This window comes from Pseudonaja textilis, chromosome 8 (assembly GCF_049901715.1).
Source record: "Pseudonaja textilis isolate UNSWEBS1 chromosome 8, rPseTex1.2, whole genome shotgun sequence".
In the NCBI taxonomy this organism is placed as follows: domain Eukaryota; kingdom Metazoa; phylum Chordata; class Lepidosauria; order Squamata; family Elapidae; genus Pseudonaja; species Pseudonaja textilis.
The window spans coordinates 42,748,728-43,037,085 of record NC_141997.1 but is presented as its reverse complement, the minus strand read 5'-3'; the positions used below and the strand labels follow the sequence as shown (position 1 = coordinate 43,037,085).

Below are 288,358 nucleotides of genomic sequence, written 5' to 3'. Positions count from 1 at the left end.
GAACCAGTCCCTGTAGCCCAAAAGGGTTGGGGGTTGCTGAGGTAGACCAAACCATTAAATCCACTTCAAAACTACTTTTATTGAGATGTTATTCATGTATTTAATATGTAATATCTACAGAAGTCATACAATGATTGATATGCAAATGCAAGTTTAAATGAATCAACAAAGAGAGAAAGAGAGGGAGAGAGGGAGAGGCACACTCATAGAGAACAAATTATGTTTTGTTAATAAATAACAGAATAACACAGTAGGAAGGGACCCTGCCATAATTAAATAAAATGGTGTGACTGCAATTAAATATGAAGGGTATGAAGTGCAGATACATTCATAATGGTATTTCCAGGGTGGCTGCTGGAGGTTCGCTGGGGTTTGGTCACAGGGTGACCAAACTAGATATTGCATCCCTCACAGTTGAAAACTACAGAGGCAGCAATTAGACTAATAAGTTATTTCACCGAGATGGGCTCTAATAATAGAATCTTGCAAGCTTGGTTGTGCTACTTATAATCTAGAAAATCAAGCCAGCATCTGACTCTGGATAATTAACATGGACAGTTCCAAAGAATGTATCAAGTGAACTTCATCTGACCCAGGGGGGAAATTATTGTTAATCCAAATGGAAAATTATCCTACGGCAACAACAAATGTGTATATTTCTTTTATAATTCACAGATACTCATTGCCTAATAAGATTTTTGTGTGCTCAACACTAGAAACACCATTCTATAAAATACGCTCAACACTAGAAACACCATTCTATAAAATAAATAAAATATATTTCACAGCATTTTAAAGGGGAATGAACTCTCAAGAGAGAGCTTCAGAGCTTTTGAGACTGCAGGCAACATATAAGCAAAGAAAAATACATTTCATCAGGAAATGGTTAGGTTGATGCCAGAGAAAATTTGAAAATAAATACTAAATAATAATACATTTTAGAGGGAAACTGTGTATAAGGGGAAATATTTTTTCACTGCCAAAAAGTTGTATTCAACAGATTCTCTTTGCTTCTGTTTTGGTTTTTAGCATGTGTATATCTGCATCAAATCAAAAAAAAAATATTTTGTCATTAATCTGCAATTTCACCAAATCCAAATTTCTTTCATTTGTACTTTATTTCAACTGATTTAAAACATAAAGAATAAATTGTTAACCTAACAGGGCTCAAACAAAATTATTTAAATAATGACATTTTTAAAAATGTAATTTGAAAAAATCCTAAACTTTAAATGATGTCTGTGTTTTCAAAATAATTACCTGCTGGAAATTAACAATTATTATAAGTTAAATATAGGTCACAGATCACCAAATCATTATGTAGACATGAATGCAATACACAGGGGAATAGGACAAGTAAATGCCACTAGTGAAAGAACAGTGAATTATGTCTAATTAAGACAATAGTGAAGAAATTATGATACAGGTCCAATAGTTATACTAATATCAAAGAAATGGTAGAATAGAATAGATTCAGTAGGACTGAAAGAGAAACCTTTATTTTTTATATACTCATTGATTAATGACTGCAGTAAATAACTCTGAACGTGTGTTTGTTTTGCTGAGATGTTTCAAATAAAACAAATCATGAATTCTTATCGCCCAATGATTTCAATGGGATGTTCTGCAACCCAACAAGATAGACACAGACTTCAGAGAGTAATTAGGACTGCAGAAAAAAATAATAATACCAACCTGCCTTCCATTGAGGACCTGTATACTGCATGAGTCAAAAAGAGGGCTTGATTGTACCTATTTTTATTTGGCATAAAGTTTGTTAGAAGTCAAGTAGAAGGATTTATTCAGGTAAACTATGAATGAATTGATGAAAAGAGATAACGCTGCTAATGGAAAGCAATTGCAGATGGCCAGTGCCAAATTATTTGTAAGGGACAAAAAAATTCACCAACATTTTAGAAAGACAGGAAACAGTTGTTAAGCAATTAGACTGATTAAATTTCTACTCATCCTAAATTTTATATTTCCTATACATATATTGTGGAATTGATTTCACTTCAGTGTTTTTTTTTTCTCCATTGCATCTTGCAACTCAAAAATTTATTACTCCCAACCTTTGTTCCAAAATGTAATTCTCAACGTATTAAATGTTCTTTGTTAGCTGGGTTTCTTTTTTTTTTTTTATCCTTAGTCTCCATCACTAGCATTTCTTTTGAACCCATCCTGCTTTTTTCCTTGATTTTCAAACTCTAACCTGCAATGTGCAAAGGGTAAAAATCCCCAGGCATTGCTCTTTTTTTTAATCTTCAAAAAGGTTCTAGTAAAAATAATCAGAACATTCAGCTCAGCCTATTCCCATTCAATGCTGGATGGAAAACATGTTTCAGAGCTAAATGATGTATCTACAATCCTGAGTTAGGACAATAATGAGTGACTAGTCTAATTAGTGAGAACATCTATATTATTCTTTGGTGAACACTGTTTTCCAGATGTGGCTGGCCTTCAAAGCAATACTAGATATGGATGGACTTCCTATTGCAGAAATTGTTGAGTAGAATTTGATACCACCAATAGTTAATCCATAATCAATCAACTCTCAATTTCAAAAAAAAGAATGAACAACCACCATCAATAAAATATAGAGTAAGAGGTAGTAGGCTTAAAACTTTGTAATTTGTGGTAGAATGGAGTAACAACACGTGACTTACTTTCTGCTGCTGTATTTTCCCTTTTTAATGTATTTTTATTAAAGATTACAATTACAGTACAACGATACAAGTGTGAAAAACTTGAATAACCTATAATCATCTATGAAAACATGATTGACCTCTTCTTTTGACACCACATCTCTTATCTATAAACAAATTCATAGAGCCATGCCATTTTGAGGTAGGCAACCCATGAAAATGGAAATATAAGTCTGAAAATAGTTGGATTATTTCAAAGAAAATCCTCAGACTCTACGCCAACTATCACTCTCCTACAGACAGACAGAAAAAGAAAATGTATATTTCTAATTTGTTGTCCTCAATTGTATATTTTTATAAACCACCTGGAGATTGCTTTACCATCTATCTCACAAGGCATGTAGAAACATGTGCAGTGCTGTTGGCATTCCTTTTATCATTTTTGTTAATCAATTTATTTACTCCCCCCCCCCCCCCCCCCCAATAAAAACAGCAAAATATTTTTACCAGCTTCAGTAAGTACAACAAACTGGAGTAAAAATAGAATAATAAAACTGAGGGGAAAGAATGGGCAGCCGAAGTGAATGCTGATCATTTTAACTGATGGTGGAAGCTACTTCTGCTGGCTGCTGGCTGCCTGCAATTTGACAGTTCAGATCTCACCAGGCTCAAGGCTGACAGCCTTCCATCCTAAATAAATGAGGACCCAAATTGTTGGGGCAATATGCTGACTCTGTAAACTGCTTAGAGAGGGTGTAAAGCACGGTAAAATGGTATATAAGTCTAAGTGCTATATTGCTATTGCTATTCTAAAGCAGGCTCACCTCTCCATCCCAAATTTGGTGAGATCGCAGAGTTTTGAAGTCATCATCAATAATGACATTCTTCATCAACTTTGCTGTATCCAAGGGCTAAGGGAAGAAATAAGCAGTTCAGCAGAAATTTGATCTAATCACATTTTTTGAAGATTTGATTCTTAATCCCCTTTTAAAGATGTAGTCAAGGACTTCATCAGGTCCACTTTGGAACAACTCTAATGGTTCTTGAGACATCTTGAAGTGCAATGAAACCCAGATGATGTATTATTGCCAACAAGTCTCCTTTCCATCACTTTTAGTTTTGTAAATCTATGGCCCAATTATTATCGGTTTGTTTTATTAGACATTGTCATCAACAGAAGAGGCGCAACTGAATTTCTACAATGTTTTGTCCCTTGTTCATGTACCAAGTAAAAAAATTGGGGGAATACTAAAGTCTACAGCTCCTCGTTGCTCCTTAGTTATTTATTTTGTTTTTTTAAAGGGCTACTGCTTTTGTTAATAATTGCCAGAATCACACTTTTTTTTTCCCTCTTAACTTATGTGAAAACCATTTAACTCATTTTTAATAAAATCCTTAAAACATTCATCATGCCCAAAGAGTTTCATCAACAACTCATCTTGTTGATTTTGTAGTTTATGCCCCATTTGATGTCAGGAATGTGGAGTTCATTTAGAAATATAGGGTTCATATTTAATGAGAATAGAATCTAATTTGTTCAAATTTATGATCTAATGTTAAATAAATTGCAGAGATGCCAAGCAAAGGAAGTATGGAAGGGAGCTCCAGAATTTGAATATATTAATGAGAAATCAAAAGTTGCTGAAAAGTGCAGCTACACATTGAAAAGTAATCAAGCACTCAGAGTTAAGATACATATCCTTGGTGTGATTTATTTCAAACTATTGCAGAATAATTCTTACAAAACTGTCTGGGTGAATATTTTTATCACACTATCAGTCACACTTCAACACTCCAAAGAAGGCAGCACACTGGAAATTTTGTAGAAGTGGTAAAATAGAAAAGAGCTTAACCAGCAGTGGAGAGATATCCCCCCACCACCCCCAAGCTTACCAAGAGGGGAAAATTGTGCTGTGAAAATCTGAACTGAATGCCAGAGCATTGCATTACAATGATTTCCCTTGGTCTCCAATGTATATGAGTTGCAGTTTCAAGGCAGAGCCTAGGGGCTGGAAGACTTTTTAAAAGAAAATTCATGCATGAAAATCCTACAGAGATAACAGCCCACAGAGATAGTTTGCTTGATTGCCCTAGTCCCTGCAAAGATCTCCTTTGCAGTATGAGAATGTGATGACTCCATCCATCCCTATCGACAAAGGCCATTAAGACAGTCCTCTTTAGTAGAATCTCTGGGCACAATGGATTAAATATTAATTTTATTTATTTTTATTTTATTTATTTATTTTTGTCAATTGCTTCCAAGATAATAGGTATAAGTAAAAACATAGTTATGAATACATGGATACATATAAGAAAAAGAAAAAGAAAAGAAAAGAAAAGAAACAATAGGACAGGGATGGTAGGCATGTTGGTGCACTTATGCACAACCCCTACAGACCTCTTAGGAAATTAATTTTGTCTACCGTTGGAAGGGGAAAAACAATAAAACAACTAAGAGATGAAACAATAAAACAAGAACCATTGGGGGTTGCTTGGGTTTTAATATTGGTTCTACCCTGAGTTGGCTGTCGGATAGAGGATAGTTGATGTTTTCTATTGGGAGATTTCAAACCTGCTCTACAGAGTAGAGAGTTGGTTCTGACGGAAAGCCACTTGAAGATACTACAAGCATTTGAAATGTTGATTTACAGGTGGCTGTTACCTATAAGCTGGGTTGACAAAATCAGAAATGAGAAGGTGATAAGGGAAATATTCAAAACCATAAAAAAGTGAAAGTTAGAATATTTCAGACCTGTGATGCGACACCCAGAAAACTATGGCATACTTCACTTAATCCTCCAGGGAAAGACTGAAGGCAAATGAGGTCCAGGCAAAAGAAAAACATCATGGCTTCAAAATCTAAGGCACTAGTTTGGACAAAACCCAGCAGCACTTTTCTGTGCAGATGTTGATAAAAATAGGATCGTGAACATGATCACCAATGTCCGATGACGAATAAGGCAGAAGAAGAAGTTTTGGTTGTATTATTGTTTGTGTCATGAGCTGCCTTAAGTCATAGATGCCACACACACAAATGAAAGTCAGGAAGAAATCAAGTAATAAATACAGTGGAAGATGAATGGAATATTTCTTCTTTAACCTGGACCATTATGTACATGAAGGAACTTTTTATTTATATATACAACCTACACTTGTTATAATTTGAGCCCAGGCAACCACTGTTCTGACCAAGGCTTCCTGAGACCACAATTAAGCACACACTTAGTCAAAACAACTCTTGTGTTATTTCATTGTTGGGAATTATGTTCATTCCCAGCCTGTAATGAGTCCCAAACAGTCTCTCGAGATAAGCACCCACCTTTATCGCCTTTGAATTGCTGCCAACAACTAAAGTGTCACATTAACTATAAAAAGCCAAACTAAATACAAAATCCACACAGAGATTCAAGGTTTAATCCAAACAGAATGAACAACTTTGCTTCCTGCAAAAGTTTCTCTACCTTTGCACTTCCTTTATACTGTATGTGAGGGCAATCCCCTCCAAGCCTTATTCCCAAGTTGCCCCTTTTGTCTTAGGTGCTCTTGTCTTCTGGCAGCTCTGGACACACACATACTGGGATCAGGCTCCCCTGGGTCCTCTGCCTCACTGCTGCCAGATTCTGGAGGCTGTGGAGTCAGCACACAACTCCCAGATGGTCTTGGCCCCATCTCTGCATCAGATGCAGGAACCTTGTCCGAGTCTTCCCCAGACTCCTGGACTGGTCCCTGTTCTTCCCCACTGTCCAATTCTGTTGCCGTCTGCACAAGCTGCTGGAGAACCACAACAACCACTTTGTGGTTTGGGCATATGTTAGATAACTAGCCAATCAGTTACTTATTGTGTGAAGCTTCACTTGAGCTTTTTTTTTTTTTCTTTGACAGAATGACCACAAAGTCTCTTGGAAAAAAGAGCAATAATTCCGCATCTACTGCTGAAAAGAAACAAACACCTGTTTCACTGGGCATAGTCACATCATCTGGCACATTTAACACAGTTCTCTGGACTGTGAATTGCAATTGTATCCAAGGTCAGACAAATAAATCCTTAAGGTTTCCTTTGGTGATCACTTCTCAATGCTGGTATATTTTGTATGAATGGTTCTTTTTCAATCCACACAGATTAATGTATCTCCTATTTCATTATCTGGTAGCAATGTTGCACTCCGTAAAGAATGTCAGAATGGTATGTTGTGCTTGTGAACAGAAAAAGATTGTTTTAAAGAAATATTTGGGGGCTCAAACTCAACCTTGCATCACTCCACATGGACAATAGATGTAAATTAACAGCAACAGGCACAATTTATGAACAGATGGTCAGGAATCATTGTAAATCTTATACTTCTGGTGTTATTTATCAGCTGTGAAATCAATCAATAAGAAAAGAGCTGGAAGGAACCTTGGAGGTCTTCTAGTCCAACTCCCTACTCAACCAGGAGACTTTATACCATCTCAGATAAGTGACTGTCCAGTCTCTTCTTAAAAGCTTCCAGTGATGAAGCATCCACAACTTCTGAAAGCAAGCTGTTCAACTATTTAATTGTAGTCACTCTTAGGAAGTTTCTTCTTAGTTCTAGGTTGCTTCTCTCCTTTATTAGTTTCCATCCATTGTTTCAAAACCTCTGGGGTTTTGGAAAATAAGTTGACCTCCTCTTCTTTGTGGCAGCCCCTCAAATACTGGAATATCACATCCTCCCTAGTCCATCTTTTCTCTTGATTGGCCAAACCCAAATCCTGCAACTGTTTTTGATATGTCTTAGTCTCTTTAATTATCTTAGTTGCTCTTCTTTGCACTTTTTCCAAAATCTCAACATCTTTTTTGTAATATGGTGACGAAAACTGGATGCAGTATTCCAGGTGTGGCCTTACTAAGGATTTATAAAGTGATACTAATATTTCACATGATTTTGATTTTGATTCAAAAATGGACCTTTAGCTCTCAAATTGTAAGAAATGGTGCCCATAGAGGGGAACTCATGCGATAGATCCTTTGTGCATCCCCCCCCTACACAACTCACAGTGAGGACAGAAGTCCCTAACCCAATCCCAATCTTATTATACCGTGTGACCTTGTTGTAAGAAATTAACTTCTTTAATCAGTACACTAAATATAGTTCTTTGTGGTTGCTACATTTCCTATTCAAGTAATCCTTGATTTACTGTATATTTCTGTCCATTTTTTCTGTTGCTAAGTGAGACAGATGTTAAGTGAGTTTTGCCCCATTTTACAACCTTTCTTTCCACCTTTAATTGAATCACTACAGCCGTTAAGTTAGTAATATGGTTGTTAAGTGAATCTGGCTTCCCCATTCACTTTGATGGTCAGAAGGTCACAAAATTTGACCCTGTGACCCTGGGATACTGCAACTGTCATAAATAGGAGTCAGTTGCCAAGCACCTGAATGTTGATCATGTGACCACGGGGATGTTACAACAATCCTAAGTCTGAAAAGTGGTCATGTCACTTTTCCCCCCAGCGCTGTTGTAACTTTGAATGGGCACTAAAAGAACTATTGTAAGTTGAGGACTACCTGAACATTTGAAGAGATAATGTTAGTTATCATCTGCTTCAGAGGGTGCAGCGTGTTTTGCAATCAGGGCAACTTTCAGATGTGTGAACTAAAAGAAAAGCTGATGGTTTTTCACATTGGGCCTCCCTGATTTGAAGGACACAATAGTTTTGAGAATTTAGATTTTGAGTCATTTGGAACCTAGACGACATCATCATGAACTAGGGAGGGAATCCTGGGTTGTGATTTTGTATTATCCAGTAGCAGATTAAAGGCCTGGAGACTAAAATCTAGGAAGAAGAATTGCAGGATTAGGGTTTGGCTAGTCTAGAAGGACTAGAAGGGACATGATAGCAGTATTCCAATATATGAGGGGCTGCCACAAAGAAGAAGGGATCAAAGCAACAGAGGGCAAGGGCAAGAAACAATGGATGGAAACTAACCAAAGAAAGAAGCAACCTGGAATTAAGGAGAAACTTCCTAACAGTGAGGACAATTTACCAGTGGAACAGTTTGCCTTCAGAAGTTGTAGATGCTTCATCACTGGAGGTTTTTAAGAAGAAACTGGAAAGTCACTTGTCTGAAATGATATAGGATCTACTGATTGAGCAGGGGAATGGACTAGAAGACCTCCAAGGTCCCTTCCAACCCAATTCTGATCCTGATTCAGATAAGCAAACTAATTTTAGATCTGCCTGATATCCTCTTCTCAAATAGAGCGGTGTTTCCTCTTAAAAATGGAAGCATTGTGCATAGAGACCCTGATGCTTCCATAACTCTACAGCAAAGTTGACATCTTTAAGAGTTGTGGACTTCAACTCCCAGAATTTTTCCTTCAGTCATGTTAGTTCAGGAATTCTAGGAGTTGAAGTCCACAACTTTTAAACTTTCCAAGTTTGAAGACCCTTGCTCTACAGTAACCTCTTGAGAAGTAAGAGTTAAATATTGGTCTGGCTCTACATCTTCTTTACGAATGATTTCATATGACAGACGGAAACCCTTGAACATGACAAGAGCTTCACACCTTGTATAATGTATGCTCCACATTGAAACATCCAAGCATGTCAATTTATTGCCTTGAAGGGCAAAGATATTTATTCTTTTATAAAGAGATTATAAGTCTACTGAAGGATTTCCTTTGAAGTAATGAGCTACTGAAAATTGGATTAACCTAACTACAACTCCATAAACAAGATGGAAGACTGCATTTTCTCAAGGCTCTTAATTAATAGTCATTTATTTACCTAAAAGGGAGAATACGGATTAGAGAGCTGGGAGGATAGTGTGAGCCAAAGTATTAGATTGCTTTCTTTCTTCCTCCAGTCATCATGAGACATTTTTCATTCTGTTCCATTAGTATTCGAATAATTAGAAAAGCACATAACTATCAAAGCCCTATTAAATGTTAAAGGTTTTCCTGTTAGTCATGTACAGGCATGTCCCAAAGGTGCTTTTTCAGGAGGCAACTGGACTTTCTTGTTTTTTTTTTTCTTTTGAAGATGTTCACTTCTCGTCCAAGAAGCTTCTTCAGTTCTGACTGGATGGTGATGAATGGAAGGATTTATGTTCCTTGCAGACAGCTGGTCATCTTCATCCTTTTAGAGCAGAGGTCTCCAAACTTGGCAACTTTAAGATTTGTGGACTTCAACTCCCAGAATTCCTCAGACAGCATAGCTGGCTGAGAAATTTTAGGAGTTGAAGTCTTAAAGTTGCCAAGTTTGGGAACCCCTGTTTTAGTGGGTTGCTGAAGCACTTGGAGGTTTATCTGAGCCTTCAGGGTCCCCTGAGTAGTGCTCCATTACCAGCTGTCTGTAAGGAATATACAGGTGAAACTCAAAAAATTAGAATATTGTGCAAAAATTCATTTATTTTAGTAATGCAACTTAAAAGATGAACCTAATATATGAGATAGACTCATTACATGTAAAGCAAGATAGTTCAAACCGTGATGTGTCATCATTGAGATGATTATGGCTTACAGCTCATGAAAACCCCAAATCCACAATCTCAGAAAATTAGAATATTGTGAAAAGGTTCAATATTCTAGGCTCAAAGTGTCCCACTCTAATCAGCTAATTAAGCCATAACACCTGCAAAGGGTTCCTGAGCCTTTAAATGGTCTCTCAGTCTGGTTCAGTAGGAATCACAATCATGGGAAAGACTGCTAACCTGACAGTTGTGCAGAAAACCATCATTGACACCCTCCCTAAGGTGGGAAAGCCTCAAAAGGTAATTGCAAAAGAAATTGGATGTTTCCAAAGTGCTGTATCAAAGCACATTAATAGAAAGCTATGTGGAAGGGAAAAGTGTGGAAGAAAAAGGTGCACAAGCATAGGGATGACCGCAGCCTGGATAGGATTGTCAGGAAAAGGCCATTCAAAAGTGTTGGGGACTTTCACAAGGAGTGGACTGAGGCTGGAGTCAGTGCATCAAGAGCCACCACACACAGACAGATCCTGGACATGGGCTTCAAATGTTGCATTCCTCTTGTCAATCCACTCCTGAACAACAAACAATGTCAGAAGCGTCTTACCTGGGCTAAAGAAAAGCAGACCTTCCCTCTTTTCTGATGAGAGCAACTTTTGCACCTCATTTGGAAACCAAGGACCCAGAGTCTGGAGGAAGAATGGAGAGGCACACACTGCAAGATGCTTGAAGTCCAGGGTGAAGTTTCCACAGTCTGTGTTGATTTGGGGAGCCATGTCATCTGCTGGTGTTGGTCCACTGTACTTCATTAAGTCCAGGGTCAACGCAGCCATCTACCAGGAGATTTTGGAGCACTTGAGCATGCTTCCTTCCTCAGTTGAGCTTTATGGGGATGCTGACTTCATTTTCCAGCAAGACTTGGCACCTGCCCACACTGCCAAAAGCATCAAAACCTGGTTCAATGACCATGGGATTCCTCTGCTTGATTGGTCAGCAAACTTGCCTCACCTGAACCCCATAGAGAATCTATGGGGCATTCCAAGAGAAAGATGAGAGACATGAGACTGAACAATGCAGAAGAGCTGAAGGCCACTATTGAAGCAACCTGGTCTTCCGTAACACCTCTGCAGTGCTACAGGCTGATAGCTTCCATGCCACACTGCATTGAGGCAGTAATTGCTGCAAAAGAGGCCCAAACCAAGTACTGAGTACATATGCATGCTTATACTTTTCAGAGGTCCAATATTGTTCTATGTACAATCCTTGTTTTATTGATTGCATGTAATATTCTAATTTTCCGAGATTGTGGATTTGGGGTTTTCATGAGCTGTAAGCCATAATCATCACAATTATGACAAATCACAGCTTGAATAGATTACCCATAACAATAAGGAAACTTCAATCCAAAAAGAGATCACTTTGGCAGAAAAACAAATCTGGTCACGTTGCCAACTTCAAAAGCTGATACAAAAATTTATGCCACTAGATAAAGACTGAATGCACCAATCATCACATTAAACAAGAGGAAAACCTTCTATGCACCAATTCCACTGGAGCTTTTTAAAATTTTGTAAACAACAAACTAAAAGACTCAAGGTCCATCCCACCCTTGATAGGACCTAATGGTAAAGACTGCAATGATGACACCATTAAAGTCAACATCTTTAACTCATTCTTTGGCTCAGTACTTATAAACAGCAATGGATTATGCCCAGTATTTCCTAGCCAAACTACAGAAAACTACAATGATCTAATACATATCGATTTTCCAGAAGACAATGTTGAAAAAGCACTAAACAATCTAAAACCATCTCTTTCTATTGGACCGGATGGAATATGTGCCTACTTCTTTAAAAAGTTATCCACTGCCATAGCAGAACCTCTAAGCTTAATCTTTGAAAAATCTTTCAGGACCAGCTCCTTGCCTAACCTATGGTCACAAGTCACGGTTATCCCCATCTTCAAAAAGGGAGATCCCAGCCTAGTTGAAAATAACAGGCCAATCTCTTTGCTGCATCACCTGTAAAGTCATGGAATCAATTATTAACCAATCCATTGTCCACCATTTAGAGACAAACAACCTACTCTCTAACAAACAGTTTGGTTTCAGAAGGAAACTGTCCTGTAGCCTGCAACTCTTGCACTGTAAAAAAAAATGGACTACACAACTCAATCAGTGCAAAACAATAGATGCAATCTACATAGACTTCTGTAAAGCCTTTGATTCAGTGGTACATGACAAACTACTCCTAAAACTAAAATCTTATGGTATCTCTGGACAACTGCATAACTGGATAGAAGCATTCCGGTCAAACAGGCAACAAATGGTCTAAATTGGGAGTGTACCATCAAATTCTGTACCTGTCAATAGTGATGTCCCCCAAGGCAGTGTTCTAGGACCAACTCTCTTCATACTCTACATAAATAACCTCTGTGATCATATTAAGAGCAACTGTGTTCTCTTCACTGATGATGTAAAGCTATTCAACACCACAGACAATACTGCTACCCTTCAAAAAGACCTCGACTATGTGTCAGAATGGTCAAACAAATGGCAACTTCAAATCTCAACAAATAATGCTCTGTCTTACATATTGGCAAAAAAATAATAATCAGAAAATAAAATACAAGCTGAATAGTCAAGACCTTGTTGATGATCCAAGCTTTGTAAAGGACCTTGGACTACTCATCTCTAATGATCTAAGTGCTAAAGCCCACTGTAACTACTTAGCCAAAAAGGCATTAAAAGTTGTTAATCTAATCCTATATAGCTTTTTCTCTGGTAATATCACATTATTAACTAGAGCATACAAAACATTTGCTAGACCAATACTCGAATATTCCATCAGTCTGGAACCCACATTACGTATCTGATATTAGCACAATTACATATTGAGAAAGTCCAGAAATATTTCACAAGAATAGTTCTACTCCTCTACTCATTGTAGAATGCCTTATGCCACCAGACTTGAAATTCTAGACCTAGAAAACCTTGAATTACACCGTCTCCGGTCTGATCTAAGTATAGTATATAAAATCATACATTACAATGACTTACCTGTCAATGAATACTTCAGCTTCAACGATAACAACACAAGAGCACACAATAGACACAAACTCAAGGTTAACTGCATCAAACTTGATTTCAGGAAATACAACTTCAGCAACAGAGTGATCAATGTCTGGAATACTCTACCTGACTCTGGTTTCTTCCCCAAACCCCAAAAACTTTAATTTTAGACTGTCTACTATTGACCTCACCCCTTTCCTAAGAGGCCTGTAGGGGGCATGCATGTGCACCAACATGCCTACCGTCCCTCTCCTATTTATTTTATTTTTCTTATATGTACCCATTTCATGTATTCATAACTATGTGTATACTTATACCTATTATCTTATAAGCGATTGACAAATCAATTATCTTGCTTTGCATGTAATGAGTCTACCTCATTTTTCACCTTTTAAGTTTCACCTTTTAAGTTGCATTACTGAAATAAATGCACTTTTGCACAATATTCTAATTTTTCAAGTTTCACCTGTAAATCCTTCTAGTCCCCACTGTCCTGTCAGAGCTGAAGAAGCTTCTTGAAGGAGAAGCAAAATGTCTTCCAATGGGAAAAAACAACAACAAGAAAGTCCAGTTGCCTTCTGAAAAAGTACCTTTGGGGGACCTGGATGACTGAGAATCTCTACAGACTTTTAACTCCAGGCATGGTGTTCATCATAGTTTCTTGGTTGAGAGAACCATAGCTGTCCGAAGACCATTTCCATGGTCATGCAGTTAGCATGGCTGTACTGTATGCCATGGAACATTGTTATCATCCCGCTGAAGTGGTACCTTTTTATCTACTCACATTTATAGATGTGTTACAGCATCATACAAATGGAAAAGCTTGCATGCTTTCAAACCACTAGGGTGGCAGGAGCTGGGGTAAATAATTGGAGTTCACCCTGTTGCCTGGAGCTCAGTTTCAAACCTGGCCTATCAGCTCTCCAGCAAATCAGCTCAGCATCTTTAATCACTGAGCCATCAGGACTCTTGAAGCCTATTAAAGGTAAAGATTCCCCTCGCACATGCGTGCTAGTCGTTTCTGGCTCTAGGGGGCGGTGCTCATCTCCGTTACAAAGCCGAAGAGCCAGCGCTGTCCAAAGACGTCTCCGTGGTCATGTGGCTGGCATGACTAAACGCCGAACACACACACAGAACACTGTTACATTCCCATTTTTCTATTTTCTACTTGCATTTTTACATGCTTTCCAACTGCTAGGCTGGCAGAAGCTGGAACAAGTAATGGGAGCTCGCTTCGTTACGCGGTGCTAGGGATTCAAACTGCTGAACTGCCGACCTTTCTGATTGACAAGCTAAGCGTCTGAGCCACCCTGTCCCTTTCTGAAGCCTGTTAGTGGCCTTTAAAAGCAGATGAAGAAAATATTTAGTGATACCTATAGCCGTGTTACAGAAACCTTTATCATACAAGTGAAAACCTGTATTGAGAAGTTTTGTGAAGTTGAAACCAAAAGACAGATATCTGTAGAAAGCATTTCCTACAGCACTTCTCTCCTATGTTCCATATGCTTAATTGTTTTTGTTCCAGCAAAGGATTTTAAAGAAACATTAAACAAGGCAAAGGAAAACAATATTCTGACAGACAAGCAAGGGGAACATTTCATTCCAGTTTTATTTTATTTTTATTTATGTTTTATAAAACAACCAGAATAAATCTATATCATGTCATGAACAGCAATGAGGTGTAAAAAGATAGAAAAAAATAAATTTGAGGATATATACATAATGAACAAAACAACTCCTGATAGTTTCCCTCTCCACAGCCAATATTCTATACATCCTTAATCCTTCAGTAAAGAGAATTGAATTTTGCTATCTTAAAATTCAAGGTGACATCAGGATTCCTTCACACACAGCTATCTAGGAGTTATGTTAGGGTTAGGATTGGGATTATGTATGGTTCCTAAGAACTACTGTTGAAAGAAATATCCTTCTGAGTTTAGTTCCATATGGGGAAAAAGACACTGGAATTATGGAAGTTGCTTGGAAAGAAGGTTCATTGATGAACAGGATCAAATGCCTTGGAGCTCTTGGGGGAAGAAAAGGGGCAAAGATGCCAAGAGTCCCTGGGTTTTATGCCCTCTCTGGCTTTGATCTTCCGGTAGCACAGGAAGAGTATCCTGATTGGTTGCTGTCAGAGGTCATAGCTAGCTTTGTAGGCTGTCTACGTGCTAAGTTTGTTTGAAACTTGGTGGGTGGTGCAATGAAGGGCAATTAAGTGGCTCCAGGGGTGGAATTTAAATTTCAACCAGTTTTGTGGGCATGGCTAGGTGGGTGTGGCTAGGTGAGCATGGCAATGTGACTGGGTGGCCATGGCTTTTTTTTTTTGCAGACAACCCCCCGTCTGTTTTTGGACCTCCTGGGCCTTAGGGAAGACTCCTGGGGGCGTTTTTGCTCCCAGAAGGCTTCCCTGAAGCCCAGAAAAGCAAAAAATGGAGCACGGGGAGTGGCCACACATATATCTAGATTGTTTGCCCAACTACATTATTTGCACGTTACAAAATACCATTTTCTATTAAAGAAAATAAAATGTGTGGTTTAGAACAGATTTCTGGGTTGATGATGAATCCAGTAACTTCTGTGATGCTGTTGCTGAAATATATTTTGCTAGGAAACCACCATTGCAGATTGGGGGCAAAAAAAAAAGCCACCTATTGTGATTTCTTAAGGCCTGATGGATGCAATTAAAAATCCATAAGTCCCTTGCCAATTGCTCATTGCATAGCTAGGTGACAAGGCTCAGGAAACAATTCATTTCAGACTAGCACCTGATACCCAAAAAGACAGTTGGAAAGATTTGATTATTTGTCTCCTGCATAATTCTCTCATCAATAAAAAGAAAAGAAGAGGTTTGCAATCCATCTTCCTCTTTTTAAGAAAGGACGGTGTGTGTGTGGAACGGGGAAGAATCAATTAGAAAGCAAAGCCAAACTTTATGGCCAGTAAACAGTAAGCATCACATCTTTAATTCTGATATCAATATTCATTAAAGGTTTATACAATTTTACCTACAAACCAATCATGCTGAAAGATGATGAGATGTTCTCTTTTGCCTCCCGCCTTCTCTTTTTGGCTGCCTGTTGAGACTCATAAAATATATTTCTGTGTTCTTTCGGTCAAGCACTGCTGAAACGAGATCTTCAGCACCATTCTGGATGGGATGATTAAGATGAGGCTAGTTTAGATGACTGCTAAATTAGAACAGAGCATCTAGGCATTCCGGCAGCTTCACCCAGCTTGCCTGCCTCCCGTAACCCCTTACACCTTCTCATCCAGATGATTTGATTACATTATCCTTGTCAGGGAAAAAAAAAAGGTCATTTTAATTCAATCATGCCAAAATTCTCAGCAAAGGAGTGTCACACGTGTGCAGATGCTTGGCTCATTTGTCACATTATTGTGGCTGTCACTTTTGAAGGTAGGTGTCTGTTTGAAGAATGCACAGGATCTACAGGGTCAAAACATTTACATACTGAACCCCAAAGTCTCCTTTTTTGTATGAAAGACAGAATATTTTTGTTCCTCTTCTATTTATAGCCAAGCCTTCAAGGACTGGAGGTCAAGTTCTACAGCTGTTAGATCTGCTGCTCAATGGTTCATTTTAAAACCTTATTGGACAATAGATCCCGCTAATTGAAATCCAAACTTCCATTTTAGGGTTTCATATCAGTACACTTTCTTTTGTTTGGATATTCTAATCATTGAATTTTATTGGTGGATAACAATCATTTCACTCTTCCTTTTTTAAAATAAAGTTTATTAAATGTTCACCTTTTAAAAAAAGAATTTTTTGCAGTTATTTCTGACATCAGTTATATCATTCTCCTATACATACATATATGTACATTATTTGCAATTGCGCTTTAAAGCTTCTACGTTTGCATTATATTTTTTTTTCTATTTTCTAAGCAGACATACCACTTTTCCCAGGCCATATAGAATTCTTTATCTTCCCTCTCTTGCAATACCATTGTGAATTTGTTCATTTCTGCGCAACCCATTACTTTTTTTTTATAATCATGTCATATGTGGGGGTACTATTTAATTCCCAAGTTTGAGCATCTGTATACTAGCTGCTGTTATTTATTTTATTTACTTACTTACTTACTTACTTATTTATTTATTTTTATTCGTCAATTGCTTACAAGATAATAGGTATAAGTAAAAACATAGTTATGAATACATGGGTACATATAAGAAAAATAAAATAAAAGAAACAATAGGACAGGGACGGTAGGTTAAGGTATATATCATTAGACATCCATTCTCTTTTGTAATTAAAACATTTCAGGTTTGGGTACTATCCTTAGACTTGTACTATTTCCTGTACTGCAATGGGATAATTCAGCGATGAATTCAAGTTGACTCTGGTGAATTGTCCCATGAGCCTTGGTGGTGCAGTGGTTAGAGTGCAGTACTGCAAGCTACTCCTACTGCAATTTGGCAGATCGAATCCCACCAGGCTCAAGGTTGACTCAGCCTTCCATCCTTCTGAGGTGGATTAAAATGAGGACCCAAATTATTGGGGGCAATATGCTGACTCTGCAAACTGATTTGAGAGGGCTGTAAAGCACTATAAAGCAGTATACAAGCCTCAGTGCTATTGCTCTTGCTATTATGTCCCTTCATCCTGGGAATTCACCACCTCCCTACATTCCATTAATTCTAGTAAGGGTTTTATAAATGCAAATCAATCACTTTGGTTTAACTGGGTTGCCATTCTGATAGCTCAAGCAATCCATGGAAGTTCCCCACTCCACCACCCCCAAAAATGCTGGCTTTGATCCAGTATAGTAAACAGAATCTTCAATTATAGAAAAGGCTTCAGTATCAAGAAAAGAATAAGGTCAACTCTCCAAAGGCATCCAATGAGCAACTATTTCATGATTAGTTGGTCAAACATTTTACAGCCTTAGTGGAATTTGTTCCTTTTTCTCTGGGACATAAGCAATCTATGTAATTCAAAGATTTGTGTGGCTTTTTAGAAGTTCCATGGATTCTAACAAACGCAGCAAAGTTCACGCATGGTTCAGTCTAACCCATAAGGGCAGAAACAAATGGAAGATTGTACTAATCAGAAGTATCTTTTCCTTTGATTGTTTAAGGTCATAAAATAAAATGCCATTATTATTCCATAGTCTGCAAACAAGTTGATTAGCATTCCCTGGGATTCAAACAGACACAAGTGGAACTGCACTCCCCGAATAATTGTCTAGCTGTCATTTCTAAAAACTCAAAACAAAGGATACAGAATGTCATCGCTGCATTCTATGACTGCTACAGATACCACAAATCCTCTCTGTTATTTTAGTCTAAAGGTTGAGGAAGGGTACACTCATTACTATCTGAGAAAGTCTTTGCAATCTGGCTTTGTGAAAACCTGAGCTACATATAATATTATACTTGCTTTTTATAGAGCACAAGGGTGCATCCTATTTCATCTGTAGACCTTGAACTAATGTTGCAGGCACAAAGTTGGTCTCAAAGACATAAGTTCTGTAAATCAGAGGTAAAACAAAACAACAAATCTAATGCTGCCTCTCCAACAAGAGTGAGTTGGTCACCACGATACACCGTGAAAAGCTGTTGAGACTCTGGAAAGAAGAGCAGCAATGATGATTAAGGGACTGGAGGCTAAAGTGTACAATGAATGATTGCAAGAATGGGGTATGACTTGTCTAACAAAGAGAAGGACAAGGAGTAACATGATAGCAGTATTCTAATATTTGAAGGGCTGTTGCAGAGAGCCAGCCTATTCTCCAAAACACCCAAAGGCAGGACAACAAGTAACAGATGGAAACCTATAAAGGAGAAAACCAACCTAGAACTAAGGAGAAATTTCCTACAGCAAGAACAATTAATCAATGGAACAGTTTGTCTTCAGAAATTGTGTATGATCCTTCACTAGAGATTTTTAAGAAGAGATTGGACAGCGATTTGTCCAGAATGTCCAGAGAAAGTCCAGAAATATTTCACTAGAAGAGTTCTCCACTCCTCTATTCGTTGCAGAATACCTTATGCCACCAGACTTGAAATTCTAGATTTAGAAAACCTTGAATTATGCCGTCTTCGGTCCAATCTAAGTATAGTATATAAAATCATACATTGCAATGTCCTACCTGTCAATGAATACTTCAGCTTCAACCATAACAATACAAGAGCACACAACAGATACAACCCAAGGTTAACCGCACCAAACTTGATTGCAGGAAATATGACTTCAGCAACAGAGCGGCCAATGTCTAGAATACTCTATCTGACTCTGTGGTTTCTTCCCCAAACCCCAAACCTTTAACCTTAGACTGTCTACTATTGACCTCACCCCTTTCCTAGGAGGTCTTTATGGGGCGTGCATGAGAGCACCAATGTGCCTACCGTCCCTGTCCTATTGTTTCTTTTATTTTTCTTATAAGTATCTATCTCATGTATTCAAAACTATGTTTATTCTTATACCTATTATCTTGTAAGCAATTGACAAATATAAATAAATAAATAAAATGTTTCCGTCTTGTGCAAATGGAGTTTTATTCACTATGCTTACCCATCACTTGCACCGCTCAGTTCCCAATGGACCACAGCCTGGTACTGGGCCATGGCCCAAGGATTGGGTACCCGTGAGCTGGAAGACTGGCAGTAACTGAGGTAAAAGAGGGAAGAGAGACATGAGGCATGGGAAGAGGTTTTGTAGGAGATGACCAGGCTCAACCTGAGGGAGGGGTCAAACACATCATCAGTCATGAGTCCCTTCATGCCCACAAGCAGCAGATGGGACTAGTCCTGTCCAACTCTATTTATTCTATGTTCTTCTATAATTATAAACCTCAAAAATTGAACCTTGAGATACAGAAAACGACACTGTGATGGTACTGTGTGAACGTAGAAAGGAAAGAATAAAAACAAACAAGGCTTTCCACTGTTCTTCAATAAAGAGTTCAGTTTCCCTTTTAACTAATCCTTCCTTCTCCAAATAAAACCTGCTTAATCCCTTCAGAAACCCAAAAGGAAATATATATATATATATATATATTGCTAGCTTAGCAAAGATGGAATGAAATCTAATGTGCAGTTCCAGCCCATGTAATTATCTAAGGCAGACTTCATAAGGGAAAGATCAGCAATGTAGTTTAGCAAAACCACAAATGTTTCGTGTAATCTGGAGACTTGTGCATAATCCTATCAACTTTTCACTGCTCGTTAAGCAAGGATACAATACTTTCCAACACTGCTGACACTTCTGAAGTATGTGGTTGCTCTTAACAATAATACAGCTTTTGACATTGTCAAATCAGTTTCTTTCTTCTTGTATGGAACCAAGAATACTGACAGCATATCAGGACTCTAAAGACATCACCATTCAAAATTCCTATAAACTTCTCTTTTTTTCTATAAACTGAAAGTCAATGATTGTGGCTTCCATATAGTTTTCATTCCATTTTCCAGCTTTCATAGCAGCTTGAAAAGAAGACTCAGCTGAAGATTTGAGGACATACAAATTAAAATAGCTACACATTATATCAGGTTATGTACAATTTTTAGAACTGTAGTACATTTAGAAAGAGTGCAGAGAAGAGAAGCAAAGATGATTAGGGGACTGTATATTAAAATATTTGAAGAATGGTGCATGAATTATGTATGTCTAGTTTAATGAAAAGAAGGTTTGTGGTGATATGATAGCAGTGTTCCAATATCTAAGGGGTTGCCATGAAGAAAAGGCTGTTAACCTTTTCTCTAAAGCATCTGAAGGCAGACAAGCAATGGATGTAATTTTATTTTTATTTGTTTGTATTTGTTTAACTTATTTATTTGTCAAGCATGTATTATATCTGTAGATAACAGATATAATTAGAACATGATTATGATTACATGAAATGAGTGCGAATAAAAGGGGACATTAGAACAAGGAAGGAAGGCACATTGGTGCACTTATGCATGCCCCTTACAGACCTCTTAGGAACGGGGTGAAGTCCACAGTAGACTGTATAAGGTTAAAGTTTGGGGGTTTGGGGAAGAAACCACAGAGTCAGGTAGTGAATTCCAGGCATTGATAACTCTGTTGCTGAAGTTGTATTTTTTGCAATCGAGTTTGAAGTGGTTTACCTTAAGTTTATAGCTATTGTGTGCTCATGTATTGTTGTGGTTGAAGCTGAAGTAGTCATTGACAGGTAGGACATTTTAGCAGATAATTTTATGTACTATTCTTAGGTCAGACTAAAGGTGGCATAGTTCTAAGTAGTCTAAGCTCAAAATTTCAAGTCAAGGTATTCTGTTGCGAGCAGAAGAGTGGAGGGCTCTTCTCGTCAAAGGAGAGAAGCAACCTAGAATTAAGGAGAAATTCCCTGATAGCTAGAACAATTAATTGGTGGAACAACTTGCTTCCAGAAGTTGTGGGTGCTGCAACACTTTAAGAAGAAACTGGACTGCCATTTGTCTGAAATGTTTTAGGGTTTCCTGCTTGAGCACGGAATTGGACTAGAAGTCCTCCAAGGCTCCTTCCAACCCTGTGATTTTGTTAGAACTGTTGAATGCATTGGATTTTTCTTTCTGAACCTTGGATGATAGATTTTATCTTGAATGGACTCCATTTTTGTTCTCTTTTCCTTGGAGACAGCTGCTGGTCTCCCAGGATGTTTCTAAAAACAAAAGCCTTCACCAAATTCCTCCTGGCTATTTAACCTGAAAGAAGACAAGGGTGGAGACCAAGAAAATCTTGTTGAATGGAGCGGAGATGTTCCTCAAAGAGAGAGGAGAAGAATTAAAGAAATAAAGGGCAGTATTTGAAGGGTTGCTTGGAGGTGGTGAAAGGAAGGATAATTCACTTGTTTTCTTCATTCTCTTTCTTCTCCCCTTGATGAAAATATATTTTATTCACAATTAAATTTGGGGAGCTGGTATAAGAAGCACGGTGCTGATAATACTATACTATCTGATACCTGCAATTTGTTTGCTATGTAAGGTTGCTCTCTTACTTTAAGACTATGACAGAACATGTTGTAGTACACTTGCTCCTTAAAAGTAAAAGTAAAATATTTGTACAAAACTAAAGTTAATGATTGTTCAGTAAGAGTTTTGGATACCCTTAATCAATTACCATTTCAGGAATAATGTGTGTTGTTGTTTTTTTAATTCAAGTTGCAACTTCAGACCTAAAATTTCAAGTATTTTTCATCAAGTATCAAATTCTGCAAAAAAAAAAAAAATCCAAACATGTAAAAAAAACAAAACAGTTAATCCTTAGCTTGAGATCTTGCCATGACATTGGTACTTTAGGGGTTAAAAGAATTTTGGCGAACATCTTTTTACAAGTCCGAAAAAACTATTACTTTTCAAATATAATTTCTTCAGAGTTAACAACTTTCTATCTTTGTATTTCCATGTCAGCAGCTCTATACCCAGCATAGTAAATTTCTGTCACATTAAAATGATGCATATTTTTATGCATTAAAATCTTCCTGATTAAAAATTTAGACTCTTTCAATTATAGCTATAGATTGTGGCTGTAAAATATAACACGAAATAGAAACGCAATTAAAAGAGTAGTGAACAATTATGTAAATCAGAATTCCATAGTGGGGTGAATATAATCAGGCAGTCAAACTTTGGCCTAAATCAGATTATCCTCTATCCCCCACACCATCCAGTTCTTGGAAGCAGCATATTTATACAGAATGCAAATTGGAAAGCTATTCTTCCTATTTCCTTTTCTGATTGCATGTCATCTCCTTTAAAATAAAACAGCCACCCCTGTGAGATCCCAGTACATTAATCTTCTCTTGAACTCCTTGTGTCTTTAAGAATTAGAATTGGATGGCCTTTGCACCCAAAGGACATTCCTGAAGAAGTCATTCAGCCATCAAATCAATTATCCCAGAGTATCATAGATCTATCATCTCTATTTAAACTCCCTTGAAGAATTAAGTAGATAATTCTTCTTGAGCAAATTCTGGCCCTTCTAATTCTCTCCAGTTGTTATTTCCCTTGTCCGAAGCTTGACACCAGAAATCTAAAAGAAAATTCCTCAGTTAAGGATTGTTTCTAAAAACAGCAATTTACAAATTGCCAGATATTGCATTACCCATGATGGATACATTCAAACCGATCTACGCACCCATATTAAATTGAGTATTTCTTTCTTTTTTTCAAAATCATGGGCCCAAATTTTCCGAACTTTCCAATCATCCTCAAATTCGAGGGACATGCTGATTAATTTTATGTTTAGCAATAGTACTTAGACTTATATACCACTTTACAGTGCTTGACAGCCCCTTCTAAGCAGTTTACAGAGTCAGCATATTGCCCCCAATAATCTGGGTCCTCATTTTACCAACCTTGGAAGGATGGAAGGATGAGTCAACCTTGAACCCGGTGAGATTTGAACTGCCAATTTGCAGGCAGATGGCAGCCATCAGAAGTAGTCTGCAGTACTGCATTCTAACCACTATGCCACCGTGGCTTTTTGTTTGCTAGTTTTTAAGGGATGCTAACCCCATAATCACATATGAGGTGGTCAAATATCTTCACCAAGATATGCAAGTGCAGAAAACATTTAATTTGATATATCATTTTATTGTCCTATTGTTTTTCCTCCAATGATGGATTGTTAAATTATTTATCTTCTTTACTCTAAAAGCTGGTAAAAGTTTGCAATAAGGATATTTGATTTGATGGGCCCAAACTCAGGAAGTCTGTAGTAAACAAAGTGACATAAAGTGGGTTTCTTTTGCTACAATTCAAAATAGAGAAGCCAGTCTGTAAAAGGGAAGGAAAAAAAAGACTAGGATAACATCTGGAAAATCAAGCTTTCTGAACTGGCAATCTGTCTTCCAGTGAACATTGGAATTTTCTACTAAAGAGTTAAGTAAAGGAAAATATGTACCTGCAAAGAAAGAGTGTTCCATGTTTGCATTTTAATTTCTCACAGCAAATGCAAATATTTTTTTTAATAAATGGGCAGAGCTTACCATATACCTGAAAATTAAAGCTGGAAGATAGTCCACTTAGTGTTTTGTCTTTAATATTCTCCTACAGCTTTCTTTCTGAGTCAAGAAAGCAATGAAGCAAATACAATTTGCTTTCCTTTGCTCCTTCTAGAATTCCAACGATATGTACAGTAGATGGCCAGAATGAGTTTGCAACATCTTTATTTAACCACAATTAATAAATTAAAATTTTATTTACTGTCTTCCTCATATACTTCATTTGAGGTTCTCAGTGATACCTGAGATTCTAGAACTTCTAGTATTAACAGTGTCAAAAATACCTTCTCTAACTTTTAGAAGAGCTTCCATGTCAGTTTTCCAGTGGGAATTGCATTGATACATTTTTACTACTCAGTAAAAAAAAACATTCAGATTTGTCTGGACCATGAGATGGGAGGCAAATAAACTTGATAAATGCAAATAAAATAAACATAGGCCTAAGTGCACACCTAGAAATGGCTTCTAGGAAAACAGCAGAAAATAAATGTATGGGGGTAGGATTTTTTTCATACCTGCAATGATTGTTTTGCTGAATTCTTAAACATACAAGCATTGATTTTCAATAGAATCATAAGTATACTATAATTACCATTTGTACAAAGTTAACATCTTGAGACAAACAACAGCTGTTTCCTATTTACATAGAGATTATTAATAATGCAAAATTAGGGGTCAGTTGTGAAAATAATACTGTGTTTCTCATATAATAAGACTGGGTCTTATTTTTTTTGAGCCCCGAAAAAATGGCTAGGCCGTCTTTTCAGAGGTGACTTAATTCCCCCCACCCCCTTGCATCTTTGGGCGGGCAGTGACGGCTTGGATGTTGACCTCGGCGTTGGTGGGGCACTTCGTATCGGGGTCAACGCAGGCAGCACCATATCCGGGTATGCAACAAAAGTACTTCCTAACGGCAAGCCCCCCCACCATTCCCCCCATTTCACATGTTTTAATATAGGCCTTAATTTGGAGGGAGGGACTTAATTTCATTTCATGCCTATAAAACATGCTGGGACTTCCTATTGGGGGAGGCCATATTGTTGGGGAAACAGGGTATCTACTGAACAGGAAAACAAAGACAGGAAATTGTAATTGAATCAAAGTTCCTCTGACTAAAAATAATTCATGCAAATGAGAGACACAGAATTGAGTTGACCTAATTCTACTGTACAAATACATTTATACCATATTTAATATTATTGTGGCAATACATTTCAGTACAGGTGCAGATGACAGAAACACCAATGAAATGTTTCTTTGATATGGTCCTGTTCTGAAACTAGAAGCCACCATGTTCAACCATTATTCTAAAGATGATTTGAAAATATCTGCCTACAGTCTTATAAGTTGTTTTTTCTCCATGAGGCAGGAAGCATAGAAGGAAGGAAAACCTGTGAAATATAAATGAACTGTACATTGCAGGATCACAGCAGATGGTTCAAAGAAAGGTTAGAGTAATGTAAGAGTGTGCAAAGAGAACGTATTTCTAATACTTTGAGTGATACAAAACAATTATTAGGCTAGCTTCTTCAATCTGACACTCTCCAGACATCTGGGATTCAATTCTCATAATACACAGCATGATCAAGAATGAAGCAATTATGGAGATGGATGTCCATTCAAACTGCAAAGCCACAGTTCTTAGACCTTTGAGAACTTTCCTTTCACTATAATTATCTAACCTATACCCATGTTAGGAAAGAGGACTATAAATATAAATGATGGATTTAGGACCATGGACAAAACATACATGTATGTACGCTACTCTGTAAAGAACGTTGGCTGTGCTGTGATACTTGTGAGTTTCTTGTGTCATTATCCAAATGTATTTCAGCATTTTTGATTAATAAGATACCTTCTAAAAATCTGAAATCTCTTGAGGTAGCCTTTTTTTGTTTACAGAATGAATGCTGGCTAAGAAAATTTGCCATATAACACTTTAAAAAGAAATTAATCCAGAGGGTGGAGAGGTTGGATTGACAAAAGGGAGAATGAAGAAGTCGTCAATGGGCTGTCAAGGACAATGATTGGATAAATGGAAGTTCAAATATGCTACCAATGAAAAAAAAACGTGCAGTTGGGACTTACAGAAATGTTCTTACTCATTTCATCATGCCATGCACTTGAACACAAAAAGCCTCTTATCACTTGTGTATCATGCTAAGCATCCACTGTAGTAGAATTCAATGGAGAGAAAAGTAAAGTCTTACACTTAGTCAAGAAAAACCAAAAGTACACATATGTACTGGGTGAAACCAGGCTTAATAGCAGTAACTGTGAGAGGGATCTTGGAGTCATAGTGGACCACCAATTAAATTTGAGCCAACAGTGTGTAGTGGCAGCCAAAAAAGCCAATGCAATCCTAAATTGTATTAACAGAGGGATACAATCAAGATCAAGAGAGGTACTAACACCACTCTGTAAAGCCTTAGTAAGACCACATCTAGAATAATGCATCAAGTTTTGGTCATCACACTGTAAACAAGATACTGAGCCTCTAGAAAGAGTTCAGAGAAGAGCAACCAAGATGATTGGGGGACTGGGGGACTAAAGCTTTTGAAGAAAAGTTACAGGAACTGGACATGGCTAGTCTGATGAAAAGAACGACCAGAGGAGACATGATAGCAGTCTTCCAATATTTGAGGGGCTGCCAAAGAGAGAAGGAGGTCAACCAGTTTTCCAAAGCATCCAAAGGCCAGACAAGGAATAATAGATGGAAACTGAGCAAGGAGAGATTCAACCTGGGAACAAGGAGACATTTTCTGACAGTGACAGCAATCAACCAATGGAATAGAAGTTGCCTTCAGAGGTTGTGGGAGCTTCATCACTGGTAGATTTCAAGAAGAGACTGTACTGCCATCTATAAAAATGGTATAGAGTCTCCTGCTTGGGCAGGGGGTTGGACTAGATGGCCTACAAGGTCCCTTCCAAATCTGTTAATCTGTTAAGTAGAAGACACATACTACTGTACAAGAATTAAGAACAATATAGTATACTCACACAGAAGTCAATTTCTGTGGGCTTTTTGTTTTCTGGTGCCTTCTTAATTGAAAGCAGCAGTCATGTTACAACCTGAACTCTAAATTCACCACAAATGAGTGGCAATCAGCCAAAACTCCTGTGTGCAAATGACTTCAGCTTGTAGTGTAATTATGTAATTGAAAGTCACACTTAGCTTCTGATGCGTACAGGAAAGTTTGTGTGCCAATATCAAGCAGAGTAGAAATCATATCATTTCATATTTAAAAGGAATTATTTCACTACTAATTATTCCTTCACCCGTTCCAAATCCAAACCAGCTGCTTTTTTCCCTTATTGTTATTTGTTGCTTGTTGTTATTACTATTCTTTTGCAAGTGTCCTAAATATGTTACCTGGAATTATTTTTCACCTGGGTGTTACGAAAATAAAAATAATGTTCTTTTTTTAACTAAGAAAATTCCTGAAATACATAGATTCAGATAATGCGTTTAGGATTATATTCCAGAGAAAAATGAAAGAAAGAAAGAAAGAAAGAAAGAAAGAAAGAAAGAAAGAAAGAAAGAAAGAAAGAAAGAAAGAAAGAAAGAAAGAAAGAAAGAAAGAAAGAAAGAAAGAAAGATTATAACCTAGTTTTAAGGTCTAACTGAGATGGATTTGGTACAAAACAACCTTTCAACTGCAACTAAATTCAGAATCTAGTTCTTTTATGCTTCAAAATATTAATTTCTGCTGACCTTTCTCCTCAGCTTTTAACATGGAAATCATTTTTTCCCCATAGATATACCCCCAAAAGCTCAATACACAGACATTATCTAATGCTTATTTAACATTCTTCGTTCCAACGTTCATTTCAGTTACCAAAGTAGAAGGCTGTCTCTGTTCAGCTTCCCAAGGGTATATTATTCGCCTTGCATCTTCTTCAACTTAACTTTGATTCTGGAGCATATCCATACTGGTAGGAAAAAGGAAGTGGTTTGCTGGGGTGTTAATAAAAGTGTTAATAAAATATATGAAATTAAATCATCTAGAATTGAAGGAGAAAACTGTTTTTTTTGACTGAGAAGAAAGTAAAATATGGGCCTGTCTATGACACATATGTGAACATTTTTAAAAAATGTTATGACATGGAATGAAATTTAGAAGGGCATGTTATTGAAGAGACTAAAATTGTAAATGCTGAGGAGAATCTGTAGGATAAAAATTAAGATTTTACCAAGAATTATATTTTTGTTTTGGTCGATACCTGTTTTGACAACTGATGTACAATTTAAACAAAGGCAGAAAGATATTGTTTTAATTTATATGCTGTGGGAGAAAAAAAAAGCCCATGATTTAAAAGTCTCTTGTTTCTTAGCAAATCCATGCAGTCCAAATAACAAGCTGTGAAGTACACTTTCAATAAACCCAATTCTCCTCTTTTGTTTGCATCCTGTAACAAATTATATTTAAGTCATGTTTTTTTTTTTCCATATAAATTTAAGATAGCTGATTTAGAAGATCACAATATCAGTTTGCTTAGCATGGATATTTAAGGTCAAAGTTAATGTGGATTTCAAAAATTGTTTTATTAGACCTTCCCAATTGAGAACACAGAAAAAATGTAAATTCAGGTTGTATCCGAAAATATCTCTGTGAATCTCAGCACAAGAAATTTTGTGTCCAGAAAAGGAAAGGGCAAGCAAACACAAATGGTTCTCTGGCAGAAGTATCAGAAAGTCATCAAAAGAGCAACTAAGCAACTAATAGCCTAAGGATATATCTGTCAATTCTGTTCTTGTTACCAATTATTAGAAAGATTCAAAATGAACAAAGAGATTTATGGTGTGGAGCAAAATGATGTAGAAGCTAAAGTACCATTGTGCATTTTCTTTTTGGCAAGAAATCTAAAACAAAAGTTTTAATAATAATTCAAGTAGGAATTGGATATAATTCATCTCCTGTTCCTTGAATTCTTCTTAATGGAGTCATAAGAGACATTGGAAAGTAGACTTCCAATTGTCACTGAATTAAGCAGACATTTAGTTATGTCATAGGGGTACTTCAACAACATGTGACATCAGCTGATTCCTGATTAGTATAAAATGTCCAAGAAAGCCATGTGTTTGTGGAGGTATTGAAAAGCTATCCTCAGATTATTTCAAAGAAAAACTTGACTTTCAAATAGACTACAGTCAACTTATGAATCTAGCATATTCTCCTTTTTTAATGTTGAATGTTTTAAAAATAAGAGACATTTAATGAAAAGAAGGGCTAGGGGTGACATGATAGCAATGTTCCCATATCTCAGGGGTTGCCACAAAAAAGAGGTGGTCAAGCTATTCTTCAAATCAATTGAAGGCAGGACAAGAAGCAACGGATGGAAACTAATCAAGGAGAGAAGCTGTCAGCTGGTGCTCCATTCAAAATCCAAGAAAGAAACACTTAGATTCCATTAATTAGAGAAAAGATATATTTTACTGGAAATCAAGTGGCAGCATCAAAGGAATTCTGAATCTGAGGAATTAAGCATGAAAATCACATATACAAAGTGATGGCAATGTTCCCATCCACAAGAGTTCAAACTGTCCATCCAATTAAATTTATATATAATGTCATCTTCAGGTCATCTTCAGGTGGTGATGAGGCATCTGTCTGTTGACCTTGGCCTTTTTTGATAAAGAGGTGCGCTTGCTCATAGCATAAAAGAAAGAAGCATAAACAAGAAACTTCCCTCACAACTTATAGTTCTTTCTTTCAAACCTCCACTTCACTTCCCCTAACTATTTCACCCCTCCTCCTCCTGTTACTTCGTTTTTTTTATTTTATTGATTTATGTGATTTGTCAATCGCTTACAAAATAATAGGTATCAGTATAAACATGAGTAAGAATACGGAAAATAGGAACAATTAAATGGGGACAATAGGACAGGGACGGGAGGCACGGTGGTGCACTTATGCGCACCCCTTACAGACCTCTTAGGGATGGGGTGAGGTCAATAGTGGATAGTTTGAGGTTAAAGGAGTGGGGGGGTTAGAGGATGTAACAACAGAGTCAGGTAGTGCATTCCAGGCATTGACCACTCTGAAGTTGTACATTCTGCAATCAAGTTTGAAGCGGTTTACATTGAGTTTGTATCTACTGTGTGCTCTTGTATTGTTGCGGTTGAAGCTGAAGTAGCCATTGACTGGAAGGACATTGTAGCAGATAATTTTGTGTACTATGCTTAAGTCCAACCGTAGGCGGCGTAGTTCAAGTACTTATGACAGCCGAAAAGCAAAGGAAAGAAATCTTGAAGGCTGACAGAAGCAATCTAGAACTTGGGAGAAATTTCCTGACAGTTAGAACAATTAAGCAATGGAACAATTTGCTTTCAGAAGTTGTTAATGCTCCAACACTGGAAGGTTTTAAGAAGAGATTGGACAACCATTTGTCTGAAATGGTATAGGATTGGACAAGTGGGGCATTGGACAAGATCCCCTTCCAACTCTCTTATTCTGTTCTGTTTTTCTGTTTAGTGGAGATTAGATTGGGTACTTTTCACAGAACACTCTATCCATATGCATTAGAAAGTGTGATTTTTATCTGTAAATTAACCTTAAGTAAAGAAAAAAAAAGGAAAGAATGCTAAAATGATCTAGTGGCTACTGGAAAAGAAATAAGCATATGGATCTTTCCACATCTTGATCTTTTATGGGTAAAAGAGCTTGATTATCTGCCTCCACCAGCCAAAATCTTGTCTTCAGTTGTCCTGCTTGTTCCACAACATTAACCATAAGGATTAGCATAACTAAAAACCTTCAATATTTAAGTATCTTATTAATCCTTATAGAGAAAATATCTATACAACCAAAAATAGCAAACAATTAACAATAATGAGTAAAGCACAAATTAGTAAAGGCTTCTAATAATGTCAAGGAGGTTGTAGTTTTCTACTATATCATTAGTTATGAATGACTGAATATATTACTTCTCAACATTAAAAATCACTTTTAATAAGCTTTAAACAAGAATGACTATCGGGAACTATGTTCAACACAGTATAAACTAAAAATGTTACAAGTTGCAAATAGATTGAGTCAAAACTGAGAACTTGTTCTGCTTTAAATATCTCAACAAAAGGAAACATGGACTCTGTATTTAGAAGAAAACCAAATTTTATATGGCTTATAGAGCCATGTTGGTCCAAGAATGCTTTATCATTTGAAATAAATTCAAGGGCATATTTTTTTTTCCTATGTATTAAGCTATCATGGACCCCAAAACATGTATTTCAATCTTGGTTTACCATTCTTCAGAGAAGGAATCATACATCCTTTCCAGACAGAGCCATATGAATCATGATCTCAAAGTAGTCATAGGGAAGCAACCTACTCAGAATCCAAAATATATTAGTCTCATGCTTACCTGTTGGTGCAATTAACTTTAAAAGTAGACTTTTCATTCAGTCTACATCTCGGAGCAACATGCATTGACAACTTCTTGATGAGGGTATTAAATTTAAACTCTTACTGAGAAGCTGATGCACATTTAGATAGGAAGATTATAATATAAAGGCCTTACTGTTTACAGATAGATAGAATTATCCAGCTTTGTATAATAATGCACGTTAAGACAAGTTCTATCATCCAGCAATGTGAAGCCATGGTCTCAAAGCAAAGATAGCCAAAAGCCAGCAGTCTTGTGAACTGTCAGTATTTTCCCCTTCTCTTACAATATATGCACACGTTGTGCTCTGGGCTTCTTAAAGTAGCCTACTAATTAGGTCTGGTTGTGAATATGCTCTTGTTTTAAGACTGGTAGTAACTTAGAAGGTGCCATTTCATCATTTTGCCAGGTAGCAAAAGGTCCTGAGCTGATTTTTAATGTTTACCATGTGCACAGTGGGTATAAATAAACAACACACACAGGGTACACTAATAAATGTTCTTCCTTGAGGATCTCATCTCAGGCAAGTTCTTTCTCCACATTGCTTAGGCATATTTGTGAATGCTGTTTGCCAGGCTTGGAGAATTCTCCTCCCAACAGTTTACAGTTTTTTATTAGTTTATACTATAAGATACAAAAATACAAAAGCAAATAGTAGGATAAATAAGGGAGGGAAAGGGAAAGGAGAAGTGCAGAAATGAAGGGAGAAATAAAAGGCATTGACTCCCGATTCCCTCTGGTGCAGTAGAATAAAAAGTAACATCAAACCTCAACTTTTTACTTTTACATAATAGTATAAACTAGCCATTTCTATAACAACAGATCTATCTAATCAGTAAAACCTAAAATCAAAGTTTCATTTTCTCCACCTCAAGCACAAAGTCTAGAAGTGGTTTCCAAGTAGAAGTTTTGTTCCAAACAAAAGTTTCCAACTAGAAACAAAATTATTATTTGGGCTTGGAGAATTCTTAAGAAGCCAGATTGCAGAGAAAAAGTTGATGTGATACATCACATGTTCTTTAATCCCTGCCTCATTCTATGATGGGGTTATCAATGAAGCATCAGTTTAGAATCAGGAGAATAGAATATAAACTTTCTCTTTCATGTATACAATCTTTATTAATTAGGAAAACATTAAGTTTTTGCTTACAGATGAGTACTTGAAGATAACACAGTAGCCGTGTTACAAAATATTTAAGGCTACAAGCATTCAAATCCCACATGTGCTAGTGTCTCATTTACAACTTGATGTTGTCTAATTACAGCCGATCATGTCTCAATGAATCTTAATTGTAAACAACTCAGACTTCACAGTGAGAAAATAAAAGAACACATAAATATATACATCAGAAGTTAAGAACTTATTATGGGGGGTGGGGGCACAGAAGGGATTAGACTAAATAAGGAAGACGTAGCTCTCCAAAGGTCAGACGGATATGATTTTAAATCTATTTAAAATAAAGGATTTCACATACCCAGAACACCTTGGTGATATAAGGGGTAGGTTTTAGAAGTTTAAAAAAAATGATTGGCTGGGATATATTTGATTGCATTTCAACAAAAGGATATTTAAATCTTCAGAGAGTTTTTAAAATAATGAGATTCACAGAACAGAATAACTCAGGTTAAATAATAATTCTTCTAGTTAAAAAAAAGATCAATGTCACAGAGACTTGTATTTATGATTGTCAGAAATTTAAACTTCAGAAATATCTAATACTTGTTTCTTCCACAAGGGGAGCACTGTGAAGCCTGGGCTGACATGGAAAAGTTGGTGAAATTTTTCTTTCTGACATTATCACACTGACAACCATCCACTACTGAAGTTTCCTCATATGGCTGTACCATGCAGGTGTAAATTTCGGGAGATGTTCTTCAACAATTGTCCTTCAATGTTGGCTACAGTCAAGAGAAATGCCTCCAGACCAAATGTCCATCCATGAAAGAACCAACAGAGGTGATTATTCTGGACTTTCTTTTTTATTTCCCTTTGCTTGTCACAATCACGAGAAAATGTGAATGCTAACATGCTTGTGAAGAAGGCACAGAAGAGGCTGTAGGATGCTCAGCCAGATAAATCTATCTCAACATCTACTTCTGTCCCACTACTGCAGCACCATTGAGAGTGTCCTGACATATGGCGTTCTTGCGTGGTATGGGAGCAGCTCTGGAGTGGACAAAAAAGCTCTACAGAGAATCATTAAATCTTCCCAGAATATCATCGGGCTCCAGCTACCAGCCCTGGATGACATCTTCACATCTCGCTGCTTGAGGAAATTGCACAACATTCTCAGAGATTCTTCCCATCCTGCTTACAATCTTTGTGAACTGTTGCCTTCTGGCAGAAGATACAGAACAATTAAAACTCAGATCACACGTTTTCTGAATTGTTTTTATCCCAGAGCTATAATTGCGCTTAGCAGTGAACTTAAGGACCACCATCAGTGAGCTGTTGGACAGTATTACTTGGTCTGTTGTGTGGATGCTTGCGTGTTTTTAGGAGGCGGGGAATTTTGGTAGGTGGCGGGGGGGGGTGTTTGGGGATTGTCATGTATGTGTGCATGTTGAGTCTGGTCTCTAGGTGTTATGTGAATTTTGTTGTATATATACAGTGTATATACGTACAATGACAATAAAGAATTCAAATGGTTTCAAAGGAAAGGGGTGGACAGAAAGAATGGGAGGATTGTTGAACATCCTTTTATTGAAATGCAGTCAAAGACATCCTCGCCAATTTTTTTTTTTTCTGAACTTGACATCATCAGGCTTCAGAGTCATTTCTGAACTTGAATTATTTCCAAAAAAGGCTGATTTCTTGGGGGTCATTTGCAAAACGTCTTCACCCTCAGCTACAAGTCACCCGTCTACCTGCTGTATCACAAGTGGCAGCAAGCAGGTAATTTTGAGTTACTGCTGTGTATTTCGTAAAATTTCTTCAATTACCTTATGAAGACTGAGGAGATCTATTCATTTCTACCCTGGGTATTAATGCGGTTAACAAACATTATACATTGAGGTTATACATTATATACCTAGCTGGATTGATGAATTGCAATTTAGCCATTTGCACAGGATTTCTGCTGCTGTGTAACAGTGCAAAAAAGGTAATGGCTCCTGGTGAATTAATAGATATGTCCAGATAGTTTTATTGGTAGTTCTTAATCTACCAGTTTTAGATACTATTTTTTTTCCAGAACTCCCAAGACCTTTTGATAGTTAAGGACCTACAATATGCATTTAAAATTAATTGAAAACCATTCCAGGACAAAATATCAGATGAACAAAGAGAAAATGAAATACAACCTTTGTTATTTCTTGGCCTTAGTATTCTGTGAAAAGATTCTCAAATGTTTTTATTTTATTTATTCATTTTGAAAATTTATACGGCTGCCCACTCACTTGCAGGGACTCTAAGCAGATTACAAAAAAATAAAAATCCAATATACAAAGAGTAAATATAATAACCATCCACTCACCCACTCCTAGCAACAACAAGCATTCAAACCAGCCCACTTAATGGGCTCCATCTCATTCTGGGTTCTCCAGGCCCATTGACAAAGCCAGGTCTTCAGGTCCTTGCAAAAGTGAGCGAGACAATCTAATCTCTGCAGGAATGTTGTTTCAAAGAAGGGGAATCACCACAGAGAAGGCCCTTCTTTTGAGTCCTGCCCAGGGGTGGGCTGCTACCAGTTCACCCAGTTCAGCTGAACCAGTAACTAATTTTATCATTTTATTAAATTACTGGTTCAGCAAATTGGTAAATCCCACCCCTAGCTGGCCCCATCCTGCCCTTCGCAGGAGCCCTCACATGGCCTATTTTGGATGCCAGGTGTTAAGTTCGGAAAGGAGGGAGGCCACACCAGAGCTTCAGTCATAACACACTTTATTCATAGGAATAAAGGGGGCTGTCGCGTCTGCAGCTAACAGCAGACCTACCAGCGAACAGCAGCTGGCTCAACCTAGCAGCCGGCTTTTATAGCCGACTGTCGAAGGGAGCCAGCCAATGGGGACTAAGAACGCCCCAGAGAATTGCGGACCTGATGGGGAACTGGTGTCAGCCCCAAGGACATAACACCCCTTCCCCCAGATACGAACATGAGTAGTCTTTAAGGTATGAAGGCGGTTTGTGTTGCCGCTCTGACCGTCTTAGTTCGGGTGTAGGAGCGGGTGGCACAGAGTCCCTTGGTAGCTGTCCAGCCACCCGATCTTGCTCGCCGGTCGCTGGCCGGGTTGTCGACTCGCTTTGGTCCCCCGGCGCGGAAGAGGAACTGCTAGGGACGGTTGCTGGTTCTGTAGGATGGTCACGGTCAGCCGTCTGCTCCCTCGGTCCGGTTGGTGGAGACAGGTTACTCTGAGTGTCCCTGCTGGGTGCCGGATGCGGTGCCTGGAATGTTGCCGTGGTCTCTGGGTCGGTGGTGGCGTGCTCGTTCTGCCAGCTCCTCAACTGATCCAGGTGTCTCCGCCAAATGTGCCCGTCTTCTAACTGGACGTGGTACGACCTGGGCCCCGTGATGGCCACGATCCTGCCTGGTACCCACAACGGGTCTCCCGCGTAATTCCTGGTGAAGACTTGATCCTGTAAGACAAAACTCCTGACCCTACTGTTAGACCCAATGGGTGTGTCTGGGCAATAGTGAGGGTTCAGCCTGTCTAGTATTGTCCTTAAGCGTCTGCCCATCAGTAACTCCGCCGGAGACTTGTTTGTGACCGTGCAAGGGGTCGAGTGTTGGCTTATAAGGAATCTAGAGAGTCTGGAATGCCAGTCATCTTGGGTGAACCTGGCAAGGGCCTCTTTGGTTGTTCTGACTGCTCTTTCAGCCAACCCATTACTTGAGGGGTGAAAGGGAGCCGTTAGGATGTGCCAGATGCCCAGGTTGGCGACATACTGGCTGAAGTCTGTGGACGTAAATTGAGGACCGTTATCCCGACACAATAGTGTCTGGGAGACCATGTGTGACGAACAAACGAGTCAGTGCTTGGACGATCGCTCGTGTGGTGGTGGTTGAGAGTAGAGTGCCACATCGATCCATTTAGAAAATGAATCTACTACTATTAGGAATGTCTTGCCATGGAATGGGCCGCCAGGTTGACATGTAGACGAGACCATGGTGCGTTGGCGCTTTCCCATTTGGTGGGAGGGTGACTCGGGCGCTGGCCGGGATTCTTGACAGGGACGGCAGGAGCTTACCCATTTCGCAATTTCGTCGTCCATGCCCGGCCACCATACATAGCTCCGTGCCAACGCCTTCATTCGTACAATGCCGGGTGCCCTCGTGTAATGCCTTCAGGACGGGTCTGCGTAGTGATTCCGGAATGACCACTCTGGTCCCCCCATAGCAGACAACCCTGTAAACTGGAAAGTTCCTGTTGGCGGACTTTAAATGGTGAAAATTCGTTAGAAGGGTTACTACCCGCCACCCCCTCCGTGCACCCAGTCCAGGACCTGGGCGATCAGTCTGTCCTTCCTGGATTGGAAGGCAATGTCTCTCGCTGTGACTGGAATTCTGAACTCACTGGTGTCAAAAATGGTGTGGACTGGGGCCGGATCCTCCACGGGCGTTGGTAGCGGGCATCGGCTGAGGGCGTCTGCATGGCTGAGATTTTTTCCTGGACGGTGAACTAACTTGTATGAATATGCTGCCAGGAATAAGGTCCATCTTGTCATTCGGGGAGACAAGACTTGTGGTGTTTGCTTCTCTCCGGAGAGAAGTCCCAACAGCGGCTTGTGATCTGTAACCAGTTCGAAGTTGTGCCCAAACAGAAATTCATGAAATTTTTTAACTGCAGCTACGGCAGCTAGGGCCTCTTTGTCGATTTGGCTATAGTTGCGTTCTGTCGTTGAAAATGTTCTAGAGAAGAACGCAATTGGGGCTTCGGACCCGTTGGGTAGTCTATGACTTAATACGGCCCCTATCCCGAAAGGTGAGGCATCTGCTGCCAAAACTAGCGGTAGGTTCTGGTTGAATTGGATCAGTACAGCGTCTGAAGTGAGGAGTGACTTGACTGCCCTGAAGGCGTATTCCTCTTTGGGTCCCCAGTGCCATGGAACATTTTTATCTAAGAGTCTATGTAGTGGTTCTGCCACTGACGCCTTGTGCGGCAGAAATGACGCATAGAAATTCAGCAGGCCTAGGAAGGCTTGTAGTTCTGGTTTGGAAGACGGCGTGGGTGCCTCGTGAATGGCTTTGACCTTTGATTCTACCGGGTGGATGCCAGAGGCATCTATTCGGTACCCGAGAAAGTCCACCTGCTTAGTGGCTATGGTGCATTTTTCTTTTTTAGTTTGAGGCCATGCTGTCTGAATCTGTCCAACACCCTCTAACTCTGAGGAAAAGCTGTGTTCTGTCCCGGCGGAAACCAAGATGTCATCAAAGTACGGAACCACGCCAGGGAGGCCCTGTAGGATCCGTTCCATTAACGACTGGAATATGCCCGGGCGACACTCACACCAAATTGGAGGCGCTTGCATCGGAAGGCCCCTCTGTGGGTAACAATGGTTTGCAATTCGGCCGTTTGGTTGTCCACAGGAAACTGTTGGTAAGCCTGTGACATATCCAATTTGGCGAATATCGTTCGAGTTCGAATGTGTGCAGTAAATGCTGGATTACTGGCACCGGGTATGCGCTAGTCTGTAAATAGCGATTTATTGTGGTCTTGTAGTCTGAGCACATCCTTATACTACCATCTTTTTGAGGGTGTGACAATAGGTGTCTCCCACTTAGCAAAATCCGTGGGTTCGATTACCCCTTGTTTTAACAATTTATCTAGTTCCGCATCCAGCTTAGAACGCAGAGCAAATGGCACTCTCCGCGGTTTCAAGCGGATGGGAACTGCCTGGGGGTCCACTGAGAAAGAAATAGGTGTGCCCTTGTAGCACCCTAATTCATCGCTGAAAACGTCAGCGTAATCAGAGAACAGTGAGTCGGTGTCAGAGGACGAGACAGCATGTACCCCCGTTAAGCTAAGGCCAAGAGAGGGGAACCAATCCAACCCCAAAAGACTAGGAAGGGCACCATCAACTACCACTAATGGCAGGTGGCCTTTAAAGGTTCTGAATTTGACTAGGAACTTGCCTGTTTCGATTACTGGAATGTTCTTCCCTTGGTAGTCTCGTAAGGATAGGCGACTCTTCTGCAGCTGTTTCCTGGACAGGCTGGGACGTATTTTCTTGAGCGTGCTCCATGCAATAATCGAGAGCGCTGACCCGGTATCGACCTCCATTAGGCAGGGTTTACCTTCTAAATGAATGGAGAGTTTAATTTTATTGGGTGTTAAGAAGGTATGGTTAGCTTGATAGCATGTAAAACAATTTTCTACTTGCCTGGATGGCCCCGAGGGGGCATAAGATGGTGGCTTTTGTGGAGCCACGTGCGCTGCCTGGCACACCCTAGCGATGTGTCCTCTTCTGCTGCAGTTGTTGCAGGTGGCACTTTTGAACCTGCACGTTGCTCTGGCATGGGGACCCCCACAGGAGAGGCACAGCGGGGTGTGCCTAGGTGCGTTGCCTTCTCTCAGTCTAGTTCCTACCTGTGGCTTCTTGAATGGTTTGAGACGGTGCACCTTAGATTGCTCGATGGGCTCTTCTTCGTTCACTGCCTCCTCAGAATGCACAGTGACTGGGTTAGCTTTGGGGGTGCTTCCCTGTATTTCAGCCGCTGCCTGTATTGCCAATTCTGCAGCCAGGGCTTCCTCGATGGCTTGTGTGAGGTTGAGGTCCTTCCTTGCCAACAATCGCCTCTGTAGCCTTGTATCTTTGACTCCGCAGACAAGTTGGTCCAGGAGCATGTCATCAAGGTAGCCTTTAAATTCACAGTGCAGGGCTGCGGTTCTGAGGGCTGCCATATATTGGTTTATGGTTTCTCCCTCCGCTTGCTTCCTCATGCGAAGGCGGCGTCCCGCGATCTGCGACGGTTTCGGCGAATAATGATTGGAGAGGGTCTCCAGTAGCTCAGACCATGGGACATTCTTGAGTTCTCTTGGGGCGAACAGTGCTGTTGCTGTGTCAAATACGGTGGCCCCACAATAGCTCTGGAAGAATGACTTCTTTTTGTTGTCTGTAGCGTCGGCCAGACCCACAGCATCAATATAATGGTTAAATCGGTTTTTATAAGAGTCCCATTTATCTTCGTCTGGCTTAAACGGCGGGAACGCCGGATTCGCATTCATGGCTGGTTCAGCTTGTGGCAGGTAAAACAAGTCTCACTGGGAATACAGGCCCTGGAAAAGGTAGCAGCTACAGTTTGTAGTGCTGTTAAACGAGTGTTCAGCTTCTGAGTTCTCTCTGGGTTGTACAGGAAGCAGCTGCGCTCGCAGTGCAATTTCGGTCTAGTGATTCAGCTCATGGAGTCTCTCTGGGTTTTCTCGCTCTCTGCAGCCCTTGGTGGCTGGGAACAGACGTTATAACTGACGTCTGTTTGAAATTCGCGCCTTACAAGGGCGGCGGCGAGGCTGCAGCTGCGCGCGCTGACAGCAATTTGAATTTCGCGCCTAGATTTAGCGGTCGTGAGCGTCGCGCTGGAGCTTCGCTACACGAAATTCTGGCAAGCTTTGCTGTTGGGTGGCTGAGGCTCTCAGCGCCCAACTCTCTTGTAGCTTATTTGTGTTCTTGAGCGGCTACACGCTCCGCTCGCTTCCTTCTCAAATGGCTGACCGAGCTCTCAACACGCGGCTACGGTTCAGCGCTTCAGATCGTGACATTCAGCTCTTGTATAGCTGCTGGTTGGCCAGATCCCACCCTCGTCGCCAATGTTAAGTTCGGAAAGGAGGAGGCCACACCAGAGCTTCAGTCATAACACACTTTATTCATAGGAATAAAGGGGCTGTCGCGTCTGCAGACCTACCAGCGAACAGCAGCTGGCTCAACCTAGCAGCCGGCTTTTATAGCCGACTGTCGAAGGGAGCCAGCCAATGGGGACTAAGAACGCCCCCGCAGGAATTGCGGACCTGATGGGGAACTGGTGTCAGCCCCAAGGACATAACACCAGGTAAGTACAGGGTGCATGCAGAGGCTTGGGGAAGGCCAAAATGGGTCTCCCAGAGGCTCCCGAAGGGCCTCTGGAGCCAGGAGAGGTCATTTTTGCCCTCTTGGAGACTCAAGGAAAGCCTCCAGAACCTGGGGAGGTGAAGAATGGGCTTCCTGGAAGTTCTCTAAGGCTGGAAAAGGGCCCGTTTCTGACCTCCAGAGGGCTTTCAGAGCCTGAGGTAGGCCATTTTCACTCTCCTGGAGGCTCAAGGAAAGCCTCCAAAACCTGGGGAAGGTAAAAATGCCCCCTCCCATGGTGCACCATGGCCATGCCCACCCAATCACCGGGCAGAGAACCGGTTGCTAAAATTTTTGAAGCCCACCCCTGGACCTTAGGAGACAAGACCTGCAACGTTCTCTGCCAGTTGGGTGGATATAACTTGGACAAGTTATTGATTGTTACATAATCCAACACAAAAGCATTCCAAATTGAAGTTGGTTGTTGTGTGCCATCCTGAATCTAGGTTTTAAATGCTTTGAAAGAAAGCACCGACTTTACTTGGAATGTGATTTCTATTTGTTTCTGCTAACTAACATGACCCCTGTTCTTTAAGTGCCATCTCATTTGTCAGTAGGACTTCTGTGGTGACAGAAGAAATTATAGAGAAACGTGTATTTCAATATATATTTTGAACGTATGATAAAGATTAGAAGCTAAGGGGATTTATGTTGCCTCTTCCAATGCATTGGAGGAGGGGGAATCAGAGGGATGGACAAAATGTCTCAGGAGGAATTAAGAGACCGACAGCCTGCTCTTGAAAGCACTTCAGCTACGACTGCTGTAAATATGCACAAAAGAATGAATTAGTATTCAGGAATAAAGGCAATAAAACTAGTACAAAGGTGTTCTTAGCATCTCGGTAACATTGTTTTCAATTCTTCCTTTTCCCATCAACTGTAACTTCAATTTTGATGGTCTAAGTAAACCACCTGGCTTTTAATCTTCTCATGTTTTTTTTTTCTGCATCCTATAATTGCACAGAGTAAATGATGCACAGAAAAGTACACAGACTGCATCTCTTCACTCTAGAAATGTATAGCTGCATAATAATGGCAGTTACTTGAATAATCCATCCATCTTGACTTTCAAACTGCCACATTGGAGATTGATGGTATGTAATTCAAGGAAGATCTCAGCATACGCTTCTGGGATTAAAGGCCTCAGTCCTTTTTAGAAATGAAGGGATAGAAGAGCCACAGCAACACTAGATCTTCTGCTTTTCAAGAAAAAAAAAACAGTTCTTTGTGGGAGATTCCAATTTGGCTGCAGCCAAATTGTATTAAAGGGCTGGTGGTACTCCATGTTTTTCAGGATGTGTAGTTTCATCATGTTAGTCAGGCTAATAATTATGCCTGTAATGGAAATCGAGGAGGAGGGGGAGGAGCTCTCTATTTTCATGGAAGAGGTGACTTCCTACCAGAGAATAAAGTTTAAGATTGGGAAGAATATTTTTGTCCATTTTTCCTTATCTTATAATCCTCTTTTTCTTCTGCTTCTCCTGAGATTGTGGAGAATTCTCCAAGTCTACAAAATATCTTTTCAGAAGGAACACAGAGCTTCAGGAGTAGAGGCTACCCTTTTTGTTATAGCAGGACAAATAAGTAGAACAGATTTGCAGATTTGCATAAACTTATCTTCTTGGCGACTCCCAAATCTCTTGTTTTGTTGATAGGCAGTCTGGTAGTAGGAAGGGTGATGTGGATCATCAAATAGTCCACATAGTTTGCACCCCAAGCCACCCCTCTCCTGGCTTGCTGATCTGATGTCCAACAATGCATAGAAGAGAAATATGAGTCATCTTGGTAGCTTTGCCTGAGGACTTGATTCTGATTTTCAGATGAAAGTAGGACCTTACTGAGCTTTACCAGATATTGTGCATGGTATGGATGTCATCATAGCTTGTGATGATTCATACAAGCCATGTGGCACAATAGGAGCCCTGGTAGCCCAGTGGTTAAAGTTTCAGAGTGTGCACAGCTTTACTATGTGAGACAAGCCAGGAGCAATAACAGCAAACAGGGGTTTGTAATAAATAGTGGTTTTATCTACAAAAGAATATATACTATACATACATGTACTATATATAGGCAGAGGTCAAACAAGCAGCAATTACAGTAGGGAAGAACACATAATGAGAGAGAGATGCCCTAACAGGACCTCTTCTTATTATACAGGCTCTTAAAGGGATAACAGCCAAAAACCTTGTTGACTCATTCCCATCCTTATATCATTGCATCATTGCATTATTACAGCAGCTGGTTAGTTCTTAAATCACTACTCTGGCATAAAGTATAGTATTGCAGGCAAAACTCTGCCCACCGCCTGGTGTTCAATCGTGATGGGACTCAAGCTTCCATCCTTCTCAGGTTGGTAAAATGAAAACCCAGATCATTGAGGCAATGTGCAAATAATACTTCTACATTGTAAACCACCCAGAAAGTGCTAGTGGGTTGTACATAAGTCTAACTGCTATTGCTATTGCTATTCATTAATAGCACGAAAGAGGGAAATTTCTGCTGGATGCTAATGTGAAGGGAATAGCCTTGAAGGACATGAGGAAGAACAGCTTCCTAATGAAAGCAATGTTCAGATAAGAGACCCTTGAGCCTGGGCCAAAACAATCACTTGAGAAAACGTCTCAGACAAGATAAAAGAAAGGAGATTGAGCACATTCAGACTTACAGGATCTGTTATTTAAAAAAAAGCAATTTTGACCTTATGTGGCATTTAGCCTGATTGAACTTCTTGGGCTGATGGCCAATTACCAAGCTGGTGGAAGAAGAGAACCAGGGAGAAAAAACATAAATTGTTATGTCCTGAGGACTCAAGGAGTTCTCACTCAGGTCCACTCACTTGTGTGGGCGTTATTCCCCCCATTCCCATTGGTCAGTTCTCCCCAGCAGCCAGCTATAAAAGCAGGCTGCGGGGTCCAACTGGCTGCTGATTGCTGCGAGCCAGTTCCAGGCTTGGCAAGCACGGTCAGCCCTTTATTTGTAAATAAAGTACTGTTGCACTCATGCTCTGGTTCAGCCTCTCATTGCTCAAACTTAACACTGGCGGCGAGGATGGGATCGCTACCAGAAGCACCTTGCAACCGCTGAGTCACTAGCCACCGATCTACAGCCCAGAGAGCGATCGGCTGGCAACAAAAAACGCTGATCCGCAGCCAGAGAGAGCGGTCAGCTAGCGAAACGGCGATCAAAAGAGCAAACGCAGATCCGCAGCCAGAGAAAGCGGTCTGAGTCAAATAGTTAGAAGCGTCTGTAGCCGCTTGTTAGCCTCGCTACGGGAAAGTGAAGCGCTGCGAGCCGCAGCCGCTCTGCATTTGGCGCGAAATTCAAGCGGGTGTCATTTGAATTTCGGCCAGTAGGAATCACAGCACAGCGCTGTAGAGAGTCACTAACGCCCACTTTTTTGGCGCGAATCAAGACACCTCCAACGGCTAGCAGCCAACGTGGTAACCCAGAGAGAGAAAGAGAGGGTAGCAAAAAACCTCTCCAGAGCTGATATCACTTGTAACTCACGAGCGTTCGTAGTCCCAGAGAGATTTCTCCGCAGGTAGCCCAGCCGTTCCGGCACCATGAGTTCCAATCCAGTATTCCCGGCGTTTAAACCAGACGAAGAGAAGTGGGAATCGTATAAGAACCGTTTCAATCATTACATCGATGCGGTCGGCCTGTCGGATGCGGGAGAGCATCGGAAAAAATCCTATTTCCTAATCTATTGCGGAGCCACCGTTTGATACCGCTGCAGCACTCGTGGCGCCGAGAGAATTAAAAAGCGTTCCGTGGTCCGGTTGCTTGAGATCCTCACAAACCACTACGCTCCCAGACCTTCACAAATCGCTAGGAGGTTCACGTTCCGAATGAGGAAGCAATCTAGTAAGGAGACCATCAACCAATATATGGCAGCCCTCAGAACAGCAGCCCTGCACTGCGGGTTTGGAACATACCTGGAGGACATGCTCCTCGATCAATTGGTTTGTGGGGTCAAGGATCTCAACCTACAGAGCGACTGCTAGCTAAAAAGACCTCAACCTCGCATGGCGGAGAGAGGCCCTAGCAGCCGAGCTAGCTATGAACTCAGCCACCGAAATTCAGGGCCCAAGCGCCAAGCTAGCAGCGTTCCCAGTCCATTCCGAGAAGAGGTGGAAGCGGAGGAAGGCCTCAGCGATGAGAACGATGTCCATCGCCTCACCAATGACAGACGGTGCGCAGGTAGGGGCCAAACAAGAATACACCGGTCCACCCAAGCACATCACCCTGTGCCTAGCCTGTGGGGATCACATCAAAGGGCCACCTGCAAGTTTAAAGGAGCCGTTTGCAACAACTGCCATAAGAGGGGGCACATTAGGAGAGTCTGCCAAGCCCCCAAAGCGCTGCACAAAGACCCCGTCCTCGCACTCGGGACCACAGAGGCAAGTATTAAACTGTCGCCACGCACCGCCTTGCCAGGCGTCTTGCCACTCTGTTAGTAAAATTTCTCTCTCCGTTTCCCTAGAAGGTAAACCGTGCCACATGGAGGTTGACACAGGGTCAGCGCTCTCAATAATCTCGTGGAACACCCTCAAGAGACTCCACCCCAGCCTATCTACTACCCGGCTTCAGAGATGCCAGTTCGGTCTGAAGGACTACCAGGGGAAGGCCATTCCTGTGATCGGCAGAGACAAGTTCTTTGTCAGTTTTGGAGCTTTTAAAGGCCACCTACCTCTAGTGGTAGTTAACGGCAATCTACCCACCTTATTGGGGCTCGATTGGTTTCCCCACCTGCCCTAGGGTTAACAGGAGTCCATGCTGTCTCAACCTCAGACACTGACTCCTTATTCGCTGACTACGCAGATGTGTTCAGCGAGGAGCTGGGGTGTTATAATGGAACCCCATCTCGTTCACCGTTGACCCCAGGCAGCCCCAATCAGATTAAAACCACGTAGAGTTCCATTTGCTATTCGACCAAAACTAGGCGCTGAATTGGATAAACTACTAAAACAAGGGGTCATTGAGCCAACAGATTTCGCCAAGTGGGAGACGCCCATTGTCACACCCCTAAAAAAGATGGTAGCCTGAGAATTTGCTCGGACTACAAGACAACAATCAATAAATATTTACAAGTTAGCGCCTATCCCGTGCCCGTCATTCAGCATTTATTGCATACATTCGAACCGGGCAGTATTTTTGCTAAATTGGACATGTCTCAAGCATATCAACAGTTCCCTGTTGATAACCAAACAGCGGAACTTCAGACCATCGTCACTCACAGGGGTGCCTTCCGATGCAAGCGTCTCCAATTTGGCGTAAGTGTTGCCCGGGCATTTTTCAATCCCTCATGGAGCGGATTTTACAGGGCCTCCCTGGTGTAGTACCCTACTTGACGACATTTTGGTCTCGGCCAGGGACAGACCCCAACTCTTCCAGAGAGTGCGAGCAGTGTTAGACAGGTTCAGACAGCATGGCCTCAAGTTAAAAAAGAAAAATGCGCCATTGCCACTAGACAGGTGGACTTTTTGGGTTATAAAATTGACGCCTCTGGCATTCACCCCCTGGAGTCCAAGGTCAGGGCGATCCACGAAGCTCCACCGACCTCCAAAAGCGGAGCTACAAGCTTTCTTGGGACTCCTAAACTTTTATGCATCCTTTTTGCCCCATAAAGCCTCAGTAGCCGAACCCCTACACAGATTACTAGACAAAAAGTCACCGTGGCACTGGGGGCACAAAGAAGACCAGGCGTTTAACACCGTCAAATCACTACTTATGTCAGAGGCAGTGCTCATCCAATTCGACCCCAGCCTTCCTTTAGTACTGGCAGCAGACGCATCCCCTTTTGGAATTGGGCGGTCCTTAGTCACCGACTCGCCAATGGCGCCGAGGCCCCATCGCCTTTTTCTCCAGGACGCTCTGGCCACGGAGCGAAATACAGCCAAATAGACAAGGAAGCCCTAGCAGCTGTTGCAGCCGTGAAAAAGTTTCACGAATTCCTTTTTGGCCACTTTTTGAACTGGTCACCGACCATAAACCCCTCCTGGGCTTACTGGCCGGCGACAAACAGACACCTCAAGTCCTCTCCCCTCCGGATGACACGGTGGGCCGCTTTTTCTCGGCCTACTCATACAAACTTATCCACCGCCCGGGCAAAACTCTATCACGCTGGCGCACTCAGTCGCTGCCCCTTACCCGCTCCGGCTGAAGACCCAGCTCCTGTCAATGCCATTTTTGAAATCACCCAGTTGGACCTGCCCATCACCGCCCTTGACATCGCCGCCAAAACCAAGGCAGACCAAACGCTCGCCCAGGTGCTCGACTGGGTGAGGAGGGTGGCCGGGAGGCAATGTTGATAACAAATTCGCACCCTTTAAGACTCGCATGCAGGAGCTGTCCAGTTTGCAGGGTTGTCTACTGTGGGGCACTCGAGTGATCATTCCGACCTCGCTGCGTGCCCGAGTCCTGGAGCGTTGCACGAGGGACACCCGGCATTGTGAGAATGAAGGCGTTGGCACGCAGCTACGTGTGGTGGCCAAGTCTAGACGAGGACATTGTCAATTGGGTAAGTTCCTGCAGCATTTGCCAGGAATCCCGTCCTGCTCCCCCATCGCCACCCCTACCAGATGGGAGCGCCAGCGCCCCTTGGTCTAGAATCCATATCGATCTGGCCGGCCCGTGCATGGAAAGATGTTCCTAGTGGTCGTGGACGCTTATTCCAAGTGGATAGGCGTGGCGCAGCTATCCACGACAACCACACTAGCAATCACCAACGTGTTAACGCGCCTGTTAGTTACCCATGGACTACCCGACTCCTTGGTCTCCGATAATGGCCCACAGTTCGCATCAGTAGAATTCAGCCGTTTTGCAGCCAACCTAGGCATCCGCCACATTTTAACAGCCCCATTTCACCCTGCGAGTAATGGGTTGGCTGAAAGACCGTCAGGACCACCAAAGAGGCCCTCGCTAGGTTTGGCAGAGATGACTGGCACCACAAACTCTCACGGTTCCTGATGAGCCAGCACTCAACCCCCTGTGCAGTCACCAATAAGTCCCCAGTGGAACTTCTGATGGGCAGCGCCTGAGGACTGTATTGGATAGACTGCACCCACAACTGCCCTGTCTCTCCCCTCGCTTCCACTTCGGGGTTAGACATTTTATGTTACAGGAGCCGATATTCGCAAGAATTTCGCTGGGGACCCACTTTGGATTCGAGGCGAAGTCATCGCTGTCACCGGCCGAGATCATATAGAGTCAGGCTGGAGGATGGTCGCGTCTGGAGGAGACACATAGACCAACTCAGAAGGCGCCTCAGCAACCTCGCAAACAAGGATCCAGAGTCTCCAGTCGAAGGGGCCGTCCCATCCGCCACCCAGCCACAACGCACCCAGTGACCAGTCTCGCCAGCGTGGTCGTTCCGGTCAGCCCAAACCCGGACAACAGCGCCCAGAGAGTTGATCAACCGGATCCAACCCACGAGAGTTTGACTCCAGAAACCAACCCGGTGGTTCCCGAGGATGCCCAGTCCAGAGAGAGTGTTGGCGACACTATGCCAGCTCAACCGTCACAGACTGATGCCGAACAGTCAGACAATGTTCCCGAGTTGCGCCGCTCCGGGCGCCAACACAAACCCCCATCTACCTCAAGGACTATGCGTGTTCGCATCTGGGGGAAGGGTGTTATGTCCTGAGGACTCAGGAGTTCTCACTCAGGTCCACTCACTTGTGTGGGCGTTATTCCCCCATTCCCATTGGTCAGTTCTCCCCAGCAGCCAGCTATAAAAGCAGGCTGCGGGGTCCAACAACTGCTGATTGCTGCGAGCCAGTTCCAGGCTTGCAAGCACGGTCAGCCCTTTATTTGTAAATAAAGTACTGTTGCACTCATGCTCTGGTTCAGCCTCTCATTGCTCAAACTTAACATAAATAATCCGCAAGGTTCCCCTAAGAAGAACCAAGCTATCTTATTACTAAACAAAGGTGGCAGCAATAATTCATGTTTTTTGGGCTATATTCAAAAGACAGGAGGGAAATAGACATTAACCTCCTGTAACTTCTCCAGCTGCCTGTTAATACAGGGTGAATACAGGCCCTTTCCACTTGGCAAATCACGTGATCTCGCACTGAGCGTCTTCCTGCTATTTTGCAAAGAGCGGTGACCCCACCCAAGTCTGTTCATCCGCTAATGCCGGAGTCATGATGCCGTGGTTATGCTTTCTATTTTCAGGGCAGATGATTGAAAGGATCCAACCTGCACAAATGGAGTCTAACTAAAGTGCTTCCACTCTTGAAGTGTCATCAAAGATTTGGCATGCATACAATACAAGTTGACAGCACACTATACAGGGTGGGGAACTGAAGACAGGAGGGATGGAGATATTTTACCGCAGACTTGTCAATTCTATGGAGAGGAAAGACCATCAATTCTGGCTTTGCTCAGTTGCTCAGTTTTTTTTTTTTTTTCAAGCCCTGTATTATTCCCTATCTGCATGTCTTTCAGATTTAGTAAAATATGTAGGCCATGCAGGAATTTGCACTCACATTTTAAAAGTCTTTCTCCCTTTACTCAGAATAGACCTGACTTTTTCATCAGCTGCTTTCCTTGTATGACTCTGCTTTTTTTGGACCTATACACCTATAGTAAAGTTCTACCAGCACCACCGCAGAGCTAGAAAGTTTTAGACCCTTGTTTCTGAAGAATTGCATCCAAGCAACTATGACTCCATTTCAGTCTGCCCAGTGGTTCAATAAATATGTACTGCTTAACTTTATATTGAAAATGCAAGTTGAGCCACACAACATCATGTAAATGGGGGAAGGCAATTTCACCATGACTTAAATATCAGGTGAATCAGATACAGTATTTAGGAGAGAAATGAATGAAACATTTTTCATGGTTCATTTTGCTCATACACCTTGTATATTTCATATGGACCTAAATTATACAGTGTTATGGCCTGCAAGTGGCCAGGGACTTGGAGGTAGACTAGGTCAGTGAGGAGGTTGGGGAGGAATATGGACCAGTCTTGGAGTCTGGGGAAGGCTCTGACAAGTGCTCTGCATAGGAGGCAGAGATGGGGCCAGGGTCATCTGACAGTTATCAGCTGCCTTCAGAGTCAGAGATCAGTGGGGCAGAAGAACAGCTGGAGCCTATTCCCAGTGTAGGCATGAGCAGAGCTGCCAGAAGAAGGGAACAATTAAGGAACAGGGTTGATTTGGGAGTAAAGTCACAAGTGGATGGTGAATGGCCCCTCCCATAGGGAATAAACAAGAGCAAAAGGAGAGTGGGGTTTGCTGGAGACAATTAGTTCAATTCATGAGAGTGAAGATCTGTTCCTGACTTCTTGCCAAGTAATTGCTGCTATAGTATGGCATGTGGAAGATACTGGCCTGGCAACTCTCCAAGCCTGATAAAGGTCTGTAGTTGTGAAATCTCATGAAAGATTGTTTGCTGGAGAGGAATTTACCTTAACCTAAATAAAAGGGGTTTTATCAAGATGAGAAGTCTGCTTCATAATCCTGGGAAGGTCTAGGTCTGAACTGGACTTGATTTTTTAAAAATATTTTTTCTTTGAATCACAGGTATAAAAAAAAGTCTGTGGTTATAATTTAGGTCGATAAGAAATACACTCCCTATTCAGTCTAAATAGCATGATCTAGTATATCTGCCATTATCAAAATGCAAATATGTATTAATCACGCTGGGACAATATATCAATAAACAGTTATAAACTGTAATACTTTGGGTGTGCATAACTAGATGACAAATGTTTGTTTGGTGATTTCTTTTTGGTTCATAAGAGATGATTTGCTCAACACAAATCCAACAATCAATCACATCAGTTCTACAAATCCAGGTTCTGTACAAACACAGACAGTCCTCGACTTACAATAGTGGACTTTGTGTGTGCAGAGAAATATAATCATCTTTGAGATTCCCAGAGTGAGGCAAGCATACAAATTACAACAGCTTGCATAGTTTAGCTCCATTTACATTGCTTGTCTGGAAACCATGATTCAAAAGCAACAATCTCTCCATGTTTCTCTGTCCGTAGGATTTGACCTACTAGCTGACAGACATATAAGCACTGACAAATATTTTCAACAAATTACAGGTAGTCCATGTTACCAATTTAACAACTGCAGTGATTCATTTAACAACTGTGGCAAGAAAGGTTATTAAATGGGGTGAAACTCACTGAACAAACATCTCACTTAGCAGCAGAAATGTGGGCTCAATTGTGATTGTATGTTGGGGAACCACCTATATCTTTCTTCTTTTTTTCTTTTAACCACCCTGTAATCCCTTGCAGGGTGGAGTTGGGGCAACTAAATGGAGCTGAGTGTTTACTGGCCGGATGCCCTTCCTGTCTCCAATGTGGAGTTTTGGCAGCAGATACATTCTTATTGTGCTCAGAGAGAGAAATATTTGCTCAACACAAATCCAACAATCAATCACATCAGTTCTTCAAATCCAGGTTCTATACAAACACAGACAGTCCTCAACTTACAGTAGTGGACTTCATGTGTGAAGAGAAATATAATAATCTTTGAAGTTCCCAGAGTGAAGGCTCTAACTCACAGCTTCCTGATTCTGAGGTGAGAGCTCCATCTTTAGATCACCACATCACTATATGGGACTACCTATATGTTATTGGTTAAATCCATACTTTAAATCCATCAGGTTGGTTTTTTCCAGAACAATTGTGTTAATTGATCAGAAAAGACTAATTAGCACAGAGAGAAATATTGTGCAGATGGCAGTGGGGAAGAAAGGGGATCAGTCTGGGAGTATGGAGAGGACTCGGACAAGGATCCTGAATCCAATGCAGAGATGGGGCCAGGACTATCTGAGAGTGGGGTGCTGCCTCCGGAGCCTTCAGAGTCTGGCAGCAGCAAGGCAAAGGACCCAGGGGAGCCTGTTCCCAGTGCGCGCATGCACAGAGCTGCTAGAAGGTGAGAGCAGCTGAAACAAAAGGGGTGACTCGGGAGTAAGGCTGGGAGTTGATCACTCCTCCCATAAGGTATAAAGAACAGGTAAGGATGAGAAAACCTTTGGCAGGAAGCAAAGTAGTTCTTTCGGTTCAGATTCATTCTTGAAGCTCTTTATACTTTGGTTGTTGTTTTTTTTTTCTAGTTCATTTGACACTTCTGTTATTGGCAGCACTTCACAGAAAACAAAGGTGGGTGCTTATCTTAAGGAACTGTTTGAGATTTATTACCGGCTGGGAATGTAAATAATTCCCATCATTGCAATAAAACAGGACTTGTTTTAAAAATAGGCATGTGCGTAATTACGGTCTCAGAAGTCTTGGTCAGAACAAGAAAGAACATTTTCATATATTTGAGTCTCTGCAGACCATAACGCAACAGGAGAAAATGAAAAAGCCTCTCCCTAAATGTAGATTTATCAGCCACTTGCTTCTGGAGATGAATCCTGACCTATCGTTGTTTAACTCCTAGCCCTGTCAGGCTCTGCACAAGAACTACAGAGGAGTGTAATCTTCTCTTTTGTCTCTAGCCGCAATATATCTTATTCTAGCTTTCTCTTTCCAAAGTCTTAACGGACTACAGTTGGATGCAGAATGCTACATTAGATATGGATCAATGTAATCTAGCTTGATTGTGCTTTTTATTCAAAAGAAGTTGGGTTGGTTCACCGATGCCCAATCTTCCTTTTTTTTTTTTTTGTCCAGCTTATATTAGGGCTGCAATTTTTCACATTTTAAGCCCCATCAAACCACTTTGAATGCCAAATGATTAAATCCTTGGTTTTGAAGGTCAGCTGATGCTAATAGTTTCCCTATGGGCAATAATGCTGGAAGAGAGATTTGTCAAAGATAGAATCATGGAACTAAATGTTTCACTAAATTCAGATATAATAAAAGAGGGAAAAGGGAAGGGGGATTGGGGGGAAACCCAGGGAGTTGAATTTAATCTGCTTTGTTCTTTGCTATTGTTTTAAGAAATTGAAAAAAAAATGGGAAAAGCCACATACATGTGAGAGGTTGAAACAGTCTGCTTACGTCTTGTACATTGTTTAAAAAGTTATTATTTCCAGAAAAAGTTCTTTGTTTCCATGGTTTGTTTTTTTTTTTCATACCACCCAGGTTAGAAAATGTACTTAAGTGTCAAAGTAACTTTGCTTTTAAAGTGAAATATCAGTGTAAAGGTAGAATCTCTGAATGCATTTGGGTATGTTGGCAACAAAACTTGATAAATAGAGGATTTGGATAAAGGGGTTGGAGAGGTGTTTTATTTTATTTTTTTGAAGGAACCAAGGAAGTAGCTGCTGGAAATTCTATTATATGAATGTCATGTTGAATATAAACCAGGATTTGGAGAAAGCATCTCCTTTTGTGTTCCCCTCTGCTGATCTCAGTCACTCAGATCAGGCACTTTGACTGAAAGGTTGAGAGAGAGTGTGTTATACACAGAATCTTGTCTTTGGGCTCCCGTGTGAGTCACAGGACCTCCAGAAGCAAATCCACTAAAGTCATTCTATGTTTATTTTTATAAATTGGGTTTAGGGGATTATGCCTTGATAAAAAGCAAATTCTTCTTTTTCTTGTGCCATATCCATCATCAGACATTGGTGATCATGTTGCCAATCCTATTTTTATCAACAGCCGCATGAAAAAGCGCTGCCGAGTTCTGTCCAAATTAGTCCCTTAGGTTTTGAAACCATGATGTTCTTCTTTAGCCTGGACCTTGTTTGCTTTAAATTTTTCCCTGGAGGATTAAGAGAAATTTTGGGCTTGAACAACCTTGAACTACACCACCTATGATTGGACTTAAGCATAGCACACAAAATTATCTGCTACAATGTCCTACCAGTCAATGCCTACTTCAGTTTCAATCGCAACAATACAAGAACACACAACAGATAGAAACTCAATGTAAACAGCTCCAAACTTGATTGCAGAAAGAACAACTTCAACAAAAGTGGTCAATGCCTGGAATGTACTACCTGACTCTGTTGTTACATCCTCTAATCATCACTCCTTTACCCTTAAACTATCCATTATTGACCTCATCCCATTCCTAAGAGGTCTGTAAGGGAAGCTTCTACATCCAAGAAGCTTCTATAGTTCTTCAGAACTATTCAGAATGGAAGAAGCCTCTTGGATGAGAAGCAAACATTTTCAAGAAAGACAAAGTAAGTCCAGTTGCCTTTTGAAAAACCACCTTTGGAGCAACCATGACTTGGGTGGCTAAGAATCAACATAGACTTCTTTAAAAATTTGGATGTAAATGTAAGCCACCATCAAAGTTGACACTAGCCAGAGTGTGGAACAACTCAAAGAAGTAATGCACAATCAGAAGACATAGAGAAGCATTGCCCATAGTGTCACCAAGAGTCTGACCTGACTGAATGCATAAAAATCATTATCATCATCAAATGTAGGCATAACCATTACACTTCAGGGATAAGCAACATTGTGCAAAGTACATAAAAAGAATAATAAGTACTGTAGCATGGAAATAATAGAATAGAATAGAATTCTTTATTGGCCAAGTGTGATTGAACACACAAGGAATTTGTCTTGGTGCATATGCTCTCAGTATACATAAAAGAAAAGATACATTCGTCAAGAATCATAAGGTACAACACTTAATAATAGTTATAGGGTACAATAAGCAAATAAGAATTTGAGACAGGAAGAAGGAAAAAAAGAAAGAAAAGGAAATGTAGTTGAATCTCATTTGCTCCAACAGCATTCACACTATCTCTCCACATGGTGCAACTTTATAAACCATCTTTGCTTTTGACGCATTCATAAAAATCTTTCATAATTGCCTTTCTTTAGAATCCTAACTTGGTTTTTCCGGGTCTGCTCAATTCCTTTTAACCATGACTTCCTTGGTCTTCCCCTTCTGCTCACTTCATTCATTCTTCTTTTCTATATTGATTCCGCAATTCAATCCTCATTCAGGCTTTCTGTGTGACCAAAGAATTGCAATCTATCACTTTCATCCCCGGGATTCTTTTGTATTCAGTCTATATTCATTCGGTACCCATTCATTCTTAACCATTTCTCTTCTTATTTTATCATACTCACACTTTGAGTGCCCCGCTCCTATTGCGTTCAGCTGATTTTTATAGTTTCCCAACTTACCTTTCTCTCCTATGTAAGAAAGTAGGGAAAACAAGCTTCTTTCTGTAACCATTTCACTCCAGCTTGTTGAAAAAAAAAAGATTCATTCACCTGAACAAAGTACAGAATTTTTTATTCATGGCCTTTCTAGCAGAATTTGCACTATTTAAAATTTCCCCATCCCTTTTCTCATCCTTACTAAGCATTCAACAACAAATTTATCTACTTGCTCTAGAGTTTTCTTTTTCTGTTTTTTTTTTCTGGATTTTTTTTTTTTACATTTCTGCATATCTTGCAATAATCCTCTCCGTTTCTTTTTTAAAGTTCGATCCATTAATTTTCAAGCCCATTCTCCTGGTTGCATTGTACAATCCATCTGACCTTTGCAGCAATCAGTTGAGTGCTCAACCAACAGCATAGCATTGGCTGTAGACAAATTGGTCACATTTACTCCCTCTACTCACTTGTTATGCCAATGGAATTATCCCTTGTGCATTTATCCGTAGAGACATTAAATAACCAAGGGAAAAGCAAACTTCCTTTTTTACTTGTTGCACAGTGAAAAGTTGGAATCAAACCAAAAATTGAAATGCACTCCATGGGAATTGATTAATTGGACATATGTTGCAATCTGGAAGAAAAGGTTTATAATCTCCTGCTTTAAAACGATTAAAAGTGCTGATCAGACTATTTAAAGGGATGAATGGATGGGTGGATACAGTAGATGAGAGAGAGAGAGAGAGAGAGAGAGAGAGAGATGATTAGATGATAGGTGGGCTTATCTCCTCCCACCCATGCCCCAGGATTAAATGTTTTACAATGCCTTCTTGTAGGATGCTTGGTAAAACTCTTTAAGAAACCCCGGTGGCACACTAGTTAGAAAGCAGTTGTCAGCATTCCAATGAAACTCCCCATTCTCATTTAGCGCTCAGAAACAAAGTCCATACAAGTAAGAATTTATTGAAAAATATTGGCACATCTGGGACAACTTGAATCTGAAAGCTCCAGGTTTTCCCTTCCCAACTGAAAATTAAAACCTATCCCCTGCACCCACCAGCCCATCACATGGTCCAATCAACCATCATTCCAACTGGAGACTATTCAGAGTTTTGCAGCGTTAATTCGTTGCCAGAAAAATAAACACAGATGGCTGGTGTTTCATTTAACATCTTTATAAACATAATAAGTAGACTTTACAAACCAGTTGTAGATTTCTCCAACATAGAGCAAACTCAAACAGAAGCACATTGCAAGTAACTCTCAGCAGAGCAGACAACAGCAATTCAGCTTCAGCTAAGAAACAGACATCAGTTTCACTTTAGTTCAGCAGGCAAGCAAGCAAGTTAGTTTCATCTTCAGTAGACAAACTCAGAGTTCAACACAGCTTCAGAGCTGCAGAACTTAACATAGCTGCCATGCCTAAGCTACTTCTAGTTTCAGTTTCCAGCCTAGGGTAATTCTAGTTTCAGTTTCCAAAACAGTTCTCATTGGCTAACTTAGTTGCTATGCCTATTCACTGGTTGATCTTGTTATCATGCTCTATTCCAGTTCATGAATTCCTCCAGACGCTCCTCTCCAGGTGCAGGGTCACTTGACCTTGACTTTTGAGAAGAATATTGTTGAGTCTAACCTTCCTCCTCTCTCCTTCCCAAATTCCCAGGCACAAAAAGGTGGCAGCCTCGAAGCTTTCAAGTAAAATATGGTTTCCAAGGCTGACAGTAGTATTGCAGGCAAATTCTGCCCACGTTCTGGAGTTTGATCTTGATGGGGTTCAAAGTTGACTCAGCCTTCCATCCTTGCGAGGTCAGTAAAATGAGGACCTGGATTGTTGGGGACAAGTTGCTGACTCTGTAAACCATCAGAGAGTGCTGTCAAAGCACTATGGAGCTGTATATAAGTCTAAATGCTATTGCTATTAAGTAGCTGCATTGTCATCTTCGATTAAAGGAAATTGCTTTGACACCATGAAGGTGGGAGGGGGTGTATTTTTTTTTCAATATCTAGCTGGCAAAATCATGGTTGGTTTTTTTTTTTTTTTTTTTTGGTGCCTTTTTAAAACTCAGGATGAAACCTTCATTTTCTGCATTGATATTTGCTCAATCAATAACCCCAGAAGAAACAAAATCAATATAATGATAATATAATATGTACAAATGCAGAGCATCTGCATTTTTAAATGGCCTCCTCTACTGAGATTAAAACAGCTCAAATTACCTCACAAATAACTCAGTTCCCAACAATTCAGGAGGGGTTTGGTGAGCTGTGATAACCTTCCTTTGAGATCTATATATTTGACCTGGGGTCCACTTTAACGCATTTATATCCTCGTTTTCTCAGCAATCCTAATTTTGCTTTAAGGTTCATCCAGAAAGGCTCTGGAACCAAAACAAAGTTAACAAAAAGGATAATGGATAACTGAGCCACTGTATCCAAAATCTTTCTTGAATTAGGATTTTTGATGGGGTTCGTTCAAAAAGCATCACTTTTGAAGGGTGCTTTGCTCCTGTCAAACCTTTTCAAAATATTGTGGGTCCCATCCCCCCAAGGAAATACACCTGGTGGGACCCAAGAAGAAGGGCCTTCTCTGTGGTATCTCCCTCTTTCTGGACCATCATTCCCCTCAGAGATTAGAATGGCCCCTGCTCTAATAGTGTTCCAGAAGGCACTGAAGGTCTGGTTCTGCCATCAGGCCTGAGGAACCTAGAGCGGGATGGAGTCCATTAAATGGCTCGTGTGATGCGTTGTTGCTGGGGTGGGGCAATGGGGGTTATTTTATTATGTTATTTTATTATTTTATTATTCTCTTTTATTAGTTTTATTGTTTTTATATTGTTTTCTATATTTAAAAAATATATATAAATACATATTTTTATATTCTTGTAAGCCTCCTTGAGTCGCCATGTGTGAATAGGCGGCAATATAAATTTCCAAATAAATAAATATGGACATTAGACGTGTTCTTCCTTTCAGATGCTTTATTTCAATCATAGGATAGAAGAGAAAGCTATTAATCCAGAAGGGAGGATTAAGCTTTTTTTATTTATTTTGGAGGTGGGGGATAGGAATCCTTCAGATGACTTAGTGTTATTCTCAGACCAAATCTAATACAATGTCTGCATCAAAATATACTAAGTAAGACTGTAAATTACAATGAATGTAATAATGTAATGAAAAACAAAATCTACTATAACCCTAATAGTTTCTTCCTACACAGCCTGCTCAGGAACCATCATTATGAGCCACAGTGGCACAGTGGTTAGAGTGCAGTACTGCAGGCTACTTCTGCTGACTGCCAGCTGCCTGCAATTTGGCAGTTCGAATCTCACCAGGCTCAAGGTTGACTCAGCCTTCTATCCTTCTGAGGTCAGTAAAATGAGGAGCTGGATTGTTGGGGGCAATAAACTGACTCTGTAAACCACTTAGAGAGGGCTGTAAAGCACTGTAAAGCAGTATATAAGTCTAAGTGCTATTGCTATTATCATTCTGGCTTAATGCCAGAGGCCCATCTTCTGAGTTTACCTATTAAACCATATAATGTTATTTTTCTTTTGCAATTGATATTTGTTAAGATGTGGTTCTTAAGGTCTGAAGATTCATCCACTTTGCTTGTCACTGTTTTCCTTAGGTCAGCTGTTTCTGACAGAAGATATATGAAATTACAGAATGATGGTTTCTCAATTCAGATTCTTATCTAATTCGTGATGGAGAAATCCAATTAATTTATCCTACGCAGGTAGTTGTTAAGCCTTGATAGAACTCATCTAATAAAAGGAACCTACTACTTCCCTGGATTATTGACTTCACTGTGAATCATTTTATTCTTAGGAAGTGATTTCTAACATTTAATTGAAATTTGTCTTCCTATCATGCTATAAACCAGTATTCACTCATCTTTCACTATAATCTAACTTTTCTGAGAATGAGAAGAAAGCTAAAGGTTTTGTATCTCCAATCAATAGCAGATCATCTTCAGATAGAAGGCAACCCAATCTTACTACTAATAATGAAATAAGTTCTATTGAAATAAGTTCTTCAAAGACAGCCTTACCTGGGATTTGTGTCTATGTGTGTTTGTGTGTGTGTGTGTTTTATTAAAGATGATTGCAAGTCAATTTTCAGGTAGGATTCAGAATAGGTATGAAGAACACCAGCAGCTGGACTGCTTGGGAAGTTGTCAGTATCCTTCCCCAATCATTTGGATGGTCCAAACTTGAGATGTTGCCAGGCAGCTGGATTTAGATACCTTAAATTGCCTATCTCACTGTCATTTCAGGACATTATGATGAATTGAAAACTTGACCATTGCAGTCCATCTGAAATGAGATGACCTCTGAGGAGGCCATTGAGAGAGGTGTCCTCCTGAACATCAATCTCACTTTGTGTTGGAAATTCTGACATCTTGCCCAACTGTTGGCACTGTAGAGAGAAGCCTTCCGTGTGCCCTATTTCTCTATTCAGAGATCCGAAGCCAGCCATGGAATTTTGTGCTCACCAGTCCTATCCTTTCCTGATTGTAGATGTTCAGCTGGGACTTCAGTGTCTCTGCATTGCCATGCTCATTTCAGCCTAAAGGAATGAAATGGGCCCATCTTGGGACTGGGATGTATGTCTCATTATTCTGCCTACCTATTTGCTCTCAGCTAGATTGCAACTATTGAACTAATCCAATAAACCAATCCAATCAATCCAAAAATAAATCCCTTTGGTGGAAAAACAAATCTGGTCATGTTGTCAACTTTAAAAGCTGTACAAAAATTTATGCCACCAGATAAAGACTGAATGTACCAATTATCACACTAAACAAGAGGAAAACCTTCTATGCACCAATTCCACCTGCACTTTCTACAATTTTTAAACAACAAACTAAAAGACTCAAGGTCCATCCCACCCCTAAAAGAACCAAATGGTAAAGACTGCAATGATGACACCATTAAAGCCAACCTCTTTAACACATTCTTTGGATCAGTACTTGTAAACAGCAATGGATCATGCCCAGTATTTCCTAGTCGAACCACAGACAACTACAATGATCTAATACATATCGATTTTACAGAAGACAATGTTGAAAAAGCACTACGCAATCTAAAACCATCTTTATCTATTGGACTGGATGGAGTTTGTGCCTACGTCTTAAAAAAGCTATCCACTGCCATAGCTGAACTTCTAAGCATAATCTTTGAAAAATCTTTCAAGACCAGCTCCTTGCCAAATCTATGGTCACTAGCCACAGTCATTCCCATCTTCAAAAAGGGAGACCCCAGCCTAGTTGAAAATTACAGACCAATCACTTTATGCTGCGTCACCTGTAAAGTCATGGAATCAATTATTAATCAATCCATTATCTCCACTTAGAGACAAACAACCTACTCTCTAACAAACAGTTTGGTTTCAGAAGGAAATTGTCCTGTAACCTGCAACTCTTGCACTGTAAAAACACATGGACTACACAACTTGATCAGGGCAAAGCAATTGACGCAATTTACATAGACTTCTGTAAAGCCTTTGATTCAGTGGTACATGACAAACTACTCCAAAAACTACGCCCACTGTAACTACATAGCCAAAATGGCATTAAGAGTTGTTAACGTAATCCTGCATAGCTTTTTCTCTGGTAATATCACACTACTAACTAGAGCATATAAAACATTTGCTAGACCAATACAGCTCATCAGTCTGGAACCCGCATTACATATCTGATATACAATTGAGAAAGTCCAGAAATATTTTATGAGAAGAATCCTCCACTCCTCTCGTCGTAGCAGAATACCTTATGCCACCAGACTTGAAATTTTAGACCTAGACAACCTAGAACTATGCTGCCTTCGGTTTGATCTAAGTATAGTATATAAAATTATATATTGTAATGTCCTACTTATCAATGAATACTTCAGCTTCAACCAAAATGATACAAGAGCACAAAATAGATACAAACTCAACACCAAACTTGATTTCAGGAAATACGACTTCAGCAACAGAGTAGTCAATGTCTGGAATACTCTACCTGACTCTGTGGTTTCTTCCCCAAACTCCAAAATCTTCAACATTAGAATGTCTACTACTGACCTCACCCCTTTCCTAAGAGGTCTGTAGGGGGTGTGCATAAGCACACCAAAAAGCGCCTACCGTTCCTGTCTTATTGTTTCTTTTTTTTTCTTATTTGTATCCATTTCATGTATTTATAACCATGTTTATACTTATACCTGTTATCTAATAATTGTTTGACAAAATAAATAAATAAATAAATAAAAATAAATCCCACTGATTTATAGTGTGCAATTTCTACAGCAGTCCCTGCTTATGACCTGGACAGTTCACCCAAGAGCGCCTATTGTGGTGAAGCTAATCATGGAAACAGTCTCTCCAGGTGAAAAAAACACAGTAACAATTTAACCACTGAATACCTTCCAGATGACCATATTGATAAATTCTGCTCTACCCAAACTGGTCTTATTAGCACGGCCATTCTGCTTTTGCCGACAAAAAGCCTGCAACATGCCCACTCCTGTTTCTTTAATTTTATAACATCTGAGCATCTATTTAAAATTCAACAAGGTCAAGGAGAAGGGTGTGTGTGAAATACTCTTGCCTTTGCATCTGGCCATGTTCTGCCATTTTTGACATTGACACGTATCACATCTCAAGACTGGCCTCTCTGGAATTAATGAGGCTTCTTGCTGAGAAGACTACTTGAATGTGTCAACACGAGGAAAGGTGACAGTCGAGCCTTCAGCCAGCAACAGCCCAAGAGCACCAGATGTACATTAATAAATATAGCCTCCAATCCCAGAATCCCCACTGCTTAATTGAATGGTGGAAGAGTGGAGATTTTTGTCTACCTCATCCTTTGCATTTTTAATAGTGTCATCTTTATTAGCGGCAATATAACTTTCACATTATTTCCATTTGTTTTGACATGATAATGTAGTCTCTGCAGACTCACACTGACACCATTTCATTTTGTCTTGATTTTGTAACCATCCCCTTGACATCTCTGCAGACTGATTTAATGCCGTTCTGACATTGTAATGCGCTCTCCTACAGAATTGCATTGACATCTTCTGGGGGAAATTTGTGTTTGCAAGAAGTCCCACCAAAGTGAAGAGGGAATGCTGATGTTATGAAATGCAATCATCTCTCATGCCCAGGTGACTTAGATTTCTCTTCAGGTATTCCTTTCCCCAAAGGAATATTTGTTTAAATACAATTGTCAGCCTTGGAAGCCATATTTTACTTGGAAGCTTCGAGGCTGCCACATTTTTAGTGCCTGGGAATTTGGGAGGGGGGATTTCATAGAGAGGTGGAAGATTAGACTCAACAACATTCTTTCTCAGAAAGTCAAGGACATGTCACCCTGCACCTGGAGAGGAGTGTCTGGAGGAATCTCTCCAGTGGGGATGACATTTTGATTGGACCATGTGATGGACTGGTGGGTGCAGGGGATTGGTTTTGATTTTCATTTGAGAAGGGAAAACCCAGAATTCTCAGATTTGGGTTTTTCCGGATGTGCCAATATGACAACTCTAATAAAAAATAAACTTTGAGGAAATGCTTGTCTTGGAGTTTATTGGTTTGGAGTTTGTTGGTTGGAATGCTGACAACAATACATTTCAGCTCCTAGAAGAATGATCCTGATGCATCAATGCATATTTTTGGCTATCTAAGCAGGATGAAAACTATCTGCTAAATTCTAAGATTGGGCAAATCTTTTGGAACAGGTGCCTCAAAACTGATGCAAGGACACACACAGAGTACCTTTTCTGCATATATTAAGCATCTGTATCTTTTCCAAGGCTCATATATCTGCTTTAGAAGCTGTTTCCATTTGTCTCCACATATTTAAAATATGCAGGTCCATGTGTATGCTATGCCAGAGATGAACAGACAACCACGGGAAACTTCTAAAGTCTCCATATGAAAAGGGGGCATTGAATTAAAGATAACAAATGGGCTCCAATGGACCTCTTTTGAAGGGTAGGCACAGATCACCCTCCAAACAGCATAGTAAGCAACCCATCATTATTGTGTCATTCAAGGTGATGAATCTACTTGCTAAGGAATGTACTTGTAGTCTGCAACCTTTCTGCCAATGGGATGCAAGAATAACAGGATATAAACATAGGAATCAAGGGAGGAAGGAAACAGAGCCCAGAACAAGATACCTGCTGAGTTTCAATGAAGGTATTTGAGTCACATATCAAAATAGCAATAGCAATAGCACTCAGATTTATGTACCACTTTATAGTGCTTTACAGCCCTCTCTAAGCAATTTACAGAGTCAGCCAAGGAGATGCTGATACAGTTCTACAGAGGAATTATTGAGTCTGTCATCTGCACCTCTATAACTGTCTGGTTTGGTTCTGCAACCCAACAGGACAGACACAGACTTTAGAGGATAATTAGGACTGCAGAAAAAACAATTACTACCAACTTGCCTTCCATCGAAAACCTGTATACTGCACAAGTCAAAAAGAGGGGTGTGAAAATATTTACAGACCTCTCACATCCCGGACATAAACTGTTTTAACTCCTTCCCTCAAAATGATGCTATGGAGCACTGCACACCAGAACAACTAGACACAAGAACATTTTTTTTCCCAAATGCCATCACTCTGCTAAACAAATTATTTCCTCAACACTCTCCAACTATTTACAAAGCCTGCACTACTATGACTATTAACATTCTCATCATTCCTTATCACCCATCCCTTCCCACTTGTGGCTGTATGACTGTAACTTTGTCGCTTGTATCCTTACGATCTATATTTACTGTTTCCTAGTAGGATTTGATTGCTTATTGTACCCTCTGACTATTATTAAAGTGTTGTACCTTATGATTCTTGACTCTTGACAAATGTATCTTTTCTTTTATGTATACTGAGACCATTTGCACCAAGACAAATTCCTTGTGTGTCCAATCACACTTGGCCAATAAAGAATGCTATTCTATTCTATTCTATTCTATTCTATTCTATTCTATTCTATTCTATTCTATTCTATTCTATTCTATTCTATTCTATTCTATTCTATTCTGTTCTGTTCTGTTCTGTTCTGTTCTGTTCTGTTCTATTCTATTCTATTCTATTCTATTCTATGGGCCCCAATAATCCAGACCTTCATTTTACCTTCTTTGGAAGGATGGAAGGCTAAGTCAACCTTGAGGCAGGCAACCAGCAGTCAGTAGAAGAAGCCTGCCGTACTGCACTCAAACTACTGTGCCACTGTGGCTCTTCGTGCTGCCCCTATGTTGTAAATACTCAAACAAAGGTAAAGCAGAGTTTCAGAAAAAGTCAGATTTGCAAACTGCATAAAATGGATTTTTTTTTAAAAAAAAAAATCTATATCAACTTTCATTAGAACAGGGATATCTATTAAAATGTCTCTGAGTGTTATTAAAATCAAATCAATATTCAATAAAGGGGCTAAATAATACAAATCATAAGTCCGAGTGTAGTATTAACAAAAGTTTGTTTCTGGTCTAAAATTATCTTTAAGACAAGGTCAAGCAAAGTTAATACATTGAAGCATAATTATTTCACAATTTATTGTGACAAGTATATTGAGGCAAGGAGCTATAATTGTGAACAGGTTCTTTTTTCTGTGTTTTTTTAAACAGTACTTTCAATATGTTATTTATACTGAAATAATTTTGTACAAAGTGTTCATATTCGTTGCTTCCTTCCTTCCCAACTTTCTTCCTAACTTCCTTCCTTCCTAACTTCCTTCCTTCCTTCCCTTTTCTGCAGAGACAATCTATTTATTTATTCTACCATCTTGGGGGCAGGGAGCTGGGGGAGGAAGACTATGGAACTTTTTCTGGATAAGTTGTTGGTTTTTTTCCATTTCAGCTCGCATGTTTATTTGCTGTTTTAGCTGGTTCCTACTAGAACTAGCTTGCCTTTCTTTATGACCACAGGTGTTTTATCTGATTTGAATTCTGCTTATCTAGAGGTAAATTAATAAGATTGATGCAATGTCTCATTTTGGGTAGCTCTATTGGCAATTATGAAACAAATGCTTGCAAAGCATTTTCAGATCATTCAACCAAAAAATATTTATAGATGTCCAAGGTATTCTTGTATTGAAAACAAAGAGAATAAATAAAATAAATGCGGAAATGCAGAGTCTGGATAACATATTTCAGGAACTCCCCAAATCAAAATATTTGCTTTTTTAAATAAGCAAAGTAAACTGGCTACTGACTAAACAGCATTGATACACTGCAAAACAAAGTTATTTCTCCCTCAGTTGAGGAGAACGCAAAGTGTTCAATGCATAGTATTTCTTATTCAGTTGATTTCACCTGAGGGGAGAAACACATCAATTGATTTCTCATTACTTGATTATTCAATAGATTGCTGAAGACTTGATGATTTGCAGCAAAACTCTTCCAAAAAGTATTTGCATCTATAGCAATCAATGCAAAAGTTTTGTCTGCAACATTCAGTCTTTGATTCTCAATTCATATGTTCAGGTCATGTACACAGGTTCAGGGAAATCTATATGTCAGTGATCCCTTAATCATTATTACAAATACATTAGACAGAGGAACAAGTCAGTCAATATATTCCTCATATAGGATTATGTTTAGAGATTTTCTCCAGGAAGAAAATCCAGGAGCTATAATTCCAGTTGCTGGATAGCTGAAGGAAGCCATAATATGTATTATTCCTTTCATCATCCAGTCACACGGGTTTGTTTTTTTAGTCCCTGAAATGCTTCTGTTGACCTTTTAGCTCCGAGGTATAATTCCTAAGGTGGCTTACAACAATAGAATCTCAACTAGAGGACCATAAAACATTTTGTAAAGAGAATATTCTGGCCTTTGGATTTTCATTCCAACCTCTTTGCCATGGTGGTGGATGCTATGCACTTCCTACTTGATTCAAAGGCCCATTCCCAATGGATCAATATTCCCAATAGAATTTGTCAATATGATTCAGATCAGAGCCAAAACAACAGGTCTAGTGCAGTGGTGGGATTCATTTTTTAAACTACCGGTTCTGTGGGCATGGTGCAAAATCTCCATTCCCACCCCACTCCTGGGAGAAGGTTACTGCAAAATCCCATTCCCTCCCAAACCCACTAACCTGCTTTCCACCTCCATTCTCCTGTGCAGGGCAACAAAATCCCGATCATCTGGGACTTGGGAGGCATAGAAGAGATGGGGGCGGGGCCAGTCAGAGGTGGTATTTGCCGGTTCTAGGAACTACTCAAAATTTTCGCTACTGGTTCTCCAGAACTGGTCAGAACCTGCTGAATACCACCTCTGGTCTACTGCATATATCATTTCTCACCCACCAAAAAACAGTGTGATTTTCTCAGCCACTTTAGAAACATTTTGTGTGGAGATGACAACTCCGGAATATGTTTCCCTGCTGGATTTATGAATCAGTGAGGGTCTCCATCTGAAGTCCTCTTTCATAGACCATAACCTAGTCAGTAGGTTCCTGATCAAATCTCATGGCAAAAAGCAAACAAATAAACAAACAGGTTTTGATATTTACATTCTATTGGTGGGCCTGGAAACAATTCCAGTGCAGAATGGACTCAAAGCCAGAATGAAAGATTATGGGTTAAGATCAAAAAGCAAGATAGAAAGTTGGTAGCTGAATAATATAGAAATATGACACCGCAGCCGGTGAAAATAAATGGGAGTAACTAATATCTCTATAAAAAATGAACCAGAGATAGAAAAATAAATAATAAATGTGTCATAAATTTGTTTTATAACCCCACAGTTAGTTACTAAGTTAACAAAAACATTGCCTTGTGTTCCGATAAGGGGAGCTGCCAGTAAGAAAAATTGCTGTAGATAAAGTTGCAACAGGTCATACTATGAATTTAGGACATAAAAGCACAAAGGCAGGAAATATGGGATGCTGCAACATTTTTTAGCTGTTGAATAAAGTTAATAACATTCTCAGCTTGATAAGCTACCCTAGTGCTTTCAAGTAAAGATGTCTGAAATACCAGTGATATTTTTTTTCCATTTTCATGGTGTAAATATCTCCATCTTGGCACTCACAGATAGAACCTACACAAGTACCAGATTTTACAGTCAAGAAGCAATTGTGCATATCATGCCCAGCAGTGATTTGGATGGGCAGATGAATGAATGAATGAATGAATGGAGAAGAGTGCACAACTATAGCAAACACATGGGAAGTAATTTCTAATTAAACAAAATATCTGGGCAATTAAATATAAAATGACACCAGCTCTGTTCTTTTCAATGGATAACAATGCTACTGCTCTATCATCTATCTATCTATCTATCTATCTATCTATCTATCTATCTATCTATCTATCTATCTATTTATTTTATTTGCTTTGTCACAAGACTTACAAGATAATAGGTATAAGTAAAAACATAGTTATGAATACATGGATACATATAAGAAAAATAAAAGAAACAATAGGACAGGGACAGTAGGCACGTTGGTGCGCTTATGCATGCCCCCTACAGACCTCTTAGGAAAGGGGTGAGGTCAATAGTATAAAGTCTAAGGTTAAAGTTTTTTGGGTTTGGGGAAGAAACCACAGAGTCAGGTCGAGTATTCCAGACATTGACCACTCTGTTGCTCTGTTGTATTTCCTGCAATCGAGTTTGGTGCGATTAACCTTGAGTTTGTATCTATTGTTTGCTCTTGTATTGTTATGGTTAAAAGTGAAGTATTCATTGACAGGTAGGACATTGAAATGTATGATTTTATATACTATACTTAGATCGGACCGAAGGTGGCATAGTTCTAGGTTTTCTAGGTCTAGAATTTCATGTCTGGTGGCATAAGATATTCTAAAATGAGTAGAGAAGTGGAGAACTCTTCTTGTGAAATATTTCTGGACTTTCTCAACTGTGTTAATATCAGATATGTAATGTGGGTTCCAGACTGATGAGCTCTATTCAAGTATTGGTCTAGCAAATGTTTTGTATGCTCTAGTTAGTAGTGTAATATTACCAGAGAAAAGGCTACATAAGATTAGGTTAAGAACTCTTAATGCCTTTTTGGCTATGTAGTTACAGTGGGCTCTAGCACTTAGATCATTAGAGATGAGTACTCCAAGATCCTTGACAGAGTTTGGATCATCAACAAGGTCTTGACTATTCAGCTTGTATTTTATTTTCTGATTTTTTTTGCCAATATGTAGGACAGAGCATTTATTTGTTGAGATTTGAAGTTGCCATTTTTCTGACCGTTCTGATACATAACCAAGGTCTTTTTGAAGGGTAGCAGTATTGTCTGTGGTGTTGAATAGCTTTACATCATGAGCAAAGAGAACACAGTTGCTGCACAGAGGTCATTTATGTATAGTATTAAAAGAGTTGGTCCTAGAACACTGCCTTGGGGGACACCACTGTTGACAGGTACAGAATTTGATAGGATGCTCCCAATTTCGACCATTTGTTGTCTGTTTGACAGGAATGCTTCTATCCAGTTATGCAGGTGTCCAGAGATACCATAAGATTTTAGTTTTAGGAGTAGTTTGTCATGTACCACCGAATCAAAGTCTTTACAGAAGTCTATGTAGATTGCGTCTATTGCTTTCCCCTGATTGAGTTGTGTAGTCCATATGTTTTTGCAGTGTAAGAGTTGCAGATTACAGGATAGTTTTTTTCTGAAACCAAATTGTTTATTGGAGAGGAGGTTGTTTGTCTCTAAGTGGAGGATAATGGAATGATTAATAATTGATTCCATGACTTTACAGGTGATGCAGCATAAAGAGATTGGTCTGTAATTTTCAATTAGGCTGGGGTCTCCCTTTTTGAAGATGGGGATGACTGTGGCTTGTGACCATAGTTTTGGCAAGGAGCTGGTCTTTCTCCCGTCACCAGATACTGCAAGACATGATAGCAGTATTCCACTTTTTGAGGGATACCACTTATTTTCCAAAGCCCCAGAAGGCAAGACAAGAAACAATGGATGGAAACTAATCAAGGAGAGAAACAACCTAGAACTAAGGAGAAATTTCCTAATGGTGAGAGCAATCAACCAGTGGAACAGTTTGCCTTCAGAAATTGTGGGTGCTCCATCATTGGAGGCTTTTAAGAAGAGACTGGACAACTACTTGTTTGAAATGGTATAGGATCTCCTGCTTGAGCAAGGAGTTGGATTAGAAGACTTCCAAGGTTATTCTATGTTCTATGGTCTGGTGCAAATGATGCACAGTTAAACAGCACATGTGTTTGGGTACGTTGAGTGCTCACCAATGGGTATAAACACCAACCAGTCAAGCAAGCCAATAAATACAAAAACAGGGGGTAAAATCATCTCCATTTTTGTGTGAAAAATGTACTGGATTTGTAAGAGCAATATACAGCAAGAGCTGAGTAACTATGGAAATAAATATAAATCTGTTTGGCATTATTAAATTCTATGTAGTGAACTATCTAGTGAACCATAGCAATATGATGGATTTTTTTAGCCTGCTTAAGATCCTCACCCTCTCAAACACATTGACGCAAACAACCGTTTTCAGAAGAGCTGGAAAAAAAAATTCTCCTAGTTCATATGATTGCATCAGTAATTGATTTGCAATCTCCAGGCCCCTTTATCAGTGAGAATATTACAAGGAGTTTGTGTGCAGAGAATCAAACAACCTTCCTCAACCACCTTGGACTTTACAGCATGATGTACAATGAAGCCAGTTTGGGAAAGTTGTCCATAATAATGACTCCAGATTTGATTTGAAATTAAAAGAACAAATTTTGTGTAGTGGGAACAGGAAGACAGTACATGGAAGGAGTTAGAAAGTACCTGAATTAAGCTAGACCCAACAAGATGCTTGAGCTCAGTTATTTAATGGTTGGCATGTGTCGATTACAAATTCTCAGGAATAGCAGAAATCCAACTGTCCCCAGCACCATGGATACCCCACATTCATCAACTCAATACAATCCTTCCATCCATCCCCATAATATGATCAGAATCTATCCTTCCATCAGAACTGATGAAGCTTCTTGGATGAGAAGTGAAACATTTTCTTCTTCTCCTCCTTCTTTTTCTTCTCCTTCTCCTCCTCCTGTTCCTTCTTGTTTTCCTCCTCCTTCTTTTTCTTCTTCTCTTCCTCCTTCTTCTCCTTCTCCTCCTTCTCCATCTCCTCCCCCCCTCCTCCTCCTCCTCCTCAGTCCAGTTGCCTACTGAAGAAAAAATAAATACTTTTGAGACAACCATGTCCTGGACAGCTGAGAATCTCCACAGATAGCAACTCACAGATTTGCTTCTGACCCTGATTTATAAATTTAGGGAAGACCCTGTCTCCTTTTCAATTATTTTTTCCCACTTGTATCTGTTTGTTTGTTTTTTAAGGGATTTCAGCAGAAAGGGAGGGAGAGAGGCATCTTTAAGCATTCTAATGAACATACAGTAACATGGATGTTCCCCCTAAGGCCTTTATGTACAAACTACGCCTTTACTCTATTTAAGCACTGGAGGCTCATCAAAAATACCCAAGTGGATTCTTCAGAGTTTTCCATTTACTGGGGAATTAGCCATTTGATCGGACCAAACTTTTTTTTTTTAAATAGATTTTGTGTCTGTTATATTTTTTTTCAAGTCAAATGTGCTTTGTAGACATTCACTAACAGGTGTTTCAGCAGCTTGTGGGCAAATAGTTAAATATTCATTATTGCCAAAAAGGAAAATAAAAGGACTTGGTTTTGGGTTTTTTTACCAGCTATGTGGAAAATTCCAAAGTTGCAGAAAATATCATCTGCTGGGCTCTGTTTTTTAATCATGTTGTCTAATAGGGAGACTGGAGGAAGAAAAGCTGTTGTTAGAATGGGATCCATCAAGGTTTCTTTGCCGTATCCTTTTAGAAAACAGCTTACATAGTAGTGAAGGGACTTAAATTCAGAGCAATAAATGGAATCAGATGCAGAAAATAATTGCTTAAATTTGGAGTAGGTTTCAAAGAAAGCTGCTTTAAAATGGAAAGTCCAGAGACGGGGCGTTGGTTCTTACCTGATACGCTTCTTTTCGTAGAGCTGTTGAGAGTGTCCAGGTTGGGAGGAGCTCCAGTCTCGGCTCTTCCAGGCTGAGCTTGAAAATTGAGGAACCCCTCACCGTCACATGGTCCTCGGGCACTCCCAGTTTTTTGCACAGACGAGAAGGAAAGTCCTGTTCTCATCACACTCAGGAAAAAATATATTAGATTGCTCGGTCGAACAGCCAGGTTTCCCACCAGACGGCCTACGGGTGGGGCTGGACACTCTCAACAGCTCTACGAAAAGAAGCGTATCAGGTAAGAACCAACGCCCTTTTCCATAGAGCTGTCTCGAGTGTCCAGGTTGGGACATACCAAAGCTTGGCTAGTCCTGCGGGTGGGGCCCCGTCTGGAATAGAATCTCTCCTGGAACCCTGATGACCCGCTGGAAGGCATGCCCAACAGGAGAAAACCCTGGATGTTGGAATGTCTCAACAAGGGGCCTAAAGAGGAGGCGGAGCTATCCGGGAGGCAGTCCCGCCAAAGAGGCCAACAGGTGTGCACTGGGACCGGGATTCAAGAAACTGGGAAGATCGACCCGTGTTGGGAATTCCCTGGGAGAACTCTGGGACAGAGAGAAGGAGGGAGGCGCAGAGATCTGTGTGAGGCCCGGGAGCGCAAGAAGGGACCCCGGCTAGCATTGAATGGGGTAGATGTGTTGCCGACCAGTTGCCCAGGGCAGGGTGAGGAGGACAAGAGTGCTCCTGGGGTAGGAGCCTGTTGCAAGCAGGGGTTAAAGGTCGGAGTAGAGAAGGCCTTCTCGCACTCCTTCCTCTTTTTTTTTTTTTTTTTTTTAAAGGACAAGCGCCTGAGGGCGACTGCATTATCGAGAACGCAGGAACGAACCTCTCCCGGATCCCGGGAGGGCTTCCTGGAAGAAGTACCTCCGGACCCATCCGCTCCGCTCGGTAGGGAGATCTATAGGGAGAGGATCGGTAGTATCTGGCAAAGGAGGAGGAGTGAGAAGAACCCTGGCGAGGAGAGGGGGAGCCTCTGAAGTCGGACCTCCTAGAGAGGAAGGGAGGTACTTGCGCTTGTTCCGGGTCTCGCCAGGAATGGGTCGAGAACCGGTCCAAATAACTTCCCCCAGAGATGGGGGCTGTTGCTAGCTTAGTCTTGTTTTTAACGTCCGCTTGCCAGTGGCGGAGCCAGAGTAGACGGCGGGCGGTAACCTGGGACGAAATGGCCCTGGTGGAGAACTTTGCCGCCTGGAAGGTGGCGTCTGCCAAAACTTCGGCCGCGCCAGGATCTTGGCAATGTCCTGGTGCGCCCTGAGATTGGCTGTGGGGACATGCTGCTTGAGCTGCTGGAGCCACTTGATGGAAGACCTGGTGAAAAGCGACGCGGCAGTGGAAGCCCTGACTGCCCAAGTGTCAGAGAGGTGAGCGGCACAGGGCCAGTTCAGCTCGCTTGTCCTCGGGCTGGAGAGCATCGAGTGAGTCGCTGGGAGTAGAGCGGGAAACCAGGCCCACCACGGGCTCGTCCACGGGGAGGGGGTCGAGCAAGGTGGAGAACTGCGGTTCCAGGTTAAAAAACCGCTTGTCCTGGGCGTTGGGGGAGGGGGCCCGAGGAGGCCAGCTGCCTAGAAACCATGTCTGAGAATATGGGCGGGACAGGGATCACCTCAGTTTCCGCCACGGGCTGAGAGAAGAGAGTCGGGAGGAACCCCTGCCGCCGCTGGGTTGGGTGGGGAGGGGGTTCAGGCCCGAGGTGGTCCTGGCTTTGAACAGGAGGGACCTAAATAGGTGCGGTTTAAAGAGCCCTAGAAACGCGGGCTGACCTGGAGGGAGGCCTGCGTCCTCCGACATGTCCCCTTCTAGGGGACCTGTTCCCAAAAGAGTTCACTGCCTATGAGGGACCTCATGTCAAGGTCCTGCTCGTCCCCAAAGAGGGAAGGGTCCCGGGTTCTTGGGCCTCCATTCCCTCCAACTCCAAAGGTAAGGTTAAGTCCTCTTGGGAGTTGCCTGACCATGCGAGGCCGCTGATCCTAGAGCCTCGGGGCACGCGGGCCGAGGAGCCAGACCGGCCAGCTGCTGCATCTGTTGCGCTACCCTTTGCCGGATGGCCAGCTCCATAGCCTGCATTAGGTTTTCGGGTATTTCCGCCATGGGGAGAGACTCCTCCGGGCGCAGTTCTACAGCAGTGGTGGGCAAGGTGACCTCAGGGGCCTGTCCAGGCTGTGGGGGAGAAGCAGAAGCAGGAGGGGAGGGGAGAGGAGGATGGGTGGAGGTTGATGGAACGGAAGGGTCCCGGGACACAGAGCTTGACTCCTGAGAGCGTCTGTCAATTTCCTTTCGAGGGCCCTGTGTCGCCTGAGGGCATCCCTTTGGGAAGCTTTGGATGGTTCCTGTGCCTGTTTGCGCAGGTGGTGGGATTTGGCCTTGGCCTTCAGAGAAGTGCCACGAGAGGTATTGTCGTCTGCCATCTGGAGAGGAGAGAAAAAAGGAAAAAAAATTTTCTGGTTAATGCGAGGCGGTTAACGGGTCTGGGTACAGCCTAAGCAGAGGCTGGAACTCCAGTGCTCGTGTTGCACCCCTTTTTTGTCAAGGCCACAGAATTGTTCTGTAACGTGTTGGGAAGTAGGGCCTAGCCCGGGGCCAATCAGCCAGAATGAACGCCAAGCTGTCCCTGCCGGGCGAACCGGGAAGGGACATGGCAAGCAAATAACTCCTTAGTTGGGGGAGACTTAGGCAGAATTGCAAGGTATTTGAGCAGTCCCAGGATCTGCCCAGGAGTCAGGAAGCAATGCGGCCTACTGGTAGGCCTCTGAAAAAAAACCAATGACCCTGGGGCCGCAGGCAGAAGGGAATAATGTAAGCTGAAACCAGGTCTGGATGCGGCCTACGGGAGGCCGGGAATCCCAACGCACGTTCCACCCCCCTTTTAGTAAAAAAAAATTTTTCTGTTTAAAATAGAGGTTTGGTACGAACCAGGGCCTAGCCAGAGACCAATCAGCCAGAAAGGTGAACGCCAGGCAGCTACCCTGCCGGACGGACCGGGGAAGGGGTGAGGGGGGGCAGAGCTGCTACTTCGCCTGCTGGGGAAAAAAGGCTGCAGGGCCAACAGACCCTATTTCTGCAGGAGGCCTGTTGGTAGAATAAAAGACAGGCTGAGACAAGGGAATCCCAGGCTGCCTAATAGTCAGTTAAGGCTGCGGCCTGTAAAAGGGCCTCTAGTAATGGCGGACGGACCATGCGGCCACTCCCAAGATGGAGGCCGTTCCAGGACACACCCAAGATGGCGTCCATTCCAGGGCACACCCAAGATGGCGGCCGTTCCAGGGCACACCCAAGATGGCGGCCGTTCCAGGACACACCCAAGATGGCGGCCGTTCCAGGGCACACCCAAGATGGCGGCCGTCCAGGCACACCCAAGATGGCGGATGCCACAGGGGCCCAAGATGGAGGCCGCAAGTAACGGAGGCAGCCCCAGCGCGGTAAACTCCCAGGAAGATTAGAGCCCTTGGGAGAACCAGGGAAGCGTACCCTGGGCTAGAAGGCGTTCGGGGGGGAACGGCGGCTAAGGCGAGGAGAGGCAGGCAGAAACGAAGCGGCCTGCCGGAGGAGCGATTAGGCGGCAAGCGAAGCTGGGGGGGAGCGCTCGGCGCTGCTTTTCCCCATAAAGAAACGGCTCGGATATTAAAAACACTCCTGGGGAGTTCAAACCTGAGTTCCTGCGCTGCCTGCCGGTGATCCACGTGAAAGCGATGAGAGAAGAAGCCTAGAATGTTGAACGACCGGAGCAAGGAAAAAACAGCCTGTTAGCCACGAGGCTGAGCAAAAAAACTGGGGAGTGCCCGAGGACCATGTGACGGTGAGGGGGCGTTCCTCAATTTTCAAGCTCAGCCTGGAAGAGCCGAGACTGGAGCTCCTCCCAACCTGGACACTCGAGACAGCTCTATGGAAAATATGAGATTTCAGGACTGGAAACTAACCAAGAATGGATCATTAGAATTTTCTTCTGTGATCAGAGTCAGAACTATTGCCCATCAAATCATAGAACTACGAATGTTATAGACCCATACATCATTGCAAAGAATAAAGCTATATAATTAGACAATATGAGAAATAATTGATTGGGACAATGGATCTTTGAACATTGGGAATTAAGTGTTCAAAATCCCAGTCAATTAACCATCATATATATTAGCCATTAATTTGAATGGTCATTGATTCCTTCAGTAAGGGAGAGACTGGGAATGTATTTGTAAATGTAGAAGAAGAAATGTCATGGAACAGGGGCAAAATTTGAAGGTTTCATGTTCATTGCTGCTTTTTCTTTGTTTATTTTAATGCTTATTTTGACTACTGGTTTTTTTTCCCCTTTCTCGTTATTTGCTACTTTATGCTTGTTTTATGCTTAATGTTTCATGGTTAAAGTTTTTTATGTTTATTATATGACTTGTTTTCAACATTTTAACAATTATTTTGATTATTTTAATTATCTCAATATTAAGAGGATTTTTTAATGTCTTTTCAAAGAAAAACTGAATACAAATGCTTTATATTTCCCCCCTTTTTTAACTACTCAAATATTAAAACTCAACGATACGTCTTTGTGTTCCTTGTAATGACAGTTGATTTAAAAAAACAAACAAATTGAACAACAGTATTATGATTATTTTTCTTATAGCATTCTACTTTTATAATATTAGCCAATGGATAATGGATTAAATTGTTTTTCTAATATTTGCATATGAAAAAAATGGGAAAAATTCATATGTAAATTCATACTGAGGTACAAAAGACCATTTTTTTTTTTTTGGTGTGTATTAAGAAATGAAAATAAAGCATGTTAACTTATTATCAACCTGAAAAATCTGATTTTTTGATAGAGAAAATGCTAACAAATAATTAAAAATGTGACATGAAATTGGCTCACAGGGCAATTGTTTTCTGTAATTGATATAATTATAACACTTTCATTTTGTAATATTTGTTCTGATTCACCCGGACAGATTATATTAAAAACATAGCATATTGCTCTGAAGTAGTACTTAAATTTCAGGTCAGCCCAATGAATGAATCCATGACTTTATAGAAAATTAGTTTTAATTTATGCAGATTTCCTCTATTTCTAAATCACTGCCTAATAAATAACAATTTAAGCAAACAAACTCTGCAGATTGGAGCAGACTGAAACAGAGTATGGATGGGTGGAGGGGAAAAATATATATTTGTCTTTTATTTGTTTTCTCAAACAATTCATGAAGTAAGACTGCCATCTGCAGGATTTCTCTTAAAAAAAAACATAGCTTTCTGCTCTTACTAAAATCTTGGCTTCTGTTAAAAAAAACCCTGGTACTTAAAGATTAATGGTGTTTACTTGTCTGGTTTCCCAGTGTTTTGCATTCTGTTTGTCTGATCTCACTAGTCTCTTTTGAAAAAGACTTCATTTCTCTCTCATTCTCTTATGTGAAGGCCCTTTGTCTGCTCAGATGTTTAAACAGCCACCATAATTTGGAGTTCCAGGAAAACAAGAAAAAAACAGTTTCTTGTTGAAGTTTGTGCCAGCCAAACAAAGGCAAACTACACAGATTTTGGAAACATTGACTGGTTCCCACTAATACCTGGTGTTGGAAGTTAAAACCCACCCCCTCCTAGGAAAATGAAATATTTTAGGATATATTTTTAAAAAGCAGAATATTTCCCCTAAAAGAGAAGTAGAAACTCAGAGAGACAGAATCTCAGCCCCCATTGCCTTTGCTAATTGGCTATTAAGATCTGGACCAGTTTATTTTACATAACAAAGACCTACCTTCTTCAGACAGACCCATAATAGGAATTGCCCAAAGCCCTTTCATTACATCATCATCCAGCAAGGCTCAATGAAACCTGGGACTCAGGACAGCCTACAGAGCTGCCCCTGCATGGCCCCATGGGAGTCTGACAACCAATCAGAATACAAGCTCAAATTCAAATCCCAACGGAGGACATAAAACCCAGGGACTTTCAGCATCTCTCCCTTTTTTGCTCAGGAGCTCCAAGACATGTGATCCTGTCCACCTTTAAATCATCTTTCCAAACAGCCTCCAAGTTTTCAGTGTCTTTTTCCCCACTGGGAACTGAACCCAGAAGGATATTTTCTTCCAGCACTGGGGCTAAAAAAGAAGTACGGTGGTTGCCATAATATTCCATTTTCTGGATTTATGCTAGCTCATTATGGCAAAAAGGCACAGAAGCTAAGAAGGCCTGGTTAGCGCTTGAAGGAAACCCTACCAAGAAATCTTAAGAGGTTGTGTTGGAAGAAACAGCCTACTGGGTTCAGTTCCAACTGGGGAAGAAAGACACTGGAAACATGGTGACTGCTTGGAAAGATGGTTTAATGGTGGACAGGATCACATGCCCTGGATGAAGAAAGAAGGAAAAGGGCTGAGATGCTGAGAGACCCTTAGTTTAATAACCTCTGTTGGGCCCCACCTTAGTGTTTCCTGTTCCTGTGTAAGAAATGTATCCCATTGGCTGTCAGACTCCCAGGGGCAGGGGTCTTAACTAAACTTGTAGGCTTTGTCTGGACCAAATGGCTTCGCCTGAGTGTTGGCTGATAGAATCTTCCCAGGCCAGGTGGTGACATGGGTAGAGGCCTTTATTATGTAAAATACTCTGGCCTAGGCCTTAATGGCCCACTAGCAAAGGGGTGGTGGTGAATTTCTGCCTCTCTGAATTTCTACTCTTTTTAGGTGAAATATTCTGCCTTTTAAATATTTTCTAGGGTATTTCATTTTTCTAGGAGAGGGGTGGGTTTTAACTTCCAACAGTTGTAAAAGCCAACAGGTCAAGAAAAGCCTTCCCAAAAGAAAGCAATGGAGAAAACTCAATGCACGTATCTATTATGCCATAAGGGTCAAGCTCTTCTCAAAAGAAGAATGATCTTTTTTAATGTTCATAATCAAACATATTAACATTTGAAATGTCAGTCCCTGGACTAGCAGAGGAGCAAGTGAGGGAAGAGATGAAATATAAGTTGCCATGAAAACTGTGTCTCTTATATCCTTCTGTGCAAACATGAAAAGAGAGAGATTGCTGACATTAAAGTGCAGGTCTTCCATTTTGGTGTCATTGGGATCTTCCTTCCTTCCTTCTGTCCTTCCTTCCTTCCTTCCTTCCTTCCTTCCTTCCTTCCTTCCTTCCTTCCTTCCTTCCCCCTTCACTTCCCCTTCCTCCTTCCCTCCTTATCTCCCCCTTCCCCCTTTTCCCCTTCATTTTTCCCATCTTCCATCACTCTTTCTTTCTTTCTTTCTTTCTTTCTTTCTTTCTTTCTTTCTTTCTTTCTTTCTTTCTTTCTTTCCCCTCCCTTCCTTCCTTCCTTCCTTCCTTCCTTCCTTCTAATCATCATCATCATCATCATCATCATCATCATCATCATCATCAGAGTTGGAAGGGACCTTGTAGGTCATCTAGTCCAACCCCCCACCCAAGTGGGAGACCCTACACCATTTCTGACAAATGGCAGTCCAATCTCTTCTTGAAAGTCTCAAGTGATGGCACTCCCACAACTTCCGAGGGCAACTTCTGTTCCATTGGTTGCTTGTTCTCACTGTCAGAAAGTTTCTCCTTATTTCTAAGTTAAATCTCTCCTTGTTCAGTTTCAATCCATTGTTCCTTGTCTGGCCTACAGGTGCTTTAGAAAATAGCTTGACCTCTTCCTCTCTGTGGCAGCCCCTCAGATATTGGAAGACTAGTATCATGTCTCCCCTGGTCCTTCTCTTCACTAGACTAACCAAGCCCAATTCCTGTAACCATTCTTTGTATGTTTTAGTCTCCAGTCCCCTGATCATCCTAGTTCCTTCCTTCTTTCCTTCCTTCCTTCCTTCTTTGAAATCACCCATTCAAAGAAATAAGAGATGAATAGTGAAGGAATGAACATTTCTGTTTGGAATCTGTACACAAAAAACCAAATGTTATTGGCATTTGATACTACCTAGCAGAGAGAAGAAAATAACCCCAGACTTATCCTTGTGTATGTTAATCTGATGCAAATTTTAGGAGGGCGGAGCAAAGGGTTTCATGGGCCATGATCAAATGACAATGAAACAGAGCCAAGGTTTCCTACTTAGCTCTTTGATATTCATCAAGTTTCTTTGTATTTGGTGATGACATATAAAGCTGAGAAATGAAATATGGACATAACTTAGGAAGCAAATGTGCCTTTCTTATTTTTTTTTAATGGTGAATAAAAGCAATCAGTAAAGAAGGCAACGTATTTCACAATCAAGAAATGTATTCTCTAAATAATTATCATGAGACCACTATACACTGTCACAAATGAGGGCAACAAATAATAACAACAACAAATCCAAGAACCTGATGATGTATGCTAACTCTGAAATCTACAAATGATTAAACAATTCTGAAGCCAATATGAAAGGAACAGTCCAAACCTGTCTCTTTGGAAGATGTGTGCTTGGTGCTCACCTTTTAATTCTTTGAATAATCTTTCATTGTTTTGATATCTTATGATGTATACCACCCAGAGTCCCTTGTTGAGATGGGTGGCTACAGTAATCAAATAAATAAATAAACTCAGAAAGGAACAACGAAGATCATCTCAGCCCCCGTTGTTTTTTTCTTGGGTTAGAACTGACACAGAAAATAATGTTGTGATTATTCAAGAGGGCACAAACAAGGGGACATGTTCTCACATGCAGAATCGAGTGAAGAACCTTAACATTCCTTAAAAACTTACAGCTTTGACAGTAACTTTAAAAGTAACATGTCTCGTATCGGGTAAAATATCAAAAGCCAAGGGAATTGCTATATATGATTTAGTAAATATAGAGCCAGAGTTCTCTGATATGAATCACAATGGAGAGTTGGGGCTGTGGAGAAAGAAGTTTGATTTGTGTAAGTTGATTTTTATCAGGGTTGACTTATCATATTTTTTGTGGTTACGGTTAGGTGAAAGTTTACTAAGGGAAGTTTCTACGTTGTTGTTTTTTTGAAGGATGGTAAATAAAGAGTTTAAAAAGAAAGAAAAAAACTGATATATTTCCCTATCAGAACAACTACAGGACAGCAGCCAAGCAACTGTTGTTTGCTCATTTATTAAACATATACCCTGCATTTCCCTTTGAATCCAAAAAGCTTCAAATAACACTTATAATATGTATTCTCATAGCAGCCTTGTGATTTAGCTTGGCTGTATTGATCATGATTATCCTCTCAACGGCTTCTTTAAAGTTGTTATGGACCCACCAACAAATATGAGTGTGATCACATTAGATCCCGATCCTCTTTGCTGTTTTGAACCCCATTAAATAGGATTGCTTCACTCTATAAATCTCACCCCATTTCTTTACCTCATAGAGATTGTTTTGAATTTTATTCCAGGCTTCTTAAATAATTTAGTGCATGCTTCCCCTTTTTGAGTTATCTGCAAATCTGACAAGCATTCTCTCTATTTCTTCACCCAAGTGATGATGATTCAGTTGTGTCTGACTCTTAGGGATTCTATGGGCCAGGTCTCTCCATCTCTTCTAATCTTACACTGCTTCTTTGAGTTGTTCTATGCTCTGGCTAGTTGTCAGCTTTGATGGTGTCCAGCCACCCTATTCTTTGATGGCCTGGTTTCTTTTACCACTAACTTTTCCACACATAATTGCTTTATCCAGTGAATTCCTTCATGGCGAAAGCAAATGAGACACAGTTGTTATCTTGCCTTCCAGTGACATGTCTGGTGTTATGAACTTCATTACCTGGTTGTTAGTCACCTTTGCTGTACACTAAAGTAGAGGAATCTAAATAGATTCTTGAAATACTCCACTAATTTGATTAGCAGCCATTGATGACTACTTCTTGAATATGATTTTAAGCCAGCTATATACCCACATCATTGTTATATACATCTTCTTGTGCCCAGGCATGCTATATAGAGCAAGGGTCCCCAATCTCCAGTTTGCAAACCAGCATTGGTCTGCAGCCTGATAGGAACTGGGATGCAAAAGCAGGTGAAACTCCATCTGTGCATGTACAGGATGAAGGCAGCACAGAAAACCACTTCCCCTTGGTCCACAGAGAAACCGCTTTCCATAGGACTATTCACAGCACCCAAAAATTGGGGGCTGCTGGAATGTAGAGAAATAAATGCCCACATTTCCAAGTTCGTGCTTGATTTAGTCATCCCAAGGGTGCTTTTCAAAAGGCAACTAGGTTTTCTTTGTTTCTTAAATGTTTCACTTCTCACCAAGAAGCTTCTTCAAAACTGAAGGAGTTTATTGGGTGAAAAATGAAACATTTTTCAAGAAACCAAGAAAGACCAGTTGCCTTTTGAAAAGCCTTTGGGACAACTATGACCTGGGTGACTGAGAAACTCCATAGACATTTAGCTAAGTTCTTTGGGAAGAACATATTTGAGGGGCTGCCACAGGGCTGCCACAGAGAGGAAGGGGTCAATCTATTTTCTAAAGCACCTGTAGGCCAGACAAGGAATAATGGATGGGAACTGAATAAGGAGAGATTCAACCTGGAAATAAGGAGAAACTTTCTGACACTGAGAACAATCAACCCATGGAGCACCTTGGCCTCAGAAGTTATGAGAGCACCATCACTTGAGACTTTCAAGAAGAGATTGGGCTGCCATTTGTCAGAAATGGTGTAGAGTCTCCCGCTCGGGTGGGGGGTTAGACTAGATGACCTATAAGGTCCCTTCTAACCCTGATTATCTGTTATCTGTAATATCCTTCAAATTGTACAGGAATATGAACAGATTTCCAGAAAACTTGCAGACTACAGGAACCATTTGTGCTTCAAGTTGAAATGGAGACAACAAGCGCTTGTGCTTGTGTTCACCAGTGAAAGAACACAGGGCCAAAACATTCTGCAGAAAGCATAGCTCCAGCTTCTCAATTAAAGAATAAGACAGATTAATTTTACAACTGAGAGTGGAACAAAAATTTCAAGAGCTGAAATCACTTCTACCAACAGAAGCATTGGAAGAGGTCACAGAATTACAAAGAAGGCACAACTAGCACAACACAACAAGAGCAAAAAAAACAACAGAAAGGCAGGTTTCTATCCTACAGTTTAGACAAAACAACAACAACACATGATTAATTGAAGAAGCTTCTTGGATGGGAAGTGAAACATCTTCAAGAAGCAAAGAAAATCCAGTTACCTTCCAGTTACTTTCTATAAAAAGTCCCTAGATTTCAAATAAAAAGTTCCTAGATCTGAAAAAAGGTTCAAGTTACATAGGAGATGGATCTTCCTGAGACCATCATCTGCGATCTGTCCATAAATACCAAAGTTTGCTTCTTACTGTGTTACAGAATCCCCTGAATATGACCTTGATCATGCAAACAAGGTAACTCCACATGGGCAGCCTCCTGCTCACATCCTATTAACTTTTTCGGTGACATCAATCTACCTCTAATTAATTGGACCCTTAAATGAATGTGCAACTGAACCTATACATGCAACCCTGTAAAATACCGTGACTACAGTGGGACTGAATCAATTAGTAACAAACACCACCTTAAACTATCTACTGTGGACCTCACTCCATTCCTAAGAGGTCTGTAAGGGGGTGTGCATAAGGCGTGCCTACCATCCCTGTCCTACTGTTCCCATTTACCCAATTATTTGTACTCATTTATTATGTATATACTTATACCTGTTTATACTTATGTTTATATGTTCCTACTTATACTTATTTTCTCATACATGCTTGACAAACTAAACTAAATAAATAAATAAAATAAATAAATGCCTTTGGGACAACCATGACCTGGATGACCGAGAGTCTCTATAGACACTTGTTTAAGTCATTCACCACTAGTGGTAAAAAAAAAGTCCAGAAAAGTCTAAGGTTGTGCTAGAAATTAGGCAAGTACAATACATCTTGGGATTTCAAATCTACCAAAGAGGAAAAGATTCCAACTCCAGCATTTAATTCTTTGGTCCTTTCAAACATGTACTTACTCTTTATAAGCCAAATTACTTTGAGAACATTTGCCTTTCAAAATGTGTATTATGTTCTCACAGCAGACTCTTAAGCAAACACATTTTAATTCATTAAGCACTGTAAGATTTCACAATAAGTGCCACCGTAGTGTGGTTTGATAAGAAGAGAAGACTGTGAAAGAAGACACAGCTTATTGTTATGGAAATTGCGCATTTCAAAAAGGTGGATAACTAGCTATTGACATCAGTTCCAAATTCTTAATTTTTGTGAAGAGTGGGTAGTTTTGTTCTGTTAATCTGTCTATTCATTAAATGAACAGGGTTTTTTTTAATTGCAGAAACGGACTGAAAGCTGATCTGTGATTTTCAAAGTAATAATATTTTGCCTCTTTCTTTTGTTAGGAATAGCTTTTCTTTCCTTTTTTTTTTAAAAAAAACCCTGCCTTTAAAGCTTCCACTTTAATTTATGTGGTCTGTAAAATACATTCACCTTTTTTCCCTCTCTCTTTTTCTTTTTCTTTGATGGCCTTGAGTCTTGAAGAGTTGAGTAATATTGAGCATTAATCAGGCTCTTTAATCGGTTAATTGATTTCTGCCAGAGATCTTGATGTTTTAAAGGATCTAAATCGCTGCTTGAAGTTTGGTCCAACATTTTAGAAGAGGGGTCGGAAACCTATACTTTTGAGGAGGGTCTTATCCTGAGATTAGAGGTTGTCCCTGGAATTCTTTAGCAATAGCACTTAGACTTATATACTGCTTCCCGATGCTGCACATCCTAAGCACTCCATAAGCAGTTTACAGAGTCTGCATATTATGTCCAACAATCTGCGTCCTCATTTTACTGACCTCGGAAGGATGGAAGGCTCAGTCAACCCTGAGCCTGGTGAGATTCGAACTGCCAAATTGCAGTCAGTTGGCAGACAGCAGAAGTTGTCTACAGTATTACATTCTAACCATTGCGCCACCTCGACACTTTATTGATATGAATGCACATAACACAGTACACTTAAGGAACCTTCACATAACATAGATCAAAAATAGAAATCAAAGCAATAAAACAACAGGAGTTGTTTTACAGTCAGGGAGTTATTTATCCCAGACCTTAATTGATTCGCACCATACATATTTTTGATTTTCATGATTGGAATGAACGATAATAGAAGAGAAAAGGTTTATTCACAGGGCAAATACATTGGTTCAATGCATCATGATTATAAAGTAAACTGGAATGTTACAAGTCCATAATGCTTATTATTTAATTATTTGAGTTCAGCTAATGTGGCTGCCCATCTCATCAGAATGATTTTGGGGTGGATAACAATTATAACCCTTGTTGCATTCTGCTCTCTATCAATCCTTTCAATTAATCAGCTGGAAAAGTCAGTTGTTATCTCGAAGGTTTAGGATCTGGTTGTATCATTCTACCTTGCACAGTGAATGAAGTATCCTTCCACCCCATGTTACCCCAAATTTTGCAAAATTACCAAATCTTGAGACTCTGACCATTTGTACTTGTAACTTCTTGATGATGTAGCTGCTGAGAGAGTCCTAAGATCTTTCTCAGGTATGAGATGAGAATGGTTGTAATGTCACTGAAATTCGAAGACAGGCAATTCCAGGACAATCCAACCTTTAAAATGTTTAGTTTATTGTTTTGTACAGATAATGAGAATCCATTTATTTTTTCAGAGGTGCTTTTTTGGGAGCAGAACATCCTATTGTCAATTTGTGCTGAAGTGAAGGATTCATCTTTAGACCAAGAATGGAGGAAAAAATGAAAGTGTCAAACTGAAGGTATTCAATTGGATTTCACAAAATCCTAAATAAAATGAAAAAAAAGTTATATAGTTAGAAATATATATCACACTGACCAGCCTTTTCTGGAGAAGTATTGATTCTTTTAAGTCCTTGGAAATTTCAAATGAAGACATTAAAGAAAAAAGTGTGCAAAGGTGTGAGAAGATTCCCCCCTCCCTATTTCTGTCTACCAGGGTTGGAAGAAAGCATCCTTTTTCATCAAAAAATAGTTCTAAGAAAGTAGCTAATGGTTTTGAAACCATTGACACAGCACATTCATGAAAGTAATACTGCTCATAGGAGTGGTGTCAAATCCTCCATAATTTCAGTGGGCTAAAAATACACCACTGAAGTCTAAAGAAGATACCTTCATTTTTGTTGTAATACATTGATGTGCCATGAAGTCAGTGTTCACTTTTAGTAATCACATAGACCAGGGGTGTCAAACACAAGGCCTGCAGTCTGCACATGGGATGCTTAGATCTGGCCTGCGGGGCCACCCTGGAAACAGCAAAGGACTGGCCAATGGTGCCTCTACTAGTGAAAACTGAGCTTGGGAGGGCTACATTTGGCCCTCCTGAGCTCCGTTTTCAAGCTGTGATGGCCTCCTGCAGCCCTCTGTCAGTGAAAATGGAGCTCGGGAGGGCCACGCCATTTTAAAGAGTGATGGCCTCCTGAAGTGCTCTGCCAGAGAAAATGGAGGTGCCCCTGACACAAGTGATGATGAGCTGTCCATATCCACTTTGCCATGCTCAACCAGCCCCCCAGTCAAACACAACTCTGATGTGTCCCTAAATGAAACTGAATTTGACTCCCCTGACATAGGTAGATCTTCTGTATGGTGATATTTCCTAACCTGGTCATTTAGGTCTCCCAGTACACCTATGGTCACCATAACTGCATCCATCTGGCTGCTGGTTATCACCTTCTCCTTCCTTCCTCTTTTTCCTGGCCTTAGATCTTTCTCCCAGTCTTTGGGTCCAAAGAAGGATTATTTGGGTCTAGTCATCTGTTCCCCAACTGAGCACAACTGGGTTGATTCATTCAATGATCCATTTGTTTGCTTAATTGGTTGTCCATAGTCTTCTCAAGAGTCTTCTCCAATGCCAAAGTTCAAAAGTATTGATATGCTTACTATCCCACTTGGAATTCAATCTCCACTTCCACAATGTCACAGGGTATACATCATTTACAGTGTTCTGATCTTTGTAGGTATATTGCAATACATATGCATCCAAAAGTGCAGTTTTATAACATAGTGCAAACTTGCTTATCCTAGTAGAACAGGAGGCTTAAATTGTTCATCTCAGCAGAACCTCAATTCTCATGTGTTCTCAAGCAATTTAGCAGCCTCTGCAGAACATTCCTAAATTAAGTTTGTCTCCCAATTTGATTGTACCTTGTCTGTGTCTCTACAGTAAACAGTGAAAGTTTAACAGAGAATAAACAATAAACACAACTGCTGATTTAGTTTAAACAATTTCTGCCTTTTTATAACAGTTGATTTCCATTCCTTCTTTTCCTTCACAGTGCCTTTCATCAGTAGCTTGGATAAAGATAGAAAAATAAATAGCTCAAACTATAAATTAATATAGGCTTAATTGAATAAGACCAGTGGAAATAATAATTGACACAGAAATCTAAAGTGCCAAAAATGTTTTCCATACTTTATTACAGAAAGATTTAAAATGTTTTCAAATAACTCATTATATAATTTATATAATCTATATTTAAGTCACTACATAATTTAGGCTGTATATTTGATAGTGCAGGATGATCTGATTTAAGAAGTGATTAAAAAAAGAGTGTACGTGCATGAGATCAAAATTTATTGCATGTAAAATCAATGATCATCCCTGACTTTGATGTTCTACAATCAATGCCGTTTGCATTTTGAGGTTTTTATGGTTCACCGAAGAAATTAAGTTTTCTCCATCTTTGTTTGAGTCCTGGATAAAGATTAATATTAACTAAAATGACATTATTGGTATTTGTGAGTCTCTTCTTTTGCATGGATACTCTAAGAATATATTGCTGATGAGAAGCTCCTACACATTTTGTAAAGTCCTTGAGCTATATAGTGAAGTCTCAAGGTAAATGTTTATGTTTCTTATTGGAATAAACATTTAAATCAAGCAACGGAAAAGGAGAGTTGGAAACATGTGTAGAGTTTATTGACAAGGTTATGCGCACTTCCAATTGATTGTTTAATGCTCAAAAATGCCTTGCAGACTTATTGTTTCCAAAGAACATTCACTTTGGTATGGGAGAAAGGAAGATACATAACAGAATTAAAAAAAAATGAATTAGTTACGTTCACAGAAATATGATAATAACAAACAGACCCCACTTTTCTTTTGGACCTGAAGAGTGGCCATATAATATGAGTTAAATAGAAGGAGATGACCTGAATCAATATAAAATGAGAACTACTTTATCAACTATAAACTCCGGCATCAATCCAATCCTCTTTGTGCCTATAAACAAGTCCTTCCCTTCAAATCAATGGTTATAAAATTGAAATCTGTATTGGGGAAAAAAAACAGAATGACCAATCATTATATTGCACTGAATAATATGGGTTGGTAAGCTGGTTAATTTGAAGATTGGCAGAGAGACTCTAGACTTGGGAGCTAAAATAAGCATGCTGGTTTTCTGATATATACCTCCCATGACAGGAAGGGTGCCAGGAATGAAATCTATTTGATAGCATGCATCTCTGAATAAAGGAGACTGGAGGCTAAAACATATAAAGAATGGGTGCTGAAATTGGGTATGTCTAGTTTAATGAAAAGAAGGACTAGGTGTGACATGATAGCAGTGTTCCAATATCTCAGGGGCTGCCACAAAGGAGAGGGAGTCATGCTATTCTCCAAAGCACCTTAGGGCAGGACAAGAAGCGATGGGTGGAAACTAATAAAGGAGAGAAGCAACTAAGGAGAAATTTCCTAACAGCTAGAACAATTAATCAATCGAACAACTTGCCTCCAGAAGTTGAAAATGCTCCAACACTGGAAGTTTTTAAGAAGAAATTGGATAACCATTGTCTGAAATGCTGCAGGGTTTCCTGCCTTAAGCGGGGTGCTGGACTAGAAGATCTCCATGGTCCCTTTGATCTCTGTTATTCTAAGTTCTAACATGCTTATCCAATGGATAGCATACATTGGAAAGAATTACTAAAATCAGAAGTATTTGTAATTGTAATGTAAGGAATGTTTGCCATATTTAGAAAATAACATGGTTTATATGATTATGGTTTATTATATGGTTTCATTATTAATTACCCAGAAGCAACATGATAACAAAAAAGCCAAGTCCCTTTAAACTACCTTTAACTCACAAATTGAAATATGCTCCTTCTATTATCCAGAGATAATGGTCAACACCGACTTCAGGGAAAACCCCGAGAATAGCCCTCTAACTAACAAGGAGGCATGTTAGATGCAGACAGTCGAAGGAAATTGCTGAGGCAATAAAGGCAATTAAAATGTAAGATTCCTCTAGTAACTAGCTACCCTAGGAGCCACCTGGTGCAGTGGTTAGAATGCAGTATTGCAAGCTAACTCTGCCCACTGCCAAGAGTTCAATCCTCATGGGCTCAAGTTGACTCATCCAAGATTGATAAAATGAGGACCCAGATTTTGGGGGGCAATATGCTGACTCTGTAAACTGCTTAGAGAAGCTGTAAAGCATTGTGAAGCAGTATATAAGTCTAAGTGCTATTGCTGTTGCTCATCTCCAGCTCCTGTGATCAATAGACTTAAGATGTGCAGAAGCTGATACATGGAAAGTTGAATTCAAGTCCTGGGACAGTTAAAAAAATATCATTATAAATATCAGCTCCCATATTAATTTTCAGAGCTGTAAAGTTTTGCAAGTTAAAGATCAACACACTAAGACTGATTTTCTCCATAAAACTCTTCACACTTTGCTAGTTTGCTAAATGTAACATTTGGGTGCATTCATTATACTTAGCAGCAAATAATTCTTGCTGACTGCATCTAAGTGTAGCACATTATTTATGGATTTCAAATAAAATATTCCGGCCATTACCTCATTGGAAAATAGTTAAGAAAGATATATTGGATTTCAGCGTTTGGAAATATTTGGCAATGATTAGATTAAAAAAAAATCCATAGTAATGTGTGTTTTCCAGAACTGGAGGCAAAAAGAATCTTATAAATAAATTTCTGAAAAAAAAAAAAAAATAACGCCTCTCCTCTTCTTTTCTTTTAAGGAAGAAGGAAGTGACCTCTGAATTTTTGCATTCCAGACTTTTCCACAAGAAAACATGGTTTTTTTTTCTCCAATTCTGGCATAACAACCATATATTTGCCTGGAGGATGAGGAAAATTGAATAAGCAGGCATTCAAACATATGAAAATAAAGGAGTGAAAGGGAAAATGGAATAAAAAATAATGAACCATGGTGGTGCAGTGGTTAGAATGAAGTACTGCAAGCAACTTCTGCTGACTACCAACAGTTTAACAGTTCAATTCTCACTGGCTCAAGGTTGATTCATCCTTCCATCCTTCAGAAGTCAATAAAATAAGGATCATTCAGGGCAATATGCTGACTCTGTAAACCATTTAGAGAAGGCTGTAAAGTATTGTGGTAGGTAAAATAAGGACCCAGATTGTTGGGTGCATTATGCTGACTCTGTAAACTGCTCAGAGAGGGCTGTAAAGCACTGTGAAGTAGTATAAAAGTCTAAGTGCTATTGCTATAAGTGGAATGGTAGCAAGTTGGGTTTTGGTTTTGTTTTTCTGCTACTGTGATGGCTCAATGGTTAAAGAAGCTGAGCTTGTCAGCTGGAGATCTGACAGGTCGGGTTGGAGACCCAAGCTCCCATGGGGTGAGCTCCTGTTACTTACTTCAGCTCCTGCCCACCTAGCAGTTTGAAAGCGTGCAACTGTGAGTAGACAATTTTAACCCCTGTTGTGGTCTGCTCTCTTTCAACCCTTTCAGTTAATCAACTGGAAAGGTGAGTTTTTATCTCAAAGGTTGAGAAGCTTTGGTTGGAAGGTAACAGGATCCTGTGCACTTTTGGTGTATAAGCCATGTTGGCTGCATGACCACAAAAACTGTCTTTGGACAATGCTGGCTCCCTTGACCAAGAAACGGAGATGAGCACCATGCTCTAGAGACAGATAGGAATGGCAGGGAAATTTTTACCTTTACTGTTGGTCAAACATTTGATCAGAAAAAATAAGAGGGTGGATGATAAAGATGAGTGACTATGGAAGTAGGTTGAGAATACTAATTATCCACCCCAGTCTTTATTATATTGAGAATCTATTAAACCATTGAAAGGATAATTAGAAAAAAAAGTTGTACTTGACAGAATGGCATGGAGATCACTTGTCTATAAAGTCACCAAAAGTTGAAGGATTAAAAAAGGGTAGTCAAACACAAGGTCCACGGGCTGATGTGATTGGATCCAGCCTACGGGGCTGTCCTGGAACATGTAAGGGGCTGGCTCACATCACTTTGGCCCAGTCTACCCAATGTGAAGAGGAAACATCAGCCAGCATGGCTTCAGCCCAGTGTACTCAATGAGAAGAGGAAACTCTTGTGGTTCGCCGGCAGCAGGTGCAGATGTCTGAGGTCTCGGAGAATGAGGCCTCAGATGAGGGGCCTGCAGGTGATTCAGGGATGGGACCAAGACTATCAGGGAGTGGAATGCTGCCTTCAGAGATTGTGGAGGCTGGCAGCAGTGATGAAGAGGTCCCCGAGGAGCCTGTGCCCAGTGTGCATGCGCTCAGGCTGCTCAAAGGAAAGAGCAGCTGCAGCAGCATGGGCGACTCAGGAGTAAGGCTACAAGGTAATGGCCCCTCTCTTAAGAGATAAAAGCCAGCTGAGAAACTGAAGTTCTTTGCAGGAAGCAAAGAAGATTTTGCACTCAACCCTAGTGGACATTCTGAGTATCTTAGCTGGTGTTTGGAGAGTCTTTGTGTTGGAAATATTTCTTAGTAACTTTATCTAGTATTCTTAGCAGCCTTGCACAACCTTGGCAAGGCTTGTTCTTATCAGAGACAATTAGTTTGAAACAACCTTTTAACAGTGAAGGAACGGAATTTGTAAAGAATCATTAAAATCATTGCTCTGTTTCATGTTTGTTTCCATGGAACAAGGTTTGCGTCAGAACAGAAACATGCCAGCAGTTTGAGGAGTGGCGTCAAACTGGTCACATCCACCCAGTCGGCCACACCTTTGTCCCAGTCCCCAAGGTCAAACATAGCTCTGATGCAGCCCTCAATGAAATTGAGTTTGACACCCCTGGATTAAAACAACTTTAATAATTTCCATGTTTATTAATACTAGGTATTTGTTAAAGAGTTTAAACACCTAGTTCAACACCTACATTCACACAACACTGTTATCATAGCAAAATAGTATCACATTAAAACAAAATAACTCACTTATTTTTTTTCAGTTCCACAGTCGATTATGCGCTACAGAGACTATGATTACATTATCTCAGTTCTCTTGGGTAAAGGACAAAAAAGTGTAATTTTCAACCGTGAATCATGCCAAAATCTTTGTTACATAGGCAGTTGCTCCTCCATTTTGTAACGCAGTACTGAATTTTCACCTTCTAATGATATACCAAGGAGGGAATCTCTTCTGTTGCTTGACTGCAGTGAACCTATTTAAACCCACAACTCTAATTTGCCAACAATATTTTTCACTTCATTTGCAGCAGCCTCACAAAGTTAAATTACATGAAATCTGGTTGCAATTTTTTTTCCCTGGGAAATAATTCTATTCATAGCATTCCAAGTATGACCGATACACAAACATTCTAGCAAATTCATTATACACAGCATAAGGAAGAATTCATTTTTCCACATTTTCCTTAATACCTATATGCATATTTGATAATATATTATTATCTCTATATCCTCTCTCATTTATGGGAATAAAAAATAATTTTAACAGTGTCATTTTCAAATTATGAAGCTGTATATGGAGTGAAGTTGGACTAAAAAAAACCCCAGTTTCATGTCAGGTAATTATAGGCAGCTTAGAAGTACTGGGTGCAGAATTTTTCATTTATACAACTGAAATAATATCTCCAACTTTTCTTCTACCTATGCCTGATCTGTCTCTTCCTCCTGCCTTGAAAATTTGACTTTGTAGTTAGGAAATACATTTAAGCTGACACATCATTAAAAAAATAAAATAAAGATAGCCTATTTCCATTTCCATTGGGTAAAAAAAGCATAAAGTTCAGTTGTAGCTGTCATTGCAGGAATGTAATATGGGAAGAATAGCCTAAGATATTACCAAAAAGGAGGGGAGAGAAATCACTTAAATTCTGCCTGTGCCATTACATTCTATTTGTTTCAATTTTCAACACTAGAAGATGATGCCATGTCTATCACTGAGAGAGAGAGAGAGGGAGGGGGAGAGGGAGAGAGAGGGGGGAGAGAGAAATGTTAGCAATGAATGAGAAATGATGAGTTCACCATCTGTATGCTAAAAAGCTGTTGGAAGCACTATCTGGTCTGTGTTGTATTCCAAGCCTATTGCCCCCAGAAGTTGTGAATGCTCCAATACTGGAAGTTTATAAGAAGAGATTAGATAACCATTTGTCTGAAATGGTACAGGATTTCCTGCCTAAGTGGGGGGTTGGACTAGAAGACCTTCGACATCCCTTTCAACTCTGATATTCTGTTATCCTCTAATGCTCCCTCTGCTTTAAAAAGAAATTAGTGAAACACTTGAATGAGGATTAGCTTGTACATCTATTCACTTCTGCCCAGATTTTGAATAATAATTATCTTAAGTCTGTTGTTATTCAGAACACAGAACTGAAACTGAGAATACAACACTGAATTTTTCTATCCTGGAACAAAAGAACGTGGAACTTCACAGCATCCGAAGTTATCCATTTTTTTTTTTTGTATGGTTAATACTACAGAGCTATTTTAAAAAATAAATTCTCTCTGCCTTTTGAAAGATAGATTATGTATTTTAAAATTGCATTAAATAAATCCAAATGTTCCTTCCCCCCTTGCCGTTCTTCTGAGGTGCCAAAAAAGATTAGTTATATCTAATTTAAATTGGGCTAAATCTATAAATATTCCCTAATTGTCATATTTAGTACTAACAATGGGAGCACCTGTTTGAAATAATCCAACCTACACAGCTAGTAGAATTTTTCATCTAGTCATTGGAAATATCATTCACAATTATAATAATCATCCTATGGAGACTCTAGACCAAAAAATGAGCTATTGGAAACATCTGTTCAAGTTTCCAAGTTGCAAGTTGCTATTAATATAATGTTTTATATAAATGGACTCTTTAGGCTGCCCTTCTGTAAGCCATATTTGGAATAAACCTGGCTGTGTATGTCTGAGTAGACATACAAAAGATTGCCCTGTTAGTTAAAAGAATAACAGAATAACATAGGGGAAAGGGACTTTGGAGGTCTTCTAGTCAGATCCTACATCATTTCAGACAAGTGGCTATCCAATCTCTCCTTTAAAAACCTCCAGTGATAAAGCATTCACAACTTCTGGAGACAAGTAATTCCACTGGTTTGATTGTTCTCACAGTCAAGAAATTTCTCCTTAGTTCTAAAATGGTTCTCTTCCGGATTAATTTCCACCCATTGCTTCTTGTCCTGCCCTCAGGTGCTTTGGAGAATAGCTTGACTCCCTCTTCTTTGTGGCAGCCCCTCAGATATTGGAACTTTCCTATTATGTCACCCCCTGGTCCTTCTTTTCACTCCCATACTCAATTCCTGTAACCATTCTTCATATATTTTCGTCTCCAGTCCCCTAATAATCCCTGTTGCTGTTCTCTTCACTCTTCCCAGAGTCTCAGCATCTTTTTTTTAAATATATTGTGGTGACCAAAACTGTGTGCAATATGCAAGTGTGGTTTTATCAAGGCATTATAAAGCAGTACTAACACTTCACATGATCTTGATTCTATCCCTCTGTTAATGCAGCCTAAGATTACATTGTTTTGTTTTGTTTTTCTGGCAGCTGCAGCACAGTGCTGGGTCATATTTAAGTTTCTTAAGAAATTGATCCTTTAGTGATTTAACATTACAATGCCAAAGAATTAAGTCATGGTTTCCTGTCTTCATATACTTTTGGTCAACCAATTCGTCAATAAACAGAATTCCAAGGAAAAGGAAGGGGTTATAATGAATCACAAAATGACTAAGAACACACACTAGGATATAGTATTGTCCCCAGACAAACCATTTTTGTGCTTGGTTAACTTAATTTGGAAAAAAAAAATGATGACCTTAGCATCTGCACTTTGAGAATGGAACATTGGCTTGAAAATAAAGAATACATGCCCAGATCTTTTTCATCATCTTTTAATGACCCTGTAATCCTTTGTGGGGTAGACTCTGGCAACTGAATGGAGCTGAGTTTTACTTGCCAAATGCCTTTCCTGTCACCCATGCGGAGTTAAATTCAGCAGATATAATCTCAACCCTGATCTTTTCCATAGTTCATATAAAATACTAGCTATTTGAATTCTATCCTGCCTGATTAAATCCCAGTGCTACCAAAAATTGACTTAAAAAGTCACACTGTTTTTTTTTTCCTTTCTTTCTTCAAGACTAAGATATAATTCTTGGAAAATAAAAGTGGATTAAAATAAAAACAATGAAAGAGATCCTTAGCCATAGATTTGAATCTACAGCACCGGTCCTCTCCACCAAAAAGACACCATAGTGACTGAAATATGGCAACAACAAAAATAATGTCCAGTGTGTAGATGATTTTGCACACATACACACTTGATAACCAACATCTAGCTAATTGCCCTTGCTTCAAGGGTGGCAAATATATATCTCCTCTCTATTGTAAGAAAAAGGAAGGGAAGGGAGGAAAAATAGAAAGAAAAGAAAGAAAGAAAGGAAGGAAGGAAGGAAGGAAGGAAGGAAGGAAGGAAGGAAGGAAGGAAGGAAGGAAGGAGAAACAAGAAGAGAAGAGAAAAAAGAAAAGAGGAAACAAAAGGAAAAGAAAGAAAAGAGCTTTAACATTTTTCTGGTTTTTATCCTCCACTGATTTAATTTGTTCTTTCTATTCCACAAATGAAAGATGACTCTAAGATATTTAAAGGTCTTGACTATGTTCTTTCCGTATATATGCTATTGATGTTTACACTGCACTGAATCTTTGAAAAAGTCTTGATCTTGGTTTTGTGCAGTTTATATTTAGCTGTTCCTCAGTTTCTCTGTGCAATGAATTGCTATGGCCAAAATATTTGAACTGTGTTAAAGAGAGAGTGCATGCATTATCAACATATAAAGTCTACGCAATTATATTGATCTGTCGCTACCTGGAAATGGGTTTCTGTTTTAATCAAAGCAATACTACCAAGTTCACATTAATGTCAAATAAGTCAAACATATTTATTCCTATATATGGAGTTCAGCCAATAGATGGTCTTGATCACTATATCTAATTTGCATTGAATTGTTTACTGTAACATCTTTCAATGAGTATGAGATTTGCTTTTACTTATCCATTTTTCTAATCCCTGAGCTTTTGATATTGATTATGTTATATACTGCCAAGAAATCTAAATAGAATCCCTCACCCTCCTTTACCAAAAATCTTCTCTCTTTTGCAGAATGGCTCTTAAAATGGCACATGCAAATTAATGTGATCCTTACTTTTTTTGTCTTTTAATGACCCCATAATACTTTACATTGGGGTGGAGTCATGGCAACTGAATGGATCTGAGTGTTTACTGGCCGGATGCCCTTCCTGTTGCCAATGCAGAGTTCACAGCTATTGTGGTTTGCCAGCATCAAGTGCGAATGACTGAGGTCTCTGAGAGCAAGGACTCAGGCAAGTGTCCTGCATGTGATGCAGGGATGGGGCCAGGACTATCAGAGAGTGGGGTGCTGCCTTCAGAGGTCATGGAGTCTGGCAGCAGTGACAAAGAGGACCCCGAGGAGCCTGTGCTCAGTGCACGTGCATGCAGGGATGGTCGAAGGAAAGAGCAACTGAAGCAGCACAGGCAATTCGGGAGTAAGGCTGGAATGTGATGGCCCCTCCCATAAGGGATAAAAGCTAGCCTTCAGTGTTGGCTTCTTTGCAGGAAGCAAAGAAGTTCTTTCTGCTCAGAATTCTTATTGAAGCCCTGCTTATTCCGGTTTGTTTTTGGAAACTTCTGATTTTGGATATTTATCTGCAATTAGTCTTTTGTTCTTGGCAGCCTTTCACAACCTTGAAAGGGCTTGCTTTTAATATCGGACAATTAGTTTTAAATGACTCTTGGCTGTGAATGCAGAGAATTCACAGTGCCGCATTAGAAGACGTTTGCTTTTATGAACAATTGGTGTTTGTTTGATTTGAATAAGGCTTCGGTCAGAACAACAGCAGATAATTACTCCTTGTGCCCAGAGAGAAAAATATCTGCCACTACCTAGGATCGAACTCACAGCCTCCTGATTGTGAAGTGAAAGCTCCACCTCTAGGTCACTGCACCACTGTGATTCTTAAAGTAATGTGAGTTACAAATTTATATTCTAGATTGTGTAAGGCCAGTCTAATTTTGGTGAAGTGAGACACCTACACCTTGGAATATTCAGAAAGAAGATATCAAGAGAAGTTATGATAGTCAAGTTCATGTACAGTATGTTGTCATCATCATTATCATCATCATCATCTTCATCACAATTTTAGCCATTATCTTTCCACTGCAGGATGAAAGCTTCTTCCGCATATTTCCAACCTATACAGTCCTAGGCTTTCTTTGACCAATTGGGCCCACAATACTTGCTGTTGTTGTCAATCCATCTTATTTTAGGTCTCTTTCAGGGATCAAGTGGGATCCATTCTATTACTGGCTTGGTCCACCTGCCAACAATTCTTCTTACTACCCCATTTCCACTTCAATTCTTTTACTCTCTTGATGATATTGTATATTTTTGTTTGTTCTCTAATCCACGTGCAGGTCTTTCTATCTTGTCTTGTAAGGCCAAGCATGTATCCTTCCATGGCTCTTTGTGCCACTAGTAGCTTTTGTATCAATTGTGAGGTTAATGTCCAAGTTTCACTGTCATATGTTAGAGCAGGTAGCGCACACCGATATTTACAGATGTAAAGGGAAATTAAAGAAATATGTTCAAGAACTATATTATATGACCACAGAAACTGTGTACTCAGAAATGGGTAGAGATTGCAACTAAATATAAGGAAAAACTTCCTGCAATCTGTACACCTGTCCATCTGTGGTGGCTTTGGTTTCTCTATCACTGGAGGATTTTAAGAAAGGGTTGGACAGCCACTTCATCTGGATTTTTAAAAATCAGTTTCCATCGTTTTGCAGAAGCTTGGATCAGATGATCCAATCCTACAATTGGTGAAATGGTATGTGCTACAGAACAGAGGAGTAGCAATATGGTAACAGAAGTTGGTGCTGAGTGTGACATTTGGCCTGTCCCACATTCTTTAAATTAAACTGCTTCAGGATAAAGAAAGGAAAGAGAAATGTATTTTTTTTTCTTCGTGTAGCTTTAGGTCCCAGGGACTTCTGCACTACATCCAACTAATATAAGCATTTCTTCTAAACTGCAACATCTAGACTTGGATAATTTATTTTTTGTTAAGGTGCAAAAAATTCTGGGAGTCCCTGGGGACTTTATTCTGTAGATTGCTAATTCAAGGAAGACGCCTTTCAGTTAAGAATGCACAGGGGGTCTAATTCAAGGTTTTGCTTCTCATCAATTTGCCTGCTATTAGACAGAAATTCCCCAGATCCTGGCTATTACCTGACCACGAAATAATGTGTAGACTAATTGTTTCTATCCTTTTAGGCTTTTTCTTTTAAATCTAGAAGCAAAAACTGAGCAGTAAAATAACTAATCAGAGAGTTTTGCCATCTGGTTGATGATAAATGCACTTCTGGGATGGAGAGTCTGTGGAAAGGGGAATGTAAGAAAATATACAGCTTAATAATAAATGTACTTTGAGTCTGAACCTTTTTATGGCATTGTTATTAGTCAGTCTTGATAATCAGAAACAGCCTCTTCTCAGAGCGGTTATTTATACTGAAGTATTTTCCAGCAGTTGTTGTGAGGAAGGAAAATGGTTCCTGGTAGAAGATATGGTGTAGATGATGACAGGAAGTTTCAGAATAGATGCGGGAAGAGAAATGGAAGCCAGTGAATTACCATCTTTTGAAAAGTATTACTTTGTTCTGCTATACACTAAACAATACATTATATTGAAGGAAGCCAAGTAGCAAAAGAGCCAGTGGTGTATTTTGTCACCAATGGAAGCAATGAATACATATACTTGTGTAGGAAGCTAGACTCTCAGATTCCACACTTCCAACTCCTACCCTGATCCAGTTGTCAATATCTCCAGCACTTGTCTGTCCAATTTACAGGAGGCCCTTCTCATGCTTCCAGCCCACATGTTGTTCAAGATAGATAAATGGACAGACAGAGAGACAGACAGGTGATAGATAAACAGATAGAAGATAGATAGATAGATAGATAGATAGATAGATAGATAGATAGATAGATAAATATAGATATAAGAGTTGTGTGGTCACCTAGAGATGAAGACATTCACTTCCCACTGGGAAGATTAAAATTCAATCCTAGACAACAACAGATGTTTCTCTATCAGGCCTCAAAGAGAAAACATCTGCTGTGAACTCCACATAGGCGTCAGGAAAGGCATCTGGACAGTAAATGCTCAGCTCCACTCAATCACACACCCCCAAAGCAAGGGATCACAGCATCATAAAAAGAAAAAAAAGATATATAGGTATAGAAGACAGAGAGAGAGAGAGAGAAGCAAGAAAGCAAGCAAGCAAGCAAACAAGAAAAAGAAATAAATAAATGATAAACAGAGCAAACAAGGTGAGATAACCAAGCGGGACAAGAATTCAGACCTCTATTATGGATGTAGGTATTCCTATAAGGACTGAACACCAGTACACTATTTAGAATGCTTTTACAAATAATAAGAAAATAGTAGATTTTAAAAAGTGCCATCCATGGATTAAAACAAGCAAAAGAATGTACTATCCAGATAAAAAACTAAATATACTTCAAGAAACATGCTTTGATAATTTTCTCTACTAAAGCCTGATGCTTTAGTAAATATATATCATGGTGAAACATCATGATATATATTTTGTACGAAACCAAATATTTATACATTATAATTACAGCAGCAAGAAAGAATGTGTTGCATTTTAACATACATTTCAAAAACTGCTCATTGCTTTGGTGTTTTATTACAAGATAATGTATCTTGGCTATGATTTCCATCCACTGTGTAATTAAGGCATAGCTGCAGAAAGTGACAAATGATGCAAAGAGCAGGGGTAATTATACTTATTTATTTACATCAGGTTAGGAAGACAAATAGCAGTTATGATCTATATTGCTGCTTGCCAGGTAGTTAACCAGGAGAAAGGATATCATACATTAAAATTTATTTTTCCCATTTTTTTTTTGCCTTTGCCCAACATCAAATAAATATAAAAAGTTCCTACTTTCTTTCAGCATAAGAAGGCAGGATCTGATACGCCATTCACTGGGGTAACAATTTACTTACGATGGCATTACATTGGTTCTTTTTAGGCAAAGTACCCAAAGGTTTATTTAAAGCAAGGAAGAAAGGCATTCGTGTGCAGATAGGGGTCAGGGAGAGAGTCAATATGAAAGAAAAGAAAACAGTGAAAAATCAGTCAGTTATTCAGCCAGAAAATGCTTAAAAGTCTAGATTGCCCAAATCAATGTTGTCCTAATTTAAGTGGCCAGGCACAATGGGACTCCAGAAATCGAGAGGCAGAAAAAGTTATTCAGGCCATCGACTCATCTTCTTCACAGTTCAAGAATCTGTTGTAAAACTATCTCACTAAAGAGGAACACAGTCAGACCACAAACAATAATTCTTACTTTAAGATCAGAGATTTATTTCATGAGCAATTTGGAACATGAACAGCCATCATAACACAACTTACAGTAATAACCCATTGCAATGAGGTCCAGAGACAATAGCTAGGTCCTAAATCTTTACATCCCAATGAGACACTTTTCTATACCAAAATTACTTCCTGTTTTATATAGGATGATTTCAAAATGTACCAGAATTATTTCTACGTCAATTATGCTGAGTTATTGCTAATTGCAAAACATGATTTTGCAAAAGTATAAATATATTTGGACGTCTAAGCCCTGCTATCATCCAAAGGCTTTGTTGAATCTGATACATCAATAGCCTATATTTTTGTTTCTCACAAATCCAAAATAAAACAGCTCTGGCAGATAGATACAGCTTATCCAGTGCAGGAAGTCCATTTCTGTTGTTAAGTGGAACATACATTAAGTATGAATTTTGCCTCAATTTATGACCTATCTTCCCCAGTTGTTAAGTGAATCACTGCACTTGATAAATTAGTAACCTGGTTGTTTAGTGAATATGGTTCCCTTTGCTTGATGTCTACAGAGGTTCTCAACTATCTATTTATTATCTATCTATCTATCTATCTATCTATCTATCTATCTATCTATCTATCTATCATCTATTCATCCATCCATCTATCCATGGCTTTGTTTTTCATATACAAAAATTAGCTTACTCTGACTGTATGGAAACACCCATTTAAAACAAGCTTTTGCTACTGCTACAGCTGAAAATTTTCACCTTGCCATTAGCATTTATTTCAGAAGTTTATGCTTTTTAAAGAAAAGAACTATCTATGACCAGAGCTCAAATTCATCCATAAAGATCTGGCTGCTTTTACACAATGATCTGTAAAGGGTGAGTATTCTGTTAGTGTATACATCTGTCTGTCTATGGAGGTCATGTGATATTTGATAACACAGTTGTTGTAACGTAACTAACAGAATGATACTCAAAGGTATTTTCCGTTTCTAACCAGTTCTACAAAGTCCATAGCACAACAATTCATTGGACCCCTTCATTTGGAATGTAGACTATGGTGCCATAAAACAATTCAAGACTGTGGTTGTTGTTGTTTTTTTTTTTTTTTTCAATTTTACAGCTGTGTATAAATCCTCCTAATTTTGCCAAAGCCTGCCTTGTAATCACTAGCTAATCCAATTTGTATACCTCCTTGTAAGCCTCCTTGGGATGTAAAGATTTAGATAAACAAATTGAAGGTTTTTCCGTATAAGCCATGGATCCACCAGCAGGATTTGTGTTGTTCTTTTAGGAAATACTTTCTCTTTTGCCTTGGAGGCAATCGTGTCGATAACCTTAAACCAAAACTAAGAAAGACAAATGCATCTTCCCAAACAGAGTACGCCATCTGGATGTTTTGGCTGGGTAACAGGTGCTGCTGGGGTTTGGAATCTAATTCTTGGCACTGATTCTTCACTATGATGGGTGACTCTGTAGCTTTGTGCAATTGTGCATTGCATTAATTGGAGAGATTGGAAGAGGCAAAGAATAGTAATTAGTCAGTTGGTCATGCAGAAAAGAGAACAGTGGCTTCAAGCCATGGAGTCGAAGACACAGATGTGCTGGGCTATTGGCTTGGCTCTCCAAGGTATCTTACTAATCTATTGCAGATCAAGCAAACAGTCCATCTTCATCCAGGTCTTCAGACTGTTTAAATCAAAAGTATAAATTTCAGAAGCACAGGGGTTGAATGGCTTAAAAGGAAACACATACAAGCCTTATCAGCAGGTCTGGCAAAATGCTAAATAAGCCATGTTGTGTATTTTTTTTTCAGATCAATTCCTGCATAGTTTTAGGGCAAAGAAGGGATAACACATGCATGGTTTTAGTTGTTCAACTTCAGTGGTTTGATCCTGTATCATTTCCATCGGCCCTCCAGTTCAATAGCTCTTAGACTTATATACCGCTTCACAGTGCTTTTACAGCCCTCTCTAAGCAGCTTACAGAGTCAGCATATTGCTCCTTGGTTTTACCAACCTCAGGAGGATGGAAGGCTGAGTCAACCTTGAGCCGGGTGAGAATCGAACTGATGGAAGTGGGCAAAGTCAGCCTGCAATACTGCACTTTAACCACTCCGCATCATGGATGGATGGATGGGCAACAGCAATAGCACTTAGATTTATATACCATTTCATAGTGCTTTACAGCCCTCTTTAAGTGGTTTACAGAGTCAGCCTATTGCCCCCAACAATCTGGGTCCTCATTTTACTGACCTTCAGAAGGATGGAAGGCTGAGTCAACCTCAAATGTTTGCATGGGTGTGCAGATACATTTGTGTGTTTAAATATTCTGATTCTTGGCCTGTTCATAAAAACTGTTGATCAAGTGCCTTGAAGAAGTGTCAGGCCATAGATAATGTGATGCAAGACTCATTTCGTGCAGCTGGGCAAGAGACCTGATGAGTTGCTACCTATATTCCTTTCCCCTCAATACACCACAACATTGTTTCTACAGCTAGTTGGCTCACTGCAGGTGTGGCAATGAAGTTCTCCAACTTTTAAGTTTGGGTAACTTCAATGAACCTTCCCTTGGGAAGGAAGTATGGACTAATCCAGCAGTGCCAAATACAATTACAGCCATTGACCTGACCCAACATATCAAGTTGAGAAAATAGAATAGAATAGAATAGAATAGAATAGAATAGAATAGAATAGAATAGAATAGAATAGAATAGAATTCTTTATTGACCAAGTATGATTGGACACACAAGGAATTTGTCTTGGTGCAAATACTTTCAGTGTACATAAAAGAAAAGATACATTCATAAGAGTCAAGAATCATAAGGTACAGCAATTAATAATAGTCATAGGGTACAATAAGCAATCAAATCATACTAGGAAACAGCCAATAAAAATCGTAAGGATACAAGCGAGAAAGTTACAGTCATACAGTCACAAGTGGGAGGGGATGGGTGATAAGGAGTGAGGAGAAGTTTAATAGTAATAGTAATGCAGACTTTGTAAGTAGTTGGACAGTGTTGAGGGAATTATTTGTTTAGCAGAATGATGGCGTTCAGGAAAAAAACTGTCCTTGTGTCTAGTTGTTTTGGTATGCAGAGCTCTGTAGCGTCGTTTTGAGGGTAGCGGTTGAAACAGTTTATGTCCAGGATGTGAGGGGTCTGTAAATATTTTCACAGCCCTCTTTTTGACTTGTGCAGTGTATAAAATTAGTTCAATTTCTTTTGTCTTGGGGCAATTGCAGTGGAGTTGAATCACAACTGTATAGAAAAACAGGTGCATATGCAACGCAATAGGTGTAAATGTATTTCCTGGATTAGGGATATGGCAGAGAACGTTTCTCTTTTAGATAAAGACCTAAAAACCAAGTCACACAGAACACACAATGTCAAATGTCAAGTTGTTCCTCTTTATTTCTCATGTCGGCATGTCTCTTATTGTTAGAAATGGACCCAATACTCAAAGATTGGGAAGGAGGGGGCATCAAGGAAGAAGAAAGAGCATACTATCTTCTGTACTTCCAAATAGAGCCTGAAATTGCATTTATTTTCTTGGCAGCGACATCAGCCTGCTGACTCAGTTGGCAATCAAGTGCTATTCCAAACACTTTGCACAATTATTGTTGCTGTAGCCCCATAGCTGTGCATTTGATTTGTCCTTCCTGAGTGAGAAGCTCTGAGGTTTAACCAAGGCAGGTGCAATCTGGTACTTTTGACCCATTTCTCGGAGAGATTATGGTTTATTTTATTCATTTTTTACTTCTGTTTTCTCCAATGTCCTACTCAATTGTGCAAACTTGATGCCACATTGAAGTGCAGAGGGCTTACAAATTACTTGGGTGTGATTATTATTATTTTTTTATAGCCAGCTTTGCGTTTATCTAATTAATGTGCCATCCAGGCCAGACGTAAGCAGCATATTAATCAGTAGTGACATGAGATACATCAGCAGCATTCCTACAAACTATTAAGATGTTATCTGATCAAAACAATGCAGCAATCTGTAAAGATGTATTGTTTAACATATCCATGTTGAGTTCTGGTAATTATTGCAATGTTTTCAGCATGGGTGCCCTATAAGGTATTCTGTGGTCTTCAAGGAATTGGCATGAGTCTGATTGACCTGTAGCTCTCCTCCTTGTTGTAGATGGGGACATTTACATCTGTGTATTGCGTGAATTCCAGCAACCGAGTATTTAAACAATGGAACTACATCACAGTCAAATTAATCTTCATAACATTAATATGATTCAATTTACTTTCAGCAGAGAAATTAATTACTTTCCATAAATACATTAGTACATTATCATGTATAATTGGGGAGTTTAAATATGATTAATTGCACTGGAAATTATCTGCTTATTCTTGTGCAAAATCAATACAGGGACAATTAAAATACAGATGTAGGGATTTATGCACAGTTATTAAAGTTTGCCCAGTACATATTTTTAGGTCTGTGAAGGTGATGGCCTGGTTTGCAAAAGGTCTTAAGCCTTCAATGAGTCCAATAGTTATCTGACTTTTGCAAAAGTGATGTTTGGTGGACTATGGTATGAAAGAGAAGAGAAAAGGGAATGAAATATGCTTCGTATGCTGCTGCTTCTGGAGTTAACCCATCAGTTGTGGAACAGCATCAGCCTTGGTGATCATTGCTGGCCTGGCCAGTTCTCACTTTGCTTTCTTTCTCTCTTTCTGAAGGCTCAAAGGGAAAAAAGGAGGAAAGGACCTTATTTGGGCTGCAAAAGTCCAGAAAACCACTGGATGGCAACAAAGAGTTATCCCTAAAGTATTTTTTCAAGAGGCAACTCTACTTTCTGGTTTGTTTGTTTGTTTCTTTGAAGATGTTTCATTTCTCATCCAAGAAGCTTCTTCAGTTCTGAATGAATAGTGGAAGCTTCTTGGATGAGAAGCAAAATGTCTTCGAAGAAAAAAAAATAGAAAGTCCAGATGTCTCTTGAAAAAGCATCTGTGGACAACCATGGCCTGGATGACTGAGAATCTCCATAGAAAACAAAGAGATACATAGAACTCTGATGTTTTTCCTTATCCAAGCTGGTTCTTTTCAAGATCAGCTAGTTGGACTTGTGTCCTGATTGGCTTCTTCTTGTTATCTGCCGTCCCACAACATTTCGCTACCTTTTAGGTGATAGCAAAATGTACTCCTTTGAGTGGCTTAGCATTTTTGTGAGTGCAACATGTTCTCTTTTTATGGTTTTAGAAATTGTGCAGCCTCCAAAAACACAATCATTCAGTAATCAAGTTATGGGTATTAAGTGACAGAAGGATGGATGAACCATTCGACTGAAGAACCATTGAGGAAAAAAAGAAAACCAGTTGTCTCCAAATTCATTGTTCTTTCTTTAATATCTTTTGGGGGAAAAGAGGGAAGAATATGATTTGTGATATATCATGTATCAAAGTTGTTCATTTTCCCAAAGAACAATGTCCACAGTTTGCAAACTGTGTAAACATCCAAACAAATAGGACTTTCTCAAATCTGGAGCTTTCTGCTATCGTTCCTACAATGTTTTGGGGCTAGAATCAAGTTCACTTGAAGTGTTAATACCACTTTATAATGCCTTGGTACGGTCACACTTGGAATACTCCATCCAGTTTTGGTCACCATGTAAAAAAAGATGTTGAGACTCTAGAAAGAGTGCAGAGAAGAGCAACAAAGATGATTAGGGGACTGGAGGCTGAAACATATGAAGAATGGTTACCGCAAATTGGGTGTGTCTAGTTTAATGAAAAGAAGGACTAGGGTTGACAGGACAGCAATATTCCAGTATCTCAGGAGTTGCCACAAAGAAGAGGAAGTCAAGCTATTCTCCAAAGCACTTGAAGTCACGAGAAGAAGCAATGGATGGAAACTAATCAAGGAGAAAAATAACCTATTGTAGAACTAAGGAGAAATTTCCCGAAAGTACAATTTATCAGTGGAAGAACTTGCCTCCAGAGTTGTAAATGCTCCAACACTGGAAGTTTTTAAGAAGAGATTGGATAACCATTTGTCTGAAGTGGTGTAGGGTTCCTGCAATGGTGGGATTCAAATATTTTTACTACCAGTTCTGTGGGCGTAGCTTGGTGGGCGTGGCAGGGGAAGGATACTGTAAAATCTCCAGTCAGAGGTGGTATTTTCTACTCAAAATTTCCGCTACCGGTTCTCCAGAACAGGACAGAACCTGCTGAGTACCCACCTCTGTCACCCCTAGTTCCTGCCTAAGCAGGGAGTTGGACTAGAAGACCTCCAAGGTCCCTTCCAACTCTGTTATTCTATTCTATTCAGATTTTTATTTATTTATTTAACAAATGTATACGGCAATCAAGGTGACTATAGGCAGTATATAACCAGAGATTAAAAGAACATTACAGCTGTTAAAAACAAACTTTAAAATGTAACATCAAGAGTGAAAGAGAAAAGAACATCCATCTAAACACACACATATAAAAAAAAATCATGAAATTTAATTTTAGGAGGGTGGGGGTTTTTTTTGTTTTTGTTTTTGAGAAGCTGTTATGACTTCAGAAGTTTTTCATTGCATTCTCTTTTACAAAGAAATACAAAATTCTTGATTAAATGGAAAAATCAGATACTATTCTCTGTAATCCTAATAACGGTAAAGAGCAGTTATTTTTAATTTCCAGGAAATGTTTTCAAAGAAATAAGAGCAATGCTGATTTTTCTCTGTATTCAGGAACTAAAAAGTAAAAGATGAATACCGGGAACTATTTATAATAGAATCTTTCTGGCGTATTTTTTTTTTTAAAAAAAAAGAAGATTCAATTTTTAAAAGGTTTCATTTTTCAAAGAAATCTGATCTCTTTTTTTTTTTTTCGGTCCTTCATCATAATAGACTGACTCACAAACTATTTTAGCGGCTCAAGGAATAGCTTGCCTTCCCTTACTGAATTTTTGTGAAGGTTATGAGGGTGGCTTACTTTATTCTGATAACAGACAGTTTCGGCAAATTAAAATAAGGAATGGGTGTGGTTAAATTTAGTTATTATTACTTGAAAGCTTTTCCATATACACTATGGGTGCCTTGTCTTTTCAGAGAATGTAAATTGGCTATGATTAAAGTTGACCAACCAGGTAAATGGTTAAGCAGCATATATTAACAAGCCAGGTGATCTTGCCAAATGAGGATTTAAGGCAGGAGTGCAGTGGAAAGAGTGACAGAAACTGGGGAGGATTCAGAAGAGGGATCAGCCTAGAATCTACATAGCCACAAGTAAGCTAACTCCAACATCTCTTGAATTCAGTTGACTATTATCTAACTCCCAACAGTTGCTAACCATTTGTTGATAATATCTCTGTGCATAGGCATAAGTAGCAATAAATCAGTTTAATTGGACCTCATGTTTTTCACACCTGAGAAAGCAGCCCCAACTCTTCAGCTCCTTGACATCTTAATGAAGTTTCATTTCAGATTGTTCATTGACCCCAAATATTTACTGTATGAAAATATTTGAATAAATACTACCTTAACTAATAATAACAACAAGGATTGATAGTCCTATTCACCCTTGAGAATTGATATTGACCATTTCAGGGAACCTGGTTTGGGGTAAGTTTTGGTGTTTCCTATCCTGCTTTTCCTTGTGGACTTCCAACCACTTATTAACCATTTCAAACAGGATTAGGGTTTTTTTGACAGATGTTTTACAATACTTTGGATACGTTGTATTGGATTATTATGGTTGGTTGCGCAGTCAGGCAGATGTTCAGACTGGGTTTTGCAATTTAGTCCATCTATTGTTCTAGAAAGAGTGCAGAGAAGAGCAACAAAGATGATCGGGGGACTGGAAGCTAAAACATATGAAGAATGGTGGCAGGAATTGGGTATGTCTAGTTTAATGAAAAACAGGACTAGGGGTGACATGATAGCAGTCTTCCAATAATAACTCAGGGGCTGCCACAAAGAAGAGGGAGTCAAGCTATTCTCCAAAGTACATGAAGGCAGAATAAGAAGCAATGAATGGGAACTAATCAAGGAGAGAAGCAACTTAGAACTAAGGAGAAATTTTCTGACAGTTAGAACAATTAATCTTGTCTCCAGAAATTGTAGGTGCTCCAACAATGGAATTTTTAAGGAAGAGATTGGACAACTATTTGCCTGAGCAGGGAATTGGACAACAAGACCTCCAATTTCTCTTCCAACTCTGTCTATTCTATTCTATTCTATTCTATTCTATTCTATTCTATTCTATTCTATTCTATTCTATTCTATTCTATTCTATTCCATTCCATTCCATTCCATTCCATTCCATTCTAGCCTAGCCTAGCCTAGCCTATTCCTTTCCTATCCTATCCTACTTCCTTTCCAAGAACCTGGAATAGGCAAATATTGTTTGATGGTGTTAAAGGTATCATCCCGAGGTAGATGCTGTCCAAGTAAAGCTAACTTTTGCAATTGTCTAATGGGGATTTTTGTCACTTGTCAGTGATGTTCAAATGGTTCTCTAGATGTTTTGGGATTACAACCAAGGAATCTATTACTAGTTCTACTATCTCTGCTTTTTTTAGCCATGATTGTTCTACTTCTATTTTCAGGTCTTTGTATTTTGTCATTTTATCTAGTTCTTTCTCTTCTATTATTGTTGTATCCAGGTCTTATAATAGTTGAACTATCCTTCAAACTTAAATGGTTGAGTAACCGATCATTGAGAAAATTATGAATTATTCCCAGGTTCTTTTCTTTAACCTTTAGATAAGTAGACAATAAGCATGTCTATAGATATTTCTTTATTTTAATATGTGAATCTAAACACTGTTCTGAAAAGCAAATCACATCTATGAAAAGAACTAAAAAAGTATAAGATGATTGATAATTATTATCACATTTCCATCATCAGCATGTAAACAGTGCTAAATTTTTGAGGTTTTCTCTACATTTTTACAATAGCTCCCTCTAGTGGTAACCAGAATAATTTTGCTAGCAAACTGCCTATATTTTGTAGAACAAATTTTAATTCAAAACCTGACTATATAATCCAAGTCATTCAGTTGCAATCCTAAAGCATTCATTCAAACCCCAAAAGGAAACTCCATGGACTGCAGTGAACTGGTCTAGTTCTGTCTTTTTTATACAGATTTACAGCTGAGGGAACATAAAATGCTTGCATTTTACACACATGAAATACTGCATTCAATTTTAGTTACCACAATATATATAAAAAACCCATGTTGAGACTCTAGAAAGAGTCAAGAACAACAAAGATAGCAATAGCACTTAGACTTATATACTGCTTTACAGTGCTTTACAGCCCGCTCTAAGCGGTTTACAGAGCCAGCATCTTGCCCGCAAACAATCTGGGTCTTCATTTTACCCACCTCAGAAGGATGAAACTGGTGAGATTTGAACAGCCAAATTGCAGGCACCCAGCAGTCAGCAGAAGTAGCCTGCAGGACTGCACTCTAACCACTCTAACCCATGGCTCATAATAAGAGGAGTGGAGAATAAAACATATGACGAAAGGTTGCAGGAGTTGATATGTCCAGCCTGAAAAGAAGGACCAGAGCTGATAGCAGTCTTCCAATGTTTGAGAAGCTACCACAAAGAAAAGGGGGTCAATTTATTCTCCAAAGCATCTGAAAGCAGAACAAGAAGCAATAGATGAAACTAATCAAGGAGAGAAGCAACCAAAACTATGGAGAATCTCTTGTTAGTAAAATGAATTAGTCAGTGGAATGGCTTGTCTCTAGAAGTTCTGGGTGCTCCATCATTAGAGGTCTCTAAGAAAAAATTGGCCAAACACTTGTTAGAAATTATATATAGGGTCTTCTGCTTGAACAGAAGGGTTGGATTAAAAGATCGCCATAGTCATTTTCAATTCTATTATTCTGGTCAGCTAAGAATCCACTTGAGCTTAAAGAATCTGAGAGCTGCAATGTTGAATTCATATTCTGCACCAGGAAAAGATTTTGCTTACTCCTCTATGCTAAGTTGGCTTTATCCAGAGTTCATCTTGGTTTATCAGGCTAGATGAGAGCTTTTAAGAGATGCTACTAACAGACATTTAACTGTTTTCCTAATGACCAATAAAAATAATTTTGTGTGTGATGAATCTGGACAAGGCACAATATTTCTTCAAAATTCCACCTAGTATAATAAATAAGCACCACCATCATCACATATTATATTTCATTTTTCTCACTCTATCCTTAAATGCATAGTTCTACAAGTGAGTCGTTTTAAATCACTTTAAAGATTTTTGTTTTACAAGTGAAAAGAGGGGAAAAAAATCAGACAGGTGAGGAAGAATCTAGGAACAATGGAGAAACAAGGAAATGCCTAATCAGAAAAGGGCTTTTTCTTCAAATAACTTTATGTTCACAGAGAAAGTTCAACCCAAATTAACTTGTTGAATATGCCTTCGTTATGTGTGTGTGCTTGTAGGTGTTAAAAGTAGTTTTTCTACAGTAATATAAAATTATCCACATGATGGCAGTACAGGCTTAAAATAAAAACAAAATTCTTGGCTAATTCTTTGTACTTGGGAGACATTCTATGTTTTAAACATCTTGTATAAATACATGAATGAAGTTCACGGACACACATGCGCGCGCTCACACACACACACAAAACAGAGAGAGAGAGAGACAGACAGACAGACAGACAGAGAACAGGAAGATTTGTTTGCATGTGTGTTGCGTGTGTGAGAGAAATTTGTGTGTGTGAGGGAGAGATATTTGTGTGTACCTATGTTTATGTGGGAGAGAGATCTGTATGTGTATGTAAGTGTGCTTGTGTGTGTTTGTAAGGCAGAGATTTATGTGTGAGAGAGAGCAAGATGGACAGATTTGAGAGAGAGAAATAATGGGGTAAAATATAGACAAGTCAGATAGGTATAATAGAGCCTTGATATAGTCAGTTTAAATTTTGCATAGCATGGTTTGCTCCCAGGTATTTCTTCCCTAAATTTCTAACACTCTTTTAAAAATGAAGGAAAGTGAAAATGGGTAAAATAGTACATATTTAAAAGATGATGAAGATTGTTAGAAAGAAGAGGGCCCAGATTGTATTAGCATGTATAACTTATACTTTGAAAGTATTAAATACAGAGGAAATAATCATACCAACATTCTAATTAAAAAGGTAATTTTAGGTTGAATTTAGATACTCATTCTTGCATTTTTTTTTTGACGATAATGCAAGAATAAGTATCTAAATTCAATCTAAAATTACCTTTTTAATTAGTTTTCCTTTTGTTTTCTTCTGGATTTTTTTTTAAAAAAACTTTTAGTCTACTTTGTAATCCTAGTTTATGGTTTCCTAGTATTTAAAAGGGCTAATCCTGTTTAGCTTTATAAATCAGGCAAAATATCTTCATAAATTCTTAAGGTTTTGTCTCATTTCATTTGGCTTGGTCTGGGTAGTCCTGAAAGACCAGATTAAGGACATTGTCAAGGAGAAAAATCTGTGTGGTCCTTACGAATTTATTTATTTATTTATTTATTTGTTTGTTTGTTTGTTTGTTTGTCAAGCAGGTATTAGATAACAGGTATAAGTATAAGCATGGCTATGAATACATGAAATTGATACGAATAAGAAAAAAAAGAAAGAAACAATAGGACAGGAATGGTAGGCACGTTGGTGTGCTTATGCACGCCCCCTACAGGCCTCTTAGGAAAGGGATGAGGTCAATAGTAGACAGTCTAAAGTTAAAAGTTTTTGGAGTTTGGGGAAGAAACCACAGAATCAGGTAGAGTATTCCAAACACTGACCACTCTGTTGCTGAAGTCGTATTTCCTTCAATCAAGTTTGGTGTGGTTTACTTTGAGTTTGTATCTACATTGTGTGCTCTTGTATTGTTATGGTTGAAGCTGAAGTACTCATTGACGGGTAGGACATTGCAGTAGAGTTCACAAAATACACATTTATCAGCCAATCATTCTTCTCCATGTCTTAAATGAACTTAAGGACCACTACAAAGTAAGATGAAATAAAAATAGAAAGATGGGAGATGAGCTGTTTAGTAGGCTTGAATGAAGTCCGAGAAGCAAACATAGAAGCAAATAAAATAAAATAAAATAAAATAAAATAAAATAAAATAAAATAAAATAAAATAAAATAAAAATCAGCCTCCAATAAAAACAATAAAAATGCAGGTCTTCAGGAGCAGATGAACAAAAGATTTGAAGATAGTATAAAATAATAAAATTAAGATTAAGATTAAAATAATAAAATAAAATAAAAAGACTCTAAGCAAAGAAGCTAATTAAAAATTAAATTAAACTAAACAGAGGCTTTAGAGAAAGCTTAATGTCATATTTCTCAATGTCATATTTCTAATTCTATAAATTACCTGGAAATTCACCATTTATGATACCTTTGTTAATTTAGCTGGGTATTATCATAATTTATGACAATTTATGCTGCCTTAGTTGGTTCGTTATCATACTTTATGCTAAATTACATGGCACATTATAAAAATTTCTGCTAAATCATATGGTTCATTATAATAATTCATGATAATTTAAGATTTTCTCCTTCCCCTTCCCTTCTTCATCCGTTTAATCCCACCTCTCACTTTCTCTTTCTTCTTTCTTTTGTTTCCCTCTGTGGCTCTGGCTCCCTTCTCCCTCTTTCCCTCTTTTCTTCCTTCCCTTTCTCTCATTTTTTTTAAACATCTTGGAATTTGCTCTGGGAATATATCACAGAATGGTGGGTGCATGGTTAAAATAGCCATCTTAATAGGCCCCATTCTAACCAATTTGCCAGAGTTCAAACAGGAACTATAGAAATAAATTGAAAATAGCTTCAGGTCAGTTCTCCCTCTTCAGCCTAATTTGGTGTTGAAAAACTAAAGAAAAAGACTTGAAGACCAAGAATAAAATCAAGTAGGTGGAGATTGGTATGACAGGGAACTACAAAGAAGGCAACAGTGATATTGTATGGAAAATTAATATTGGATAAGCAGAGTGATTTCTTCACCAAAACCAACAACTTGGTTTTTAAAATAAGAGGCTTGTAAATAGATTTTCCTGATTTGATTTAAAACTTAAATAGCCTGTGGCATTTGGAAAAGGTGAAATACACTGTAATGTATCAGACAATGAAAAAAATATTTTCAGACAAATACACAAAGAATGAATTCCTAAATTTAATCAACCAAAATGTAAACAATAATAAATGTATTGGCCTTTAAAAGTTCACCAGACCCTTGGATATTTGTTTTGTCATGGACTAATGCTACAAGGCCAGAAGAAAATTCTGAGTTTGATAACTAAAGAAATCAAGAAGAGCATTTAAACATTTAAGAAAAAGAAAAGAAAAAGAACCAGAAGAATCTATTATTGTGGTGGCCTTGGTGCCCTCTGATTTTGGCTGTTTTCTTGCGGATGTTTCATTAGCCAACTAGGGGACATCTTCAGTGCTGAGATCTGAAGATGTCTTAAAGGTGCTTTTTCAAAAGACAGCTGGACTTGTGCAGAGTGCAGAGAAGAGCAACAAAGATGATTAGGGGATTGGAGGCTAAAAAATATGAAGAACGGTTGCAGGAATTGGGTATGTCTAGTTTAATGAAAAGAAGGACTAGGGAAGACATGATAGCAGTGTACCAATATTGCACGTGCTGCCACAAAGAAGAGGGAGTCAAGCTATTCTCAAAAGCACCTGAGGGCAGGACAAGAAGCAATGGGTGGAAACTAATCAAGGAGAGAAGCAACTTAGAACTAAGGAGAATTTTCCTGACAGTTAGAACAATTAATCAGTGGAACAACTTGCCTCCAGAGGTTGTGAATGCTCCAACATTGGAAGTTTTTAAGAAGAAATTGGATAACCATTTAGCGTTTCCTGCCTAGGCAGGGGGTTGGACTATAAGACCTCCAAGGTCCCCTCTAACTCTGTTATTCTATTCTATTTGTTTTTCCTTGAGGAAGATGTTTCACTTGTCATCCAAGAAGCTTCTTCATTCAGAACTGAACAAGTTTCTTAGATGACAAGTGAAAAGTTTTCCTCAAAGAAAAACAAAGTCCAGTTCCCTTTTGGAAAAAAAAAACACCTTTAAGACAATCATGATCTGACTGATTCAGAATCTTCATAGATAAGATCTGAAGATGTTACATGAATACAAAGATGCCACCCTAACCTGTTTTCCTATTGCATTTGCTGGCATCATTGAGAAACCTTTGGGAGACAAATAAGCAATTAATGGATGAACTAGAGATTGGGTCAATTAATTTTGCTTTGTACTTCTTTGGGAGTTAAGCAGTAATAGAAATAATCTTTTCAATGACATCAAAGAAGACATCAATGACAAAATCGCCCAACTGGAAAACATGTACAAATAAAATTAATAATGAATTGGAGGAAAACGTCTGTTTTTTAGCTCATGTTCTGTTGCTCACTCTCAGGAAAAGTGTTAAATCTGCTTTTCAAAGTAAACTAAATGGTTTGTACTTTGAGAACTAATATATGGATTGAAAGAAGACCATTCCGCAGATTTTATTTTCCTCCAAAGGACAGGATGGTTATGTCAGGACAAAACCCACAGCAATTAAAAAACAGAAAGCACATAAAATGTTTAGGATAAGACATATTCAGAAATGTGTGTTTGGGGACAAATGTGCACTTTACGAGGAAACCGTACTGAAAAGGACATTCTTGAAAGATGAAATTCTGTCTCTTGTCTGTTTTAAATTGCTCATTGGTAATTTGTAAATGAGGATTGTGGATGTGCCAATGTGTACATGCAAGCTCTTAGTATTAACTCAGGAGAGATTAATGGGAGGAAAAAAAAGACATTTTCACTTGCTGATGAAAAACACCAAAGGAGCACCTGAATGCAAGGTCAAACTGTATAAACAGAAGCTTTGGAAATTGTAGCCACTTCAAAGAAATTCTTATAAAGATTGGAAAAGGAAAATTGGCATTAAATGCCTCTTCTCAGTTCTGCACAGCTGTAAGGCTGTTAGAAATTGCTGCTAATTGTGATTTAGTTAATAAACAAACATACATAACCACATGTACTCCCTGATCTCTTCTTGGAAGAGACTTCTAAATAGTTGGTACCACCGCTTATTAAAAAAAAAACTTCTAAGACACAGGGTTTATGTCAGGTCACCACCAGGTAAGTACCATATGTTTTGGACTATAATATGGTCTAGGGCAGGGGTCCGTGGAACATTTTCCGGTGCTGGTCCGTGGAACATTTTCTACTGGGCCGCCTCTTTGCTGGGCACCACCATCTTGTTTCGATGAGAAAGTGCTTCTGGGTGAGCTTTTCTGGTTGGAAAGCGGCGTTTGGGTCCTGAAGGAATCCTCGCGCCTTAGTTTCATCGAAGGGGGCTTCGAACGAAACTAAGGTACGAGGATTCTTTCAACACCCAAGGAAAGGCGAAATGAGCGACCATCCCGATGCCGTCCCAAAGTGAAGCCCATCAACAAAGGTACAAAGGAGGAGTTGAAGGTGGCGGGGAGAAGCGGGGGAGGGCTGGCTGGCCATTCGCTCAGTTCGTCTTGCCTTGTCATGTGTGCTGATGCCGGTACCGGGCCACGGATCATTTTGTGATGCCGGTACCGGGCCGTGGCACAAAAAAGATTAGGGGCCACTGGTCTAGAGTATAAGATGCACATTAGCTTTAGAGGAGGGAAAATATCTTCCTCTGCCTCCCAGCAATTTGCCTCCTTGCAGCAAAGAGCAAACAGCCTGTTTCAGCTTCAACAAAGCCTGATTTAGCATGAGCAGCTGATTGGCAGTTGGATTGGCCTCTTGTTCAGTGGTGATAAGCGGCAGCGGTGGCAATCCTTGCCGCCTGGAACAGGCCAAAAATGGGTTGCTTGGAGGCCAAAAATGGAGCATGTGGAGGCCGAAAGTAGGACGTGCAGAGGCTGAAAATGGGGTGCAGAGGTCAAAAATGGGGCACACGGAGGCGGCGATAGGCAGTGACGATCCCCGCAGCCTGGAACAGCTGATCAGTGGTATTCCAGGAGGCTGATCCCACCACCAATCAGCTACTCATGCTAAATCAGGCTGTGCTGAAACTGACCAGGCTGTTTGCTGTTTGCAGCAAGGAGGCAAATTGCTGGGAGGCAGAGGCTGAAGGGTGGGGGGCTGGGGGGCTGGCGGGTGGTCTGCGGTTCTGTAACATTCACATACAAGATGCACATACATTTTCACCCAGTTTTTTGTGTGTGTGGGGGGGAGTGTGTCTTATAGACTGAAAAATATGGTAAATAAATAAATGAATGAATGTCCCAAGGATGTTTTTTTCAAGAGGCAACTGAACTTTCTGTTTTTTCTTAAAATATGTTTTGCTTCTCATCCAATAAGCTTCTTCAACTCCAAGAAGCTTCTTCAGAGCTGAAGAAGCTTCCTGGATGAGAAGTGAAATGTCTTCAAAGAAAAACCAGAAAGTCCAGTTGGCTCTTGAAGAAGCATCTTTGGGACAACCATGATTTGGATGACTGAGAATCTTCATAGACATTAAGTGAATGAATGAACTCATGCATCAGGTAATAAATTAGATGCCTCCGGAGTGAAAAGCTATCAGAGATGTCAACAAATGTTATAATTACTGTATAATAAATAGTATATTTGTATTTTTATTGATTCTTGATTTTTCCAGGATTCTATTATTTTTGTTATATTTTTCTTACAGTTATGCTAATCACTAATTAATAATCATAATATAAATGACTGAGCTGGTAGAGGAAAATGTTTTAGTGAGTGGCATATGGACAAATATTTATCTTTTAGCATAGGTATTAATAAAATCTTAATATTGTCACTAATCGTTGATTTAAAGTAAAGTTTGTTGTGCCTCCAAGGTAATATTTTAAATATCCCTATTTATCCGTATTGAAACACATGCCTAAATGTTCTTGGCATCTCTAATTTACAATGGTACAACATGATGTTGACTTCCATCCAAGATATTAATTAATTGATTTGTGCATGTATGCATATACGCACGGATCCATGCAGATATTCATTAATTCATGCATACTATTTATTATAAGGTAATTATAACATTTTTGACATCACAAACTGAACTAATTACTTTTCACTCCAGAGACACCTAATATATTACATGATTACTAAATATTATGTGACACAAAATAAAATGACAATTCCTCTTTCAAATACCCATTATTAATAAATCGATTTGTTGTTAAAAACTGAATGGTATAACAAATTGAAGATCCCTATTATATCTAAGCAGTAGACAACTGTTTAAAACTCCATTTCAAACATTTTCATAGCTCTTAGATTCTAACTTATTCAACGACAACAAAAAACATGATATGTTGGACGTTGAAACTCTTTACGCTTTCCTAGAAAATGAACGAGAAAAATAATAAAATAATAATGTTGGTGGAAATTCAATGAGAATGATGCTGTTTCTTTTTTGCCATGTTTTGAAATTATTTATATATTTACTCTGTAAAGAATTGTGTATGAGTCAGCAGCTATTTAAACCAATACAAATGAATAACAGCTTTAAGAGAAGGGTTTAATAGCTTGCGATGTCCATATTCTTTTGAATTGCACACTTGTTACATGGAAACTGATGACAGGACAATGGAATGGATTCTCCACATCTATTTAGTGCTAAGAGACTTATCCTTCACACTCAAACAATAAATCTATTGAGCTAGTCGTTCAGTGAATTGAAATCTTGATATGATTTGCAATTTATGGACCTGTTGCTTACCGATTCAGACTATATATGGATGATTACAATGACATAAAATCATCCTTTACTGAAAATATTGTCATAACTTCATACAGCATGTAAAAGCATGCATACCTCTCATATAAAAACCTGGATCACTGAAACTCATTCCTTCCTTCCTTCCTTCCTTCCTTCCTTCCTTCCTTCCTTCCTTCCTTCCCTCCCTCCCTCCCTCCCTCCCTCCCTCCTTCCTTCATTCTCTTTCTCTCTCATTTATTCATTCTTTCTTTTCTTCCTTCTCTCTCTCTCCTCACTTCCTTCTTTCTTTCCTTCTCTCTCCTTCCTTTTTTCCTTCCTTCCTTCCTTCCTTCCTTCCTTCCTTCCTTCCTTCCTTCCTTCCTTCCTTCCTTCCTTCCTTCCTTCTCACCTTCTCTTCTTCTCCCATCATCTACAAATTTTATAAGACTGAATTCTAGTGTAGGAAGGATCATAAGACCCCCACTCTTTATTTCCAACCCCCCACCCAGAGAAGGCAAAGAAAAACCATTCACAGAAAGTAAAGCAATCCTTGCCTCCCAGCCAGAATGGCCTCAAGTACGTCGAACTAGAAGACTGAGGCAGGCTGAATTGACAGGATTAAGGATTAAGTCAGTAAACACAAAGCCACACAGAATTTACATTCCCCATCTTTCTGCAAGGCTATCCTTGATCCAGACCACCACCTAGGGAACCAAATAGGGACAAATTAGAATACAGAATCTAATCAAATCAAATAACCCCATTAGGACATCTTAATCTCAAAGGTCAAAACAGGTGTAAAAAAACACTGTACTCCTCATGCCAGGCTGTCAGCTGTCCCAGAACTGATGCCAAATCACTTCGCTTCTGATTCCTAAATAATTGGAGCCCTCCTTTCCTGTAGCCTACCACAAATTCATTAGCTCCTGTGTTTTTCTCCCTTTCTCCCTAAAATCCAGTCCCAGAACCAGACTGGATTTTACTTCCAACACTAGTCACCATGACATCATCCCTCTTCTACTGATAAAATGTATTTCAATAACAATATTTGGAAGCTTTGGAAGGTTGAAGCCTAGATTTTCACGGATGGTGTGTCTTCATGTCTAGTACTTTGTCCCCTCAAAAAAAGTAAGGTTGAAAGAAAGTTGACCGTCCGCTAGGAAAGGTTTGAGTCCCAGATGTGTAAGGTTCCAGACGCATAATTCAGAAGCAAAATAGAGAATCTATGCAATTTCCTCATTTCTCCAATATTAAACAGTTACTCTGACCCTTTTCACTAATCATCCCAGCATAAACTACTCTAGGACAGGGGTGTCAAACTCAATTTCATTGAAGGCCACATCAAACTTGTGTTTGACTTTGGGGAGTCAGGGTTGGTGAGGCCAGGGTAGGTCTGGCCAGTTAGATGTCACTCATGTCGGGGGCAGCACCTGTGGTAACCTGAGCACTCTGCCAGCAAAACAGGCTCCCAAGTTCCGTTTCCAGCTGCGACGGCCTCCTGCAACCTTCTGCCAATGAAAACGCAAGGGCCTTGTGCAGCCCTCCCAAGCTCTGTTTTCACTGGCAGAGGCATCACAGACCGGTCCCTCGCTGTTTCCAGGGTGGCCCCATGGGCCAGATCTAAGTACCTCGTGGGCCAGATCTGGTCCCCGGGGTCTTGATTGTGACACCCCTGCTCTAGGAGAAGGCTTTATTTACTTTGTATCCCAGTTCGTTTCAGCAACAGTGCTATCAAAGTTTAAAATACCTATTTTATCCTGAGTTAAAACATCATCATTACTCTCACCAGTAGGGGGTGAGGGAGGAAAACATTTGAAGATGGTTTTTCAGCCGTGAGGAGCCCACAATACACTTCATTACAGCGAAGCCTGCCAAACCTTGATGAATTTTGAATGAATAAAGACAGACCCTGAAGCAATAAAGGACGGATTTTAATATTGGCTGGCATGTTTTCCTGCAGCTCCTGAGGTCTAAAAAAAAAAAAAAGGTTATTGCATTTGAAAAGGAGAGATTTAAAAATAAAGAGCTTTTAAAGAGTCAGGAAGCAAGGATATGTTTCTTAGGGATCTCTCTTGCATGTTTGTCTTGAGGTGGGCCAAAGGGAGAATGCAGGGGTTAATCCTTTTTTTTAAGTGTGGGTACTTGGGCAAGAAAATGACAATGAGCTGTCTTAAGATTACCTGTCACATATCTTATGTGTCACAGAGTGACACATTTGAAAGAAATGTAAAGATGTACATAGAATAGAATAGAATAGAATAGAATAGAATAGAATAGAATGGAATGGAATGGAATGGAATGGATTGGAGTGGAATGGAATGGAATGGAATGGAATGGAATGGAGTGGAATGGAATGGAATAGAATAGAATAGAATAGAATAGAATAGAATAGAATAGAATAGAATAGAATAACAGAGTTGGAAGGGACCTTGGAGGTCTTCTAGTCCAACTCCCTGCTTAGGCAGGAAACCCTTCACCTCTTCAGACAAATGGTTATCGAATCTCTTCTTAAAAACTTCCACTGATGGAGGATTCCCAACCTCTGGAGGCAAGTTGTTCCACTGATTAATTGTTTCACTGTCAGGAAATTTCTCCTTAGTTCTAAGTTGCTTCTCTTTTTGATTAGTTTCCACCCTTTGCTTCTTGTCCTGCCCTCAGGTGCTTTGGAGAATAGCTTGACTCACACTCTTCTTTGTGGCAGCCCCTGAGATATTTGAACACTGCTATCCTGTCACCCCTAGTCCTTCTTTTCATCAGACATACCCAGTTCCAGCAACCATTCTTTATATGTTTTAGTCTCCAGTCCCCTAATCATCTTTATTGTTCTTCTCTGCACTCTTTCTAGAGTCTCAATGTCTTTTTTACATTGTGGTTACAAAAACTGGAGTATTCCAAGTGTGGCCTTACCAAGGCATTATAAAGTGATATTAACACTTCGCGTAATTTTGATTCTATCCCTCTGTTTGTGCAGTCTAGGACTGTGCTGGCTTTTTCATTTATGCAGTCTAGAACTGTGCTGGCTCCAGACCTATGATCCATGTTGACATTTTCTGTAGTTAAGTGTTTCTTCTTGTGGCTTAAAATACACTTTATGCCTTTCAACCAGGGGAATAGGCAGCTCAGAGTATACCATAGAAACAAAAGTGTCAGGCAAACAATCAGGAACATACATTAGGATCATGCAGTTCAAAAGATGTATTGCTGAAAATACAAGAATTTAGTCAACCAAAATACAGTAATAAATTGGTGCCAGATAAAGGATTGAAGTTGAACCATTTGTGGTAACGCAATGATCCTAAGCTAATGATGTACTTAATTCTGCCTCCCCCAGCTCTACCTGATCTTCTCCTACAAAAGGCAATTGGCAGAAAATATCTTGGTGCCTTTTTTCTTAATCACTTTGTTACATTTTTACAATATGGCTGGTCTGATTCTTCTTGTTTTCCAAGCCAGATTGGTCCGAATTGCTAGCACTGATGAAAGCAAATTCAAAATGTTTTACAATAATATGGAGGCATCAGTACAATCCATGCAAACCGGTGATTGCAAGTGAATCATTTTTGAACAACAACTTCATTGAGTTTGTCAAATATGTTGAAGCCAGCAAAGGAAAAATAAGAGTGGCATTTCCTGGAATGCTTCTCACTTCTTGCCTCCCACACTTTTCATTCTGGCTGGACCTAGCTCAGTTCCCCAATAATATTCAGAGTGTTGACTATGACACCTGTCTAAAAAAAGAAAGTTTGTTCGCTACTCTAAACCATTGCTTGTGCTTCAAGAACATTTCACACCAAGACTTATAGTCTTCATCCTGGTGGGATTGCAAGGAGATTGGAAAACATTTTATTTAATCAATGCTTCTTTACAAAAAAAAGGTATTACTTTCAAAGATTGTGTGGAATAAGTTACTTAAACTTTCTCTTTCTCTTTCCCAGTTAAACCTGTTCTCTCTATTGCTACCATTCCATTGATATAGTTTGCATTTTAAAGTGGTATTTTATGCCTACTTTGGTCCTTCCTTGAACATTTCAAATGACATCTCTTGGGCCAGCTATGAGCATCAGAAAACCATATGTCTGATGAGTCCCCCAAACTACAAACTACCTATTGGTGATCAATATAAGTGAAAGCATCACACAGGACACATATGGTAAAAATAGACATTTCTCATGACATAAAGTAACATCTGTATTCTCTCCAGTCTGAAAGCTTAATATAAGGAAGATGGCTTATACTTACCATTCTAAAGAAATATTCCAAAAATTACCTTTTCTTCTGTGCTGTCCAATAAAATCATTTGAAATGGAACATTTTGACATTTTTGTCACATGACCATTTAGTTTGCTTTCCGTTCTTTACTGAGTTGTAAATTTGGAAATAAAGCTTAGATTTGAGGACTCAGAACACTTAACGAGATGACCCCCTTTTATTCATCTTGTTTTCTTAAGCTTCCCTTGCTTTTCTAAAGAGGTGAACCCTTTAGATGTACTCCTTCTACATTCCTTTCCCTGTTACATTTTAGAAAACATTACAATATTAAATTGTTCCATCTTCATTCTTGGATTCTATTGTCTGTATTTCCTTTCCACATTCTAAAACAGTTATTTCAGCTTTCACTGAACGATCAGTGTTAGAGAATGCTAACGACCAGATAATTGCAAGGAATATATAAATCCTTCCATCTTCCACCATTCAATCAGAACAGAAGAAGCTTCTTGGATGAGAAGCAAAACTTCTTCAAGAAAAACAAAAGTTGCCTTTTGAAAAAGCATCTTTGGAACTTGACTTGGATGACTGAGAATCTCCATAGACAATCAATGTTATAGTCTTACATTCATAATTTTTGGCCTCTAAGAAGTAGAAAGTATACAAATTTTGCTATTAATAGTAATAAAAACTAGTAGCAAGATAGAAAAATCCTCATTTTCACTTTTTTTGTTCAATAAGTACTTAAGTAATATATCCCTAAAGAACCAACTATGGAAAAGGGAAAGTATTAATTAGATTTGCTCAGTAGCAAGAAAATTGCATTATTTTATAGCAAAAAAATTTCCCTTCTCATGGCTAATTGCCAGAAAACACCATATGTGAGTGTTTATCATGCTGGAATATTTTTTGAAATGCCTGTGGGATAGAAATTCTAAACATTATAGAAGTGTATCAAGGGGAACAGTGTGTTAAATTAAATATCACTCTACTGACATGCCAAGCTAAACTGAGATGAGGATGTAGATGCGTCCCTGGGTGTTTTGAAAGATTCTAAAGCCCCCAAAGTCTTCAAAGGAATGGACTACCAAAGTCTTTCATTCAGAATATTGTTAAGGAAACTAACATAGTGGTTTTGAATGATGGCCCGGGACGAGATGGCAGCAGACATGGGCTTTCTATCTCCTAACCAGAGTCATTCCCTTCTGAGACTAACATAAGTGCTGTGGTGCCACAGTGGTTAGAATGCAGTACTGCAGGCTAATTCTGATTACTGCCAGGAGTTCAATTCTGACTGGCTCAAGGTTGACTCAGCCTTCCATCCCTCCTGAGTATTTCTTCTCTATTTCTCTGGGGGAATAAGGAAAGTTTCATTAAATATGTGGCTTCTCTCCCATACTTTCAGAAATGGAAAGAGGGCTGAGACAGGTCTGATCTGTTTCAAAGTTGACAACTGCCTTAAGTGATATCAGATATGATGACTGAAATATCAGCACAGGAAGACTGGCTTGGTGAGTTGTGGACTTGTCCAGGGTTATTTGGCCACTCTTGTGGGCCACCAAAATGGGGCTGACTGCCGTTCTTGATGGTTTGTTTTGAAGGTTGGGAATGTCCACCAAGAGGCATTTAAGACCTGAGGTCTCCAAAGTATTTCTTCTCTGTTTCTCTGGAGGAACAAGGAAAATTTCATTAAGTATGTAGCTTTTTCTAATGGCCAATTCTGAACTTTAAGACTTTTGCCTTAAATATCTTCCACCACCATGGAGGAACTGTGGTGATTCAATCAAGAGAGCCAAATTGCACAGTGGTTAGGATGCAGCATTGCAGGCTGATTCAGCTCACTGCTGTGTTCGATCCTGATTGGTTCAAGATTGACTCAGTCTTCCATCCTTCTGAGGTCGGTAAAATGAGGACCCAGATTGTTGGGGGCAATATGTTGACTTTGTAAACCACTAAGAGAGAGTGTAACACACTTTGAAATGGTATGTAAGTCTAAAAACTATTTCTAATGTAACATAAGCAATCTAGGGATCATCTAAGTCCCTTTTTGTCTGTCCTCTCCAGGCCAGTTGAAGTGAATCTCCTTTCATACCTGCCACTTCACAGTCTACAGATTGAGTTACCAATTATATCCTATATGATTGGTGGTAGCAATAAGAGCATTAGACATATAAATATCTTTCCCCATCAGACAGCAGGCTCTCTATCCAAATTAGATGTTGGATTCTCTTAAAGTAAATCTAATCCTTTTGTGCATTTATAATCCTAATCTTAACCAAGAATCCTCTTTTATCAAGATATCTGTTTGTAGACCAACTATGAGTATAGCCAACCAAAGATATTAACAGATACCACCTCGCACTAAAGATATAGAGATGTTGTATGCAGCAATGTTGGTTCTGAGATGGCACATTTACAACATGCCCCCAATTTTTGGGCAGTTAAATAAATATTATAGGTAATATTTTGAACTATATCATTCTTTAGCTGTCTGTTTCAGCCTCACTTACTTGATAAAGGACAGGGAAAAATACATTTCTTGGGGCACACTTTAGAAATGGAATAGAGATCCTTTCCCAAGGAAGCCCATGAGATCTTTCTTTCCAGGAGTAAGAGACTGAGAAAGAGAACATCTTTTTATCTCAAGAAAAGTAAACTCCTACCCGCCGATAGCTTTAGCAACGTGTTTAATGTCTGCATCTTGCAAACACTCATAAAGACAAATAAAGATGACTCTGTGGACAATGTAAGATCGGCATCGGACCAACTTTGAATAATAAAAAATGCCATCTGCACTTATATGTAAAATAATGCCATCTGGCTATTCAGAAAGAGGCAACCCCCTGCAGGAACACAACTGTGTGCCTTTATTTACTGCTTACTGTGGGAACAAATGAGACACTGCATCCAAAATGTACATTACTAAAGGAGAGAAAATGTAGGGGGGTTGGAGATTGCTGATTAGATAAAGAACGGAGGTGTGAAGACAGAATATCCAGAGGGTATTAGGGTACAAAATCAAGCTCTTCAAGAGAAGAGCTCTTCAAAGACACCTAAGAAAAATATGTATATATATAGAAATAATAATAATTTCTTCTAATATTTTCCATTCTGATAATGAAATTCAATTGGGTCTCTAACTCATCCTCTCTTTCTTATCACTTATATGTTAGAATTGTAACAAAAATTTAGAAATAGACTAGACTAGACTAGACTAGACTAGAATAGAATAGAATAGAATAGAAATGATTTATTCCAAAGATCAGGAGTCATATATTGGATCCAATGCAGCAAATGCGAAAAGAACTATGTTGGCCAAACAGGAAGAAAACTATCAACCAGGCTTCATGAGCACTTCCTGGACCAAAACTAATATTCAAAGACATATCAGATAATGAAATGCTGATTCCTCCACCTGGTGTGTGATGATTGGTCAGCAGTCAAAGTATAAATAGAAACCACATTCCCAGATATATTCTAGTTTGATAATCTATATTCTATAGTCTAAATTCTATAATCTATTCTATTCAATCCGAAATGATGCCTGTTGAGTTGATTCTCTAGCAGTACAAAGCCATAACCTGTACCCACTTGCAAATGCCCAACATTTCTTCTGTAGTCCCCAGAAGACCTAACATTATGTTCCTTTTTATTAAAAAAAAAAAATCCCCTGAGACTTGAGGAGCCTCCTTCTTTCAAAGGATGAGCCAATGGAATTTAAACCAATCCTTTTTTGTGAATTCCTGCCTTATTGGTCCACTTGATTTTTCTAATAACTCAGGACTGCCTGGATTGTGGCTGAAAGGCAAAAGTATGCTCCGTCCCATAATTGGATTAGACCAGGTTGCCCTGATAGACCAGTGTCACCAGAAAAAAAAAAACACTTAACTCAGGAGAAGGTCATCCCATGCAAGGAGGAGGAGGAGGAGGAGGAGGAGGAGGAGGAGGAGGAGGAGGAGGAGGAGGAGGAGGAGGAGGAGGAGGAGGAGGAGGAGAAGAAGAAGAAGAAGAAGAAGAAGAAGAAGAAGAAGAAGAAGAAGAAGAAGAAGAAGAAGAAGAAGAAGAAGAAGAAGAAGAAGAAGAAGAAGAAGAAGAAGAAGAAGAAGAAGAAGAAGAAGAAGAAGAAGAAAAGTCTTGTGGTTGTAATATTAATTTAGGGATGAGAAGTCTATGACTTTCTATATGCTCCAGATTCTATTCCCTATTGATGATAAGCTAGAATCAGTGGTAGTAAGCTCTGGTTCACACTGGTTCTAGCAATCTGGTAGCACCAGTCAGCAGTTGCCCCGCCCCCACCATGCCCATTCCTGTCCTGTATTTCCTTTTTTTGTAGCTCAGCTGATAGGCGTGGCAAAGCAGATTTTCACACCTCAGCTGTTTTACTCACCAGCGCTGATGATAACTTTTCATGCTTAAAATTGCCCATTTTTAGAACACTCCATACCCACCCACAGAACTGGTAGCAAAATATTCTGAATTCTACTACTGACTACAGTCTACCAGTTTCTGAACAGACACACATTGCAATCCTGGAATTAGAATGAAGTGTTTGGATTAAAGGCTAACTTAAATAAGACAACTTATTATGTATTAACCTTATCTGTTTCCACATATTAAAGACAGTGACATAGCTCACTGGATGAGAATATGTGTTCTTCCTGTAATATTAAAATTTTGTGAATCTGAACTATTGCATCAATTGAAACGGGAAATACAACTTGATTTATCAACTCAAAAGTTGTCATATCCAGAAAAAGAATATTGATTCCACTCTTGTAACATTCTATTCCAAAGGATTTCTCTTTTATGGAGAACACTAATTTATATTATCTGTTCAAGCCCAGTATTTTGGCATTCTGATTCCCTGCATGACTTTTATAGAAGGAGCTATTGATTTTTTTTTTTACTTTGGCTTTATAGATTTGAAGATTGCTCTTTAAAAACTTTCTTTTTATGTTGCTCACCACTGACAGAAACACGCAAACATATACACATGTATGCAAACACATACACAAATGCAGAAAATAAGATGTGTGCATTTAGCTACACAAAGTAGTGCTACAATATGTTGCAAATCGTAAAGGAGGAACTGAACATGTACAGGGAATGTATTTTGAAAATGATTCCTTTAGGCCAACGTTATATAAATATAAAGCAAGTTATACTAGAATTGTGTGTTTAAGAGACACTGTTCTCCTAAGATTCTCCTAGATATTTTTTTTCAGCTGTATGCATTAGGAGGAAATGTGGAGTTTTTCTTTTTCTTTAAGAAGATAAGTATCCAGTGCAGCACATAATTTTAAGCTGCATTCTCACAAAAGTGTTACCAGATTTGCTGTGATACAAAACAGAAACCAAGAGTCTCAGTGCAAGATATTTACGAAGGGCTTGAAAATATTAAGTTCCCATCCACAATGGAAGAATGGCTGGTGAAAATGAGAGAATTAGCAAAATGGATATGATTAATTAGGGAAAAGATGACAACTACATTTGTTAGTGACTGGAAACCTTTAAATTGAGTTTTTGTTTTAAAAAAATACTTATGTGACTTATGGATTTGACAGTTAGAATGGATTGAATATCAGGAGGAGGAGGAAAAGAGGAAAATAGTTATAAATACATTTACACTTTACCCTTTCTCTCTATAGCTCTAGTGTGGCTCTTTTCCTCCCATATTCAATTCATTCTAAATATTGTAAAGAAGTTTCTTTTTTTGCTTTGTCTTTTTTATTTCTTTTCTTTTTACACTACTTTTCTTTACATTTTTTTCTTTAAATTTCTATTCTTTTAGTTTGCAAAAAACCCTTCTTTAATAAAAAAAATCAAAAAGAGAAAACATTGAAAACATTCCACTATTCATTAACAATCTGTAGAAATAACTCGAGATAATTGAAATAATGTTCCCTCGTTATGCATATTTCCTCTTCATTTGCAAAATGTTTTGATAGCGATAGCACTAATCCACTCAATAATGTTTTACAGACCTCTCTAAGTAGTTTACAGAGTCAGCATCTTGCCCCCAACAATCTGGGTCCTCATTTTACTGACCTCAGAAAGATAGAAGGCTGAGTGAACGTTGAGTCAGTCAGGATTGAACTCTTAGCAATGAGTTGAATCAGCCTGTAATACTGCATTTTAACCACTGTGCAATTTGGCTCTTTTGACTGCAACACCACAGTTCTTTCATGATGATGGAAAATATTGCAAGCAAAAGTTCAGAATTGGCCAATAGAAAAAGCTACATACATAATGAAATTTTCCTTGTTCCCCCAGAAAAACAGAGAAGAAATACTTTGGAGACCTCAGGTCTTAGATGCCTCTTGGTGGACCTTTCCAAGTTTCAGAAACAAACCATCAAGCATAGAGGTCAGCCCTGTTTTAGTGTCCAACAATGGTGGCCAAATAACTCTGGATAAGTCACCAAACCAGTATTCCTGTACTGATATCTGATGATATCACTTAAGACAATTGTCAACTTCAAAACATTCAACCAATGGAACAGCTTGCCCTCGGAAGTTTTGTGAGCACCATCACTTGAGACTTTCAAGGAGAGATTGGACTGCCATTTGTCAGAAATGGTGTAGGGTCTCCCGCTTGGGCGGGGGGTTGGCCTAGATAACCTACAAGGTCCCTTCCAACTCTGATAATCTGTTATCTGTTATCTGTTAAAACAGATCAAGACTATTACAGCCCGCTTTCCATTTCTCAGGTTGCCACCACAGTACGGGAGAGGGGAGAAGCTTGAAATGCAGACAAAACAACCTACTATCTCATGGGAACCAAGGACATCCCAACAGGTGCTGGCCAGAGACTGGAAGAGTTTACCAAGGAGACACCTGAACACCTAATTGGACAATGTAACCTGTGACAATGAGGGACGGAATTATCTATTCTGTAATTCTGCTGAAAACATGGGAAATAGTCAGGGCAGGTTTTGTTTTCATTCATGCCAAAATGATATACTCAATAAAACAGTTCTTTGAGAAAGCAAAAAGTCTCAGAGTTGCTGAATTGGTTCAGTTCATTAGCTGGAACTTTGACAATAATGTTTCTCAACTGTAGCAACTTGAAGCAACTCCCAAAATTCCCCAGATAGCATAGCTGGCAGGAGAATTCTACGAGTTGAAGTCCAGGTGTCTTCAAATTGCCTAGGTTGACTTAAGATATATAAATTTATATGATGGCTAGGCTTGATCTCAGCTTACATAAATAAAGGAAGCTTCCCTAACAAGCTAAAACATCCTTCCTTGGCTTTTGTCTGGTTCAGAAAAAAAGAGTTATTAAAACTACTTAAAACAAATATCCAAATACCTAATATAAAAATCTGATATAAAAAAGCTGATAAAAATCAAGGCAAATAAAAGCAAGCTATTTTGATTAATAACCCAGGATTGATTTTTAGTCAATCTATTTAATTCTTTGTGTCTTCAAAATGCAATGGTCTTCTGAGATCCTGTCTTCCTTAGATCCCTAAACTTAAGCCTTGATCCATGTATAACCATCATCATTTTTGCGGAATTCTAATAATCCTTTGGGGGACAGAGAGATATTAAAAAATTCCCAGAAAAACCTAACTTTTGGCACAAAGTAAAACATTCATCTTTGTGTCAATCACCTAGAAATTACAGGCCACCTGCAAGTTTTCTAAAGTATCTTCAAATCATAAACATGTTTCTCTCTGTTAGAAAATCAGTCTGAGAGACATAGTCTTCAAGCATGAAAAGTATTTTAATCTGAATCATTGGCAGACTGATGACAAGCATACAAAGTGAGAAGCCTACCCCCAAAATGCAAAAGTGCATCGGTCTGTTTTGGAGTTGTCAAGTTTTCCACCCACTGTGATCAGCAACTTTGTTCAGGGAAGCTCCTAAGAGAATATCCAGAAGCAGTTTCCTCATATCTAATGTATTCAATTTATTGAGTGACCGTTGTATTGATCACAACACAAGCTGACCAGCCTGTCTAATGCCTGGAAATGTTTTCCCATTTGACACCTGAGCCATAGGATTTCTGCCTCTTGCAGAAGATTTTGGATGCTCAACTCCATGTGAAAGAGTAGACAATTATAGTAGATAATTGCACCAGTTGAATTGAGATTCCAAGTTCCCTTCACTGTATCTAGGCTGCAAGAAATCCAGCTGGATGGTTTCCTGTATCAGTTTTTGTTTTACTATCTTACATTTGCCTGAATTTCTGTAGGAGAAATACAGCATCCATAGTTTCAGTAGATTGGAATAAAATGAGCCTGATTTAAGAATAGGTTTTACCATATACACAAATTTGTTTAAATAGAGGCAATTTAATGTGCTCCACCCCATACAATATGACCACTCAAGTCCTATTTCTGCTTCCTTTCAAGCAACTTACACAAAGCATTCTTTCCTGGGACAGGACTCCCTGATCTCAGCCATTTAAGCTCCTGTCATCTCACATCTACGACATTAAATAAAGGAAAATTTCCAGGGAAAATCAAAAGCCAGGGCAAGGGTATCACTGTCATTTCCAGCATCCTAAATGAGATACCCTGCTAAAGTTTGGAGGATTCCCTCCAGTTTTGTGGAAGAGAGTTTGAAAATCACAACTGCGGCAATTATTGTAAATGGAATACCTACCCATGATTGGGAATAATACTGGGAAGCCAATTTGAATCAGAACACCTGTTATCGATCTGAGGGGTGGATTTTTATTGACACAGTCAACAAATACACGGTGAGCTTTGTAAAAAAACAAAAAGCACATGGAGAGAGCAAATGCCCTTTTTTTTCCTTTGAATTTCCAACATTTTATCTTCTGTGAGACTTTTGCACCAAATTGCTATTTGTTTCATTCTATGTAGATTAACTACACTTAAGACATAGAACTGAAGAACTCCAAATGCTACAACATATCATTTATTTTTGTCTTATTGCAAAGGCCTCCAGAAAGAAAATAAATATTTGATCTTCTCAAATTTCATCAATTATTTCCGACATTGCCTTTCAAATATGCCTTATACTCACAATAGAGCTAACTTTGCTCTTTAATATCAGTTAAATCTCTTTTAAAATGCCAATGTCATCAGTTTATGGGGTTGGATTGATCAGCTACAGAAAAGTCAATAAATTCAGCGAGAGAAAGGCAGAGAGAGGGAAAAAGAAAGAGAGCGAGAGAAAGAAAGAAAGAGAGAGAGAAAGAAAGAGAAAGAAAGAAAGAAAGAAAGAAAGAAAGAAAGAAAGAAAGAAAGAAAGAAATGGAAGAGAAGGAAGGAAAGAAAGGAAGGAAGGAAGAAATTAGTTTGTTTTGCCTTCTGCTTGTTTGATGTTGGCATTTATGTTATGCCTTAACATGCTCATTTGAAGTCTATCGTAATTGTAATATCATTGTGGAATATAAGGAAGAAAGGGTGGTTGTTTGGTTGATTGAATCAAATGAACTAAAATAGAAAACCTGATTTACATGTTTGAAAGTTCCATTAGCAACAGAATAATTAGAAAGAGAAAAGAGAATTGACACATACCAGCTTGGTAAACATCTGTTCCTGATATTCTTGTACATTCTGTGTCCTAGAATGCTGATTTTCTCCAGATCTATCATGACTTTTTCTTTGAATAATTCACTGAGCTGGTGCAGCCTACAATCTACATTATCAGATGGATGTTTAACCATAATCTTATGCATGAAATAGATGAATTAGTTAGGAATTGCTTTTTTCTCCATTTTCTCTTTTAATTCTGTCTTGCCTGATTACCACTTCAAGAAGTATTTGGTTACTCTTTTGTATTATTTGAATTAGTGATAATAAATATGTAGACCACTTAAAGATATGTCTTTTTCCCTCCATAGGCCATCATTGTAGCAAATACTTTTGGATTGAATATGCTTACATATTGTTGGGATGAACATTATGGAATCCTATCAACACTCTTGCAATATTAAACATTGATTAGATGTTGTAGGAAGTTAGTACCCACCCTTCTCCTAGAAAAATGAAATATTCTGTGAAATATCATACCTTCCTGGATGAGAAAAGTAGAAACATGCTCTTGGAATGCAGTCCCCACTTTTGATAATAGTCCCAGAAAGACAAAATACATCTTATCTACAACACAAAAAACCTTCAGCTTCAGGGTGATGGGATTAAGACATGACCCTAAGGGCATGATAGGATTAGCCTTCTACCCATCTCACTACATGGCATCAGGGAAGATTACGTCGCCCAGCAAGTTTCAATCAAGCTGCATGGCCCCATGGGAGTCTGACAACCAATCAGGATACATTTCTTGCCACAGGAACAGGATGCAAGTTCAAAGTCCAACAGGCTTCTGTATTGTGTTAATCTGTGAGTCAGACTTTCTCAGTTGTTTCTGTTTAAAATTTCGGGCTAGCCTACTGCTGTGCCAAAATGGTTTTTTCTTCATCCTGATTGGTTGGGAGTCTTGGTCTGTGTTTATTGGTCTTGGATTTTGCTGTGTTCTGCTTGATTGGAGTTTCTAATATCTTCTGTCTGTTTTGTGGCTTTTTTGTCTTGATTGGCTGGCAACATTGTGTTTCCTGTATTTGAGGCTTTTAGTGCAGCTTGGCTCCAAGTAAACAGACAGCTATCATTTATTAGGAAGCTAGGCTTCATCTGGGTGCCTGGTTGGGATGTGTTTGAGCTGGAGGTATCAGGGGGGATTTGTTTGTGCCCAGGTGTTTGCCTGGCTTGTGGTGTGGAGATTTTTTTTTTGTTTGTGAGTGCAGGCTTCCAAATAATTGACAGTCTGGTGGAATCTTCTCTTCTTTTCATGCTTTCAGGTCTTTTTTCAATCTCTATGGCTTCTCTGATAATTTTGTAGCTGGGGTTTTCTATAGTGGCTAGGGTTTTGGTGCCATTGAAGTCGATGCTATGACCTGTTGCTTTCATGTGTTGGACTAGTGAGGAAGTGTGTTCCAGCTTTTTTACTGCATTTTTGTGTTAATCCAGGTGGGTACTTATTCTTCTATTGGTCTGTCCAATGTATGTGGCAGGGCATGATGAGCAGGGGACTTCATATATGCCTTGGTTTTCCAGGTCAATTTTATCTTTGGGGTTTCTTAGGATGGCTGCTATTTTTCTGTCTGTTTTGAAGGCAGTCTTGATGTGATGCCTGTGTAGTATCTTACTGATTTTGTCTGTAGTACCTCTTATGTACAGCCAATCAAGACAAAAAAAGCCACAAAACAGACAGAAGATATTAGAAACACCAATCAAGCAGAACACAGCAAACTCCAAGACCAATAAACACAGACCAAGACTCCCAACCAATCAGGATGAAGAAAAAAACCATTCTAACACAGCAGTAGACTAGCCAAAATTTAAAACAGAAACAGCTGTGAAAGTCTGACTCACAGATGAACACAATACAGAAGCCTGAGGATGGGAGATGAGATTCTGCCGAAACGTTGCTACAACCTTAAAAGCACAACTATAATGACGTGGGAAAATATCTGAACAAAGCTGAATACTAACTATATATATTCAGCAGTTCCAAAATTAAAAGAACTAAGTTAACATCTGCAAAGGATGATGAGTCCAAAAGAGTTGAGGCACTCTTTCTAATCTCTACCTTGTGGACAGGGGCAGGAATGTTATTGCAAAACAAAGAGGTTTTGAGAAGTGTGGTCACAGTTCTATTTGAGATGAACTGGAAAAGAATCAGGGGTGGGCTGTTACCAGTTTGCACTGGTTTGGGTGAACAGATGTTAATTTTACCAGTCACTGAACTGGTAGCTGCAACAACTGGCTGGCCCTGCCTGCCCTGCCCCTCCCAGGAGTCTCCACATGGCCCATTTTGGATTCCAGGGCTCCATGGAAATTCAGGGAGAGTAAAAAGTGGGCCTCCCAGAAGCTCCATAAGGCTAGAAATTGCCCCATTTCTGGCCTCCAGAGGGCCTCCGGATGCAGGGGAGGCCATTTTTGCCTTCTCAGAGGCTCAAGGAAAGCCTCCAGAGCCCGGAGAGGGCAAAAAAGCCCCCTGCTATGGTGTAGGAGGCCAACTAGGCCACACCCACCATGGCCACGGCCACCTAGAACCAGGCAGGAAAACGGTTGCTAAATTTTTTGAAGCTCACCCCTGGAATGAATAGCTTAAGATTTAAGAGCAGTGGACTAGAAGGTGATCCCTGTTGCAATTGCCATTCATAAATATAGCATCATAGCTTCATTACCTGACTCTGTGCCATACAGAAAAAGAAATCTCTAGCTTGAAGTAGATTTATCTTATGTCTATTTTGGATATAGGGATCTTAGGAGAAGTTAATCAGAATTGCCATTGAGTTTTGCCTATAGCAAATCTTGAACTCAATGTGAAGTGTCTTTGTTATAAGAAACATCTTAAAGAATTCTAAGGGAAGCATCAAAGAATTTCAACGAAACATACAGGGTGTGTGTATGTGAATAGGTGTTTATGTTCCACGATGAAAGTTGAGAAAATATCAGTTGTTTTTGGGTCCCAATTTAAACATCTGGATCAAACACCCAGATGATCAAACATCCAGATGATCAAACATCTGGAAAGTAATCCATCCAGTTTATCATTTATCTCCTTTGAAAAATCTCTCAGAGGCATGGATAACAAATGATCCCAGGATCAATAAGGTCGATGTTGACTTGATCCTAATAATTATTCAAAATAACCGAAGAGAATGGAATATTCCCAAATCCAATGAGAGATAAGTCCATCCTGCTTATCTAATTGTGGGACATGAGCTGGTCTACTTTTACTCTGGTCTTTGAAAAGGTTGTCTATCCATCATTTAGCAAATGAACTTCGTTTCAGATTTATAACCATTAGGAGTAAGATAACTGAGCAGAGTGAATGTTTTGGTTTAATTTTGTTTCTGTTTTTAAGGTGGCTCAGATTTTGTGGGAGTCCTTTCCCAGAAGATATCTCAGGCTGCTTTAGAAGCTAGCAAGCTATTTGAGGGGTTCCTACAAAGAAGAGGGAGTCAAACTATTTTCCAAAGCACCAAAAGGCAAGGCAAAAACAATGAATGGAAACTAACCAAAGAGGGAAGCAACTTAGGACTCAAGGAGAAATTTCCTAATAGTGAGTAGCCCCACAGTGATGGGATTTAAAAAGTTTTTATTACCAGGTCAGTGGGTGTGGCTGTAAAATATCCAGTCAGAGGTGGTATTTGCTGGTTCTCTTAAAACTACTCAAAATATCTGCTTCCGGTTCTCCAGAACTGGTCAGAACCTGCTGAATACCACCTCTGGTGTTCCATCAATGGAGGCTTTCAAAAAGAGTCTGGACAACAGTTTGTCTGAAATGATATAAGGCAGGGGTCAGCAACCCGTGGCTCTGGAGCCTCATGTGGCTCTTTCATCCTGCTGTGGCTCCCAGTCACCACTTGGTAAAAGGAAAAAGGACACTGCACTAGGAGGAGACTCTATGGTGGGAGAACTGGATTTCTGGTAGGCTACAGATTGAATGAGGGAGCTTCCAGTTATGACCTTTGTGGTTCTTTGAGTGCTTAAGGGCATGGAGTTTGGCATAGAAGATCTCCGACTCCAACTCTACTAATCTATATTGTAATTTTTCAGAGATTATTAGACAGACGGAACACCTGATAACTTGAATGCTTCAACTGATGTGTGTGAGAGAGAGAGAGAGAAAGAGAGAGTGGGGGAGATCTCTCTCTCTCTCTCTCTCTCTCTCTCTCTCTCTCACACACACACACACACACACACACACACGTATGTATGTATGTATGTATGTATGTATGTATGTATGTATATATATATTACTATAAACCGTAGCCTTTCGGGGTGTGATTTGTCGTTTATACATATATAAATGAATAAATATTCTCTTAAGTATTCACAACCTAAATGTGCAGGCAGTTACAGCACAAATCACTTTTATGTGGGTTTTTTTTTTTTTTTTTAAATGCCCTTTAAAATATGAACAATATCACTATTTGGAATGTGATCAAGGCCATAACACGTGAATAAATATATGACTTAGCACAGTATGCCTCTCCCTTATGCCAAAACACACAATTCACTTTTTTTAAAAACCACAGAACCAAAGGTGTATTGAAATTCAAAAGGACAGTGAGACTATACAGTTAATATTCCTTATTAGCACAAGTCTACTGGAGCAAAATAGGTTTAACTTGCTTACTTCTTGATTGTTTTATTACATCAAAGTCAGCAGTTTTTAAAGACATTTGCACTGGCAGCTGTCAGGTGAATATAGAGCAGACAACTTTCCCAAGCAGCTGCCCATGTGCAAGCTGAGGAAGGATTCAATAGTTTTGTGTCTAACACACTTCATAAAAGTCTTTTCAGATTCATTCTAAAAGATAGCTTTCCCTCCAATTTCCTCTGATCCAGGCAACTATGAAAATGAGAAATCTTGAGAAATAAACACCTCCTGTTTTCCAAGGTATCCATGTAGACTTCAGAGCCACTGAAAAAAATGAAGAATCAAAAACAACTGGCAATATCTTATATACAATCACCCAATACACACACATGTATGTGTGTGTATCAAATCTCTATCTCTATCTATTTGTCTATCTATCTATTGTCAAGAGAGGTTTGGGAAGCCCTTGAGAAATACTTTTATAGCTACAATATCATACATTTCAGTCTACTTGCTAGGTATTGCTTCTGAAGCTTCTTCCAAAATATCCCTACCTTAATGAAGAGAGACAATACGGAGAGAAGCAATCACATCCTGGGCTTTTCTTAGCTATTTTGGGGTTCTAACTATGGATGACATGATTTACTTAGAACAATTCCATTGTTTTTTTCTTCCACAGTTACTCAACCTATTTCACATGATGTCAGCATGTCTCCAGAAATTGATAAATTGAATTAGTGATGCTGAATTGTTTCCTAACTTGACTATTCTGTTGCTGGTTCAATGATTCAGAGAATTTAAGACCACATTCTTCTTCTTCTTCTTCTTCTTCTTCTTCTTCTTCTTCTTCTTCTTCTTCTTCTTCTTCTTCTTCTTCTTCTTCTTCTTCTTCTTCTTCTTCTTCTTCTTCTTCTTCTTCTTCTTCTTTCTTCTTCTTCTTCTTCTTCTTCTTCTTCTTCTTCTTCTTCTTCTTCTTCTTCTTCTTCTTCTTCTTCTCTCCTCCTTCCTCCTCCCTCCTCCTCCTCCTCCTCCCTCCTCCTCCTCCTCCTCCTCCCTCCTCCTCCTCCTCCTCCTCCTTCTTCTTCTTCTTCTTCTAATAGCACAAAATCTACAGAGACTATCCAATAAAAGGAAGATTAAAAGATTAAGGATACTTTTCCACAAGTTCAGACTGTCTAAAATTCATTTATTTTTTTAGAAAAGGAAGATTAAAAGATTAGAGATTCTGCTCCAAAGCATCAGACAATCCTGTTCATTTATTTTCTGTTGAATATGATACTTTCTGAGGTGTATTTCCCCAAATAGAATCCAGCCCTAAAGGTTTATAATACAATCAAAGATTTCCCCTCACCCAAACTTTTAACATTCCTCTCAGAAGTGCATCAAGAGCAAACCTGACATGAACACTGGATTTGCCTGAGGCAAAACATTAGAAATTGGCCATTCTTTTTGCTATTTCTATAGCATTCTCTTCTTGTTGTTTGATAACTATTCAGAAGAAATCCAGCATCATTTGTCTGGTTATGCAGCAATGTCTCTGTGGAATGCTTTCATTTCATCAAAAAGATATAAAACTGTGTTATTTAACTTTGGGGCACTTCAGAAGTAGAATTCTATACTTAGAATTACAATCAATTCGTTTTCTAACATTTTCTCCAGCCGAAATGTGGTTAAAATGGTCATGCTTAAAGATAAATTCTGCACTATTTTAACTGCACACTAAACAATTGAGAATAGAGGGGAAATGTCTTTGCTTCCCAACTGCAATCTAAAAAAGACCCGGCTACTGAAGGGAAATGGATGGGGAGGAAAAATGACGTGAAGAATATCTTGCACCAAAATCTAGTGTTTCAGAGGTCTTATAAAGAACATATGTATTGGAAATAGAAGAGCAAGGCAACCTTATCAACAGGAAAGGAAACTAGGAAAGTCAATGCAATCTTTGGCTGCATTAATAGAATAGAATCAAGATCACATGAAGTGTTAGAAACACTTTATAAGGCTTTGGTAAGACCACATTTACAATATTGCATCCAGTTTTTGTCACCACAATAGACAATGCTGAGACACTGGAAAGAGTACAAAGAAGAGAAACAAAAATTATTAAGCAGTTGGAGACCAAATCTATGAAGCACGGTTGCAGGAATTGGGAAAGTCTAGTCTAATGAAAAGAAAGACTAAGGGTGACAAGACAGCAGTGTTGCGATATTTGAGGGGCTCCCACAAAGAAGAGGAGGCCAACCTAGCTTCCAAAGCACAAGAAAACAAGACAAGAAGCAATTGATGGAAACCAGTCAAGGAGAGAAGCAACCTAGAATTAAGGAGAAATTTCCTGCCAGTGAGAACAATCAACCTGTGGAAAGTTTGCCTTCAGAAGTTGTGGGTGCTCCTGTTCTGACCCACCCCCTTTTCCAACAAATCAAATACAATCCAAAAAGAACAGAAATCTTGTAATGCTTTTACAAAATAATTAGCTGTGATAAGCACAAGTCTTGCCAAACTGTGTAAGACTTGCCAAAAGATAACAGACAAGAAATAATTTGAAAAATAAGAATCTTCAAATACAAACTCAGGATACTGGAATGTCTATGAGGCTGAAGTTTCAAAACGTTTTTGCCTTCTGCAAAGTATGTTCGTTTCATAGCTGGTTTTTATCTTCTTGAAGGAGGGGCCATTACCTTGCAGACTTACTCCCGAGACGCCCATGTTGTTGTAACTGCTCTTTCCTCTGAGCAATCCTGCATGCACGCGCACTTAGCACAGACTTCTCGGGAACCTCCTCATCACTGCTGCCAGTCCCCACAATTTCTGAAGGCAGCAGTCCACTCCTTAATGGTCCTGACCCCTCATCTGAGTCCTCGCTCTCCTCAGCCGTCTGCACCTGCTGCCAGCTAACCACAACAGCTCCATCACTCGAAGTTTTTAAGAAGAGGCTGGACAGCCATTTGTCTGAAATGGTATAGGGTCTCCTGTTTGACTAGAAGACCTCCAATGTACCTTCCAACTTTGATGTTCTATGTCAGAATGAATCTGACAAACTCCAAATATTCTCTGTAAGTATGGCCTTCAGGTCAGTCGTTAAAGCAATGAGATGGGAGAGAGATAGAAGTATCTTCCTTTTCTTCAGTTGGAAGTTCTGATGGCCTTGGTATACTATCCAAAGTTATAGTTGAAACTTTTTTCTTCTTCTTCAGGTGGTATGAAGAATTGATGATGATGATGATGTGTTGATGATGATGATGAGAACAGAGCACAAAAGAGCAAAAGTGAACCAAAGTTTAATTGAATGGCACACAGCTGATGGCATTCTTTTATTTTTCAAGAGTAATATTTGCTTGCACCATACTTAATAGAATCACAAGTCAAGTATCTGAGTTGTTGGAGCATGATGCAAGCATACCTTAGTAGCTAAGCATGCAAGGCAATGCTGAACTGACATTTAGTGAAAATCATAGATTTATCTACTCTTGTTATCATTTTAATTAAGCAAGTTTCAGCTGAGTGAATATGAATGGGAAGAAAATTGAGTAAATCTTTTGTCAAAAGACAGATTTACTACCAGGAAAAAAGCAGACATGAATAATCAGGATAACAAGAAGGTAGTTAAAATCCTGTTTGATGAGTTATTTAATAGCCATTGACTTCATGGCATTAGTCATCAAGAATTCTACTCATTTCATAAGAGGGAGGGAGAAATATCCTTAAGAAGCACATGCCATTATGAGGATGGTGTATGGACTATTAAGTCTTCCACTGAGGTACTTCAAGAACCACCACTTCCTACCTTGCCTCAAGAAAAAAAAAAGTCGTTGAAATGTAAAAGTGTTCATGAGTTCTCTGCTAAGAAATTAAGAAAGATAAACTGGGAAAGGAACAAGGAAGTACTATGGTTATGTTCTCTATCTGCTCAAAGAAGAAAAAATCTACCTTATTTTGCTAGCTACTTACCAACCAACCAACCCTCTAATTCTACTGGCTTTGATTTAAAACAAACAACTAAAAACAAAAAAAAAAAACCCACCCAACCCTAGCATGAAGCTGTTCCAGAAATGTTCTGGAACTTCCTTTTCAGAATTTATTGCCATCACCACGAGAGAGTCTATAAAACCATAAACAATGGGTTGCCTTTTTACAAGGCAGTTATATGTATTGTTAATTGAATGTAGTTTTGCTGAATTGCCATTAAAATTCACCTTCTTAAAAACAAAAAACCCAAAAGCATGATAAGAAAAGGCAGATACAGTAGACATGACATTGGTAGATTCACTTGCTCAACATATAATCTAAGTTTGAATTTCTGTTTCTTACAGACAAGAAATGTTTGAAAAGTTCTGGACTGAGCTCAGATTATTTTATTCATTTTCTCTCTATGTGTCTCTCTCTCAGTCTCTGTCTCTCTCTCATGCACACATGCACAGAAGAAAGAAAGAAAAAAAGGAAGGAAGGAAGGAAGGAAGGAAGGAAGGAAGGAAGGAAGGAGTTTCAGTGATCCAAAGCATGAAAGAGTGGCACTATTATCTGCACATAAAGGAGAAAATGTTATGTTTGACTGGAGTACAATTAACTGCATTATCATTCTTCTTGTTCTTATTAGTGCACCACAAAAGCATACCACATAATAAATCCTTGTCATAATTTATTGAAGCAGATGGCACACACATTTTAGACAACCACACACTAATGACTGTGTCACTTTTTTTTATTCCTCTGGTGACTTAAGATCACATAATTGTAACACATTTTCTTTAAACTATGAGCCTGAAAAATTAAGGCATTGACTCCATCAGCTTGGTTGAAAGATTTAATGTACAATAGCTGTAAATCCTGGCTAGGTTCATCATTTCTCTAAATCAAAGGTCTCCAAACTTGGCAACTTTAAGACTTGTGGACTTTAAGACTTGTGGACTTCAACTTTAAGACGTGTGGACTTCAACTCCCAGAGTTCCTCAGCCACTTGGCTGAGGAACTCTGGGAGTTGAAGTCCACAAGTCTTAAAGTTGTCAAGTTTGATGAACCCTGCTCTAAATCATAGAAAAAGACATATTATTTCCTGATGTTTCTGTCCAGTTCCTTTTGCAGAAGCAAATACAAACAAAGAATTGCAACAATTATTTCTCATTATTCCTTTTATCAATGGTGTTTCTAGTCTCTCCTTTTTCTCCCTCTTGTCTTTCTTATTATTTATTTGTTTCTTAGTTTGTATTTCAAGGGTCTTCAAACTTGGCAAGTTTAAGACTTATGGACTTCAACTCCCAGAATTCCTGACCTAACAGGACTGGAGGAGGAATTCTGGAAGTTGAAGTCCACAAGTCTTAAAGCTGTCAAGTTTGAAGACCCCTGTTTAATGTGTTACCTGTTCTCCCGGACCAACTCACAAAGAAGGAAATGGAAAGAAATGCATTTAAAATGCAAAACTTTTTTTTACTTACAAGTTAACACCAAGGAAAGTGAGTTTCACTGGAAAAAAGGGCTTAACATTATAGAATCAGCAGGCAAAAAAGACAACAGGATTTGCCAGCCCTCATTAAGACAAGGATAGCAGAAATGCTTTAGAAAATATTATGCTTTTCATTTGCTGGAAGAATTCAACAGTGCATTCCAAATGAGAATATAATGACCATTCTGAGTAAGAAAAAGGTTTCTAATCTTTTACCTAACAGAATAAAATTGGTAATGAAGCACAACCAGATGTTAAATACATGGTAGACAAGGAGGTTTGGCTGGAATCTGCCTACAGGAACAGAGCTGTGGGAGGAGGAGGAAATGAGAGGATTAAAAATTCAAAATGGTGGCCCAGAACCATGGAATTTAAATGGCCAAGTTGACATTTTTGTCTCTTCTTTGTAGACTACCCATGTCTTCATCCAAACTATGTAAGGGCTGTGGTGGCACAGTGGCTAGAATGCACTACTGCAGGCTACTTCTGCTGCCTGCTGCCTGCCTGCTGCCTGCCTGCTATTTGGCAGTTCGAATCTCACCAGGCTCAAGGTTGACTCAGCCTTCCATCCTTTCGAGGTGGGTAAAATGAGGACCAAGATTGTTGAAGGCAATGTGCTGACTCTGTAAACTGCTTGGAGAGAGCTGTAAAGCACTGTGAAGTGGTATATGTCTAAATGTTATTGCTATTAAGGCAAAATAAAAAAGACACCTAACCTTTATAAAGGAGGACCAGATTTCATGAATTATGGTCATACATGATGATAGAAGCTGTTGAGATACCATAATGCAAGGAAAATATCATATGGACAGAAGGAATGACAAATTATTATCACATGTTCTTGACTTTCTGTGTTTGTTTGTTTTTTAAATTTCACATTTAATGTTTCAAAATTTGTCATGTTGCTATGTTTGTACACCAACCAGAGTGATACTATGTGAGTTGGGTCACCACATCCATTGGCAAAAATTAATTAGTTAGTTCATTAATCACCCTAAGTTGCTTTCACAGTGTGCATTACTATAAATGTCCGTGACTTTATTTAGCTCTATTGCTACATTATAAAAGCTGAGAAGTAATAAGCTATGATAAAAGATACAGTCCTGGATCTCTCTTTTCTCCTACATCCTGTTGAGAATAGTCTCTTGCTGATTTTATAGCTGTATTCACAGAAAATAAATAGAACTTCCCACAAGGAGGAACAAAACCCACTGAGTTTTTATGAGCAAAGCTTCCTTTATAAAATTTAGCAGAGAGGAAGACTAAATGAGGAAGCACAATCCCATAGTTCACAGGAACTGTTGCCACATCCATGTTTCCCCCATTAGAAGGTTGCTAGCTGAAGATCAAATGAGAAAACCAATATTTTCTTGCTTGGTAGTTCATCTCTCTCTTTTTTTTCCCTTAATGATTTCAAAACAAAAGAGGACACTACTTATCCAATTCTTTTTGTGCAGCAGGCAAGGACCAGAGGTGGTATTCAGCAGGTTCTGACCAGTTCTGGAGAACAGGTAGTGGAAATTTTGAGTAGTTCAGAGAACCGGCAAATATCACCTCTGACTGGAGATTTTACAGTATCCTTCCCCTGTCATGCCCACCAAACCATACCCACAGAACTGGCAAGGAAACTTATGTCCAAAGTGTTTCCACAGTGACTATTTGGAAAGAGTGGGACTTTAAAAGCACAAAGGCATAAGAACTCATATAAACTCCCTTTTTATGACCCAGTAATCTCTTAATTTGGGGTGGAGTCTCAGCGATTAAATGGAGCTGAGCCTTTACTGGCCAGATGCCCTTCCTGATATCACAGTGGGGTTCATAGCAGATATTATTTTTTGTGTATGTGCCCTAGGAGAGAAATATCTACTGTTACCTAGTATTGAACTTTCAACCTTCCTAATGAGAGGCGAGTGTCGTCACTCCTAGGCCACCACACCACTGTTGTGAATATGTAAGTCCAGTAGGACTCACATAGACACAACATACCCAGATACAGTTCCCCATGCCTTTGCTTAATAATCACTCATAGGCATAATCATACATATAACATTTGCATCATAACAAGGTGAGAAGATGTAAGAAGCACGGCATTGCTCCAGAGAAGACCTTCTTTTAACTTAGAATAATTTTGCCATTACAAGATAAACAATCTGCTTCTGTCCATAAGGAGAGCTTCTCCTTCCCTGTTTCCTCCTTTCCTTTTTCCCAGATGGTCTTTGATGGGTCCATGTAGTCTTGTCCATCTGGCAACACATTTAATGATTACCTTCAGTGGCTCTGCCTTTTTATAGTAAGCCAGCCACATTCGGATTCTGCATGAAAAACTTACTGTTGTTCAAAGGGAACAAATGGGTCTAGTTTAGCTGCTAAGCTGACAGCTGAACTAAATACTACTTCATTCAGTCATATTAGTTATATTGTTCTATAGGCAATAACTGTTAGTTACTCTCTACAGCATAAATTCAAGTTTTCACTGTGAAACAGCCTTCAATGTTTTTTTTTTTTTTTTGAAAGTTATGTAAGAAACCATTTTCACCTTCTCTTCCTTCTCTTCTTTTCATCTCCCTTCTGCTGCCTCCTCCTCTTAATTCTCTTTTTTCTCTAAAGTCAAAAGCTATCTTTAGAATAAATTAAGAATTCACTTAGGAACCAACAAAGCCAAAGCCTGAATTACAGCTGAGCCTCTAGAATTGCATTTTTAGTAAGGCATTTTTCAATGTAATAAATGTTAATCAGTACTTGTAATATGGAAAGCAGAGTTAAAATGATATCTGTCTGTCTGTCTGTCTGTTTATCTATCTATCTATCTATCTATCTATCTATCTATCTATCTATCTATCTATCTATCTATCTACTTACCCATCTACCTACCTACCATCTTCATGTGTGTATATGTATCTCCATCTGGAGAATATTCCTTAACTGTAAATCCTTTGGCCATAAAAACCTGCTGCAAGGAAGTTAACGAGGCCTGTCCAAATTATGTGCCTTCAAGTTGAACATAGTTCACCATCCGTGTATGATAACTTGAGGGGTCCTGACATCTTTGTTATCTTTGCAGTTGATTTGATGCCAGACCATCAGATATCCTGGAAAAGGATGGGCGTTCAATGTCATTTATAAACCTAAATCTTAGATTTAACAGACCTTCAGACAATTATTTGCAAAATAGAACAATTTAAGAGACCACCTTCTATTGTTAAATAGAACAACCCACCCCCAGGGATTCTACTAAGCTTATTAATTAATCTCCTTCAAAATAGTTTGCATGTACAGGGATCTCTCTTTTGACTTTAATTTTCATTTATTTAAATTCAATAGTTGTACTATACCTGGCCTCTTGTTTAAAGTGTGTGTGTGTGTGTGTGTGTGTGTGTGTGTGTGTGTATGTGTATGTAGTGTTTCTCTGAAAATATGACCTACCCTGAAAGTAAGTCCTAGCTGGATTTTTATATGTGCACCCAATATAAGCCCTACCCCCAAAATAAGCCCTAAATAAGACCCTGCCCACTCCAGGATGCACGGTAAAAATTAAGCTAGGGAGGGGATGTTGGGGTGGAGCTGCCCTATTTTTTACCACCGGACAGTTGCAGTCAGGCCTCGCATACCCCGACACCTGCCTTGCCAGCCCATTTTGTCTGCAGCTGGCAAGGCTTTCCTGAAGGCCTCTATACCTGATAACAGAACCCTGGATCCATCCAGATCACTCTGTAATTGGCAGCAGAGCCTTCAGGAAAGCCTTGCTGGCTGCAGATGAAATGGGCTGACAAGACAGGTGTTGGGGTGTGTGAGGCCTCTGACATCAAAAAGGAGGCTAGCGGGCATTAAAGATAGATAGATGATAGATGATAGATAGATGGATGGATGGATGGACAGACTGATTAAATATAGATAGATAGATAGATAGATAGATAGATAGATAGATAGATAGATAGATAGATAGGATATACTTGAGGATCTGAAATCAGTTTCAGTTCAAAGAGCAACAGAATGATCTGACTCCAATACCATATAAGATGTTGTATGTGTATGTATGTATGTATGTATGTATGTATGTATGTACATGTAAGTATGTAAGTATGGGTACTTACATGTATGGTATTCGGCTTTGTTCAGGTATTTTCCCACGTCATTATAGTTGTGCTTTTAAAGTTGTAGCAACGTTTCGGCAGAATCTCATCTGCCATCATCAGGCTTCTGTATAGTGTTCGTCTGTGAGTCAGACTTTCACAGCCGTTTCTGTTTTAAATTTAGTGCTAGCCTACTGCTGTGTTAGAATGGTTTTTTTCTTTATCCTGATTAGTTGGGAGTCTTGGTCTGTGTTTATTGGTCTTGGAGTTTGCTGTGTTCTGCTTGATTGGAGTTTCTAATATCTTCTGTCTGTTTTGTGGCTGTTTTTGTCTTGATTGGCTGGCAGCATTATGTTTCCTGTATTGGAGGCTTTTAGTGCAGCTTGGCTCCAAGTAAACGGACAGCTATCATTTATTAGGAAGCTAGGTTTCATCTGGGTGCCTGGTTGGGGTGTGTTTGAGCTGGAGGTATCAAGGGGAGTCTGTTTGTGGCCAGGTGTTTCCCTGGCTTGTGGTGTGGAGATTTTTTTGTTTGAGAGTACAGGCTTCCAAATGATTGACAGTCTGGTGGAATCATCTCCTCTATTCATGCTTTCTGGTCTTTTTTCAATCTCTATGGCTTTTCTGATAATTCTGTGGCTGGGGTTTTCTATAGTGGCTAGGGTTTTGGTGCCATTGAAGCTACATTGAAGGGAATATGATCCAGAAGGAAACTGACTCTTCCTTATAAGTAACAATGCACCTGTAATGAACACAGAAACACACATTGTATAGTTCTATATTCTTAAATTTGGAGGCACTCCCAAAAATGCTTTCTATCTGCTTCTTCATAGAATTGGGTTGTACTGTAATTACTTGACTCTGCTTGATAGTAAGACATTCCCAAATTAGGAAAAGGAAGAAGTCTCATTTCCATTTTTGAGATTCATCTTCTGTGCTAAGAATAATCTGATGATAGGCAGAATCTCTGTGGGGGTTTTTTTTAGAACAAAATAAAGAGTAGAACATTGACATCAAGAAATAAGTGATAAATCATGAGGATGAAAAATGTGCCTTTGTGGATGACAGTGTATATTTTTTCCATCCTGCTAATATTATGCATTCATGGAATTGTTCAGAGAGAGAGGGAGAGAGAGAGAAAGGGAAGGGAGGGAGTGAAAGAAGGAAGGAAAGGAGGAAAGGAGGGAACGATAGAGGGAAGAAAGGAAGCAAGGGAGAGGGAATGAGGAAGTGAAGGAAGTAAAAAAGGAAAAGAGGGAAGAAGGGAGAAAGGAAGGAAAGAACGAAGGAAGGGAAAAAAGGAAGGCCAAAATAAAATTGGTAAAATATTGTTTTTTTTCCCTCATGAAGGAAGATCCTTAAGTAAGAGCTAGTTCAAAGAACAGATGTCTCTGAAGAACTCTAAATGAGTTATAACCTTAAGTAGTCAGTCGTCACCTTGCAGAAAGTAAAAACTCAGACTAAACCATCCCTATCTGTAAACCCCAATCAAAACAGTACTTAAGTTTCACCAAGGCCAGATGTCATGTTATCTTTGGAGTGTACAATCATAATTAGTATGCAATCTATGTTTTCCTCAAGTTCCTTTGGTACATCTATGGAGTCACTGGAAAGAGAGAGAAAGAAGAAAGAGCCTCGGGGTGGGCAAGGAAGCCAGCAGAAACCATTTTGACATCCACTAAGGTTGGACATCTGCTATGATCCCAGGATGCTTCAACAGCTATAAAGTGTTGCTATCAAAGAAAGGATCAGGCTGGAGGATTTATTGCAACATTTTCTCTGACTAAAGCAATTGCTATAACCACCATTTCCTACTTTCTGAATGAGTATATGGGCCAGATTACAAAGCTGATATAAGACTTTTCCTTTTGGCATTCTTTGCCCTTCACTTCTGAGTCCTTAAGTAATCTTAGGAGCAGTTATTCTTTAACCATTTAGTTTACACAGAGTTACACCAAGAAACCAGAAGTTCTGAATTTGCTTCCCAATCATTATGTTTGAGAGAGAACAAAAGGAGACGAGAAGTCAAGTATGGTGGTATAACACCAGGGATGGGCTGCTACTGGTTCTCCCCATTTGGACTAACCCATACCGAGCTGGTAGCTATGTTTATAGCCGGTTTGGCGAACTGGCAAATCCCACCCCTGGCTGGCTCTGCCCACCCACCCCCTCCCAGGAGTCTCCCCATGGCCCGTTTCAGATCTTAGATAAGTACAGGGCCCATGCGGAGCTCAGGGATAGCAAAAACTGGGCCTCTTGGAGGCTCCAGAGGGCCTCCGGAGCCTGGGGACACCATTTTTGCCCTCCCAGAGGCCCGAGGAAAGCCTCCGGGCCCAGCGAGGGCAAAGAACGGGCCTCCCAGAAGTTCTGGAAGGCCAGAAATGAGCCCAGAGGGCCTCCAGAGTCCAGGGAGGGCCAAAATCCACCCCCCACACCATGGTGCAGGAGGCCGATTAGGCCACACCCACCATGGCCATGCCCAACCAGCAACCGGGCAGCTAAACTGGTTGCTAAAATTTTTGAAGCCCACCCCTGTATAACACTCTTACCATGAGCAGAGTTTGCACTAGAAGACCTCTGACCTTCTAGCCGAATGAGAGTCAGGCTTCCAAATAATACACCCATAGCAAGCAGACCTCCGAGGCAAGCAGGTTCCTCAAATCACACATTTATTGGGTATATCATATTGCAGATTGGTGAAAAACAACTTTAAAGGTTCCCATGGTTTTCACCTAATTAAAAGTAAAGTTTCCCCCCTTTTCCCAAACAGTCAGCCACATGGTCCAATCCAGGTGCTGTCCAGTTGCTTGGAAACTTCACTCCTCTTTTCAGCCACCTGTGGGAATGTCCTTGGTTCTCAAGGGAAACTATTCTGTTTTGGCTAACAACCCAGCTATCTCTATTCTTCCCTCTCTATCTCTCAGCACCCTTGTGGCAAAACTGAAGCCTCCAAGGTGCCCTCAGTCAGGCCAGCTTCAGAGTTGATAATGAGTTTATGTTCTATGATGTCAGATGTTAGCTTCTAAATGAAAAAAGAATCCTAGCTCTGTCCCACCAGTTTACTTTTCAGTACTTGATTTCAATCTCTGAAATACTGGTTGGTCTCTCTAGATCAGAACTGAGTTCTCACTTATTGAAGAGAAGAAAGAGAACAACATTTGAGAGTTGGAATGAATAGCTTAGAGACCGTACATTTGGTGTCTTGTTTTTTTTTAAAAAAAATATTTTTATTATACATTTTTCTTTGTAGTACATCACATTTTTAGTCTTGCAATGACAGTGTACTGGCTTTATCCCATCCTTTTTAAGTATACATAGTGTTATACACCCTGGTTATAAGTAGTATACTCTTAATCATAAATTTATAGTCACTTTTAACTGCATACTGTTGTATGTCATTGTTATAACCTTTATTTTCATACTTATACCATATCATTCTGTATAATTATCTCCATCCTTTCCCCCTCTCCTTCTCTCTCCTTCCTTCTCCTCTCTTTTCCTCCTCTCCTTACCTCTCTCCTCTCTCCTCTCCTCTTCTTCCCTCTCCTTCCCTCTCTCCTACCTCTCTCCTCCCCTCCATTTCCCTCTCCCCTTTCCCCTCTTTACTTCCCTCTCCTTCCTTCTCCTCCCTTTTCCTCATCTCCTCACCCCTCTCTTTTCTTCTCTACTTTCCTCTCTTTCCCTCTCTCCTACTCCATTCAATCCCACCCATTCCCCTCTCTCTTTTGGTTTTCTTTAAAGGACTATGCAAAATTGTTCTTACATGTGAGGAAGGAGGGAACATTTTACATTTATCTTTACAAACTTTTCAAGAATCAAAATTGATTCTTGAAATAAGTATCAATAAGGTATTCATTAAAAAAAATACCCTTATCTTACAAGATACATACCATACATACATACCCTAGAGTGGGTATGTGCTGAACATCAGTAAAACATCCAATGAAGGATGTTGCGAATAAAAACCAAAAGATTTATATTTCCAAATTGATTTATATTTTCAAATTGATTTTTAAAGCACCACCAAATGCTAACACCCCAAATATCTAGGCCACCTCTATTTCTTTTTATCCTGATCCCAAAGGGAGGAAAATAGGAAATTTCATAAAGCCCATTCAGGTTATCTTGCAGGATTATTGCATCGCAGTTGTTTGGGTAGGTTATGCATAATATATGCCACTATGCATTTTCCATTCAGAGTATTTGTTTAAAACCATAGATCATTACTAAGACTTTCAAGGTTGCTTTCATAGGCATTTCTATAAAAGTGCAATAAAAATGTAAATAAACCTGCTTGTTCAGCAACACTTTTCAATTAAAAAATACAGCATCATAAAAGTCCACCTCCAGACTCCTAAAATAGATCGTGATTGTGGCAAAGGACAGAAGTTGATTGCCCATTCTTTTCCCATTCTGCAGAAACTAGTTTTTATAATGGGTGTTTTCATCTTGATTTCAAGGGACATAAATCTTTACATGATCAGGAGACAGTAATAAAATGCTTGCTCCTGAACCTCCACCCTCAATTATTCTATCAAAGATATTAATTTTTGGCTTTGACTTTTTTTATAGACCAAAATCTGCACAGTCATCATTCTTCATTCTTCAATCATTTAAGAAAAAATAAAAAAATTCAGATCAAAAAGTTATGGAAGATATGTTTCTTGATTATGAGGAACTATGGAGGAGAATGTCAGACCAAGAAGCCTTTGAGAACAAGGACATTCAGAAGATGATGATAATGTTAATGATTCAGTCAAGACCGACTCTTGGTGATTCTATGGGCCAGATATCTCCACATCTTCCAATCTTGCACTGCTTCATTGAGTTCTTCTGTGCTCTGGCTGGTGTCATCTTTGATAGTGTCCAGGTACCATGTTCTTTGGCATCCTGGTTTTTCTTTTACTGGTTACTCTTCCAAACACCATTGCTTTCTCCAGAGAATTCCCCCTTGTGACATGGCCAAAGTAGGGGAAACACAGTTTCATGATTTTGTCTTCTAGTGACATGTCTAATATCATGTGCTTTAGGATTGCTTGAAAGTCAACTTTGCTGTCCAAAGAATATGCAGGAGCCTTCTCCAGCATCACAGCTCAAACAAGTCAAATTTCTTCCAGTCTTGCTTTCTTAAGGTCCAACTTTCATAACTCAAGGTACACAATAGAGCAAACTAACATACACTTGCTTTCCAGGCTGACATCCTTGCTTTTCCATATTTGGTTCATGTTTATTTTTGCTGTGTGACTCAGTGCAATCTAATATTTTATTTCTACGTTGTATTCGTGCTTTGAGCTATCTGTGACTCTAATTCAGAGCATAATGCCCTCCTATAGATAATGTCAGACACATAGATAGGAGTGATCTTCAAATATGAGGTCCAACATTCCAATCATTAGGGTTTAATAGTTAATGCCAACCTTACTTTGAAGGGAATTGGCAATCAATATAAACCTTTCAAGATAGGCATTATATGGTCCTTGAAAGTTGGGTTGATTAATTGCCTACACGTTGCTTGCATCAATAGTATCTTCCAGATACTTTTTATTTATTAGATCCACAGAGTATAAGGGCTGAAGATGATGATGATGGAACTGATACAGCCATTATGTAACCATTATATTGACTTAGTGAAATTTCTACTGTTACTAACATGGGATTGTCTTCTGGAGAGTTAACATGGATTGTCAAGTTGGACACAAAGGTAGACACATTGCAGGATGATAAGTTGCTGAAATTCTTTGTAATCATCTTAATGAAAGGGAAAGCAATTTCTTTATAAATTCTTTATTCTTTGCACTTTTTCTTTTTATATTTTTCTTAGCTTACATTTTTTTTTTTCATCATTGGATTTATAACTTTCATATAAATTATATGAAAGAGTGGGTCTGGACACTATTTCTCCCAAAACCCATGCTCACCCAGCAACCGGGCAGATAACAGGTTGCTACAATTTTTGAAGCCCACCCCTGGATTTAATCAGCATACATTAGCCTGGGCATTTTTGTTTGTTTCTAAATTGAGGATAACTGAAGATGACTGAGACATCAGGCAAAACCTTGAATATATTTCTAATTGTATTTCCCTGTATCAGAATTAAAGCAGAGTATATTTTTGCTTTGAGCTCCTCTAGTCTTTTAAGCTCCCGAGTTTCTTTTTGACTTCTGCTGAGACACCTCCTCTTCAAAGTATATCTGGTGGAGCAGATCGTGCTGACAAAGCTAATGTATGCCACATCATTGATTTTAGATGCCACTTCAGAGAAACCTAATTTTAACAAATGATTTCTGATGTAAAGAGAGAGAGAGAAGGAGAGAGAGAGAGAGAGATAAAGTGCTACGTTAAGCACAGATACTTTAGGGGATGTTCCTGTGCAAATTCCACCATCCCGTCAACACATTTCTTTTGCTAAATTGATTATAGCCTCATCCAGCAAAACATACACTAGCTGGAGAACCAAAATGATGTCCTATAGGGATCATTTTGGGAATCACTCTATGGCAGCATCCATAGTTTTTCTACATACATGGCCCCATTCTACTCCAAAGGATATCTGTTATGCTAGTTCTGAACCCATCATTTTTTTTTCACCCATCATTGCTCAGATCCATTGCTTTTAGAGAACCAAATCCAAGCCTTCTCAAGGTCCTCTAGCTATCTCAAATTCCTGTATGGAATTTATGGTGAACACTTAATTTTCACAGTACAGTCTTATGTCTAAGTATATCATCCATGTAGTATGGCTATATTACTTTTATCCTTCTCATCAGTTTCGCTACATTCCCTGTTGCTATCATTATTATCCTTTGTTATTGTGATTATTATTATTTTGTTGTTTCCCATGTACATTGAGAAACAAATTCCTTGTGTGTCTAATCACACTTAGCCAATAAATACCCTGTTTCTCTGAAAATAAGACCCAGCTGGAAAATAAGCCCTAGCATGATTTTTCTGGATGCTCGTAATATAAGCCCTATCCCCAAAATGAGCCCGTTAAGATTGTCAGCCAGATGGACACATTTAGTAACCATGAAACATCTGCAAGAAAACAATCAAGTTCATAGAACATCAAGCACCCCTCAGAGTTTGGAAAGGGAAAGACTTATCTTGATTGGAAAGAAATAAGGCAAAAGATGGGATAATTGCTGGATTAAGTATTTCAATTGTAAGATCTGAGAAGGAAGGAGATTACAGTGGCTTTAACTATGTATTGCATTGGTGTAATTGTCATCTTCTTTTAACAACTCCATCATCCCTTGCAGGGTGGAGTCTGGGCAACTGAATGGAGCTAGCAGAGGGTTTTAATGGCTGGATGCCCTTCCTGTTGCCAATGCAGAGTTTTGTTCAGTAGATATATTCTCATCGTGGCCAGAGAGAGAAACATCTGCCTCTACCTAGGATCAAACTCACAGCCTCTGATTGTGAGGTAAGAAATCCACGTCTAGGCCACTGCACCATTCGGTTGCATTGGTTTAATAAGAACCTTAAAAGAACTTTGTTTTGAATAGGATAATACAGACCACTGTTATCTTCCTTTGAGAAAGACTGCTTGTTGCTGAAAACTGTATATTGGAATTCTAGTTCCTAAGTGTGCCTCTGACTTTATTGCTCCCAGGAAAGGAAACCAATCCTACCAAATAGGAACTCAATAGATAGAGAGGTGTAGCCAGGGATGGGCTTCAAAAACCCTTTAGCAAAAGGCTATTTGCCCGGTTGCTGGATGGGTGTGGCCATGGGGTGTGTGGCCTAGTTGGCCTCCTGAACCATGGCAGGGGGTGGGCTTTTTTCCCCCTCCCTGGGCTCTGGAGGCTTTTCTCTATCCTCCAGGAGGGAGAAAATGGCCTCCCCAAGCTCTGGAGGCTCTCTTGAAGCTAGAAATGGCCCATTTCTGGCCTTCCAGAACCTCTGGAGGCCTGTTTTTTGCCCTCCCCGAGCCTCTGCATTCGCCCTGCACTTACCTGCATCCAAAACAGGCTTTGTGGGGACTCCTGGGAGGGGTAAACTAAAGGGTGATAGCTATTGTGCCCAAGGGTCAGATTAAAGAGGAAGAAGAACCCAGAAAAAAATGTAGGTGTGAGAACCAATCCTAAAGGCATCATACAGTAGTTTGTAGTCTCATGCCTACTGTAAGGTCAACAACTTGAGAAAGGCCGGTAAGAACAACTAAACAGAGTCAAGACTGGAACTGAGACATGTTTTTTTTTTTTTCTTGTAAGATAATATATGCCAGAATCCCTGGCAGGTCAATTGCAGCAGTTCTGTGGGCATGGCTTAATGGACATTACTTGGTGGATGTGGCAAGAGAAGGATATTGTAAAATCCCCATTCCCTCCCCACCCCACTAACCTGCTTTCCGGTTCCATTCTCCTGTGCAGGCCAACAAAAGAAGACACAGCCGACCAGCTGGGACTCGGGAGGCAGAGAATAGATGGGAGTGGGGCCAGTTAGAGGTGGTATTTGCCGGTTCTCCGAACTACTCAAAATTTTCGCTACTGGTTCTCTAGAACTGGTCAGAACCTGCTGAATTACCACTTCTGAATTACAGCATCATTTGAGCATTATAGCTGTCATGAGTTAGAAATGATGCTTAAGGACCAGGCATTACTGGGGCAAGAATAGTTGGGATGTATTTGCATAAAATCCATCAGATAGCAAAGTAGAGGGAACAGAAGATACTTCGAAAGAATACAAAGAAATGTCTGAGTCAGTTGCAACTAATAGGCAAAGATTTCTGACTCTTTTCCCCCAAAAACAATAAAAACAGTTATGAATGATGTTCAAAACTATGGGAAATTGCTTTGAGTCATATACTGTAGCAGTAAATGGCTCAGGAGAGCCTAACTGCTATGAATATAACAGTACAAAACTTTAGAGAATCCGGCAGCAAAAAGAGTTTCATTCAAATTTGGTCTCTGTTTTATTTTATTGATCAAATTTAGATGCCTCCCATCTCATTCACAATGATTCTAATTCCAGGAACACAATTTTTCTTTGACTTTCTTAAAACAATTTTTTTAAATGGGTCGAAATAGCAAACATGAATGTTCCCTTTTTCCGTATCACACACATATTCACGTACAAATAACCTTGGATTCTATATTTGCTCTTGTTTGCGTAAAGCAAATATATTATAATAATAAGTAGCAGGAGTAGAATTATTCTTCTATGCATGTAAAAAGAAATTGAAGTATTTTTTTAATGCACAGTAGAATACATGGGAGTTCTCTTTACATTCTTAAAATTAATTCCAAGGCTGGATAATATTTTAATCTGAGCGTTTGACTTTCAAATGCACTTTGGTTAATGTTACTTGAAAAAAAACAAAAACAAAATAAGACATTCCCATTTGGTCTCTTTGTTGTGGGCTTCAGTAAACATTGAATAGCTCTGAAACAGCTCTTTGGCTTATATTATTGTGTTTCCACAGTAGCCCTTTTGCAAAATCTTTACCATTGACCCCCAAATATACTATTGTCTATTATTGACGAATGCATCTTTTCTTTTATGTGTACTGAGAGCATTTGCATCAAGAAAAATCCTTGTGTGTCCAATCACACTTGGCCAATAAAAGAATTCTAATCCTAATTCTATGCAGCATGCTTCCTTCCATCATATTTTTCTTCTTGGTTTGCAAAAAAAGAGAAAAAAAGTGTTTTCCTCACCACCTTCTCTGCATAATTTTAACATCTCGATTTTGGATTCCACAAAGAGCTTTTGTTTCTAAATTCTATGCTCAGATTTCATTCTCTTCTCTTCTAATCTGATGACTCTTCTCTCCCCCAGCCTGCTTTCAAAAGGTTTGTGGTGTGTTCCTAGGATGGTGGGGTGGAAGGTAGAAAGCAAACATGTATCAGATTCACATCTTGGATATTTTTGTCAAAAATCTGCATTTTTTCCCCCTTTTCTAACCACTCAGAGCCCCTTTTGTGAGAGCCAAAATTCCCTCTTTATGATCCTATAATCCCTTAATTTTGGCTAGAGTCAGGGCAACTGAATGGAGCATTTACTGCCCGGATGCTCTTCCTGACACCTACACAGAGTTCACAGCAGATATTTTCCTGAGTGGAAAATATCTACAGCTATCTAGTATTGAAATGTCAGTTTTCCATGTGAGAGGCGAGTCTCTTCAACATTAGGCCATCAAGCTGCTCCTAAATTATATTAATAAATGAATGTATAAAGAAACAAATCCAGGTATGTCAAAGTAATAAAGCCAGCATGGACAAGTTCAAAGCCTGTGGAATACTATGTGACAACCCACCCTATGTGTCTAAGGCAATGTGGCTCTGACTTTGGGTGCAATGTGACCAGGAGTGGGATTCTACTGGTTTGGACTGGTTCCGGTGAACCCATAGTTCTGGTGATCCTTTGGCCCTGCCCATCTGCCCCTGCCCTTTTCCTGTGCTTTATTTCCTTGGTTTTGAGCAGAGCTGATTCGCACAGCAGAGCAGTTTGCCACACATCAGCTGTTTTACTCACTGGAGCTGCAGCAGAAGGTAAGTATTATAGCTAAAAATGATCTTTTCTAAATGCTGGATGTGTGTTCATGCACGCAAAGCATGCACTCACCGAACCAGTTGTTATACAGGTTGAATCATACCACTGAATGTGATCTTCTGAATAGGCATTGTCCCAATGTTCAGGGCCAGCCTCACCCAACTCAGACTTTTAGTCTACAAAACCAAATGCTAACACAAAGTGAGGAGGGACGTGTGTAGCAGGAAAGACAAAAAGCCTACAGATAAACAAATGGAGGTAACATCAGGAGATCGGTAGCTATTATAAGGAGGTAAGAGGGCTTTTATTTATTCAAGACCACAAGCTAAAGTGAGGAGGAGATCCTGGTGAGACTCTTGCCTGAAGCTCAACCTTTGCTGGGAGCTTGGTAGCAATTACAAAAATGGACAACTACACCAAAATAGAGAACTTGTTGCTAAATTTTTTGAAGCCCACCCCTGGAATTATGCCATTGACTCATGGGAAAATACTGTGGGATTATTTTACTTCTTTTAATGCATTTACTGAAAATAATGCATTTCATTTTAAAATATTTTTAAAGTCTAATTTAATGCTTGGCCTTTTCTAATCTTGGTTTTTAACACAACCCTTAAAGGCTGGTGTGGGAATGGTAAGTTTGTTCCATGCAAACATACAAAATGAGGACATCTTACCTGCAAGTAGAAACTGAAAGTATATTAAATTAAAACGGCAATGATGGTTATACATGTGGATTTGCTCTATGTTTTGAACATCAGTTCTTTGTGTTAGTTTCCTTAATTTATTTTTGTTTTGTGGTTTTTTTTCAAAAAGAAAAAAAAACCTTCCAAGCAGTAAAGGTATCCCTACAATCACAAATGATTTATCTGTGCAGAATCAGATTGATGGTTTTATCATCCAAGTTTATGTTCTCCTTATAATGACTAAAGCAATTTTTTTTTTGTCCTGAAAGGGCCAATCTACACCCTGTTTCTCTGAGCCCTAAAATGTGAATTTGTTTCCCATTTGCTCCTTATTAATTTATGGCATTCAAATTATGGATAGATCACAGAATTCACATCAAGCTACCAATTATAACTGAGGACAAAATGAAAAGGCTGAAAGATCCAAGTCATTTGGACACCAATGTTTTATTTAATTAGCAAATTAGTCTGGATGGAGAAAGACAAGCCAAAAAAGGACTTCACATTAGCCAAAGTTTTATTCCTGATCCAGTTGAAAATACCCTTGAAATCAGATTCTTCCCCCCACAAGTAGCAGTGGAAATCAACATCATTTTGGTACCTTAATAAGAAAGTTCAAGCATGCTTAGGATATAATACAGCCAAGAGTTACACCCATTTATGATCCCAGGCATTGAGTGACCACAAAGATGATTTCTGCCTCTCATTCGTATACAAAGCAGAATTTTACAAAGGCAACATGACTCATTGATATTTTTTTTTTTCATACATGCAAAGCAGATGCTCTGCTGGCAGGGCACATCATTATGGCAAGACGTCTGGGCTTCCCTCCTCTTGTATATGAATGTTTCATTCCTTACAGCCAAAATAGATATCATACAACAGCCTTATGCAATAACTCCCCATAGTTTCTTTTAATGTTTGAATTAAAGATCAGATATAAAAAGCTATCAACTCAATCTGAAGAGAGATGGGCTTCTAAAAACCTTTCTTACGTGCTAATTCTTGCCACTTTGAGACTCTTTCTTGCTTTCAATCTGTCCACATTTTGCCATTGATTGAGAAAGCCATTTGGAAGTGAGTATCTTACAGCATGTGCCTAAACGTTCTTTTTCCAAATAAACAAGCCAATTTCTCTGAGTGACACTCATTTTTTTAAAAAAAAAAAAAAAAAAGCAAGAGGGCTGGTTCTCCCATTCAAAAATTGGGTTAGCCCGTTAAGTTAGGTTCAATCATCTGCAGCAGTGATCGGAGAGTAATTCAAGTTAAACTGAATTACAGCACAGCAAAGATGGCTTCACAAAAGGCATTAGAACACCCATATCTCTCTTACTGCACACCGAGGTCCCAATGAGTCTCTGCCTTGTGATTGCTCAATGATATCTCTTAGAGGATACAACGGTGGACAAAACTGCCATTTTCCATCTTCTACATAATCTCACATGCAGGAGAAGTTAAAAAGCTTTGAAAGAAAGAAGGCTTCACATGCTTGAGTAAGGTAAATTTGAGGTCGTATTCCTTTGGCTCTCCTTTATGGCATCAAACCCCAATTGTCTGAAGGTTCAACTCTTCTCTCTGAAGCATGTTTGCTCTGCAACACTCAACAGAAACACAATTCCGTCCAAGCCATCTGTTCGCTTAGTTGGAAGGACCAGTCATTGATTAGGAAAACAATCATGGTTTAATGTTGAATCATTTTTCAATGACGGAAAAGAACTGTGCCTTTGTACTTTATTACAGCAGGAAACAAAACTAGAATGTTGTCCCGTCTCATTATTGTCTGTGTCAGTAGCAAAGTGCTAAAATGTTTGAAGATAAGGCCTTAAGCGAAGAAAGAATGCAAATAAATAAAATACAACTTTTAAAGAAAATGCTATGTTTTACAAAGTGACGGTGTGCTGTGATGGAGTTAAAATATCTAGTGCTATGAAAACCATCAATTTCTTAAGAAAATTTGGTCTTTTGCTTGGTTCCTTTTAAATAGCCAATAGATCAGTAATTTAATTTCTTCCTTTTCACATAGACAGATTGGCTACTAAAACAGATTTTCCCCCTTGTTAAACCATAAAGCAGTATCTAGTAATAGGAAAGGACATTGAATCCTCATTTTGTTCTCTTCATTTTAATGTCGGTGAGTTGTGATCAACAGAAGGCTGAGGGTATCTATTGACCTTGTTGCTTGACAAAATTTTCTTTCTTGTTTGGCAGAAAAATCCTGCTTAGAAGTCAATAAAATCCATTACAGATAGTGTCATGGTTGCTTTATGACTACGACGCAGGCTCCAGCTCTTCCAATATTTAGAGATGCCATCTGCACAGAAGAAATAAATATTAAGTTTAGGTTCCAAAGTGAAGATGAAATGCTAATAGTTTGTGGTACTGTGTGTACTTCTGAGAAGTTTAAATTAACAGTTCATAATTCATGAACTTGGTAAAGTTGATAAAATATTAGCAAAATCCATAAACAGTAGTCAAATTCGTGATATCCAGAATTTCCAAATAGATATTAAATCATGACAAGCTATTTAAACCAAACTTCCTTCCTTCTTCCTTCCTTCCTCCTCCCTCCCTATCTCCTTTCCTTTCCTTTCCCTTTCCTCCCGTCCTTCCCACTTTGATTTCAATGCCACCTTTTCTAATGTCTACAAAGTAGTATTGTTCTAGAACACCACTGTGTATTCACAATTAAGATACAAACATAAAAAAATGTAACCTCAGTATAGTGACAAAGCGTTTAAAATGAGTGCTGCTTGCAATCTATTATGTCTCTGTATTTATTCAAATTAATTTTTATTCTAAGGATATAGACCTAAAGAGCAAAAGTCTTGTTTAGGAATGTTCTTTAAAAAGAACATAGATAGTATTTGATTTCAGATCATGTGGTCATACCTGTTTATGTACAATCCGATGTGATAATTACTAGTATAATAAAGAAATTTGCATTTTATCTGAAGAGAGCCATAGGAGGCGTACAACATTAAGAAGGAACTCTTGATATATCATGTTGGTCTAGGACCAAGCTAGAGAATACACAGTGGGAAATAGAGCTTTATCAACTGGGTTTTTTTTTTCTATAAAACTAGACAGGAGTTGGAATTTTAAATAAGAGAGAGGAAGAAAGACACCATTTTACCCGACAAGTTAAATTCAGACTAAAAAGATCAACACAAGTATTCCAACAAAAGACCTGATAACAATAGTAGTGTTCAACGATTGAGAAGTTCAACGACTAACCCGTTATTGCATAAAATGGTAATCTTAATCATCTAAGAACACAACATTGGCTTTTCTTTAATAAGACCTTGAGACCTTGTAGAGTAAATCATCGTTATAATTCAGAGGCGGTATTCAGCAGGTTCTGACCAGTTCTAGAGAATCAGTAGCAGAAATTTTGAGTAGTTCAGAGAACTGGCAAACACCACCTCTGACTGGCCCTGGCCCCATCTATTCTCTGCCTCCCGAGTCCCAGCAGATCGGCTGGGTCTTCTTTTGTTGCCCTGCACAGGAGAAATGGAGCTGGAAAGCAGGCTAGTGGGGTGGGGTGGGGTGGGAATGGAGATTTTGCAGTAACCTTTCCCTGCCATGCCTACCAAGCCACGCTCACCAAGCCACAGCCAAAGAACTGGTAGTAAAAATGTTTGATTCCCACCACTGCTAAAATTGCAGTGCTACGAAGCCTCAGCTATCCACCAATCCTTCCAAAGCTTGCTATCAATGGCATGCAAAGCACACAATGAGGGATACCTGTGTCCATTCGTTGGTCTGTGGATCATAGGATTCCATCGTATTTAGGTACGTCTGGCCATCATAGCCACCCACTGCATATAACTTATCGCCAAGGACGCAAACGCCAACAGCATCCCGAGGCATGCTCAATGGGGCCACCATTGTCCAGGTATCAGTTTTGGGGTCATACCTACACAACGAAAGACAAAGTATAACAGATGAGAACATATTTAGGAATCAAGATGACTTTTAACATTATATATCTTTCTGTCCTAGAAGTCCAATAGATTTGGTGAAAAGAAGGACCAGGGTGATATGATAGCACTGTTTCAATGTCTCAGGGGCTGCCACAAAGAAGAGGGAGTCAAGCTATTCTCCAAAGCCCCTAAAGGCAAGACAAGAAGCAATAGATGGAAACCAATCAAGGAGAGAAGCAACCTAAAACTATGGAGAAACTTCCTGACAGTTAGAACAATTAATCAGTGGAACAACTTGCCTCCAGAAGTTGTAAATACTCCAAACTTTTTAACAAGAGATTGGATAACTCTTTGTCTGAAGTGGTATAAGGTTTCCTGCCTAAGTAAGGGGTTGGACTAGAAGATCTCCAAGGTCCCTTCCAACTCTGTTATTCTATTCTATTTCTTGGTGACATATTTCCAAAATTAGTCTGTTTAGCCATAGAAGGTAAACACCATCATCTAATTATTTTCTTCACTAAAATACTGATATTGCCTTCAGATAATTCTTTTCATTCATTCAGGTGCTTAGTAATGTGATTTTCTATTTTCTTCACAGACCAAGCTGAACTATGCTTTAAGTATTCAGATACCTTGCAATGTGAAGTACAAACATATATTTGAGCATTAATGCTATAGAGATGTTATGCATAATGTGTGTATGCCTTGACTGTTTGGTTGGTTTCTTGGTCCATTCTGAACAATATGATTAGAATATAAGGCAATAGTTATAGTGTAACTATTTCAGTTTTCCATTAGGTAAATTTTATAATGATTGGAGTTGGATTTAATTTTATTTTGTAAAGCCAAGTAAAACATCCCTTCATTTTCAACTGTGATATCTTAAGAGAATATTGAACAGTGTTATCAGTAGTACTGTTACAAAACTGTCAATATATTTCAATTCAAAATACATATTTTTCTTACACTTTGCAGCAATTGTTTCACTCCGGCTGACGTTAAAAGACTTTAGGCAATGGAAGGCTGTAAAGCTTTTCTTCCTACCTTCAGTTCAGCACTAGCAAACTGATTTCTTTTTGTATGCAAAATCTTTATGGCATCTCCTGTTTCACCTTGGGGCACATCACGTTTTTATAAAGATTAAGCATGCGGCCATTTTTTTTTTAAGGAGATGAAATAAAAATGTAAAATGAAGGCAGTTTTTCAGTCTGCATGCTCATTTCTTTCTAGGTCTGTCTGGGGTAGTTTTAAGTATTCTATTACTCCCCTGCTACTCCTTTAGAAAACAAAAACAAAGAAAAACTAAATACAATTTCTATTCATTACAGCTGTGTTTTGTTTTCTGTGCGATGATGGGCATTCATCCAGATTCTTTGAGTAAAAAAGAGACAATTATTCAGTGAATACTATACTGAAATTTTATTGTCCTAAAGCCTGTAAAATAAAGCTTATGCTTGCTAGGTATGATTGTAAAATAAAACAAATTTATCCATGCAAATCCATCATCCACAGAACCACAACTGTCTGGAATCCATGATCTTTCCAGAGGTTTGAAGATAATAGGACTTATGTAGAGTCATGAAAAAGCTGATTAAGGTGGAATCTATTTAGTACTTTGTAGGGTGGTAACTTCAAGGATTGATTGGAAAGCCAGAAAAATATCCCAGATGGAGACAATGCAAGTTACTTTGTTGTCCCTGCCCAAGGACATACCCATATAATCAAGAATTCAGTTCAAGGGAGATTATAACATTGTTAAAATTTTAAATTTGGAATATAAGACAACAAAGACAGAGAGAAGAAGCGAGTTAAAGAGAGAGAATGAGAGAAGAAGCACAACTTTTATCATTTAATCTTGAACTCCCAAAGTGAATTGAAAATATATTTCTGTATCTCCAAAACCACAGCATTTTTTTGGGTGATAACAACATTTCAAGTCAATGGATTGGTTTGCCTTCAGATCCACTGAAAGTAAACTGATAGAAGATCGATACCTCTCAACATAATCCAAGAGTCTGGAGCAATGGTTCGAGGCTGGGGCATCATGGCCTCCGACAGCATAAAGAAAACCATCACAGGTGGCCACTCCAACCCCTCCTCTTCTTTTGCACATTGGAGCACACATGTTCCACTTATTGGTGTGAGGATCATAATACTCCATAGAACTCAAGCAAGAACTTCCGTCTCGGCCACCAACTGAGTATAACCTAAAATAAATAGCACAGCATTGTTAAGCATCAAAAATATCTTAGTCTTAAGGTTTCTCCTATATTACCCTGATTGTATTCTGATCTGTATTCTGGAAAGGACAGTGTTCAGACAGTCTTGAATATATTTTGGATACTGAAGCACTTAATCTGCTGACTTATTCTACAGAATGTACCTAGTCTCGGTTTTATACTCAATCTATATAGTCACTCATTGTGCATGTGAGTATACACACACAAACTTATATACATATATATTTAAATTGTATCTCATATATTCATAACTTCATGTTGTAAATGATGAGGCATGTGTTGCATATATCATTAAAAATGTTGACCTTTTTTATTCTCCTTCAATTTTATTTCAAGTCATCAAAATACTTTATTGTGGTTCTCCTAGGTGACACTAGGGTCTTTGTGATTATTTTACTTATAATGAGTTTGTGAATGTTTCCGGTGGAGGGTATTTGCTCTTCTTCAGTCAAATCGAAAGGAAGATATGTTGCGGCACACTCTCTAACGGGGCTTTTTTTTCAAATCAAGATCAGGTTAAAGCCCAGGAGGATTGAAGGATGGTGGTAAGATATTTACAGGAGAGAATTGTAACCACACCATCTATTAACTTACAAAAATACAATAAGTTAAAAACAATGGTTAAGGTTGCAGATCTGTAATTGGCTTAATCCTCCTTGACAAAATTGATTTCTCTAAGAAAAAAAAATACCCTTGACTTAGTCTCTGGTAGATTCTTGCCTGATGTTTTGATAAGATCAAGGTCTGAAAGTATTTAAAAAAGGTGAAGGAACTTGTCCAGGATTTACACTGACAGAGGACAGGAGCAAAATTTCCCCTGTGCTATTACTTTAGCCTTTGAAACTGACCTTTTTCTTTTTCCAAGTCGTACTATAACATATTCACTATTCATCACAAATGGGTATTTAGAGTAATCTAGCTAATCTTGATGTTCTACCAACAACAGTGGTAGAAAATCTGGCACTAAGAATTAGCCCATCCCTCCGTATGTCTAAGCCTAGCAAAGAAATATTTGGAAATTTAGAAAATATGAACTAAAAAGGTCACAAAATATTATCCAGTCATGACAAATTTTTAAAAAGGCAACAGCTAAAACATAATATAATATTCCCATGCTACAGAGCAATTTTTATGCTTAAAACATAATATTATATTATAATTAGTGGTGAGGGCATCGATGGGTAACCAGAATTGTACAGACAGTGCAGCAAAATTTCGCTATATTTGAAGAAATTGTATCACACTGATCTGACAGCAACAGCTGTATGTAAAAGAAATCAGAATTTCCTGGATATTTTATCAGGTAAGAGTCATAAAATTAGTTTGTGAATCCTGATAGAAGAAACAATATAAGAGGACCCGAGCTGGGTTTTCAGTGGCCCCTTTTCTACAGAGATAACAATCTCATTCATTTTATATATTGACTCTCTAGAAGTGCGATAGGAAATTTAATTACTTGTTTTATATTGTTGTTTATGTAGGAAATATTATGGTAAATAAATTAATCTGATATACACCAAGCACAGAAAAAAAAATCTAAATAATATCTATGGTACTTCCTGATATATGAGATATGTCAGGGTAAGAAAGTGGAATGCTTTCATTTACAATGCATTTATTTATATAAGTTAATTTATTATATATTGTAACTTCTCAGTCTCTTAGAATGCTAAAATAATTGATATATTTCAAGTACCCAGAAACATCATGTTCACCTCTGCAGAGTTAGACCTAATGCAAGCATACTCACACCACAAGTATTGTGTCACCAAAAGAGACCTAATGAAAAATGCATCTGTTTTATATAATATAACTACTGAAGCATGGCATTCTATACGCAACTAACAAGTTATATTTTATTTGCTGGCCACAAATTGTGCAAACCAGTGTTTCAATATATTGATAGAAGTAGATATATAAGCTGATTTATGTGGGATTTGTCTAAGAGATACATGAACTATCATCCAGAACTAAGAGAAGAAAACAATAGTACAATGGAGTTATACGGAGCTATTAGATGTGATTCAGTTCTTTCTGAGCATCTATGTACTTTATCAGGATAATGACAATTAGCAAGAGGTGTAAATTATTACTGTAAGTGATGGCTACATTTGCTTTCGCACCAATGGGCTCTTACAAACGTGCACTTCGAAATAAGTATTTCTCTATCTAAAAAGCTTTACTTTATAAACAGAGCCAATTCGGTCCAATGCAGGTGTGGGCTGCTGGGTGTTCACTGGGGTTTGGGAGAGATTCTAGCTCAGGTTCTGTGCAGTTTGGAGAACCCCCAATTCCTACTCCTGGATGGCCCTGCCTGCCCATCCCTCCCCTCCCCTCCCAGGAGTCTCCATGTGGCCTGTTTTGGATGCAGGTAAGTGCAGGGTGCATGGATGCTCAGGGAGGGTGAAAAACAGGCCTTCTGGAAGTTTGGGAAGGCTGGAAATGGGCCTGTTTCCAACTTCCAGAGAGCCTCCAGAGCTAGGGGAGGCCATTTTCACCCTCCTGGAGGCTCAAGGAAAACCTCCGGAGCCCGGGGAGGGCAACCCTCCCACACCATGGTACAGGAGGCTGACTAGGCCACACCCACCATGACCATACCCACCCACAATCGGGCAGAGGACCCATTGCTAAGATTTTTGAAGCTTACCCCTGATCTAATGGTTAAGGCACCGGGCTAGAAACTGGGAGACTCGGAGTTCTAGTCCCACCTTAGCATGAAAGCCAGCTGGGTGTCCTTGGGCCAATCTCAGCCCAGCTCATTTCACAGGATGTTGTTGTGGGGAAAACAAGAGAATGAAGGGAGTACTAGATAGGTTTGCCATCTTGGGTTGTTTATAAAAATAAAATATAATAAAGGCAGAATATAAATAAAGCAACAAATAAATAAGTAATCAGAGGGAGAGAGGAATATCAGCACGATGTATAAAATGATAGTTAATGCAAAGGATCAAAAGATCAACTCTTTGCCTTCGGTTCTGGAAACTGTCACTTTGCAGGAGAAAGCAAAGCAACTAGAGATAGATGCAATGAAGTATTTTTTTTTATTGCTCCATATTAACTACAGTGATGATGGGCTCCTTGCCAAAAATAAAAAATAAAAATCCCCCCAAAATGCCCCAACAAAGCTAAGTTACAATTTCTACAAGTACAGCTTGTTTTTGCTACATCGGAATGAGGAAGAAAATATTTTAAATCATTGTATGACCTTCAAACCTGAATGGCTTTGACAAAACATTGGGGGTGACCTCGCAAGACCCTCCCGCATATGATCTGTAGGATTTTTTCCTGCGAGAGGCTAAAAATCAGTTCTATAAACAATAGCAGTTATTTGGGTCATATATTTCCTCCTTTTACAGCCTTCAGTTCCCAAGCAAAAGGAAGACAAAGGTCTGTTTTTTCTTTCCTGAATCTACTCCAAGGTTGCGTATATGCAATTTTACTACAGTCCTCCTTTCACCAAAATATAAACCATCTCTAAGCAGGGAATAACATTCTGGCTACAACAAATGAAGCATCAGCAAATAAAGTCTCCACCTTGCAAAGGTTCCTTCAGCAAAATTCTGGTCTTATTGCACAACCTATTGGACTACAGCCAATAAATTAAAAGATGCTTGCTCCTGAGGAGGAAAGCTATGGAAAATCTAGACAGCATACTAAAAACAGAGACATCACCCTGCCAACGAAAGTGTGTATAGTCAAGGCTATAGTTTTCCCAGTTGATTGCATGGCTATGAAAGTTGGACCATAAGGAAGGCTAAGTGCCAAAGAATTGAGGCCTTTGAACTATGGTGCTGGAGAAGAGTCCTGCAAGTCCCTTGGACGGCAAGGTGATCAAACTGGTCAGTCCTAGAGGAGATCAACCCTGACTGCTCTTTAGAAGGCCAGATCCTGAAGATGAAACTCAAATACTTTTTCCACTGAGTGAGAAGGAAGGAATCACCAGAGAAGAGCCTAATGCTGGGAAAGATTGAGGGCAATAGAAGAATGGGACAACAAAGAATGAGGTGGCTGGATGGAGTCACTGAAGCAATAGGCATAAACTTAAATGGACTCCAGAAGATGGTAGAGGACAGGAAGGCTTGGAGGAACGTTGTCCATGGGGTTGCTATGGGTCAGACATGACTACACAACTAACAACAATGAAATTGTTGTAATAACTGTGCAATGAGCATACCAAAAGGTAAACTTACTCAATGAATTATTTCCTTACCTCACTCTGATAGTACTTAATGGTGGCATTTTTGCCCATCTCATTTCTCGAGATATAACTAACAGGACATTGTATTGCACAGGGCTTGGGATTTCATTATATCCTTACCATACCAGCCATTAGGGGGAAAAAAATAGTACCCACTATGTTCCTTCAGGAATTATTAATCAACAGTTTTCTTCAGAAACTCTGAGCAGTTTTCTGGAAACTGCAGGAGCCTTTGAATTAATTTTCATCAGATTTTTTTTTCTTCATTAATCCATTGAAATAGTTGAACAGATCTATAATGTGGCGACACATATCCATAATGAATTTCAGGACTTATCCTTGCTTCTCAAAAAAATCTGAGTTGGACAAATAAAAGCTTTTACCTACTTTAATATCCATCTGGTTTAAATTTTTTGAAATTAAGTGCAATTCACTGTAGTGTTCTGAATGTATTCAGTCTTTAATTAATTACTTCTGGGGGGAAAAATGAACCAAACTTGGAATGGCCAAACTGGCACATTCTGGGAGAAAAATGGAACATTGCTCATTCATTCATCTCATTTTATAAACAATTAACCACAGTGACACCTTGACAAGATGAAAGGACACAACAGACGGAGACATGTTGACTTAGAATTTAATTCCATTGAAAATAATGTGACTTATTTCCTGAAACCTAGAATGACTACAACTAAGCTAATAAAAGACTTCATACTGATGGATAAAGGGAATATGAAAGATTAAAGATATTTCTCATTCTATAAAATAAACAATTCCCCCAAAACAGTGTTTAAACCAAACAAAAAACAGATTTCTAATTATTCTATTTTTGTTGTTGTTATGTAAGAAGTTCTATTTGCAATGATTTGCAAGTTTTACTTCTACACAGAATGTTCTTATTTAGACCCTTCCTTCCTTCCTTTCCCCCTTCCCTCCTTCTTCCTTCCTCCCTCTTTCTTTCTTTCTTTCTTTCTTTCTTTCTTTCTTTCTTTCTTTCTTTCTTTCTTTCTTCCTTCCTTCCTTCCTTCCTTCCTTCCTTCCTTCCTTCCTTTCTTCTTTTGTTATTCTGAATAGAATTTAAAGTTCCTACATACACACATCTGTGCTCATGTACTGATAGTCAATAAAGCTTTTCAGGAGCTTTACTATTATGAGAAAAGGTGTCGAAAGATCAGGCTCACATACTGAATTATGAATGAAGTCCAGATGACTCAGTAGGAAATAAATGTCAACTCAAGTTTCAGCACGTTATGTATTTAAACTTCACATTTAAAGAAAAAGGCAAAAGTCTTCAGGAAGCTAAATTCATCCAGGAACAATGAATGAAGGCCATGTGTGCTTATAAATATATCCAGTAGCTGGTTGTCTTAAACTTAGTACAGTTAAAAAATCTACAGCAATTTCTGCTTATGATTTTTTGATCACAAGGTAACCAAATGTGGCTGTATGTAATGTCTGACAAAAAAACTGAAATGGGAGGAGTTCAAACAATAAAATAATAATAAAGTAAAATAAAATATTAAAACTCTTGTTTTCAGGTGCAAAGACTCCAGAAGGGAAAAAAATGGAACTACATATATACAGATCTTACTCCTTCCTAGTGAAACATCTCTTCCTAGAGAACACCAAGGATGCCATAACTGGAACATTTCCATCACATCAACTTCCCCTTTAGGATTTTGGTGGAAATGATATCAAGATGAAGAGTCTATCATGCACAGGTGGCCAGCAACAACTTGTAAAACAATTCTGTAGAGCTATGCCAACAGGATCAATGCTTCAGGGCTTTGAGGAAGAGGCTTTCTTTAGACCACTGTGCCTTGAAATGCACCCAAAATGCAATCACAGGACCATGATGTGTGTGTGTGTTGTGTGTGTGTGTGTGAGAGAGAGAGAGATAACTTTGAGGATTTTTTGACTCTGTAACTGGGCATTCGGCTTTGCTCGGGTATTTTCCCACGTCATAGTAGCTGTGCTTTTAAAGTTGTAGCGACTTTTCAGCAGAATCTCATCTGCCATCATCAGGCTTCTACAGAATCAGATTCTACAGAAGCCTGATGATGGCAGATGAGATTCTGACAAACGCTGCTACAACTTTAAAAGCACAACTACATGACATGGGAAAAACTCCGAACAAATGAATGACATATATATATATGTGTATATATATATATATATATATATATATATATATATATATATATATATATATATATATATATTTTCTGAGGTTCTCGGGTATTTGTATGTGGATCTTTGGTTGTTCGGGTTTTCTCCCAGCGTAAGATTCAAAGTATCTAGGCAACGTTTCGATGAAGTCTCATTCATCATCTTCAGGCTTCTGTCTCCGGCTCTGTGCTTCTCAGAGTAATGGAGATTGCAGCTGCTTCCTCCTTTTAACTGCCAGTGGGGTGGGACTTGATTGGGTGGGGGCTTGGCTGTGTTCTGATTGGGTGGGGTGTGTTCTCATTGGTAGGGGGTTTGGCTGTGTTCTGATTGGTTGGGGTTAGCCGTGTTCTGATTGGTTGGAGGCGTGTTCTGTTCAGGTGGGGGCTTGGTTGTGCTCAGGTTAGTCTTAGTTACTGGGGGATTTGAGCTGGTGAGCTGTGATCTTGCTGTTTGGCTTCGAGTTCGTGGTCGTGCTGCATCTTCATAGTGGGTGTCGGTTTGCTTCATGTATGGCTCGGAGGGGTTTGAAGTGGGTAGTGATGCAGCTGCAGTGCAGCTTCTGGTCCATGGTCGTGTCTCATCTTCTGAGTGGGTGTGAGTCTGTTTTCTACATGGAAGTGTGGTGGTGGCATCTTGTGTGGCTCTCATGGGTGTGGGTCTGGTGTCTTTCTTCATGTTAGGTACTCGTCTGTTCATGAGAGCGGGTTTCCAAATGGCTGGAAGGCGGGAGGTGTCATCTCGTTTGTTCATGCTGTGTGGGCGTTTTTCTATCTCTATGGCTTCTCTGATTATTCTGCTGTTGAAGTGTTCGGTTTTGGCGATGGTTCTGGTATTTTTAAAATCAATTTCATGTCCTGTGGCTTTGAGGTGTTGGACCAGGGAAGAGGTCGTTTCTTCTTTTTTGATTGAGTTCTTATGTTCTTCAATGCGTGCACTTATTCTTCTGTTAGTTTGTCCAATGTATGTGGTAGGGCAGGCAGTGCAGGGGATTTCGTATACTCCTTGGTTTTCTAATTCGATTTTGTCTTTGGGGTATAAAAATATCCACCATCCTAAGAAACAGACGATTACCTAACATGAAGAAGGACACCAGACCCACACCCATGAGAGCCACACAAGATGCCACCACCACACTTCCATGTAGAAAACAGACTCACACCCACTCAGAAGATGAGACACGACCATGGACCAGAAGCTGCACTGCAGCTGCATCACTACCCACTTCAAACCCCTCCGAGCCATACATGAAGCAAACCGACACCCACTATGAAGATGCAGCACGACCACGAACTCAAAGCCAAACAGCAAGATCACAGCTCACCAGCTCAAATCCCCCAGCAACTAAGACTAACCTGAGCACAACCAAGCCCCCACCTGAACAGAACACGCCTCCAACCAATCAGAACACGGCTAACCCCCCAACCAATCAGAACACAGCCAAACCCCTACCAATGAGAACACACCCCACCCAATCAGAACACAGCCAAGCCCCCACCCAATCAAGTCCCACCCCCACTGGCAGTTAAAAGGAGGAAGCAGCTGCAATCTCACATTACTCTGAGAAGCACAGAGCCGGAGACAGAAGCCTGAAGATGATGAATGAGACTTCATCGAAACGCTGCCTAGATACTTCGAATCTACGCGAGAAAAACCCGAACAACCAAAGATCCATATATATATATATATATACACATACATACATACATACATACATACACATACACACACACACACACACACACACACGGGAAAATACCCGAACAAAGCTGAATGCCATACACACACACACACACACACACACGTGTGTGTGTGTGTGTGTGTGTGTATTAACAGAGAGAGAGGGAGAGAGAAGGAGAGAGAGAGAGAGAGAAAGAAAGAAAGAAAGAAAGAAAGAAAGAAAGAAAGAAAGAAAGAAAGAAAGAAAGAAAGAAAGAAAGAAAGAAAGAGAAAGCAAGAAAGAAAGAAAGAATAATCTACATCTCAGTGAATTATTGAAGATGTATCTTGTTATTTTGCTAAGTAGATGCATGGCTATCAAATCATGGAAAAACAGGAAAATATAACATATGAAAAGTACAAATAAAGTTTCTTTTGATATAAACTAGACTGCTAATGATTTTCATGGATGCCACCAAGCACGGCAAAAATACCTAACATATACAAAAATACTAAAAATGAGTTTATTGCTGAGATTATTCATGAGTTTCTGACAATAAATATATGCATATATGCAGACATAAACAAGAATGTTTAAGCAGTATAAAAATTAACAGCTTGATTCTAGCATACATCACAATAAATCTGTCCTCCATGTGCTAAAGGCTCATTTTTATAGCTTACATTTTCTGTATAAATGAGGGTCAAACCTAGGTTATAATAAATATGTAGCACGCGGCTGAACCTTGAAGGAGATACTGTAGTTATAAGAGAAAAGATGTATAATAATATTAATAATAATAATAATAATAATAATAATAATAATAATAATAAATGGAATATGTTATACTGAGAAAAATAGAAATTGGTTGGAAATATTGGGAAAATTTTGAGTAGTACAAAAGAGAATAATAATATTGGTGAAAAAATGTTTGACAGCTGAAGATCTGAATAATTCAGAAGGGAGCAATGAATCATTGGCCAAAGAATAAATCCCAATGGACCATGTCATACCATTTTCAGAATTTGGGTTGGGAGAGCATTTCAGAATGAAACTCATCTTTGTCTTTGTGTTATCAGTGAGCATAGCATGAAGAAAAATGAATAGCTTTGGTCTCTTCCTCTAAATCAGTTGTCTAGGTGGGTGACCTTTGCTTGAATAAATCAATTTGCATTGTAATTTTAACTTGATAAGGCTGCCAGACTGAGAACATGGATGAAGAATTGGACAGCTCATCAGACATTTAGCAGTTCACTGGTTGGTAAGCTATTGGGGCAGGCATTCTGAGATTATGGTTATGGACATGGTAAGTCCTCTATTTGGAAGATGTTTTAAGATTTAATTATAACTATTTGTAGATCCATTATGTAAAGGGAGGGGAATATATTTGAGTTTTGCTGTATCTTTCTGCATTCAGCTATTTTTTTAATGTTTAATGTTGGATATATTTAGCATTTGGGGGGGTTTTAACACATTTTCCTCTTTTTTGTTGTTAGTGTTGGGTGTTTGTTAGTCTGCTTATTTTTCCTTTTCTATGTTTTATTTGCTGATAAATAAATAAACATGTTTGAAAAGACAGAATTGCAGTCACTAAATTCTTCTCTTTTCTGTGCCTATATGTGTAATCTCTCTCTCACTCTCTCTCTCTCTCTCTCTCTCTCTCTCTCCCTACCTAACCTGCTTTAAGAAAATAATCTAAGATGTAATATTTTCACCTTTGTTTTTAATTCAGAAATAAATCTAACATTCCTGCACAATTGTAGAATCACTACCCATGTTAGGCTCCTGTTCAGATGTTCTTTGCATTTATTAAATAAATAATAAATAAATAAATGTTCAAATACCGAAGGAAGTTCTCTCTGTGTGTGTCACTTACACACACACACACACACACACACACACACACATCAACACCCTTCATCCACAAAGCTACTTCTCTACATTCTACACCATCTGTCAAGGGCTAATGAGTTTCTGCATAATAGTGACACTTTGCAATGTAGTTATCTTTAGATACATCATAAAGAGATTTCTTTTTCAAAAGTGACAAAAGGTTGGTTTTACAATCCTAAAATATCTGTAATAGAATATTAGTCTGCTATGCTGGAATAATGTTCCCAGAACTGTCATATAACAGCTCAGTTTGTGGTATTACATTCCATGAAACAGTTGGTGTGCACAGTAGTCTTGGTATTTAAAGAGTGTTAAAGCCTGTATCCAGTGAACAAATTCTACCAAGCCGAGCCAAATGGATGTTCCCAAGACTCAACTGAAAACTGTGGAAGATATGAAGATCTGTTGTGTGATTTCTCAAGACAATGTACAATGTGGAAATATGACGCTCTACAACTCCCCATGTGCAGATAATATTAATTCTTCTAAAGAAAGGAAAGAAAACTGACAAAATTTTATAATGTTCTCCATAGAGCCACATGGTTATCATTGCAACTAGCAAACAGATGTTACGTTACAGGGCCATAATTCTCTGTGATCAGTTGGACAGGAATATATATCCTCAAATGTCTGTTAAGAAAATAAGCCAATGAACAGCAATACTAAATTTAAGTTTGTTCTCAGTGGCTTTTAGTTCCTTGTGCTAGACCCTAAGCACATGTAACGGTGACAAAGACATTGAACAAAGCACACTTTAGCATAATGAATATTCAGAATTTTTAAATTGGCTAAATTAGCGGGTGAGTTTAAACAGATTAAGTTGGAAAAGTACCATCAAGGTAAATTTGCCTTACTGTGCCCAAAAAGTGAACTATGGCGGGGTGAGCTGATGCTTGCTAATTTAGCAACAATCTCCTCCTAAGATAAGTTTGACTTCAGAAGAAGTTTGTTGAAATACTTTTATTTCAATTTCCTTAAAATTCTGCTTGTAGTCTTTAATTAGTTTGACAGTTAAAATTACAAAATGGTTACTTCAATGCTTCACAGTTTGTATGTCCTCAATTTCTATTTTTATTCTATTTCATTTGAGGGATAGAATAGATAGGTATATTATCTATGAGCCGTGGAAACGCAGTGGTTATAATGCAATGTTGCAGACTGACTCTGCCCACAACCTGGAGTTTGATCCTGACTGGTTCAAGGTTGACTCAGCCTTCCATCCTTTTAAGGTTGGTAAAATGAAGACCCAGATTGTTGGGAGCAACATGCTGATATTTGTAAATCACTTAGAGAGGGCTACAAAGAACTATGAAGTGGTATATGAAGTCTAAGTGCTATTGTCATTGCTATTGCTATGTCGTAGAATATACAAGGACTAATAATTGGGCTTTACTAGCTAAGAGTTTGATAAACTCTTAAAATGTTATGTAGCCCTCCCTGCCTAACTGAGATTTTAAATCGGCAACAATAATAGAAAGGAAAGAGAAGAATTTTAAAATAGGTCTGTAAAGAGAAAATCACTGGGGGGGGAAATATAATAGCCTATCACTTGGCTTTCTCATTGATGTTTAAACTGCTTGGGAGGAAAAGCTACATGCAACATGTAGAGTGTTCTTGCAGATAGCCATTCTAGCATGCTTGAATGCCCAAATCGCTATATCTCTCCCAGTTGCTATTCTCAATCCCCCCTACTCACTTGCCATTTAAAGCTGCCACCCCAACGGTGCTTCTGGCAATGGACATATTGGCCACAAAGGTCCACTGTTGACTTTGTGGGTCCCACCTCTCGACTGTATTCAAATAGCTCCAGCCATCATGACCTCCTACTGCATAAATGGGCCCTTCAAGAACAGTAACTCCTAAAAAGAAGAGGCAGAGAAAGAACATGAGAACAGAACCAGCAATGGAAAGGTTCTAAAGGCTTAATGAGAGGGTCCTTGGTGCTCTGTGAGCTTGGTTGTTTTCTTGCAGATGTTTCATTACCCAAATGAGCTAACATCATCAAGGCTAATGAGAGATCCAAAATATATCATGGGCCAATGTAGGGAGACACGAAATACTGGCCAGGTCCTACTGACATGGAGGTCCTAATGAATAGAGGAATAGAATAACAGAGTTGGAAGGGACTTTGGAGGTCTTCTGCTTAGCTAGGGAACCCTATACCACTTCAGACAAAGGGTTATCCAATCTGTTCTTAAAAACTTCCAGTGTTGGAGCATTCACAACCTCTGGAGGCAAGTTGTTCCACTTATTAATTGTTCTAACTGTCAGGAAATTTCTCCTTAGTTCTAGGTTGCTTCTCTCCTTGATTAGTTTCCACCCATTGCTTCTTGTCCTGCCTTCTGGTGCTTTGGAGAATAGCTTGACTCCCCCTTCTGTGTGGCAGCCCCTGAGATATGGGAATAGTGATATCATGTCACCCCTAGTCCTTCTTTTCATCATACTAGACATAATCAGTTCCAGCAACTGTTCTTTTTACATTTTAGCCTCCAGCCCCTAATCATCTTTGTTGCTCTTCTCTGCACTCTTTCTAGAGTCTCAACATCTTTTTTACATCATGGCAACCAAAACTGGATGGAGTATGTCAAGTGTGGGCTTACCAAGGCATTATAAAGAGGTATTAACACTTCATGTGAGATTGATTCTATCCTTCTGTTTATTCAGCCTGGAACTGTATTGGCTTTTTTGGCAGCTGCAGCACATGGCTGGCTCATATTTAAATGATTGTCCACTAGGACTCCAAGATCCCTCTCACAGTTATGACTATTAAGCAAGGTACCACATATACCATACCTGTGAATTTTGTTTGTCTTGCCTAAATGTAGAACCTTACTTTTTTCACCATTGAATTTCATTTTGTTAGAAAGTGCACAATGTTCAAGTCTGTTAAGATCCTTCTGTATTTTAAGCCTATCTTCTGAAGTATCGGCTATTCCTCCTAGCTTGGTGTCATCTGCAAATTTGATGAGTTCCCCAAGGGACATCTTAATTCCACAGATTACTTAGGTAGCTTAGAAATTTATAACTTTAGGCTAGGGTGGGAAATCTTTCTCTTGAGGGGAGATTTTTTTATTAATGCAATTATTTTTCCTTTTGGAGCTATAGGGACATAACAGTGATGTAGCATGATGGGTGAAAGGAATCCCTGTGGGTTTGACTCCACTAGTCATAATTGACTTTAGGGGACAGTACTCATCTTCGATTCTAGGCCATTGACCCACAGATGTCTAAAGATGTTTCTGTGGTCATGTGGCCAGCATGCCATTACATCAAAGCGCAAAGCATACAGTGAAACATGGAATGCTTTACCTTCCCATCAAAATGGTACCTATTTATCTACTTGCATTTACATGCTTCCTAATTCCTAAGTGGGCAGGAATTGAGTCAGGTGACAGGAGCTTACTCCATCATAAAGTAATAGGATTCGAACCACCAGAGACCAGCATCTTTTAAACCACTGAGCCACCCGCTAACATGATAGGGGACAGGGTAAATATTCTGAATGAGGCTAGGATTCATTTCACTTTTATTTATGCTCCGTTGCTTCTCCCCTTTTTTTAAAAAAAACATGAGTTGGGTTTGCAGAGGCTTGGAATGCCCAACATGTTCAATTTTCACTATTTTTTTAAAAGAAAAGTGATTTTGAAAATACTAGTTTGAACTGAATTTTGGCTCAGCAATCCGGAGATACTGCCAAGGTCACAAATCAAGGCTGGCAAAACCACACAGTCCCGCTGATGAAAAGATTGCCCATAGAGATTCATAAAATATATTTCAGATTATAAAAGATATCTCAGAATATATATATATATATATATTTATATATAAAATTCAGCTTTGTTTGGGTATTTTCCCACGTCATTGTAGTTGTGCTTTTAAAGTTGTAGCAACGTTTTGGCAGAATCTCATTTGCCGAAACGTTGCTACAACTTTAAAAGCACAACTACAATGATGTGGGAAAATACCTGAACAAAGCTGAATGCCATACATGTAAGTACCCACGAAAACATATATTCTTGTATACTTTAGACATCTTGTTTTCTAGTTATTTTTATTAATGGCTTGCTTTGTTTTTAGAAGTTGATAGAGACCCCAGGGAAGGCTTTATATGAAGGTGGGCTTCAAAAAATTTTCTCTGCCCAGTTTCTGGGTGGGTGTGGTCATGGTGGGCATGGCCTAGTTTGCCTCCTGCACCATAGTGGGGACAGGGCATTTTTTACCTCCCTGGGCTCGGAGGCTTTTCTCAAGCATCCGGGAGGGCAAAAATGGCCTCCCTGGGCTCCGGAGGCTTTTTGGAAGCCAGAAACAGGCCCATTTCTGGCCTTCCCGAACTTCCGGGAGGCCCGTTTTTTGCCCTCCCTGAGCCTCTGCACATGCCCTGCACTTACCTGCATCCAAAATGGGCTGTGTGGAGACTCCTGGGTGGGGAGGGGCAGAGCGAGAGGGGCCAGCGAGGAGTGGGATTTGGGGGTTGTCAGAACTGTACAAAATCTTAGGGACTCTCCCAAACCCCTGCAAACCCCCAGCAGCCCATCCCTGCTTCATATACATCAAACAGACCTAACATTTTGGAGCTTGACTTAAATATATTCTCTCATCCTTCCTGAAAGTTCTCTAATATGCCTATAGTAGCTTCGAATAGCTCCAATACTTCTTACATGCCAAGGCTATATAAAAATACTAGGAAGTGAATTTTGCTGATCTTTTCTCCTAAGGATTTGAAATTTTTGAAAGAAGAAGGCCTCCTAATGAGTTTTAAAGAAGGAAGTAGTTAAACATTATAGAGGGCGCGCTGGCTCAGTGGCTAAGACACTGAGCTTGTTGATCAGAAAGATCGGCAGTTTGGCAGTTCGAATCCCAAGCACCGTTTGACGGAGTGAGCTCCCATTCTTCTCCCAGTTTCTGCCAACCTAGCAGTTCGAAAGCATGTAAAAATGCAAATAAAAAAATAGGGACCACTTTGATGGGAAGCAAACAGCGTTCCGTGCACCTTTGGCATTTAGTCATGCCGGCCACATGACCACAGAGATTCCTTCTGACAGTGCTGGGTCTTCAGCTTTGTAACAGAGATGAGTACTGCCCCCTAGAGCCGGAAATGACTAGCACATATGTACGAGGGGATCCTTTACCTTTACCTTTAGTTAAACATTAAATCTTTCCTTCCTGAAATGTTGCCATCAAGCCAGCAGTGGGGCAGAAGGATAGGTGGAAGGAAAGAGAGTGATAAAGTTGTGTAGTCATAACTTGGGGCACAAAGCCAGGCTGTTTTCTTCTGCTGTGCATTTACAACATCTGGATATGAACATTGAAAAAGCATTAAACTCTCCTGGCTCCTAACATTGGGGTGGTTTATCCTGCTTTTCCAAGCCACCAAAACCAAGCTCAATGGAATAGTTGTAAAGCTGGATGGCATCTCCCATGCAACTCCTCTGTCACAGTAGGCCATCTGTCCGCTGAATGACAGCTTTTCATTCTTCACTATTACTCACCTGGGGGCCATTAGATCTGCAGACAAAATGAATCCTGAAACTATATGGCTTATTTCAGACTTCAGATCTCTTAATCGTCTTAAGGAATTCTAAGCTTTATGCCGTTAATGGAACATCATTTTAAGGGGCTCTTGTATCTTGTTGAGATAACTGAAGATGGATATTTCTCAGGCAGAACAGAGGGATAAAAGAGATAACTATTCCAAAAACATACCTAAAGCTAAAATATTTTTTTCCTCCAGTGACTATTTAACTTCCTTCTTTTAAGCTCTGTTTAATTCAAGTAGCATCTCTTTCTCTCTCCCTTTCATTTATCTCTCCTTATTTCATGTATCCCTCCATCCATCTTTTGTCTTCTATCATCTATCCATCTTATACTTCCTTCTTTTACCATGAGGTTCAAAGTAGCCTAAACACACAGCTTTCTGACAATAGAGCAGCCATTCTCTTAGGCATGAAGAAGTCTTTAGATAATACAAGATTAGACTTCAACTTACAACACAACTTGGATCAGAATTTTGGTTGCTTAAGTGAAAACGTCTCAGCTTTTCAGATATTTCTGTTTGCTTTAGATGTCTAAAATAGAGTCATTAAGCAACTCATCGCATGACAGGATCTGATTTTTAACAATCATTTTTACCATGTTAAGTGAATCACATGGTTAAGCAAGTGTAGACTTTGCTTGTCAGAAGTTGGTTGATTGCAAATCATGATCATGTGACCACAGGATGCTACAACCATTGTGAAATCCAGCTGGTTGTTAAGATTCAAATTGTGATGATGTGACCGTGGGAATGAAGCATTGGTTGTAAGTTCAAGGAAATCATTTTTTTTTCAGCACTGTTGTAACTGTTGTTAAACAAATGGTCATAAATTGAGAACTACCTGCATAGCACTTAGGCAGCTTCCATGATAAGATGGTGTCAGAGTTAACTAAAGTTTCTTCTTGTGACCAGGAAAAAAAGTTATTCTTTGTTTCCAACCTAATTCTGCGAATGTATGCACATATATCCAATACTAGACCCAATAAACAGACAGTGTGAATCTATTTGATGCTTTTTACAGTCTGGATGTGAGAAGAATATAATATAAGACACCACAAAGGCCTTTTGTTGAAAGGAAATAATAAACAGGGGAATTGTGTTTATTTCTTTAGCTGAGGAGTCTCATTATAGGAGAATCTCCAAAATCTTACTTTCCATCAGTTCTTTTGAATCCATTTTTAAAGGGTTGCATTTGTATTACTAGCATGTATAAAGGAATGTTTGATTTTTAGCATCCTGTTTAAGTTAAAAGAAATGAATCTCAGGTAAAAATGTAAATGTGTTTTGATTGTCAATAGAAATACATTAGAACTATATTATTGATATTTTCTTCCCTCTCTCTCTCCCTCCCTCCCTCCCTCCTCCTTCTCCTCCTCCTCCTCTTCTTCGTCCCTCTCACCCCCTCTCTCTTTCACACACACACACACACACACACACACACACACACATTCAGGGAAAGTTCATTAATGGTACCTGAATGTATCTGAGAATTGGGAAAATGCAGTATTTTAAAAAATAAATATGGCACCCTCAGGGCACTGAAAATAAATTGAAAAAGTACCACCGTTACTTAGAAAGTAATAAAACCATGGAAGGTGTACATAAAAATCATAAACTCTTTCAAATATCCTAACCAATTTTTTTACACTTCCTTGGAGCTGATCAATTGGACATTTAGCTTTACTGCTCTGTTTTTATGTCCGATATAAAATCCAGAAATTGAAGGGGTACTTAGGATGTGTGTCTATAATCTCTGACAAAGTGTTGTGGGAGTCCAACAAGAGAAGTCTCCTTCTGCAGATCTCTGCTTTTGGATGGAGAGATATTGTCTCAAAGGATATCTTTTTAATGCCACATTTTGGTCGTTATTGTCTCTTTGATATAAAGATTTCACATGGTTAGAGCTAAAAGAGAGAGAAGGTGTTATATATGTTTAGTCAGCAGAAGCCAAAACCACTTCTGAAAATACTGCAATGGCACTACTATTTAACTGTTAACTTTAAATTAAACTATTTAGTTTATTCAGAAACCAAAGTCAAATTAAATAGAGCCATTTAAAGTTATTTAATTGAGGGGTGTTTGGTGCTCTCTGAGCTTGTTTTCATGCAGACATTTCAGTACTTAAACTAAGAACAACTCAAATGATTAAAGGCCAGGAGACTAAAACATATCAATAATGGTTGCAGGATTTGGGTTTGACTAGTCTAGAGAAAAGAAGGACTGGGGGTGCGGGGCATGATAGTCTTATTCCAGTATTTGAGAGGCTACCACAAAGAGGAGGATGTCCATTTATTTTTTTCCAAAGCACCAGAGAGTAGGACAAGAAACAATGGATGGAAACTAATCAAGGACAGAAGCAACATGAAATAAAGGAGAAACTTCACAACAGTGAGGACAATTAACCAGTGGAATCACTTGCCTTCAGAAGTTGTGGGTGCTTCATCACTGGAAGCTTTTAAGAAGAGACTGGAAAGCCACTTGTCTGAAGTGGTACAGGGTCTCTCCTGCATGAGCAGAGGACTGGACTAGAAGCCTCCAAGGTCTCTTCCAACTCTATTCTCATTGACTGAATCTAGGTATGATCATCAGTCCTAGTGCTAGGTGACATCACTACTACTGATGAAGTTATCTAGTTTGGATGATGAAATGTCCTGAAAACAATGAAACTGAAAGAGCTACAGATATTCTCCTTTATTGGTTATTTAATTACTACTTTATTGGTTATTTAATTACTACCTTCGTAAACAGAAATGTCTTCAACCGCTTATGGAAGGCTATGAGTGAAACAAGCAAGGCAGAAACAAGATAGGTTCTACCATCAAAAAGGCTTTTATGGGGGCTTATATCTCAAGATGTTGTGATATAAGCATAGAGCTTCATGTGTAAGAAGACATTGCTTTAGATATCCTGGATATCCAGAATCCAGAACCAGAAACAATTTGGAACACATCTCATCTGGACAATAAGAATGCTGTATTCTGGAATAATTAAAATTTCTAATTCAGATGTTTTATAATTATGCTATCTACCATTGTGGCTATTTCTGCATTGTCATTAGAGGGTTGATGTTTGCTTCTTTATGATTCAATTTATGTAGCAAAAAAATAATTCCTTTTATTCTAGCATTACATTTAACATGACATAAATTTCAATGATTTGACCAAATCAAGTTCTAACTCTTAGAAGAACAAATCATGCTTGCATATATCAGGCTATATATGAACAGCCAAAATTCTGGTGAAGGCAAATGTGGAAATTCTAAAATATGAACTTTTAGCAGTGCTTCAAACAAACTCACAAACTTTATTCTTTTGCCATATAAAAATAAAAGGCTAGATTTTTGCTTTCATCATTGTAATTAAAATTTTAAAGCCTCCATTATGGAAAGGCATGTTTTGATTAATGTAAGCAGAGGGATTGACATTAACAAGAAAATCTATCAGACACTTAATAGTTTATGCAAGTTGCAGAAATGTGTGAAAATGTTCCATTATACAGGATTAATAATAACATTGTTTTTGGTTTGTGTGACTGCAACGAAGAAAAAATTATAGTAAAATGACCAGATTAGGATCCTGCCCTACTAATGCCACTAGCAATGTAGGCATTCATGCATGCACACATTCATTCATTCATTTATGCAAGGTACAAATCCCTAACTCAAAATGAAATATCAACTACTACTACTATGTCTACTTTAGTAAATATCTCTGAAAACACTACAGTTCTGTGTATCAGATCAAAACTAGGTTCTGTTACGTTAAATGGAGCATAAATTCACACAAGTGAAGTTGGATTGAATCCTCACTTAAAATACAACACTTATGCAGTAGAACACTTACCTAGCATCTTTCTCTCTGCAATGATGGGTGATAAATACCATCAGACAACTTTTGACCCACCATTCATAATAGAAGATATCCCTGTCTCCCTAGTGAAAATAAAAAACCTTAGACTATGTCTCCTTGAAGTGTAGATTTTACAAGGAATTCAAGCCTTAATGGACAGACTACCCAGCTTTTCATACCAATGGTATTTAGAATTTTTCCTAAAATTTAAGCATCCTGAAATCACCAATACAAGAACTAAATTCTGTGCCCAACCAATAACACTTCCTTATGTCAGATCCAACATACAAACTAGGTTGTTTACTGAACTGATAAAATTATACCGCATTTTAAAATTGCATTAGGTTCTTTTAGTGCAATATTAATGCAATAGTAGTATAATATTAGTGCAATATTAATGCAATATCAGGGATTTTCATTCAATGCATAGAATGTGAAGGATGTGTGTTTGCTATTTTTGTGGTCATAATGTACACTGAAGATGGTATTTAATTTCATTGTGCGAGGTGCAATGACAATAAAGTAAACTAAACTAGTTTAGTTTATGAAATAATTAAGATGTGCGTTTCAAAGAGGATCTTTTATTTTTCTTAATTAAAGTTCACAATCTATAATAGTTGAGTCAGCATAATGAATAAGGATTATGTTCACGCTTCCGTTGGAGCACATTGCTGAACTTTAAAGAAATTGCTGATGAAAATAGGAAAGATTAGACCTCGTACCTCTGCCCTGTAATTTAATCCACTACCAACTTTGACAGACCCCTTATTAAACTGCTCTAGACAATAAACAAAATAATATAAAGAAAAGAAATAAGAATGCAGGTAATGTTAATCACATCTTGATTTAAAATGCAATGAAAATGCATCTGCCACAATGCAAAGATTATCCATTACTGTTTTCATTGAAGTAGACTTACAAGGGAAAGAAATTGATGAGAAAGACAAAGGATTTTGTTCCACGGTTATTCTGGAAGACTTCAATCTGTTCTAACTTTTTACCTAAATGTAGCTTAAATTCATATGACTGCTGAGAAAACATTGGAAAACTATTAATACTGTGCCTTTTTAAATTGTATTAATACTATGCCAATACTAGGCCTTTTAAAATTGTATTTATTAAAAAAAAATATTGCATGATGAATTGATTAGAGTTGTATGTATAGTCTTCAGATCTGTCACTATCATCTAGCAAAGCATTTCAAATCTGAACCACTAGAAAATGGCTGCCATGATTCAAACTGAGCTGTCTTGTTTACACGTGAAAAGTTCTGAACTTGAAAAATCTTTCCTTGGCACCTGAAATATTCTGTTCCAAACAGAGAGTGATTCCAACATCATTCAAACAGCATGTTCCAGGTTCAGGGCAGAGCACTTCAAATTTTAAACATTTGCTCTGTCTTTCCAACCAGGCAATCTCTCTGTTTAAAAGATCTGTATAGCATCTATGTAAATAGAAAAGTAACCATCTGTTGTTGTTTCTTTGAAATTCTTCTTATTAGGAATACATCAAGCTCCCTACATTTCTCTTGGCTCATCAGTTGTGACATCTATTACGTGACAAAAGTAAAGTGTCATCCATAGAGAAGCAACTATTGTTGTGCTCTACTGAAACAAAAATCTATTCTCATTTAAGAAAGTAATCTAGAAAAGTTAGGAAGAACAATCCTGCTGAACAGCATCTTTTTAGTTCTAATGTCAGCTACTTTTAAGGAAAAGATACAAATACATTATAATACAGAAGGCATGAAAAACTGGAACAGGAAGACAAAGTTTTAATGGCTTTTAAAGCTTACTTTGAGTTATAAAGATAGCAACTAAATTGATTTTGGCAGTTAGGAGTTATGACAAAATACTGATCAAATTTTGATGAAAAACAAAGATGATTCTTCAATATCTTTCTCTTTTGACTTACAATTTCATTAAAAATAGAGGATTTTGGATGTTGTTTTATGCTTTAAAATCAGTGTTAATGACTTAGCTCCCAGGTTAGAAAAATATAGAATGGCTACCTTCCAAATATTCCTTGAAACACCTAAAGGCCCATCCAAAGAACCAGAATAAAACAACTTGCTATGGCCAACTTGCTATGGCTAATTCACTACAGCCAACTTGCCTCAGGATAACTCACAGTGGCCAACTAACCATGGAATAACTCTCACCAAGACAATTGAACAAATAGAAACGCTACATTAATTTTAACAGAAGCACGGACAATGATAATAACATAAAGAAAGTCAATCCAGAATTACAAGTCATGATAAGTTTGACCCAAAATGTGTCACCAATAATAAAAATAACTGAATGAAACAGTTAATACAGCATTGAATTTTCCAGTAGCAAGTTGTCCCATGGGAAGTTGACTGTGGTAAGTTGTCCTGTGGAAAGTTGGCCATGATGTGTTGGCTGTGATGAGTTGACCGCGGTAAATTGTCCTAGACCTGTGATGGCGAACGTATGGCACGCGTTTCGGAAGTGGCATGCAGAGCCATTACTGCCGGCATGAGAGCCCTCTCCCAGAGCAGGTCTATTGCACATGTGCACATGTGCACATGCTGCCCGCCCACCAGCTGATTATTGGTATCTGGCGCGCATGCACGGGGGGGGGGGGTGAGTGAGAGATGCGCACACATGCACAGAGACACGCAGCATGTGCTGGGGGTGGGTCAAACATGCATGCATTGCTTTCTGGGTGCTGGCATATGAGCATGTGCATAATTATCGGCAGGGGAGCCCAAAAAGGTTAGCCACCACTGTCCTAGATCCCTGAAGAACAGATCAGGGTTTATCTATAAGGTCATAAGTCTGTCCTAAGCTCTACTAATCTTTAGAAAACAAAGTAGGAATTCATTTCAAATATTTTCTGTTATGAAAAAACTGAAGACTGAAATGGTGATGTCTCTATATGAGTGTGTTCAGTCAATAAATTATAACTACAAGTATGTTTCTTGGGAAAAAAAATGTGATGTGTTTGTCGCTAGTTGAAAATGAAAGAAGTGCATTCTGGAGTTTATTTACAAATCATGTGATATGTTATATGGTGGTACAGTGGTTAGAATGCTGTACTGCAGGCTACCTCTGCTGCTGGCTGCCTGCAATTTGGCAGTTCAAATCTCACCAGGCTCAAGGTTGACTCAGCCTTCTATCCTTCTGAGGTGGGTAAAATGAAAACCCAGATTGTTGGGAGCAAGAGGCTGACTCTGTAAACTGCTTAGAGGGGGCTGTAAACACCACTGTGGAGCAGTATTTAAGTCTAAGTGCTACTGCTAGTGCTATTCTAAAATTGTAATAAAGTACTGATTTTCAATCTCTCTTTGTGCCCTGTTGATATTTCCTACCACTGTGAATGAAGTAATGATAAGTTTACTCAATTTACTCTAACTAACATTTGCTCTAAGTTACATTAGATATGGAACCTACTCCAAATTTCAATGTCTTTTTATTGATGGACTAGTTTAACAATAGAGAATTATTTTCATTTTTTGGTATTGGCTTGCATCTAGCTGACCTGTGCCTATTGACACAAAATCACTCGCTTTATTTTGTGATCATTTTTTTAAATCGCATTTGACACAGACAACTTTCATAAAGGGAACTCTTACCTAAGCCATGTCTGTGAGTAGACATTGGAGGCAAAACCGTCCAAGCTTTTGTCTTCGGATTATAACATTCGACCGTGTTTAATGTCTTTAAGCCATCTCGCCCTCCAATAACAAAGAGCTTGTCATCAATAACAGCTACACCAAACTGTAGCCTTCTTCCATTCATTACTCCAGCCTGGATCCATATATTGGTCCTAAGATCGTACTTCTCAATGGTTGTAGCACCTGCTGAGAAACATCAATAATGAAATTAGTGAGAGCACAGAAGGACCCGTATGATTTATAGCAAATAAATAAATAATTGAGGGGGGGAAAGCCCTCTTTATAAATAACCCATTATTTATCAGCAAACACATTCATTCAGCTCATTTCTTTCCATTGTAGTTAAAACAAAAGCCCTTCGGTCTTGGCAAATGTACAGATCCTTGAATCCAGTTATTAAGACAGAGTGTATCAGTGTAATTCTCACAGTTCCTAAGCAGCCGTTTCAGGTTTTACTTCCCTATTATTTTGACAGCTTATCATACAGTAAGCTCAGGGGAACAAATTAATTATTTTAAAATTCAGATGAGAGCATTCACACTTCATTAAAGCTCTCGGTTCCTACATGTTGTGTGTGTTTGAGTTGGATTTTCTCCTACTGCTAGATGGATCCACATATTGCAAGGCTTAGATCTAACAATTACTCTTCGTGTATTTTCTATCAGGTTTTGCATTTTCTATCTTCCATAGCATTTCTTACCGATATGGTGCAGAATGAAAAGTACACCAAGTCCAACTTCCTTTAAATGCAGGAATCCAAGTTAAAGTATCCTGGATAGAACCTTCAACAACTTAGCAAAACAGGGGTAAGCCACCTATCTGAGTTAATGATCTTCTCCCATTGAACTTGTGTTATTCTTAGAATAGAAGATTGCAGGAAGTGGCTCACAAAGATTTATAGTGTTAAATAACTAACAGAGTATAAAACAATACAGTTCTGTGTTGTTTTTAGAGAACCTTTCTAAATGAGAAGGATTCAAAATCAGAGGGAAAGCACATTAGTTATTATTTACCATTAACTATTTTAATTTATTTCTCTACAGTTATGCCGTTTCTTTAAGTGTTTCAAAAGAAAAGTTTCACAGAAATGAAATAGCTACTCTGCTAACCGAAAAACCAAACAAAAGACCCATTAAACTCCGTTGAAATGAAAGTGTTTAATAATAAAAGTTGTTGTGTAATTTGAATTCTATTTGAATCTCAGTGTAACAGAATAATTATAATTAATGCAACCATAGATATTAAATTTTCTTCTAATTTGCTCCTTAGTACAAGAAATATCAGCTAATGCCTGCTTCAATTATATTTAAATGTTTTTTTCCCATACTTGTTAATTCAGAACAATAATTTATAAAAATGAATTAATCCGCTAATTAGAATGAGTTAAATTCAACATTCTTCCCATCTTATTACCAAGAATGTTGCTTGAAAATATTATGGACTTTGCCAATTTACAGAAATGGCTGTTTGGATTGTGGTATTCCAAAGCAAAACCGATCCCTTGTAGTTGTAACTTGGCTAATGCATTTAAAAAGTTTTTGAACTAATTTTGCAATAGATGTTGATACAAAATATTTTAGAAATTGATTTATAACTGCAGGACCCAATTGCTAGAGAGAAGTTCGCTTCAACATGAGTCTGAAAACTCGGAAGACAAAACCTTTGGTCCCAGTAACCAACACAGACTGGATCCTGCAACATTATCCTGGGTCACATATATTTGTCTTCATTTATGATTTTTAACCAGAGGTGGTCTTCAGCAGGTTCTGACCAGTTCTGGAGAACCGGTAGCAGAAATTTTGAGTAGGTTGGAGAACTGGCAAATGCCTCCTCTGACTGGCCCTGCCCCCATCTATTCTCTGCCTCCTGAGTCCCAGCTGATTGGCTGGGTCTTCTTTTGTTGCCCTGCAAAGGAGAACGGAGCTGGAAAGCAGGTTAGTGGGGTGGGAGGAAATGGATTTTGCAGTAACCTTCCCCTCGGAGTGGGGAGGAAATGGAGATTTTACAGTATCCTTCCCCTGCCATGTCCACCAAGCCATGCCCAGAGAACCGGTAGTATTTTTTTTTAATCCCACATCTGTTTATAACTATTTATGGATCATATGGCATGTTTCTTCTAACTCATTGTACTAGAAGAGAGAATTATTTTTCTTCTTCCAAGAGTAAACAATGAAGACCTTAAACAACAGTGGGTTCTTTGGTATCCGAAGGCTATCTTTGGATATTTGTATACTCACTTCTTAATTTGTATTTGGCAAGAGGTTATTTTTTTAATGGAACACAAGATTTCAAACAAGCAGTGTGGGCTGTTCAACATCGTTTAGTGCTGTGTCTCACACATCTTCCTGTTAACTACATTTAATGCAAATCTATAACCATGACTCTAACTGAAAATTGTTGAGAGCTGCCATTCAAATTTTACATAAATTCAAAGGGACCTGGAAATTTCTGTTGTAGAAGCATTGGGTTAAATAAAGGATTCTTAAAATAATATTTTGTAAAAGTAGATAGGATTAGAAAATATGTCTCTATGGAATTATGTAATTAAGCGTGTGCTGCTGTGCTACAGTTAAACAGTTTATGAGATTTTACATATTTAACAGTGAGTTTGGTCTTAATTCTTTGCATAGATGTCACCAAATTACCAACTGTTTTCCTAAAAACTCGCTTAGAGACTCCAAAATAAAAGCTACTATATTTGATTGTCTGAATATTTGACCACACAGGAAACCGCATGTCATGTTTATTTTCAATGAAAATTTTATATAAGAATCAGCTACTACACTTGAACATCTCTAGGGGTGGGAGAGTGCCAGATAAATGCTCTTATCTTTTCTGCTGCCTCGGTTATTTTCGGTCTTCTAATGGAATTCTCCTTGATATCTGTGTCAATAACTCAGTTCAATAACATTTGTTCCGCTTCAATAGATTTATTTATTTTTATTTCAATGCATACAGTTGCAGGCCAAGGTCATTAGCTTACACCTACTTGAAGCAACACCACTAAATCTTGAGCACGTGGTCAAAGTGCATGCCGGCAGCAGTTTTAACAGGAGCAGAATCAGCCAAAAGCGTTTCAGAAAAAATGACTAGCAGGCTTACTGCAATAACAAAATAACCCCTCAAAGTTGATTTAACATTAACATATTTCTAGAACTTTGGATTCAGATTTAGTCATACTAAGTTAATCAGGTCTGGTTTAAGTCTCACTGATGGATATCTCATAGGTTCTTCTTTCCCTAAAGTAAAATATACCAGCATTAATTGGCCACTAATGTAGTAAACTGATATATTCATACATACATACATACATACATACGTACATACATACAGTATTCAGTTTTGTTTGGGTATTTTCCCACATCTTTATAGTTCTGCTTTTAAAGATGTGGGAAAATACCCAAACAAAGCTGAATACCATACCTATAAATACCTGCGAAAACATAAGAAAATGTATGTATGTATGTATGTATGTATGTATGTATGTATGCATGTATGCATGCATGTATGTATATTAATCTGTCAATGAATTTTGTCATGAACATTGGTTTAAAATAAACCAGCTCTTCAACTATAGGCAGCCTTCTCAACAGCTCACTTTTATTCTGTATTAGAGGTATGTGATTTAGGTCAATAGCATCCTGTTCTATGGTTATTAATCCTATTCCCAAATAGTACCTAAACTGAAAATGCTTCTAAAGCCTTATTATAAAGCCTTGAAATTCTACAGCAAAATATCTCCTAGGAAACATATATAGATATCGGTAATGTTCCCAAAGTTTAAGAATGGGGCTTGACATTACTGTTCAGTGATAAATGTATGTTTTCTTTTTAAATAGAAAGATTATTCTGGGAATTATTTCCAAAATAGAATAAAGTGTCTTTTTCTAAATAATACATTGGAATAGCTGAAAATCTTAAATTAAAATGCCTTGAATGTTATTCCTAATTTAAAGGGTTTTCCCTGTGAATAAGATCTCAGGAGCTGTTAAACTGAAAAGGTTTTTACAGGCTGCTGTGAGCTGTTCAGCATTTTCCCCACTCTTTGTCCACTTCTTCTTTTCCTGCTTCTGTGATGATTTATTTTCAGGGTTTTTTGTTTTTTTTGAAGGGTCTTGCTGAGACACCCTTTGCTCAATCTTTTTTTTCATCAAACTTGAATATTGACGATGATTAAGCCAACTTAGATTGGAAGGGATATTTTTCTAGGGGTCCCAAAAGAACAAAAGCATGACCAGAATTATTGGGGTATAGAAGTTCACTGCACCTATTTGTTAATTTAACCAAGTACTTGTGCGACTAACTCTCCAAAGCAATATCTCACATTCCCATTTCTTCCAAAGATATCGTTGTTTTGACTCAAGATCCTATAAAGACTCCAATGACTGTTGGAATTTGTCTTCTCCATATTCCAGCTCTGCAAACTTTGGACGTATGTGGGAAGTCGTGAGCAACTGTTGAGGTTCGCCCTAAGACTGTTTTGACATCAGTCATATTAGTTAGATCAGGGGTGTCAAACCCCGGATCGGGGTCCAGATCCGTTCCACAGAGTGCTTAGATCTGGCCCATGGGGCTGCCCTGGAAACAGCAAAGGACCACCCTGTGGTGCCTCTGCCAGCAAAAACAGACCTTGGGAGGGCCGTAGGCAGCATTCCTTAGCTCCATTTTCACTGGCAGTGTGTTGCAGGAAGCTGTTGCAGTCAAAAATGGAACTCGGGAGCCCATTTTTGCTAGCAGAGTACTTGGGACACCACAAGCATCCCTGACAAGAGTGATGTCGAGCTGGCCCTGCCCACCCTGGCCACACCCACCCCAGGTCAAACACAACCCTGATGTAGCCCTCAATGAAATCAAGTTTGATACCCCTGAGCAGGGGTGGGATTCAAATTTTTAAACAATCGGTTCTGTGGGCATGGCTTAGTTGGTGGGCATGGCTTGGTGGTCATGTGACTGGCTGGGTGTGGCCAACTCAATATCACTCACATCGAGGCATGCATCTCCTCACCTGGCCTCTTGTAACTGTGGGGATGCTGCAACAGTCGTAAGTGTGAAAAATGGTCGTAAGTCTCTTTTTTCAGTGCCATTGTAACTTTGAATGGTCACTCCACACAAGCAAAGTACCAGAAAATGAGGGGAAAAAAAAACTCCAGAGAAGTTCCAGAGACAGGAAGTCTAGTCCTGCCAAGAATGCAATAAGAGTTAATGGAGAGGCAGTTTCTGTAAGCAACACCAGAATGTTTCCTTCCTGTCTTCTTTACAGGATTAGGCCAATAATTTCTTCTAACAACCGGTTCTTCTAACTGCTTAGAATGTTAACAACCGGTTCTAGTGAATAGGTGCCAACCGGTAGAATCCCACCCCTTCCCCTGAGTTAGATGATACCTACGCTTAAGACATTATAATTGTGCGCACCCCATCTTTATTAAAATTGTAAATATATCCTGATGGCTCTTGCTTTTATTGTTGTATAATTTTAATTGCTATTTAACTTTTTTTATTATTATTCTTCTTTATGGTGGTTGGACTATTCCCCAAAGGAAAGTGTGTTATAAACAAATGTTTGTTGTGTTGACAAGAAAATTAAAATTTCTTGAATTATGTGTGCCACGCTGTTCTTTATCCAGAAGACATGTGTTTATTTATCAAAGTAATTTAAAAAAAAAAAAAACCTAATCCAAACACTTTTTTTTTTCTGGATAGGTCAGCATTTTGATTGTACTTTCCAAATTCTGTCTTGCTTTTTTGTTCATAAAAGCTACTAGTTTTGGTTCAGATTTTTTTTCTTGCCAGCAAGTTTTATCAAAGTTCAAAGCTCTGCCTTTTTCTGAACTCCCTTCTCAGGGGACAAATTTGGGATTATTGCCAACATTCCTGGTGAAAATTTGCAAAACTCTAATATTTAGTATTTTGTCAGGAAAATATATATGTTTTTATTACTTATTTTTATGATGAGCTGCTTCAGAGAGTCCTTTAGAATTTCCTTCTTTTTTCTTTTTAATTCTTTCATGCCTGAGAAACCCCATACTGTAATTCTTTTGCTCTTGGTTTTTCAAACAGCAAGCATATCAGAATGTCATTCCAAGGAGTTTTAGAAAGGATACCAGATTTAAAAAGCAAAGTAGTTTCTTAAGTTAAATCACATTTTGCTTTTAGATCATCACTTTTGATCCACGAGGGGCAGATTTTCTTTAAAAATGTCACTAGTTTTACCTACTTGCCTAGAAACCTTCCTGAGATTATCCTTAGCCAAGTCTCAAGGTGAGTTTATTTTCAGCGTCCATAAGCCAAAAGAACACAAGTGAATTATTAATGTTTATGTAACTGTTAATTTTATATTGGTGTGAAAGCAGATTGTTGATTTCTTTCTGTATATGAAGAATTATTGGTCTAATAATAAAATCTGGAAATACATTAGCAACTATTACTTGGCAGTTTTCCCAGCTCACCGTCCGATTCAAAGACCGTACGGATTCAGGAAATTATTTATTTCACAACTACATAAAGAAGTTTTTAATTTTCACAAGGCACAATGTGAAGGAACAGGTCAAACCTTCCCAAACGTAAACCACATGCATACCTAAAGGAAAAAGAAGTAAATTAACCTAAGGCATTACAGTGGCCATGAACATCAAATGCTGTTCATTTTTTCTTGTCCTATGGACTGTAGTTTTTCCCAATCAGGCTAAGAAGAACACACTTTAAAAATGTCAATTTTAATTATTGTCAGGAAAATCTAATATATGTAAATTACAGTGCAATTATAAACCCAAGGCCATGGGCTAGAAAAGCTAGCTGTTTTTAAAGTGTTTTGTCTAACATTCAAAAGGAAGAAGATATTAATGCCTCTGAAAATTGTTTAGCAATCTAGATGGTCATGAAGCTGGTATGTTATACATTTTTAATCTAAATGCTGTATGTTGTAGTTGGGTTTCTACATGAAATCCAGAACAGGAAATGCAGAACAGCTCCAGGTTGGATTACTGTCCAAGCAGAATACCACAAGAGGGATTGGTTTTGACTATGTTCTTTCTGGTCTTCTGATCAACAATGGCTACTGGCTTCAAAATGACAGGTGGGATTGGAAAATCAAAGTCCTGCCCAGGGATGGGATGCTGCCAGTATAACAACTGGTTTGGTGATCATGCCAGCATGCACCTGACGTGCACTGTGTGTGCGCATGAACAACAATACAAAAATCCTTACCTCCTATATTACTTCTAGGGAGTATCACAGCTGAGGAGTGGTGATCAGCTAGGATGATAAAGGTCAGTACAGCACAGGGGCAAGCCCACATGATGGTTGGAATAAACCGGTTTCTCCCAGATGATCTTCGGCGCTAGAGATTCACCCGAACTCGTCCAAACCAACATATTCCCATACCTGGTCCTGCCCCTTTTTACATGCATGCATTGTGTGTAACACAGGTTGCAAAGGAACAGGGCTTTGTACATACACGTACCCATTTTCAAATGCTTGTGGCTATCACTACAGATGTCACTGGTAAACATTTCAGATTTCTGTGGTTCAACAAATGACCTATGGGATACTTATTCAGCTTTCTTTCAGAGCTCCACCTGCCAGAAACTATTTTCGACAATCTAGATGAGACAAGATTACTGAACAAATAAGCTGAAGATTTTGGTCAAAGGGAACACTTTGTTCAAATAACAACCAAAGAGAGACCTAAGAGATAGTAATAGGAGATGAGTAGATATATTTTCCCTTCCATCAACTTGCTACAACTGTCAAAAATAGTAAAGTATCACAAGATATTTAGACCATTATCCACTCAACACACTGCAGTCAACTTTGAGCTCTTTATTTGTTATTACTTTATGTAGTTTTTAATTGCTCAAGAACTAATTAGGGTAATTTACAATACCATCTTGCAGACCCTATGGCTAGTCATACAAGAGAAGTTTCTTTAAAAATGGATATATAGCTAGTACATGAAAGAAAGGTAATCTTTTCACACTGTCTGTCTGGAAAACAACTATTAACTGGTATACCTTTATTGTTGTCCATTCCTCCAACAGCATACAAGGTCCCAACTGTAGATTTTCTGGGCTTTGTTCTTGGGCTTTGCATAAGTGTCCGTCTTTCTGGCAAAAGATGGTATTTCATGGCTTCCAGTATCAGCTTCTGACATTCCAAATCATCTTTAAAAAGTGCATGGTTTTCTAGGTCCGCTAAAATCTGTAAATTATATGAGTTGTGACTTAATAGGGATATTCTACTTTTTAGGCCTGATCCTCAGATCTCCTTGCACAAGCTTCTGTGATGTAGAAGGCTTGGACTTACAAAGGACATTGAGGAGGCCTCTTGTTTCAGTAAATAAAAAGATATAAATAAATCCACAAGAACGACAATCCAGATGAACAGATAACAAGATGGCCATAGACTTATTTAGAGCAGTAATCAGTGAAATAGTTACACGGCATTTTACAATATATCAGCATAGCAAGTGAGAAACTAAACTGTTATTTATCCTACTTCTCAAAATAGTGGTACATTACCATGATCTTGTGAGAATAGGAGACAGAATGACACTTGGGTATATGGGTGAACATTCTTTTCAATAGAGGTCTTAGAAAGTATAATGTTAATACCCATGTTATTTTTTCTCAAGAATTTCCAGCATTTCAACAATTGATGTTCCCCTCTTTTCTCTATGGAAACTTCTTTTTCCCTATGAAAAGATCCCTAAATCAGAAATGATACCTAGTTTTTCTCCCCCAATTTCATGGAAAGGAATATCTAAATCCTAAGTCTCCCTATTTTTTCCCCTAGGGGGAAAATCTTGTTTTTATATGAAGTTCTCATTTTTTACTCCCCACAGCATCTGCAGGACAAATGAAGGATTAGAGATCTGTAACAACTGGGATATATGATTTCTTTTAAAACAATTCTATATTGACAAGGACACGTGTAGAGGTAGCCTGCTCAATATGTTCCATAATTGCTTCTCCAAACAGTGACTGACATTCAAATGGCCATAATCAATTGCAGCTTGGACAATGTAAGACCAATCAAACTTTGAAGACTGGCGAAGAACCCCATCTAGGAATAAGAGAATTAACATCATCATGAAGACCATAAGTTATTATGCAATCACATACAAATGGTGATGACCATTTATTAAACTTGAAAATGAGTAATGGAAAGAGACTTTCTTAAAGAGCAGGAATCTAAACGACACTTGCTAAGATTTATTTGATCATTACATCCTGAAACATCTGTTCACTTTATAAGTAACTCCAAGAAGAAGAAGAAGAAGAAGAAGAAGAAGAAGAAGAAGAAGAAGAAGAAGAAGAAGAAGAAGAAGAAGAAGAAGAGGAGGAGGAGGAGGAGGAGGAGGAGGAGGAGGAGGAGGAGGAGGAGGAGGAGGAGGAGGAGGAGGAGGAGGAGGAGGAGGAGGAGGAGGAAGAAGAAATGGTGACAGAAGCTGCTTCTGTCCACCTCCTAAAATATAATAGAGAGAGAACTACAAGGGAAATGTTTTGGGAAGATGAGTTCCAGAGATGATGATCACAATCATAAAAGTGAAAAGGGGAAGATTAGTTGGGAACTACATTCTTAAGGTTTCCATGATGGGAACGCCTTGTACATAATGGTGGCATGCGATGAGGTGCTAATAAATCCAAAGGAAATAGTTTATCCTTGAATGAACAGGAAACAAAAAGTGAAATCCAGGAGATTTGGTAGTCATGCTACAATAAGGAATAATACCAACCAACCAAATATTCTGTAAGTATTTGAGCAAAGATGAAAGACATAGATAAAAAGGTAACTTATACAATAACCACTTTAAGAAATTGCAAGTTATAGGTAAAATATTAACTTTTAGTATGTATCTTACAGTTTAAAATCTCCCTTTAGAACAATATTTTAGGTTACATTTTGTTTATTTTGTCTTCTGTCTATAGCTTTTTCAGGAACTTTAAGACAGTAGACTTGAGGCTAACCCAATGAATTTAAATTTGAAAGAAACCCATGAGATGATAAAACTGAGATGAAAGCAAACTAGATTCCCATATTTCAGGGTAGACCAAATGCTGTATTTGATATATCAGATGTCCTCGAATGACCCAAATAATTAATTAACTAAAATCAGAAATTCTATCTCTCAAATTCCCATCCAGCTTTTATTAAACTGGTATAAATAATGTCATTTGATATATCCTAGAGATTTATCTGGGAACTAATGTTTAATGTCAGTTTAAACAACAATAATAGCAATAAAAAAGCTTAAATATATTCTTGGATAACAGTCAAAATATATAACTAGTTTTACTGTCTAATGGGGATGAATTTAAAAATTATGGCTGTTGCTGATGCTGTAAAAATTTCCCATATAGTAAATTAACCCATAACATTGGTTCAATAAGTCTGCAGAGCAAACATTAGGCTCTTGTTCCTGTGCATTTCATCTTCCCAAAGTGTTACACAGAATAACTAAAATTTAATTAGCTGTTGCCCTTGTGCTATCATAAACCTTACTTCCCTGCCATGCATCCACAGGGAAATTGTACCGGGGTTTGTTTAGAAATAAATAATGCATCGTATGTATCTGTGACAGTTTCTCCATCAAGGGACAGGCAATATTTTCCACTCCTCTCTCCGTAACATCTAAGCAACATATGCATGGCCTGACATCACAATTTTATGCATTTGCCAACACAACCTGCACATGGGGCCAGTCCGTATGCTAGGAAAACTCCCCATAAAAATGTTAAGGACATTGGAAAGTTGTTGTGAAAGCAGCAAAAAAGAGATAGGATAAAAGGCTGCCTTTGATACTCCAACCCTAGCTTCAGTTTATAGTTCAGCCTCAGCAAGCATTATTTAATCATTATTACTTTTAATAGAAGATGCAGGTACCTGATTTTAGTACTAACTAAAAGAGATGCATAGGAAAAGGCAGGGATGCATTGGGTGGGGGGGGGGGAATCAATTTGCTGAGATCCAGTAATGAATATTAGAGGGTTGAGATTGATTGAAAGATAAGGTGAACTTCATACAAGCCCAAATTCACAATTAAAAAGCTGAGTCTACAATATGGTAAGGTGAGTTGGGCTGCGTGAAACCAGCTGGCCCAAAGTCACCCAGCTTTTGTGGCCAAGGCAGAACTAGAACTCACAGTCTCCTTGTTTCTGAACTAGTGCATTGCCACTACACCAAACTGGCTCTCAAATGGCACAGGTTAGAAGAAAACACAAAATCTTCTTCTTGATCACACTAATGCCCAGTCTTCTGTCTTTCTGGATCTTGAAGAATGACCATTGTTAAAAGGATATTAGCTTATGCTCTTACTAGAACATTTTGCCTGGTATTACAAGAGGGTAATTGAATTGCAAATTCTCAAGTTGACCATGGAATTAACTTTAAGAATAACTTCCGACCAGTCTCTCTGTTCAGTCCAACTTACCTCAAGCTGTGGAAATACACAGGTAGTTAGGCTGAAAGAGAGGGACTGGCCCAAAGTCACCTACTGAACATCTGCAGCTGAGGGTGAACTTGAAACCGTCTCTCCCCAGTCCTAGTCCACTGCCACACTGATGATGAAGATGAAGATGGACATGATGATGCTGAATCAACCTAATGTAAGAAAGGGAGAATTGATTAACCTAAGCAGGTAAGATTCCAATAATCTTTTAACTAAAAAATAATCATTACGCAGGTTACTTCAACAAACTAGAAGCACACATGCATCCAGTCTCAGGTAGAAAATTAACCATCCTTTATTGCTTTCAGAACCAACAATAATCCCTCTAAATCTGCCATTACTCAAAAAGTCGTATAATGTGATCTAATACATCTCATATAATCCCCTTGATGATACATAAAACCAACATATAAAAGGAATACATTTTCATTAGAAGGACATGATAACTAAATGTCAACATCATCTTTAATGAAAAGTAATCTTTAATGAACAAGTAATTTTATGTGGGGGGGGAAAAGGAAAGGGGGAAAAGAGAATGAAAAGTTTAAGATTTGAAAAAACAACCAAAAAGAAGAATAGTTTGAAAAATAAGTATAATATTAGAAAGCAACAGAAGAGTGGAATACAGAAGAGAGAATTAGAAGTAGGGTAACAAGGGGGTAAAAAAGGGAGGGAGAAGAAGACAGGGAACAAGGAAAGGAAAAGAAGTTATAAAGGACAGAAACAAGATATAGAGAAACAGGGCCTATTTAGAGATAGCGGGTGAAAATTTAATTGAAAAAGGGATTCTGCAAAGGTACATAAGATATTGTTATATTAGAAATAGAAATAATTTTTAGAAAATATGAAACAATGTATGTTTAAAATGATGGATAAAATAGTTATTGTAATCTAGTGAAATGTTTGTTAATAAATAAATGAAATAAAATGAATGAGAGAATTGAATTAGGAAAGGATGGAAACATTTTAATTATTTAAAAATATAAGTGAAGAGAAATAGGGGGGAAAATTAATTATGGAAAACTTATAAGTGTTCCCAAAGTTATTTTCTTATTTGTGGATCAAAGTTTTTGCCATTTAGCCAATTCATTATTATAACCATTTTTTTTTTGCCTATGCCACCATTGTTTCTTTAACATGCTCTTCTTTAAGTTTGTACTCTAATAAATATCTATACAATATTTTTATTAATTTATCATCTGTCTCTAACAATAGTTTATCTAGAATTGTTCTTTATTAATACCCCATGTTTTTGTGTCTTGTATGTATCACTGCTGATATTTTAAGGACATAGGATCATCTTGTGTGTATAGATTATCCCAACTTCAAAACTTTCCTTTTTATACTCAAGTTCCAAAATTTAATAAAGGGATTCCATTTAAAAAAAAAAAACCTGAAGAAAGACTTATGCTTTCCTTTCCCTAGGGTCCCATCATCTGTTGTAAAGCAGTTTCTTCAATTTAAACATCTAAATGTTTTTGCAATGAAAACTTGATTACCATTTCATGCATTCTCATCCTCAGACCAAAAAAGATCTTTGGTCTCTGCTAAATGGGAATTTAACCAGCTTTATGCTTCTGAAAGTTAATTTTATTACATGGCACAAGCAGTGATATTACAGAAAGGGTGAGAAATTAAGTTATTAGTTTCTAAACTCAAACCAGTTGAACAATCTAACGTTGCATGAAAATATATGTAGAGATTCAGATTGTGTGTGCGCGCGCATACATACACACACATATATGTAAAAACATTAAATGTATGAAATTAAAATGAAGTTTTAGCAGCCAAAGACACTTAATGAATAAAGAAATAATCTGTAGGTATAGAATAATTGCTGGTTCATTGACCACAAAAGCTCTATACTATTAGAGGTGGAAAGTATTTTCTTCGGCTTCAGTCTAGATATTATACATTTCAAAGATTTTTCAAATTATGTGAGGGGCCTATTTCCATATCTTAATTCATCATATATGTAGACTCTGAAACCAGGAGATTGCAGTAAGTCATTAGCTTAGGCCATTGAGTCTCTTCTGAAGTGTGGTTATTGAAATAATTATATAATTATTATTTTACTCATTGTAACTTCACTGTAAGGCATGCATTATAGTAGATATATTTCTGAATGCGTCAAAGAAAGATCAGAGTATATCTATCTCTTTAGACCAAATTATTAAAACCACGAGAAGTAAAAATGACACCAATTCACATTGATCACGTATTTCAAATTTAAATAATTCACTCTGTAATCATTTTGCTTAACTCTTTAACCAAATTCCACCTGTTGCAGACATAAATTTAATTATCCTGTCTTATTTAACTTCCCTCCCAGACAGACGTAGTCCTGAAAATATCAAACCATTGAAAAATGATAGCTAGGCTCTTAGCAAATTCTACAGTTTAGTAACAGAGAATTATCCTATTAAGAAAATATCCTGCATTATTTTATTCATTGCGATGCAATTTAGAAAGGCAGAATATTAATTCAACCATGGAATGTGATTTAATCTTTTGGAGTAAAAAAAAAATTTAATGATAAACAATATATAGTAATATTTTACCCTTATTTTCATTTTAATAAGTTTTTAAATATTTTTTTTTTTACTTCTTTCTATCAAAGACTGGTTTCTTGATTAAAGAACAGGGACTATTAATAGGCTTAACAACCCATAGTGCAAGTAATGGATAGTTTTGATTTAAAAACTTGAATGATGAACTGTCCCTAATTTGATCCTTCAGGTCTTCCAAGAATCATTGTAGCTAAATCCGTCTTCTTCTCTTCCTTTCCATCAGCACCAAAGCCTTCACCAGAGAGCTATTGTTCTCACCCAGCTACCCAAACACTACAAACCTACTGACTTGAACTCAAAAGATTTCTTTATTAGGAATGCCAGAAGCCCCGGCAAAAAGTTTATCTCAAGTCAGGCCGGCTGGAAGATGAATAGTTGTCTGCTACACCTATTCATCTCCTCCCCCTGCCTTTTATCCCCAGAGTTAGGGTGGGGCCTCACTAACAGTGGTGGCTCTTCCTTCCCCAGGATCTGCCCTTGGCTTTCCACTGCCTTATGCTCTGCCATGCATCAAGCCCTGAATCCAGCTGTTCCTCTTCTTCTTCATCTGCCACTTCCAGATCTGAGGGCTGTTGACTCTCTATTTGAAGGCTGATGGATGGCCCAGGTTCTCTCCCTCTCCCCCCCCTCTCTCTCCTCCCTCCCTCTCCCTCCCCCTCTCTCTGCCAGCTCCACTGAAGCTGACTCCCACTACTCCTTCTCCTAATTTGCTGCTGGAGGGGCCAGTGGCTAACAGGCCACAACAGCTACTTTGGGTCTTAATTGAGTCCAGTCATTTGTTCCTCAAGGCGAAACTCTGGGCTAATTGGTTCCAATGGTTGTCTTCCAAAAGGCAACTGGATTTTGTTTTCTTCTTGAAGATGTTTCGCTTTTCATCCAAGAAGGTTCTTCAGTGCGGATTGAATGTTGGAGGATGGAAAGATTTATCATCTTTGCAGTCATCCTAACCACTCTTTCTGAGAACCGTTGAGGCCACTTGGAGGTTTATCTGTGCCCACAGGGTCACCTGAATAGTGCAAATGGGTGGCATCTTCTTGGAACTGCTGAAAGAACTGTGTTGCAAAACAGGAGAAAGGTGGCATCGTATTTCTCCCTCTCTGTTGGGGAGGGAGTTGTGTTGTAAATAGGATATAGAGATAACTTCTTCCATCCTCCACTTATTCAGTTGCCTTTTGAAAAAAAACCTTTTGGAACAACTATGCCCTGGATAACTGAGAATCTCCACAGACATCTGGACAATTTGTTTGGTGATCCATTGGTTTCGTTTTCTTGGCTGTCCTCTCTGGAGTCTTCTCTAACACCAGGTTTCAAAAGCTTCAATTGTGTTCCTATTGCAGAATCCCAAATTTGGACAGATTTGAATGTTCCTGCAGAATCCACTATCCATTTCTGACAGATGATCACCATGCTTCTATTTTAATAACTTCATGGAAGAAGAATCCATAACTTCATGCTTACTTTCTTCATCCTTTGGCCTTCCTCTATGTTCAATTGACAGTCAAATTTGGGAGAATTATTAACATTTAATGGATGTTATTATATCTTATTTATTTATTTATTTATTTGGTAGTTTTGGGGATCAGTTTATGCCATTAACTGAGCTGGAATGGATCAGCAATTGGCATCAATATGCATACATAGTTGAAATAACTTTTGAGAAAGTAAATATAAGATTGTAGTCTACATGTTCCATCTTGCCTATTTCTTCTATGGCCTCGCAGTTTTCATGAAATGCAGAAGGTTCTCCCAGCAGCCAATGCAGTCTCTGTAGATTTACCAGCAAGGAACTTTGTAGATTTACCAGCAAGTTCAACAAATAAGGAAAGGTCCTCTCCAAGACCTTTGCTTTATGATATTGAACTTGATTTGCACACTGGTAATTTTAAGGAATTAAAAATCTCTAATTTTAAGGAATTAAACTCCTTCCAGAACTGTGCTGCCATATTGGGGTTTTTTTTATTTTAAAACTCAGTTCTGTTTTTTTTTTTTAAGTGCCAGTCAATTTTGCTTTTAAGAAATTGAACATGAATTGTCCCAAGAGGACACAGGCATGACAGGTTTATTGTGAAACTGCTGCTTTTGGGGTTTTTTCCAAGACAGCATATAATTTTTAAAAAGGCTTTTAGAATTTTTAAATTCACAATAAAGCCAATCTCTTGAGACCCTCCATTCCAGACAAGTTTAAAGATCCATACAAGCCAATCTTTCCACAATGATTAGACATGTATTAGAAATGCAAATGACCCTTACTATCCTAATTGATCCAGTCTTACCTTAACCAATATTCTGATTTAGTTTGCTAGCTGTAAAATAAATCCAGTGTAATTATTCTTAAACCCTGCCTGAATCTATTTTAATTAAAACCTGGCACTTTTCCACTGAAAGCTTTAAGCGGTTTTATCTTGGATAAGGTTTTTAAAATGTAACACTTTACATATGTAATCTCACATAAAAGTAAATCTGTTAAAATTAGAACAATAATTTATCTGGCTTAGCTTTAGGGTTTTCATTTCCACTGATCTATTTTGCATTGTGGTTCCTTGCTTGTAAACAAAATATATCAAGGGAAGCCACTCCAAGTCACAAAGCAGGAGTCATCAGAAAAGAAAGGAGAGAAATTGATTCCACTTTGCTCATCAAAAACTGATGTCGGAAGGGTAATGAGCTGATTAAGGCTGGACTGTAGGGAGAACTTTGCAATGTGTCCTGTTTTGGACAAAATACATCTACTATGTGTAAAGGTAGAAGCTTCTTCTATCCAGTAGTTTGGCCCATTGGCTGCCAGCACAGCTAGCTACAGAGTCAGATGAAGAGGAGGAGGAGGAGGAGGGGAGCCTGGGCCAGCTTTGGAGCCTTTGGAAGGCTCTGATAAGGAAACAATATCAGAGCAGAGCTGGGACCTTCTGTCCTATCCCAGGTGGAGGCAGCTGTCTTCGGGATCTGTAGAGTGAGGGGGAGGAACAGATGGAGCCCATCCCAGATGCACTTATGCACAGAGAAGAAAGGAGAGCTATGGAAAGCAATAAGCTGGCTCTTGGGGAGAGTCAGATGCAGACAATAGCCAGCCCTTCCCTGACTGGGAAATAAATAGGAGAGGTTTGGGAGCTGCCAGTTGTCACAGAACAACCATTCATTTCTAGTATATGACAAGCAATTCAGATTTCTTGGCTAAACCCAGGTTTGTTGGGACTAATTACATTTGACTTTTTGTTTATCGTGTGAATAAAAGACTGTTACTGCCCGGTTATAAAAAGGGGAGTTTGTTTTACTTGCAAATAAATGTCTTATCACTACTTGCAAAGGCTGGATCAGAACTCAGTCAGGTCCAACTCTAAAGGCGGTGCTCATCTACCTTTCTTAGCCGAGGGAACCAGCATTGTCCAAAGACACTTGTGTGGTCATGTGGCCAGCATGATTATATATCAAGGTTCACAGAACACTGCTACCTTCCCACCAAAGTGGTACCTATTTATCTATTCACGTGTTCATGCTTTCAAACTGCTACATGAGCAAAAGCTGAGACAAGGAACAGGAGCTCCTTTGTGCAGTGCTTGGATCTCGAACCCGGCTTTCAGGTTTCCAACTGACAAGTTCAGTGTCTTTAACCGCTGAGTCATCACTCTCCTTTCCATTATACGTGTAGAAATAATCAAATTCTGCAGAAGGCTGTGGGTGCAGGACTCAGCTGGACTAACTCACCAAACATAAACTACATTCTGGCTGATGCTCCCAATCCTACTTTTTATGGCCCCATGCTTTTTGTTTCTCAGATGTATTGTTTTCTGCAATTTGTGTGCTGCTTTTAACTTTTCAAACATCATGCCTCTATGATGCCTGTTTCTCGTGATACATTTTATTGCAAGCCTCATTTTAAATTCTACATTTTAAAAAATGGCCCAAAGCCTCTGTTGCAGAGCGAGACCGTTGTTAAGTGAATTTTGCCCCATTGTACAACCTTGTTCTTTCCAAGGAATGTGCTCTCAGCTGAAGTCCAGATTCAATTATGTGAGCTTCTGTTCTCCGATTCCCAGATATTTTTGTGAATACACCATAATTTATATTTATATTTATATTTATATTTATATTATATATATATATATATATATATATATATATATATATATATATATATATATATATATATATATATATATATTTGTTTTCTGAGGTTCTGCGGGTATTTGTATGTGGATCTTTGGTTGTTGGGTTTCTCCCGCGTAAGATTCAAGTATATAGGCAACGTTTCGATGAAGTCTCATTCATCATCTTCAGGCTTTTGTCTACAGCTCTGTGCTTCTCAGAGTAATGGAGATTGCAGCTGCTTCCTCCTTTTAACTGCCAGTGGGGTGGGACTTGATTGGGTGGGGGCTTGGCTGTGTTCTGATTGGGTGGGGTGTGTTCTCATTGGTAGGGGTTTGGCTGTGTTCTGATTGGTTGGGGGTTAGCCGTGTTCTGATTGGTTGGAGGCGTGTTCTGTTCAGGTGGGGGCTTGGTTGTGCTCAGGTTAGTCTTAGTTGCTGGGGATTTGAGCTGGAGAGTTGTGATTTTGCTGTTTGGCTTCTAGTTCGTGGTCCTGCTGCATCTTCATAGTGGGTGTCGGTTTGCTTCATGTATGGCTCAGAGGGGTTTGAAGTGGGTAGTGATGCAGCTGCAGTGCAGCTTCTGGTCCATGGTCGTTTCTCATTTTCTGAATGGGTGGGAGTCTGTTTTCTACATGGAAGTGTGGTGGTGGCATCTTGTGTGGCTCTCATGGGTGTGGGTCCGGTGTCCTTTTTCATGTTAGGTACTCGTCTGTTCATGAGGCGGGTTTCCAAATGGCTGGAAAGCGGGAGGTGTCATCTCGTTTGTTCATGCTGTGTGGGCGTTTTTCTATCTCTATGGCTTCTCTGATTATTCTGCTGTTGAAGTGTTCGGTTTTGGCGATAGTTCTGGTATTTTTAAAATCAATTTCATGTCCTGTGGCTTTGAGGTGTTGGACCAGGAAGAGGTCGTTTCTTCTTTTTGATTGAGTTCTTATGTTCTTCAATGCGTGAACTTATTCTTCTGTTAGTTTGTCCAATGTATGTGGTAGGGCAGGCAGTGCAGGGGATTTCGTATACTCCTTGGTTTTCTAATTCGATTTTGTCTTTGGGGTTTCTTAGGATGGTGGATATTTTCTGTTTGTGCAGAATGCTGTTTTGATGTTGTGTTTTTGGAGGATCTTGCTAATTTTGTCTGTGGTGCCTTTTATATATGGGAGGAGGGCTTTGCCGTTTTCTTGTTCTCTGTCTTGGATTTTGGTTGGGGTTTCTTTTTGGATTAGGTGGGTAATCTTCTTTCTTTGGAATCCATTGGCTGTAAGTACGTTGGTGAGAGTGTGTAGTTCGGTTTTTGGTGTTGTTCATCGGCTAAGCATTTTGTTCTGGAGATGAGTGTCTTGGCTACGGAATTGATCTGTGCTGGGTGGTGGTGTGAGAGTGCATGTAGATAGCGGTTGGTATGTGTTTTCTTCTGGTAGATGGTGTGTCCTAGGAGCCATTGGATCTTTTGTATACCAAGACATCTAGGAAGGGAAGTTGATTGTTGGCTTCTGTTTCCATGGTGAATTGTATTTTGGGGTGTAGGCTGTTGAGGTATGTGAGGAAGTTGTTCAGTTTTTCTTTCCCGTGTGGCCAGATTATGAAGGTGTCATCTACGTATCTGAGCCAGAGTTTGGGTTTGTGGTCGTATTTTTCTAGAGCTTGTGTTTCAAAGTGTTCCATGTAGAGGTTTGCGATGACAGGTGAGAGGGGTGATCCTTTCAAAAGGATTCAACTTTGCTGTCGCTCCCAAACACATCCCCACAGAAACCATCATATGCGGAGTTGAAACCAGCCTGACCAAAACCAACCCTGATGATGCTAACAAAATCAGACTCGAAATCACCAACATCCTCTGCACTACCAAACCACCCAAAAGCAACTTATCCAAAGAAGAACAAACTGCACTACTTAACCTGAAAGAAGACACCAGCATAATAATCCTACCAGCAGACAAGGGCAACGCGACAGTGGTAATGAACACATCTGACTACCAAACCAAGTTAACCAACCTACTCCAAGACCCCACATACAAACCCCTAAAGACAGACCCCACCACCTACCTAGAAAAAACTACCAAATCCAAAATAAAAGCCTCCCCCATCAGTGAAGAAATCCAGCAAGGAATCATACCCAGAGAAAAATCATCCAGATGCCCCAAACTTTATGGTCTCCCCAAAATACACAAAGAAGGAACCCCACTCAGACCAATAGTCAGCTCCATAGGCTCACCTCTACAAAACCTGGCCAAATTTCTTGCCAAACAACTACAACCCTATGCAGAATCCATCAACTCACACGTAAGAAACTCATTCCAGTTCATCGAGATCATAAAGAAACAAAACTTACAACCTAGCGACCTACTAGTAAGCTTCGATGTCATATCCCTCTTCACCCAAGTGCCAATAAAAGAAGCCTTGACAGCCATCCAAAACAAATACAACCCCCAAGCACATCCTAGATCTAACCAACCACTGCCTATCCAATACTTACTTCACCTACAATGGACAAAAATACAAACAAATAGAAGGAGCACCCATGGGATCACCCCTCTCACCTGTCATCGCAAACCTCTACATGGAACACTTTGAAACACAAGCTCTAGAAAAATACGACCACAAACCCAAACTCTGGCTCAGATACGTGATGACACCTTCATAATCTGGCCACACGGGAAAGAAAAACTGAACAACTTCCTCACATACCTCAACAGCCTACACCCCAAAATACAATTCACCATGGAAACAGAAGCCAACAATCAACTTCCCTTCCTAGATGTCTTGGTATACAAAGATCCAATGGCTCCCTAGGACACACCATCTACCAGAAGAAAACACATACTAACCGCTATCTACATGCACTCTCACACCACCACCCAGCACAGATCAATTCCGTAGCCAAGACACTCATCTCCAGAACAAAATGCTTAGCCGATGAACAACACCAAAAAACCGAACTACACACTCTCACCAACGTACTTATAGCCAATGGATTCCAAAGAAAGAAGATTACCCACCTAATCCAAAAAGAAACCCCAACCAAAATCCAAGACAGAGAACAAGAAAACGGCAAAGCCCTCCTCCCATATATAAAAGGCACCACAGACAAAATTAGCAAGATCCTCCAAAAACACAACATCAAAACAGCATTCTGCACAAACAGAAAAATATCCACCATCCTAAGAAACCCCAAAGACAAAATCGAATTAGAAAACCAAGGGAGTATCACGAAATCCCCTGCACTGCCTGCCCTACCACATACATTGGACAAACTAACAGAAGAATAAGTTCACGCATTGAAGAACATAAGAACTCAATCAAAAAAGAAGAAACGACCTCTTCCCTGGTCCAACACCTCAAAGCCACAGGACATGAAATTGATTTTAAAAATACCAGAACTATCGCCAAAACCGAACACTTCAACAGCAGAATAATCAGAGAAGCCATAGAGATAGAAAAACGCCCACACAGCATGAACAAACGAGATGACACCTCCCGCTTTCCAGCCATTTGGAAACCCGCCCTCATGAACAGACGAGTACCTAACATGAAAAAGGACACCGGACCCACACCCATGAGAGCCACACAAGATGCCACCACCACACTTCCATGTAGAAAACAGACTCCCACCCATTCAGAAAATGAGAAACGACCATGGACCAGAAGCTGCACTGCAGCTGCATCACTACCCACTTCAAACCCCTCTGAGCCATACATGAAGCAAACCGACACCCACTATGAAGATGCAGCAGGACCACGAACTAGAAGCCAAACAGCAAAATCACAACTCTCCAGCTCAAATCCCCAGCAACTAAGACTAACCTGAGCACAACCAAGCCCCCACCTGAACAGAACACGCCTCCAACCAATCAGAACACGGCTAACCCCCAACCAATCAGAACACAGCCAAACCCCTACCAATGAGAACACACCCCCACCCAATCAGAACACAGCCAAGCCCCCACCCAATCAAGTCCCACCCCACTGGCAGTTAAAAGGAGGAAGCAGCTGCAATCTCCATTACTCTGAGAAGCACAGAGCTGTAGACAAAAGCCTGAAGATGATGAATGAGACTTCATCGAAACGCTTGCCTATATATCTCAATCTTACGGGAGAAAACCCGAACAACCAAAGATCCATATATATATATATATATATATATATATATATATATATATATATATATATATATATATATATATATTTTCTGAGGTTCTCATGGGTATTTGTATGTGGATCTTTGGTTGTTCGGGTTTTCTCCCATAAGATTGAAGTATCTAGGCAACGTTTCGATGAAGTCTCATTCATCATCTTCAGGCTTCTGTCTTGGCTCTGTGCTTCTCAGAGTGAGATCACTGGTGTCTGAGGTAGAGAATCCATCAACCAGGATTGAAGCGAGGAAGTTCCAAGGCAAAGTAATTCACCGCCCCTTCTGATGAATGGGTGGACATGAATTAGATTGGTTTTGAAAAAGAAAAATAGTCTAACTTAATATATATATTTTTTTCTAAATATAAAAACATAGATACGTTATCCCAAGGGTGCTTTTTCAGGAGGCAATTGGACTTTCTGTTTTTTTCTTTGAAGACATTTCGCTTTTCATCCAAGAAGCTTCTTCAGCTCTGACTGGATGGTGGGGAATGGAAGGATTTATACTCCTTGCAGACAGCTGGACGTTTAAATTCTTTCAACAGTTCCAAGAAAGCTCCACACCCATTTACACCACTCAGGTGACCCTGATAATACAGAGAAACCTCCAGGTGGCCTTTACAACTCTCTAAAAGAATGCAAATGACCAGCTGTCTGGAAGGAGGATAAATCCTTCCATTCCCCACCATCTAGTCAGAGCTGAAGAAGCTTCTTGGATGAGTAGTGAATCATCTTTTTTAAAAAACAAAACAGAAACTTCAGTTGCTTCTTGAAAAAAAGTTCTTATCCAACAAGCTTCTTCTATTCTGAGAAGTCCCCATCAGAGGCTTCTTCAGAGCTGAGTTTTTCTTCAAACAAAAAACCAGAAAATCCAATTGCCTCTTGAAAAAGCACCTTTGGGACAACCATGACCTGCATAACTGAGAATCTCCACAGACAGACATGTTATGCTTTTAATTATTCTTTTTTTAAAATTAGGGAGTAAGGTTTTCCAATGCTTATTTATTTTTCTTATAGGCATATTGATGATATGCTAAGAAGGTAATCAATGAAATTATTTATTTATTTTGTAAGTTTATCATTATGCAGGGTAATATTTTTACTTCCTTATTTGTAAATTTAATCATATTTTGAAGAGAAAATCTATGGAAAAAGATGCACAGGAAGGGAAAATAAAATTTTATTTATTTTCTATATTATGCCAATCCACATTTTGATGGTGGGGAAGAGACGCCCAGGAGTTTTCCAACGGATAGTCCTCCAAATCAGAAGCAGATTGTAATGTTCTAGGTAGTGCCCTGCTCCAAAACAAAACTAAAGCACCACAAAATGTTTCTTGTTCAAAGATTTAACTTCCAAAACCCCGCAGGTCCATCTCCAGAACAGCTGGATCGTGTGCTGGAAAAGATGCAATGCACTCTTTAGGAACATTTTTGTTTAGTAGTGGGTTTCAAAAAGTTTTCCTACTGGTTCCTACTACTTTACGCACATGCAGCATTTGCAACTCACCTTCTGCTGCAAGCCCTGTGTGTAAAACAGCTGACACACAGCAATCGGCTGTGCTGCGCAAAGCAGCTGATCATTGGAGCGAACCAGTTCCCTCACAGATGATTGTCAAAGCTACTGGTTCAGCCGAACTGAGACGAACTGGTAGAATACCACCACTGTTTTTGTTCCTTAAGTTCTACAAACATCTTTTGCAGGGGTGGGATTCTACCAGTTCACACCTATTCACTAGAACCGGTTGTTAACATTCTAAGCAGTTCAGAGAATCAGTTGTTAGAAGAAATTACTGGCCTAATCCTGTAAGGAAGGCAGGAAGAAAACATTCTGGTGTTGCTTACAGAAACTGCCTCTCCATTAACCCTTATTATTTTCTTGGCAGGACTAGACTTCCTGTCTCTGGAACATCTCTGAACTTTTCTTTTCCCTTCCTTTGCTGGTACTTTGCTTGTGTGGAGTGACCATTCAAAGTTACAATAGCACTGAAAAAAGTGACTTATGACCATTTTTCACACTTCCGACTGTTGCAGCATCCCCACAGTCACGAGAAGCCAGGCGAGGAGATGCATGCCTCGATGTGAGTAATGTTGAGTTGGCCATGCCCAACCAGTCACATGACCACCAAGCCATGTCCACCCAGTCACATGACCACCAAGCCATTCCCACCAACTAAGCCATGCCCACAGAACCGATTGTTAAAAAATTTGAATCCCACCCCTGATCTTTTGTTCCAGAATTTTGTTCATAGCATCTAAAATGCATATTTAATAGTTGAAGAACATACTGACTTTGAAATCCAAACCCAAATATGGAGGGAGAGAGAGAGAGAGAGAGACAGACAGACAGACAGACAGACAGACAGACAGACATATCCAGAGGTAACTAAACATTTACCTGGGGTGGAAGAAGTGGTAGTCGGATGTAGGCAAGTAACATACTCAAGTCATTACATCTCCTTTGAAGGTCATATTTGACCCACTTCATTAAGGCATGGAAAATGGTTTCTTCATCAGGAACATTCACATCATCACTGGCAAGAAGTTTGTGCAGTTCGTCTGCGGGCAGCAGCAAAAATTCTTGATTTCTAATCACCTCCATGATGTTCTCCTATGCAAAAAATGAAAACCAAAACCAAAACAAAATCATTAAGCTGTCTTCCAGTATAAAAAGCAAGCTGTCAGTCAAATGACCAAACCTGGAACAAATATACAGTGTATTACTCTACACCAGGGGTGTAAACTTGATTTCATTGAGGGTTGCATCAGGGTTGGGTTTGACCTTGGGCAGGTGAGAGGGTGTGGGCAGAATGCGAGTGGCCAGCTCAACATCACTCGTGTTGGGGGTGCCTAAGGTGGTCTGAGTGCACTGCTGGCAAAAATGGACTCCCAATCTCCATTTTTGACTGCAATGGCCTCCTGCAACTCTCTGCCAAGAGAAAACAGAACTTGGGAATGCTTCGTGCAGCCCTCGCAAGCTCCATTTCCAGCTGTGACAGCCTCCTGCAACCCCCTGCCAGCTAAAATGGAGCTTGGAAGGGCTGTGTATGGCCCTTCTGAGCTCCATTTTGTTGGCAGAGGTACTGTAGGCCAGTTCTTTGCTGTTTCCAGGGTGGCCCCATGGGCCAGATCTAAGCACTCCATGGGATGGATCCAGTCCCCGGGCCTTGAGTTTGACACCCCTGCCCTATACTGAAGTCTAGAAAATCCATCCGTTCTCAACAGAGGTAAAATTGGCACAAGAATCCTCTTTAGGTATCTGCCTGAATGTATGAGATTTTGAGTAGAGGACACATCACTTTCTCACCTGCAGTCTCTCATCTTTTTGATTAGTAAATTCTAAGCGTGTGCTCTTCTTGTGTTCAATTGCAAGCCTTTCAGTTCTCAACCTCATCTGGAACTCAGTTCTGTAATACCATGTTTCTCCAACAATATGACCTCCCCGAATAGGAAGAGCCAGCATATTTTCTAGGCATAAAATGAAATTAATCCCCTCCCCCAAAATTTAGACCTATTTTAAAACATGCAAAATGGGGGAAGGGCGGGGGGACTTGCCGTTAGGAGTGCCCCGCGGGCAGCAATTCCTCGCCACCAGCTGCTCCTAATGGGCGATCATGGCAGACCGTGGAGAGCTCTCTACTACTGCCAAGCACCTTTGTGGCAGACCCAAGACCTTCAGTGCCCGCCATTGTTGATTTCCCTTCTGCCCATGCCACCACCGCGTTTGGAGCTGCCACTTCCACGTTTGGAGCACCACTGCTGTTTGGAGCTGCCGCTTCCGCATTTGAAGCTGCCGCTGCGTTTGGAGCACTGCCGCTTCTGCGTTTGGAGCACTGCCACTGTTTGGAGTTGCCATGTCCACATTTGGAGCTGCCACCGCATTTGGAGCTGCTGCTTCTGCATTTGGAGCACTGCTGCTGTTTGGAGCACCACTGCCATTTGGAGCGCCACCACCACTCCAAACACGGCAGCAGCACCAAATGCGGAAGTGGCAGCTCCAAACATGATGGCGGTGCTCCAAATGGCGGCGGCACTCCCAATGGCAGCGGCACTCCAAACACGGAAGCGGCAGTTCCAAATGTGGCGGCAGTGCTCCAAATGGCAACGGCACTCCAAATGGCAGCGGCACTCCAAACACAGAAGCGGCAGCTCCAAACGTGGTGGCAGAATGGGCAGAAGAGAAAGCAACAGCGGTGGATGCCAAAGGTCTTGGGTCTGCAGCAAAGGTGTTTGGTGGGAGTAGGGAGCTCTCTGCGGTTCGCCATGATCACCCGTTAGGAACGGCTGGTGGTGAGGCTGTCCGTGGGGTGCTCTAGATGAGGATGCAAGGGGGGGAATTAAGTCACCCCTGAAAAGATGGCCTAGCCATTTTTTCGGGGCTCAAAAAAATATAAGACCCAGTCTTATTTTATGAGAAACACGGTAGTTCCAGATCAGAGGAGATAAATTCACATTCAAGTCAAATCTTCTCGAGGCAACCGAACTGAATGTATGAACAACAAAGGTGAGGCCCTCTGCTCTATTCACTTGGAAAACTGTTTGCATTCAGACAGTTAACTGTAGGAGACTATTGTTGATGTCTAAAGTTATGCATTTGTGAAAGCAGAATTTGAAATGCAGCAGTGACGGCAGGATCACACCTTCCAAATTACAATGTTTATAAGTTTATGTGAAATGCAGAGGTTTATTATGGTAGAAACAGAATGTTGGAATTAACTCTCCTTAGAATTAGAGGACTATTGTTTATAGATTATTCCAACTATTGTAGAATGTTTATTACACTCATAGACCAGAGACCAGAACAAATAAAAAACACTCAATAGATGTACAATTAAAAATTCTGGAATAAAATAATAAATAACAGATAAAATCTATGATAAAATCCAGTCTGTCAATTACAAATGGTCTAGCTATACTAAAATCACAATCCATAAAGTGTGTGGCATGTAGTCAGTTTATTACTAAAAGCAAAAGGAATAAGCAGTGATAAGAGTTTGCCACATTTGTTGTATAAAATAGTGATGGTGGATTAGACATGTTTATGATGAATCATCAGTGCTGCTGCACATAATTTAGCCAACTGTGCTGTAGTTATGACCTATTTGTCCTTAAGCAGCCACTGGAGATAAGCAGTATCAGAATTTGGAATGGCCAGGATACCTAGAAGTTATTGGAAAGATATGGCTTTTTTTCTGAATCTCTCTATAAAATGAACATCACAGGAGTAAGTGGCCCACAATCTCCATCTCTCCTGAGCCATCCAGATATTGTAATCGTTAACTTTTTTTTAGGCCAAGAGGTTGAAGAAATTGGTATAATAAAAAAGCAGTTTTTGTTTTGCTTTCTTTTGAAAAAAAAAATCATTTAAAAACATCCCCTGAAATTTTGCTGTGTGTAAACTCAATGCTTAAAACTTTTGAGAGTTTATGACATGAGACTAGAGATTACCAATACATGAACATCTCTTTCAAGTTGGGATTTATTCTGAAACCTCAGATATATTTCTAGGCTCTAAAATGGCTGATTCAAATTTCAATAAAGGAAAAAAAAAATCTTCAGGATTTATTTATTTATTAAACTGACTAGCGGGATACCTGTGGCTTTGCTACGAAACTACGTGATCGGGCAAGTTTTTGGGGAGGAAAATAAGGGGGGAAAATGTGCCTGTGCCTACCAGCATCCATCGGTATTCATCTGACTAGCGTCTTGTCAGTGTGTGAGAGAGTTCAGGGCTGTTTGGAAACTGAAACAATATTTGCTGTGTGAGCAAGAAGGAGACAGCCATTTATGGCTTAGTTGAAGTGTTCTGTACAAAATGTGGTTGCTGCTCTGAAAGTAAAACTGAAACTGAAACTCCTCTTCTTTGCTTCTGTTTTGCCTGTATTTTCAGGTCGGGAGGGGGAGTAGAACTCCTTAGGATAAAAGCGTGTTAATAATAATATAGGAAATACTAATGCTCTGATGGTCATTTCGAAAAATCCTTTCTTAGTGAGCCAAGAGGAACATACGTGCCAAATTTCAAGCTTGTAGGCTTCACAGTTATGGAGATTTTGTGATGACAGGTGAGTGCTTTTTTGCTTTATCTATATCTATATCTATATCTATATCTATATCTATATCTATATCTATATCTATATCTATATCTAAAACCATTCTGGGCTGTTTACAGCATAAAACATTAACATTATAACATATAAATATCTCTAAAACAATAAAAAGAGAAGTAGTTATTGGGTGCTTGAGGCTATTTCTCAACCTGGCTTGAATTAGAGGTGGTTTAACCGTAATGCAATATAATCTCTCTTGCTGGAATAATATCACCAATAAAATAAATATGCTTCCTTAAAAGAAAATGGCAACTATGAATAATATCAAATTAAATAGTTATTATCAAACTTGAGCAGATTACATTTAAACTTATAATGTAAGCATAGTCGGTATCTAAAAGTTATTTATATCAAAATGTATGCTGAGTTTGAATAAAAATGAACATATTTTTTCCTTGTAAACAAGAATCTATGAAAAGTATTATCACTTTATCCCGAAGTTTCATAAATCTTTGGATTCTTTGCTCGATGGAAAGGTGAGAAATTGCTAAATTGTAAATTTTTAAAGGAGGATTATAGCTAAAGCCACCAGAAGCCTGTCACATTAAGTTGTTTTAATAAAAAAATAAAACACTTGCAAAACTGCTCGCTGAAAATTTGCCAAAGGTTCTCCAATCTACACACATAAATTTCAGATTCAATGGCAATTGAAAAGCATCTTTCTGTGTGGCACATTTTTTATTGATTAAACTGACAGATTTGCTTGTTTTATTGGTGTTTTGCAAATTGCATTCAGTGAAGGAATCTACACTGTACTCTATTTTGTCAGATGCATCAAATGTCCTCATACTCAGTAGATCAGAGGTGTCAAACTCAAGGCCCGGGGCTGCTCTGGAAACAGTGAAAGACTGGCCCACAGTGCAGAGGTTCTGACCAGTTCTGGAGAACCAGTAGCGAAAATTTTGAGTAATTTGGCAAATACAACCTCTGATTGCCCCCCCTCCTCATCTATTCTCTGCCTCCCGAGTCCCAGCTGATCGGCAGGGTCTTCTTTTGTTGCCCTGCACAGGAGAATGGAGCTCGAAAGCAGGTTAGTGTGGTGGGGAAGGAATGCTATTTTGCAGTAACCTTTCCCCTGGAGTGGGGTGTGATTTCACAGTATCCTTCCCCTGCCATGCCCACCAAGCCACATCCACCAAGCCACGTCGTGCCCACTAAGCCACGCCCACAGAACCAGTAGTATTTTTTTTTTAATCCCACCATTACCACAGTGCCACAATTCTTGCTGCTGTTAAAACAGAGCCGTTGATTTCATTGAGGGCTGCATCAGGGTTGTGTTTGACCTTGGGGGCCAGGGTGGGCATGGCCAGATCAACATCACTCGTGTTGGGGGGCACCTGTGGTGGCCTGTGTCCTCTGCTAGCAAAAAGGGTGTCCTGAGCTCTGTTTTTGACCGCAACGGCTTCTTGCAATGCTCTGCCAGTGAAAATGGAGCTCAGGAGGGCTGTGTATGGCTCTCCCGAGCTCTGTTTTCACTGCCAGAGGATTGCGGGAGGCCGTCCCATCCAAAATGGACCCCAGGAGCCCATTTTCACTGGTAGAGTGCTAGGGCCACCACAGGCACCCCTGATATGAGTACTGTTGAGTTGGCCACACCTACCCTGGCCACGTCCATCCTGACCCCCCCTGAGGTCAAACACAACCTGACGTGGCCCTCAACGAAATTGAATTCGACACTTCTGCAATAGGTGATACCTTACAATTATTTCTCACTTTCCTGGAGTTTTTTTTTTAATCCAGATAAAACAAACATGGGTGGTTTCTCCCTTGTTTCATAGACTTGGCCACAATCACAAAATAACCTGCTTAGGAATCCTCTTTGATAATGAACTAAGATTTAAACCATTAATATTTTCAGATATAAGAAGAAAGCTTCCATAGGAAACAGAGGTATATTCAACATTAGAATGTTTCTGATCCTATGTCCAACAAGAGTAAAGTAGATGAACTTTAAAACTTTTAAAACTTTAAAAGTTCAGCACAAACAATTGTCCTAGCAGGGAACCATGCTTTCTACCATGTTTGAAAAGGTGTCTCTAAAAGGTATTTCCAAAATTTTATCTAAAAACATTGACTAAGCCTACAGGTTTATTTGAAGCAGGAGAGGAAGGGTATTATTTTAAAAAAAAACCACTTTGGTTTGGGTAAAGGCTCTTGAGGATGTCATGGACAGCCAAGAAAACAAGCCAATAGATCACTGAATAAATCAACTCAAGAGTTCTCACTCAAAATACAAATCACCAGGTTAAAATTATTCTACTGTGAACATGATTCTCTGGGGAGGGCACAAAAGCTTGGGAAGTTAGAAGGAAAAAGAAGAATGACCATCAGCATGGTGGGTAGACTCAGATACACTCAGGGGTGGGCTGCTCTGGGTTCGCGTGGGTTTGGATGATCCTCCAGCTAAGATTCTGCACAGTTTGCCAAACCGGTAAATCCCACCCCTGGCCGCCCCCTCTATGAACTCTATGGCACAGTCAGTGTTGTGGTGGGGAGGTAGCACATTGCATTTCTCCTCACTGAAGACTTGAACCAGATCACAGGAATCCCTGGGGGTCGATCAGCCAATGATACTGTTCTATCTTCCTGGATTGCCTGTAGCTCCAGGCTGACAATTTGGCTGTTTTTTTCGTTCAGGGGGTGGCTCAGGACCAAGTTCTAATTTGATTCTCCTATAGCTACCCTCCCAGCTTATACTTGGGTGCCATACCTGCCCCCATCCACCCCCCGCTCCCTTCTCTCAGAAGTCCCCATGTGGCCAATTTTGCATGTCAGGTAAGTACAGGTCCCATTCAAAGGCTTGGGGAAGCCATTTTTGCCCTTCTGGAGGCTTGAGGAAAGCCTCCGGAGCCTGGGGAGGGCGAAAATTGGGCCTTGCTGAAGTTCCCGAAGTTCCGGAGGACCTCCAGGGGCCCAGTAGGCCATTTTTGACCTCCTGGAGGCTCAAGGAAAGCCTCCGGAACCTGGGGAGAGCGAATAACACACACACACCACCGTGGTGCAAGAGGCTGACTAGGCTACACCCACATGGCCACACCCATCCAGCAACTGGGCAGAGAATTGGTTGCTGAAATTTTTGAAGCCCAGCCCTGGATACATCAATTATGAATAAATACATGATTGGAAGAACAGATGGACCATGTTAGGAACAAATCTTCACAGAGAAAATCAGTCTATTTCATTGCCTGGAATCAATACCACCTTGATAGTACATGATCAGCCAATGAATTTCTTATCTGTTATGGTATATAGTCCTTCCCTTCTCTATCAGTGAGATAGAAATAATTCTATTGGTTATTTTACTAATTATTTAATGTTATCTACCCATATACAGAAATATCTTAAAGATACATCATATAAAAATGTATTACCTGAAGGGGGAAAAAAGTTTAGAAGACGTCCTTCTTTCTTCCCCCGCCCCTTTCTTTAATTCTTTTATTTGCCCACCAATCTAGGTATAACTTCTCAGTGCTATTCTGTAAAGCTATATCAAAGCCAACAAGCCAGAGTCAATAATTTTGTGCAATTTTGTACCAATTCGAAAGGGAAAATAGCCCCTGCTCATCTTGAAAATACACATTAAACTACTGTATTATTTAAAATGCCAATTGTATAGACAAGAGGCTGACTCAGCACTAAGGGGCTGGATAAGATCATTTTGGTATATGATTAAAAAAAGAAAACCTGTCGTGCATATATTATAGTGTGTGCCTTTTATTATGCAATTCTGAGTTAGATGAAGCAATGGTGATTACTCCTTGTCACGATGCTGTTAAGCACCTATACTATGACACAATTATAGATAGAATAATACCTTTTTAAAGGGCTGCTAAATGAGATGTGTATGATTTGTTTCAAATAGCCAACCTGGTAGAAAGTACCAAGACATAGTTAAAGAAGATGAACTAGAGTCAACATATCTGGGCTAAAATCTGGGCGACCACTAAATGACAGACTTCTGTGTCTCTTTGTTGTCATCTAGTAATGAGAGGCATGGTGGCCTAGTGGTGAAGACTCTTGCCTCCCACTCAGAAGGTTGAGAGTTCAATCCTAGGTAGCAGCAAAGAAAAAATATCTGCTGTGCTGTGAACTCCGTGTGGTATCAAGAAGGGCATCCAGCCAGTAAATGCTGAGCTCCATCCAACTCCATCCCCAACTTTACCCTGAATTAACAGATTTACAGGATCATAAAAAGGGTTTGTTGTCATCTAGGGGTTATCTGGAGTATTGCAGTCCAGATTTAGTAACATTAGAACAGTGGACAAGAACCATCTCATTCTTGCCGGATAGATGGACTATCAAAAACAACAGGCTGGAGTCTGAGAAAATATAAATAGCCATGGCAAAGCACGGTTCCTCTTTATTAAGCTTTCTATCATTAAGTGCTTGGCACAGAAAAAAAAAAAAGAATTGGATTTTGTGAACCATCAGCAGATGGCCAACAGTTTCTCTGACCTAACAGATGTACTGTTGAAATAGGCTTAAATATATTCAAAATTACCGTAATGTGGTACAGTTAGAAAGGCACCATGTCAGTTGTTAATAAGTGGATATAATAATGGGTGCAAATTTAATTAAAAAATAAATAAAATATTTGTATTTTTATTATTATACAAAGAATAACACAATCTATTTTGTTCAATCTCAGCCTGATTTATACTTTTTTTTTTTTTTTTTGCTTGTTCTATTCTTACTTTGACCTTGCTGGCTTTACATCTGCGACTTTTAGTTGTGTGTTATAATTTCAAGTACTTGGGAGAAAATAGTATATTATTTTATTTCTCAGCTTTAGTGTGGTGTTCAACTCAAGCTGCACAATAATTTCTCAGCCCTAGAATCAAACAATCAATATATTTTAAAACTATCTCCAAGTCTCTGGTACAGGCCCAGTATGGTTTTTCTTTTAAGTTTAGAAACAGAGATATGGCTCGATACTTTCAAAAGTTTGTTAAGGATAATTCCTTCTCCTCCACCAGCAACAACTCCATGGACCTTGAAGCTACATTGTTATCTCAGAAAGTTTTGCTTTCTGGAAATCAGACATTCCCAAGGTCTTTATTGAGAGCACCATTTATGACATTAGTTGTTCCTAAATGAAATTATAGTCCCTACCTATAAAAGACTTCATTACTAATTTGATTCAATGTGCTACTTTGTAATGGGAAATTAAGAAAATGCTGTATACAATCAAGGAGAACACCCCAAAAGTGCTTTTTGAAGAAGCAACTGGACTTTCTGGTTTTTCTTTGAAGACATTTCACTTCTCCAGCTCCAACTGGGTGGTAGGGAATGGAAGGATATTCCTTCCAGACAGCTGGTCATTTGCATTCTTGTAGAGAGTTGTTAAGGCCACTTGGAAGTTTATCTGTGTCCTCAGGTCACCTGAGTAGTTCAAATGGGTGTGGAGCCTTCTTGGAACTGCTGAAAGGACAGTGTTGTAGACTGTAAACTGTCTACAACATCAACTATCTCCAATCGACAACACAGTCCTTTTAGCAAGAAGGCCCCCCATCCATTTGCACTACTCAAGTGAACTTAAGGACACAGACACAACTCCAAGTAGCTTTAACAACTCTCTAAAAGAATGCAAATAACCAGTTGTCTGCAAGGAATATAAATCCTTTTATTCCTCATCATCCAGTTAGACTGAGGAAGCTTCTTTAGATGAGAAGTGAAATGTCTTCAAAGACAAACAAAAACAAGAAAGTCCTATTGCCTCTTGAAAAAGCACCTTTGGCACAACCATGACCTGGATGACTCGGGGTTGAAATGAGTGGTTCTTGGTGCTCTCTGAGCTTCATTGTTTTCTTGCATATGTTTCATTCCCCAAGCTAGATAGCATCATTAGAGTATGCAAGAAATGTCTGCAAGAAAGAAAAGAAAAAAAAAAAACCAACAACTTCAGAGAGTACCAAGGATCCATCAATCCTAAATACAGACCAGATTGACGCAAAAGGAGTTGGTCATCAAATCCACAGCTCTCTTTCCTCTCTACTGTATAATTCTCTTCTTCTATAATGTCCAAGTGAATCATTTAAAATGTTCCATTCAAGTTCTGTTGCCACCTGATATATTTTATCTCACTATTGACTGTCTCATCAAAATAATGCAGTCTCTTCGAAAGTTTACTCTGAATTATTTTGCTTAATTTGAAATTCAAGTCTCCACCCTTTGCATCATGACATAGTTTGCCCAACATTGTGCCTAACTGCAAACAATTATTCCAGCGTCTTAATGCAGCTCAAATCCAATGCCTCTATTTCAAATCATAGCTTGTAAACTAAACCGATCTTAACATCCCACTCTGAATAAAATTAGAGCTGATTTGTATAGGCATATAAACTTCACTCCCAGGGTGTAATAACAACGCTGTTTAGGAGCTCATGCAATGCACTAGTTATTTTGACATTTTAATCAGACATAAATTAAGAGGGCTAAACAAAGATTGGAGATCCTGTTCTGCAAAATATTACAGCAAATTTGGATATGAATGATGTTAGAATTCAAGACTGATACCAAAAGCACCTTTGTCCATAGGATGATCCTGACACTTAAAAGGGAGAAAATTGATTGTTTTTTTCCCCCCATTTTCTACACTAATTTGACATTGAAAACTGAGTGATCCTTTTGAAAAGATCCTGGGAAAATTTGAGCAGATGAAGAAATGAGAAAAACAGCTCTCTTGTTCCATTGTTAGAATCAGCCATTGCTAGATACATTCTTGAAAAACAGTTCTTTGCACAGAGACAAACAGCAGAACCAGCAGATATAAGGAAGCAATATAAAATCTTTCCACATTCAATATTTAATACAGCAAATTTTCATTTTTGCTCAAAAGGGAACAGAACGTAACTTTTGTACTTCAGATTTAAAATCTTTATTTCCACTGAACTAAGCACGTAAGTAGACACTGTAGGGTCCCATGGTGGAGAAAATAAAGCAGAGGGAGGGGAAATTGTTTTTGTTATTAACTGTGAAAAGAAAAGAAAAATATTGGATATTTCATAAGCAACAAAGTATTCATCTGGTGTATAGGCTTAAGACTATATTGTCTAAATAAATGTTTTGAAACATTTACTAACAGCGGTTTTAGTTTACTTTTGGGGTGAATTTTGGTAAGTCCAAGAAACCAGAATCTTGATACTTGTTTCTGAATTTTATCTAGACAACATAGTTTGCTAACTTAATATTTACTCTCTCACTCTCTTACTATCTCTCCCCCCGCCATTTCTCTCTTTCTCTCCACTCTTTCCCCTCTCTCTCCTCCTTTGTTCTCTCCTCTCTCTGTCTCTCCCTGCCATCTCTTCTCTCGTCTATCCATTCCATAATTTATAAAATACATATGCCCAAGGATAAGACAATATGTCAGTTATGCTTTTTCCATGCGCCACACGGAGTAGAAATGTTTGCATATTTCATAATTCATTTCAAGTAACCTTGGATTCTCAAGAAATTTTGTATCTAGGTGCCCATTAGGAGAATACCTGCTTAAGCATGATGCTCTGAACAAATGCATCATGCATCCTTTGCACAGCACGCATAGGAACACAGACCATATCTGCATGCTGTGATGTGATTTACTGGCACTTATGAGCTGTAGTTTAGTGCACAACCAGTGGCCGAAGGCTTTTATCGCTTTCAACATATTGAAATTTGGAAAGGAAATTAATGAAAAAGAAAATAAGCTTTCAAGTTTATTGGTTCTTGTACTGTAAAAGAGAGTTCAGGCTGTCCACACCCGTGGTGTTTGCAGTTTGGGTAGAGTGATTCCACTCAGCTAAAAAAAATTATTTTGAATTTAATAACCCCACAGTAATGTGCATTATACAGGGAAGTTATCCTGCATTTTTTATACCAGTTCTCACAAATGTGATGGAAAAAGATGTGCTTCCGAAATGCTTTTGAAATAAACGATAAGATCAGATCTGTGATAGCAATAGTAATAGCATTTAAGACTTATATACTGCTTCACAGTGCTTTACAACCCTCTCTAAGCAGTTTGCAGCGTCAGCCTATTGCCCCCAACAATCTGGGTCCTCATTTTACCCACCTTGGAAGGATGGAAGGCTGAGTCAACCTTGAGTCTGGTGAGACTTGAACTGCCAGGTTGCAGTCAGCTGACAGTCAGCAGAAGTAGCTTGGAGTACTGCACTCTAACCCCTGTGCCATCTCAGCTCATTTGATGATGTACATTATACATATTCCTTGCACATTGTAAGGTAATTTCAAGGTTATACATATTCCTGCTACTTCTCTACCCTGGAATTCATCCCACTGAGCTTTTCTGGAAATCAGATTAGTGTCACATTAAAATGGAGATAAATTATTTGATTACTGATGGAGAATATCTCCTTTTCACCATTTTTTTTCTTCCCATAAAGATCTTTGGTTCCTAGCTCTAATCATATATTGATCAATGTATGTAAGCTTCAGTAGGATTTTAGTTCTGATTCTAAAATACCTGTGAACAGGAATGGATAGGAAGTTGTTCACATCAAAGAGCTGGCTCTAGCATCATATCCTTGACTCCTGGAAACTTATTTAACTTTTGGTTTAAAAGCTATGGTTCACGATATGTCATGGCTTGGTTTTAAAAGCCTTCATCAGCTACAACTCTACTATTCCCACCAGATATTTTATTTTTATTTTTATTTATTTGATTTGTCAATCGCTTACAAGATAATAGGTATAAGTATAAACATAGTTATGAATACATGAAATGGATACATATAAAAAAAATTAAAAAGAAACAATAGACAGGGACGGTAGGCACGTTGATGCACTTATGCACGCCCCCTACAGACCTCTTAGGAAAGGGTGAGGTCAATAGTAGACAGTCTAAGGTTAAAGTTTTTGGGGTTTGGGGAAGAAACCAGAGTTAGGTAGAGTATTCCAGACATTGACCACTCTGTTGCTGAAGTCGTATTTCCTGCAATCAAATTTGGTGCGGTTAACCTTGAATTTGTATCTATTGTGTGCTCTTGTATTGTTATGATTGAAGCTGAAGTATTGATTGACAGGTAGGACATTGCAATGTATGATTTTATATACTATACTTATATCAGACCAATCAAATATCTAATATCAAATATTAATAACGAATATCAATATATAATATATAATATTAATATCTAATATCAGCTAGATGGGACCCTAATAGGAATCTCTCCAGCCCTCAGCAATGCAGCTCTATGAACAGACAACAGCAGAAGGATAAGACAACATAAGAGGAATAACTTTTCTAGAAGGTAGATTTGGAAGAATTGATCTAAGGAGGAAGGCATACCAGGTCAGGTCAGAAAGTGTTCTTGTTTAAGGAGCTTGATAGGATTACTGGAAGAACATTATTTGTGAATCTCTTGTGATATTTTCAGCCATGAATGTCCCTTACTGATGGACTTTTTTCTCAAACTATCTTTGATGAGTGTGGAAGGGACCTTGTATGTTATCTAATCCAACCCCCTTGCAAAGCAGGAGACCCTACACCATTTCTGACAGATGGGAGTCCAATCTCTTGAAAGTCTCAAGTGATGGCGCTCCCACAACTTCCGAAGGCAAGCTGTTCCATTGGTTGATAGTTCTCACTGTCAGAAAGTTTCTCCTTTTTTCCAAATTAAATCTCTCCTTGTTCAGTTTCCATCTGTTATTCCTTGTCTGGCTTTTGGGTGCTTTAGAAAATAGCTTGACCCCTTCCTCTCTCTGGCAGCCCCTCAAATATTGGAAGACTGCTATCATGTCTCCCCTGGTCCTTCTCTTCACTAGACTAACCATGCCCACTTCCTGTAACCTTTCTTCATATGTTTTAGCCTCCAGTCCCCTAATCATCCTGGCTGCTGTTCTCTGTACTTTTTCTAAAGTCTCAACATCTTTTTTTTAATAGTGTGGTGACCAAAACTGGATGCAGTATTCTAGGTGTGGTCTTACTAAGGCATTATAGAGTGGTATTAGTACCTCATTTGATCTTGATTGTATCTCTCTGTTAATGCAATTTAGGGTTGCATTAGCTTTTTTGACGGCTGCTGCACACTGCTGGCTCATATTTAGCTGGTTGTCTACTAAGACTCCAAGATCCCTCTCACAGTTACTGCTATTAAGCCTGGTGTCACCCAGTCTTTTCAGATTCCTCTTCCTAATTAATGGCCTCTGTATTCAGTTTCCTGGAAAGAAACTAATTTTATCATCTCGATCAAGGGTGTCAAACTCTGGTCCCATGGTCAAATATGTCGTGCACTGGCCATGCCTACCCCTGGTTTATCGAAGGGAAAAAGACATGATACATCATGTGATGATAATATGACGCCACGAGTCTGACACCCCTGATCTAGAGATAGATTAGACATGTGATCACTGAAATAAGTGCAATTATTTGTGAGGGATATACAAAAACGATACAAAAGTGCTCCAGAATTCAGACCAGCTGAGTCACGGTGGCTCAGTGGTTAGAGTGCAGTTAGAGTGCAGTACTGCAGGCTACTTCTGCTACCTACCAGCTGCCTCCAATTTGGCAGTTCAAATCTCACCAGGCTCAAGGTTGACTCAGCTTTCTATCCTTCCGAGGTGGGTAAAATGAGAACCCAGATTGTTGGGGGGTAATAGGCTGATTCTATAAACCACTTAGAGAGGGCTGTAAAGCACTGTAAAGTGCTATTGCTATTCTGGGGAAAAATAGGTCTTTATGTTCTTTTGCCATGAGTTTCCACTTCAAATTTATAGGTTTACACCTCTTACATTAAGACATCTTAACAGAATAAACAGAGTTTATTCCAACCTCCTGCTCAAACAGAAGACCCGAGACCATTTCAGGCAAATGATTGTCCAGTCTCTCCTTAAAATTTCTGAAGACATGAAAGTCATTATTTGTGAGGGGGAAAAATAATAATCATATCCAGAGGGTGGGTTCTTCAGTCTATAGACAATTGTGGAAATTTAAAAAGAAATGGATGGAAAGGCACTAAATGCGTTAAACAAAAAGAATGTGCCTGAAACAGAAAATAAAGATAACCTAACTTAAGTTTGCTTCTGATGTTTAAACCAAAATGGCCCAAGTCTTCTCTGTTCTTACAGAATAAAACTCAAAACATGTCAAGGGTTTTTAGACACAAATAACATAAAAAGAACTTTGTTTTCCTTTATGGTCTCAGGATTTGAAAAAGAATTGGGGAAGTAATCTATGCTGATGGTTATTTATTTGCCCAGCCTATAGAAAAATTGAACAAAATCTGTTTTTAAATCATTTTTAAGATTTTTTGAAACCATTAAAAAAAAACTTTTATCCCCTTTATCACTTTTTCAAAAGAAGATACTTAAACTCTAGATAACTAGACAAAGTCATAGGCCAGGAATTTTTTTTAAAAAACCCATAACGTATCAAATTGACTAGCACTCTTTTCCTAGAAGACAAATACTTAGAAATGTGTACTTATTCCTTTTGTATCTGAATGAATTTAAATGATTATTTAGATATTTAGCGATTTGTTTTTCACAATCCACACCATCAGTAGAGCATTGGACTTCTTCCCATTAAATACTAAAGCAATTTTTCCCATAAAAGTGAATATGACCTGTTCTTGTGAGAAAATAAGCCTGTTATATAAGGGGAGTGAATGAATAGATTTTTTTTTCCCCATCACAAAAGTAATCTAAATTGAATTTTATGGCACTTTTTGATGGGGTTGCATCTCATTTCCATCTTAAATGTAAAATCACTCAGTTCGAGTAGCAGGCTGACTGTTGCCCATGTAGTAATTTAGCCTTATTTTATAGAGGGTTTTTTTTTACCCGAAAAGAAATAAGGATGCAAATCCTTAGGGTTAAATTAGGCATTAGATGGCAGACTAATTAACCACGGACTATTTACTTAACTACTTTTCGGATAGGATCTGAAGCATTTCACTGTCCTCAGTTGTCTTCCTTATATGCCTTCCAATTGACTGGCTGCACATCTTTGGGTCCATAAATGTTCACCTTAGCTCTTCTTCCCCACCGAGCCTTGATAAAGTGGTGCCTTAATGCGCTATGGAAAGAGTGTTCCGAATGGCAAAATTTGTTACAAAGCAGTTCCACCTTGGAATAAGTATTCTAGTCACACCCATTGATTTCCAAGAAGCAATTCCAAGATAGCAAAAATCACAAAGCAATGATTGTACGAAGTGCAGCTGTTTACAGCAAATATGTGAGTGGAGAAGAAGCAACTTCTAAACATTACTGAAGTACTGAAAACACCATTTTGGGTAGTGCCTTTAACACAAAGGAGATAGCTTTCCGTTGCTACATGAAACCTTTCTCCACCCTATCTATATAGAGGATGAACTCATGTCTTGCTTTGTTAACTGAAAGTTAAGAACCACCTTGTAGGGGAGATAGGCATTTTAAAATGTTAATAAGCAAACAAAGCAAGCAAGCAAATAAACATTTGGAGTTTAAAAACTAGTTATAGTGCGAGGTTAGGGTTAGAGTTATGCTCTCTGAGCTTGGTGATTTTCTTGCAGACAATGTATTTCGTTACCCAAACTAGGTAACATCATCAATGCTAATCTAGTCTAGCACTGATGATGTTGCCTAGTCAGGTAATGCAATGTCTGCTGAAAAAACATTAAGGATGCCTCACTTCGATCCTGAGCTACAAATATTCTCCTTTATGGGTACTAGTTTATAGTTCTTACAATGGAGATACTAAAAGGGCAGAAAGTCTTGAGTTGTCAAACTCAAGGAGGGCAATGGAAGTCAAAGTTATAGTTTCAGAACATGGAAAATTATTACTTGACATGTAGCATTTTAACGAAACTGCAACACTGTTTGGTTTGATGGCAGCAATGCCTCAGATAGAAAGTCTGTACAGAGAGTAGTGACGACAGCTGAGAAGATCATAGGAAGCTCACTTCCCTTTAGTCAGGATACTGCTTATAAGTACTATGTGCTTAGAACTCAAAAGCATCGTTAGAGACCCCACACATCCATTTTATGGTCTGTTTCTGTTTCCAAATATTTCTAGCAGGACTTCCAGATTCTGAAACAGCTTTGTTCCCTATGCCACCCATCTGGTAAACTCATAAGATTCATTTTTCTTGCCATAAACATGTATACATTTGAACTAGACTGTGTTGCTTTTCTGGGTCATATAATATATGTGGGTATATACATAATTTTGTATGTATGTATCTATCTATTTATTTATCTTGTCATGTTTATCTAGTGTAAAATTGGATATGGTGACTCTTTAAGAGCTGTATGCAATGAAATTTCTGTTTTAATGTATGCCAATTAGTGTACATTCAAAGTGACAATAAAGTTATTCTATTCCAGTGGTGGCGAACCTATGGCCCACGTGCCACAGTTGGTAAACAGAGCCCTCTCTGTGGGCATGTGTGCCTTCGCCCCAGTTCAGCTCCACCAAGCATGCGCACACGCTTCCCGCTGGCCAGCTGGCCTTTGGGTCTCTGCAACGCATATGCAGGGATGGGGCACATGTGCATGGGCCATGCATGCACGGGGCACACCTTGCATTTTGGGTATGTGTGTACTCAGTGCTCAAAAGTTTGGGCACTCAGTGCCCAAAAAGTTCACCATCACTAGTTCTATTCTATTCTATTCTATTCTATTCTATTCTATTCTATTCTATTCTATTCTATTTACTCTACTCTACTCTACTCTACTCTATTCTACTCTACTCTACTCTACTCTATTATATTCTATCAGGAATCAATGCTGATGAGCATGAATGGAATGTATTTATGTGCCTGTGAAACTAAGAGACTGTACAAAATCTGAAGGAAAGTGGAATAGATGAAAATATGCTTGGACGTGAGGATGCAAGTTGAATGATAAATTTAAAATTGTTTTTTTTTTAAAGAAAAAGCAGTTTGCTTAAGGAAGGTGGTGAGAATTGTTTAATGAGCGCAGAGACTGAGACTGTGTCTAATGACTGCAGTACTATTGTTACTGCTCTCCTCTACCAAAGGAAAGGTTGCAAGGAGGAATATAACATCGCCAGGAGGGTGTTAATTAGGCTGCCCAGGATTTCAACTGAAAGAGAATAAGAAATTAAAATGAGAAAAATTGGGAAATGAAGTGCAACTTTGTACCGGCAGATTTTTCATGTGAGATTTTCATCAGATGATTGAGAAATACACGCTCTTGTACCATTGCTGATATAGAGCAGGGGGTGTCACTCAATTTCATTGAGGGCCACATCAGGGTTGTGTTTGACTTTGGAGGGCTGGGGGCGGTGTGTGGCCAAGGTGGCATGGCCATGGTGGATGTGGCCAGCTCAATGTCACTCTTGTTGGGGGGCACCTGTGGTGGTCAAACGCTAAGATAGGACTTCCCTGAGACTCTCCCTCACCCTCATTATAATCTTACTTTTATTTTATTTTGTTTTATTTTGTTTTATTTTATTTTATTTTGTTTTGTTTTGTTTGTCAATTGCTTACAAGATAATAGGTATAAGTAAAAACATAGTTATGAATACATGGATACATGTAAGAAAAATAAAAGAAACAATAGGGCAGGGACGGTAGGCATGTTGGTGCGCTTATGCACACCCCCTACAGACCTCTTAGGAAAGGGGTGAGGTCAATAGTAGACAGTCTAAGGTTAAAGTTTTGGGGTTTGGGGGAAGAAATCACAGAGTCAGGTAGAGTGTTCCAGACATTGACCACTCTGTTGCTGAAGTTGTACTGCCTGCAATCAAGTTTGGTGCAGTTAACCTTGAGTTTGTATCTATTGTTTGCTCTTGTATTGTTATGGTTGAAGCTGAAGTATTCATTGACAGGTAGGACACTGCAATGTATGATTTTATATACTGTACTTAGATTGGTCCGAAGGTGGTGTAGTTCTAGGTTTTCTAGGTCTAGAATTTTGAGTCTGGTGGCATAAGGTATTCTGCAATGAGTAGAGGAGTGGAGAATTCTTCTTGTGAAACATTTCTGGACTTTCTCAACTGTGATAATATCGGATACATAATGTGGGTTCCAGACTGATGATCTGTATTCAAGTATTGGTCTAGCAAATGTTTTGTATGCTCTAGTTAGTAGTGTAATATTACCAGAGAAAAAGCTACGTAAGATTTGGTTAACAACTTTTAATGCCCTTTTGGCTATATAGTTCTAGCACTTACGTCAGTCTTCCTCCCTTTCTTCTTTTTCCTTCCCTCTTCATTCACCTTTCTTTTCTTCTTCCTTCCCCTCTCTCCTTATTTTTTCCTTCCTTGCTCTCTTCTCATCTTTCATTCTTTTTCTTTCCTCTTTATCTTTCTCCTTTCTTTCCCCTTCTTACATGCTCAAATACAAAAGGGGAAACATTTCTCTTTTTGTTTTGTTTTTAGTTAATTCTGCTAGCCCTCTACCAGTGAAAGCAGAGCCAAGGGGCTGTGCATGCCCCCCCCCCGTGCCCCGTTTTTGCCCACGACAGTCTCCTGCAACCCTCTGCCAGCAAAAACAGAGCTTGGAGGGGCTGTGCATGCCCCCCCCCCGTCCTATTTTCACTGGCAAAGGCACCGTGGGATGATCCTTTGCTGTTTCCACCTCTGATATAGAGTAATCTTTAAGATGTGTGGATTTCAACTCCCAGAAGTCCCCTCATCTCAAAGTTGCTGAGATTGAGAAACATGGATTTAGAGAAAGGATGTGAAAAGGGGAAACAACTTAAATTAGGGAATATCTTGTGTGGATATGGTGTTGAACACGTGCTGCTAAATGCAAAGGCTTGGTATGATAGAAATAAGGAAAATTGCACAAGAATAATTTTATAGGACAAAAAAAGTGCATAATGTCCCCTTTATCATTTAATGCCTTTTGGAACAAAAAAAAACAACAACCTTGGCTCTGTTTGTGGCACAGGGATGTCAGATGGGGCACATGAAAGTGTGTGTTTCTGTGTACAGATGAAGCTAGGTTGCTGACTGAGAATCTGAATGATTTTCAACAAACAGCGCCAGGAAACGGATCTGAAAATTAATGCGTCAAAGATGAAGGTATTTTCTACCAGCACCAAGGTGTTTCTGTTTGTAAAGGAAAATGGAATACACAATTGCAAGCGAAACATAAATAGTGAAAAGCTGGAGCAAATAGATGGATGTGTGTGCCTTGTTTATAATGTTTATAATGCTGGAAAAATAAATATTTAGATGTTCAAATTTTGGTAGAAAGCTCATGGTGGGTATGTGGTCAGTTACGTAAATATTTGTTCCATTATAGAAAAGTGGTTGGTCGGAGAAGTTATAAAGAATTGGAAGTACAGAGGGAAATAATCGGAACAGGGAGTTTCAAACGTGTGCTGTCAAATGACAAAATAAATTGTTAGGAATGAATATTGAAGCAGGTAGAGGGGGTTATTGATAGAGGGAGGAAGGAGGAAGATGGAAAACAAATATCTGAAAGAAGAGTGAGTAGAGTGGAAGGAGAAGAGAAGTCATGGTTATGTGGAGTTGAGGAGATCCTGATAAACAGAGAGGCGAGAAGTTTAAAGAACAACATGGAATATGTGCTTTCGTTATGCAAGAAAAAAATAATAATTTGCAATGATAATGGAGTACAGAAAGGCACAGGGAATGTCATTTACATAAGTCTACCTCATTATTTTATCCTGATGGTGCAGTGGTTAAATGCAGTACTGCGGGCAAATGCGGTCCACAGCTTGAAGTTCAATCCTGATGGGTCTCAAGATCAACCCAGCAGTCAATTCTTCCAAGGTTAATAAAATGAGGACTCAGACTGCTGGCGGATGACATTTGTAAATCGCTCAGAGACTGCTGTAAAGTATGTAAATCTAAGTACTATTGCTATTGCTATTTTCTCCTATTTTTCCTGCTTTAAATTTTAGAATAGAATAGAATAGAATAGAATAGAATAGAATAGAATAGAATAGAATAACAAAGTTGGAAGAAACTTTGAAGGTCTTGTAGTCCAACGCCCTGCTCAGGCACGAAATTCTATTACCATTTCAGCCAAATGGTTGTTCAATCTCTTCTTTAAAATGTCCAGTGTTCTGGAGGTAAGTTGTTCCACTGATCAATTGTTCTGTCAGGAAATTTATCTTTAGTTCTAGGTTGCTTCTCTCCTTGATTAGTTTCCATCCGTTGTTTCTTGCCCTCAAGTGCTTTGGAGAATAGCTTGACTCTCTCTTCTTTGTTATTATTTTTTCTTCTTCTTCTTCTTCTTCTTCTTCTTCTTCTTCTTCTTCTTCTTCTTCTTCTTCTTCTTCTTCTTCTTCTTCTTCTTCTTCTTCTTCTTCTTCTTCCTCCTCCTCCTCCTCCTCCTCCTCCTCCTCCTCCTCCTCCTCCTCCTCCTCCTCCTTTTTCCTATTGTTATTGTTATTTTGTACTCTACATATTTTAACGTAATTATAAAAATCTGTTCTAGACATCTTTGCCACTTGTCGATGGGCCTACTAATATTTCCTATGGAATTACAAATTCCAATTACAAAGAGGGACAGCTTCTACTCTCCTCAACCTCCAGAGCTATCTTCAAAGTAGATGTTAACCAGGAAATGGACCAAGCTTCATTCCTGGGATCAGTTCTCAGGCTATATACAGACAGGAATACAAATATATCATTTCCATTCAATATTTCTTGGCAGTGTCTCATTAATCTTCCTGAAATTTAAAATTTGTACAAAATGCTGCTTAATATTCCAGTGAAGCTTATTGTTTCTTGAATCATGTGTGAAAACATTTATTCTAGAAGGGCGTATCTGTCATCAGAAAACACTATCTTGATAGCCAACCGAGAATGCTATTTTGTGCTGATAGAAGCCTGGCCAAGCCAAAGTACAGCAGCTGCGTTTAAGACACAGCTCATTACTAAAGGAATCATTTCAATCTAAACCAGAGCAGCCAGATATCTCTCTAATCATGCAGTGTCTATCAGCCAAATATTGTAATGTTATATTCAGCCATACAGATCAAATTGAGTGCAACAAGCGTGGGATATGTTTGATCTGGGAAATCATGGTTTTGTTCTTTTTCTCTTTTCATTTACTTTTTAGGAAATGACTTTTGATTCCTTTTGCTTAAATATTGTGCAAGCATACGTATAAGATACATCTGTTTCTAATACACAATTCAGAAACCCTATGAACGTAGGAAAGAACTTGATTCCACGTCTTAAATGAAACCTCTTGATTATACAGCCTACATTCCCAGAAATCTGAATTCCACCTTTGGTGGCAATTCATTACATTATGTTATATTCTTCCTTTCCAATTGGACTTATTTTATTTTACATTCTATTATATTGTATATTTGTATGACACAAAATACCTACAGGTAGTTCTCAATTTATGACCATAATTGATCCCCAAACCTCTGTTGTTAAGTGAGACATTTGTTAACTGAATTTTGGCCCAATTTATGACCTTTCTTGCCCTAGTTATTAAGTGAATCATTGCAGTGGTTAAGCAAGTAACTCAGTTGTTAAGTGAATCAGGCTTCCTTATTGACCTTCCTTGTGAGAAGGTCCCAAAAGTTGATCACATGATACTGAAATTGTCATAAACGTGAGATGGTTGCCAGGCATCTTAATTTTGATAATGTGACCATGGGGATGCTGTAATGGTCATAAGTATGAAAAAAGGTCATAAGTCATTTTTTCAGTGCTGTTGTAACTTTGAATGGTCACTAAATGAACCAAGGACTGTATGTGTATTTCTCATCGTGCTGAATGATGACTCAAATCAGAAAGTTATGGAACAAGAAAACTGATATTAAAATTAAAAACCAATGATACCCCAAATGTACATTTTCTCATACATTTTACTAGTCAAATTTTATTTGGTTAGATGTCCTAATGCACATCTTTATGTGGGAATCCTAACACAAATGTATATATTTCTTTAAGAAAGCAGAAAAATCTCCAATAGGATATTGGGTTGAACTCCTTTTGAAGTTTGCAATCCACAACAGCTTGAATCATTTGGCAATTTATTTTTCTACCGGATGTTCTGATATTTATGCCCGATTGATGTAACAGCTGGTCCTGAAGTAACACCTGTTTCCATCTGCCAAATTGTTTTCATTCTCAAACCAATCTGTTAACTTTTCATGTAAACGTCTGGCATAGATATGTTGCACATATTGTTCAAATGAAAGTCTCTCAATAGCCAATGGATTAATACTTATACTATGATTTCATAATTACACTATCTTAAAATACATGCTTAATAGCTTCTGCAACACAAAACCAAAAGGGAAGTCTTGAAATGTTATCAAAATGCATGAACAGTAGCCAGTTCAATCCTTTTATTCATAATATTGCTTTATCAACCCTGAAAGCTATTTGTACCTTCTTTATCTGCTTTCAAGTGTTATAGTAACAGAAAAAAGGACATCAGATGTTTCATTAAAAGGTTGGTTTGTTTTTACGCCCTGATAATATACTGTATCATATCAGAACTTCTTTAGCTTGATATAACTGTGAATCCCTTTTGTATCTTCTGTGCATTCTGCATGTCTTTGGATTTCATGCTGTGACTTGCACTTGTTTCAGAAGCACCAAGGAGCTTCCGGGTTGAAAGGATTAACTGGTGACATCACCTGGGGACATCCACTTGGGGGCTCCTTTCATGTCCCCATCAGTAGCTGGAGCGAAGGACAAGAACTCAACCCTGCCCAACAGCAGCTCTTGGATCTCAAACATGGGTTTGCTGATCTCCTGCCCAGCAATTCAACCACTCGAGACACCATGCTCCTATGCTGTGCTGATAAGGCATGTTAGGATTTCTTATCACTGGATATCTGTGACTATGGAGATTTTCAGTCATCCAGGTCCTGGTTGTCCCAAAGACATTTTTTTCCAGAGGCAACTGGACTTCCTGGTTTTTCTTTGAAGATGTTTCACTTCTCATCCAATAAGCTTCATCTAGAATTGAAGAAGCTCCTTGGATGAGAAGCAAAACATCTTCAAAGAAAAACCAGGAACTCCAGTTGCCTCTTGAAAAAAGCACCTTTGGGATATCTGTGAGCAACCTTCATAGTTTGTGTGCATCATATATATCTTTGGATTTTGCACTCTTAACACTAAGACATATTAGGACTTCCTTACTACTGTATATCTGTGAGCAAACTTCACAGCTTCTGTCCATTCTACATATCTTTGGATTTCATGCAGTGATGATAAGGCATATCAGCACTTCCTTACCATGGTGTAACTGTGAGCCACCTTCATAAGTTCTGTGCATCCTTGAGCATCTGCAAAAGCCCGGATTCCCAAACAGTTGGATGGATGTAAAAGTTTCATGAGGAAATGACAACAGACTTCAACTACTTGGGGGAGTTGAAGAAGACACGCAGCTGCCAGGAGGTTTTCAATGGTATCTTCCTTAAGTTCCAAACAACCTGGACAAAAGATGAAGAAACACAATCAGTTTGCTACTCGTAGATTTGTACATAACTTGGAGTCAGGTATTAAGAACACAAAATACATAAACAAATTCTCAGCCATTATGACACCAGTGGAAACACAACTTTATGCAATATTTTAATGTTTTTGCTTTCTCTGAATGCTTCATTGGGCTCTCCTTTCTCAAGTATCAGTAGATTATCCACAGCAGTTCAGAATAATCATGGCATACAGTATTACCCCACAGTATTTGCATTGCACTATTAAATAAATTAAACATTTGAAGTTTTGAAAAATACATTTCTCTGAGATTACCACCACAATATTTTCTTTTCTCCGTGGGGTGAAACTAAGGAAAAAGTGGGACTAACTCTACCTGTGTTTTAATGTTCACTTTTTAGAACTTTTAACAAATAGATTAAAAAGCACATAGTTCATACATCCTTTTGCAATCTTCAACTTTACAATCTAGCTGAACGATACCAATAACTGATATGCAGATTTAAGTCTAAATAAAGTGAAAAACATAATTGAATACTCATTTATCAATTTATCACTCTCACTAGAAAGCTAATCAGTTTTAGACAAATAAATCACAAAAGCAAAATATGAACATTTACTCAAGTCTAGCCCTTTATAATAGATGAAATGGCCAATTTTTATTTTTAAAATTGCATCTCTCCCTTTTTCAAATAACAGGCTTCATGTAACCACATTATATGCTGTAATGCAAAATGTTTAATGTTTGTAAGCTGCCCAGTCACCTGTACCTGAGATGGATGGCATACAAGTCAAAAAACAAACAAAAACTAACAGTTCTAGTCTAAAAGGAAAAAATTCCTCATGGAAATTAAACAATGGAATGGCTTGCCTTCAGAAGTTGTGGCCCATTGCTAAAAGCTTTTAAGAAGAGATTGGACAGCTTTTAAGAAAATGGTATAGGATCTCCTGCTGAAGCAGGAGGCTGGACTAGAAGACCACCAAGGTCACTTCTAATTCTGTTATTCTACATTATAAAACATACATTTCTTTTTTTGTGGAAAAGGAGGGGGAATTAATTCAGAGCCTAGATAGATGGAGTCCTAATGAGCAATCACTTAAACATGAGTCAACAATGTATGGCAACAGCCAAAAAAAAGCTAATGCAATTCTAGGCTGCAGTAACAAGGGCATAAAACCGAGATCATGTGAAATGCTAGTATGACTTTACAAAGCTTTTAATAAGGCCATACTTGCAATACTGCATCCTCCTTCTGGCCACCACAATATAAAAAAGATGTTGAGATTTTGGAAAGAGCGCAGAAAAGAGCAACAAGGATGATTAGGGGACTAGAGACTAAAACATACAAAAAAAAAAAACTGTTGCAGGAACAGGGTATGTCTAATTTGGTGAAAAGGACTAGGGGAGACATGATAGCAGTGTGCCAATATTTGAAGGGCGAATACAAAGACGAGGGGGTCAAGCTATTCTCCAAAGCACCTGAGGGCAGGATGAGAAACAATGGGTGGAAACTGATCAAAGAGAGAAGTAACATAGAATGAAGGAGAAATTCCCTGACAGAACAATCAACCAGTGGAACAACTTGCCTCCAGAAGTTGTGAATGCTCCAACACTGGAAGTGTTTAAAAATATGTTGCATAACCATTTATCTGAAGTGGGGTAGGGTTTCCTGCCTAGGCAGGGGGTTGGACTAGAAGATCTCCAAGATCCCTTCCAACTCGGTTATTCTATTCTAATTGTTGCACATTTTCCAAAGCATCAAAAGGCTAGATAAGGAACAATGGATGGAAACTAACCAAGGAGAAAAACAACCTAGAACTAAGGAGAAATTTCCTAATGATGAGAGCAATCAACCAATGGAATGGCTTGCCATCAGAAGTTGTGGGTGCTCCATCACTGGAAGCTTTCAAAAAGAGTCTGGACAATCATTTGTCTGAAGGTCTCTTGCTTTCGGTCCCAAATAAATTATATCTTTACTTGTTTTTGTTTAATTAGTCTAAGTCTAAAATTGGAAGTCATTCCAAAGTCATGGTAGGATGACTAAACAGACATTGTGTGTTGTAGAGAACAGGGTTGTACAGAATTACTTTGCTAATTCCATCTGTGTTTACCTTCCAGACTTTCAATCAAGTCTACGGTCCCTTGCTAACTTGGTTCTATCTTGCTGAGCTTCCAAACTCAGATGAAGAGAACCAGCTCCTGTGACCTACTGAAACTAAACAAGGTTGGATTTGCTGCATTTCCAAGAAATCAAGCTCAATGGATTAGATTAGAACTAAAAGAACTGAAATGTAACTAGTGTTACACTAGTTTCATTGAATTCGGGTGGATTTAAATCATAATCAACTTAAACCCCCTGATTCACAATATCTAATATACTTGTAAGTATTATTACTTTGGATCTAGCTCAAAATCAATAAGTAAGAATGAGATGTTAAATCCCAAGGCTTCCAAGTTTGAAGCAGGAATTGATTAAAGTGAGAACGAGAAAAATGCATTAAGTAAGGTGAGAAGATTTACTGAACGTAATATGAAAATAAAGGCTATTGAGCACTTACAGATGTTAATAAATTTGCTTCAATTTTTGTCTATCTCTGAGTAAACATTTTAATTTATTCTGGTCACCAAAGCATAAATTAAGTTAATCAGAGTGATAAATATTTCAGATGTTTGCCTCTTTATTTAAAACTAATCACATAGGCTAATTTTAGGATAAATTGGCCACTGGGAGAAAAAAAAATAAAGCTGTAAGATTTAAAACTGATGATATCCGAGGCCTTAAAGGCCACTTGCTAACTGAGATTATACTTGACATTGATGCTGCAACATCCGTCACATTAATTTTTATATTTTGGTTTAGAATGACATCCAACCTTGGGGAAGAATGAAGTAGAAGAGAGTCCATTTATAAATATCTGAGGAAAAAAAACAAATATTCTTCACTTAACAGAGGGAAAAAAATAAAGGTAACATACTCTCAGTTTATAAAAGTCCCAAGGGTGCTTTTTCAACAGGCAACTGCACTTTGTTTTTCCTTGAAGATGTTTTGCTTCTAATCCACGAAGCTTCTTCAGTTCTGACTGAATGGTGGAGGAAGCAAGAACTTATATTCCTTGCAGTCCTCTGGTCATTAGCACTTTCTCTGAGAGTGGTTGAGGCCACTTGGAGGTTTATCTGTGGCTCCACAATCAGCTGAATAGTACAAATGGGTGTGGAATCTTCTTGGAACTGCTGAAAGGACTGTGTTGTAAACAGGAGATTGCACTATTCAGAAGACCCCGAACCTCCAAGTGGCCTCAACCACTATCAGAAAGAGTGCTAATGATCAGATGATTGCAAAGAATATAAATCCTTCCATCCTCCACCATTCAATCAGAACTGAAGAAGCTTCTTGGATGAGAAGCAAAACAACTTCAAGGAAAAACAAAGTCCATTTGCCTTTTGAAAAAGCACCTTTGAGACAACCATGACTTGGATGACTGAGAATCTCCACTGGGGATTCAGTGGATAAAAATGAATACAGTTTGGGATTTCAGAGTAACGCCAAATCCAATATTAATTATTAAGTGCGGAGAAGTCTAATGTAATTTGGGGATCCCTTTCTAACATGATATTGTGGGTACCCAGATTGTTGGGGCCAATATGCTGACTCTGTAAACCACTTAGAGAGGGCTGGAAAGCTCTGTGAAGTGGTATATAAGTCTAAGTGCTATTGCTATTACTATTCTCAAATGATTTGAGGAAATTTTATCTTCCTATCACCTGCTCTTCCAAGTTTTGTGGTCGGGATGCTTGAAGTAGATGCAGACTTAAACTAATAGCTTAGCAATTATGTACCAACACGTGAAAACTATTCATTTTCATCCTAGCAAGGTTAAAACATTCTGCTGTTTCTATCATATTACTCATTTGATGTTGTATAACAGTATACCTTGGGTTTACAAAGGATAATAGCTTTACACGATGCTTTGATTACTACACTGTGGTTTAAAATAATTGGTTTAGAACCAAAAATTGCCAAAGACACATAACACAGCAACAGTAAGAAGATTCTTGAAAGAATTATTGTTTTGTTTTAATGACTCCATAGATAGATAGAAGATGCCTAAGCTTAAATGTTTGACCAAATGTGGTTAGATCCAATGAGTTAGGTGTTTTTTAAACGCAGAACTAAAATCAAGGACAATATTTCCTTAGGTCCAGAACCAGGATTGATTTTTGTTCTTGAAAAAGTTTAGTAATATCCTGCTTTTGGCCTGATGTGGAAGAAAAAAGAGACTAAAATAAGAAGCACACCTTATGAATGATTTTATTTCTTTCAAGAACCTAAACAAAGAAAAAAAAAGCAAAATTGCATTTTATTTTTGTATCCCTATAGAAATTGAAATTATGTGAAATATACTCATTTCAACAACCAAACATTTCACTTTAGGGCTCTTTCGGAGCCAGAGTAAGATTTTAAAATTCTTGTAACTTTAGTTATTATGGGTTTTTTTTAATGCCGGCTCAGTTCCTGCAATTGCTAGATAATGGTAGCATTGTGTTTTTATGTTGAATTGTTTTGTTAGTTGGGTGACAGAATTTGTTTTCTTTATTGTACTGCCAAGATGGTGTAACTTACCTTGGATGACACAAAAGAATTTTCAATAAAAATAAGTAAATCGATGCTACAATCAGAGGGTTTATATATATATTGTTAGGCGTTTGCAAGGCATTGAGCAAATTAGATATTTACAGAGTATCTTTGAGAACTCCGAAAGATGCCGATAGGCTCTCTTGGATGCAGCCTTAAACTTTTCACCCCAGGTGTTAAAACAAACAAAGCAAAATGCAATGAAATCTGAAGCCTTCTAGACCTTTTATCATAATTATGGTAGATTGCTCTGTTTATGAGGAGATTTAAGAGCACAGAATATTTGTATTTCGTATTTCTATTTAAACTTCTAAACAAGATGCTTTCCTTTTGGGGTTTCTCTGTGTGTGTTTGTGTATGTGAGAGAGACAGAGACAGAGAGACAGAGACAGAGAAAGGGAGGGACAGAGAAAGAAAAATAAGGAGAGAGATAGAGAGAAAGAGAGAAAGAGATGAGGAGAAAAAAGAGAGAGAGAAAGAGGGAGGGAGGGAGAGAGGAAGGTGAGAGGGACAGAAAGAGAAAGAGGGACAGAAAGAGAGAGAGAAAATGTTGGACAGAAGGAGAGACAAAGGAGAGAGGAGACAGAGAGAACTGTGCATTGATCAAAATTTACTGGAGTCCAAAGAATATATTTTTCCATCGCTACCTCTTTTTTTATTTCTTACCAAAACAAAATGAGTTATGAAGCACAAGTTCTTCAGATACCATTTTCAAAATATCACTTCTGGAATAGTAAGGCAAGAAGGGGGAAAAAAAGCAATCATGATTTTGAAAAAAAAACAACTTGTTTACACATTTGAAGCTCAATTGCAATTGTGCCACTTATTTTCTGCCTTTTTAAGGAGGCTGCCATCTACATTTTATTATGCATCACCCTTCCATCGCATGGATTGTAGAAGTAATCGTCAGCTAGCATGGAATAGTCCTGTAGTACCCTGAATCTGATGGGGCACAGTAGCTCAGTGGTTAAAGACACTGAGTTTGTCAACTGGAAAGCTGACCACCCAGGTTCAAGACTCATGTACCACACAACGCAGTGAGTTCCCATTACTTGCCGCAGCTCCTGCCCACCTAGCAGTTTGAAAGCATGCAAATGTGAGTATATAAATAGGTACCACTTCAATGGGAAGGTAATAGCATTCAGTGTTCCTTTGGCATATAGCTTGTTGTGGCTGCCAGCAGAGCTAGCTGCAGTCAGACGAGGAGGTGGGGGGAGAGCCTGGGCCAGCGTTGGAGCCTTTTTGGAAGGCTCTGATAAGGAAACAGCATCAGAGACTGAGGCAGAGCCAGGGCCTTCTGTCCTCCCACAGGTGGAGAGGCAGCTGTCTTCGGGGTCTGAGCTGAGTGACGGAAAGGAACAAATGAGGCCCATCCCAGATTCACATATACACAGAGAGAAAAGGAGAGGAGAGCAAAGGAAAACAATAAGCCGGCTCCCAAGGAAAAGCAGACATGGACGCTAGCCAGCCCCTGGGAAACAAATAGTAGGGGTTTGGAAGTGGACGCTTGTCGCAGACAACCATTCACTTTTAGGATACAACAAGCAATTTGGATTTCTTGGCCAAGTCTGTTGGGACTAATTCCTTTTGATTTTTGTTTAGCCATGTGAATAAAAGACTGCTCCTACCCTGTTTGAAAAGGAGTTTGTTTTTACTCGCGAGTAAATATCTTATCATTACTTGCTAAAGCTGGGTCAGAACAATAGCTATGCTGGCCACATGACCACAGAAAATGTCTTTGGACAACGCTGGCTCTCTCAGTCAACAAATGGAAATCAGTACCGCACCTTAGACTCGGACACAACTGGTCAGAGAAATCTTTGTCTTTTTGCTCTGAATCCGATACATTTAGGGAAGGTTTCCTACAGATGGAGGCTATTTCTCCTAGTGGTGGGATTCAAAAAATTTTACTACAGTTCTGTGGGTGTGGCTTGGTGGGCGTGGCATGGCTTGGTGGGCATGGCATGGTGGGCATGGCAGGAGAAGGATACTGCAAAATCCCCATTCCCTCCCACCCTACTGACCTGCTTTCCAGCTCCGTTCTCCTATGCAGGGCAACAAAAGAAGACCCAGCCGATCAGCTGGAACTCGGGAGGGAGAAAATAGATGGAAGTGGGGCTGGTCAGAGGTGGTATTTACCGGTTCTCCGAACTACTCAAAATTTCCACTACTGGTTCTCCAAAACTGGTCAGAACCTGCTGAACACCACCTCTGATTTCTCCCCCAATAAAATGACTGTGAAGACTGACATCATGCCTTGCAAAAAACTTTCAAAAAGTTTTTCATGATGCATGTATGGGAATATTTGAGAACTATCCTTTCCCAACAGTTAATGCCTCCAAATTTACAACACAAAGCAATGTTTCTGGGTGGGGCATGCACACACACACACACACACACATACACACACACAAAGCTATATGTACATGAAAGATACAGTTGCTGTAGCATAAAAGAAGTTTCACGTGTGTGCACAAGACCTCTTTGGGGTCTTGTCTAATAAATAAATAATAATAGATAGATAGATAGATAGACAGACAGACAGACAGATAGATAGATAGATAGATAGATAAAAAAAGGCCAAAGGCCACAGAAGTCTCCTAAAAGTGATTTAGCCATTGTTCATAATTATCTACATTCAGTTGGTTCATTTTTCATGTGAAACAAGCATGAGATGGGTATGAAGGGATTTCTCTCATTTTTCTATACCAACACTTTCTTTAACAAAACAAAACAAAACACAACTGTACAATGTCCATTTTTCCCACCTTTGTCAATCTATGATGACAAAATCAAGTGGAGATTTCTCTCTTCTCAAAAAATGTGAAAACCAACAAAATCCAACAATAACAACCTTGATGAATTGGGGTGTGTGTATATATGTGTGTGTGTGTGTGTGTTTAAATATGCAAACAACAACAACAATTTAGGCAGTAAATATCAATTCCTTCATATACACTTGAAGGACTTCAGATGTTTATATCCATAAGTGTAATCTTGTTTCAATGTTCAGATAATATATACTCAAACTCGGAAAGTTTTCGTTTCAATTACATACAGAATTCCCTTTTCTAAACCAACAGAGAGAAGACCCATCTGGGTCTAATGATATGGAAGGTTATAACATTAATACTCTGGTCAAAACATGCATAAATGTGTTACTTGTACAATGTGTTACTTGTACATTTGCATAATGCATACAATTTGAATTAAACAAGTCCTAATGAAACAGTAATTTCATTTTTGCTGTAATGAAACCATGTATTGAGTTAATATAACCACATTACATCTAGCATTCTCATTCAAGTTTTCATGTTTCTTAATATTCAATTAAGAGATTTAACAAAAAGGAAATACAGAGAGAGAGAGAGAGAGAGAGAGAGAGAGAGAGAGAGAGAGAGAGAGAGAGATTTCAGACTGAATCAATCCTCTACAGAAAGAATCTTGCTTCTATAAAGTTTATGGATCTAATTAACCCAGTTAGTCCAGTGATGGTTGGTAGAAAGTTTTGATTGATTGATTGATTTATCAGTTTTTTGATTGAGTGAGTGATTGATCAATCGATTACCTACTTTCTAGTCTGGGGTTGAATGATTGGCAGATTTGCTTTCTCCTCTTTCATTTTTCCCCCCCAGATACAACATGCTGTAGTTTATGATATTCCTTATCTACCGGCCAAAGGCATTCTTCTGAGAGTACTGCATTGCCAAGGAAACATTATTGCTTCTTGAGACATATTTACAATTTTACAGTTTCATGTTTTATTCTTCCTCTTATACTACCTATCCTGTAAAACTAATTTGCTTTGCCTGATAGAATTTTAAATCGAAACGTCAATGTTTCAGTACTGGGTTTGCTATTTTACAAAGAAGGAAGTTTATAAAGCTCGGTTGATCTACATTTTTCATTTAACAAACTGCCTTTGCTGGATCGTTTGGCAATACCAGTGATTAAATATCTAGATATAAAATGTAACTCTAGCTATCTAGATACAAATTCACACATACACATTCAAACAGGTTGAACTATTTGTGTTGTGAAAAGTGTTAGATTTTTCCCATTAGTTGCCTTATCTATCATATAATACCTATTGTATCAAGATATTATTGTAATATGAAACCTATACTTTGTATGCAAGGCAAATATTTATCCATAGAATAAATACGATCTATGATTACAGGATAGATCAGGGGTATCAAACTCAGGGCTTGGGGGCAGGATCCGGACTGCGATGTTGTTGGATCCAGCCCACGGGGCTGTCCCATTCTACTACCATCACTTCAGCCCAGTCTACCTGCATCACCTCAGCCTGGTCTACTTGCGTCACTTCAGCCCAGTCTACCCAATGCAGAGAGGAAAGATCAGGCCAATGTAGCTTCAGCTCAGTCTACTCAATTGGCCAGTGTGGCTTCGTTCCGGTCTACTCACTGTGAAGAGGAAACATGCAGCAGTTTGGGGCATGGTGTCAAGCTGGCCATGCCCATCTAGTCGGCCACACCCACCCAGTCAGCCATGCCCCCACACCCTGAAGTCCATCAGAGCCCTGATGCAGCCCTCAATGAAATTGAGTTTGACACTCCTGGAGTAGATGAACATCTTTATCCTCAGGATAAGGAAAAGTAATTGACACGGGCAATCCACTTTGTAACTCCAGGAATGTTTAGTTCAATACAGATAAGAAAGAAACTGACTAAATCTTTCTGGACTACATTTCTGGTCAATTTCCAAGTCATCACATATTTGCTTTTGTATTTGAAAGGGAAATCTCCCACATGGGGAGAAAGTCAGGGATGGGATTCAACCGGTGTTACTACCAGTTCCATGACTATGTTTTACGCTGTGCGCGCGTGTAAAAAAACATCAGCTGTGCTACCCGGACAGGCTGAAAAGCACTGCGCACAGGTGCACAGCATTTGAAAAGCCTCTTTTTTCCTGCTTTTTCAACCTCAGCTGTGCTGCACAAAGCAGCTGAGGTTGAAAAAGCAGGAAATAAAGGATAGGTAAGAACCTGGGCAGGCAGGTGGGCCAAACAGCAGCAAACACAGAACTGCTTTGGTGTCTGCTGATCTTCAGAGCTACTGGTTCTTTAGAACTGGGCAGAATCAGTAGCATCCCACCCCTGGAGAAAGTCCAGATAGTCTTCAACTTACGATCAAAATTGAGCCCAAAACGTCTGTTAAGTGAGACACTTGTTAAGTGAGTTTTGCCCCATTTGACGACCTTTCTTGCTACAGTTGCTAAGTGAATCAGTGCAGTTGATAAGTAAATAACCCAATTGTTAAGTGAATCTGGTTTCCCCATTGACTTTGCTTGTCGGAAAGTCGCAGAAAGGGGATCCCATCACATTGGGGCACAGCAACGGTCATAAGTATGAACCAGTGGCCAAGCATCTGAATTTGGATCAGATGATCATGGGATTGCTACAAAAGGTTGTAAGTATGAAAAATAGTCGTAAGTCACTTTTTTTTCAGTGCCATTGTAACTTTGAATGGTCCCTAAATGAATTGTTGTAAGTCAAGAAAGATCTTTTAGAAGAGATACCTCAAAGGAAAATGAGACCAAAATGAGACTGTGAAAAACCATCATAAGCCCCCTTTTTCAGTGCTGTAACTTTGGTCATTAAATGAACTATTGTAAGTTGAGGACTGCCTGTAACTGTTAGGGATATGATGGGTGTGGTGAAGATTAGTTACTGGAGAAAAGATGCAACATTTTGAAATTCACCTGTGGCTTCCTTTGGAGAGATCAAATATACTCAGCATATACCTTTGTGGAAAATCATAACACTGTATCTCACTTATTTTGGCCAGGTCATGCAGGGAAATTCACTGGAGAATGCAATTATGTTTGGAAGAGTTAGGGGTAAAAGGAAACTGCTCTGACCCTTCCTTCGCAGAAGCAAGAAACAAACTGTGCCAAGGAAAATCCCTCTTTATTTACACATTGGGAATTAACTTCATTCATCAACAGAAAGTCCCTGCAAGACTCCTGAAAGAAGTTAACTGAAACAATAGTCCTTATCAACTCATTATGATAAATGCAAGGCCTGGAGCTCCCTGCATATTAAGTCAGTTCAAACAGAGAAATAAACAAACCTCAGTTTCGGCATGGCAGCCTTTGTCGCATGAAACATACAAGGAGCAAAAGTCACAGAACTTTCCAGAAATGTGAAGGGTTGTCTGCAACAACCAAACAACTCCCCTTCCTCCTATTTATTCCCCAGCCAGGGAGCGACCATTCAGCATCCACATTTGTTTTGCTTCCCAAGCAAAACATTGCCCTCCATTGTTCACCTCTCCTATCTGCTCATACACCCATCTGGAACAGGCCCCAGCTGTTCCTCCTCCTCAGTCATCTCTGACTCCAAAGGCAGCTGCTTCTCTGGCTGGGAAATGCTGGGTGGCCCTCTATCTCTGTGTCTGATGCTGAGCATACATCAGAGCCTTCCCCAGGCTCCAGAACTGGCCCAAGTTCTTCCCCAACCTCCTCATCGTCTGAGTCTGCTGCCAGTTCTGCTGACAGCTGGCGGGCCACAACAGGAAACCAGGCCACCAAAGAACATGGTGGATAGACATCATCAAAGCTTACATCAGTAAGAGAACAGAACAACTCAAAGAAGCAGTGCAAGTTCAGAAGATGCAGAGAGACCTGGCCCATAGAATCACCAAGAGATCAGACACGACCAAATGGATAACATCATCATATCTCTGTACAGCAGCAGTGGTTCAAGGACACCATACTGCTAATTTTGGACCAGAAAACAGATGATTAATGAGGCGCCTCCTTGAAAAAGCCATAGGTTCTTTAGACATGATAGAGAAGTCAGAAAATGAGGAGGGGGGAAAAAAGACCTCCAAACATTCAGCAAGTCTTTTTTTTTTTCATTTCCTTTAATGGTGTTTTGTCTTTCCACGGGCAATTTGAATATTAACAACTGCTTGCCACATTTCCCAAAGTTCAAATTAAAACATAAATATTGCATGTTCACCTGGCTGAATAGCTTTTGGTAAAGCTAAAACAAAACAATTGGAAGTAAACACTAAGTTAAATGGAGCTTACATGCCCAAGTAATTTATGCATTGAACTGTGGTTGCAAGCTGAAATATTAATTTTGATGTTTTATTTAATGTTCCTTTAGTTTTGAAGCATCCATAGTATTTTAATCAATGTGTTAGTTCTTTGTAGGGAAAAAAAGAAAACCTGAAGGACAAATATAAAATATTTGTTTTGTATTTTTCTTGGAGATATGGTTGTATGAATGATTAGTATAAACCTTTAGCCTTAAAAATTTTATCAGTAGGACACTGATTAACCTATTTTTTTTCCCAAGGATCAATATCACTGTGTACGGAGTTTCAAAGTTATTGTGTGCAATGTTTTCGTAAGTTATCCAATGTCCCAGGAATAAGGAATAGTATTTGAAATTTATGATCACAGTCGAGAATTGGGTCCTAGGAAAGAATATACATTCTTCTGGCTTCAGCATCACAAACGCAAGAAACAAATGTTAGTACTTTTAAGCCCAACAGCATTTTAAAAACCATGGAAGAGGCAGGAAATTGTCTTTTATTGATCAACAGGATGAAATAATATAGAATAGGGTAAAAAAAAAAGTCAAGATAATGACTAGAATATTGCAGTTAAAGATCTGCCTATATTTTTATGTGCCATCATCTTGTCTTTTTGATTGCACCCTGAGGACAATCTGCGTTAATGCATTCCCATTTACAATCTGTTCCTTAACCACTAAGCTATATTAGTCATAAATATGAACTTCAATTGTTTTTCATTTTAAATGATCGTTCTTCCTAAAAGCACAGATTTAAGATAAACTAATTACAGAATTGTATATTTTATAGGTAGAGGAAACAATAGAATAGAATAGAATAGAATAGAATAGAATAGAATAGAATAGAATAGAATAGAATAGAATAGAATAGAATAGATATTCTTTATTGGCCAAGTGTGATTGGACACACAAGGAATTTGTCTCCGGTGCATAAACTTACAGCGTACATACAAACAGCAAGTAATAGGTCATAGATCATAAATCATAGTTACAATCATTAATCATAAGTTACAAACTGGTATGTATTCTCTTGTTTTCCTAATAGCAAAGGAATGTAATGCTAGTTTTTCCCAATTACTATTAATAAAGGTACCTCCAGTTTGGAGGCAACAGTAGGAAAAACTATGAATACCAGATAAACAACTTTGGGATAATCTATACAAATAATTCATGAATTTGAAGAACAGTGATGAAATTTTGTCTACATTTTGCGAGTTTAGGATGTTATATTTGCAAGTTCCTACCATCTGTTAATCCAGATTATATAAACTGCTGATGTATTAATATTCTATTGTTGTTAAAGAAAGATGAACACAAGAATCAGGGTTTATTCCTGAAAGCAGAATTCAATGCACGAGGATTACCTGTGTATGCGAACTGAACGAGATCCCAAAGGGCGCCAGGATCAATGCCTTCCATTTTGATTTCTTCTTGCTTGGCTTCACAAACATCATTCGTAAACATGGCAGCAAAGTAATCTGAAACTGAGCTGAGTACAAGCCTGGGGCAGCATAAGGAGAGAGAGAAGGGCAGAGATAGAGAAAAAGAAGGAACATATCTATCTGTTAATGTACTGTATTTCAGTGCATTCCACTTCTGAGAATACTCAACCCACAACAAGTGTTGTAAACTTTCAAAAGTCTTGAAAACCTAGCACAGTCTAGCCTGGGAAAACAGCAACCTTATAAACATTTGTTTGGAAACAGGCTCTCCTGAATCACATTCTTTTTCAAGTAAAAGTACAGAGCAGTCTTACTCTGCTGGCATTTAATAAAAATCAGGAAACGAACTCACCCACACAAAAAAATATGCATTGAAGCAACAAGTAAGCAGCCAAATATTTATTTTGATGAAAGTTGTTTTTGGGAAAATAAATAAACAAATGAGGTCACATATTTATATACCCTGTAGGAAAAGAATTTCCTTCTCTTCTGCTTCTTCCGCCCTTTGGTACTGTGGTATCATTTGGTTTACTTCTCCCTATTCTTAAATCCATATACAAGCCTTTCTTATCCATGTCTAAGTGCCTAAATTAAATTCCTTGATGGTATGTCTCTATTGGATAGATCTGGCCAGATATGGTCTTCAAGGATTTGATTATATAGAAGATGGACTGTTGACATTTTCCTCAGAGATACCAAGTAGAACTATGTGGTTTTGTATGTAAGAGTAAGTCTTATATAGGTCCATTGAGTAATTTTGATGAACATCTGTTTACACAGTGTAGAAACTGTTTCCTGGATATAGGCAGGATATCAAAATGGTTTATAAGAGTTGTATATCCTGCTTTTCTTCCACACCAGCACCCAAAGGTAGCTTACAAAACCAGCCATATAATAAAATAACATCATAAAATCACACCATCTTCATTAATGAAGCCACACTAACAGCAGATGAATAAAACAGAAGAGCTATGAGTGAGATATATAATCCAAACAGAGCAAATATATAATCCAAACAGCAAAATGAAACTCTTTGAAGGAATACTGTAGATCATAATGATAGAAATGTCTGGTGAAGAGGAAAAATTTGTCTATATGCATAAAATAAAAGTCCAGAAATCAAGAAAATTCCTTGAAGTCAATTTCTACTATACGACTACTCCTTTTTTCCTCAGTTCTGCCTTGGAAAAAAAATAATAAAAATAAAGACACAGCTGTCATTGGCAAAAATGAAAGGTAGCCTAAGTGCTTTTCTCTACAAAATATACTCAGCCATTAAGGATGTTCCTGGCTAGTGAAAAAGAAAAATCTAAAGTCCCCTTTCATTACAATCAATAATGGAAGCAGTCCCAGTGGAAAAAGTCTCCAGTTTTCACTTTTGCATTTGGATCACGCCTCATATATGATAGACTTGAATACAGTTAAATGCCTGAACTTTTCAAAATACGTATTTTAGAACTTTATCTCTTTTTTGACAAGTGAAACTGCAATTGTCAGGCAGCATTACTTCTTCCTGTGTGCATGGTTCTCTCTCTTTTTTTCTTATTATTTAATGAAATAGTGCCTCGTAATTAATCTTGTTCAGGAAATCTTCCTGAATTCATCATGTGCTATTGATCTCAGAACTCCCAAGAGTCAGAGGGAATGGTCAATTTTGGTTGAGGAACCTACATCAATTGTCCCAAAGGTGCTATTTCATGAAGCAAATGGACTTTCTTTTTCTTTCTTTCTTTCTTTTTTTTAACTTTTGAAGACATTTGGCTTCATATCCAAGAAGCTTCTTCAGCTCTGACAGGATAGTGGCGAATGGAAGGATTTATATACCTTGCAGACAGCTGGTCATTTGCGTCCTTTTAGAGGAGGGGCATCAAACTCAATTTGATTGAGGGCTGCATCAAGGTTGTATTTGACCTCGGGGGGCGGGGGGGGAGAAGCTTGACGTCACTCATGTTGGGGGTGCTTGTGTCAGCCCAACTGCTCTGCCAGCGAAAATGGGCTCCCATGTTCCATTTTTGGGTGTGACGGCTTCCTGCAACCTTCTGCCAGAGAAAACTAAGCTCAGGAGGGCTGTGTGCGATCCTTGGAAAGGTACATTTTTGGCCACAATGGTCTCTTGCAACTCTGCAGAACAAAAATGGAGCTCGTGAGGGCCACATGAGGCCTTCCTGAGCTCCATTTCCACAAGTAGAGTTACCACAGGCCAATCCTTCACTGTTTCCATGCCAGGCCCAGATCAAAGCACCCCACAGGGTGGATCCGGCCTGTGGGCCTTGAGTTTGACACCCCTGCTCTAAAAGGTCATTGAAGTACTTGGGAGTCTGCCTGCAAGGAATATCTATCCTTTCATTCTCCGCTATCCTGTCAGAGCTGAAGAAGCTTCTTGGAAGAGAAGCAAAATGAAAAAAACAACAACAAGAAAGTCCAGTTGTCTCCTGAAAAAGCAACTTTGGGACAACCATGACCTGGATGACTGAGACTCTCTACAGACTATGTCAATTGTATTTTAAATATCATTTCCCCCCTCTCTAATTACTACTACTTCACAAGAATAAATTCTACAAGAAATAAACTCATGGACCCTGCTTCTCTCATGGGTTGCTGCATAATACATGGAGTCCAAAGCTTTTGACTCCAAAATGTAATTGGATATAAATATAATAGGCTTTAACTTTTCCATAACATGTTTAATCAAACCTTCTGCTTCCACATATGCTCCTTGATTAGTTCCCCAAAATGAAATGATATTTGCCCAAATTGGAACAATATGAAAATCACAATTTCTTCCAACGCTCAAAAGAGTATTTAATATATCCATTGGCTGGATCAGGGGATAACAGGGGTGGATCTTGACTTACAACAGTTCTGTTTGTGACTGTTCAAAGTTACAATAGCGCTGAAAAAAGTGGCCCATGACCTTTTTCACACTTACGACCGATGCAGCATCCTGTTGCAGTCGTGATCAAAATTTGGGTGCTTGCCAATTGGTTCATATTTATGATGGTTGCTGTGTCCCAGGGGGGTCATGTGATCAGCTTTTGTGACCTTCTGACCAGCAAAATCAAATGGGAAGCCAGATTCACCTAATAACAATGGTATTAACTTAAGAACTGCAACAATTCATTCAACGACTATGGAAAGAAAGTGGGACAAAAATGGGACAAAACTCACTTAACAAATGTTTCACTTAGCAACATAAATTTTGGGAAACCACAAAGGACCAGCCCATGGTGCCTCTGCTAGTGAAAATGGAGCTGGAATGGGGGGGAAGGCTGCACATGTGGAAGAGGAAAGACAAAAACAAAAAAGAAGGGAAGATGGGAAGAGAGCAAGGAAGGAACAATAAGGAAAGAGGGGAAGGAAGTAGAAAGGAGAATGAAGAGGGAATGAAAAAGAAGGAAGGAAGGAAGGAAGGAAGGAAGGAAGGAAGGAAGGAAGGAAGGAAGGAAGGAAGGAAGGAAGGAAGGAAGGAAGGAAGTTTCTCACGGATTCTCAGGGAAGTCCTCCCTAAGCACTTGGCCAACACAGGCAACTCCGACATAAGTCCCGTCTCACACCCATCATGGTCATGTCCACCCCGGCGATACCCATTATGGCCACGCCCCTCCCCACCCATCCCTGGTCCTCCAAGGTCAAACACGACCCAGATGTGGCCCTTAATGAAATCGAGTTTGACACCCCTGCTATAAACGGTTTTCACCTTCTAAACTTGCTCTAGTAGATCAGGAATAGAGAACAGGTGGCAAGAAGGGATATCTCTCTCCCCCTCCATTAGAAAACCTGGTTATTATAGAGGAGGGCAGAGAAAAGGTAAAATCCACAGGCCCTTGGGGAGCCCCTGCTGAGACCTTCATACCATGTATCATTAAATATCGTTTTACTTTGCACTACCTAAGCATTTCTCTTATGCATGATATGGAAATGTGAATGTATTATATTCTATGGGGGCCCCTAAACCCCAGGTCACAGCCAACTATCAGGCCACAGACTATTCGAAACCAGGGCATGTAAGAGGTGGGCTGGTGAGCATATGCAGATCCACTTGCATGAACAGCATCCCAAAGGCTCTTTTTTTTCCTCTTGCATGAGCTGCGTGCACATCTGTCTCTCTGCCTCTTCCAGCTGGGCCACCAAGCTGCCTCATAGTTGCCATGAACTCTGGAGGGAGGGGGAGTAGATAGACTGACTATCAGTCAAAACAAAAAGTTTTCTTGTGGGAACCAAGGTCATCCGAACAGGTGGCAGTTGAAAGAGGAGAGGAGTGACCAAGCAGCCTGCGAGCTATTTTCATTGTGACTGGTGACATCTGGGGAGGGAATTATTTGCTCTTTTAATTAGAGGAAAAAATGAGGGAACTTTTAGAGTTGGTTTTCACTAGCTGTGCATTACTTGGAATGCTGACACTGAGTTTGACAAGTGTATCATGTTCAGCTTCGCTGATTCACCAAGGCTGCCTGCCCAGAATACCATATCTGCTTTTGGAACATTGGGAAGTTTCTGTGAGGCTGAAGGAGCATGAGACCATGTCCCCAAAGGCTTCTCTTCTCCATGCTAAAAGCTTCTGCAAATGAACAGAAGGCTTTGGGGGAGAGATCTTATGCTGTTTCGGGCCTCCAGTCATTTTGCAAAAGCTTTTGGCACAGAGAAACCTGAAGGAGCACGAAACTGCACCCCCAAGTCTTCTCTCTTGTGTGAGTGGAGTTTCATGCACTCTTTCACTTTATAATGCCTTGGTAACTGCATCCAGTTTTTGTCACCACAATGTAAAAAAGGCATTGAGACTCCAGGAAGAGTGCAGAGAAGAGCAACAAAGATGATTAGGGGACTGGAAACTAAAACATATAAAGAATGGTTGCTGGAACTGGGTATGTCTGATGAAAAGAAGGACTAGGGGAGACATGATAACAGTGTTCCAATATCTCAGGGGCTGCCACAAAGAAGTGTGTGAGTCAAGCTATTCTCCAAAACACCTGAGGGCAGGACAAGAAGCAAAGGGTGGAAATTAATCAAGGAGAGAAGCAATCTAGAACTAAGGAGATATTTCCTGTTGGTGAGAACAATTAACCAGTGGAACAACTTGCCTCCAGAGGTTGTGAATCCTCCATCAGTGGAAGTTTTTAAGAAGAGATTGGATAACGATTTGTCTGAAGTGGTGTAGGATTTCCTGCCTAGGCAGGGGGTTGGACTAGAAGACCTCCAAGATCCCTTCTAACTCTGTTATTCTATTCTATTCTACTAACATGGCCCAGTTTCCTCTACACACAGACACCAGCCAGGCCACTAAGCCCAAAGACTGCTAATATACTATATATATGTCAGCTATTCCAAAAGGAAAACATGCTTTCAAATAGCCTGGAAATCTGAAACAGACAGTCCATAAATTTGCACTTTTAACTGTGATGATGAACTGTAATGCAGCTTTAATTCAGAGGCAAGGTTACGACCCTTATCATTTATTGCTCCCAAAAATTCTGATTGCTACTGAACTGCATTAGCTGTTAAATCAAATTCAGTCAAGATACAGATGAAAATCCACCTTCCCATTAAATACCAACTTTGTGCTAAAAGAACAGAATTTGCATTTTTATATTGAAATGATTTGGCCAAATAAGTACTTTATTACAAAATGCATATGATACAGCTTAAATGCTATGCTTTTTTTAAAAAAAACATGATACATAGAGATGGTATGAAAGAGCTACAGAAAAATATATATTTAAACCTCCTTTGCTTGTGTGCAAAGGTTACAATCAGTGTGGCCTCAAATTTGCTCAGTCTTCAAAAAAACAAACCAACAAAAAGTAAAAAGTGCTACATAGTTTAAATCTTTCTCTCTCCCATTTTTATCTTGCCTAGAGTTTTGTCCTCTACTAATCAAGCAAACTTCTTGTTGTGGTTATAGTGGACCATTAATAAACATTTAACCTTAGTTACAAAAAACACAAATTGTAAAATAAAATGTCAAAGTAGGAACTAAAACCATAGTGTCAACAATCTGACCCTCACTCTTCATAATATCAGCTTACACCATGGTAGGCTTCTCTTGCTAAGAGGAAGCTGTTCTTAAAAGAATTGAATATTTTTAAAATAATAATAATAATAATAATAATAATAATAATAATAATAATAATAATAATGACATGCTTTCAAGAATGAGGTGCAATTGCAGCCAGTATTTTGATGTTTTTCCCATTCCTGTCTAACAAATGATTCTAATTCTTTTATTTTAACACATACCTGTGTGCTGGTATCTTACGGTTCCCAGCGATCAAAATAACATCACAGAGCTGCTGCTGCTTCAGGTAGCTTTCCATCTTTCTGAAGGTCTGTTCAGCATGGTGAACAGCTTGGTAGAATTCTTCAGAAGTACTGAGGTCCATATCACATTGAGGAGTCAGAGGATGGTTGGTCGCTGAGAGCCTATAAAATCACAAAAGAAGGAAGGAAGGAAGGAAGGAAGGAAGGAAGGAAGGAAGGAAGGAAGGAAGGAAGGAAGGAAGGAAGGAAGGAAATGATGAATAGCTTTCCAGAAGTAGTGACTAAATCAAAAGTGTTTCAAAGCTGTTAAGAATTCAGTTTGATTCTCCTCCTCTCATTACATAAAATCTTAATAGACAGAAGTCTTAGTTATCTAAATTAGGTACAAAATCAATATGTCGTTACTGAGAAATTTACACAGGATTATATTGCCACAGGAAAAAAGCACAAAATTTTAAGCATAGCTAGCTTATTCATTTTATTACCGATATAACTGGTACCTTGGTTGTTATTCAGTTATATTGTTTGTTCACAAAATATTTGCCCTAATTTTTCAGAGAAAACTGCATATAATGCACCGGGCAAGTTCTGAACATTTAATTGTACACAACCATGTCTCTTTCCTAACCAAACAGATAACAATTGATAGTCTGCTCTATGTTTATGGCACTAAACTCACATTGATTCACTTAATGACTGTGGCATTCACTGAATGACTGCCACAAAAAAGAGACCATAAAATTGGGTCAGTCCATTGGAAGCCATGACTTACAACAATTATTACTTACAGTGGGAATTCTAGGTTCCATTACAGTGACAATTTGGAGAACTGTCTATGGAGTTTCTCAGACCTTCAGGTCATCGTTGACCCAAAGGTGCTTTTTCAAGAGTCAACTGGACTTTCTGTTTTTTTCTTTGAAGACGTTTCACTTCTCATCTAAGAAGCTTCTTCAACTCTGACTGGATGGTAGGGAATGGAAGGATTTATACACCTTGGCTTCAAAGAAAAACCAGAATATCCAGTTGACTCTTGACAAAGAACCTTTGGGACAGGTGATGACAGAGAATCTGTACAGACTTTTAACTATACAATTTGGAATGAACACCCTTTGAATGATGTGGGAGTAGGAATGGATTTCCAGAGGAAAAAATGCAGACTGCAGGAACCACTTACACTACTCAGGTGACCCCGAGGACACAGATAAATCTCCAAGTGCTTCAATGGCCCTCTAAAAGGATGCAAATGACCAGCTATCTGCAAGGAATATAATCCTTCCATTCCCAGTCAGAGCTGAAGAAACTTCTTGGATGAGAAGTAAAACAACTTCAAAGAAAAAACAAAAAGTCCAGTTGCTTCTTGAAAAAGCACCTTTGGGACAAGTTGGGAGAACAATACCTCTCTAAGAAATTGTTTATGGGATTACTCTATGCAAAAGCCAACCCTGATCAACCAAAATAACTGGACAACAGAATGGAAATGGTCAACAAAAAGCATTGAGAATCCCCAAAATTACTGAAAACAACCAATTTTGGAACAATTGTTTCTTATTGTCACCTGGAATACATCACTATTCAGGGTGAGTGAGTCGATGAACTGGATATGTTATAATATTCTATACAGCCAATAATTTAAAAAGTCCATTTATTTATTCATCTGAATAATCGGGATTATTGCTAAATATCTTTTGATTCAGAGCTGAAGAAAACATATGGCTGAACTTGGTTATTTCAGATAAAGTAACAAGTTTCCTGGGCAACTAGATGAATTCTATTTGGAGGGTGAAAGAAATGGAAATTCAATTGGATCTTTATTGGTTAGAAACCGATAAAATAAACTATGATTTAATGTAAACAGGATTAAAATTAGAAAAACAAGCAGCTCTATGAGTGGTTTTTGTTTTTGTTTTTTACTGTGAGATTTATTTTTAAAAATGTAGTTTGATGTCTTCTGGAGAATACAGCAGCTCTCTTAGAAAGGCGTTGGCAACTATTTTTATTTCTTCTGAAATCTTTTTTTTTTTTTTTACACTTCGGTCATATGGTGGGCCAGAATTTACCAAAACTGTATTGACAGTTAGTGAGAATATAATAAAGCATTGAATTTATTCACTTTTCAGAACCCTCCTGGGTATTGTTCAGGAAATTCTATCAATTTTTCACCCCAATTTGGCTACTGTAGAATAATTTGTATTGTTGAATACTGTTGTGCTTCAGCTAATTTAAGGAGGAGGAGGAGGAGGAGGAGGAGGAGGACGAGGACGAGGACGAGGAGGAGGAGGAGGAGGAGGAGGAGGAGGAGAAATAAAATATAATGTTTTACCTATATATTATTCTTAACAAACCAAAAAGAAAAAAAAAGACCATACATGAAGCAAACCGACACCCACTATAAAGATGCAGCACGACCACGAACTCGAAGCCAAACAGCAAGATCACAGCTCACCAACTCAAATCCCCCAGCAACTAAGACTAACCTGAGCACAAGCAAGCCCCCACCTGAACAGAACACACCTCCAGCCAATCAGAACACGGCCAACCCCCCAACCAATCAGAATACAACCAAAACCCCTACCAATGAGAACACACCCCCACCCAATCAGAACACAGCCAAGCCCCCACCCAATCAAGTCACACCCCCACTAGCAGTTAAAAGGAAGAAGCAGCTCAAGCTCACAACACTCTGAGAAGCACAGAGCCGAAGACAGAAGCCTGAAGATGATGAATGAGACTTCCTCGAAACGTTGCCCAGATACTACCAATCTTATGCGGGAGAAAACCCGAATAACCAAAGATAGATAGATAGATAGATAGATAGATAGATAGATAGATAGATAGACAGACACATACATACATACATACATATCATACTGAGGTTTTCGTGGGTATTTGTATGTGGATCTTTGGTTATTCGGGTTTTCCGTGTAAAATTGGAAGTACCTAGGCAACGTTTTGATGAAGTCTCATTCATCATCTTCAGGCTTGTGTCTTCGGCTTTGTGCTTCTCAGAGTAATGTGAGCTTGCAGCTGCTTCTTCCTTTTAACTACTAGTGGGGGTGTGACTTGATTGGGTGGGGGCTTGGCTGTGTTCTGATTGGTAGGGGGTGTGCTCTATTCAGGTGGGGGCTTGGTTGTGTTCAGGTTAGTCTTAGTTGCTGTGGGATTTGAGCTGGTGAGCTGTGATCCTGTTGTTTGGCTTCACGTTCATGGTTGTGCCACATCATGGTGGGCGTCAGTTCACTTCATGTATGGATCGGAGGGGTTTGAAGCGGGTAGTGATGCGGCTGCAGTACAGCTTCTGGTCCGTGGTCGTGTCTCATCTTCTGTGTGGGTGTGAGTCTGCTTTCTACATGGAAGTGTGGTGGTAGCATCTTGTGTGGCCCTGTGTATGGCCACCCACGAGGGTGCAAATTTTCACTCATAGACAATTGTACAATTGATTTTTCTGCCCTGGTTTTAGGATATTTATAGTAGATTTTGATATAATTTTGTGTCTTCTACTGACAAGTTATAACTTGGAATGAAAAATAATTTAAGTTTCTATTTGCAAATTCATTATGATTTTCTTTTCCTATCTTCCTTGGTTATTTGTTACCTATCTGAAATGCATCCTATGTTTGAAGTACTAAACCTAACAATTGGATCGTGCTTACATTTGATTTTCAAAAAAATAGTTTAGCTACTATAATCAGCTACTATAAAGTACACAACTCAATTGAATACTACTGAGTTTGAGAAAGGAGACTGGTTGAAATGTTAGGAGTGTTAGAAATTCAGTACATAGCCTTGAGACATCCTCTTTCTCATATTCACAGAAAGAAATGGGCAGAATATTTATTGGATTAACAAAATGCATAGAGCGCTCTATTCTTGAAAAATTATGGGAGCTGTATAACATAAATAGTAAAAGAAGATTATAAGAATACAAAAAAAAGAGCTAATGAAATCATTCTTCCACTTTATTCCTCATTTAATGACTGATTGCTTAATGACCATTTAAAGTTACAAAGGATCTTCCAAAGTTACTTACAGCTTGTTTTTGAATTTACAACCGCTGCATGCACACACACACACAGAGAAACACACACACACACACACACACACCTGGAACCCCATGATTGCCTTAGAGGATCATTTTAGCGGTGTCCCATGATGACTTGACTGTGATTTTGTGGTTTCCAGCAGAAAAAAAAAACATTTTGGGAGAGGGATTTACTTAAGGAACATGCAATTCATATCCCATAGAGTTTGACAGCACTTTCTGTGTGGTTTACAATGCATTATTTGCACATTGCCCACCCCCCAAAATCTGGGTCTTCATTTTACCGACCTTGGAAAGATGGAAGGCTGAGTCAACCTTGAGCCCTGTTAGGATCAAACTCCTGACAGGGGTTATGCAATGATATATAAGATTAGATATATCTCTACCATCAACATAAATCAAGAAAGGTGTTTTTTTTTAGTGTGACTGCAAGGCACAGCTAGAGGGGTCTGGTAGCATTTCCTTTTCAGACTAAAACATTTTATACACAGGCATCACTTTCGCAAGTTTTTTGCAGGAAGAAATAAAAGAAAAAAGACAGGAAAATGTGCTAACCAGGCTCCTGATTTTCCTTTTTTTTTCTTTAGAAGGATTATTGATAAATATTAGAGAATCTTTTCTATGTCTTGACTTCAGTGGGCAAGAAAAGCGCCTCCTTTTTTCAATTACAGAGGGATCACCTCAAAGGCTTCACAAGCTCACACATGCTTTCCTATGAACTGAAATGGTAATCTGGATTTGAAGCATACATCAAGGGGAGTAATCATGTTCATTGGTCTTTTATTTTTCTTTAGAGACTGCAACCAGAATGGTTGCATGGAAAGCAGAATGGGCCAATTTGCCACAGCCAACACATTGTGGCCAACTTGCCACAGCCAACTTACTATGGGACAACTCATCACAGCCAACTCACCTGGGGGACAACTTGCCACAGGACAATGTAACAGTTCAATTTAAATATTGACAATAAATTTGAAAATATTTTAATTTTTGCCATTCGTATCCCATCCTGTCCCTCCTTTTACATCCTTTCCTTAATGATTCGATCCCACCATTTCTTTGATATTAGTGTCAATCTTGCCCTGCAGTGAGTTGGCCCACAGCAAGTTGGCCGTGGTGAGTTGGCCTACAGCAAGTTGACCATGACAAGCGAGTTGGCTGTGGCAAGTTGGCTATGGGGAGTTGGCCATGCTGAATTGGCCACAATGAGTTGGCTATGGAAAATTGTCATAGACCCCATGAAGAAGAGGAAAAAACAAACAAACATGGAAATCCAATTCTGCAGGCCTAAATGAATTAACATGCCAGCAACAAGTAAAAGAACATTGAATTTTCATCTCCCGAATTGGCACTGAGACAGTCTCTCTGAGAAAAAGGGAAGGAAAGAAATAAAAACTCAAAGAACATCAAGAAGGAGACAAGAGGTATTAAAGGAGAATAGGGCATCAACAATAATGTTCCAGAGCCAGATGCTGCCCAAGTGAGAAGGTATATTTGATTACGACCTAAAAATTTAATCTCAGTTCAATTGTAGAACTTTTACGAGCACCATCGATCAAATGCTCTTGTTTTAATCAAGATGCCATTTCTTCCGTTACTCTTTTAAGTATTCATAGCTTCTAGTAAGTTTATGTTTAGAATATGTCTATGTTTATGGTAAATTATTATATAATATTGGAATGTGCATTTTGATGAGAATCAGGGTGGGTGTGTGGGGAATGTTTTGCTGAATCCTGTTCAACAGATTGTCTCTTAAATTTAAATCAAAGAACAGAAAACACATCCTAAATAAGAGCACTTCCCTTTTCTCTTTAGGGCAACTAATAACAATAGCATTTAGACTTATATACCACTTCACAGTGCTTTACAGCCCTCTCTAAGCAGTTTATGGAGCCAGCATGTTGCCCCCAACAATCTGCTCCTCACTTTACCAACCTCCGAAGGATGGAAGGGTGAGTGAATCTTGAGCCGGTCAGGACCAAACTCTTGGCAATGAGCAGAGTTACCTTGCAATACTGCATTCTAAACACTGCACCAACATGGCAACTAAACTATAAACTATAAACTATAAACTATAAACTATAAACTATAAACCATAAACCATAAACTAAACTATAAACTATAAACAATAAACTAAACTATAAACTATAAACTATAAACTAAACTATAAACTATAAACTATAAACTAAACTATAAACTATAAACCATAAACCATAAACCATAAACTAAACACTAAACTAAACTAAACTAAACTACACTAAACTAAACTACACTAAACTAAACTAAACAACTAAACTGGATGCATAGCTAAGATTTATTTACTGTAAAAGCATCTCTAAGGTTGCTCCCAGCCCTCACATGTGCTTGGAACAATTAGTTTATTTTATTTATTTGTTTGTTTGTCAAACATGTACAAGATAGCAGGTATGAAATATAAACAAGAACAAAGGAAGTAAATACAGATGAATGGGGACAGTAAGACAGGGATAGTAGGCATGCTGGTGCACTTATGCACACCCCCTTTACGGACCTCTTAGGAATGGGATGAGGTTGACGGTAGACAGTTTGAGATTGAAGCTTGTGAGGGTTTTGAGGCTATAACAACTGAGTTGGGTAGAACATTCCAGGAGTTGACCACTCTGTTGAAGAAGTCGTATTTTCTGCAATTGAGTTTGAAGCAGTTTACCTTGAGTTTGTATTGATTGTTTGCCCATGTATTATTATGGAGGAAGCTGAATAAATCGTTGACAGGTAAGATGTTGTAGCAGACAATTTTGTGTACTATGCTTAGATCGGGCCGCAGGTGGTGCAGTTCTAGATTGTCCAACCCAAAATTTCAAGCTTGGAGGCATAGAGAATTCTATTGTTAGTGAAGGAGTGGAAGAGAAATTCTCAAGAAATATCTCTGAACCCGCTCAATCATGTTAATATTTGATATACTGTTATCATTAGAGCTGACCACATTAAACTCATATCTTCAATTCACAAAATAGAACAATCCACATTGTGTTGCTCTGACATTTCTTTGGGATCAGTATGGGAAAACTAATCAAGCAACACTTCACTCTTTCCAGTTTAGTACCTGAGGAGGCAGAGTGCTGGCTTTTGCTAGGTTGAAGAGGCTCCTATATAATTACTAGGACTTGTTAGAACTTCTATTTGACATTAATTAGTCTTACCGACAATTATCTCTTAGCTTCAGCCCTGACTGAAATGGAAATAATGGCTTCTTTCATGGCTGCTACAAGCCTAGATGAGATATCACTAAACACCTTTTTAAGTTACGTATTAATTATAAACTAACAAGGTTTGTGCTTCATGGTTGCTGAATTATTTGTTACTCAACCAAAGGTCAGGCATTTACTGCTTTCTGATACAATACTTTACAAGGGGAGAAATTCCCACACTCATATTTTTGCCGGAAAGAACTTGTCTCCTATATCTCCAGGTTTTTTTTGTTTGTTTGTTTGTTTTTGGTGTGTGTGTGTGTTTTGATTATTTGATATTTGGAATTTGAAAAGAGACTTGTCCAGTAATACACATCTGTTGTGGAAAGACTTAGGAATTCGTTGTGACTTGCAGAAGACATCCATGGCTATCTTGAGTGAAGTACAGGTAGTCCTTGACTTATGACCACAATTGAGGCCCAAATTTCTGTGAGACATTTGTTAAGTGAATTTTGCCTCATTTTACGACCTTTCTTTCCACAGTTGTTAAGTGAAACATGGAAGTTGTTAAGTTGGTAACATGGTGGTTAAATCTTCCCAATTGACTTTGCTTGTCAGAAGGTCACAAAAGGGGATCACACAAATTGTCATAAATATGGGTCAATTGTCAAGCATATGAATTTAAATAATATGGCCATTGGGATGTCACAATGATCGTAAGTGTGAAAAACAGTCATAAGTCACTTTTGACAATGCCGTTGTAACTTAGAGCAGTCACTAAACAAACTATTGTAGGTTGAGGACTACCTCTACCGTAGAAAAATGCTCCATAGACCAGGGGTCCCCAACCTGTGAGCCATAGGCCACAACTGGCTGGCAGTCTATTCGCAAACAGGCCACGTGACAAGTGTTACGGGCAATTGGGGTCTCACCTGTGTGAGCATTGCAGGCACTCAAAACCCCACTCATGCAAGCAACAGGTGCTCACATGTATGTGTACACACACACACATACACACATATACACGCTTCTTTCACCAATCCATCCCCTCTTTCTCACATACCTCCCCCCCAGCACTCCGGGCCAACGACACAGAAAGGTTGGGCAACTCTGCCATAGACCATGAACAGGTTGGTATACTTCACACTTAATATTTATCAAATGAATGGATTTAGAACGCAAAAAAGGAGTGAAAAATGCTAGCAAAATGGCAATATGTCTGTTTTATGAAGCTTCAGCAGACAGGCCAAAAGAAATAATGTACAGATACATCACACTTACACATATAAACATCCATAAATGTAAAGTGATTTTTTTTTTAAATAAAGAATTTCATTTCCAATCTGTTCAATCACCACAATTGTTTGATTGTTATCCATAATACGAACAATTTTAATACTTGGTGAAAATTTCAGATAGTTTTTTTTTATATACATATAGAAGATAGCTTGAGTGGGCGAATTAAACTTTTATTCCAGATTTTAAATTTTTCATAAGGTTTAAAGTTATAAAATGTTAATTTTGAAATGAAGGTTCTGAAACATTCAGCTGAAAGAGAGCATCAATCATCCAGACGAAGCACGCACATTTATTCATGAATCTGATTTATTAGAAGCCTCTCATTCTGTTTCTCCTCCTAATTTATGCAGAAATTTTTGCAGAAACTTTGCTAAAAATCTAGTCACAGAAAATGAAACATGAGATTTCATCAAAATAATCATCTATGGCCATTAAAATAATAAAATATTACTAATCAATACTTATCCAGAGAGGAGATTCTTATACTTCCACCCTCCAAATCCCAGGTTTCTATCCCATAATATGAAATTTCCAGGTAAGTGTCAACTCCTTCTGAATTTCTTTGCACATCTTTATGTTAAGAATTGCATGACATTCACAGATCTATGCTTTTATATAAGATTTTTATATAAAATCTATGCTTTTATACCTTACTGATTTTTTAGTAAGGGTTTGTTTGTGCGGGTGTGGATGTGTATAGATGGGGGGAGGGTGTTTGTGAAGGTGTGTGTTTGTGGGTGTGTAAAATGAATAGCTGGATTTTTTTTTTCCTGCTTAGCATACTGTAGACTGAACCATAAAGTTTCTGTTTTGGTGACTTGTTTCTGACTTAGTTTGCATTGAAGAACAAAGAACATAATGGCATTTTTTTACTATGAATAATATGCAAAAGAAGAGATAGTGTATGGTTATCAAGCCATCTCATTTTTTTAGGAAAGCATAATTCAATTTTTTGGGTTTGTAAAAGGGAGGTTTATGATGGTCTGATCCTCGCAGGGGCAACACCTAACACCTTCCAAACTGAGCTGATTTTTAAAATTGATATTGCATTATTTCTTTTTCGTGTAGAGCAGGGGTGTCAAACTCAAGGCCCAGGGGCCAGATCCAGCCCATGGGGGTACTTAGATCTGGCCTGCAGGGCCACCCTGGAAACAGCAAGGACCGGCCCGCAGTGTCTCTGCCAGCAAGAACAGAGCTAAGGAGGGCCGCATGTGGCATTCACAACTCTGTTTTCCCTGGCAGAGGGTTGCAGGAGGCCATCACAGCTGAAGACGGAGCTCAGGAGGGCCATGGGTTGTATTCCCAAGCTATGTTCTCGCTGGTAGAGGGTTGCAGAAGGTTATCACAGTCGAAACAGAGCTCAGGAGCCAGTTTTCACTGGCAAAATGCTGGGGCCACCGCAGGTGCCCCAACACGAGTGATGTTGAGCTGGCCACACCCACTCTGGCCATGCCCACACTGCCCCCCGCCAAGGTCAAACACGAGCCTGATGCAGCCCTTAATGAAATCAAGTTTGACATCCCTAATGTAGAGTCTTCTATAATGGGTAGACAGAACATTCCCTGCCCAGTCAGGATAATCCTGAGAGTGGAAATTGTGGCATTGGAGATTCATGTCAAGAAATGAGAGGAAGTCAAGTAGTTTGCTGTTCATCTCAGTATCAATAAAGAGGGTTTGGGTGGTCTTGGGATGTAAGATACAGAAAAATACTATATCTGTATTCTAAGGTGCCTTTTTGCAACAGAATCTAAATCAGTTGAATATTGGATGGGAGACGGGAGACTAGCAGGATACAACAGCACTACCACCTTCTCTGGCAATATTAAAATCGAGTGTCCATACTTGTGAACTGTACAAGTTGCGTATCCATGAACTCACCCAGAGTTTTATGTCCAGCTGAACTTAAAAGCAATACTGCAATATTATATCACACATTCTCAATTTAAGTGCTTATATGGCCTTTTGCTGTTGCAAAGACATCACCCTGCCAACAAAAGTGCATATAGTCAAGGCTATGGTTTTCCCGGTTGCAATGTAGGGCTGTGAAAGTTGGACCATAAGGAAGGCTGAGCACCAAGGAATTGAGGCCTTTGAAGTCTGGTGATGGAGGAGATTCCTGCGAGTCCCTTGGGCTGCAAGGTGATCAAACTGGTCGGTCCTAAAGGAGATCAACCCTGACTGCTCTTTAGAAGGCCAGATCCTGAAGAAGAAACTCCCACCTAATGAGAAGGAAGGACTCACTGGAGAAGAGCCTAATGCTAGGAAAGATTGCGGGGAAAAGATGAAGAAGGGGACGGCAGAGAATGAGGTATCTGGATGGACTCACTGAAGCAGTAGGCATGAGCTTAAATGGACTCCAAAAGATGGTAGAGGACAGGAAGGCCTGGAGGAACGTTGTCCATGGGGTCGCGATAGGTCAGACATGACTTCGTGACTAACAAACAATGGCCTTTTAGTATTATTACATGAAGAAGGAATTGAATTCCTTTTTCATGAAGCTTCATTCAAGAACTGAATGAAGAAACTTATTGGATGGGAAGCGAAATGTCTTCAAAGAAAAACCAACTCCAGTTTGCATTTTAAAAAAGCACTTTTGGGACAACCATGATCTGGATGACTGAGAACCTCCATAGATATCCTTCAAATAAATCCACATCTCTGAGGCAATTGTCAGTTTTCCACCAGGACTTTCCACCTACCAAGGAAAATATCTGTCCCTTCACAGCATGACAAGGGACAGTTGCCAAAAATTAGTTTTCTTTGAAGCTTTTAAAATATTTGCAATCTATGGCTAACATGATTTGAGCACTTCTCTAAATACCCTTCCTTTAATTCCTAATTTCCTTGTAATATCCTGGCAATTGATACATATATCTGAAGCATTCACATTTTTTTCTTAGAAGAACATACTGTAGCTGTTTGTGGTAACTTCTTGTACATTCTATGCTTGTAGGGCACTTTAAAAAAATACAAAAAGGAAACAGGAAAATCATAAGCTTAAAATGCAATTTCATTGAAAAGGTCAAACAGTAATGGTGGTGCTTGGCAGATAAGAAGATATTTAGTGCCAGATACAAGCTCCTTTTCAAAGTCTGCTTTATATTGAAATTCTTATAACACCCTTTCAAACGTAAGCATGCTGTACTGTGAGTCCCCGTGGCATTAAATCCTATTAAACATGGATCAATAGAAAAAGTGTAACAAGGTTAAATTGTGTTCATGGAAGAGCCCTAATATGTTCATTCAGAAATAATTATGTACTTGGTAATCAGGTCAACAGCTACAGTTTATTTACCCATCTAAAGTTAAATCATATTGAAATCCTCAGCAGCTTTTAGAGTATTGTAAAGCTACATGCAACTTGTGCCACTGTCCTGAATGACAAGTACAAATTAAGCAAGCCAGCATTTTATTGTTTATATACAAAGGCAAAATTACAAACTAAAATTACATAAGGTGCATTTATTTGTTTTGTTTTGTTTTGTTGGATAGATAGATAGATAGATAGATAGATAGATAGATAGATAGATAGATAGATAGATAGATATCAATCCAATTTATATGGCTGCCCATCTATCTCAGAAACTTTTGGTGAACAGCAACCAAAACTAGAATGGAACAGGACATCATCAGAGTTAGAAGGGACCTTGGAGGTCTTCTAGCCCAACCCTCTCCTTAAGCAGGGGATCCTATACCATTCCAGACATATGGCTGCCCAGTCTCTTAAAAGACTCCAGTGATGGATCACCCACAATTTCTGAAGGCAAGCCATTCCACTGGTTAATTGTTCTCACTGTCGGGAAATATTTTCTTAGCTCTAGGTTGATTCTCTCCTTGATTAATTTCTACCCATTGTTTTTTGCAGTGCCTTCTGGTGCTTTGGAAAATAGCAATTGTGATAAAACCAACACCAACTAAACTTGGATCAAAGCTCCATAAAAGCAAACTATCCGACATATGTCCTCATTATAGAATTCCCACCTGAGGTTGTCTGGGGAAAGAGTCAGGTGTTCAGGGCCTTGAGAAAAGCTAATAGAGTGAGGTGATGAAAATTCTCAGTCCTCCAGGTAGAATTGTCTGGAAGTTGGGTCATAGTGACTGGACTTGTTTTTTGGCTGGTTTGAGGTGTATCATTGCTTATCCAAGCACCTTCTTTTGTCCGAACAAGTTGATTAGAGGAATCTGAGCAGGCAGGGGGGGTCATTGGAAGAAGAAGCTGCTTGGATGGGCAGCAAAATACCTCAAAACAACAAGAAAATGTCCAGTTGCTATGACTCAACTTCCGGGCAATTCTACCTGGGTGACTGAGAATCTTCACTGACATTTTGTCATGTTGACATGGGGAAGAAACTCTGCAGTTGGTACAGGGGGGTTTCTTGAGAATTTTAGGAGTTGGCACATCCCAAAGATTCTCTGCCTACTCAGATTGATCTTAGCAACTTGTTTCAGACTGAAGAAGCTGCTAGGACAGGTAGTGAAACATCTCAAACCAACAAGAAAATAAGTCCAGTTGTCATAACTCAACTTCCAGACCAATAAAGTAGGGGCTATTTGCAATCCAAATCTAAAATCATCAGGAATACATGTAGAGAGTTATGCTACATGGGTAAACCCTACATGAGTTGTCACAAAGTACTAGCATAATGAACTGCTAGAACAAATATGCAAATTTGTTACTTAAGAAATTAATTTTTAATAAAGAAACATCTTCAGCACGCTATTTTCTCTTCCAAATTCTTCTGAGAACAGCTGACTATTCTTTCACAACCTGGCAAAGCCCCTAGTATTTTTTGATGAGTTATCTTAGTTATTGCAACACCATCTTTCCTGGTCTATTGTCAATGTCAGTTTGTTTGTTTCATTTTACTTGAAAGCAAAACCTATTTAGCAGTCTTTTATTGGATAATATTTATTATTTCCCGATTCTTAGTTCAGGTAGCCTACAATGGTCAATCCCTCAATTTCTTTCCAGGACATTTCTTCATAAAATATAGACATAGTATTGTTTCAATCATTGTGAAGTACTTATTGTAGGCTTCAGGTTGTATTTACGTTCAGGCTTATTCTGTATATTTATACCTGGATCGCTCTGTCTCAAATTTGTCAAGGGTACACTTAACAACTTTATGCGATAACACAGATGGAGAGGAAGAGTCTATGTGTGTGATGATCTTATCAATCTGTTCCCATGCATGAATTCTGGACACATAAGCTATTTCCTTATCTCTTGGCTACTTTTAGGAGATCCTGCCCTTCTAAAATTCTGTGCAACAGCATGTAGAACATGTTGGACATGGAGAGACTCAGTTTCACTATTTACATCTATGCAGACCGTAGTTAATCCTGTGCCAACTTCAAGATATCGACAGAATCGTAGTTTTATAGCCCTACATATTTAACCAATGCCAAGAATAGTGTTATGCATACATGAGCCTTCCACCAGTGTGTCTATGCCCAGGCTCATAAACATTTCAAGTCCTGTAATCTGAAACAGCTATTTTTATCTCCCCAAACTTTTAACCCTAAACTTAACCTCTATTTTCTAATTAGATAGCTCTAAATGTTTATTAGTTATACCTCCCTTAGATTTAGAGTTAATTTTGACTATTTTATGGAGCAGGATTGTACATGTGTAATTAATTGTTTTTAGCATTTTTTTTCTTCTATATAACTTTGCACTGTTCAGTTTTGGTATTTATGCTTCTGGTTCACTCTGCACCGGACTTCCACTATGGTTAGTTTAGTCTGTCTGTCTGTCTGTCTCTCTCTCTCTTTCTCCCTTCATCCTTCCCTCCCTCTTTCTTTCTTTCTTTCTTTTTCCCTTCCCCTCTTTCTTTCTTTCTTTCTTTCTCCCTCCATCCTTCCCTCTCTCTTTATTTCTTTCCTTCCTTCCTTCCTTCCTTCCTTCCTTCCTTCCTTCCTTCCTTCCTTCCTTCCTTCCTTCCTTCTTTCTTTCTTTCTTTCTTTCTTTCTTTCTTTCTTTCTTTCTTTCTTTCTTTCTTTCTTTGAAGAGTATACATATGCATATACATACATACATATTAAGGTTAATATACGTGTCCCAGGATAATGTTTTGTCTTCCAACTTTTGGATTCACACTTGAGTGTGGGGGCCCACAAAATGTAATCCTGTCATATGAGGTCTGTACTTTTACTAATCCCCTGAAGAGCTCAACTATCTCAACTTGCTTTTGCTAACGTTGGGACTGCAAAGAGAGAGGGATAAATTGTACTTTTTAACCACTTTATTTCAGGACTTATGCTGGTTTTGTCCTGACTCATCACTCAAAATTATTTATAAAGATCACATCCAACACTTAATCTGCTTTTCCTCTGTCTGACTCCAAACTGACAGAGGCCTGCAACTTTCCTCTGCACTCATCCACAATGAATTTCTATATATTTTTATAGCTGTAAACCCACCTTCCATTCCAGAGTAAACCTCAATTACTTATATGGCTCTCGGAATGAATGTTTGAGCATTTGCTTTCTTACTGAAAAAAGCATAATAAAAGGCTGAGCACTGTTCCAAACTCAAGATTAAAAATGTATGGAGAGAATAATGGTTATGGCATGAGTCACGTTCACGTCAATGGAATAGAAAGCTTGGAAGCTGAATTAAAATGCCAGATACATCATCTTCATGCTGGCATTGCAAATATGAGGACCCAACAGTACTTTTCTTTTTCTGTAGACTGAAAGTGCAGTCATAGATTCCTATTCATTATACCTAGATGATATACTGAGAGTATCTGTCCATCTCATCAGATTGGATAGTGTAGGCAATTTTCTGGGACCCTTCAATGCAATCTAGTGGGATCTAGGAAGCATGCCTTTGGCAAATTGGCAAGCCCATGACTCTTTTTGTCCAGGAAGGCCAAATAAAACGAGAGTGGAAAACCAGGGGCTGTATTCCATTTGCACGTAGCCTAGTAATCAGTATTTTTCAGCCTTGGCCCTGTAATGTAACCATCTTTTTTCCTCAACCATTAGGTATATTTATTTATTTAGTTCTTCTGTCTTTATGTTGACTATCTTCCAAGATAGTCCAGGCTCATAAAATCTGTATGGTTTTGTCAACAGTACCCTTGGCAGGCAGGAAGATATTGGAAACTGAGGCATTAGAGGCAGGTGAGTGATAAGCAAGAATGTTTGAGACAGGCCGGGTCAAGGATAGGTAGAAAGATTTCAGTTCAGCAATGAGGAAAGTCTAAGAAGCAAGGAATGAAAAGTGTCCAGACAAGTCATTGGGGTAAGATTAAGGATAAAGATGGTGGAAATAATTCATGCTCTAGAACAGGAGTTTCCAAGTTTGGCAACTTTATGACTTGTGTATTTCAACTCCCAGAATTCTTAAATCAACCATGCTGGCTGAGGAATTGTGGAAGTTGAAGTCCACAAGTCAGATCCCGGTTCTAGAGCATACATTATTTCCACCGTCAATCTTATCCCACCACCTTGTCTGGGCATCCTTTTCATTCCTTATTTCTCAGACTTTCATCATTGCTGAACTGAAATCATTCTACCCATCCTTGACTCAGACTCAGCTCTAGAACAATGTTTTGCAAACTTGGCAGGTTAAAGATGTGTGGACATCAGCTCCCAGAATTCTTCAGCCCAGCAGAACTTGTGGAGTTGAAGTCCACATGTCTTCAAACTGACAAGTTAAGAAACACCACTCTAGAACCCGTACAAACAACACATAAGAAAACATGCTTCCAAATGTATAAATTCACTTACTTGCATTTTGTAAATCTGAAATGATGGGAAACTTGTCTCAAGTTATTTTTAAAGTTGCTAATAAAAATATGGAAATTATCAGTGGCATACACAGGGGAGAAAATGCCTCTTTCTCATGAAATAACGTTGACAGTGGAAATTCCTTATTTCTAAAATGACACCTGTGTAGAGGCTGACTTACTAACTCAGCAGGTAATTAGGCAGATGGTATATAAGAAACCTGCCTTACTTTTTTCTTAAATTATTTCCTTATTCATTGAAGAATTCAGAGGAGACATTTATGGCCTTATTTCAAAGCATCTTTTCTTGGAAAACAAATTAAAGCAAAAGGTTATAATGGCTGAGATAGTACTATAAATAATGTCACAGAAATAGTATAGTTGCATTGATTTAAAAAATGGATAATACTCAACATGGAAAATTTTACTTGAGTAAAACAACGATAATGTACAATGAAAGTGCACTGTTTCTCCAACAACACAGCCTCCCCCAATAGGAAGTCCCAGCATGTTTTATAGGCATGAAATGAAATTAAGCCCCTCTCCCCAAATTAAGGCCTATATTAAAACATGCAAAATGGGGGGGAATGGTGGGGGGGCTTGCTGTTAGGAAGTACTTTTGTGGCACACCCCGATATGGTGCTGCCTGCGTTGACCCTGATACAAAGTGCCCCACCAACGCCGAGGTCAACATCCAAGCCGTCGCCGCCCACTCGCCTGAAGATGCTGGGTGGTGGTGGAATTAAGTCACCCCCAAAAAGACGGCCTAGCCATTTGTGGGGGGGGGGGAAAAAAAAAAAAAGACCTGGCCTTATTATATGAGAAACACGGTACCTTATCAAAGAAAAGATAGAAATAAAAAGCCAATTGTGGTTCAGACATGAAAAACAGTCAGACTTCAATGCAAAATGATCGTTCACGTTGATTTACAGCCATTCTAGGCAATAAATGGAAATAGTAATCCTGATTGCCATTGTGTATCAGTGTTTCCAAATTGTTATATTATTATATATTTCATTAACTAATCCCTCGGTAAATTGGGAACATCTTGCTAATATAATCAAGTTCTAGGCAGGGGATGAAATGCCTTTCACTGCATACCAAATGGTTTACAATAGTAAAACTGTATATTTTTTCAGGGATTTGTGTTTGCATACCTGATTTGGGGAAGTTTGGGTCTTTGAAAACCATGAAGTTAAATTATAGCATGAAAGCTATCGTTCTGTTTGGGAAATCTTTTAAATTATCACCGTTCCCTTTCACAAATTTTCTTCTAAACCATGAAATCAAATGAAACTAAAACAACTGAATGGAAGGATTATTATTTCATTTCCCTGACTGAATATTGTAAACAATCCTGCTCATGGATCTACTTTGTCTTTTATTATGAATTTCCGGGCTAGAATTTGAAAGCAAGTTTCACAACAAAAATGGGTACTTCCTATAAGCTCTCATTGGACTGATCAGAGGTTCAGAATTATTCAATTTGTAATTAATGGCATTAAATGAATAGTTATACCTTTGGAAATAATTTTTGTTGGTTTCAAATCAACTTTTTAAATCTGAATAGCTTTGATCGACTTTTCTTCCCCCCACAACAAAGATTAAAAAGAATGAATTTAAAAGATGACTGATAGATAGATAGATAGATTCATAGATACATAGATAGATAAGGTATGTAGGTAGGTAGGTAGGTAAGTAGATAGATAGATAGATAGATAGATAGATAGATAGATAGATAGATAGATAGATAGATAGATAGATAGATAGATAGATAGATAGATAGATTTAACTCTGCTTTCTGTCTTACAAGTACCAATTAATATTGATCACATTGAAAAATGTTTTACTAAAAACGTAGTTCTAGATAGACAGACTGACAGACAGACAAATAGAGAGACAAATAAAGAGACAGGCAATATCTAATAGCAATTAAAGTCTGCAGCTGAAGTGTTAGCAAAGAGCTCTTCTAATCCAAGTTCAAGGTCTGTTGAAAACCTCAGCCTCAAGCCTGACCGTTTGACCCAAGGACCATCCACAGCAGTGTGAAACACATTTTCTTGGTGTGTCATCCCTTGCCACTTCAAATGGACCTCCAACAAGCACCATTCTAGTTCACATTCTTTTTCTCCACCAGTGAAATAGGAAATAAGCTCCCACCTTCCCTGATGTTAAGAATTTTGTCTATCCATCCATCCATCCATCCATCTTGTATGTCACCCAACTCACAAACTGTCTTTGAAGTATAGCTTTTTTCTTTACACATTGGACAGAATTAGAGAGCATACTTCAGAGTAGGAGGGGGGGGGAATCACCTTTTCTCCATATAGCTGACACTTTGCAAAAGAGCTGTTCCTACAGAGATATGCCAGATGAAGTGAGGCATGGAATGAGCCCCAGGCCAAATCCTTTACTCATGCTCCAAAGCTAGCACCATACAAATTAAAAGACAATACAGGGGAATCAGACAATATAGGCCAAATGATTGGGTCTCTGTTGTCCAAATCTTAATTCCTTGTTTTAAAGGTAGTTTGAAAACATTATTTTGAACTGGCAATTTTCTTTTTCTTTCAGGTGTTGCCCATTTCTATTGTTTATGTAGCTCAGATACTGGGAAATGAACCGAGCTCATTGATACACACCTTGGAAGCTTATTTCAAGTAGATTAAACATTATGTTCCTTCCACAGCTGAAAACATTAAAAAATTTGAAAATAGTTTCTGTCAGGCTAATTCTCATCTAATGACATTTCTGTCTTAGGCTGGATAAATGGCTATACTGAAATATTTATTGTAATGTACTTTATTTATTTTATAAATAAGGATTAGACACCCATAACAAAAGAGTAATTGTGCTTGCTTTTATTTACAAATTCTATTTTAGATTTACCAACCAGGAAAATGATGAAGAAGTAGTAATTATATTTTATTCAAGGACTGAATTAAAGCCAAGAATGATTTTAAAAGTTGTCTCTTCAGTACCTATAAAAACAACTTTTTGGACTCTTTAAATTTAATTAATATTAGTTGAATTCCAATGCTTATACAATTATTTAAAAAGTCTGATTTCACTAATTATGAAAACTAAGAACAGGGCCACTCATAATTGCTGTGGGTGACGTAGAATACTTTAAAATGTTTGTGCTACACATATATACACACACAAATAGATGACATAGTTCAACTTAAGTAATTACATGTAAAAATAATGAAAAGTTATAGCATAACAGTTACAAATTCAGCTACAAGATGTATCTACAAACTCAGTTCCAGGTTATATACCATGATGTTCACTATAGGATTACAGTCTATGTGGTTGACTGGGGTAAAATTACCTTATTTCAGTTATATTATGCAACAAAACAAAACCAAACCTAGATCTCTGGAGGTTGCTTTGAGGCTATGAAAGATTGAAGGAAAGAGAAGGAAGGAATTATCACAAGCAAGATGGATGGACTCTGTGACAGTACATCTTTGGACAAAACATACGAAGAACAGCTGCAGGAATTCAGTATGTCTACTCTAGTGAAATGAAGGACCAGGGTTGACATGGTAGCAGTGTTCCAATATTGGATGGGCTGCTACAAAGAAGAGGGGAGTCAACCTCTTCTCCAAAACACCTGAGGGCAGGACGAAAAGCAATGGATGGAGAGAACCAAACTAAGAATTAAGGAGAAATTTTCTAACAGTGAGGACAATGAACCAGTGGAACAGCTTACCTTTGGAAGCTGTGGATGCTCCACTACTAGAAGTTTTTAAGAAGCGATTGGATAACCATTTTTTTTTTGAAATGGTACAGTGCTTCCTGCTTAAGCAAGGGGTTGGACAAGGTCCCTTTGAGCTCTCTTATTCTGTTAAGTTATGGATAGATGGTGATGGAGAAAATCTATCTATGGAATCTCTAACAGCTGACATTGATTGGATGGCACATAATTAATCAACCAACTGTAAGATACTGATTGGTTAAGGCAAACCTTCAAGCATCTCTCTCACTCACCCCACTTTAAAAAAAGCAAATAGGAAGCACATTTTCTATACAGCAAAGCAACATCTTGAAGCATTTTTATTTATAGGAAACATTTCGAAGGAAAGAGATAAGCAGTCATATGAAGTCAAGAACAGAAAACTCTTGAAACAGAATTGGTGCCAGTTCTAAAACGTGACATAATGTGATCCTTTGAATTTTGCAGCCACAGCACTCTTCCACCTCAAACAGATCTGGTTTGTTTTTGAAGGAACACAAACCTCAATAGTTGTTCAGCCAGAAGCAGCAAGGAAGAAAAATGTGCAAAAACTACAAGTGTCTCTAGTTTGTTGTGTCACATTGAGGACTTCAAAAAAAATTCTATCAAATCTTTTGCAGCCACGTTCTTGGAAACATTCTCAGGAAGAGAATGAAATAGAACCGAATTGTCCTGAGGTTTTCCTTTGCTTTCAAGCATCTTACTGGCCCCAGGGGTGCCTGAAGCAAACTTACAACACAAAATTCTGCATGTTTACTTGAAAGAATCAAGTTTCTTGGTAAATCTTTTTTTTCCTAGCCAGATGTTGTTTTTGTCAGAAGGTAAAATAGACTTATACATCTATGCCAGTCATGTCAAGATATCCGAGCTTTTGGACCATCCTAACCTACTGATCTTGCAAAGGAATACAAAGGCACTTTCCATCATATTTTTTTAATTGAAAATCTGCTTTTTTTTAAAAAAAATGCAACTGAACAAACTAATCCTAGAAACTTTAACTTCGTGACTGTCATTCTGTAGAATCACCAACATGCTTATGAATGCTTGGATGCTCTCCCAATTTGAAAAAGAAAATGCATACCCACAAAACTTTTCAATAAAAGAAGTCAAACTGTATATTACAAAATCACCTTCTTAGCTTCACTGCCTTGAAATTGATTCATGTATCATTATATGCATGAAAAATTGCTCAAAAAAAGACTCCTCACCTGCATAGCTTGGCAAAGGAGCTGAGATTTTCCCACAGACTTGCATGAAGCTATTCTACTCGGCTCAACAAAATAAGCCATCTTTTCTGTGTTTTCCAAACAGAAAAGCTGAACAAACTGGAACAGCGCAATAGACAGGATTGTTTATACATTAAAAAGAAAAAAAGAAATCTCACTTGTTACTTTTCATAGTCCTTTTCCAGGGAGCAAGGGAGGAGTTAATCTCCCATCCAGTTCTGTTTTTTAGCCTATTCTGCATAAGCAAACAACATCTTGAGAATTAAGCCACAAGGTGTGTTGCAAGCCATATGCACCATACATTAGAGGGAATATATTGTAGCTATAACTTTGGTATGGGAACTTGGAAGACAGGTTATAATAGTGAAAATAAGTAATCTATAAATAACCTAAATTTCATAGTCTTGTTTTCATTAAAATGAAGCATTTGAAAGTTGAAGGAAACTTTTCCATAACTATGTCCCACTGTTGTGCTGCATTGTTTACCTTTTAGTCTCTCTCTTTATATTTATATTTCTGTTTGATGGTTTTAAAATATTCATTATTTTATTCTTTGAAATGTTTATATACTCTATTTCTTTGAAATGTATGTACTCTGTGTGAAGGGGACAAGCAGTGAGTAAGAAAGACAAATGAAGTGACACAGATGTTTTTTCTTGTATTCATTTAAAAAAAATTAAGCAGTTCTCAGTGAGTTGAGCATCAGGGGAATCTTTTCACCTGAATGTTTTGAGAAACAGTTGTGATTATACGACCTAAAGTCATTGAAAAGTAGCTGAATTTCTAATTGTTAGAAACTTCACTAGGCAATTTAGAAAATATGGTTCAATACTCTCCAAAGCTTATTATTGGATCAGGAAGGAAGGAAGGAGGGAAGGAAGGAAGGAAGGAAGGAAGGAAGGAAGGAAGGAAGGAAGGAAGGAAGGAAGGAAGGAAGGAAGAAGGAGGGAGGGAGAGAGGAAGGAAGGAAGGAAGGAAGGAAGGAAGGAAGGAGGGAGGGAGGGAGGAGGAAGGAAGGAAGGAAGGAAGGAAGGAAGGAAGGAAGGAAGGAAGGAAGGAAGGAAGGAAGGAAGGAGGGATTTGAGCCCTGTGGATCTGAGCATAATGGTGAAGCACATTCAATGTACCTGAAATGTCATAATTCTAAATAAAATATTTCAGGATATCAACATCATTTAAACACCTGAATAAACACTACTGACAACTCAGTCAGGGCTTGGTTAGCTGTATGACAAGTGCTAGAAACATTTCCACTAAAAAGCATATACATCAGCAAATCCTAATGGCATGGCCTACAATTCCTTTATTTCTAGCAACATAAAATATTGTTCCCACTATGCTTGGCTGGTTTTCCTTTTGATATCAGATCTAGTCAAAAATCTTTAAGTCTCCTGCCTTTTAATAGGTGGGAATGCATGTCAATATTCACTGAAGCAAACAGGTTTTCAACATGCTTAACTTTGATCGAATCAACTGGTTGGAATCTGACAAACAGAAATGTTTCTAAGTCTAATTTGAAAGTCAAGCCATCCCAGGGGTAGAATGAATGGAAGAGCATTAAAATAAATAGAAGAAAGAAAGAAAGAAAGAAAGAAAGAAAGAAAGAAAGAAAGAAAGAAAGAAAGAAAGAAAGAAAGAAAGAAAGAAAGAAAGAAAGAAAGATTGATTTTCAACTCTGTTAAGTGTTATCAGGAAAAAAGGAAGATACTCTTTTTGAAGTAATGTTTCAAATTTTAAAAAAAATGCAAAAGTGTTACCAATCCAACTGGAAACCTTTTAAGCAAATACATATGAAACTCTATACAGGCATATTTATTCAGAAGCTGTTAATGGAGCTTTTACTCCAACTTTTTGGGAATAACAAAAGGTCTCCTAATAATTTGTAAAAAAAAAAAAAATGTACTGGAATGGTTCCAAGTGGGGCTATCCAAATCTGTAAACTTGTTTTTCTTGTTTTTCCTTCTGTTTTAAATGACCTTCACTTTGATTTATTTCATTTCTAAATCCATTCGGTTAAATCAATCCATCAATAAAATAAATTGGATACAGAAATCATAGGCACTTCCATGCATAATTCTTATAAGACAAACAACTTTGCATAGTTTCCCTATTGAGTACTTTTAATCAGCAACCTTGGACTACTAATAGGGAATTTTCCATTTTGTCTAAATACCTTCAGTACATAGAAGTATGAATGTCCATGTACAATAGCAGTCCAACTTATATAAAAGTTTTACTTATTTTAGTTCTTTAAATTTTGAATAGAAACAGGAGCCAAGGTTGAGAGGATCATTAGTTTCAAAGCTGCAACTAATTAATAATAATATTGGATTCTGTGTAAGAGAGCTTGGCAGACAAGATGTTAATAACTTTCTGGGGGGGAAATTAGTGTATAAATACAAAAATTAAGAATGGTTCACTTTTTTGATACAGTAAATCTTGAAATAATGTCTGTGGCAATTTAGGATAATTAAAGTGTTGTATGTGCTTAAGGATAATGAAAGTATGTGCTTAAGTAAGGAAAGCCACGTGTAATCTTGCAATGTTGACATTTTTGTCTGATTGCATCAGTTTACTTACCCCTCTACACAAGAATCCAACTTAAGCCCAAGGCTCACTCCCAAGAAACTGGATCCAGTGGAAAAAAAAATGTGCATAAGTGCTAATGTATACTATTAAAGCAGAACTCTGTTAAGGATTTATTTTAGACAGGGCATATCAAGTTGTGATGAAAAAGTTAAGACTATGGAGTGCTTTCTCACAAGACGCCTAGTTCTCTTGCAGACTTAGGAAAACAGAAAAAAACCTGTTTACTCTAGAACTCCCAATGAGAATGAAGGCATTCCTGAGCATCAAATCTATTATGACACAACTCAAAGTTTGAGTTTTGAAATGTTGTAGGTGCCAGTGAGAATGATTGAGACGGGACTTCTTAACTGCCCCTGGAAGCGATTTAAAACATAGCTTCAGCTCCGCTTAATGGCTGCCTCTGTCTTATCAGTTTGGTGATCAATTCGCCACGGAATAACCTAGAAAGTTCTTTAAAACCCGTCCAAAAGCGACTGGACATAGCGTTGCTAGCATCTGCTTAGATACCACGCCTGCAAAACCCAACTACACCACCGTATGCTTGGTGTGCCTAAACGAGTTGGCTTCCCCAAGCAGATCGGCAGGCGACCGTGCAATTCTTCTCCAGCGACAAAAAAGATTCCGAAGTTCCGTCGCCACCGAGACTAAGCGGCGCGGTCGGACCGAAGGGACGCCTGCTTAAGCCCTCTTTAATCCCCAGAGGAGGAGGAGGAGGAAGAGGAGGAGAAGCCGACCTGCTTCTTTGCGCAGTTCACTCAAAAGTCAACGTGAAGGGGAGGAACCGGCAAGGCAGGTGGAGGGGACGCTCTTCCCTCCTGATGCCGGAGAAACGGCCGACTTAACCGACTACACGAATCCCAACTCGAAGGGTCCCCGGTTTCCTAAAGGGCGGCCCGCCACCCATCATCGCGCCAAGTCCCGGGTCAAGCTCGGCCGAGCTAGCGAGGGTTTTCTCCCTATAACTGAGCAAAACTGGGCAAGAAAGGGCAGGGCAAATTGGCACAGCAGGGAACGTGGCTGGGGAGCTGCACGTTGTCGGGCTTTCAATCAATCAAACTAGAGCTGGAAGAGACCTTGGAGGTCTTCTAGTCCAACCCCCTGGATACCCGGTACTATTTCAGACAAGTGGCTTCAAAAGAGGGACCTTTGTTTTTTTTCAAATGCAGATGGACTACTGAATCTGGTCTTCCTTGGCCGGCCAGGGGCGCTCCTCCGGGTAAACGCTCGCTCGAGTAAGCTTACCTGTGCGCGGCGCCTTCACCTGTTGCCCGGCCGCCTCCATCGGCGAAGGGCAGCGGCTCCCCCTTGATTTCGCGCAGCACCAGCGCCTTCTCCTCCGGGCGGGGGAACTCAGCGAAGTCCCCCCCGCTGCTTCCTCCTCCTCCTCCTCCTCTTCCTCCACCTGGCCTTTCGTCCAGAGACTCGACGTAGAAGATGGTGCGAGGGGCCGTCGGGGGGCCTTGCGGCTCGGCCAGCCCATGAAGCCGGGTGGCCGGCAGCGACGTCCCGTTGAGGGGCGAGGAAGAGACGGCACAGGGCGGCGGGCAGGCGGCGGCCGAGGACTGCGAGGGCGAGGCGGAGGAAGCTTTCTTCCAGAAGCCTCCTCCTCCTCCTCCTCCTCCGCTTCGCTCCTGGCTCTTCAGCAGTCGGCTCTGGCTCGGGCCCCAGTGCTCGAAGCTGCCGTCCGGTTGCAAGCAGCCGCCCGCGGGCGCCGCCGGGTGACTGAACAGTTTCCAGCGGAGGCGCAAGATGTGCTTCACGTCAAAGTCCTTCCTGCTCGAGTTCGACATCCTGCAGCGGCGGAGGCGAGGCTGGCGCTGCTTCTCAGGCTCGGCCGGGACGCGCAAGGGAGGACTGAACGGCGGGCGCTGCTACCGGCAACTGAGACGAGGCGAGCCCGGAATGGACAAGGCTTTCTGGCGGCGGCGGTGGCTGCTGGCAGGGCCTCCCCGCGCCGGAGAGTCCGCAGCGCCCGAGGCGCAGGAAGCAGCCGGGCTGCCGCCGAGCGACTAAAAGGGGAAGGAAAGCACGCTATGCCAAGTAGTAGCCCCCCCACCTCCTCCTCCTGGTTTCCACCCCCCACCCCACCACCACCCGGCTCAGCAACGGCGGAGGCTGCACCTGGAGCGCCCCGAATGTTGCGCTCCGATGGGAAGGAGGAGCCGAGGAACCGCGCGAAAAGTTGCCGGGCTTTTAAGCTCTGGGTTAGTAGCTGGGGAAAAACGGGTGGGGAAAGAGGGAGGGTGGGCGGGCGGGCGAGTGATGAGCGAGCGGGGGTCTTTTTCTGAGCAAGGGGAGGAGGGAAGGTGCTACAGCTCCCTGCCGCCCCCAACCGGGCTGGCTTCTCCGGCGTTGGTCCTGACTTTCTTTCCAAAGCGCTGTCCAGCACTCGAAGAGTTTCTCTCTGCTAGAGATGCTTTCATGGGGGCGCTTTTCCAGCAGCGTTCAGCCTCGTTAGGATCCCCATTGCTTGCCCCATTTTCCCTCGGGTGTTCCCCCCCCCAACCCGGTTGCAAAGGAGTCAGCCCACCCAAGCAGGATCCCTCATAAAAGAACCTGCTCCTCCTAACCTGGGTCCCAAATCAAGATCTTGAAAAAACTGGACAACCTAGAACTCTGCCGCCTAGGGTCTGACCTCATGCTTAGTACACAAAATTGTCTGCTACAATTTTGTCCTACCTGTCAATGACTACTTCAGCTTCAACCACAATAACACACAGGCAAACAATCGATACAAACTCAAAGTAAACCGCTCCAAACTCGATTGCAGAAAATACGACTTCAGCAACAGAGTGGTCGACGCCTGGAACTCACTACCTGACTGTGTTACATCCTCTCAAACCCACAAAATTTTAACTTTAAACTGTCTACCGTGGACCCCATTCCATGCCTAAGAGGTCTACATAAGTGCACCAGCGTGCCTACCATCCCTGTCCTACTGTTCCCATTTATTCGTACTCCTTTATGTATATACTTATACGTGTTTATACTTTTATGTTTATATGTTATGTCCATACTTATACTTGTTTTCTCATACATGCTTGACAAACTAATTAACTAATTAAATATAAATAAATAAATAAATCCAGTGATCCTGAGTTTCTTTCTCATCTTTTCCCCTCCTTTACCACAGGGACCGCTCTTACCCAAGCAAACTCTGAACCAGCCTTGATCAGGTTGACTCCAGCCAGCATTTTTAGGCTGTCCAGAGCTCCTGGCGGCCAGGAACTTCCAAGACAAAGTCTTCTTCTTTAGAACTCTTTATTCCTAAAGTCACTTCCTGAAGTGGAGGTTGTGAGTCGGGCTGGTTCATACCTCGCTCTTCAGCTCGGGAACATTTTGTCCACCCAAACTCAGTCCTCGAGATAATGATTGCTTATTATATCCTATGATTATTATTAAGTGTTGTACCTTATAATTCTTGACTCTTGACGAATGTATCTTTTCCTTTATGTACACTGAGAGCATTTGCACCAAAGACAAATTCCCTGTGTGTCCAATCACATTAGACCAATAAAAGAATTCTATTCTATTCTATTCTGTTCTGTTCTATTCTAATTCTAATTCTATTCTACTTCCTACCCCTACCCCTTACTTTTATTCTATTCTATTCTATTTCTAATTCTAATTCTATTCCCTACTCCTTTTCTAACCCCTACCCCTCGCCTCTATTCTCTTCTCTTCCCTTCCCTATCCTACCCTACCCTAGCCCTTACTTCTATTCTATTCTATTCCTATTCTACTCTATTCTAATTCTAATTCCAATTCTAATTCTATTCCCTACTCCTATTCTTATTCCTATCCCTTACCTCTATTCTCTTCCCTCCCCTCCCCTCCCCCTTACATCTATTCTACTCTATTCCTATTCTATTCCTATTCTATTCTATTCCCTACCCCCACTCCTACTCCTTCCCCTACCCCTTACTTCTATTCCCTTCCCTTCCCTCCTCACCCCTACCCCTTACTTCTATTCTATTCTATTCTATTCTATTCTATTCTATTCTATTCTATTCTATTCTATTCTATCCTATCCTATCCTATCCTACCCTACCCTACCCTACCCTACCCTACCCTATCCTATCCTATGAAGCATACATTCTAGGTCTCTTTCTCTGACTCCATGCAAAAGTTTTGTCAACTGAGGATCATGCTAACTTTCTCTTCCTTTCTATAATCCTATTTTGATCCAATGTTCTTTAAACATGAATTGAAAATGAAACTACATTCCACAGTAACTGTAAGAGAACTCATGGGTGAACTGTAGAGCTTTTATCCCATCTCATGTGGAGATAAGGTTGTGACACGGCTGCTAACTAGAACCTCCTCTGTTTGAGATTTACCTCCATATGAATATTTGTCAGGTCACCCAGGGACTGACAGAAAGCTTTATTTCAGGAATAGTTGATCTATCAAAATTTGAGAATGCGCTGTAACTATCTAATTCCTGCAGTAGCCTTGGCTGTCACTTTCAAGCAGTGTTTTGTATAGTGCTAAACCCAAAATCAAGGAGGTTGGGCAAGAAGAACCTCCACAGACTCCCAGAGTGATAGGTTAGATTGAGAAGTTGATGCAACATCTAAGGAAAAGGGAATGGTAAACCACCCACCCCTCTCCTAGAAGAATGAAATATTTTGGGAAATATTATTAAAAAGCAGAATATTATATTTCCTTAAAGGAGAAACATGTTCTTGGAAAGCAGCCCCCATCTTTCTTAATAGCCCCAGCAGAACTTGGCCAGCCTATCTGCAAGACAAAAGGCCTTCAGCACCAGGATGATGGGATTATCCTTCACAGCAAAGCTATTCAGCCACAATAGAAACTGCATTGCATCAGCCCAAATTTCAACCAAGCTTGACTCAGAAAACCTACAAAGTTAGCTATGACTGCTGCATAACCCTGTGGGAGTCTGACAGCAACCAATAGAATACATGTCCTTGCCACAGGAACAGGAAGCTCAAGGGCAAGCCCCAAGAGATGGTATAAATAATACTCTCTCTCCACTCCATGTGCCCAGCTGCCCAGGACCTCAAACCCATGTGGTCCTGTCCATCAATAAACCATCTTTCCAATCAGCCTCCATGTTTCCAGTGTCTTTCTCCCCACTTGGATCTGAACCCAGATGGATATTCCTTCCAACACAAGAAAACTACAGTGTGTGGGTATGTCAATGCTGATGCATCAAGAACTGGGTTCAACTTGAAAAAAAAAACTTTAATAATTCTTCTAAAGAGCCCACTTTTCCAATTAATAGAAAAATGTGCTTGGATTCAGGGTGGAACTCCACTTTCAATAGTTTGGAGGATTCGTTGGTGTTGTCCTCTGTTAACTATCCAGGAGCCAAGAGGTTCTTTGGGAATTAGAGGTTCTAAAGGTGAAATTCTAAAAAAAAGAACTTTAATTGAATAGATATTGGGATGTACAGAAAAAGAAATATCAACCAATCCAGATCCTTCAGCTTGTTTGGAACTTCAGGGATGGCAGCAGATGGAAACTTAATAGCCAGCATTTCCCCAGCATTCTCCTAGCACCTTAGGAATCTACACCAAGGTTCAAACTGTCTGTTGCAGCCCTTTGTATTAAGAAGAATCATATAAATATCCCAAGTATACTTTTAGTGAAGGCAAAGTCTCCTGCAGGCAGCAGCTGAGATGGTCTGATGACATGGCTGGCCAATAGTTTTGAAACCTAGAAAAATAACACTTTGCTAAGAATGTGTTTATGGGGACACTGTTGCAGCATACAGCCATTACTCCTGCTCCCCTTAGCTGCTGTTAAATTAAGGAACTGATGTTTATCTTAATCGTTACAAGGAGAAATATAGACAGGAGGCTTCCAAGCAAGAATGATTAACCACACAATGGTGCAACCCACAAACCTTGCTGAATATCTGCTAAGTGCACACATGGGGAAACACACCATATAAAGTTTGCACCAGCTGTCTACTTCAGCACAGCCCTCTCTTATACATAACCAAAGGAAAAAAAAAACAAGTTTGTTGGTGCCACCAAACTTCCATGGTGCCAGGAATTTCTGCCACTCTGGAATTCTATAACTAAGCAACAACAACTGAGCAGGATTTGGGTATGGCTAGTCTTAACGAAAAGAAGGACAAGGGGTGGCATGTTAGCAGTGTTCTGGTATTAGAGGGGCTACCCCAAAGAAGCCCCTCTAATTATTCTCCAAAGCACCAGAAGGCAAGAGAAAAGAAACAATGGATGGAAACTAAGCAAGGAGAGAAGCAACCTGGAATTAAGGAGAAATTTCCTAATGGTGAGATCAATTAACCAGTGGAATAACTTGCCTTCAGAAGTTGTGCATGCTGCATCACTGAAGACTTTTAAGAAAAGACTGGACAGCCACTTTTCTGACTTGGTAGAGGGCTGTGATGGCGAACTTATGGCATACGTGCCACAAGTGGCACGCAGAACCATTTGTGCCGGCATGCAAGCTGCAGGCAAACCTACCTCACTGCGCACGTGTGCGCCTCACAGCTGATTTTTCTGCAGGTTTCAGGCCTTTTTTGGCCTCCCAGAGGCTTGGAAAAAGCCTCTGCAAGGCTTTTCAGGATGAATAGGCCCATTTTGTCACTTCCTATAATACTGGAAGTGATGAAACGGGCATATTATTCAGCCCGAAAAGACTTGCAGAGGCTTTTTCCAAGCCTCTGGGAGGCCGAAAAAAGACCTCAAACCAGCTGAAAAATCAGCTGTGAGGCGCAGTGCAGGTAATGGGGTGGTGGGGAGGGGGGAATTGTGTGCTCATGTGCAGGTGGCGTGGAGGGACACATTACATTCTAGGTGCTGGCACGTGAGTACATGTGCACTAATGCGCATGCCATTTTTGGCACAGGAGCCCAAAAAGGTATAGGGTCTCCTGCTTGAGCAGGAGGCTGGACTAGAAGATCTCCAAGGTCCCTTCAAGCATTCTATTCTCTGTTCTATACTATTCCATTCCATTTATTTGGTACAACACAAACCGTAGTGGAAAAAAAAGAACATTCTCCCTCCCCACAAAGCAATTCACCACCAGCAAAACAATAAGCAACTGTATCAATCATATTCAAACAACTTGGATTTGAATATAGGTTGTCTGAACCATTAAGCAATTTTTTGTTTCTAACTGGGAAAATATGAAATGCTTTACACTGGAAAGGCAGAGCAAGCTTAAGGCTGCCCTTCCCCTTTGCAGACCATATAGACCATTAATTCAAATCCGGTATCGTCAGTGGCCTAGGGTTATTTATCTGCCTTGTGGGTGAGAAGAGTGCCAAGATTGTTGTTGTGACCCAAACCTTTTTCCAATAAAACAAACACTGACCAAAGGGAAGAGAAACCTTTTAATGATTCTTATGAATCCCCGGTTAAAAGGCTGTTGCAAACTAATTAACTTTGATAAGCACAAACCTCACCAAAACTGTGTGAGGCTGCCAAGAATCACAGATAAGAAATATTTCGCAACACAAGTCTTCAAATACCAACTAAGATACTGCAATGTCCACGAGGCTGGAGTTTCAAAACGTTTTTGCTTCCTACAAAGAACATCTGATTCACAGCTGGCTTTTATCTTCTTGAAGGAAGGGCCATTACCTTGCAGCCTTACTCTTGAGTTGCCCGTGCTGCTGGAGTTCTTTTCTGCAAGCAGCCCTGCGCAGGTTCCTCAGGAACCTCCTCCTCACTGCTGCCAACCCCCCACAATTTCTGAAGGCAACAGTCCACTCCCCTAATGGTCCTGGCCCCTCATCTGAGTCCTTGCTCCCCTCAGCCGTCCGCACCTGCTGCCGGCTAATCACAACAATTGTACTGTGCAATTGGAATGTTATTGTGGCAGGAATGGCTTTGTGGTTAGATGCTAGGAGAGAACTGGTGAACTGTATTACACCGCATTGGCTTCTAGTTCATAAATCAACATCTAACATGCATGAATGACTAGAGGCAATAAAATGATAAACAGAGTAACAGCAAACCACTTTTCTCTCTGTGTTTGAAGATGAGGAACATGTCTCTACTTTTGGATGAATGAATGAAGACATTGATACAGTAAATATAAAGATGTTTCTTTCTTTTTTTCTAAACTGCAATCCAATTAAACACCATTATAAGTTGCAGTCAATGCAATTGATGGAAAGTGCAAAATAGCTTTCCTAATTCAGAGTGGGATATTTTTGACCCAGTCCTAAAAAAAATATATCCCATCATATACAAAAATGAAATTCAAAGCACAGATGTTGATACTTGATTAATAGTTCCAGTTCTGTTTGATTTAGCAGCAAGCTAAATTAACTCAGTTAGAAGCCTGAGTTGAAGTTTGTTTGTTTGTGGAAAGGCTACATGTATTTTAACATAACAAAAACTCAGGTCATTCCTATTTCACAGAAGAAAACACACTATTTCCACATTTTAAATGTTCGTGTATGCTAACAGCAGATCAATAATTCTCCATCCTCAATTTTTTCAAGGCAATGCATGACCAAAGATATTTAGAAATTAATATGTTTTTTTTCAATTGGTTTCTTTGAAGACTCCAATCAGCTGTTAAGGACAAACACATAAGGCTTATTAAAACGAATGACAGCTCGAAAAAAATGATTGCAGCCCATTTCATTTCATTGGCAGCAGTGAGGAAAGTTGTTGATTTAGAAAACTAAAAAGTCTCAGAAAAATGCAAGGCAAAAATATTTCTATACCATTGCTAAGAAAAAAACAGCATAAGTATATTTGTATTCTCACCAAGAATCAAATTAACTACTTCCACCAATATTAAGCTAAATATTTTTCCTTTAGTGAAAGGTATGAATTGTGAGTACTATCACAGAATACTAGTTAAAAGTGTAGAAAAAAATAAGTTTTGTTGCCAGTTATAATTTATAAATTGGGAAAATGCAATAAACTCTCTTTACACAACAATGAAAATACACACAAAAAATATGTTAGAAAGACTATACTTTTATATTTTAAATCTTACGTAGTCCTACTTTATGTATATACAGAAGTAAGCAACCATGAGTTCCAAAGACAGTATTACTGAGAAAATGTATACATGATTGCAGTATTAAAATTAAATACTATTAATCCTAGTAGTTACAACTCTAAAGTCTGACTGTTTCCCAGTGACACTTCTAAGTCACAGAGACACAAAGCAGTGCAGCGCTAGATCATTTGAATGTGGTGTTATTTAATATAAATAAACTAAAGAGTTGCCATCTTACAAGAGCTACAGCATTTGTGTTGGTGATCTGGGGTCATTTTGATAGACATCTGCAAAAATGAAGCCTGAGTGACATAACGTGAGTGACATAATACTGTGCTCTTTTCAAACTGTAAAAAGGTTAAGGTAAAAGTTTCCTGGTCCAAGCAATTCTCACTCTAGGGCCTAGTGCTTATCTCTATTTCTTGACTGAGAGAGCCAGCATTGTCCAAAGACATTTTCTGTGATCATGTGGTCACTGCTGTAACCTTCCCACTGAAATGATACCTATTAATCTACTCGCATTTGCATGCTTTTGAACTGCTAGGTGGGAAGAGCTGAGGCAAAAAACAGGAGCTCACCCTGTTGCATGCTTGGGTCTCAAACCTGGGCTGTCAACTTTCCAGCTGACAAACTCAGTGTCTTTAACCGCTGTTAAAGTTGTGCCCTCTCAAAATGTAATGAGAGTGACTGCAATCAATATTTTTCCTTACACCTCTGGGACAGTAAACGATAATCTGGAAAAACAATAAAGCATTGTTTAAATTAGCCAGACTTATTTCTGGCTAATCATTTTCAAAGCAGCTTTGATTTTGATTTTGATTTTTGGACTTTCAGATTTCTGTCTTTTTTTTTTTTATAAAAAATGAATTCATGCTAATAATCCATTTTCCTAGCTCTTTATTTTGAGCTCACACAATTATGAAGTTTCTGGAATTATTTCTTATCTAATTACATGCTTCACCCGCCATTGTTTTGCTTAGAGGGTTTAAGACTGTGGTAACTTTAGCAAGGGTTCATTTGGAACCAGAATATATTTGTCCTTCAGAGCAAAAATAGGTTGAGCAATAGCGTCTGTAATCCTATTTAAAACGTTTCCATATGTCCATTGGAAACACTGAATATTTGTAATAAATATTGTAATAAATTGGATTTGTAATTGTCTTATTTCTCTGGATGATGAGGTGGGAGAGATATTATTTAAAATCTACTGGCTATTCAGAAAACTTTTAATTGAGAGAAATTTAGAGGACAATGCCTCAGTAAAGCACGACACCACAGTAATTCTTGGCTAGCAAAAATAACCCATTAGGAGGAACAAGAAAAAAAAATCTACTAGCCATTCCTTAACTTATGCCTCAAAAAAATTACTTGCACTCAGTTCTGCAAATGCCCGTGACAATTTAAAACATGAAATAATTTTAATATTATGCTTTTAAGATATCAACAACAATCTTTCCTAGCACTAGTGCACTTGTTTGCATTAATATCTGAATGAAGAGGGGGGAGAGAATGCATATCGGATTTATAGTTGACATGAAATTGGATAGGACAGCTAATATGCTAGAAGATGTAAATAAAACCAATCTTGATTGCTTAGAGAACTGGCTGAAAATAAGAAGATGAGAGGCTAAGAAAATGAAAGTTATTTGCTTAAGAAACAGAAACCAGTATCACATAGAGTATATAGGATCAGTGGAAGGGTAATCTGATTTAATAATACTCCTTTCTCCCCCTCGGAAGAAAAGAGCAAGTGTGGAGTAGTGGTTGACTACAAATTGCATATGTGATGTATCTGCAGAAAATGCACATAAAATCACAGGCTGCATCAACAGGAGGGTAGCTCCCCTATGACAGATGTAATACCATTACTTTAACATCAGACTTTGTAATGGATTCCCCCCCACCTCTCCCTAAGCATTACTATAATATCTTCTGGGCTCTTTACAGATTAGCATTTAATCTCATAATCTCAATGTTCTAGCAACAACAGTTAATGAAAGGGGCCAAAAGATTTTCCTGTTCAAGATGAGATCAACCTGGTGTAGAAACTGTAATTGAATCAGCATTGATTGTCCTCCGGAGCTGTCCATGGTACCAAACCTGGCACTAGGAATTACTTTCCTACTTTATTTTAGAGAAGAGATGGTGTTTTCCTATAAGCAGATCAATTAAAAAAAAACAAAAAACCTCTAACCCTAATAAGTTAATCTCAATGTCTCTAAGGATACTTTTGGTATAAATAACATTTGATGCATTATTTCCCACTTGCTAACACACTTAGCTGTTTATTTTGCCTTTCAATATTTTAAAAGCCTGTAGAGATTCTCAGTCATCCAGATCATGGTTGTCCCAAAGGTGGTTTTTTGGGAGGCAACTGGACTTTCTTGTTTTTCTTTTTCTTTTGAAGATGTTTTGCTTCTCATCCAAGGAGCTTCAACTCTGGCAGGATACAGGATACTATGAGAGGATACTAAAAGGGTGCAGATTACTAGCTGTCTTCAAGGAATATAAATCTTTCCATTCCCCACTATCATGTCAGAGCTGAAGAAGCTCCTTGGATGAGAAGCTAAACGTCTTCAAAAGAAAAAAAAAAACCCAAGAAAGTCCAGTTGCTTCCCAAAAAGGCACCTTT

At 39.1% G+C, this 288,358-nt stretch overlaps 1 protein-coding gene across 2 annotated transcripts; it reads right to left on the bottom strand.

Annotated features, from left to right (window-relative positions):
- Nucleotides 1–156,219: 156,219 nt before the first annotated feature.
- Nucleotides 156,220–278,692, bottom strand: KLHL1 (kelch like family member 1). Of its 2 annotated transcripts, none has more exons than XM_087938034.1 (11): nucleotides 278,002–278,692; nucleotides 252,938–253,120; nucleotides 246,626–246,762; nucleotides 233,358–233,554; nucleotides 209,515–209,727; nucleotides 192,905–193,091; nucleotides 184,854–185,081; nucleotides 173,568–173,730; nucleotides 161,709–161,921; nucleotides 159,536–159,707; nucleotides 156,220–158,102 (listed from the first exon to the last, which is right to left on the bottom strand). In XM_087938034.1, exons 1-11 carry the CDS (start codon nucleotides 278,547–278,549, stop codon nucleotides 158,043–158,045), a joined length of 2,301 nt encoding a protein of 766 aa, XP_087794160.1. In that variant the 5' UTR covers nucleotides 278,550–278,692; the 3' UTR covers nucleotides 156,220–158,042. The 2 variants fall into 2 exon arrangements, with proteins under 2 accessions (XP_087794160.1, XP_026561167.2); XM_026705382.2 differs by having other exon boundaries at nucleotides 184,854–185,078.
- Between the last annotated feature and the right edge of the window lie 9,666 nt (nucleotides 278,693–288,358).

What these genes read in the sequence shown, in the direction of transcription:
- KLHL1 (XM_087938034.1), bottom strand. Translation starts at nt 278,549, where the DNA reads ATGTCGAACTCGAGCAGGAAGGACTTTGACGTGAAGCACATCTTGCGC. An exon ending in GGTGAAGGCGCCGCGCACAG is followed by an intron (nt 253,121 to 278,001) that starts GTAAGCTTACTC and finishes GTGATTTTATAG; the next exon opens with GCTCTCAGCGACCAACCATC. An exon ending in TGGCTCACAGTTACACCATG is followed by an intron (nt 209,728 to 233,357) that starts GTAAGGAAGTGC and finishes TTTTTTGCATAG; the next exon opens with GAGAACATCATGGAGGTGAT.